The 252,500-nt window shown below is 44.0% G+C and overlaps 7 protein-coding genes across 16 annotated transcripts in view; 3 read left to right on the top strand and 4 right to left on the bottom strand.

Annotated features, from left to right (window-relative positions):
• The window catches only part of LOC112214891 (neurexin-2-like), a 1,125,107-nt gene extending 1,031,378 nt beyond the window's left edge, over positions 1-93,729 (top strand). The window contains 5 exon segments of the mRNA XM_042298402.1: positions 37,981-38,152; positions 75,522-75,850; positions 82,558-82,636; positions 92,480-92,615; positions 92,617-93,729. Coding sequence (XP_042154336.1) covers positions 37,981-38,152; positions 75,522-75,850; positions 82,558-82,636; positions 92,480-92,615; positions 92,617-93,352 — 1,452 coding nt within the window. The 3' untranslated portion in view covers positions 93,353-93,729.
• Positions 93,730-115,506: 21,777 nt separating this feature from the next.
• LOC112214779 (mitogen-activated protein kinase kinase kinase 11) lies at positions 115,507-157,635 on the bottom strand. Of its 2 annotated transcripts, XR_006078949.1 has the most exons (11): positions 155,710-157,635; positions 135,231-135,411; positions 128,789-128,937; positions 128,096-128,271; positions 127,623-127,869; positions 125,804-125,920; positions 124,369-124,531; positions 122,208-122,308; positions 120,932-121,570; positions 116,787-119,293; positions 115,507-116,718 (listed from the first exon to the last, which is right to left on the bottom strand). XR_006078949.1 is itself a non-coding variant. In XM_024373792.2 (10 exons), exons 1-10 carry the CDS (start codon positions 156,479-156,481, stop codon positions 118,665-118,667), a joined length of 3,174 nt encoding a protein of 1,057 aa, XP_024229560.1. In that variant the 5' UTR covers positions 156,482-157,635; the 3' UTR covers positions 116,772-118,664. The 2 variants fall into 2 exon arrangements, 1 of the variants encoding a protein (XP_024229560.1); XM_024373792.2 differs by lacking the exon at positions 115,507-116,718 and having other exon boundaries at positions 116,772-119,293.
• Positions 157,636-159,751: 2,116 nt separating this feature from the next.
• LOC112214778 (dr1-associated corepressor) lies at positions 159,752-165,687 on the bottom strand. The gene is made up of 7 exons (XM_024373790.2): positions 165,290-165,687; positions 162,789-162,861; positions 162,371-162,464; positions 162,110-162,232; positions 161,890-161,980; positions 161,614-161,702; positions 159,752-161,213 (listed from the first exon to the last, which is right to left on the bottom strand). The coding sequence occupies exons 1-7, from the start codon at positions 165,329-165,331 to the stop codon at positions 161,042-161,044; spliced, it is 684 nt and encodes a 227-aa protein (XP_024229558.1). The 5' UTR covers positions 165,332-165,687; the 3' UTR covers positions 159,752-161,041.
• Positions 165,688-165,724: 37 nt separating this feature from the next.
• lg15h11orf68 (linkage group 15 C11orf68 homolog) lies at positions 165,725-172,383 on the top strand. Of its 6 annotated transcripts, XM_024373785.2 has the most exons (4): positions 165,725-165,849; positions 166,853-166,970; positions 168,664-168,690; positions 171,084-172,383. In XM_024373785.2, the coding sequence occupies exon 4, from the start codon at positions 171,151-171,153 to the stop codon at positions 171,913-171,915; it is 765 nt and encodes a 254-aa protein (XP_024229553.1). In that variant the 5' UTR covers positions 165,725-165,849; positions 166,853-166,970; positions 168,664-168,690; positions 171,084-171,150; the 3' UTR covers positions 171,916-172,383. The 6 variants fall into 6 exon arrangements, with proteins under 6 accessions (XP_024229553.1, XP_024229552.1, XP_024229556.1 ...); XM_024373784.2 differs by lacking the exon at positions 168,664-168,690; XM_024373786.2 differs by lacking the exons at positions 165,725-165,849; positions 168,664-168,690 and adding an exon at positions 165,870-166,146.
• A 338-nt stretch (positions 172,384-172,721) lies between these two features.
• On the bottom strand, positions 172,722-196,150 carry LOC112214775 (putative transcription factor p65 homolog). 2 transcript variants are annotated; one of them, XM_024373782.2, is made up of 11 exons: positions 195,986-196,150; positions 190,046-190,081; positions 178,987-179,123; positions 178,425-178,570; positions 178,109-178,200; positions 177,502-177,636; positions 177,217-177,321; positions 176,490-176,705; positions 176,293-176,367; positions 176,116-176,190; positions 172,722-175,943 (listed from the first exon to the last, which is right to left on the bottom strand). In XM_024373782.2, exons 1-11 carry the CDS (start codon positions 195,990-195,992, stop codon positions 175,165-175,167), a joined length of 1,803 nt encoding a protein of 600 aa, XP_024229550.1. In that variant the 5' UTR covers positions 195,993-196,150; the 3' UTR covers positions 172,722-175,164. The 2 variants fall into 2 exon arrangements, with proteins under 2 accessions (XP_024229550.1, XP_024229551.1); XM_024373783.2 differs by lacking the exon at positions 190,046-190,081.
• Positions 196,151-201,384: 5,234 nt separating this feature from the next.
• LOC112214774 (serine/threonine-protein phosphatase PP1-beta catalytic subunit) lies at positions 201,385-243,941 on the top strand. Of its 2 annotated transcripts, none has more exons than XM_024373780.2 (8): positions 201,385-201,532; positions 233,343-233,474; positions 233,606-233,836; positions 234,136-234,240; positions 234,597-234,668; positions 235,925-236,076; positions 242,984-243,118; positions 243,707-243,941. In XM_024373780.2, exons 1-8 carry the CDS (start codon positions 201,481-201,483, stop codon positions 243,809-243,811), a joined length of 984 nt encoding a protein of 327 aa, XP_024229548.1. In that variant the 5' UTR covers positions 201,385-201,480; the 3' UTR covers positions 243,812-243,941. The 2 variants fall into 2 exon arrangements, with proteins under 2 accessions (XP_024229548.1, XP_024229549.1); XM_024373781.2 differs by lacking the exon at positions 201,385-201,532 and adding an exon at positions 232,806-232,824.
• A 1,537-nt stretch (positions 243,942-245,478) lies between these two features.
• The window catches only part of LOC112214773 (equilibrative nucleoside transporter 2), a 39,346-nt gene continuing 32,324 nt past the window's right edge, over positions 245,479-252,500 (bottom strand). For both annotated transcript variants that reach the window (XM_042298399.1, XM_042298400.1), the window contains 7 exons: positions 251,847-251,944; positions 251,570-251,639; positions 250,547-250,737; positions 250,211-250,313; positions 249,856-249,941; positions 249,409-249,608; positions 245,479-248,996 (listed from right to left, as the gene is read on the bottom strand). In XM_042298399.1, the coding sequence (XP_042154333.1) occupies positions 248,885-248,996; positions 249,409-249,608; positions 249,856-249,941; positions 250,211-250,313; positions 250,547-250,737; positions 251,570-251,639; positions 251,847-251,944 (860 nt within the window). In that variant the 3' untranslated portion in view covers positions 245,479-248,884. The remainder of the gene's footprint in view (positions 248,997-249,408; positions 249,609-249,855; positions 249,942-250,210; positions 250,314-250,546; positions 250,738-251,569; positions 251,640-251,846; positions 251,945-252,500) is intronic.

The following is a 252,500-nucleotide window of genomic DNA, read 5'->3' as shown; positions in this document are numbered from 1 at the left end:
ACTATATCACACTATAACACTATATCACACTATAACACACTATAACACACTATATCACACTATAACACTATAACACACTATAACACTATATCACTATAACACTATAACACACTCTATATCACACTATAACACACAACAAGAAAATAATATCACACTATAACACTATCACACTAGAATACACTATAACACACACTATACCACTATAACACACTAGAACACACTATAACACACACTATAACACTATAACACTAGAACACACTAGAACACACTATAACACATTATAACGCACTATAACACAAACACTAGAACACACTATAACACACATTATAACACTACATCACACTATAACACTAGAACACACTAGAACACACTATAACACATTATAACACACTATAACACTAACACTAGAACACACTATAACACACATTATAACACTATATCACACTATAACACTAGAACACACTAGAACACACTATAACACATTATAACGCACTATAACACTAGAACACACTATAACACACTATAACACACACTATATCACACTATAACACACACTATAACACACTATAACACACACTATATCACACTATAACACACACTATATCACACTATAACACACCATATCAACACAATAACACACTATAACACGCTATATATTTTTATTTTTTTTATTTCACCTTTATTTAACCAGGTAGGCTAGTTGAGAACAAGTTCTCATTTACAACTGCGACCTGGCCAAGATAAAGCATAGCAGTGTGAGCAGACAACACAGAGTTACACATGGAATAAACCATTAACAAGTCAATAACACAGTAGAAAACAAAGGGGGAGTCTATATACAATGTGTGCAAAAGGCATGAGGAGGTAGACGAATAGTTACAATTTTGCAGATTAACACTGGAGTGATAAATGATCAGATGGTCATGTACAGGTAGAGATATTGGTGTGCAAAAGAGCAGAAAAGTAAATAAATAAAAACAGTATGGGGATGAGGTAGGTGAAAATGGGTGGGCTATTTACCAATAGACTATGAACAGCTGCAGCGATCGGTTAGCTGCTCAGATAGCTGATGTTTGAAGTTGGTGAGGGAGATAAAAGTCTCCAACTTCAGCGATTTTTGCAATTCGTTCCAGTCACAGGCAGCAGAGTACTGGAACGAAAGGCGGCCAAATGAGGTGTTGGCTTTAGGGATGATCAGTGAGATACACCTGCTGGAGCGCGTGCTACGGATGGGTGTTGCCATCGTGACCAGTGAACTGAGATAAGGCGGAGCTTTACCTAGCATGGACTTGTAGATGACCTGGAGCCAGTGGGTCTGGCGACGAATATGTAGCGAGGGCCAGCCGACTAGAGCATACAAGTCACAGTGGTGGGTGGTATAAGGTGCTTTAGTGACAAAACGGATGGCACTGTGATATACTGCATCCAGTTTGCTGAGTAGAGTGTTGGAAGCCATTTTGTAGATGACATCGCCGAAGTCGAGGATTGGTAGGATAGTCAGTTTTACTAGGGTAAGCTTGGCGGCGTGAGTGAAGGAGGCTTTGTTGCGGAATAGAAAGCCGACTCTTGATTTGATTTTTGATTGGAGATGTTTGATATGAGTCTGGAAGGAGAGTTTGCAGTCTAGCCAGACACCTAGGTACTTATAGATGTCCACATATTCAAGGTCGGAACCATCCAGGGTGGTGATGCTAGTCGGGCATGCGGGTGCAGGCAGCGATCGGTTGAAAAGCATGCATTTGGTTTTACTAGCGTTTAAGAGCAGTTGGAGGCCACGGAAGGAGTGTTGTATGGCATTGAAGCTTGTTTGGAGGTTAGATAGCACAGTGTCCAATGACGGGCCGAAAGTATATAGAATGGTGTCGTCTGCGTAGAGGTGGATCAGGGAATCGCCCGCAGCAAGAGCAACATCATTGATATACACAGAGAAAAGAGTCGGCCCGAGAATTGAACCCTGTGGCACCCCCATAGAGACTGCCAGAGGACCGGACAGCATACCCTCCGATTTGACACACTGAACTCTGTCTGCAAAGTAATTGGTGAACCAGGCAAGGCAGTCATCCGAAAAACCGAGGCTACTGAGTCTGCCGATGAGAATATGGTGATTGACAGAGTCGAAAGCCTTGGCAAGGTCGATGAAGACGGCTGCACAGTACTGTCTTTTATCGATGGCGGTTATGATATCGTTTAGTACCTTGAGTGTGGCTGAGGTGCACCCGTGACCGGCTCGGAAGCCAGATTGCACAGCGGAGAAGGTACGGTGGGATTCGAGATGGTCAGTGACCTGTTTGTTGACTTGGCTTTCGAAGACCTTAGATAGGCAGGGCAGGATGGATATAGGTCTGTAACAGTTTGGGTCCAGGGTGTCTCCCCCTTTGAAGAGGGGGATGACTGCGGCAGCTTTCCAATCCTTGGGGATCTCAGACGATATGAGAGAGGTTGAACAGGCTGGTAATAGGGGTTGCGACAATGGCGGCGGATAGTTTCAGAAATAGGGGGTCCATAACATTCTATAACACACTATAACATACTATATCACACTATAACACACTATATCAACACAATAACACACTATATCACACTATAACACACTATAACTTACTATATCACACTATAACACACTATATCAACACAATAACACACTATAACACACTACAACACTATTACACACTATAACACACTATTTCACACTATAACACTATATCACCCACTATAACACAATTACACACTATATCACACTATAACACACTATATCACACTATAACACACTATATCACCCACTATAACACCATAACACACTTTAACACAATTACACGCTATAACACACACTAAAGCACACTATAACACTGTAACACACTATATCACACTATAACAAACTATGACACACTATAACACACTAACACACTATAACGCTATAACACACACTAAAGCACACTATACCACACTATAACGCTATAACACACACTACAACACACTAAAACACACTATAACACTTTAACACAATTACACACTATAACACACTATATCACACTATAATACACTATAACAAGCTATATCACACTATAACACACTATATCACCCACTATAACACCATAACACACTTTAACACAATTACACACTACAACACACTATAACACACTATATCACACTATAACGCTATAACACACACTAAAGCACACTATAACAAACTATGACACACTATAACACACTAACACACTATAACGCTATAACACACACTAAAGCACACTATAATACACTATAACGATATAACACACACTACAACACACTAAAACACACTATAACACTATAACACTAACACACACTATAACACACTATATCACACTATAACACCCTATAACACACTATTACACACTATAACACTATAACATTATAACACACACTACAACACACTATAACGCACTATAACAAACTATGACACACTATAACACACTAACACACTATAACACACACTAAAACACACTATAATACACTATAACGATATAACACACACTACAACACACTAAAACACTATAATGCACACTACAACGCACACTACAACGCACGCTACAACGCACACTACACCGCACACTACAACGCACTCTACAACGCACACTACAACGCACACTACAACGCACGCTACACCGCACGCTACAACACTATAATGCACACTACAATGCACACTACAACGCACACTACAACGCACACTACACCGCACACTACAACACTATAATGCACACTACAACGCACACTACAACGCACACTACAACGCACACTACAACGCACACTACAACGCACGCTACAACACACACTACAACGCACACTACAACGCACACTACAACGCACACTACACCGCACACTACAACACTATAATGCACACTACAACGCACACTACAACGCACACTACAACGCACGCTACACCGCACGCTACAACACTATAATGCACACTACAACGCACACTACAACGCACACTACAACGCACACTATAACACACACTATAACAACACACACTACAAAACACACATACAGACACACACTATAACACACACTAAAACACACCCACACCCACTCACATTCCATGTCCTCCCATGGACTGCTACGTTAAGGGATAGAGTTTTCCATGGACTGCTACATTAAGGGATAGAGTTTTCCATGGACTGCTACATTAAGGGATAGAGTTTTCCATGGACTGCTACATTAAGGGATAGAGTTTTCCATGGACTGCTACATTAAGGGATAGAGTTTTCCATGGACTGCTACATTAAGGGATAGAGTTTTCCATGGACTGCTACATTAAGGGATAGAGTTTTCCATGGACTGCTACATTAAGGGATAGAGTTTTCCATGGACTGCTACATTAAGGGATAGAGTTTTCCATGGACTGCTACATTAAGGGATAGAGTTTTCCATGGACTGCTACATTAAGGGATAGAGTTTTCCATGGACTGCTACATTAAGGGATAGGGTTTTCCATGGACTGCTACATTAAGGGATAGAGTTTTCCATGGACTGCTGGGGTAAGGGATAGGGTTTTCCATGGACTGCTGAGGTAAGGGATAGGGTTTTCCATGGACTGCTGAGGTAAGGGATAGGGTTTTCCATGGGCTGCTGAGGTAAGGGATAGGGTTTTCCATGGACTGCTGAGGTAAGGGATAGGGTTTTCCATGGACTGCTGCAGTAAGCTAGCCTGATCCAAGGGAGTATGTGAGTTGGAATAGAGTGGAGCCGACAGGTCCGATATAGCACCAATCATCACCCTGTCTCCACCAACCACCTCTACCTCCACCTCCGTCCAGCCAGGTGGCCCTAACACCTGTTACCCTCCTCCTGGTGCCTCACACACACACACACACACACACACACACACACACACACACACACACACACTGATGGATCTGGACAGACTTGGACTCACAGCAGGGAACATGGCCACACACATGGCTGGTTTGACTCTGGGTCACAGGTGCGTGTACATGCTACAGCACAGCCATAACACCATTTGAACTTCTAGGGAACTGTCCTCGGAGCCAGAATGATGAGGAAGATGGAAGAGGAGGGGAGGGAGGGAAAGAAAGAGAGATAGAAACCAGAAACAGAAAGCAAGAAGAATAGAAGCAAAGAGAAACATAGAGAATAGAGAAATACCACTGGGCTCCCGAGTGGCACAGCGGTCTAAAGCACTGCATCTCGGTGCTAGAGGCGTCACTATAGACCTTGGTTTGATTCCAGGCTGTATCACAACCGGCCGTGATTGGGAGTCCCACAATTGACCCAGCGTCGTTAGGGATTGGCCGGGGTAGGCCATCACTGTAAAATACGAATTGGTTCTTTAACTGACTTTCCTAGTTAAATAAAGGTTAAATAAAATACATGTAGACACTGACTGCACTACATCCTCCTCCGCACTTTTCCAAAATAATTCCCTTTTTGTTCTCAAATAAGTCAAATAAAATTGATCTCCACACCTTATTAGATTTTCAACATTGCAAAACCTATTTTATTTTTGTAAACTTAAGTTTAAAAAAAAAAAAAACGTTTTGGAAAATAAAGACAAATGGAATGGACAAAATGATTGGCACCCAAGAGCTAGTACTGGGTTGCAACGCCTTTGGCCAAGATGACTGCTAAGAAATGTTTCTTGTAGCCATCAATGAGCTTGCTGCACCTCTACTGGCAGTTTGGCCCAGTAGAAACTGCTCTAATTCTTCAATGTTTGAGAGGTACCCATAACCAACTTCTGTTTTCAGCTCTCGCCGTATGTAATGGCTGTGATTCACATCTTGCCTCTTCGCTGGCCACTCCAGAACATTCCAGCCTTCCTTCTTGAACCATTCCAGTCTGCTTTTGATGCGTGTTTGGGGTCGTTGTTCTTCTGGAAGACCCACATCCTTCAATAGAGAGTTTTTGGACACTCAGTTGAACATTGGACTCCAAAACACCTTGATAATCTGCTGATTTGATGATGTCTTGCACCAATTCAAGGCCACCAGTACCAGAGAGAGCTAAACAACCCACAGCATTATTGAACCTCCCAATGTTTGGTTGTTGGGAGGGTGTTATTTTCTTTTGAATGCTTCATCTGGTCTTTGGTAAACAGAGGAAGTAGTTGAAGGAGACACAAGAAAGCCTGATTGAACTTCTCAAAAATCCACCTCAATAAGCCTAAATCCTGGGGGAAACGTTCTGTGAACCAATGAAACACAATTAGAGCTCTTTGACAGTACAGATCAGTAGCGGTGTTTACTGACGACCAAATTAAGCAATCAAACTTACGTTTACAAAAATAAAATTAGTCCTGCAATGTAGAAAATCCAATAACATTTACATTTTTATCTAAGTTTCCACTTATTTTAGAAGAAATAGTGCATTATTTAGGAAAAGTGTCATATTAAAGTAGCAGTAAGGGAGACGTTTACTTGTCTTGCTAATTGCAGTAGCATTGGGTCCAGTGGCGGCTCTACGGGGATCTGCACTCCTCCTTAATCTCCCCTAATTACAGAGCAGGAATAATGCAAGGATGGAAACCTCGCCTATCCAGTAACGATGGTCTGTCTCTCCTCTTCTCCTCTCCCCTCCTCTTCCCTTACCCTAAACCGTGAATAATACATCCATCAGCTCCTGACCTCGTTCAGTTGCATTGTGGGTACCTACTTTTGTCTGTCAAAGAAACTCGAAATGTATCTGTCGTTTTTTGAGGGGAGAGTGAAATAAGAGCACCGTGCTATACTTTTCTTTTCTGTTTTTCGGCTCAAGATAAAATGTTGACATTGAGAGTAATGCCAAAATAGCATTGCCATTCAACACAAAACAACGCCTCGGAATGAATTGCATCGGATTTGATTGTCTTTGCCAATGAGCCAGTACACTAGTGATGTAAAGACATATCTTTTTTGGAGAGCATGCTAATACATACTAGTCATGCTAATACATACTAGTCATGCTAATACATACTAGTCATGCTAATACATACTAGTCATGCTAATATATACTAGTCATGCTAATATATACTAGTCATGCTAATACATACTAGTCATGCTAATACATACTAGTCATGCTAATACATACTAGTCATGCTAATACATACTAGTCATGCTAATACATACTAGTCATGCTAATACATACTAGTCATGCTAATACATACTAGTCATTGGATTTTTGGATTTTCTTGCTCGATTGTCTTTCTATTTTTTACTCTCAAAATGCCCACGACATGTACCCTTACTTGATGATTGTAGCTGTTGCTGTCCATTGTCACATTTTCACAGTATTGTTGTTAATAATGGGTTGTTGTAGATGTTTGGAGAATTGCTAATAATACACAGGGAAATTGTTTACAAACCCACAAGCAGACACGAGAGCAATGAAAAGCACACACACACACACACACACACACACTTTCTTTCTCTACACTCAGGTTGAGTGTAGAATGGACTACTCTATTACATTTAACATTCACCACCCTCTTTAGGTCCTCTCTCTCCCTCTCTCTCTCTCTCTCTCTCTCTCTCTCTCTCTCTCACACACACACACACACTCTCTCTTTCCCCTCTCTCTATCTCTCTCACTCACTCTCTCACTGTTTTTCTCTCACACACACACACACACTCTCTCTCACACTCTCTCTCACACTCTCTCTCGCTCTCTCTCCCTCTAGACTGCAGGCTCTCTGAGGAGGATACTATGTGATCCCATCTGCCTTACTGAGTTCCATATAGAAGCAGGCATTAGGTCCTAATTAACAGACAGCTTTAATGTTAAGGCCGGATATCTCTTCTCTCTCTCTCTTCCTCTTCCTCTCCTCCCAGAGAGCACAATAAACACCATGTACAGGTCACATATAGGAGAGGGAGAGAGAGAGGGATGGATGGACAGGAATATATAGATGAGAGGTGGTCAGGAAATGTGTAACTGCGAGGACGAGGGAGAGAAAGAGGGAGTGAAAAGGGAAAGGGGAGGAGATGGAAGTACTGAAGAGGACAGGGAGTGAGGAATGGATAGATAGGTAAGTGGAGGAGGGGACGATAGGAGATGGAAGTACTGAAGAGGACAGGGAGTGAGGAATGGATAGATGGGTAAGTGGAGGAGGGGACGATAGAGATGGAAGTACTGAAGAGGACAGGGAGTGAGGAATGGATAGATGGGTAAGTGGAGGAGGGGACGATAGGAGATGGAAGTACTGAAGAGGACAGGGAGTGAGGAATGGATAGATGGGTAAGTGGAGGAGGGGACGATAGGAGATGGAAGTACTGAAGAGGACAGGGAGTGAGGAATGGATAGATGGGTAAGTGGAGGAGGGGACGATAGGAGATGGAAGTACTGAAGAGGACAGGGAGTGAGGAATGGATAGATGGGTAAGTGGAGGAGGGGACGATAGGAGATGGAAGTACTGAAGAGGACAGGGAGTGAGGAATGGATAGATGGGTAAGTGGAGGAGGGGACGATAGGAGATGGAAGTACTGAAGAGGACAGGGAGTGAGGAATGGATGGATGGGTAAGTGGAGGAGGGGACGATAGGAGATGGAAGTACTGAAGAGGACAGGGAGTGAGGAATGGATAGATGGGTAAGTGGAGGAGGGGACGATAGGAGATGGAAGTACTGAAGAGGACAGGGAGTGAGGAATGGATAGATGGGTAAGTGGAGGAGGGGACGATAGGAGATGGAAGTACTGAAGAGGACAGGGAGTGAGGAATGGATAGATGGGTAAGTGGAGGAGGGGACGATAGGAGATGGAAGTACTGAAGAGGACAGGGAGTGAGGAATGGATAGATGGGTAAGTGGAGGAGGGGACGATAGGAGATGGAAGTACTGAAGAGGACAGGGAGTGAGGAATGGATAGATGGGTAAGTGGAGGAGGGGACGATAGGAGATGGAAGTACTGAAGAGGACAGGGAGTGAGGAATGGATAGATGGGTAAGTGGAGGAGGGGACGATAGGAGATGGAAGTACTGAAGAGGACAGGGAGTGAGGAATGGATAGATGGGTAAGTGGAGGAGGGGACGATAGGAGATGGAAGTACTGAAGAGGACAGGGAGTGAGGAATGGATAGATGGGTAAGTGGAGGAGGGGACGATAGGAGATGGAAGTACTGAAGAGGACAGGGAGTGAGGAATGGATAGATGGGTAAGTGGAGGAGGGGACTGGAGATGGAAGTACTGAAGAGGACAGGGAGTGAGGAATGGATAGATGGGTAAGTGGAGGAGGGGACGATAGGAGATGGAAGTACTGAAGAGGACAGGGAGTGAGGAATGGATAGATGGGTAAGTGGAGGAGGGGACGATAGGAGATGGAAGTACTGAAGAGGACAGGGAGTGAGGAATGGATAGATGGGTAAGTGGAGGAGGGACGATAGGAGATGGAAGTACTGAAGAGGACAGGGAGTGAGGAATGGATAGATGGGTAAGTGGAGGAGGGGACGATAGGAGATGGAAGTACTGAAGAGGACAGGGAGTGAGGAATGGATAGATGGGTAAGTGGAGGAGGGACGATAGGAGATGGAAGTACTGAAGAGGACAGGGAGTGAGGAATGGATAGATGGGTAAGTGGAGGAGGGGACGATAGGAGATGGAAGTACTGAAGAGGACAGGGAGTGAGGAATGGATAGATGGGTAAGTGGAGGAGGGGACGATAGGAGATGGAAGTACTGAAGAGGACAGGGAGTGAGGAATGGATAGATGGGTAAGTGGAGGAGGGGACGATAGGAGATGGAAGTACTGAAGAGGACAGGGAGTGAGGAATGGATAGATGGGTAAGTGGAGGAGGGGACGATAGGAGATGGAAGTACTGAAGAGGACAGGGAGTGAGGAATGGATAGATGGGTAAGTGGAGGAGGGGATAGGAGATGGAAGTACTGAAGAGGACAGGGAGTGAGGAATGGATAGATGGGTAAGTGGAGGAGGGGACGATAGGAGATGGAAGTACTGAAGAGGACAGGGAGTGAGGAATGGATAGATGGGTAAGTGGAGGAGGGGACGATAGGAGATGGGGCATGGGAGCAAGAAGGACATTTGACAGCAAAGGGATAAACCCTTGCCGTAATGCTACCTGAGGTTCCCACCTTGTCCCTGTTATCCCCATCATGTATTGCTCTTTCAGTCCATTTCCAGAATGTGTGGAGCTGGGTTCGGGTTAGACAACGCCTTTGAGAGGAGAAGGGTGAGAAAATACACTCTCAATGACTGTATCCTCACCTTGGCTGTCCAGACAGACACAAACATACATAAGTAGACCATGAAGCAAGACAGTCGTCAGCTCACTGCTCCAGAAGCCTGGCCCCTGTAAATAGGTCTAATAGAACCATTGTTATTAGAGGACAATGTTCCTGAATAAACATATTTGTGCCGTTAACTCTCTGGGATAGCGTCCCACCTGGCCACAAGGCAGGGAAAATGCAGAGCGCCAAATTCAAATAAATTACTATAAAATTCAAACTTTCATTAAATCACACATGCAAGATAGAAAATTAAAGCTACACTTGTAGTGAATCCAGGGAACATGTCAGATTACAAAAAGGCTTTTCGGCGAAAGCAAACTATGCTATTATCTGAGGATAGCACCTCTGTAAACAAAGAGAGAAAGCATATTTCAACCCTGCAGGCGCAACACAAAACGCAGAAATAAAAATATTAATTCATACCTTACCTTTGACGGGCTTCTTTTGTTGGCACTCCAATATGTCCTATAAACATCACAAATGGTCCTTTTGTTCGATTAATTCCGTCGATATATATCCAAAATGTCCATTTATTTGGCGCGTTTGATCCAGAAAAACACAGGTTCCAACTTGCGCAACATGACAACAAAATATCTCAAAAGTTACCTGTAAACTTTGCCAAAACATTTCAAACTACTTTTGTAATACGACGTTAGGTATTTTTTTCCGTAAATAATTGATCAAATTGAAGACGGGATGATCTGTGTTCAATACAGGAGGAAAACAAACTGGATTGGATTCCCAATGAAAACCCATTGAAAAGAGAGTGACCTCAACAACAAAAAATTTGAATGGTTTGTCCTCGGGGTTTCGCCTGCTAAATAAGTTCTGTTGTACTCACAGACATGATTCAAACAGTTTTAGAAACTTCAGTGTTTTCTATCCATATCTACTAATACACTGCATATCTTATCTTCTGGGGATGAGTAGCAGGCAGTTGAATTTGGCCATGCATTTCATCCGGACGTGAAAATACTGCCCCCTGTCACCAAGAAGTTAAGTGGACATGAATAATGCACAGTTCAAAAGCTGAACTTATGGCGAGTCAAACTGAATAGAACGGGCTGGCAAGATTAAGAGCTTTGGTTGACGTACCGATTGGTTTCATACAACCCCTCCCAACACTGCAACAGGCTTCCTCGTTGGTTTTGGGTCGAGTTCTGGCATAAAATCAAGCTCTCACAGAAGTCTTCCGTTGTTGGTGTGGTAGCGAAGCAACCTTTATTTGCATGCAATTAACATATACCAGATGCGAGAGGGAATTATACAACCGTGTGTGCAGGTGATTAGGGGTGTATTCATTCCAACGATTCTGTTGAAAAAAAGTTTCCTGAAAGGAAGCAAACAGAAAAAAAACGTAGATAAACATACATAAATTCTCATTTGTAACTGTTTGGACTAATGATTCCGCCATAGATCAGCTAGATGCAGGTAAACCCTGCCTTTCTGGAGAGTTTCTCCTAGCCACCGTGCTTCAACATGTGCATTGCCATTTGGAGTTTCAATCTGGGTTTCTGTACAAGAACTTTGTGACCTCTGCTGATATAAAAAAGGGCTTTGTAAATCCATTTGATTGAAGAGTGTGCAAGGTGGCTATTGAATGTGTCACTGTTTGTCACCTTGATTACTCACATTTTTCTCTAAACCTGTGCGTCTACATTGTAAACTTTCATTCGTAGGCTAGATTGTAGCCACCTCATGAGGGTGTGGGAAACCGTGGGGTGTTGGGTTGAGCGTGCAGAGATGGACACAGAGACAAGGAGGTTCAAGTCAGAAAACACAACATCACTAGGCAACAAAAAAAATTCTAGTATCATGTAGTAGCCTAAACCTATCGATGTTACATTGAACTGGGTGAATGGAATATGAATGACAGTCATCCAATATGCTCTAATAGAAATAAGTCCATGCTCATCAAAATAAATGATTGTTCTTCCTCATCTTAAACTGCACCGACCGCCACTGTATAAGAGGGTCTGGATTCAGGCTCAGTCAAGCACATTCCTCTATTTCATCCTCCATGTTCCCTCACTTCTAATTCCTTCTCGCCATCTCCCTCTGTCTCCCTGTTATCTAGCTATTTCCTCTCTCTCTCATACCCCCCCCCCGCTCCCCCTCCTTCCCTCCCTCCCGTTGAAGACTATCATTTAGATGGAGTGATGATTTGTGAGTCTTTGGAAGCGGCCTGATAAGATGTCTGGTTTCTTTTCAAAGGAGGGAGCAGGCCTAATCTGTAAAACAAACACACCAAACCACATTTTTCAGCGCTCTCTCATAAACAAACTCCCACACAAAGTAATGGGAAATGGCCAGTAACAGATGATGTGATTGGCGTTTGATATTTGTCTCCCGTTTGGGTGTTTGAGTGGGTACAGTAGTGGGGATTTTTGTTTGTAGTCTTTTATAGAGGGATGAGTAATGACTGAATGTACTGGAGAGGTGTTGTGGTGTTGTGGATTCTATATGAATGCTGTTGAGGGATTGCATTCCGCAGTCATACACACGCACGCACATGCACATACACAGTACTCCCACACACGCGCACCCGCGCACACACACACAAACAAATAAATTGATGCTGCTGTTGTGAGGACGAGGATGAGGACTCATGTTCATGTAGGCAGTGAGTGTGCTGTGTTCAGGGTGGTCTGTACTGGTAGATTTATGAGTCATTGCTGTTGGCTATTTACATGTGTGTTGGTTATTTACAGATGTGTTGGCTATTTACAGGTGTGTTGGTTATTTACAGGTGTGTTGGTTATTTACAGGTGTGTTGGCTAATTACTGGTGTGTTGGTTATTTACACGTGTGTTGGCTATTTACAGGTGTGTTGGTTATTTATAGGTGTGTTGGCTATTTACTGGTGTGTTGGTTGTTTACAGGTGTGTTGGCTATTTACTGGTGTGTTGGCTATTTACTGGTGCTGTTGGTAGTTTAAAGGTGCTGTTGGCTATTTACTGGTGTGTTGGTTATTTACAGGTGTGTTGGTTATTTACATGTGTGTTGGTTATTTACAGGTGTGTTGGTTATTTACAGTTGTGTTGGCTATTTACATGTGTATTGGTTATTTACATGTGTGTTGGCTATTTACGTGTGTGTTGGTTATTTACAGGTGTGTTGATTATCTACAGGTGTGTTGGTTATTTACAGGTGTGTTGGTTATGTACAAGTGTGTTGGTTATTTACAGGTGTGTTGGTTATTTACATGTGCTGTTGGTTATTTACAGGTGCTGTTGGCTATTTACAGGTGCTGTTGGTAGTTTAAAGGTGCTGTTGGTTATTTACATGTGCTGTTGGTTATTTACAGGTGTTGTTGGCTATTTACAGGTGCTGTTGGTAGTTTAAAGGTGCTGTTGGTTATTTACATGTGCTGTTGGCAATTTACAGGTGCTGTTTGTAGTTTAAAGGTGCTGTTGGTTATTTACAGGTGCTGTTGGTTATTTAAAGGTGTTGTTAGTTATTTACATGTGCTGTGGGTTATTTACTGGGGCTGTGGTTATTTCAAATCAAATCAAAGTGCTTCAGGTATTTTACAGGTACTGTTGGTTATTTACAGGTTATGTTGGTTATTTACAGGTGCTGTTGGTTATTTACAGGTGCTGTTGGTTATTTACAGGTTCGGTTGGTTATTTACAGGTGCTGTTGGCTATTTACAGGTGCTGTTGGTTATTTACATGTGCTGTTGATTATTTACAGGTGCTGTGATAATTTACAGGGGCTGTGGTTATTTACAGGGGCTGTGGTTATTTCAAATCAAATGAAGTCAAAGTGCTGTTGGTATTGTTGGTTATTTACATGTGATGTTGGTTATGTACAGGTGCTGTTGGTAGTAGTTTAAAGGTGCTGTTGGTTATTTAAATGTGTTGTTAGTTATTTACAGGTGCTGTGGGTTATTTACAGGGGCTGTGGTTATTTCATATCAAATCAAAGTGCTTCAGGTATTTTACAGGTGCTGTTGGTTATTTACAGGTTCTGTTGGTTATTTACATGCGCTGTTGGTTATTTACAGGTGCTGTGGTTATTTACATGCGCTGTTGGTTATTTACAGGTTCTGTTGGTTATTTACATGCGCTGTTGGTTATTTACAGGTTCTGTTGGTTATTTACAGGTGCTGTTTTGATCTATTTACGCTGCTGTAACAGGACGTTTTTGGCCTTGCTATCCACTGCACCGCTGTAGGCCGGTACTGTATGACATGAGGAATATGGGAGTGTGTGTGTTCGTGTGCGTGTGTGTGTGTACATTACAGTGCAAGCCAAAAAACACAGGAATTGGGTCCTTTATTGTTCTGCAGTGACAAGTCAGCCACTTGTTATTGTATTATGCCAGAGGGCATTCCTCTATTCCATAGTCTGTCTCAACAATAGTGTGTGTCTTTCTTAACAATGCGTTTGTGCTTCTCAATAGTGTGTCTCTCAACCATGAGTGTGTACTTCTCAATGGTGTGTGTGGTTCTCTCAAGAGTGTCTCTCTAAACTATGAGTGTGTACTTCTCAAGTGTGTGTGTGTGTGTGTGTGTGTGTACTTCTCAACGGTGTGTGTGTACTTCTCAACGGTGTGTGTGCGTACCTCTCACAACTCCTCCACGGCTCAAGGAGAAGTAATAGTTATCAGGGAGAAGTAATAGTTATCAGGGAGAAGTAATAGTTATCAGGGAGAAGTAATAGTTATCAAGCAGAAGTAATAGTTATCAGGGAGAAGGAGGTTCATTTGTCAGTCTGAATGACGCTTGTTAGCAGAGTAGAACTCTGTTGAATAACAATGAACAAGTGTCTCCATAATGGAGAGAGGTTGACGGCAAGGTTAGGATCTGGATATGAGCACAGTACAACGACAGCTCCACTTTGCATTCAGCATGGGAAAGTTACACCATCTGAAAAATATTGTGAGATATAGTAAGACATTTTCAGGTTTACATACATGATCACACAACCAACCACATCATCCCTGCACCCTCTGTGTGTGTGTGTGTGTGTGTGTGTGTGTGTGTGTGTGTGTGTGTGTGTGTGTGTGTGTGTGTGTGTGTGTGTGTGTGTGTGTGTGTGTGTGTGTGTGTGTGTGTGTGTGTGTGTTGTATGCTTGTGTGTATGCCTGGGGCGTGATGCTATTCTAGGCCACTGTGGGGTGAGCTGCAGGGCAACAGGGGAGACGCCAGGGCTCTAGTGGTACATTACCTCTCTCTCACCCCACCTCTGCCTCCATCTGTCCAACCATCCGTCCCTACATCCCTCCCTCCATCTCTAACTTGGATCTCATATACAGGTCAGCTGTGCCATGTGTGTGCCCGGTCATGCTGGCACCCTATTAATGACCTGACCACGCTGGGAATGCCACCTGGCACAGGGTTGAGCCCAGGCTGGGCATGCCACCTGGCACAGGGTTGAGCCCAGGCTGGGCATGCCACCTGGCACAGGGTTGAACCCACGCTGGGAATGCCACCTGGCACAGGGTTGAGCCCAGGCTGGGCATGCCACCTGGCACAGGGTTGAACCCACGCTGGGAATGCCACCTGGCACAGGGTTGAGCCCAGGCTGGGCATGCCACCTGGCACAGGGTTGAGCCCAGGCTGGGCATGCCACCTGGCACAGGGTTGAGCCCAGGCTGGGCATGCCACCTGGCACAGGGTTGAGCCCACGCTGGGAATGCCACCTGGCACAGGGTTGAACCCACGCTGGGAATGCCACCTGGCACAGGGTTGAGCCCAGGCTGGGCATGCCACCTGGCACAGGGTTGAGCCCAGGCTGGGCATGCCACCTGGCACAGGGTTGAGCCCAGGCTGGGCATGCCACCTGGCACAGGGTTGAACCCACGCTGGGAATGCCACCTGGCACAGGGTTGAACCCACGCTGGGAATGCCACCTGGCACAGGGTTGAACCCACGCTGGGAATGCCACCTGGCACAGGGTTGAACCCACGCTGGGAATGCCACCTGGCACAGGGTTGAACCCACGCTGGGAATGCCACCTGGCACAGGGTTGAACCCACGCTGGGCATGCCACCTGGCACAGGGTTGAACCCACGCTGGGAATGCCACCTGGCACAGGGTTGAACCCACGCTGGGAATGCCACCTGGCACAGGGTTGAACCCACGCTGGGCATGCCACCTGGCACAGGGTTGAGCCCAGGCTGGGCATGCCACCTGGCACAGGGTTGAACCCACGCTGGGAATGCCACCTGGCACAGGGTTGAGCCCAGGCTGGGCATGCCACCTGGCACAGGGTTGAACCCACGCTGGGCGTCAGCATGACATAACTATCGCAGGGAAACAGAAAGAGGAAAGACTATGAGTCATGGGCCTAGTCGAAATGGATTCTGCGTATGCTACCCTACCAGTAGACTTCCAGTCGTTGTGCTAATGCTAGTTAGCATTGGTTTGTGAAACTACTAAAAACTACTAAAAATGGTATCCACTGACTCCGGAATTCTCATCACCTAGCGCTAGCGTGTGAGAGGCTCGTGATGAGGCGTCGTGACGACCTGCGTGTGTGGTGCTCCGGGGTGGCACGGTGTGTCCAGGAAGTACCTGCGAGCGGCGAGGCGGCCATGTGTTTATAACCTGCTGGGAGTGTTTGGTCACACCTGGGCCCCAACTGTGTAGCATTCTCACATTGAACAGTAGAAGTGGGGGGGTGAGAGTTCAGCTGTATGAAATAGTACAGAGGAGGGGGAAACAATATGGACTTTCCAGCAAATGGGGGAGAGAAGAGGAGTAAAAACGGAGAGATGCAGCTAGATCAGGAGACAGTAGAAGTAGAACAAAGGGATGTAGATGTATCGTCCAGTAGAGAGAGTCCTCAACTCCTAATAGCTCTCTACACTATGAGAGGACTGGATCCTCAACTCCTAATAGCTCTCTACACTATGAGAGGACTGGATCCTCAACTCCTAATAGCTCTCTACACTATGATAGGACTGGATCCTCAACTCCTAATAGCTGTTTACACTATGATAGGACTGGATCCTCAACTCCTAATAGCTCTTTACACTATGATAGGACTGGATCCTCAACTCCTAATAGCTCTCTACACTATGAGAGGACTGGATCCTCAACTCCTAATAGCTCTCTACACTATGATAGGACTGGATCCTCAACTCCTAATAGCTGTTTACACTATGATAGGACTGGATCCTCAACTCCTAATAGCTGTTTACACTATGATAGGACTGGATCCTCAAGATCCAGGGGTGTTTCTCCTACTCCCTTATAAGGTTGATGGTAGATCCAGTAGTGTTACTCCTACTCCCTTATAAGGCTGATGGTAGATCCAGCAGTGTTTCTCCTATTCCCCTATAAGGCTGATGGTAGATCCAGGGGTGTTTCTCCTACTCCCCTATAAGGCTGATGGTAGATCCAGGGGTGTTTCTCCTACTCCCCTATAAGGCTGATGGTAGATCCAGTGGATAGTAATCAGCCCAGGTGCACTGTTGGTACAGCATGTTGGTCAGTGTGGCATGTCGTCACCCTGTCACTACACATCTCCCATGCCACACTGGCCACCAATTATCCCCCCTGACATGTCCTACTGTAGGCCTAGAGGTGGAGGGAAAACATCCCAGACTATGATTCAAGATGGCGTCGATGGAGATGGCAGTATCGCTTCTAGTCCTTAGGAAACTGTGCAGTATTTTTTTAAATGTATTATTTCTTACATTGTTAGCCCAGAAAACCTTAAGTGTTATCACATACAACCGGGGAGAACTATTGGATATCAGAGAGATGTTAACTTCCCAGCACAACCAGCCCTACGACCAGGAATACGACTTTCCCAAAGCGGATCCTTTGTATGCACCTCCCAGGGCATTTGAACTGATGCCAGAGGCCGACCCAAAACAACATCACTGGAGGAGAGGGTGTCAGAGCAGTCTTCTAGTGAGGATTTGGATGCTTGCACACCATCCACCGTTTCCAAGTATATTACTCGCTAATGTCCAGTCCCTAGTTAACAAAGTAAATAAAATCAGGGCAAGAGTTGCTTTCCAACGAGATATCCGGGATTGTAACAGACTCTGTTTCACGGAAACATGGCTAGCTGGGGACATGCTGTCGGAGTCCATACAGCCAACGGCATTTTCAGTGCATCGCACCGACAAGAATGAACATCTCTCTGGTAAGAAGTGCGGGGGTGTATATTTCATGATTATCGACTCATGGTGTAATTGTGACAACATACAGGAACTCAAGTCCTTTTGTTCACCTGACCTAGAATTCCTCACAGTCAAATGCAGATGGTATTATCTCCCAAGAGAACACTCCTCGGTTATCGTCACAGCGGTGTATATCCCCGCAAGCGGATACTAAGATGGACATCAAGGAACTTCACTTGATTTTATGCAAACTGGAAACCATATGTCTTGAGGCTGCATTTATTGTAGCTGGGGATTTTAACAAAGCTCATTTGAGAACAAGGCTGCCAAAATTCTATAAGCATATCGATTGCTGTACATGAGCGAGTAACACGCTCCACCATTGCTACTCTAACTTCCGGGATGCATACAAGGCCCTCCCCCGATCTCCTTTTGGCAAATCTGACCATGACTCGGTCTTGTTGCTCCCTCCTATAGGCAGAAACTAAAACAGGAAGCGCCCGTGATTAGGTCTATCCAACGCTGGTCTGACCAATTGAATTCCATGCTTCAAGATTGCTTCAATCACGTGGACTGGGATATGTTCCGGGTAGCCTCAGATAATACCATTGACTAATACGCTGACTCAGAGAGCGAGTTAATAAGGAAGTGTATAGGAGATGTTGTACCCACTGTGTCTATTAAAACCTTCCCTAACCAGAAACCATGAATTGACGGCAGCATTCGCACAAAACTGAAAGCATGTACCAACCCCTTTAATCATGGCAAGGTGACCGGAAATACGAATACAAACAGTGTAGTTATTTCCTCCGTAAGGCAATCAAACAAGCACTTCTTGACGGGCCGCCCGCAGGTGGTGAAGGTAGGAAACAACATCTCCACTCCGCTGATCTCAATGCTGGGGCCCCACAAGGGTGTGTTCTCAGCCTCCTCCTGTACTCCCTGTTCACCCATGACTGTGTGGTCATGCACCAACTCCAACTCAATCATCAACTTTGCAGACGACACAACAGTGGTAGGCTTGATTACCAACAATGACGAGACAGCCTACAGGTAGGAGGTGAGAGCCCTCGGAGTGTGGTGTCAGGAAAACAACCTTTCACTCAACGTCAACAAAACAAAGGAGATGGTCGTGGACTTCAGGAAACAGCAAAGGGCGCAATAGTGCCTCTTCAACCACAGGAGGCAAAAAAAAAGTGGCTTGTCAACAAAAACTCTCACTATCTTTCACAGGTGCACAATTGAGAGCATCCTGTTGGGCTGTATCACCGCCTGGTATGCCCACAACCGCAAGGCTCTCCAGAGGGTGGTACGGTCTGCACAACTCATCACCAGTGCAAATTACCTGCCCTCCATGACACCTATAGCATGTCACAGAAAGGCAAAAAAAGATCATCAAGGACAATAACCACCCGAGCCACTGCCTGTTCACCCCGCTTCCATCCAGAAGGTGAGTTCAGTACAGGTGCATCAAAGCTGGAACAGAGAGATAGAAGCTGTTTTTCAATCTCAAGGCCATCAGATTGTTAAACAGCCACCGCTAGCACAGAGAGGTGGCTGCCTACCTACAGACTTGATATCATTGGCCACTTTACATATCTCGCATTACTAATCTCATATGTATATATGTATACTATATCCTTCACTAGCTATTCTTTACTATCTATTGCATCTTAGCTGCTCTGTCACTGCTCATCCATATATTTTATACTTATATATTCTTATCCCATTCCTTTACTAGATTGTGTGTTTTGAGTTTTGTTGTGGAATTTGTTAGATATTAGGTTTTGTTGTGAAATTGTTATATATTACTTGTTAGATACTGCTGCACTGTCGGATATAGAAGCATAAGCATTTCGTTACACTCGCAATAACATATGCTAACCATGTGTATGTGACCAATAACATTTTCTTTTATTTTATTTTATTTGACATGATAATAGAGTGGTGTGGTTAGATTTATTTTTAGTCAGGCAGCAACAGGGCAGCCAATGCAACATAGGCCTATAGACTGGAATCTCGTTTTGTAAAAGTGTCATTTGGCATTAATGGACCGTTAATTTAGTTATTTAATGGATTAGAATACTTGTTATTTACATCAATGTCTTCATTGTAAGTGGAAATAAAAGATCAAGGTGAATTGCCATGGAAGGTGTTATCTGGTGAAGACCATTGACATGAGCTAGCTGCAGAATATAGAATACAGTGGTGTGTTCATTGTTCACTCCTCATTCAGTGTGGCTCTCAGCTCCCAGCAGGCTATACACAGATATACCAGCAGGCAGAATGTGTTGGGGCCTTCAGACAGTGTACTGAAATGACCCAGTAGAGGTATATAAAGGAGATTAGGTTACAGACCTTGGTGTGCTTTGTGTCAATCACTTAAAACAAAAAGCTTACTGGAGGAGTGGACATGTGTGTCTCCACTGACTCACAGGGAATGATTCCCCCCCCCACACACACACACACACATCCCTTAAACCACCAATCACCACAAACAACTTTGAAGCAGTGCAGAAAGAGAGAGATAAAGGAAGCAGAAAGGTAGATAGGCGGAAAATCGAGAGAGAGTAGAGATAGAGAGGGGGATTGTAGGCCGTTTATCCGTGTTTGCTCAGTTTAGTGACGGGCAAATATTAGCCTGTGTGCTTGGTGGCCGTTCTCCTCTGCTAGTTTTCAACCTTGTGCCAAGCCCAACAAAGTTGAGAGAGGCAACTTTCTGACGGAACAACAGATAGATAGATAGATAGATAGATAGATAGATAGATAGATAGATAGAGAGAGAGAGAGAGAGAGAGAGAGAGAGAGAGAGAGAGAGAGAGGTCAGGGCTTTGTGATGGCCTCTCCAATACCTTGACTTTGCTGTCCTTAAGCCATTTTGCCACAACTTTGGAAGAATGATTGGGGTCATTGTCCATTTGCGACCAAGCTTTAACTTCCTGTTGGTGTCTTGAGAGGATGCTTCAATATATACACATAATTTTCCTCCCTCATGATGACATCTATTTTGTGAAGTGCACCAATCCCTCCTGCAGCAATGCACCTCCGCAACATGATGCTGACACCAGTCACCAGATGCTGACACCAGTCACATGATGCTGACACCAGCTGACACCAGGAGTGTGGACAGTGAAAGTGGAGAGGATGGATGGAGAGGGGGCAGGGAAAGAGGAGAGATGGAGAGGGGCAGTGAAAGTGGAGAGGAGAGATGGAGTGTGGGCAGGGAAAGTGGAGAGGAGGGATGGAGTGTGGGCAGGGAAAGTGGAGAGGAGAGATGGAGTGTGGGCAGTGAAAGAGGAGAGGATGGATGGAGTGTGGGCAGGAAAAGTGGAGAGGATGGATGGAGAGGGGGCAGGGAAAGAGGAGTGATGGAGAGGGGCAGGGAAAGAGGAGAGATGGAGAGGGACAGTGAAAGTGGAGAGGAGGGATGGAGTGTGGGCAGGAAAAATGGAGAGATGGAAAGGGGGCGGGGAAAGAGGAGAGATGGAGAGGGGCAGTGAAAGTGGAGAGGAGGGATGGAATGTGGGCAGGGAAACTGGAGAGGAGGGATGGAGTGTGGGCAGGGAAAGTGGAGAGGAGGGATGGAGTGTGGGCAGGGAAAGTGGAGAGGAGAGATGGAGTGTGGGCAGTGAAAGAGGAGAGGATGGATGGAGTGTGGGCAGGAAAAGTGGAGAGGATGGATGGAGAGGGGCAGGGAAAGAGGAGTGATGGAGAGGGGCAGGGAAAGAGGAGAGATGGAGAGGGACAGTGAAAGTGGAGAGGAGGGATGGAGTGTGGGCAGGAAAAGTGGAGAGATGGAAAGGGGGATGGGGAAAGAGGAGAGATGGAGAGGGGCAGTGAAAGTGGAGAGGAGGGATGGAATGTGGGCAGGGAAACTGGAGAGGAGGGGTGGAGTGGAGAGAGGCACAGGGTAAGAGAGGGGCAGGGAAAGTGGAGAGGAGGGATGGAGTGTGGGCAGGGAAAGTGGAGAGGGGCAGGGATGGAGGGATGGGCAGGGAAAGTGGAAGTGGAGAAAGTAGGGATGGAGAGAGGACAGGGTAAGAGAGGAGAGATGGAGAGGGGCATGGAAACTGGAGAGGAGGGATGGAGTGTGGGCAGGGAAAGTGGAGAGGAGGGATGGAGTGTGGGCAGGGAAACTGGAGAGGAGGGATGGAGAGAGGACAGGGTAAGAGAGGAGAGATGGAGAGGGGCATGGAAAGTGGAGAGGAGGGATGGAGTGTGGGCAGGGAAAGTGGAGAGATGGAGAGGGGCAGTGAAAGTGGAGAGGATGGATGGAGAGGGGCATGGAAAGTGGAGAGGAGGGATGGAGGGGAGGCAGGGGAACAGGAGAGGAGAGATGGAGAGGGGGCAGGGAAAGAGGAGAGTGGAGATTGAGACAGAGGAGAAGAGGGATGGAGAGGGAACAGGGAAAGTGGAGAGGATGGATGGAGAGGGGCATGGAAAGTGGAGAGGGAGGGATGGAGGGGAGGCAGGGGAACAGGAGAGGAGAGATGGAGAGGGGGCAGGGAAAGAGGAGAGTGGAGATTGAGACAGAGGAGAAGAGGGATGGAGAGGGGACAGGGAAAGTGGAGAGGAGGGATGGAGAGGGGGCAGGGAAAGAGGAGAGGAGAGATGGAGAGGGGCAGTGAAAGTGGAGAGGAGGGATGGAGTGTGGGCAGGGAAAGTTGAGAGGAGGGATGGAGTGTGGGCAGGGAAAGAGGAGAGATGAAGAGGGGCAGGGAAAGTGGAGAGGAGGGATGGAGTGTGGGCAGGGAAAGTGGAGAGGAGGGATTGAGTGTGGGCAGGGAAAAAAGAGGAGGGATGGAGAGGGGGCAGGGAAAGAGGAGAGGAGAGATGGAGAGGGGCAGCGAAGTGGATAGGAGGGAGGGAGATGGGGCAGGGAAAGAGGAAAGGAGGGAGGAGAGATGGAGAGGGGGCAGGGAAAGAAGAGAGAAGAGATAGAGAGGGGCAGGGAAAGAGGAGAGGGGAGATTGAGAGGGGGCAGGGAAAAAAGAGAGGAGGGATGGAGAGGGGGCAGGGAAAATGGGCAGGAGGGACGAGGGATGGAGAGGTGGCAGGGAAAGAGGAGAGGAGGAATGGAGAGAGGACAGAGAAAGAGGAGGGATGGCCAGACAGACAACATTTTGCTTTTGATTTTGTCCTAAGGTCAGACTCATTCTGTTCATTTTTGCCTGACTGTGGTGCTCTTCTCAAGCTTTTTGGGGGGAGCGGAATCAGCTGAAATGACAAACACACGCAGAGAGAGAGATAGAGAGTGAGAAAAAGTGGGATAGAGAGAAAGACAAACCATTCTAGACTCTCTCCGTCACATGCTCTCTCTGGCTCAAAGACACTCACAGCGGAAATGGGTGCAAACACACTGAAAATTCATTTAATTGTGTAAAGTGGAGTAGATCAATTTACCACTACTCCTACTGTCTGTCTTGTTGTCTGCTTTTCTCTCTCCTCTCAAATTGAATTTCACCCATTAAACCTTTTTTTAAGTATTCCCCAGATGCATTTATTCAATTCCCAATTCCTATTTGCTCACGGCACACATAGTAAGAAAATCTGAAAATCCCTGTGGGCACACCCTGCACTCTCAACACACAGACAGGAGAGCACAGAGCACACAGTAGAGAACTCACAGTGCAGAGACAAGGTCGTTAGCAGATACCTATTCTCTCTCTGTTCACAGTATATCACCCCAACACATGAGGTGAGGATGAGTGGGATCTTGCCAAGTCCCATGCAAGACCACCATTCAATCCTATAATGAGTCCAGAGAGAGAGAGAGAGAGAGAGAGAGAGAGAGAGAGAGAGAGAGAGCACTGAACCATCAGAGAGAGACCATTCTCCTAAATCATCAGAGAGAAAAAAAAATTGGAAAGCAATACAGACAGAGAGAGGGAGAGGCCGAAAGAGTCAGAGAAAAAACAAAGGACCTGAACAATACAGTCCCTGGCTGCGCCCCATCTGGCCCCCTATTCTATATAGTACATTACTTTTGACCAGGGCCTATAGCTACACTATAAAGGGAATAGGGTACCATTTGGGACACACACCTGTATCCTATTGTGCCCTGTGCTGAGTATCTGAATGTGATGAATACCGTAGAGGAGCCCTGCTCTGGGCTGGTGAACAGGTAGAGAGACAGTAGAGGAGCCCTGCTCTGGGCTGGTGAACAGGTAGAGAGACAGTAGTGGAGCCCTGCTCTGGGCTGGTGAACAGGTAGAGAGACAGTAGAGGAGCCCTGCTCTGGGCTGGTGAACAGGTAGAGAGACAGTAGAGGAGCCCTGCTCTGGGCTGGTGAACAGGTAGAGAGACAGTAGAGGAGGCCTGCTCTGGGCTGGTGAACAGGTAGAGAGACAGTAGAGGAGGCCTGCTCTGGGCTGGTGAACAGGTAGAGAGACAGTAGGACGTGGGTGGGACACCATCGATACCTCTTTCTCTTCTGGCTACGGCCCAGGGAATACACCTCCACAGTTCTGTCTCTCTTCCCTACACTCTACCTCTCTTTTTACCTCTCCCTTTCCCTCTGGTTACTTCTTCTTCTATTCCTCCCCTCTTTCTCCCTTTCTGTTTCTTTCTACTTTAGATATTTTCTTTTCCGTCTTTAGGAGCCGACATAGTCAGACAGTGGACGAAGTAGAAACACTGAGAAGATTGAGAGATAGATTGAGTTCCAGAAAGACAGTTGTATTCTGTGAAGGGTTTTAATATAATCCTCTAACATGTTCTTCCTCTGACTCTGCTCGGATATTACGTTACCTCTTGATTTTGAGTCGTGGCAGCGGTATACTTTATTTATATTTAACTAGGCAAGTCAGCTAGGCTACCTGCCTCTTCGCTAGGCTACCTGCCGCCTTGCTAGGCTACCTGCCTCCTCGCTAGGCTACCTGCCACCTTGCTAGGCTACCTGCCTCCTCGCTAGGCTACCTGCCTCCTCGCTAGGCTACCTGCCTCCCCACGAGGCTACCTGCCACCCCGCTAGGCTACCTGCCGCCCCGCTAGGCTACCTGCATCCTCGCTAGGCTACCTGCCTCCCCACTTACCATACACACACACACACACTCACACATACATACACACACTTACAATACACACACACACACACTCACACATATATACACACACTTACAATACACACACACACACACTCACACATATATACACACACTTACAATACACACACACACACACACTCACACATACATACACACACTTACAATACACACACACACACACACACACACAAACACTCACACATACATACACACTTACAATACACACACTTACAATACACACACACACACATGTTGAACGCAAACACACACTCACACACACAATACACACACGCACACACATATATACACACACTTACAATACACACACACACACATATATACACACACTTACAATACACACACACACACACACACACACACACATATATATATATACACACACACTTACAATACACACACACACACACACATATATACACACACTTACAATACACACACACACTTACAATACACACACACACACATATATATACACACACTTACAATACACACACACACACACATATATACACACACTTACCATACACACACACACTCACACATACATACACACATTTACAATACACACACACTCACACATATATACACACACTTACAATACACACACACACACACACACACACACACACACACACACACACACACACACACACACACACACACACACACACACACACACACACACACATATACACACACTTACAATACACACACACACACACACACATATATACACACACTTACAATACACACACACACTTACAATACACACACACACACATATATACACACACTTACAATACACACACACACATATATACACACACTTACCATACACACACACACACACTCACACATACATACACACATTTACAATACACACACACTCACACATATATACACACACTTACAATACACACACACACACACACACACACACACACACACACACACACAATACACACACACACTACACATATATACACACACTTACACATACACACACACACTCACACATATATACACACACTCACACATATATACACACACTTACAATACACACACACACACACACACACTCACACATATATACACACACTTACAATACACACACACACACTCACACATATATACACACACTTACAATACACACACACACACACTCACACATACATACATACACACTTACAATAGACACACTTACAATACACACACACACATGTTGAATGCAAACACACACTCACACACACAATACACACACACATACACGTTGAACGCAGACACACACACACACACTCACACACACATACACACACTTACAATACACACACACATACACGTTGAACGCAAACACACACACACACTCACACACACATACACACACTTACAATATACACACACACACACACACACACATATATACACACACTTACAATACACACACACACACACACACACACAGACACACATTGAACGCAGACACACAGACACATACATATTGAACACACACACACAAACACACACACACATTGAAGGCAGACACACAGTCACACACACACACCCATACTTTATACACACATAAACACATAGCCACACACACACTGTTTTGATCCTTGTCGAGAGCTCCAAGTCTGTCTCGCATGATCACACACTCCCAGACAAAATACAAGCATCATGTCAGCCATTCAACACGTCCCACTTCAGCTGTGTGTGTTCAGGTGGAACCAAGCCACAGGATAAACTCTACATGCTCAACACACCCCTGGCACGACTCACACTCACATACCCATGGCACGACACACACTCACACACCCCTGGCACGACACACACTCACATACCACTGGCACGACACACACTCACACACCCCTGGCACGACACACACTCACACACCCCAGGCACAGCACACACTCACATACCACTGGCACGACACTCACATCACTTACCACTGGCACGACACACAATCACACACCCCTGGCACGACACACACTCACACCCCTGGCACGACACACACTCACATACCACTGGCACGACACACACTCACATACCACTGTCATGACACACACTCACACACTCCTAGCACAACACACACTCACATACCACTGGCACGACACACCCTCACATACCACTGGCACGACACACACTCACACACCCCTGGCACGACACACACTCACATACCACTGGCACGACACACACTCACACACCCCTGGCACGACACACACTCACACACCCCTGGCACGACACACACTCACACACCCCTGGCACGACACACACTCACATACCACTGGCACGACACACACTCACATACCACTGGCACGACACACACTCACATACCACTAGCACGACACACAATCACACACCCTGGCACGACACACACTCACACCACTGGCACGACACACACTCACATACCCCTGGCACGACACACACTCACATACCCCTGGCACGACACACACTCACATACCACTGGCACGACACACACTCACATACCACTGGCACGACACACTCTCACAAGGCCGCAGGGGTCCTTCCATGTTTGTTTTTTTTAGTTTATTTTTATTTTTACAGGGACAGTGCACATTAATCAACGTTTCAGTAAAAGTGCCGGTTTTAGCCAGCCGGCTAATTTTCAACCGCAGTCCCTGGGCAGGTTATTAAAAACAATTACAATATAGACATAGCAACATAGGACAAGCAAGACATAGCATACAGACAGAGCAACATAGAACAAGCAAGACATAGCATACAGACAGAGCAACATAGGACAAGCAAGACGTAGCATACAGACAGAGCAACATAGAACAAGCAAGACATAGCATACAGACAGAGCAACATAGAACAAGCAAGACATAGCATACAGACAGAGCAACATAGGACAAGCAAGACGTAGCATACAGACAGAGCAACATAGAACAAGCAAGACATAGCATACAGACAGAGCAACATAGGACAAGCAAGACATAGCATACAGACAGAGCAACATAGGACAAGCAAGACATAGCATACAGACAGAGCAACATAGGACAAGCAAGACATAGCATACAGACAGAGCAACATAGGACAAGCAAGACATAGCATACAGACAGAGCAACATAGGACAAGCAAGACGTAGCATACAGACAGAGCAACATAGGACAAGCAAGACATAGCATACAGACAGAGCAACATAGGACAAGCAAGACGTAGCATACAGACAGAGCAACATAGGACAAGCAAGACGTAGCATACAGACAGAGCAACATAGGACAAGGAGCAGCAAGACAAAATCCATAAAAGCAACAAAGTGTTTCCACACCTCACAAGCTACAGACAACAGACAACATGGAGAGCGGCAATACACAGCTAGGGACCATGTTCACAAATCTGATTGACCTTTAGCCATGTCTTCAAGCATTTTGTGAAAGTGTGATATGTGGTGCAGTTATGTGTGTCTGATGGCAGTGTATTCCAGACATGGGAAGCTCTCACAGAGAATGTAAATGTTTGTTTATCTGTGTACACTGGCTAGTATTTGTGTGCGCGCGTGCTTGCTTGTGTGTGTGTGTGTGTGTGTGTGTGTGTGTGTGTGTGTGTGTGTGTGTGTGTGTGTGTGTGTGTGTGTGTGTGTGTGTGTGTGTGTGTGTGTGTGTGTGTGTGTGCGTGCCTGCGTGCCTGCGTGCGTGCGTGCGTGCGTGCGTGTGTGTGTGTGTGTGTGCGTGCTTATCAGTTCAGGATGAAGTGTTGGGATGTGTTATCTCTCTGGGAAAGAGTATCCTACATAATGCTGTCGTTGATCAACGCTACAGGAAGAATGAGACAACTGAGCATGTCTAGTGTGACTAGTGTGAGTCAGTCACACCGACACACATACACACATTCTCTCTCACTTTCTCTCTCAGACAGACACACACACACACGGCCTGATATGGTTTCCCTCCCACTCCCAGGCTCTCTGACTGATTGATTTGTAATGAGATCCTATGTCATAGGATCTCATTTCACGGCGTTGTCTCAGTTTCACGGCATTGTCTCAGAGCAAGGACTTATTAGATACTGGACCACTGACTATAAGATACATGGGAAGAGAAAGGAAGGGGGGGAGGGAGTCAGAGAGATAGAGGAAGAGAGGGAGGGAGGGAGTCAGAGAGATAGAGGAAGAGAGGGAGTCAGAGAGATAGAGGAAGAGAGGGAGGGAGGGAGTCAGAGAGATAGAGGAAGAGAGGGAGGGAGTCAGAGAGATAGAGGAAGAGAGGGAGGGAGGGAGTCAGAGAGATAGAGGAAGAGAGGGAGGGAGTCAGAGAGATAGAGGAAGAGAGGGAGGGAGGGAGTCAGAGAGAGAGAGGAAGAGAGGGAGGGAGTCAGAGAGAGAGAGGAAGAGAGGGAGGGAGGGAGTCAGAGAGAGAGAGGAAGAGAGGGAGTCAGAGAGAGAGAGGAGAGAGGGAGTCAGAGAGAGAGAGGAATAGAGGGAGGGAGGGAGTCAGAGAGAGAGAGGAAGAGAGGGAGGGAGGGAGTCAGAGAGATAGAGGAAGAGAGAGGGAGGGAGTCAGAGAGAGAGAGGAAGAGAGGGAGGGAGGGAGTCAGAGAGAGAGAGGAAGAGAGGGAGGGAGTCAGAGAGAGAGAGGGAGGGAGGGAGGGAGTCAGAGAGAGAGAGGAAGAGAGGGAGGGAGGGGGAGTCAGAGAGAGATAGAGGAAGAGAGGGAGGGAGGGAGTCAGAGAGAGAGAGGAGGGAGGGAGTCAGAGAGAGAGAGGAAGAGAGGGAGGGAGTCTGAGAGAGAGAGGAAGAGAGGGAGGGAGGGAGTCAGAGAGAGAGAGGAAGAGGGGAGGGAGGGAGTCAGAGAGAGAGAGGAAGAGAGGGAGGGAGTCAGAGAGAGAGAAGAAGAGAGGGAGGGAGGGAGGGGGGAGGGAGGGAGTCAGAGAGAGAGGAAGAGGGGAGGGAGGGAGTCAGAGAGAGAGAGAAGAGAGGGGGAGGGAGGGAGTCAGAGAGAGAGAGGAAGAGACGGAGGGAGTCAGAGAGAGAGAGGAAGAGAGGGAGGGAGGGAGTCAGAGAGAGAGAGGAAGAGAGGGAGGGAGTCAGAGAGATAGAGGAAGAGAGGGAGGGAGGGAGTCAGAGAGATAGAGGAAGAGAGGGAGGGAGTCAGAGAGATAGAGGAAGAGAGGGAGGGAGGGAGTCAGAGAGATAGAGGAAGAGAGGGAGGGAGTCAGAGAGATAGAGGAAGAGAGGGAGGGAGGGAGTCAGAGAGATAGAGGAAGAGAGGGAGGGAGTCAGAGAGAGAGAGGAAGAGAGGGGGAGGGAGGGAGTCAGAGAGAGAGAGGAAGAGAGGGAGTCAGAGAGAGAGAGGAAGAGAGGGAGTCAGAGAGAGAGAGAGAATAGAGGGAGGGAGGGAGTCAGAGAGAGAGAGGAAGAGAGGGAGGGAGGGAGTCAGAGAGATAGAGGAAGAGAGGGAGGGAGTCAGAGAGAGAGAGGAAGAGAGGGAGGGAGGGAGTCAGAGAGAGAGAGGAAGAGAGGGAGGGAGTCAGAGAGAGAGAGGGAGGGAGGGAGGGAGTCAGAGAGAGAGAGGAAGAGAGGGAGGGAGGGAGTCAGAGAGAGATAGAGGAAGAGAGGGAGGGAGGGAGTCAGAGAGAGAGAGTGAGGGAGGGAGTCAGAGAGAGAGAGGAAGAGAGGGAGGGAGTCTGAGAGAGAGAGGAAGAGAGGGAGGGAGGGAGTCAGAGAGAGAGAGGAAGAGGGGGGGAGGGAGGGAGTCAGAGAGAGAGAGGAAGAGAGGGAGGGAGTCAGAGAGAGAGAAGAAGAGAGGGAGGGAGGGAGGGGGGAGGGAGGGAGGGAGTCAGAGAGAGAGGAAGAGGGGGGGAGGGAGGGAGTCAGAGAGAGAGAGGAAGAGAGGGGGGAGGGAGGGAGTCAGAGAGAGAGAGGAAGAGACGGAGGGAGTCAGAGAGAGAGAGGAAGAGAGGGAGGGAGGGAGTCAGAGAGAGAGAGGAAGAGAGGGAGGGAGTGAGAGAGAGAGAGGGAGAGAGGGAGGGAGGGAGTCAGAGAGAGAGAGGAAGAGAGGGAGGGAGAGAGAGAGAGAGGAAGAGAGGGAGTCAGAGAGAGAGAGGAAGAGAGGGAGGGAGGGTGTCAGAGAGAGAGAGGAAGAGAGGGAGGGAGTCAGAGAGAGAGAGGGAGGGAGGGAGTCAGAGAGAGAGAGAAGAAGAGAGGGAGGGAGGGAGTCAGAGAGAGAGAGGAAGAGAGGGAGGGAGTCTGAGAGAGAGGAAGAGAGGGAGGGAGGGAGTCAGAGAGAGAGAGGAAGAGGGGGAGGGAGGGAGTCAGAGAGAGAGAGGAAGAGAGGGAGGGAGGGAGTCAGAGAGAGAGAGGGTGGGAGGGAGGGAGTCAGAGAGAGAGAGAGAGAAGAGGGGGGGAGGGAGGGAGTCAGAGAGAGAGAGGAAGAGAGGGGGAGGGAGGGAGTCAGAGAGAGAGAGGAAGAGAGGGAGGGAGTCAGAGAGAGAGAGGGAGGGAGTCAGAGAGAGAGAGGAAGAGAGGGGGAGGGAGGGAGTCAGAGAGAGAGAGGAAGAGAGGGAGGGAGGGAGTCAGAGAGAGAGAGGAAGAGAGGGAGGGAGGGAGTCTGAGAGAGAGAGGAAGAGGGGAGGGAGGGAGTCAGAGAGGAAGAGAGGGAGGGAGTCAGAGAGAGAGAGGAAGAGAGGGAGGGAGTCAGAGAGAGAGAGGAAGAGAGGGGAGGGTGTCAGAGAGAGAGAGGGAGGGAGGGAGTCAGAGAGAGAGAGGAAGAGAGGGAGGGAGGGAGGGAGTCAGAGAGAGAGAGGAAGAGAGGGAGGGAGGGAGTCAGAGAGAGAGAGAGGAAGAGAGGGAGGGAGTCAGAGAGAGAGAGGAAGAGAGGGAGGGAGGGAGTCAGAGAGAGAGAGGAAGAGAGGGAGGGAGGGAGGGAGGGAGGGAGGGAGGGAGGGAGGGAGGGAGGGAGGGGGAGGGAGGGAGGGAGGGAGGGAGGGAGGGAGGGAGGGAGGGAGGGAGGGAGGAAGAGAGGGAGGGAGGAAGAGAGGGAGGGAGGAAGAGAGGGAGGGAGTCAGAGAGAGATAAAGTGCTATTAAGATGAAGAGATGGGGAAACTTTCTCAAAGTGACTGCCGCAGATAACGACAAACATACAAATGAGTCCTGGAGAGATGGGGACAAGAGAGAGATGGGGAGAGAGAGAGAGAGAGATGGGGGAGAGAGAGATGAGGGAGAGAGAGATGGGGAGAGAGAGAGATGGAGGAGCGAGAGAGAGATGAGGGAGAGAGAGAGATGAGTGAGAGAGAGATAGAGAGGGAGGGAGATGGGGCGAGAGAGAGAGAGAGAGAGAGAGAGAGAGAGAGAGAGAGAGGGGGGAGAGAGAGAGAGAGAGATGGGGGAGGGAAAGAGAGAGAAAGGGAGGGAGGGAGAGAGAGGGGGAGGGAGATGGGGCGAGAGAGAGACCCCTGACTAACTCAATCCCATTATGCCCATTCTAACATTCATTTCCTAGTTCTGATTAGCGTCATGCAGTCATTACCGTTATCATCCTGGCATCCCCCTATATGTAGCATGACGTAAGGATGACATGGTACACTATGTAAATCCATCCCTGTGGGTTAAGCAGTGATACAGGCCACTTTCACTTTAAGAAATGAAACATTTATTTTGAATGTATATTTTCATGCCAATATATCCACATACCTACCTTCAGTTTGTGTCTCTCTCCATTGACTCCACCGTAAAACCAAAATTATACAGAATTATTCCTAAATAATTGTCATCCTCTACCAATCCCCTGTCAACCCCGTCTACTGGCAGTCATGATTGGCTCCTTCGTTCGTCATTACACTTCCTCCTGGTCTTTTCTGGCATCACACTTAGAGGGATAATAAAGAGATGGAGTAGCGGAGGGGTATAGATAGGGGGATAAGAGAGGAGAGAAAGTGAGACTGTCAGTCCTACTAATGGAACCGTTGTTCTATCCGTGAAGAAATGCAGGGAACCAATTCATGAAAAACATATTTTTCTGTCTTTTACTTCTCTCCGTCTTAATTGACTTTTCTGATGTGTAACAAAAAAAATAGCCAACTTGACATCTTCAACAGACTCTTTGATCACAGTGCACCTCAAGCCCTTGGAGATCATTCAGGTTCCCCGTGTTCTTGTTTTCATGAGCTATTGCTATTTCATTCCTCCCCGTTTGTTATTCTATCGTTCATTTTCTACCTTTGCCACTCTCTTTCTTCATGTCTTTCTCTCACACTTTAGTTTTGTCTGATCGACGGCAAAGCCCCCTTAGGGACGGACTGATAACCCCAGCACACACCTATACACACACATAGACGCAGGGGCCTTGGTTCACATTCCCTGCACGGACATTTCCACATTTCCCCTCTGAAATGCTCTCTGTAGCCTAGGTTTTTACGTCCCATTTCTGACACCAATGTACAATATATTTTGATGGAAATATAGGCTAGGGCCTACAGTTATGACTAGTAAGATCAGGTGGTCAGGAACAACTCTTGGCCCTTCTTATAACAGTAACACCTGACTCTAAAACCCTACTGGACACAAAATTTGACCAAAAAGTAATGTTATGCAACCAAATTTGGAATGAGAGACTTGTGGATCCTCCTACAACTCTGCCTAAAGCTTTAAAAGGGAAACCACAGAGAGGTGTGTATTCCACCACAGAGAGGTGTGTATTCCACCACAGAGAGGTGTGTAATTCTACCACAGAGAGGTGTGTATTCCACCACACAGAGGTGTGTATTTCACCACAGAGAGGTGTGTATTCCACCACAGAGAGGTGTGTATTTCACCACAGAGAGGTGTGTAATTCTACCACAGAGAGGTGTGTATTCCACCACAGAGAGGTGTGTAATTCTACCACAGAGAGGTGAGTATTCCACCACAGAGAGGTGTGTATTCTACCACAGAGAGGTGAGTATTCCACCACAGAGAGGTGTGTATTCCTCCACAGAGAGATGTGTATTCCACCACAGAGAGGTGTGTATTCCACCACAGAGAGGTGTAATATTTCACCACAGAGAGGTGTGTATATCACCACAGAGAGGTTTTTATTCCACCACAGAGAGGTGTGTAATTCACCACAGAGAGGTGTGTATTCCACCACAGCGAGGTGTGTATTTCACCACAGAGAGGTGTGTATTTCACCACAGAGAGGTGTGTATTCCACCACAGAGAGGTGTGTATTTCACCACAGAGAGGTGTGTATTTCACCACAGATAGGTGTGTTTTCCACCACAGAGAGGTGTGTATTCCACCACAGAGAGGTGTGTATTCCACCACAGAGAGGTGTGTATTCCACCACAGAGTGGTGTGTAATTCTACCACAGAGAGGTGTGTATTCCACCACAGAGAGGTGTGTATTCCACCACAGAGAGGTGTGTACTGTTCCTGAGCCATCTTCCCCTTCCCCTCTCCCTTCATTTCACTGTTACTGTATGGGCATGACCTCTCCCAGTTATATGGCATTATGGTTCTTTTCCATCCAGAGATATTCCGCATTTTACATCATCATGATGATGTGGCCGGTGACAATTTTTTCTTGAAAGTCCAATATCTTGAAAACTTGACTGCTGACATGCAAAACATTTTGGGACTGTATCAACAGTGGACTAATGAAAACAAAAGATTGTTTTTGAGTGGAGTCTCCCTTTATAATGGAATGGCCATTAAAATGTCATTATGGCAACACAGATGTCACCTTTAAAAAGCAGCGATTCCCGCGAGCTGCTTTGTGTAATGGAGTTGATACATTCCCCAGTGCTGGCGAGAGAGAAGAAGAAGCCCTAATGTTGAGGAACATTAATGCTAATCTCTCTGTATTCTAATCTCTCACAAATTATGTTTCCTCCATGCTCTTCCCCTCTGCTAATACGCAAAAACAAGAGATTCATTTCCCAGAGAAAAGAATTGCTGCCCAGTGGAACATTGAATTAATTCTTGATGAAAAAGGTAATGCAATTAGCCTTAGCGCTTCATTGTGGGCGAGCAGTGGTGTGGCGGGAAAAGTCCTCAGCTACTGTTCACTGCACTCTGTTAGCATTTGGCTAACCTCCGCCATTTTGTTGCTTTTCTCTGGGAGTAAAACGGTGGTTTGATAAAGTGGCATCAATCATCAATTGCCACCATGTCTGTTTGTTCTCAGCTATTCAATAGTGGATGTAGACACAGGAAGCCAGGTAGGGTAATATGGATTCTCTGGACAGTCAATAACTTTAATTGATTGATGAAGTGCCAAGGAGCCATGTACCCTTTTGAATGCCTGAGATTGACATCCCTGCGGTACACTAAGGGATGTAGGTCACCACTCCATCAGTTTTCCCCCCATCAAAGTAGCTGTTTAATGTCAACAATTCAACTCAATGGATATGTATGTTGTATTTCATTAAGCCTCTGTTTTAGTGGGTGCAGTAGGTGACACTATTCAAAATGAACAAGCTTCAGTCACCCGACAGACAGCTTGATTCGTTACATGTGGCTCAGCCACTGTTGATCCCTTAAAGGCATTAATCGTGCTCCGAACACAACCAGTGACAACACCACAATTAGGGTCTTAATCGTCCATGTCAACCAATTGCACTTCCCGTTGAATAACGTTACTATTTCATCCCGCCGAAGTACGTGTTAGAATGCACAAATTTGACTGTGATTACACAACTCATTCATTTACATCCCAACCTCTTGCTCTTATTTACTCCATTAACTCGATACTTTAGTCCTTTTAACATTTTAGCAGCTATTTGTATATATTCCTAAAATATTGAATGAATAATTCAAACAGTGCTCCAAGCTAAAGCCATGGTTGAACCTCACAAAATGGTGGCATGTGAGGAAGGTTTTCCGCTAAATAAATCCACATAACTAATTCGATAAAGCAATCAATGGAGATGTTTGCGACGTGGGGGTCTGGAGCGGACAGATAGCGGCGTGCTGTGCGCCGCGACCCACTCCAGCAAACGAGCTTGACCTCTTGTGTCAAACCAGGAAGTGCTGTGGGAAAAGGCACGGACAGGGGGCCGATGGGAATGAACCGTCTGTCATACCACAGCAGTGAACAGGCACAGTCAAAACAAAAACTCTCCCTTGGTGTCCCTCTCTCCACTGTATTCTACAGTAGTTATGTCAACTCCCTCCACCATGGTTACTACAAGGAGAGGGGAGAGGAGAGGAGGGGAGGGGGGGTAAAGAGGGATGTGAGAGGAGAGAGAGAGAGGTGGGTAGACTGTAATAAAGTTGAAGCAGTAGGAGGCTGTCAACACTAATAGATGGGAGAGAGAGAGAGAGGTAGAGGAGGAGAGTAGAGGGAGAGAAGGAGAGTAGAGAGGAGGAGAGTAGAGGAGGAGAGTGGAGAGAGAGGAGGAGATGGAGAGGAGGAGAGAGAGAGAGAGAGAGAGAGAGGGGAGGTAGAGGAGGAGAGTAGTTGTAGAGGGAGAGGAGGAGAGTAGAGAGAGAGAGAGAGAGAGAGGAGAGAGAGATAGAGGAGGAGAGTAGTTGTAGAGGGAGAGGAGGAGAGTAGAGAGGAGGAGAGTAGAGACAGAGGATGAGATGGAGAGGAGGAGAGAGAGAGAGAGATAGAGAGAGAGGTAGAGGAGGAGAGTAGTTGTAGAGGGAGAGGAGGAGAGTAGAGAGGAGGAGAGTAGAGACAGAGGATGAGATGGAGAGGAGGAGAGAGAGAGAGAGAGAGGAGGAGAGTAGAGGTAAAGGGAGAGGAGGAGAGTAGAGGTAGAGTAGAGAGTAGAGGTAGAGTAGAGAGTAGAGAGGAGGAGAGTAGAGGTAGAGGAGGAGAGTAGAGGTGAGAGAGAGAGAGAGAGAGAGAGAGAGAGAGGGTGGTGAATGTTAAATGTAATAGAGTAGTCCATTCTACACTCAACCTGGCTGAAGCATGTCTGCCCACCATTATGCCCCAACAGTGATCAGAACACACACTGGGTCACTGGCCACTGCACGGTACCTGTCATGCTGTAGAAGGTTTATGTTGGACAGACTTTATGGAAATACATACTTGGATTGCCCTTTCGTTAATGTTTAGTAGACCTGGGTTGCTGAACCACACAAAAGTGATGGGGAATCTTTTCTGAGATCTGAAAATAATGTGGCGACAGCTTCCGGAGATAATGCTGACTGTAGGCTTTAGCTCAGGGTGATAACATGGTCCTAAGCTCCACCGGAAGACCTGGACCCGGGTTTGAAACCTGCTTGTTCACATACAGACACTGGACACACCTTTCACCTGTACACACTGAACACAGATGAAACGTGTTCTCTCCCTCTAACCCTCTCTCTCTCCCTCTCTCTCCCTCTCTCTCTCTCTCTCTCTCCTCTCTCTCTCTCTCTGTCTCTCTCTCTCTCTCTCTCCCCTCTAACCCTCTCTCTCCTCTCTCTCTCTGTCTCTCTGTCTCTCTCTCTCTCCTCTCTCTCTCTCTCTCTCTCTCTCTCTCTCTCTCTCTCTCTCTCTGTCTCTCTCTCTGTCTCTCTCTCTGTCTCTCTGTCTCTCTCTCTCTCCTCTCTCTCTCTCTCTGTCTCTCTGTCTCTCTCTCTCCCTCCCTCTCTCTCCTCTCTCTCTCTCTCTCTCTCTCTCTCTGTCTCTCTCTCCCTCTCTCTCTCTGTCTCTCTCTCTCTCTCTCTCTCTCTCTCTCTCCTAGGAACAGGGAAGGATCGGCGTCATCTTCAACGTGGGAACGGATGACATTGTCATCGAGGAGAGCGCGGTGATGGTGAGCGACGGCAAATACCACGTGGTGCGCTTCACACGCAGCGGTGGCAACGCTACCCTGCAGGTGGACAGCCAGCCCGTCATCGAACGCTTCCCCTCAGGTAGGACCGTAGGGAGGGAGGGAGGGAGGGATGGATTAAAGTATCAGATGAACTAAAGGAATACAGTGGGAGAGAAAGTGAGAGAGTAAAATAATATGGTTGTTTTGTTGCAGGGCTTCTATCTATCTTCTATGAGTCAGTATACCACCCAGTCATGTATTACATAGCAGTCCTACTGCTACTTAATCATGAATAGCCAATGACAAGTAAAATGGTTGGTCATATTAGATATATTGGTTATATTATTGTTGCCAAAACAAAAACTCTCACTTGGTGTCTCTCCACTGTATTCTACAGTAGTTATATCAACTCCCTCCACCATGGTTACTACAAGGAAGACATTTTCTGTTTCTGATCCCTGATCATACTGAGCTGGATCTATCCACACTGTTAGAACCATTATCCCGGAAGGCAAGGAATTATTCAGTATTGGTTGAATTGTCATATTAATAATGATGCTTTTCTTACACACCAATGGGTGTTTCACTAGCCTGGGGACCCGTCTCTCCAGCTAACCGACTGCCTGTAGTCCATGTCATGTGTCTTTGGCAAGGACAAGGAGTGGAATGTTAGCTAAAGAGACTGGTTCTCACAGTGTTTCAGAATCATTCAGAAAGGTCTGATTCAAATTGAGGGTTTTCTCCAGTAAAAGTTTGAGCTCGCTGGTTGATTCTCCTGTTGCGTGCCTGTTGTCTCATTCTATAGCGCCAATTACTACTGTCTCTAGGGAATTCATGGTTCGACGAGAAAAAGTTCACAAAAGTTTGTTTATGGTTAACTCTAAGAAAATACACCCACTCCACAGTATGAAATCCCAAACCCTGCCTCTGTGGAGTGATATCCAGGAGTAACACTGCCTCTCTCTCCTCTCTGAAAAGTCTAATTGAAGTTCAAGTTTAACATGGTTAAGGTTTAAGGTTAGGGTTAGGTAAAGGTTAAGGTTAGGCTAGCGATGTCTCAAGGATCCCGAATAGCACTAACCTTCTTCACTCTGGAACCCTCTGTCACCGTGGTGATCCAACCCACACACATTGGCTCCATTGTCTCCTGCAGAGAAAATCTAGATCCTCTCTCCATCCGTCAGCACTAGGACAGAGGTCCATGTATCACAACCAGGAAGAATAGAACGCCAAATAGAACATAGAAGAATAGAACACTGAATAGAACACCGAAGAATAGAACACAGAAGAATAGAACACAGAGGACTTGAACACAGAAAAAACGAACACAGAAGAATAGAACACCGAATAGAACACCGAATAGAACAGAAGAATAGAACACTGAATAGAACACTGAATAGAACACAGAAGAATCGAACACAGAAGAATAGAACACCGAATAGATCACAGAAGAATAGAACACTGAATAGAACACTGAAGAATAGAACACAGAAGAATAGAACACAGAAGAATAGAACACAGAAGAATAGAACACTGAAGAATAGAACACTGAGTAATAGAACACCGAATGGAACACTGAAGAATAGAACACTGAATAGAACACTGAAGAATAGAACACAGAATAGAACACTGAAGAATAGAACACTGAATAGAACACTGAAGAATAGAACACTGAATAGAACACTGAATAATAGAACACTGAATAGAACACAGGAGAATAGAACACTGAATAATAGAACACTGAATAATAGAACACTGAATAATAGAACACTGAATAATAGAACGCTGAAGAATAGAACACTGAATAATAGAACACTGAATAATAGAACACAGAAGAATAGAACACTGAATAATAGAACACTGAATAGAACACTGAATAATAGAACACTGAATAATAGAACACTGAATAGAACACAGGAGAATAGAACACTGAATAATAGAACACTGAATAATAGAACACTGAATAGAACACTGGAGAATAGAACACTGAATAATAGAACACAGAACACAGAAGAATAGAACACAGAAGAATAGAACACTGAAGAATAGAACACAGAAGAATAGAACACCAAATAGAACACAGAAGAATAGAACACCAAATAGAACACAGAAGAATAGAACACTGAAGAATAAAACACTGAATAGAACACTGAATAGAACACAGAAGAATAGAACACTGAATAATAGAACACAGGAGAATAGAATACAGAAGAATAGAACGCTGAATAATAGAACACATGAGAATAGAACACAGAAGAATAAAACGCTGAATAATAGAACACAGAAGAATAGAACACAGACGAATAGAACATTGAATAATAGAACACCGAATAATAGAACACTGAATATAACACAGAAGAATAAAATACAGAAGAATAAAACACAGAAGAATAAAACACAGAAGAATAGAACACAGAAGAATAGAACACCAAATAGAACATTGAATAAAACACAAAATAGAACACAGAAGAATAGAACACAGAATGGAACACCAAATAGAACACAGAAGAATAGAACACAGAAGAATAGAACACTGAATAGAACACTGAATAGAACACTGAAGAGAACACAGAAGAATAGAACACCGAATAGAACACAGAAGAATATAGAACACTGAATAATAGAACACAGAAGAATAGAACACTGAATAGAACACAGAATAATAAAACACAGAAGAATAGAACACAGAAGAATAGAACGCAGAAGAATAGAACACAGAAGAATAGAACACTGAATAGAACACAGAAGAATAGAACACTGAATAATAGAACACTGAATAACAGAACACAGAAGAAAAGAACACTGAATAATAGAACACTGAATAATAGAACACTGAATAATAGAACACTGAATAGAACACTGGAGAATAGCACACTGAATAATAGAACACAGACCACAGAAGAATAGAACACAGAAGAATAGAACACTGAAGAATAGAACACAGAAGACTAGAACACAGAAGAATAGAACACCAAATAGAACACTGAAGAATAGAACACTGAAGAATAGAACACTGAAGAATAGAACACTGAATAGAACACAGAACAATAGAACACTAAATAGAACACTGAATAGAACACAGAAGAATAGAACACTGAATAATAGAACACAGGAGAATAGAACACAGAAGAATAGAACGCTGAATAATAGAACACATGAGAATAGAACACAGAAGAATAGAACGCTGAATAATAGAACACAGAAGAATAGAACACAGACGCATAGAACATTGAATAATAGAACACCGAATAATAGAACACTGAATATAACACAGAAGAATAAAATACAGAAGAATAAAACACAGAAGAATAGAACACCAAATAGAACATTGAATAAAACACAAAATAGAACACAGAAGAATAGAACACAGAATGGAACACCAAATAGAACACAGAAGAATAGAACACAGAAGAATAGAACACTGAATAGAACACTGAAGAGAACACTGAAGAGAACACAGAAGAATAGAACACCGAATAGAACACAGAAGAATATAGAACACTGAATAATAGAACACAGAAGAATAGAACACTGAATAGAACACAGAATAATAAAACACAGAAGAATAGAACACAGAAGAATAGAACGCAGAAGAATAGAACACAGAAGAATAGAACACAGAAGAATAGAACACTGAATAGAACACAGAAGAATAGAACACTGAATAATAGAACACTGAATAATAGAACACAGAAAAATAGAACACAGAAGGAATAGAACACAGAAGAATAGAACACTGAATAGAACACTGAATAGAACACTGAATAGAACACAGAAGAATAGAACACTGAATAGAACACAGAATAATAAAACACAGAAGAATAGAACACAGAAGAATAGAACGCAGAAGAATAGAACACAGAAGAATAGAACACTGAATAGAACACAGAAGAATAGAACACAGAAGAATAGAACACAGAAGAATAGAACACTGAATAGAACACAGAAGAATTGAACACTGAATAATAGAACACTGAATAACAGAACACAGAAGAATAGAACACTGAATAATAGAACACTGAATAATAGAACACAGAAGAATAGAAGACTGAATAATAGAACACTGAATAGAACACTGAATAATAGAACACTGAATAATAGAACACTGAATAGAACACAGGAGAATAGAACACTGAATAATAGAACACTGAATAATAGAACACTGAATAGAACACTGGAGAATAGAACACTGAATAATAGAACACAGACCACAGAAGAATAGAACACAGAAGAATAGAACACTGAAGAATAGAACACAGAAGAATAGAACACAGAAGAATAGAACACCAAATAGAACACAGAAGAATAGAACACTGAAGAATAGAACACAGAAGAATAGAACGCTGAATAATAGAACACAGAAGAATAGAACACAGACGCATAGAACATTGAATAATAGAACACCGAATAATAGAACACTGAATAGAACACTGAATAGAACACTGAAGAGAACACAGAAGAATAGAACACCGAATAGAACACAGAAGAATATAGAACACTGAATAATAAAACACAGAAGAATAGAACACAGAAGAATAGAACGCAGAAGAATAGAACACAGAAGAATAGAACACTGAATAGAACACAGAAGAATAGAACACAGAAGAATAGAACACTGAATAGAACACAGAAGAATAGAACACTGAATAATAGAACACTGAATAATAGAACACAGAAAAATAGAACACAGAAGGAATAGAACACAGAAGAATAGAACACTGAATAGAACACTGAATAGAACACAGAAGAATAGAACACAGAAGAATAGAACACAGAAGAATAGAACACCGAATAGAACACAGAAGAATAGAACACTGAATAATAGAACACAGAAGAATAGAACACAGAAGAATAGAACACAGAAGAATAGAACGCAGAAGAATAGAACACTGAATAGAACACAGAAGAATAGAACACAGACGAATAGAACGCAGAAGAATAGAACACAGAAGAATAGAACGCAGAAGAATAGAACACTGAATAGAACACAGAAGAATAGAACACAGAAGAATAGAACACGTAAGAATAGAACGCAGAAGAATAGAACGCAGAAGAATAAAATGCAGAAGAATAGAACGCAGAAGAATAGAACGCAGAAGAATAGAATACAGAAGAATAGAACACAGAATAATAGAACCAGAAGAATAGAACACAGAAGAATAGAACACAGAAGAATAGAACGCAGAAGAATAGAACACAGAACAATAGAACACAGAACAATAGAACACAGAAGAATAGAACACTGAATAGAACACAGAAGAATAGAACACAGAAGAATAGAACACTGAATAATAGAACACAGGAGAATAGAACACAGAAGAATAGAACACAGAAGAATAGAACGCTGAAAAATAGAACACAGAAGAATAGAACACAGACGAATAGAACATTGAATAATAGAACGCTGAATAATAGAACACAGAAGAATAGAACACAGACGAATAGAACATTGAATAATAGAACACCGAATAATAGAACACTGAATATAACACAGAAGAATAAAATACAGAAGAATAAAACACAGAAGAATAAAACACAGAAGAATAGAACACAGAAGAATAGAACACCAAATAGAACATTGAATAAAACACAAAATAGAACACAGAAGATTAGAACACAGAATGGAACACCAAATAGAACACAGAAGAATAGAACACAGAAGAATAGAACACTGAATAGAACACTGAATAGAACACTGAAGAATAGAACACAGAAAAATAGAACACAGAAGGAATAGAACACAGAAGAATAGAACACTGAATAGAACACTGAATAGAACACTGGAAAATAGAACACTGAATAATAGAACACAGAACACAGAAGAATAGAACACAGAAGAATAGAACACTGAAGAATAGAACACAGAATAATAGAACACAGAAGAATAGAACACCAAATAGAACACAGAAGAATAGAACACTGAAGAATAGAACACTGAAGAATAGAACACTGAAGAATAGAACACTGAATAGAACACAGAACAATAGAACACTAAATAGAACACTGAATAGAACACAGAAGAATAGAACACTGAATAATAGAACACAGGAGAATAGAACACAGAAGAATAGAACACAGAAGAATAGAACGCTGAATAATAGAACACAGAAGAATAGAACACAGACGAATAGAACATTGAATAATAGAACACCGAATAATAGAACACTGAATATAACACAGAAGAATAAAATACAGAAGAATAAAACACAGAAGAATAGAACACAGAAGAATAGAACACCAAATAGAACATTGAATAAAACACAAAATAGAACACAGAAGAATACAACACAGAATGGAACACAAAATAGAACACACAAGAACACAGAAGAATAGAACACAGAAGAATAGAACACTGAATAGAACACTGAAGAAACACAGAAGAATAGAACACCGAATAGAACACAGAAGAATATAGAACACTGAATAATAGAACACAGAAGAATAGAACACTGAATAGAACACAGAATAATAAAACACAGAAGAATAGAACACAGAAGAATAGAACACAGAAGAAGAATAGAACACCAAATAGAACATTGAATAAAACACAAAATAGAACACAGAAGATTAGAACACAGAATGGAACACCAAATAGAACACATAAGAATAGAACACTGAATAGAACACAGAAGAATAGAACACAGAAGAATAGAACACTGAATAGAACACAGAAGAATAGAACACTGAATAATAGAACACTGAATAATAGAACACAGAAAAATAGAACACAGAAGGAATAGAACACACAAGAATAGAACACTGAATAGAACACTGAATAGAACACTGAATAGAACACAGAAGAATAGAACACAGAATAGAACATAGAACACCGAATAGAACACAGAAGAATAGAACACAGAAGAATAGAACACAGAAGAATAGAACACCGAATAGAACACAGAAGAATAGAACACTGAATAATAGAACACAGAAGAATAGAACACAGAAGAATAGAACACAGAAGAATAGAACGCAGAAGAATAGAACACTGAATAGAACACAGAAGAATAGAACACAGACGAATAGAACGCAGAAGAATAGAACACAGAAGAATAGAACGCTGGAGAATAGAACACTGAATAGAACACAGAAGAATAGAACACAGAAGAATAGAACACGTAAGAATAGAACGCAGAAGAATAGAACGCAGAAGAATAAAATGCATAAGAATAGAACGCAGAAGAATAGAACGCAGAAGAATAGAATACAGAAGAATAGAACACAGAATAATAGAACACAGAAGAATAGAACACAGAAGAATAGAACACAGAAGAATAGAACGCAGAACAATAGAACACAGAACAATAGAACACAGAACAATAGAACACAGAACAATAGAACACTGAATAGAACACAGAAGAATAGAACACTGAATAATAGAACACAGGAGAATAGAACACAGAAGAATAGAACACAGAAGAATAGAACGCTGAATAATAGAACGCAGAAGAATAGAACACAGACGAATAGAACATTGAATAATAGAACGCTGAATAATAGAACACAGAAGAATAGAACACAGACGAATAGAACATTGAATAATAGAACACCGAATAATAGAACACTGAATATAACACAGAAGAATAAAATACAGAAGAATAAAACACAGAAGAATAAAACACAGAAGAATAGAACACAGAGGAATAGAACACCAAATAGAACATTGAATAGAACACAAAATAGAACACAGAAGATTAGAACACAGAATGGAACACCAAATAGAACACAGAAGAATAGAACACAGAAGAATAGAACACAGAAGAATAGAACACAGAAGAATAGAACGCAGAAGAATAGAACACCAAATAGAACATTGAATAAAACACAGAAGAATAGAACACAGAAGAATAGAACACGTAAGAATAGAACGCAGAAGAATAGAACGCAGAAGAATAAAATGCAGAAGAATAGAACGCAGAAGAATAGAACGCAGAAGAATAGAATACAGAAGAATAGAACACAGAATAATAGAACCAGAAGAATAGAACACAGAAGAATAGAACACAGAAGAATAGAACGCAGAAGAATAGAACACAGAACAATAGAACACAGAACAATAGAACACAGAAGAATAGAACACTGAATAGAACACAGAAGAATAGAACACAGAAGAATAGAACACTGAATAATAGAACACAGGAGAATAGAACACAGAAGAATAGAACACAGAAGAATAGAACGCTGAAAAATAGAACACAGAAGAATAGAACACAGACGAATAGAACATTGAATAATAGAACGCTGAATAATAGAACACAGAAGAATAGAACACAGACGAATAGAACATTGAATAATAGAACACCGAATAATAGAACACTGAATATAACACAGAAGAATAAAATACAGAAGAATAAAACACAGAAGAATAAAACACAGAAGAATAGAACACAGAAGAATAGAACACCAAATAGAACATTGAATAAAACACAAAATAGAACACAGAAGATTAGAACACAGAATGGAACACCAAATAGAACACAGAAGAATAGAACACAGAAGAATAGAACACTGAATAGAACACTGAATAGAACACTGAAGAATAGAACACAGAAAAATAGAACACAGAAGGAATAGAACACAGAAGAATAGAACACTGAATAGAACACACTGAATAGAACACTGGAACACTGAATAGAACACTGAATAATAGAACACAGAACACAGAAGAATAGAACACAGAAGAATAGAACACTGAAGAATAGAACACAGAATAATAGAACACAGAAGAATAGAACACCAAATAGAACACAGAAGAATAGAACACTGAAGAATAGAACACTGAAGAATAGAACACTGAAGAATAGAACACTGAATAGAACACAGAACAATAGAACACTAAATAGAACACTGAATAGAACACAGAAGAATAGAACACTGAATAATAGAACACAGGAGAATAGAACACAGAAGAATAGAACACAGAAGAATAGAACGCTGAATAATAGAACACAGAAGAATAGAACACAGACGAATAGAACATTGAATAATAGAACACCGAATAATAGAACACTGAATATAACACAGAAGAATAAAATACAGAAGAATAAAACACAGAAGAATAGAACACAGAAGAATAGAACACCAAATAGAACATTGAATAAAACACAAAATAGAACACAGAAGAATACAACACAGAATGGAACACAAAATAGAACACAGAAGAATAGAACACAGAAGAATAGAACACTGAATAGAACACTGAAGAGAACACAGAAGAATAGAACACCGAATAGAACACAGAAGAATATAGAACACTGAATAATAGAACACAGAAGAATAGAACACTGAATAGAACACAGAATAATAAAACACAGAAGAATAGAACACAGAAGAATAGAACGCAGAAGAATAGAACACCAAATAGAACATTGAATAAAACACAAAATAGAACACAGAAGATTAGAACACAGAATGGAACACCAAATAGAACACATAAGAATAGAACACTGAATAGAACACAGAAGAATAGAACACAGAAGAATAGAACACTGAATAGAACACAGAAGAATAGAACACTGAATAATAGAACACTGAATAATAGAACACAGAAAAATAGAACACAGAAGGAATAGAACACACAAGAATAGAACACTGAATAGAACACTGAATAGAACACTGAATAGAACACAGAAGAATAGAACACAGAAGAATAGAACACCGAATAGAACACAGAAGAATAGAACACAGAAGAATAGAACACAGAAGAATAGAACACCGAATAGAACACAGAAGAATAGAACACTGAATAATAGAACACAGAAGAATAGAACACAGAAGAATAGAACACAGAAGAATAGAACGCAGAAGAATAGAACACTGAATAGAACACAGAAGAATAGAACACAGACGAATAGAACGCAGAAGAATAGAACACAGAAGAATAGAACGCAGAAGAATAGAACACTGAATAGAACACAGAAGAATAGAACACAGAAGAATAGAACACGTAAGAATAGAACGCAGAAGAATAGAACGCAGAAGAATAAAATGCATAAGAATAGAACGCAGAAGAATAGAACGCAGAAGAATAGAATACAGAAGAATAGAACACAGAATAATAGAACACAGAAGAATAGAACACAGAAGAATAGAACACAGAAGAATAGAACGCAGAACAATAGAACACAGAACAATAGAACACAGAACAATAGAACACAGAACAATAGAACACTGAATAGAACACAGAAGAATAGAACACTGAATAATAGAACACAGGAGAATAGAACACAGAAGAATAGAACACAGAAGAATAGAACAGAATAATAGAACACAGAAGAATAGAACACAGAAATAGAACATTGAATAATAGAACGCTGAATAATAGAACACAGAAGAATAGAACACAGACGAATAGAACATTGAATAATAGAACACCGAATAATAGAACACTGAATATAACACAGAAGAATAAAATACAGAAGAATAAAACACAGAAGAATAAAACACAGAAGAATAGAACACAGAGGAATAGAACACCAAATAGAACATTGAATAGAACACAAAATAGAACACAGAAGATTAGAACACAGAATGGAACACCAAATAGAACACAGAAGAATAGAACACAGAAGAATAGAACACAGAAGAATAGAACGCAGAAGAATAGAACACCAAATAGAACATTGAATAAAACACAAAATAGAACACAGAAGATTAGAACACAGAATGGAACACCAAATAGAACACATAAGAATAGAACACTGAATAGAACACAGAAGAATAGAACACTGAATAGAACACAGAAGAATAGAACACAGAAGAATAGAACACTCAATAGAACACAGAATAATAGAACACAGAAGAATAGAACACCGAATAGAACACAGAAGAATAGAACACTGAATAATAGAACACAGAAGAATAGAACACAGAAGAATAGAACACAGAAGAATAGAACGCAGAAGAATAGAACACTGAATAGAACACAGAAGAATAGAACACAGACGAATAGAACGCAGAAGAATAGAACACAGAAGAATAGAACGCAGAAGAATAGAACGCTGAATAATAGAACACAGAAGAATAGAACACAGACGAATAGAACATTGAATAATAGAACACCGAATAATAGAACACTGAATATAACAAAGAAGAATAGAATACAGAAGAATAAAACACAGAAGAACAGAACACAGAAGAATAGAACACAGAAGAATAGAACACAGAAGAATAGAACACAGAAGAATAAAACACAGAAGAATAGAACACAGAAGAATAGAACACAGAAGAATAGAACACTGAATAATAGAACACTGAATAATAGAACACTGAATAATAGAACACAGAAGAATAGAACACAGAAGAATAGAACACAGAAGAATAGAACACAGAAGAATAGAACACTGAATAGAACACTGAATAGAACACAGAAGAATAGAACACCGAATAGAACACAGAAGAATAGAACACAGAAGAATAGAACACTCAATAGAACACAGAAGAATAGAACACAGAAGAATAGAACACTGAATAGAACACAGAAGAATAGAACACTGAATAATAGAACACAGAAGAATAGAACACTGAATAGAACACAGAAGAATAGAACACAGAAGAATAGAACACTCAATAGAACACAGAAGAATAGAACACTGAATAGAACACTGAAGAATAGAACACTGAAGAATAGAACACAGAAGAATAGAACGCTGAATAATAGAACACAGAAGAATAGAACACAGACGAATAGAACATTGAATAATAGAACACCGAATAATAGAACACTGAATATAACACAGAAGAATAGAATACAGAAGAATAAAACACAGAAGAACAGAACACAGAAGAATAGAACACAGAAGAATAGAACACAGAAGAATAGAACACAGAAGAATAGAACACAGAAGAATAAAACACAGAAGAATAGAACACAGAAGAATAGAACACAGAAGAATAAAACACAGAAGAATAGAACACAGAACAATAGAACACAGAGGAATAGAACACAGAAGAATAGAACAGAGAAGAATAGAACACTGAAGAATAAAACACTGAAGAATAAAACACAGAAGAATAGAACACAGAAGAATAGAACACAGAAGAATAGAACACTGAATAGAACACAGAATAATAAAACACAGAATAGAACACAGAAGAATAGAACACAGTAGCAGGGCAGCCTGTTGACACCAGCATGTTATCTCTGACTTTCATTTCCTTGTAATTGAATTCGGAGGCCTCTTTTCTTCCTCTGTTGTTGTTGTTGTTGTTGTTGTTGTTGTTGTCGCCGTTGTTATTTTGTCAGTCAAGCGTTTCTCTTTTTCTCTCCCCTCCTGCTGATCGAGGTTTTAGAGTTTGTTTGTTTGTCGGTTTAGTTGTTGGGACTGATGCTTTTGTTGCGTTGTGTGTTTGGGGTGGGGTGGAGGAGGAGGAGGAGGAGGAGGAGATGAGGGGGTTTGAGGGGAACGGGGGGGCGCTAGGCAGATTATCTTTACTCATTTATGTTGGCTACATACACAGTATATTTAGAGTGGCTCTTTGAAGGTTCCCTGTCTGTCTGTCTGTCTGTCTGTCTGTCTGTCTGTCTGTCTGTCTGTCTGTCTGTCTGTCTGTCTGTCTGTCTGTCTGTCTGTCTCAAGTCTTCCTGAGGAAAAGCGGAGCTGCTGGGCATTAGGAGTGCAAAGCTCTGATGGGACGGAGGGATAGAAGAAAGGAGGTAGGAAGGGGGACTTCTAATTAACCCAGGGGGTGTGTGAAGTGAAATAGGGGAGAGGGGTACATTTTAAGAAGGAGGAAGAATGGCGTCGGAACAGAAGCCTGTGACACAAATTATTATTAATCCACTGAGTTTGTCTGAAGGAATCCCTCCGAAAAATGGAACAGAATTTACTTATGAATTTACACAAGTCATAAAATGGTAGACCTGTGTGGACATAGCACACTCAAGGCACTCTTACCAGAATGATAAAGATCAAAGGCCTTTATTACAATTAATGATCTATCGGGGAGAATATGTCATATCCACCGGTCGACCAAGAACCAGATCAACTGCCGATGCAGACTGAATGGCCACAGTCAAACAATTTCCAGATAGAGATTAAAAATGCGGTCCGGATTCTCCATTAATGTATATCTGGCTGATTTATTTCTGTCTACACTATAGGAAAATGGTCTCTCATGGCCATTTTGGATCAGTGCAGAGAGCCTCTCTGCACAGCCATAGCGTCTGTAAATGCATGTGCCTGCTTCCCGGCCAAAACGGTTCGGATGAGTAGGTGCATATATTATGATGACATTTTGTGATGCTTTTGTTGGTTTTGGACTTCGGCGAGGGTTTTTTCGGGTTGATCGGGGACACAACATTTTCTCTTGAGGCAAGCTGAGGCCGGTAGCTGAAGTCTACACCCCTTCGCTGGGGATTGATCAATAGTAGGAATTCTTCAGTCTTTTTCATTGAGAGAAAAAATATGGCTGGCTGGAGGAGATGAGGGGGACTCCTCCTCATCTCATAGACTGTGGGCAGGTGATTTGGAGGGCAACCGGTAACAGGGACAGACCGGGGAAAGCTAAGCTCTCCCAGAGGAGGGGGGGAGGGAAGGGGTAGAGGGGGGGTTCGCTGTCATAGCATTGCAGGGAGCTGAGGTACTAGCTGAATAAGTAAAAAAAACACACATATTACATTGCAAGACCACCGTGAAAGTGAAAGTAAAATAAAATATTAACCACTGAATAAGAGAGAACAGGTAGACTGGCTTTCTGAAAAGAATCAATTTTACATCTTGGGTTTTGAGAACTGCCCTCAGTTCAACTGCAGCAAATAGCAACCATTCAACAACCTCAGCATCAGATTCCCAAGGTAGGCTTTACAAGAACAGGAAGTGTGAGGAAGCTGTGGTGGGTCAAACATTCAACAACCTCAGCTTCAGATTCCCAAGGTAGGCTTTACAAGAACAGGAAGTGTGAGGAAGCTGTGGTGGGTCAAACATTCAACAACCAAATACGTTTGTTGATATTTTTTGGGGAAAGCTCTAGAGTTGATGCCGTTGCTCCGTACTGTGTGCGTGTGTGCGTGTGTGCGTGTGTGCGTGTGTGTGTGTGTGCATGTGTGCGAGCGTGTCACAGCATACCCCAGCCTAGACAGAGGACAGACACGAAGTGACACAGTACCACCCCTGTCCCCTCCAGGCCCTCAGAACAGCATTATTGAATTCTTCTCCCCAGATGCAGGCCCAATAAAACCATCATGGTCTCACACAGAGAGACCAGATCTGGGTGTTTAAGGTCAGACAGATGGGGTATCTCTCCATATGGGCCACTGTTGCCCTCAGATTGGTTTTACACCTATGTTTGTTTGTCTGTCAGATATAAGTGATGGAGACAATAGCAGGACAGTTACCTCTAAAATAAGTAGGAAGTAGTCTCGGGTTAGTGTTGATGGTAGAGCAGGACAGTTACCTCTATAAGAAGTAGGAAGTAGTCTCGGGTTAGTGTTGATGGTAGAGCAGGACAGTTACCTCTATAAGAAGTAGGAAGTAGTCTCGGGTTAGTGATGATGGTAGAGCAGGACAGTTATCTCTATAAGAAGTAGGAAGTAGTCTCGGGTTAGTGTTGATGGTAGAGCAGGACAGTTACCTCTATAAGAAGTAGGAAGTAGTCTCGGGTTAGTGTTGATGGTAGAGCAGGACAGTTACCTCTATAAGAAGTAGGAAGTAGTCTCGGGTTAGTGATGATGGTAGAGCAGGACAGTTATCTCTATAAGAAGTAGGAAGTAGTCTCGGGTTAGTGATGATGGTAGAGCAGGACAGTTACCTCCTATAAGAAGTAGGAAGTAGTCTCGGGTTAGTGATGATGGTAGAGCAGGACTGTTATCTCTGTAAGAAGTAGGAAGTAGTCTCGGTTTAGTGTTGATGGTAGAGCAGGACTGTTATCTCTATAAGAAGTAGGAAGTCGTCTCGGTTTAGTGTTGATGGTAGAGCAGGACAGTTACCTCTATAAGAAGTAGGAAGTAGTCTCGGGTTAGTGATGATGGTAGAGCAGGACAGTTACCTCTATAAGAAGTAGGAAGTAGTCTCAGGGTAGTGTGAGTGTGAGTTAGGTCTTTCCTCAGATAGACCCATTTATATCTCCACAACCAAGCTAACGTACAACAACAAGACCTTGATGACGTTTTTGCATTTTAGTCGACTGGCTGCAGAGTCTCAAGAGCTCAAGGGTTAGGACTCTTGTGTTCTGATGGTTTTACGTTCCCATATAACAGGTTTCCTCCTCTCCCCTGGTTATACGATGGTGTTTAGCACAGTGTGAGGCCAGTGAGCCTCTCTCCTCCTCCTCCGTCGTGGAAGTCCATGAAACGAGACACACTAAGTATTACCTTTACCAAGATGGCTATAATTTGATTTAAGTTGCAACTAAGAATATTGCTCTGGTCTAGTGTGTACAGTATGTTTCCATGTGCCTCTATCTACAGCACCAGCCGAGGATTAACAGGAGCAGAAGCACTAGGTTCCTTACATGACTAGTCACATTGTCATTCCACATTCAATTCCCTATAGCTGGGCTGTCTCCAGATGATTGCCATATCTGTCGCCTCGTAACTACATCATTATGACCAGTTGAGTACACACTGTCCGAACACACTTTCCTGATCCAGGGTGTTTGCAGAACACCACCAGTAAAGCTGTCTCATGGCTTTGGCTCCTGGCTGTGCCTGAGAAGAAAGGAGCTTAGAGAGAGAGATAAACATTTTGAGGTACACAGAGAGAGGGGGAGGAAGAGGGAAGTGGGGAAAGAGTTAGGTAGGGAAGGAAGGAAGTGGGGAAATTAGAATGAGAGCAAGGAGAGATGAAGGAGAGAGAGAGTGAGAGAGGGAGGGAGAGTAAAAAGGGAGAGGTGCACAGAGAGAGGGGGGCACAAGAGGAGAGAGGGGAGTGTTTCCGTAGCGATGTCCCCCTACCCTCATAATTAAGTGGTGATAATTGTGATAATTTACTGTATCACAATTCCAGTGGGTCAGAAGTTTACATACGCTAAGTTGACTGTGCCTTTAAACAGCTTGGAAAATTCCAGAAAATGATGTCATGGCTTTAGAAGCTTCTGATAGGCTAGGACATCATTTGAGTCAATTGGAGGTGTACCTGTGGATGTATTTCAAGGACTACCTTCAAACTCAGTGCCTCTTTGCTTGACATTATGGAAAAATCAAAAGAAATCAGACCTCAGAAAAAAATGTGTAGACCTCAACAAGTCTGGTTCATCCTTGGGAGCAATTTCCAAATACCTGAAGGTACCACGTTCATCTGTACAAACAATAGTACGCAAGTATAAACACCATGGGACCACGCAGCTGTCGTACCGCTCAGGAAGGAGATGTGTTTTGTCTCCTAGAGATGAACATACTTTGCTGTGAAAATTCCAAATTAATCCCAGAACAACAGCAAAGGACCTTGTGAAGGTGCTGGAGGAGACAGGTACAAAAGTATCTATATCCACAGTAAAACGAGTCCTATATCGACATAACCTGAAAGGCCGCTCCGCAAGGAAGAAGCCACTGCTCCAAATCCTCCATAAAGAAGCCAGACTACGATTTGCAACTGCACATGTGGACAAAGATTGTACTTTTTGGAGAAATGTCCTCTGGTCTGATGAAACAAAAATTGAACTGTGTGGCCATAATGACCATCATTATGTTTGGAGGAAAAAGGGGGAGGCTTGCAAGCCGAAGAACACCATCCCAACCATGAAGCACGGAGGTGGCAGCATCATGTTGTGGAGGTGCTTTGCTGCAGGAGGGACTGGTGCACTTCACAAAATAGATGACATCATGAGGGATGGAAATTATGTGGATTTATTGAGGCAACATCTCAAGACATCAGTCAAGAAGTTAAAGCTTGGTCGCAAATGGGTCTTCCAAATGGACAATGACCCCAAGCATACTTCCAAAGTCGTGGCAAAATGGCTTAAGGACAACAAAGTCAAGGTATTGGAGTGGCCATCACAAACCCTGACCTCAATCCCATAGAAACTTTGTGGGCAGAACTGAAAAAGCGTGTGCGAGCAAGGAGGCCTACAAACCTGACTCAGTTACACCAGCTCTGTCAGGAGGAATGGGCCAAAATGCACCCAAATTATTGTGGGAAGCTTGTGGAAGGCTACTTTGTCCCAAGCTAAACAATTTAACGGCCATGCTACCAAATACTAACTGAGTGTATGTAAACTTCTGACCCACTGGGAATGTGATGAAAGAAATAAAAGCTGAAATAAATTATTCTCTCTACTATAATTCTGACATTTCACATTCTTAAAATAAAGTGGTGGTCCTAACTGACCTAAGACAGGGAATTTTTACTAGGATTAAATGCCAGGAATTGTGAAAAACTGAGTTTAAATGAACTTCCTACTTCAACTGTAGATTGAGATGACACACATTCACTTACGGATGACACACACACATAAGCTAAGCATCAGACGCTCATAGTCGCCTTGTCGTGTGGTAGAAATTCAGCTGAAGTACATCTGAGAATGTAGTGCTGAGGTAAAGAGAAGAAAGAGTTGGAAACAGAGAAAAAGAGAGAGAAGAGTGAGAGAGAAAAAATGGAAAGAGATAGATGGAGATACAGAACAGTGGGAAACAGAAAGAGTGAAATAGAGAGAAAGGAAACATAAAAAGAGAAAGATACGGAGTGGGAAACGTAGAGAAATAAAAAAGAGGAGATACAATGACTATTTTCGGCCTCCCCTGTGCTCTTGCTGCCAGGCATTTAACAGAAGTGGCTGAGTGCTGACCCATACTGAACCCGCAGGCTGGAGCCAGAGCGAGAGAGAGAGAGAACCAGAGAGCCAGGGTGTCTGAGCGGCTCAGTTCTCCCAGCCACGGGTCTCTTTGTCCCAGCCTCACAGAGGTCGGCACAGGAGGAGCCTGCAGAGCAGCTCAACCCTTTTAAAGTCTACCTGCCTTTCTTTACCCTTTCTTAACTCTCTAACTGCTAGGGGATGAGAGAGAGGGAGAGAGAGAGGGAGAGAAAGAGGGGATGAGAGACAGGGAGAGAGAGACAATGAGAGAAAGAGGGGATGAGAGACAGGGAGAGAGAGAGGGAGAGAAAGAGAGCGAGAAAAATGAGCACAAATGAACAAGAGAGGGGGAGGGAGTGATGGCACAAAAGAATGACAGGAGAGGGAGAAAGAGGGGATGAGAGACAGGGAGAGAGAGGGGAGAGAGAGAGGGAGAGAGAGAGGGAGAGAGAGAGGGAGAGAAAATGAGCACAAATGAACAAGAGAGGGGGGGAGTGATGGCACAAAAGAATGACAGGAGAGGGAGAAAGAGAGTTGTGAGGAGGCCAGGTCTCTGAGCAACTCAGCACTTCTCTTCCCTCCACCAAAGGCTTTAAGGGCCCAGCCGTGCCTGTCTTAAGGGCCAGTGTACCAGGGGCCATGGACGTGGCAGTCTGGCAGGGCTTAGACAGACTGGCTCCAGCTTAGGGAACACTAGGTCAGGAACACACAGGCATAGGCTCTGCCCCCATAGTTTTCTACTTGGAGTAGAATGGTGTGGAACTTGAACCGTATAGCAGTTGTGCAATGTGACTACTCAAAGTGCGGTAGAAGTTCAATACTTGAACCCTTTGCAATGTGACTTTGATGCTCCACTGAGCTAAATGGAACGGGGATGGACCAATGATGCATTATGGGTAGGATTTATTATTAAGGAGTGCTATGATGTACTTGGAGGATGGCCATTTCCTATAGGACAGTCGCTTCAGATGAATGTGCTCCAAGGATATCAGATCAATATTTCTGGTAGGGTATAGAGTGGGTTATTCAGCACTTATAAGCACTTTTCATGGATAGCTTTTGTTTGATGTTAGAGTTGAGTGATAAAATGGCAGACCACATCCAACCTAGTCATTAGACTGAATTCCAGTCAAATCAGGTGTGTATAAAATGTTAATTGAAAGGGGAAAAAAGGATGTCATTGGGATGGGTACGGGAGGGGTACAGGATGGGTACGAGGGGGACGGGAAGGGGATGGGAGTGGTACGGGAGGGGTACAGGATTGGTACGGTAGGGGGACGGGAAGGGGACGGGAGGGGTATGGGAGGGGTACAGGATGGGTACGGGAGGGGGACGGGAAGGAGATGTGAGGGGTACGGGAGGGGTACAGGATGGGTACGGGAGGGGGACGGGAAGGGGATGTGAGGGGTATGGGAGGGGTACAGGAGGGGTACAGGAGGGGGACGGGAAGGGGGACGGGAAGGGGATGGGAGTTTTGATGTCTTTGCTATTATTCTACAATGTAGAAAATAGTAAAAATAAAGAAAAGCCCTTGAATGAGTAGGTGTGTCCAAACTTTTGACTGGTACTGTAGGTAGTCACACTCTTTTACTGCATCATAGCTGCAACTAAAACCCACTCAGGGCACCCCTTGAAAGTGCATTGTGTAATTTATCCTTACAGTGGAGGTGGGTCAAAACAGATCCACATGGACCCAAACAGTCTTTATATATATATATATATATATATATATATGTATGTATGTATGTATGTATGTATGTATGTATGTATGTATGTATGTATGTATGTATAAATGTCCTCGTTTTTGAAAGAAAAGCACATTTTTGGTCCATTAAAATAACATCAAATTGATCAGATATACAGTGTAGACATTTAACAGTCGCCACAAAACACCTGTCTCAATGTCAACAGTGAAGCGGCAACTCTGGGATGCTGGCCCTCTAGGCAGAGTTGCAAAGAAATAGTAATATCTCAGACTGGCCAATAAAAAGAACAGATTAAGTTGGGCAAAAGAACACAGACACTAGACAGAGGAACTCTGCCTAGAGGCCAGCATCCCGGAGTCGCCTCTTCACTGTTGACGTTGAGACTGTTGCTTTGCGGGTACTATTTAATGAAGCTGCCATTTGAGAACATGTGAGGCATCTGTTTCTCAAACTAGACACTCTAATGTACTTGTCCTCTTGCTCAGTTGTGCACCGGGGCCTCGCACTCCTCTTTTCATTCTGGTTAGGTCCAGTTTGCGTTGTTCTGTGAAGGGAGTAGTACACAGCGTTGTACGAGATCTTCAGTTTCTCTGCGATTTCTCGCATGGAATAGCCTTAATTTCTCAGAACAAGAATGGAGTTTCAGAAGAAAATTATTTGTTTCTGGCCATTTTGAGCCTGTAATCGAACCCACAAATGCTGATGCTCCAGATACTCAACTAGTCTAAAGAAGGCCAGTTGTACTGCTTCTTTAATCAGGACAACATTTTTCAGCTGTACTAACATAATTGATAAAGGGTTTTCTAATGATCAATTAGCCTTTTAAAATGATCAACTTGGATTAGCTAACACAACGTGCCATTGGAACACAGGAGTGATGGTTGCTGATAATGAGCCTCTGTTCACCTCGGTAGATATTCCATTCAAATCTGCCATTTCCAGATACAATAGTCATTTGCAACATTAACAATGTCTACACTGTATTTCTGATCAATTTATGTTATTTTAATGGAGAAATAAATGTGTTTTTTTTTCACGGATTGGGTTCTCCCCCTTGTCGTTTGTTGATCCTGCTGCAGTTATTTTCCACTCGTTGTTGTTGACGAGACTTGACTCAAGGGGCTGTTAATGCTATTGTGTTTGCCATTGAGGAGCTAAAACACACGCGCTTAGTCACACACACACACACACACACACACACACACACACACAATCTATTATTGATTCTAACACACACAAATGCACACGCACACACACACACACACACACACACACACACACACACACACACACACACACACACACACAGGAATTTTACAAGCATTTTGCTACACCCACAATAACATCTGTTAAACACGTGTATGTGACCATTAAAATTCAATTTCATTTGATTTGAGGCGCGCACACACACTCCACTGTCAATGCTTAACACGACCCCCTCCTGCATCTTCCCCATTTCTGATTAGTCAAACACCTGGGGGCTCCCTGGGGAGCTGGGGGGGAGAGAGGAGGATATTCTTAAACCCTAAATCCCCCCCTTCTATCTTCCCTCTGCAGCTATGGAGGAAGGGATGGCAAGAATAATTAACTAATAAACGTGATAATGGATGACATGGGCAGATATACCCCGGATGACTTTTAATCTCCTCATTGTAATCTAATTATGTACTTTGTGCTATTTTGGTGGGAACCCCTGCCTCTCAATCTCCCTCTACTGAGAGGAGACACAGTGCCTCGTAGGACATTTCCTTGAGGTAAATCCATGATCTAACCTGATAAATTTCCCCTACATAGATTAAGATCAAGGATTACTTCAAGGGAGGAAGAAAGGACAGATGCCGTATAAAAAAACTGTATTTTGAGAAAAGCCATGGAGTTTTACTAAAATGTCTGCAGTGGTCAGATACTACCACTAGAGGGAGGGCTTTATAACACAGAGATGCTGAACTAGGTTGTTCAATGTTTAGTAAAAGGGAGGGTTTTAGTTGCCAGACTGCCTAAGGCATGCCTCTTTTGATGCTGTGCCCAGTTTCTGGTAATGGAAGGGAGGGAGGGAGGGAGGGAGGGAGGGAGGGAGGGAGGGAGGGAGGGAGGGAGGGAGGGAGGGAGGGAGGGAGGGAGGGAGGGAGGGAGGGAGGGAGGGAGGGAGGGAGGGAGGGAGGGGGAGGGAGGGAGGGAGGGAGGGAGGGATGTCTAGGGAGAGAGGAGAACACACCCTCACGTATTGATTCATCTTAAGGACCACTGCCTCCCACTACAGTATTTATTTTCTTTCTCTCTCTCATCCTCTTTCTGTTTATCCTTCTCTCTGTCGCTGCATCTCTCCATCTCTGCCTCTGTGTGTATCTCCATCTAATCTGCTTAGCTGCAGAGTGCTGGCGTTGCTGTTAAATGGGTTGTGAGTGGAGAGAGGAGCTCTATAATTGCAGCACTGGCTTTGCACAGGCCAATCTCCTAGGGTTACCTGGAGAATCTCATGTGAGCTATACGACACACACACACACTCACACACACACCCCTCGTCTGGCCTGTATGTTGTGCTGCATGCAAATGACTGTGACTACACCTTCTGACTCTCACCTCTTTCTCCAATTCTATACTCACTATATGTCCGTCTGTCATCCCTCCCTTTAACATCTTTGTTTCTCTCCCCTCCTCCTTTCCCCCTCTTCTCATCCCCTCCGTCACCCTGTCAGGTCTATACCCCCTCCTCCACACTCTTTCCTGCCTTCTCTCTTTCTCTCTCTCTCACACACCCACAGACATACCTTTCCGTAGTTGACATGTTGTACTACACACACAGGCCTGTGTATAGAGACTCTTGGGGAGTGGACCTGGGTACTGCAAAACTGAGTGTGTATATAAAGCACTGTAGTCAATTCTTTATACCCACGCCTTACACCACTACCCCTTACACCCCTACCCCTTACACCCCTACCCCTTACACCCCTACCCCTTACGCCCATACCCCTTACACCCCTACCCCTTACACCCTTACACCCCTACCCCTTACACCCCTACCCCTTACGTTACGCCCCTACCCCTTACGCCCCTACCCCTTACACCCCTATCCCTTACACCCCTACCCCTTACGTTACGCCCCTACCCCTTACGCCCCTACCCCTTACACCCCTACCCCTTACACCCCTACCCCTTACGTTACGCCCTACCCCTTACACCCCTACCCCTTACACCCCTACCCCTTACACCCCTACCCCTTATGCCCCTACCCCTTACGTTACGCCCCTACCCCTTACACCCCTACCCCTTACGCCCCTACCCCTTACGCCCCTACCCCTTACGCCCCTACCCCTTACACCCCTGCCCCTTACACCCCTACCCCTTACACCCATACCCCTTACCCCCTACCCCTTACACCCCTACCCCTTACACCCCTAGCCCTTACGTTACGCCCCTACCCCTTACACCCCTACCCCTTACGCCCCTACCCCTTACACCCCTGCCCCTTACACCCCTACCCCTTACACCCATACCCCTTACCCCCTACCCCTTACACCCCTACCCCTTACACCCCTAGCCCTTACGTTACGCCCCTACCTTTTACCTGACCGCGGCTATAGCAGCTCCAGCACCATCCATGTTGCAGCACATGAATTACAGCACAGCGCTCGGGAGTGTTAATATGCCGTCTTTCAGGCTTTCTTGTCTTGCGTGTCTTCTCACCCCAGGCATCACTCTATAGCTGCAGAAGCTCTCAGGATCCTGACTCTAAACTGTCTGATCCAGAGGTGGAATTTGATTGAAACGATGAGGGAGATAATCATTTTTAGCTCTGGCTAAATGCTATCGTGCAGTTTAATGGAACAGAAATGAAGTGCTTTTGACATGCTGATGAGATGATGGCAATTATGCAGTACCGTTGATGAGCCCCTGATTATTACGCTGGGAAAAAAGCCCTTGATAAGTTATGGATGTAGGAAAAAACAGAGCTCAAATCCACAGAGGGCTTTCCATTTACCCAGAAGTGAACAACTTGGAATTAGTGTTGCATTATGAGATTGGAAGTTTCGGAGTTGAGCTCAGAGACTTGCCTCTAAGGATGGTTGTGTGGGATCTCGAACAAAAATGTCTTCCTGGTATTAACCATGAAATGTGTTTAAGTACTCTGTGCTCGGGTCTCTGAATATGAAATATGTTATGGTTGATGGTGAATACATGAAAATGTTTGAATAATGCAATGGTGATATTAATGCATATGATATTGCTAGAAATGAATGTTTTTATTTTGGGGTTTGACATATGTTATGGATTAGTAGTATTGATTTAATTGTATGTTATTGATTTTCACTGTCCACCAAGCTATTAACTTTGCCAGGTATCCATTTATACTAATAGACTATTTCTAAATTATTCATAAATATGTTTAACTTATCGGACTCATAACCAAAACAACAATTTAAACCTGAGGTAACTAGAAGGCTGTCTAACCAATCCAAAGCAGTCCGCAAAAAGCTACTACTTCCTGAAACTACATAAAGCTGATTTTAACATACATAACCTTGCTAAACCTTTTGCCATGTTGCCCTTTTTCTAACCTTTAACCTTTGAACCTTTGACCTTCCAGATGTTAACCTGCTGCCCTCTGTCTTTTCCAAATTCTCTAAAGGGAACTTTGATAATGAACGCCTGGCTATTGCTAGACAAAGAATCCCATACCGGCTTGGTCGGGTAGTTGACGAGTGGCTACTCGACAAAGGTAACAAAAAAAAAAAACTTAACACTCCACTAATGACCTAACCACTTAATCACCGATAACCACCGCTCTGGAGGAGGTGCAGTCCACGCAACAAAGGTGGATGTGATTGGCACTTTCCGGTTCCCCTGATTCACATATGTCCCATGCGATTGGCTTATGACCATAATCGTCAGTCTCCATTCACCATTCAGGTAATACATTAATAACACATTTAAACATGTAACTATTGCAACATTAGCATATCTACTACAGTTGTACTGTACACTTTAGCAGATTTCAGTTCTTGCCCCCTGAAAGCAACTAGTTAGATGTGCTCATTCTATCTAGTAATTGGCCACATCGAAGTTTGCAAATTGATCACAACCTCCCTTATTAATAATCGTATGATGCTACAGTACCTTACACATTCTTCCTAGCATTACAAGGTACTGAACTACAGAGTCGGTAGTAAGGGTTACACTAGACAGGGGAACCATGTCCAAGGCACCTTGACAAGGGGCTGCATCTCTTCAGAGTCCTAACTTACCAATAACCCCAACATAACCCCCCAGTAACCAACCAGACAAGATGGAAATAGACAGATCCTATTGGTTCCCTTCTGCTTCACTTCCTGTGTCTGTTGTTTGCTGTTGTGAAGTTGCATTAATTATGGTGATTATTATTCAAATTCATATTCACAAAAGTGACAAATGGAGGAAGAAACAACAACCACTTAATTATTTTTTGACACTCCGGAGAAAAGTAGCCACCTGAAAGTCATTAAAAGTTAAAGGGACTGTTTAATGTATTTTATGGACTTTGCTAATAAGCCTACAGTTTGTTGTGTCAGCCTCATTCTGTCCGGCAACAATGAGCACGATCGATCTGCAGTTTGGATCCGACTAAAAGTGACGACTCTTTAACCCTTTGAGTGCCAAACATCCCCGACCTCTTTGTCTTTGTCCTGTGTTGTGTGTTTGTGCCGCTGCAAGGTGGTGGATTCTAAAAACTCCCCCAACGGAGGTGTGGCCTTTATTAATCCTCCTCCCCTCCCCCTTTCGTTCCATCTCTCTGGCGACAGTTACCACAGTCACACCACAATATCAGCCATTTTAAATCAGTGCTAGCTAGTTTCGCTGTCATAGCACAATAATGGGCCGTCCACACCTAGCAGGATAACTAGCGACAACTATGGGGTGTAGATGGGCCTTATTAAGGCACATAAAACGATACTTCAGAAGTACTGAGAGTCGGGCTCTTAGCAACGTTTTAATGCTACTTGTTTTGTGACTGCTAGTTTCAGTCCGCATATTGGTTTAGTTGACTCAGATTCAAATGCGCTGAGATCAGCCGTCACAACACAGTCAAATATGACTCATTGAGGGAAATGAGTTGAAATCATAAATCTCTACGTTTCTCTGAAAGCTTCACCCACGTTTTATATTCCGTTTGTGTGGCTCTTAATTGTGCCAAGAATGAATCACATTTGACATCTTCTAATTAGCTGTGGGCAGGCTGTTCTTTGAAATAGTATTGTAAGTGATTACACGTATACGAGGAAAGATTCGACATAAACTCATTTGTATTTATGTGAGAGTCAAACAACATAACTCAGCTTTCCCATGTTCATGTGATAAAAACAGAAGCAGTAAACTGCTCATTTCATGTCATTTGGATTAATAGGTCAAATTCACATGTTGGATAGAATCAGAATATCACAACCAGAATCAGCTGAACAAAAACACATATTTAAAAATCATACATTAATGAGGATGATTTGACATTACTTACCAACCAGATTTAGGGAAAAATAACAATGTCACAATCAGTAGCAAAGAATCAACAATGCCAGAGAACACTAAGGAGACCAGTATAGAAACACTGGTACCAATAAAGAAGAAGATGATGGAGGGAGGGGAAGTTCAAACTCAAAGGGTTAAAGTTCAAGTTACTTTGCTATGGAAACAGACAGAGATGACTCATGAGACCTAAACTAAGCAGAATCTAAACACATAACAGCAAACCAAACTCAACCCACACTAATTACTGAGGGCTGACTCTCCCCACAGCACTCCCATCGCCACAACACTATGAACAGAAGGCCAGTATGTTATTGACAATCACACCAAAAACATTCCTAGATAGAGGATCTGTCTTACCTTCTGGGCCATAGCTAGCACACAGCCAAGAAGCCCTCAGTCATAACCCGGTTATAAACATCTCTAACATCAAATAAAAAATTACACATTTTATTGGTCGCATACACATTCTTTTGCAGATCTTTCTGCAGGTGAAGTGAAATGCTTACGTTTGAGCTCAATTGGAACTGTCTAAATTCCTCCCAAACCTAGAACTTAGACAGGATACTTAGACAGGATACTTAGACAGGATACTTAGACAGGATACATAGACAGGATATTAACAACTAAACTGCTAACTAAGTGCTTTGCTAAGCATAAACCATGACCAAGTAGTGTCAGAATACCCGACTCTCCCCTTACCCCTCCCCGCCCCCCGAAACGCAAAACTCAGAGGGTTAAAAACAAACCAATTAACTTGAACACCAAATTCTAAGCACTGCATCTGAATCAAATTTTTGTTGCAAGTTTTTGATGAACCCTGCTACTACACAAGTGCTTCTTTGAGCATAAAGTTACAAGACTATAAGGTCCCTTTAACATTTACTGTCCCACATTAAATATGTTTGTGCCATTTGTTAATGAACAAAAATGTGTTAAATTATATGTCAATCATATTTGCTGTGTGGGATGTACAATGCTGTGTGTTGAATTCTTGTGTGTGTGTGTGTGTGTGTGTGTGTGTGTGTGTGTGTGTGTGTGTGTGTGTGTGTGTGTGTGTGTGTGTGTGTGTGTGTGTGTGTGTGTGTGTGTGTGTGTGTGTGTGTGTGTGTGTGTGTGTGTATGAATGAAAGAGAGTGTATCGTGTGGAGATTGCTGCCTGGTCTGTACTGGTCCAGGCGGCATATAACGTATAGAGTTGGTCCTCCACACACCCCTGTTGTTAAACTGTGGTCCAACCCTTAAATGGTCACAGAGGGTATTCATTGCTTCAGATGTCTTGACCAGAGTGAAGCATACGTCAGCCCAGTGTGTCTGTGGTCAAGTGGTCTGTGTGGTCAAGTCTGAGGAACTGTATGACCACAGAGAATGAACATTTGCTCTCATTGATGTAAAAACTAGCTGGGGTAACTAGAGGAATGAAGAGTGGTTTATTTTGTGGCATAAAGATAGCATGAGATTGTATGCTACCTTAGAGCAATACACTTCCCCTAAAGTCAAGTGTGGAGTAGAATCAAGCAGAGGAAAAGGTAGGTAACACACACACTCACACGCTTATCAATGCTCCCAACAGACTTTACTGGCTGAAGCAGGAAGAGCTTAGTAGGTATTACAATATCTCCCCCAGCCCAGAGCTGGCTGTTGGATCACACATCTCAGTGTGCAGCTCTCGTTCTCTGTTCTCCTCCAGACTTTGAGGCAGATCAGAGAGAACATCTCTGGCCCTCCCAGGGCCTGCTGAATAAATCCAAAATGGCAGCACCTATAGGTATTCAATGGAGGGGGGAAAATAAGAGACTCAAAAGTTTTTAGCAGCTCAATCCAACCAAACTCGCTCGGATGTGCCCTCCTTTTCCCTTGTGCCTCGTCTCTCTCTCTCTCTCTCTCTCTCGCTCTCTCTCTCACCTCATATCCAGCACCCCAAATCTTCTGCTGTTTTCTATCCCTCTCACCTCTCTCTCTCTCTCCCTCACTTTTCTTTGTCTCATCCTCGCAAGTCTTGGCACCACAAACTCCCAATGACAGCACATCCTCTTTTCTAGAACAAGAATGAGTGACTGTTTCCTAATCTCTCTGGGGAGAGAGCGGAGAGGGAGAAGAAAATAGAGATGACAAATAACCAGTGAGAATCGATTTCCCTTGTTCTCTGCTTTTTGCCAATGAGGGTATATTTACTTCCTGGCTTTACTCCCATATATTCCAGTCAGAGAGAAGAGAAGAATTGTGGAGTACATCTTGGTTTAGGGAGGATGCCTGGGAGCATTATGGCATACATCTGGGTTTAGGGAGGATGCCTGGGAGCATTATGGCATACATCTTGGTTTAGGGAGGATGCCTGGGAGCATTATGGCATACATCTGGGTTTAGGGAGGATGCCTGGGAGCATTATGGCATACATCTGGGTTTAGGGAGGATGCCTGGGAGCATTATGGCATACATCTGGGTTTAGGGAGGATGCCTGGGAGCATTATGGCATACATCTGGGTTTAGGGAGGATGCCTGGGAGCATTATGGCATACATCTGGGTTTAGGGAGGATGCCTGGGAGCATTATGGCATACATCTGGGTTTAGGGAGGATGCCTGGGAGCATTATGGCATACATCTGGGTTTAGGGAGGATGCCTGGGAGCATTATGGCATACATCTGGGTTTAGGGAGGATGCCAAACCCTCCGTTTCAATTAAGGACCCGAAGGGAACGGCCAGAGACTTGTTTAGGTGGATGAGACTGGAAGGGAGGGAGTGAATTAGGAACACAACACACCACAAGGCCTTTGTGTCAACAGTGGTGCCTGGCTGTCATCTAGTGAGTGATTGAGGCTTAATGTTCAGTGATTAATGGTCTGGTTCAGGCTCCCCCTTTCTCCCTAATCGAGAATGATCGAGTCCTCCCACTCGATACCAGAGCCAAGGCCCAAATCAACCCCTCCTGGCTGGGCGCCCATCCAGACAGGGCATGCGTGAGCCTGGCTTTATTGCAGATATTTTTTCAACCCGGGCCTCTCACCAGTGGGGCCGGCTCTGTGGCCCCTGCAGGTCCCTCCAGGCCGCCCATGGCGAGTTTATTTGGCTCGCATGCCGCCTGCTCCTCTTTCACCTCTTTTCATTCACTCTTTCTCTTTTAAGTGGCTGCGAGACACCGTTTCCTCCTGGCCTAAATAATGGGGCACTTTGGCTGTGTTATTTCTCTGTCCCCTACCATGAAATGGCCTGGAACAGCATCGTTGCAGCTGGAGTGACTGGAGAAATAGGGTCTGTCCCGAGCTCATCGATATGCTCTTCAGCACCCCTGTCCTATCTAGTGTATTGTACCCAATCTGGAGTCCTCGTTTACCTACCCACCACAGTGTGTCTCTATCTATGTCCCCTGGCTCTCTTCCAATGTCGCTGTCACGTCTACTCCCGCTCCTCCTCGCTGGCGCCCATTGCCGCCAGTTTACCCATCGTTATGCGCACCTGCCACCTTCGTTACGCGCACCTGCGCCTCATGACACTCACCTGGACTCCATTTTCTTGATTACCTCCCCTATATCTGTCACTCCCCTTGGTTCTTTCCTCAGGTGTTACTGACTCTGTTTGGGTTTCATGTCTGTATGCTTTTCCTGTTTCGTGTTTTGTACCGTGTTCTATTTATTAAACGATTCACTCCCTGTACTTGCTTCCCGAACTCCCAGTGTACCCGTTACAGTCACGTGCATTCTGGCCCTCGCCGTCCTTTGTCAAACACAATTCATTCACAATGTGACCAAATCGTCTACTTTTCCATAATATTTTTTTTTTTAAAGGGAAAGACTTAATTAGCAAAGAGCGCCTTGTGCTAAAGAGATAACTACTCCCCACTTCATAATCAACTCTGTCTGCAGCGCACCCCATTCTCTCTTGGCTCGGAAGGCCAGAAAAGAGGAGGGGAAGAGGGAGAAAATCTCCGATGGAAAGAGCCAAATGAAAACTTCTCAGTGTAAACGTTCCAAGCTTCTGTCAATCAAAACCCCCAAACAGTGCTTGCGCAGTGGAGGAGCCTGGGTAATCCCTCCATCCTCTCTACTAGCCGAGTCGCCACCGCAAACACTTAAGATGGTAGCCTCTTCTTCTGTGCCCGCGTGTCCCTCCCTCTCTCCTGGATAATCAGAACGAGAGGTAATATAATGATGTCGGAGAGAAAGAGGCACCTTGTCTCCAATTCCAATCCCTCTGATCCTTCCCACTAGGGTTCCATTAGATCCAGAAGAGCCCACCTTCCTCCTGCCACTCCCCCCCACCTTAGCCACTTGGAAGGGGGCTAAGCTGTGTTCAAGCCACCCCCTCCGCTCCACATCAAGGTTGTAGTCTTGCTCTCATTACCTCAGCCTTCAGACAGGCAATCTGTGCATAAGGCAGCCGAGCGTGGCCCCGGACACAGCCCACTCCTCCACGGATTCGTGGGCTCAGCTACTAATTGACGGCTCATCTGAAAACCCTGTCCTTTTTTTCTCTCGTCGAGCAAACATAGGAGGTGGATGGATACACAGATGTAGATGCACTACGCCCCTGTGAGCGATTCTCTTCTGGTCACTGGAGAGTGGAGCAGTGATACAGTTGACGTGAACAGGTTTCCCATGGATCCATTAGCAGAGTCCTGTGGTTTCTCTCAGCCTAGCTGCTTCGATAGCAGTATGATTAGTTAACAAGAAACGGAGAGGGGAAAGCTTGCATTGTATGATCCACTGAAGTTGTATCAGTCCTACGTGCATTTAGCACATCAGTGGACACATTCTCTCCATCCCTCCCTCTGTTACAGTAACTTTCCTCCTTTCTCTCCCCTGGGTTCTCTCTCATCTTCTCTCTCAGTGTTCTTCTCTCCATCCCTCCCTCTGTTACAGTAACTCTCCTCCTTTCTCTCCCCTGGGTTCTCTCTCATCTTCTCGCTCAGTGTTCTTCTCTCCATCCCTCCCTCTGTTACAGTAACTCTCCTCCTTTCTCTCCCCTGGGTTCTCTCTCATCTTCTCTCTCAGTGTTCTTCTCTCCATCCCTCCCTCTGTTACAGTAACTCTCCTCCTTTCTCTCCCCTGGGTTCTCTCTCATCTTCTCTCTCAGTGTTCTTCTCTCCATCCCTCCCTCTGTTACAGTAACTCTCCTCCTTTCTCTCCCCTGGGTTCTCTCTCATCTTCTCTCTCAGTGTTCTTCTCTCTATCCCTCCCTCTGTTACAGTAACTCTCCTCCTTTCTCTCCCCTGGGTTCTCTCTCATCTTCTCTCTCAGTGTTCTTCTCTCCATCCCTCCCTCTGTTACAGTAATTCTCCTCCTTTCTCTCCCCTGGGTTCTCTCTCATCTTCTCTCTCAGTGTTCTTCTCTCCATCCCTCCCTCTGTTACAGTAACTCTCCTCCTTTCTCTCCCCTGGGTTCTCTCTCATCTTCTCTCTCAGTGTTCTTCTCTCCATCCCTCCCTCTGTTACAGTAACTCTCCTCCATTCTCTCCCCTGGGTTCTCTCTCATCTTTTCTCTCTCTCTCAACCTTTTTTCCCTTTCCATAATCCCTGGATAACACTCTTTTCGTACCCTTTCTCACTCCTCTCCTTTATCAGGCCTGTCATGTCTTCGTCCCTCCCTCCCCTGACTCTATGACATACCATCCTCAGCCTGTTATCTTCCTTTAGTCCTCGTTTGTCTCCCTCCCTTCTCCTGTCCTTTCTCATGTCCCAATTCCCCAATCTTTCTTCTATGTCTACAGGTTAACTCGTATGGTTAATTAACTCGTGTGGTTAACTCGTGTGGTTAACTCGTATGGTTAACTCGTGTGGTTAACTCGTATGGTTAACTCGTGTGGTTAACTCGTGTGGTTAACTCGTGTGGTTAACTCGTATGGTTAACTCGTATGGTTAACTTGTGTGGTTAACTCGTATGGTTAACTTGTGTGGTTAACTCGTATGGTTAACTCGTGTGGTTAACTCGTATGGTTAACTCGTATGGTTAACTCGTGTGGTTAACTCGTGTGGTTAACTCGTGTGGTTAACTCGTGTGGTTAACTCGTATGGTTAACTCGTGTGGTTAACTCATATGGTTAACTTGTGTGGTTAACTCGTATGGTTAACTCGTGTGGTTAACTCGTATGGTTAACTCGTGTGGTTAACTCGTGTGGTTAACTCGTGTGGTTAACTCGTATGGTTAACTCGTATGGTTAACTCGTGTGGTTAACTCGTGTGGTTAACTCGTATGGTTAACTCGTATGGTTAACTCGTGTGGTTAACTCGTGTGGTTAACTTGTGTGGTTAGCTCGTATGGTTAACTCGTATGGTTAACTCGTGTGGTTAACTCGTACAGGCTATAGTCTCTCTGGGTGTCTTATAGCACTGTCCGTCTCCATTCATTTTCGATGGAAATAAAAAGAGAAATCATAAAGATAGTAAGAATGACTGTAAAACCACAGATCTTTCTTTCACCATCAGTCTGGCTCTCTTTCTCCCTCGTAGATTCCATTTTTGGGGGTTTTGTTTATTTGATCGTAAAAAAAAACAGAAGCTAAAATGGCAGATCAACTAGGTTATTTAGTCATATTTAGTCACACCACAATATACACATAACATACACAAAGGAACACTATTTGGCACCAAGATCAACATTATATCTTATTAATTGATTATCTTAGTGTGCCTAGGCTTTCCTCCCCCCCATTCATTTCCCGTATGTTAACAATTGGGAGATTACGACACCTAGAACAATTCAACCCGTCTCGACATTTCCTCACACAAAAAAATAGCACACCCCTCCTTCACAGCTACACAATGTCATAGCATTGGGCTAGGGGATTGTTACCACATCCCCTCAGTGAGGAAATCGAAGCGGGAATACCTCTCTTACCTCCTAGCCGCCCTGCTAAGCTATCGGCCACTAAGCTCTCGTGTGATTCGCCGTTGTCGCAAGTGATTGCCTCCACGCCTCCTTCCCCTTTACCCAGATGCCCCATTTATGGAGCGAGGAGCATTCATTGCTTCCCTGATCCTCTCTTGTCTCAGAGCAACCAAGGGACTGGTACTATTTTTCTGGTTGCACCACTAATGAGTGATAAAGTGTGAGGCCTTAGAGAAGGTCGTGATGAGGCCGGAGTGTTACGACGCTTCACTCTCTCTACAGCATTTCTCATCCTCCCCTCTTATTCTCCTGTAAATCACTTCCTTTATATCACTCTTTCTCTCATGTTCTCTGTCTACATGGTTTCCCTGGTCCCTAGTGCTATTCTTACCCCCAGCGCTAGCTAACTAGTGTCATCCCGTCAATCAAATAGACTGGATGCCCCCCCTCATGGATTAGAACACAGAACATCCATGTGGATTCAGCAGAGGACAAACACAATACAGCCATGTCCTAATGATAGAGGAAGAGGAAGCTGGGGACAGAGAAGAGCTACGGCCATGTCCTAATGATAGAGGAAGAGGAAGCTGGGGACAGAGAAGAGCTACGGCCATGTCCTAATGATAGAGGAAGAGGAAGCTGGGGACAGAGAAGAGCTACAGCCATGTCCTAATGATAGAGGAAGAGGAAGCTGGGGACAGAGAAGAGCTACAGCCATGTCCTAATGATAGAGGAAGAGGAAGCTGGGGACAGAGAAGAGCTACGGCCATGTCCTAATGATAGAGGAAGAGGAAGCTGGGGACAGAGAAGAGCTACGGCCATGTCCTAATGATAGAGGAAGAGGAAGCTGGGGACAGAGAAGAGCTACAGCCATGTCCTAATGATAGAGGAAGAGGAAGCTGGGAACAGAGAAGAGCTACAGCCATGTCCTAATGATAGAGGAAGAGGAAGCTGGGGACAGAGAAGAGCTACAGCCATGTCCTAATGATAGAGGAAGAGGAAGCGGGGGACAGAGAAGAGCTACAGCCATGTCCTAATGATAGAGGAAGAGGAAGCTGGGGACAGAGAAGAGCTACAGCCATGTCCTAATGATAGAGGAAGAGGAAGCTGGGGACAGAGAAGAGCTACAGCCATGTCCTAATGATAGAGGAAGAGGAAGGGGGGACAGAGAAGAGCTACAGCCATGTCCTAATGATAGAGGAAGAGGAAGGGGGACAGAGAAGTGCTACAGCCATGTCCTAATGATAGAGGAAGAGGAAGCTGGGAACAGAGAAGAGCTACAGCCATGTCCTAATGATAGAGGAAGAGGAAGGGGGGGACAGAGAAGTGCTACAGCCATGTCCTAATGATAGAGGAAGAGGAAGCTGGGAACAGAGAAGAGCTACATGTCAAGTGTGTGAGAGAAAAGGAGATGCAGGGAGAGAGACAAGAGAGATTGTGAGATAGACAAATAAATATCAGGCAAGCACCTAAGTGACTTGAGTTCCTTCAGTGCAGAGGGACGTCCATCACTCTAGAATCAGCAGGGCTGAAGGACGTCCATCACTCTAGAATCAGCAGGGCTGAAGGACGTCCATCACTCTAGAATCAGCAGGGCTGAAGGACGTCCATCACTCTAGAATCAGCAGGGCTGAAGGACGTCCATCACTCTAGAGTCGGCAGGGCTGAAGGACATCCATCACTCTAGAGTCAGCAGGGCTGAAGGACGTCCATCACTCTAGAGTCGGCAGGGCTGAAGGACGTCCATCACTCTAGAGTCGGCAGGGCTGAAGGACGTCCATCACTCTAGAATCAGCAGGGCTGAAGGACGTCCATCACTCTAGAGTCAGCAGGGCTGAAGGACGTCCATCACTCTAGAATCAGCAGGGCTGAAGGACGTCCATCACTCTAGAATCAGCAGGGCTGAAGTTATTTAGGCAGTAGTGTGTATCGTCCTGAATGTCTGCTTTAATGAGGACCAGCTAGTGGCTGTCACCTCCCTTCCCAGCCTTTAGAGCCTGGGCCCCGGGCCCTAGGGCCATTATGTGCCCATCATCATAAGGGCCCAGAGAGAGAGGAGACCAGGGAGCTGACACCTGATCCAACAGTCAAATTGGTACAATGAACTCTCATTAATGCAGCCCAGTCCTGTCCACCGTTAGATCACACACACACTCACACACACACTCACACACACACTCACACACACACTCACACACCCACGCAGAGGAAAAAACCTTCTGTTCCAAATGGCTACCTATCACACGTACAGGTAAAGGTCACCTTGATGACACGTCTCAGACAGCTCACGCATGTTATTATGCGAGCGGTCATGCACACACGCACACACCTGGTTGTGTCATATTAAGCAGTCTGATTGCCAGTTGTGCCAAGACCTTCACCTCTCTCCTCTCTCCTCTCCCTTCCTCTAAACCCTCCCAGGCCAAATTGGCTCTGAAGTGACACGTCAGTTTCAATTTAACCCGGCAGGCCCCGAAACAATAACTTCATCAGCCCCTGTTAAAGTCTCCTTTCCATCGGACAGTCTCACAAATAAACACTGATTCCCTCCACTTTCTTCCTGAGGGCATCTATTCCTCTGACTGGTGTAGAGGAGAAAATAAAACATCTTCAAGGATCCCCCAAGGACCTCTCAGGTGTTGAATACTGTTTTAAAATATTGTTTTAGTTTACTTTTCTCAGCCTACGCATTTCCTTCTTTACTGGCCAAGACTCAGCGGGGTACTGTATTCCCTAGCTTCCTCATAGCTACTGGAGATTCCAGATTTCAGCTAGTTGATAGCTGAACTCATTTGAGACAGCAGTATTTCCTGACCACATGACCTGACCATGGTAAAACTTCTGTGTCTGTGTGTGTGTGTGTGTGTGTGTGTGTGTGTGTGTGTGTGTGTGTGTGTGTGTGTGTGTGTGTGTGTGTGTGTGTGTGTGTGTGTGTGTGTGTGTGTGTGTGTGTGTGTGTGTGTACCTACTACATGCATGTGTGTTCCTATTGTCCATCCTCAATACAATCTCCTTCTCCTCTCCCTTTCCTTCTCCCCTCCCCTCCTTATCCTCTCCCCTCCCCTCATTCTCCTTCTGCCCCTCATTTTCCCTTCCCTCTCCTTCTCTCTCTCACCCTCCTTCTCTCCCTCACCCTCCTTCTCCATTCCCCCTCCTTCTCCCCTTGCCCTCCTTCTCCCCTCCCCCTCCTTTCCCAACAGAACATGTTAAACTGCCTCTTTACAGAGATAATAGAGTGAGAGGGAGCTATATTCTGTCAACATACTGTATGGCAGGCATGGAGGACCTAGTCATCACATCTAATGATGGCATGACATGTGTAATGGACTGTCTCTCTGGAGGCTTTATTGCTGACACACACACACACACACAATAATGTTACCCCATTAGGATAATAAAAAGTAATGCTAATTGAAATGGAATGGAAGCTATTTTGAATTTCTGTCCTCTAAAGGCTTGAAGTCTGTCCTCTAGGAGTTTATAATGTAGAAATGTCAAAATAATCTTATCTTCCTAATGTCAATTATTACTATACATATTGTGCACGCATTAGACACGCATGCACACTCCTTCCCCTCTCTCTCTCTCTCAACAGGGATTGATTAATCCATTAAGACAGGCCTCTCTTGGTTTCTCCTCTTCTCTTTTCTCTCTCTGCCGTAATTACCTCATCAAGTTACATTTTAACCCACTTCCTACAAATAAATATCCGACAGTAATCCTCTCTCACCCCTCCCTCCACTCTCCCCACCCCCCGGGAAGCCCATGAATGAGGTCAAGTGTCATCACTTCTGATATGCAACCTGATTGGCCCAGTATGACACCCCATCCACTGAGAAAATGAGTGTGAGGGAAGCAGAGGGGAAATAAAAAAAGAACTGACATCAGCAAAGAAAAAGAGGAGAATAAATGAAAACAAGTCCACCTCCTCAGATCACCCCCCCCACCCCCTCCCCCTGGTAACACATTAGTATTGGATCATGCAAATGGGACGAACCCTCATCCGTCCAATCCAGATGCATAGTAATGACTGGAGGACGAGAAGAGAGAGCGCCGTTGAATTAAACATGAAAACCATTTCCATCAAAGGGGTTTATTTTGGCTAAACGGCTCGTCCGTCTCCGTTCTCTGGGATGGGATGTTTCTTTTTCTTTTTTCTCCGAGGCACTTCATCATTTGTGTGTCTCAGGTGAGGTGGGGTCAATGACACTGGCTAGCACCGCCTGCAATGTATTCCAACTCTGTGGGGAATGAGATGCATCTCCACCCAGCCCCCTGCCTCAGGGTCAGACCACTACCACAGCCTGCAATCTATTACTCTGCCAGTTTCCACATTCTTCAGGCTCTGCTATGAAACTGAGCGGCCTGCGTGTGCCAGAGTCGAGCCGTAATGGCCGCCACCTGCAGCAGAACGGCTCAGGCAAGGTTCCAATCTCCCTAACGTGTTACCAGGGGAAATCCCCCTCATGTGATGGATACTGTCCCCCGTTGTTTCATTACTCTGTGTCTGTATGTGTGAGTGTGGGGAATTGGTCAGCATACGGAGAGACAGAGACTGATGGTGTCTTCCTCGTCGCTTTCCTTTCCTCTTTCTGCTTTGTTCTTTCTCTTCTGTCTGTCTCTTTTTGTTTCTCTGCCCACCTCTCTACCCCTTTTTATCTACCACTTTTCTCTTCCCTCTCTCTCTCTCCCCCCTTTCTCTGCTCTCCCTCCACCAGGTCGACAGTTGACCATCTTCAACAGCCAGGCGTTCATCAAGATCGGTGGTGGTGGCGGCGACAAGGCCCGTCACTTCCAGGGCCAGATCTCGGGCCTCTACTACAACGGGCTGCAGGTGCTCAAGCTGGCGGCCGAGGGCGACCCCAACGTGCAGGCCCAGGGCAACCTGCGACTGGTGGGCGACGTGCCCTCGGTGCTCACCACAGACACCACCAGCACCACGCCGCTGGCCGACATGTCCACCACCATCATGGAGACAACCACCACGATGGCTACCACCACCACCCGCAAGCAGCGCTCACCCACCATGAGAGACAGTGTCACACAGGTTAGTGGATGGGGACTAGGGTGGGTTAGGATGGGGTAGGGTGGGTTGGGTTAGGGTAGGGTAGAGTAGGCTGGATGTAGACTATAGACTGGCCTGTGCTGAGTAGGAGGAAAGGGGATGAAGTTTCCCTGCCGGGGTCCAAGAAAGTAATCAAAAAGCAGTTTTGAGTTTTTCCTTTGAGATGATGGGGTTTGGGAAGGATAATCTGATCCTAGAGCTGTGCCCATAAGGACAACTTTCTAACTACAGTGGTAGATGGCTTAGTAGTGGTATGAGATAATAGGGGTCATGAATGTTTCATGAAGTTTATCCTTCTCTACAAAATCACACTTGAACTTCAAATGAACTCCATATAAATTTCACAGTCTAGTATACCCTAGCAATGCAGACTGAGTCTTGAGTCCTTCCAAAGCAATATCACTGATCGAAGCCTAAACACATTGTTAGGGGCAATATGAATCAAACCCATCCAGACCTATCAATCACAGCCATCCAGATCTATCAATCACACCCATCCAGACCTACCAATCACACCTATCCAGACCTACCAATCACACCTATCCAGACCTACCAATCATACCCATCCAGACCTACCAATCACACCCATCCAGACCTACCAATCACACCCATCCAGAGTTACCAATCACACCCATTCAGACCTACCAATAACACCCATCCAGACCTACCAATCATACCCATCCAGACCTACCAATCACACGTAGCCAGACACTTGTGGCATACCCTCTAAACATGTTTTTATTCTGTGTCTGTCTGTCTGTCTGTCTGTCTGTCTGTCTGTCTGTCTGTCTGTCTGTCTGTCTGTCTGTCTGTCTGTCTGTCTGTCTGTCTGTCTGTCTGTCTGTCTGAAGGCTATGATTTTGCAGGACTAATCTGGACTGGACCCCTCACTCCTCAGTGGCAGCTAGGGAAGAATACGGGACAGAACTAATGCACCACCTACAGTAGACATACAGTCACACCCAGTCCCCATGTAGTCGCCATGCCACCCAGTCCCCATGTAGTCGCCATGCCACCCAGTCCCCATGTAGTCGCCATGCCTCCCAGTCCCCATGTAGTCGCCATGCCACCCAGTCCCCATGTAGTCGCCATGCCACCCAGTCCCCATGTAGTCGCCATGCCTCCCAGTCCCCATGTAGTCACCATGCCACCCAGTCCCCGTGTAGTCGCCATGCCTCCCAGTCCTTGTGTAGTCGCCATGCCTCCCAGTCCCCATGTAGTCGCCATGCCACCCAGTCCCCATGTAGTCGCCATGCCTCCCAGTCCCCATGTAGTCGCCATGCCACCCAGTCCCCATGTAGTCACCATGCCTCCCAGTCCCCATGTAGTCGCCATGCCTCCCAGTCCCAATGAAGTCGCCATGCCTCCCAGTCCCCGTGTAATCGCCATGCCACCCATTCCCCATGTAGTCGCCATGCCACCCAGTCTCCATGTAGTCGCCATGCCTCCCAGTCCTATCCGTTTGTTTACTTTGTTCCATGTTTCAAGCGTTACAGAATACCCAATTATGTACGGGTGGATTAGGTAAGGCTCAGTTCTTACGCAAAGCTGGGGCTGTTCCTAACATTTCAACAAACTTGCGCGGTGTTGCGTTGCAAATATGAAAAAGCACCAATTAACATTGGGTTTGTCTCCAACAAGTTGTTCATTACCACCCTCCTTGTCCTCCAGGGTTGGGAGTAATGGTAATTTACCCAACCCTGTTGTCCTCAAGCTTACCTAAGCTCAATCACACAAAGCTCTCAGCATGCCAGTCTACCATGATTAAGCGTTCTCTGCCGAAGAACACTGCTCTCATACCAAATCCCTAACTCTCCCTCTTTCTTTCTCCCTTCTCTCTCTCTCTCTCTTTCTCTCTCCTGAGCTGATAACACAGTGCTAATTACTGTGTGGAACTAAAAGCTTCTCGGAGAGAAGAGAAACGAGAGAGAGAGAGATAGGCTGCTTGAGAGAGACTGAGCGTGCCAGGGGGATGAGAGGGTGTGTAGGGGTAGACTAGAGAGGGGTGGGTGTCTCATATCGCTGGTTAACACACTGCAAACACCAATCAAGTCCCATCTAATTCAATGTGAGCTATTGCACCATCATTGTCCATCCCTGATCGCACTGCATAGCCAGAGCCACAATCCTTTGACTTCAGCTTGACTAAATTCAATAAATGGGGGGAAATGCACTTAATTATCTTTATATGGTGTTATCAAAGCAGTCACTTAATTATCTTTATATGGTGTTATCAAAGCAGTCGCTTAATTATCTCTACATGGTGTTATCAAAGCAGTCACTTTATTATCTTTATATGCTGTTAGCAAAGCAGTCGCTTCATTATCTCTACATGGTGTTTTCAAAGCAGTCGCTTAATTATCTCTACATGGTGTTATCAAAGCAGTCGCTTAATTATCTCTACATGGTGTTATCAAAGCAGTCGCTTCATTATCTCTACATGGTGTTATCAAAGCAGTCGCTTAATTATCTCTACATGGTGTTATCAAAGCAGTCGCTTAATTATCTCTACATGGTGTTATCAAAGCAGTCGCTTAATTATCTCTACATGGTGTTATCAAAGCAGTCGCTTAATTATCTCTACATGGTGTTTTCAAAGCAGTCGCTTCATTATCTCTACATGGTGTTTTCAAAGCAGTCGCTTCATTATCTCTACATGGTGTTTTCAAAGCAGTCGCTTCATTATCTCTACATGGTGTTATCAAAGCAGTCGCTTCATTATCTCTACATAGTGTTATCAAAGCAGTCGCTTCATTATCTCTACATGGTGTTTTCAAAGCAGTCGCTTAATTATCTTTACATGGTGTTATCAAAGCAGTCGCTTAATTATCTCTACATGGTGTTATCAAAGCAGTCGCTTAATTATCTCTACATGGTGTTATCAAAGCAGTCGCTTCATTATCTCTACATGGTGTTATCAAAGGAGTCACTTCATTATCTCTACATGGTGTTATCAAAGCAGTCGCGGACTGTCCATGTACTCTATCTATCGGTTGTGAGGAGAGAGGAGATCACACATTGTAGACAGTATAAAGATCAATGCTGCTAGCTTCGCCATCCTTCCAAAGTAATGTATAATTCAATGGTTGGGGTTCTGCACAGTTATCAATGCAGATAGTCGGTCCTTCCAAAGTCAATGATGTACAGTATGACGCAACTGGCACTACTGTTAGGAATGGAGTTTAGGGACCTCTGTAGAGCCATATTACACACTCTGTGTGCCTCCCAAATGGTAGCTTATTCCCTATGGGCCTTGGTCAATAGTAGTGCACTATATAGGAGATAGGGTGTCATTTAGGACACACCCTATGTTATATCTGATGACCTCTTTGCTATGGTTATGCAGGAGACATGCTGGTGTGCGGTTTAGCTACTCTCAGAGCCTAGTAAACATGAGATCAATGATTCATGTCTGTATGCATCCTGGTACTCAGAGGCACAGTCAGCTCCTGCAGATATCTGGTGTTGTTTTCTATCGTTAATGAGCATAATGTTTATGGCTTGACGTTTATGCACGGCACAAAGTCATAACACACCCTCAGATCCTACCTTCAGTGTGTTTTGAGAGCTAATAAGTCCTTTTCCCACATTTCTCAAAAATGTTAATGGCTTTGCTATATTGCATTGTACCTACATAAGATAACCCTAAATAACATTTTATTATGAAAGCAACGCCCATTAAGAACAAGTTACTCAACCAAGTACCATAATTATAAATTCTATGATCTAAGCCTTAATGGAAAAGTCCACCCAAAAATGATCTTTTGGTATTTATTTCATTAGTCCATTGTCCCAAAACAAATTGGTGGAATTCAGCCGTGTGCATTAGTACGGATGCTTTGTTGGTCTAACCCAGCTTTCACCACTCTAACGGATGGCTCTGTCAATACCCTGCTTTTCCTGGTATATCTTCCTTTTGCTACACTAATAGCTGATGTGTCGTTTTCACGGCCCGGCGAGCTCGCCTTGCTCTCCCGCTGGTGGACAAGGAGAGAGAGATGAGACAAAGACAGAGATGAAGGGACGGAGGGGAGGTTGAGTGTAGCAGACGGAGGCAAACGAATAGATAGATGGAGATAGAGGAGACAGAGAGAGGGATGGTGGTATGGGGAAGAGAGGACAGGAAGAGACAGAACATGAGTATTTCAGTTTTGGAGGAGTGGAAAGACAACAATGACAAAGACAAAGGAAAAGCCAACATGTCACCCCCAAATCCCATATCAAACATTACAACTATGGCTAAAATGGCCCATCGCTTTACAGCTGAAGAAGTGCAGAGATCATACATTCAACAGCTAAGATGTCTGCCCGTCAGATCCTGTTGATCTTCTTAGTTCCATTTCCTGTGCCAGCGATCTGATGGGGCGCTCCTCTCAACCCTGTTCACATGACCCATGCATTTATCAGTTAGCTAGCATTGCGTCCCCAACACACAGACACACACACCCACACTGTCGTCTGTGCAGTTAATAGGCCAGCTTATGGAGACTGTCATGTGTTTTGCGCTAGACCAAACCTGGTAATTGCTCTATAAGTACTGTACAGCCTCAACTGGGGGCGCAAGCTAATGTCGCAGGGCTGCTTTAACGAGCCAGGAGCCCCCCTTCTGCTCGACGTGATGCTACATCAACACCATCGAAACGGGATAGGGGGACGGGACACAGGGGAACTGACCCAGATTTCTCCAAGGCAGAGAAGAAAAAACAACGTTCAGCTATTCTGATTGAGACGCTTTGATCATGACAAATAATTATTTGATGTTTTAAATAATACCGTCACTTTTGCTGGTTTTGATGTGCACTGATAACAGACTACATGGTACAGAATGGGGGGAGTCATCTCTTCTCCTGAAGTTTCCCCTTGGTAGAAATCTAGGATCATATTCCCCTCCCCCAATCTCAACCCTAACCATTATAGGTGGAAATGCTCAACTGACCCCAGATCAGCGTCTAGGAGCAACTTTACCCTACACTGAGTACCACCAGCCATTACACTACCATGGTACATGTATATTCCAGTACTACATGTAGAAATCCTGATTCAACTCATCAAAAGCTTGATGATTAGTTACTAGTTGAATTCATTTGTTTATTTTATTTAACCTTTATTTAACTAGGCAAGTCAGTTAAGAACACATTCTTATTGACAATGACGGCCTACGCTGGCCAAAACCTAACCCGGACGACACTGGGGCCAATTGTGCAACACCTTATGGGACTCCAAACCATGGCCGGTTGTGATACAGCCTGGAATCAAACCAGGGTCTGTAGTGACGCCTCTAGCACCAAGATGCAGTGCCTTAGACTGCTGCACCCTCGGGAGCCCTAATTAATGAGGTGTGCTGGTACTGGAATAGACTAAATAAATGGAACTGGCCCGTGAAGAGATTTGGTTAACACTGATCTGGATGAATGAAAAGTATTGCAGCAAGACGTCAACAGTGCAGCTTGCGCAGGTCGTCCAGGTGTCCAGATGAAGGAAGTGAATGTCTGCATTCCTAACTCCAGGGGGAGGCATTGAGACAACTCCTTGATAACATACATACAGCATCTAATAAGGGACAGGGGAAGTGGGACACCTAGTCAGTTGTCCAACTGAATACATTCAACTGAAATGTGTCTTCCGCATTTAACCCAAACCCTCTGAATCAGGAAGGTGCGGGGGGCTGCCTTGATCGACATCCACGTCTTCAGTGCCCGGAATAATGTGCTAGACTCGAAAACAGTGGCAAGTGTTACCGAGTGGACTATCCTAAATAAATAAATACCAATTCTATTGTAGTGCCGATATTTTCAGATATGAACAGGTTTTTTTCAAGCTGCATTCCTAAAATGTAACGTAACAAGGGTTCAAACACCACCCGATCCTTCATATCTGTATTCATCTACTGTTTCCCCCTCTCATTAACGACGTTCTATATCCAGACAGAGAAAATACTCATCAAATATACATTTGAAGACCAATACTTTGAAAGCACAATGTTAGAAATCCATTCTAGGCTACAACATCATTAGATATTTGTTATCAAAGGGAGCGCTGCCCATTTAGGAGATGGTAAATGAAATGGAAGAGTGTGTCTGGTGCAGATTTTACCATGGGCTCATTAAGTCCAGGTGGACACACACACACACACACAATTTGATGAATAAGTAAATCCATCCTGGCTATGGATACATAAAGGAGAACTCTGTGTACAGACACAGTGAACAAATCACTGTGCTCAAATCAATTGTGCTGCTCATGATAAAGAGCCCTCATCCCTCCCCCCTGTATTCCTTCAGGCTTGAGCTTGTCTTGAATATTAACTTGAGCCTGGGGGTTGAGGAGAATAGATAAGGTATTCTGCCAGGCAGTACAGGGGTGTGAGAGCACACGAGCGACAGAGTTCTGAATGGGCTTTTTATTATGGCCGCTATTAACCTAACTTCCACTGTGATAATGTAGTGTGCTGTGGCTCTGGGCTTAATGGACGTCAACAATGTATTATCACTGGGTTGTATTATATGGAGTGTGGTGAACTCAAAATGGAGATGTGTAAACTTTGGGCTCTAGTTACATCCTACAACCAGAGTTGATCCTAGTCAGGTCCCATTGACAGGAGAAAACTCCTGTTTTCCCCAGAAATAGAACCCCCTCTCACACCCTCTCCCTCCCCTCTCTATCTTTCTCTCCCTCCCTCTATGTTACAGAACACGGATGACATATTGGTAGCGTCTGCTGAGTGTCCCAGCGATGACGAGGACTTGGAGGAGTGTGAGCCTGGAAATGGTGAGTCCACTCTGGGGGTTCTGTGTCCACTACAGGGGGTCCATCAGCCCAGCAGAGACCCACAAGAACAGAAAGAGCTAGCTCCCCTAACCCACTTTTTTCTACTACTGTGACCCCATGACCTCTCATATGCAGCTCTGATTGGCCAGATGTGCACCCACCCTGGTTTCTCATTGGCTAAGATCTCAAAGTGGTGCAGTGACAGCTCCAAAGTCTCCCGAGCCATCTGCAAAGTAACCTAGCTTCCTAATTGGGTAGCTGCAGGTGTTAGACGAGCTGCACCAATCAGTCTCTCCGATCGAATTGGGGCCGGACAGGTTCAACATTGAACTCCTCTCGACTGTCCGCCTCACAGTGGCGGCTGAGTGGACTCGGAGCTGAGCAATGTCGACGTGAACAGAAAGGTCAAACAAACTTCTGTCACGGGATGGACGGGGGTGTGAAAAGGGCAGGATGTTGATAGATTTTACCGTGATTTCAGGACACTGGCTGGTTGCCTGTGCGCTGGCCGGTTGCCTGGGAACTGCCAAGAACTCTTACATGCATCATAATGCTAAGACTGCCAGAGCTAGGTTCCACTGGGCATGTTTGTGTTCTCCAGTGAAGACTCAAATCAAATGCTTTCCCTACAGCAACCTAGAAGGTCTAGAAATAACCTTTATGAAATATTTAGTTAATGTTCCGTTTTTTTTCAATCTTGTTTTCATTTGATGTGGAATAGAACTCAGCAAAGATTACATTACGTTTGACAATTTTTATTAAATCGATGTTAAGGTGTTGTTAAAAACCACATGAAAATCGTATTACACCTTAATTAAGTGGGTGGAGATTATGGGAATCACTGTGCTTACTAGGTAACACTGATCTACACTAAGCCAAAATATTCCACACTAGATCAATTCTCTGCGTGGTTTAACTGTAGGTGGTGGAAGCCGAAATAGAGGTGTTATCAGAATGAGAAACGATAGTTTTTCAGTAGCTGTCCAGAAGACAGAGCGGTACCACACAGCTCCTGATAGACACTAGGCTGTCTCTCACACTATTGTCGGGGAAAGTTTCTACTCAGTCTGGCCTTCCCTGAGAGACAGAACATCACACACACATTTATCCTCCACACACACACACACACACACACACATTATGTTCTGTAAACCTTTCCAGAGCGACTTACAGTGAAGCATCTTAAGATAGCTAGGTGAGACAACCACATATCACAGTCATGGTAGAGGGGGGTGGCAACAGCCTGAATCCCTCCTTGAAAACAAAACCCCTGTGAGAGACCTAGCATTATCTGATGTGAGCCAATGACTGGGGAGATCTACCTCTCATATGAGCCAATGACTGGGGAGATCTACCTCTCAAATGAGCCAATGACTGGGGAGATGTACCTCTCATATGAGCCAATGACTGGGGAGAATCTACCCCTCATATGAACCGGCTGCAGGGGCATTGTAACTCTCTGAAGGCTTTTCAGTGGAGTCCAAAGGGAAAGAAGCACACACACACACACATATATATATATCAAAACACACATACAAAGTTAAATAAGGGGAATAGGCGACAGAGAGGGAGAGAGTGAGACCGATCATGAAAGAATGAAGCGGCCACAGAAAGACAGTGAGAGAGAGCGAGAGAGAGGGGTGGAAAGCCACATCTTGGAGGAGTGATTGGCGTTGAGATGTGCGTCACGTCTCCTTGCTCTCCGACGAGAGAGGGAGCGACAGAGAAAGAGAGAAAGAGATGTTGGATCCCTCCCTGCGTAACGTCTGAGTTTTCTATCTGCCCTGCCTGCCTCTCCCACCGGGCTAATTAATATTTGGCCTCGTTAGACTAGCTGTAATTACATCATCCAACCGAGCCTGGATTTGGTTTCGTTCACTTTTAATGAGCCCCAGACAGAATAGGAAGAATACATAGCAGGGCTCCCTTTAACAAAGCCCTGCTATCTACACCACAGCATCAGCTTTGGAGGACTCACGCACATAGTCACACAAAGAGATACAGATAGTTCCAGTCTTCTCTCTTTATTTTACTAGGCAAATCAGTTAAGAACAAATTCTTATTTACAATGACAGCCTACGAACAGTGGGTTAACTGCCTTGTTCAGGGGCAGATTGGCAGATTCAATCTAGCAACCTTTCGGTTACTGGCCCAATGCTCTAACCACTAGGCTACCTGCCACCCTTTAGCCTGCTAACAATCTATCTACCCCTCTCTCCCTCTCGCTCTCTCCCTCTGTCTCTCTACTTCTCTCTCTACCTCTCTCTCTACCTCTCCCTACCTCTATCTCTCTCTACCTCTACCTCTTTCTACCACTCTCTTTCACTCTCCCTCTCCCTCTCGCTCTCTCCCTCTGTCTCTCTACTTCTCTCTCTACCTCTCTCTCTACCTCTATCTCTCTCTACCTCTACCTCTTTCTACCACTCTCTTTCACTCTCTCTCTACCTCTCTCTCTACCTCTCCCTACCTCTATCTCTCTCTACCTCTACCTCTTTCTACCACTCTCTTTCACTCTCTCTCTACCTCTCTCTACCTCTCCCTACCTCTCTCTACCTCTCCCTACCTCTATCTCTCTCTACCTCTACCTCTTTCTACCTCTCTCTACCTCTCCCTACCTCCCTCTCTCTCTACCTCTACCTCTTTCTACCACTCTCTTTCACTCTCCCTCTCCCTCTCTCTCTCTCACATATGTACACTACAGTAATGTCTCATGAGAGGGCAGGTGACAGTGCTGTCACAGAGCTCCACGTCAGTGAGATGGAAGGTTCACTTCCTTTTAAAGGTGCACTATGCAGAAATCGCGGCGCAATTTCCTGGTTGCAAAAATTCGAATAGTTCACCTAATTTCAGTTTATGTGACTGAGCAAGCAAGTATAGTGTAGATAATAATTGTATCATCTAAGCAGATGTGAAATATGTTTTCCATAACCAAACATATTGTATTTCCAGCTGTTTGAAGCTAGTGTACAAAACCAAAAGTAATATATGCAAAAATGAAACTTATAAAAGGGAAGCATAGAAATACGGCACATAGAACAGATATACCGCTTCTTAGACTTGCTTTCAATGAGAATGGCAGATCTATAACACACATTTCTACACATTGATCAGGTTCCCAAAATGTTATATACTGTAGCTTTAAAGAACAAATGGTGGGGCAGAAATAACTTTGGTCAAACTGATCCATTGAGAACAGTGGGTATCTGTATGGTGATGTTGATACATACTGAGTGTACACATAGACTGACCAGGTGAATCCAGTTGAAAGCTATGATCTCTTATTGATGTCTCCTGTTAAATCCACTTCAGTCAGTGTAGATGATGGGGAGGACACAGGTTAAAGAAGGAGTTTTAAGCCTCGAGACAATTGAGACATGGATTGTGTATGTTTGCCATTCATAGGGTGAAGGGGCAAGACAAAAGAGATCGTTGAAAAGTTACCTCATTAATTATAATCAAATATTTCATTTCTTCTTGCGCATGTATTATACAGTGTCTGAATTCAGATTTTCAGAGGAATGTACACACTAATGCTGGTTGATACTACATATATATTTCCATGTGTCAATAGACTATATTTGAGGCATTTTCTGTGCATCAATACATAGGATATTGTCTGTCTTATGAGGTACATCAATTCCAACATGCTCACTGAGGCAGAATATCAACTAGCTATCAAAATCAAAATGAATTAATGTTCCAAAAATCACATAAAAACTGTGAAAAGGTGTAAACAAATGTTGTTTGGCAGATTAATGTCACTTTTTCTTACTCCCTCAGTCCTTAATGAGCTTGTGGGATTAAATACCGTTGTGGAATTTAAGCTAAAATACAAAAATATTTCAGTAAAGAGGTGAGCAGACTGACAGTGATGGAGAGAGAGCGAGAGGGGACAAAGAACACAAGATGGAGAGAAATGAGGGAGATAGAAAAATCTGAGGTAAATAGGTTGATATTTCATACGTTGACTCATCCCAGGATCAAACAGAGGTAAATAGGTTGATATTTCATACGTTGACTCATCCCAGGATCAAACAGAGGTAAATAGATTGATATTTCATACGTTGACTCATCCCAGGATCAAACAGAGGTAAATAGGTTGATATTTCATACGTTGACTTATCCCGGGATCAAACAGAGTTAAATAGGTTGATATTTCATACGTTGACTCATCCCGGGATCAAACAGAGTTAAATAGGTTGATATTTCATACGTTGACTCATCCCAGGATCAAACAGAGGTAAATAGGTTGATATTTCATACGTTGACTCATCCCAGGATCAAACAGAGGTAAATAGATTGATATTTCATACGTTGACTCATCCCAGGATCAAACAGAGGTAAATAGGTTGATATTTCATACGTTGACTCATCCCGGGATCAAACAGAGTTAAATAGGTTGATATTTCATACGTTGACTCATCCCAGGATCAAACAGAGGTAAATAGGTTGATATTTCATACGTTGACTCATCCCAGGATCAAACAGAGGTAAATAGATTGATATTTCATACGTTGACTCATCCCGGGATCAAACAGAGTTAAATAGGTTGATATTTCATACGTTGACTCATCCCGGGATCAAACAAAGTTAAATAGGTTGATATTTCATACGTTGACTCATCCCGGGTTCACACAGAGTTTGTCGGGGCCTCGGGACTCTCTAATTTGCGTCACGCTGAGGTAGAAACACTAGGCTGCCGACCAAGCCAAAACCAGGGAGAATTCATGGAACCCATCCAGAAGTGCCTTGCAGACAGCATTGTGGAAAGGAGCAATCCGTAATCAATCAGACGGTGTGAACGTAGTTTCACCAATCAACGTCAGAATACATGACCCTCCCTCAGGACATAGGACGGCATGTGTGTTCAATTATTCACTCTCTATGTGAAAGGAAACAGTGTGCTTTTCGCTATTGAATGCAAACTAGGTCCAGACAAAGAACTTCTTAACTAAATCAAGGATGTAGTCTTCATGAAATGGATTATTACCCAGTATAGCAGACCATTGCAGAGATGGAGAATGCATTAGGTTAGACAGAGACTAGAAAATACCGATTTCTAATCTCGATTCCATCCACAACGTAGTAGAAGCAATTTCTATGCAACGTACAAACTCTGAACAGTCAGTCGTTCGACCGTTAAAATTTCAAGTGGCTCAGGACAAGCCAATGTGATAGACAGAATAACTAAGTCCCAGTGTTTGTTCAGAATAAGCCAATGTGATAGGCAGAATAACTAAGTCCCAGTGTTTATTCAGAATAAGCCAACGTGATAGGCAGAATAACTAAGTCCCAGTGTTCGTTCAGAATAAGCCAATGTGATAGGCAGAATAACTAAGTCCCAGTGTTTATTCAGAATAAGCCAACGTGATAGGCAGAATAACTAAGTCCCAGTGTTCGTTCAGAATAAGCCAATGTGATAGACAGAATAACTAAGTCCCAGTGTTTGTTCAGAATAAGCCAATGTGATAGACAGAATAACTAAGTCCCAGTGTTTGTTCAGAATAAGCCAATGTGATAGGCAAAATAACTAAGTCCCAGTGTTTGTTCAGAATAAGCCAATGTGATAGACAGAATAACTAAGTCCCAGTGTTTACATCAGTATCCATCTTTAACGATCTGCTTGCTTATTAGGGAAAATACACACCCCTTTTGAGTTTTGGTTTGGTTTCTAAAAAGGTGAGTATTCCTCTAGTGCTGCGGAGAGGGTGACCCACACAGGCAAGTGACCACAGCAGGCTAGCCTAACTAGTGGAAAAGCTCAGACTCTCTCAACAGGTCAAATCATTTCACAATGGAGTGAGTAAAGTGGATTTTCAATTTTCCAAACGAAGGGCAGTGTTATGGGTTCTCTATGGGTTCTCTATGGTTTCTTGGCAGTTCTCATTGTGACGATGACCGAAGCATTTGAAGCCTGTTTGAACAAGTCCATTCACACCAGCTGATTCATCATATGGCCAATGGCGTGGCTGTGTGGCCAACCTATGGGTGCGAACTGACCAATCAGAAGCTGCATATGCCGTTACAGGGCACAGTCATGGGAAGGGGAAGTATATCAGGTGTTGACAGGACTGTGTCCAGACAAAGAAACACTCAGTGAAGAGATGAGCGAGTCAGGTGCAGCTGTACATGTAGACGTCTGTGTTTGAGGGTTGAGAACCCATTATCTTCTCCATCCTGTGGTTAACAGTAACTTCTCCTATCATGGCACCAATGACAAAGCTTATGGCACTCCCGCTGAAGCTGCGAATTCTGTGGCCAGTAGAGAGTGGTGGTATCGGTTGCAGGGGTGGTCCTCTCAAAATGCTTTTGCAAACTCGTTTATGATAATTAGGCCAGAAGGCCTGCAACATATTTGAGAAGAATGAGAACAGTAATAAATGACTGTACTTTCGAAGGAAGTCTTGGATTCACATTAGAAGCAGGTGTACAAAGACTCTTGAACAATTCCTTTAACCAAGTGTCACTTTTCCCCAGCTATATTCATTCTGTAGACACAATGAGCAGCTCCAGCAGATGCACAGCTGCTTTAGGTTTTCTCACAACACTCTTTCAGTGTCAGACACCTATAACTGGGCCACGCAGTAGCGGAACGCAGTGAGGGACAGTCGGCCTACAGAGAGGCAGGGGGACAGCGAGGCATCGCGTTGGCACCATTTCCGTCAGACAGACAGATGGCGAGGTAAAGATACACGACCAAAAGTATGTGGACAAACATCTCATTCCAAAATCCTGGGTAGTAATATGGAGTTGGTCGCCCCTTTGCTACGACAACAGCCTCCACTCTTCTCGGAAGGCTCTCCACTAGATGCCGGAACATTGCTGCGGGGACTTGCTTCCATTCAGCCACAAGAGCATTAGTGAGGTCGGGCAATGATGTTGAGCAATTAGGCCTGGCTTGCAGTCGGCGTTCCAATTCATCCCAAAGGTGTTTGATGGGGTTGAGGTCAGCGCTCTGTGCAGGCCAGTCAAGTTCTTCCACACCGATCTCGACAAACCATTTCTGTATGGACCTCGCTTTGGGAATGGGGCTTTTGTCATGCTGAAACAGGAAAGGGCCTTCCCCAAACTGTTGCCACAAAGCTGGAAGCACAGAATGGTCTATAATGTCATTGTATACTGAAGCATTAAGAATTCCCTTCACTGGAACTAAGGGGTCTAGCCGTAACCATGAAAAACAGCCCCAGACCATTATTCCTCCTCCACCAAACTTTACATTTGGCAATATGCGTTTGGGCAGGTAGCGTTTCCCTGGCATTCGCCATACCCAGATTCGTCCATCGGACTGCCTAGTGGTGAAGCGTGATTCATTACACCAGAGAAAGCGTTTCCACTGCCCCAGAGGCCAATGGCGGTGAGCTTTGCACCACTCCAGCCAACGGTTGTCATTGCGCTTGTGTGTAGCTGCTCGGCCAAACCCATTTCATTTTGGAAGTCGGTAGTAAGTGTTGCAACCGAGGACAATTTTTACTCACTACGCGCTTCGGCACTCGGCTGTCCCGTTCTGTGAGCTTGTGTGGCCTACCACTTCGTGCCTGAGCTGTTTTTGCTCCTAGACGCTTCACAATATCAGCGCCTACAGTTGACCGGGTCAGCTCTAGAGGGCAGAAATTTGGCGAACTGACTTGTTGAAAACGTGGCATCCTATGACGGTGTCACGTAGAAAGTCACTGAGCTCTTCAGTAAGGGCATTCTATTGCCAATGTTTGTCTATGGAGATTGCATTGCTGTGTGCTCAATTTTATACACCTGTCAACAACGGGTGGGGCTGAAATAGCCGAATCCACTCATTTGAAAGGGTGTCCACATACTTTTGTATATGTAGTGAATCTGCACCTCCATCTTATCTAGACACTCAGAGAAGAAGCTAACTATCTCTGGAGTCCAGAAGAAGGGAAAGTAGGAAATGTTTGAAAGATAACTCAGAATCTGACAAGTTTACAGAATATGTATGACAAGTCATCTGATAATCTATAGTGCTATCTTATTTGGGCTAATGGTTCATTCATTTTCTCTGTGAATTTTTCTCTTTTTCTCAAATATGCCACCACTTTCTTCAAAGGTGTATCTTAACCTTCAGACACAGAGATACACACATAAAAGTAGGCACCTTTATGTTGCCAGGGTAACACAGCGGCCATTTTGGCTGTGCGGTAGGAGTTGTAGGAGTTGGGAATGGGCTAGATCCTATAAGGTTGAATACTGACTAACTTTTCTCTTTCTCAGCATTCATGTTTTTACTCCCTTTCAAGGCCTGTTTTAGTGCGCTGTGTATCGTTGTTGATAATCTTTTGACAGGTTTTGTGTAAAGGTTGCTCTATAACCCTTCTGAAAGTCCCTTGTCCTACTAATTGTGGGGTTGTCAGGAAAAATGTGGCTTGTGGGGGCTTGAGCGCTGGTGTGATATGTTGGCCTGGGGGTGACAAATACACCCCAAAATACCCTCGGTACACATTTCTAGGTTCCTCCCTCCACACTCGCTCACTTTATTCGATCCCTATTCTGTTTAGATACATTCATTTACCTCATCAACTCAAGAAAGGCCCAGCCCTACGACTATGCATGATTCATGTTATGGACATTTCTGTGGCTCACATTATCAATGTCCATGAAGAGAAATGTCATAACCTTTCAAATTGCCCTGTAACATTTTTGCTAATTGTCTCTGGGATTGTGACCCTAACACGATTACGGGATGCGGCAGAGGGTAGCAAATTGTTTTTCGAAGAAGGAATGTAACTTGTTATTTATGTTGTGCTATGTACTGCTAATACTTTCCTATTATGTTATTGGCACTTCTGTGTTTGACTCAATGACTTTTGTCCTGACTTAACTTCAAAGCAATGTACTGATGTGTAATACCCTAAAATGTTTTATTAACTGTGGGTGTGATTATATTACAAAGGACAAAAAAGCAGTTTGCAATTTGTTTACATTCAATTCCCCTCTAAGACTGAATATGAAGGCATAGAGATCCGGGTAAGACAGAAAGATCTGACAAATTGTTAACTGTGTCAAGTGAATAGGATTTCTTCATGTCCCATGTTTTAGCATATCTAGTGGGAGGATATGGGTGTTGGGACCACATCTGTAGACTGTGTTTCAGGGTAGAAACTAGGGGAATCAGTTTCCCCCAGCTGGTCTTCAGGGTTTGAATACAGATCACCATGCCCCCAGGCGGAATGGGATTTGAACCATTCTTCATGAAAACTGAAAAACACAATGAATTATTCAGATAATTATTTTATTTTTCACACAAAAAAATAAAATAAAATAAAAAAGAAATGGGGGGAAAGTTGTTTATCACTATCCGAGAACAATCTTACACAGCTTTCTTTTTGTAATTTTTTTTCCATGCAAAAATCATGCGGCCAATTTGTTGATGTAAGTGACCTGAACTCCGTGGTTTGCTATCTTATTTAACCCAAAGAAAAACTGAAAGCTAGCGTAGAAATAGAACAGCATAGACAGGCAGATAGAGAAGGATAACTTGTATCTAGTAGATGTTGATATGTTGTTTAGTCTTTTAAACATGTACATTAACATATATGTGTAGTCATGTCCAGTCTAGCGTCAGGGAGATATCAGGAATAGCAGAATATTTATTATTATCTTATACAATGTATTGTACATCTGTTTAGTCAACTTAACTCTTTAAATAGAAGACTAGAGACTAACTAAACTAGCTTTAGAACTAACCTCATGTTAGGTTTTAGTGATGTTCTAATAATGGTGTTGGTTTTTTCATTTGAACTGTTGTTGCTTTTCTATTTTGGTCCTGAGGAGGTGCCCTCAGTTTCTCACTAATGCCATCTTCCCTCCGTTGTCTCTTTCTTGTCCTAGGAGGTGAATTAGTGTTGCCCATTATAACTGTGGACTCCCTAGACCCCCCCTACGCCACCCGCTACCCCGTAATCCCCCCGCCCCCCACCTACCGCCCCTTCCTCGAAACCACCAAAGAATCCCTCCCCTTGCCCAACGGCCGCCCCCTGCCCACTGGATCAGGAGGACTGCGAGGAGGCGGGACCCATCGAGGTGTCCGCCTACGGCTCGGGCGAGATGACCGAGTCGGACGATGAGGACTATTACAAAAACTCCCCCTCGTCACCGATAGGACGGTCCTCCCCCTCCCCCAACGAGGGCAGCGTCCAGAACCCCGCGACCGCCACTTCTCCAACCGGCCCCCAACTCCCACCGCCCCCCTTGTCGTCCACCCCCACGGCCAACCCTGACCAGCTAGGCCCCAGGCTCAACAAGCCAGGCGGCAGCAGCAGCAACATTCCTGCCGGCAAGATGAACACCCGGGATCAGGTGCTGCTGCCACCCACCCACCCCTCCTCCGACCCTGACCGCCACCGCCATGCCCCAGGCGTAACCTACCCTCCCAATTTCCCCCATGTGCCCACCCCAGACCCCACATCCCCGGAGAGAGGAGGGCCTCCCGGCGCGGTAGAGGTGATCAGGGAGTCCACCAGCACCACGGGCATGGTGGTGGGCATCGTGGCGGCCGCCGCCCTCTGCATCCTCATCCTGCTCTACGCCATGTACAAGTACCGTAACAGGGACGAGGGCTCCTACCAGGTGGACCAGAGCCGTAACTACATCAGTAACTCGGCCACGCAGAGCAACGGCACCCTGGTGAAGGAGAAGCAGCCAGGCACAGCCAAGACAACCATCAAGAACAAGAAGAACAAAGACAAGGAGTACTATGTCTGAGACCGGCCTAGCCAGAGACAGAGGACGAAAGGAGACGCACAGAGAGAGGGAGGGACGGAGAGGAGGAGAGAGGGAAGAGTTGAAGGTATAGGTAGGAGAGAGGCACTAGATGAACTGACAACTGTAGAGTAATGAGTCAAATCTTTGTTGGCAGAGTTTTATTTTGTTTAGTATAGAGGTAACCTTACTGACAAAATGACCTCCTAGCTTTCCTTCTCAACCCATTTAGAGTCTAAAGCAGAGAGATAGAAGATGAGATTGGCAAAGAAACATATTTAATTAGATCTACACATACTCATTTTTAACCACAGTTATTACAAAAAACGTGTGGTATTTTTCTCCATTACAGTAATATTATTTTCTCACATGGCCGTATAACCTTTAAACACAGAGAGACAAAGTCTTGGCTACAACAAATGGCTGCCAAACCTCGCTCAATGCAACATCATTTTGTGCCAATCGCCAGACCCAGAGCTCATGCTACAATGGAGCCAGCTAATCCAGCAGCGTTTGAAAGGGTATTCTATTGTATATAGCCTACAATCAGAGTTAAGCATGGGGCTACAGAGAGACACAGAGAAGGAAGACCCACCATCAGTGTTAGAGCAGAGGCCTATTGTTTGCTATCAGATGCTATGTAGCGGGTCTAAACGGTCAACAAGCTAACGGATTAAATCGTAAATATCTAAATAGATGGGTTTGTATTGGAAGTTGAAACCCCACTGCTAGCCAAGTATGATAACACAAAATGACTGCCAATATACAGAAACTAGGTGTCAAGTCTGCCTTCTTCCCTCCTCCAAGTATTGAAACTTCACCTCGCTCCTCCCGTAAAGTCTCTCTCGTTCTCTCCCCCTCCCCTTCTCTTTCACTCGTGCGCTCTCTTTCTCTCAATGTCTGTGGTTCCCGAGGAGCTGATGCGACATTATTCTGCTGTGTTTCAAGCATGTAGTATTAATTTACAAAAAAGAGATGACTATTTCTGTGGAGAAAAAAAATGATGATGCTGATTGATAACGTTTAACTAGCGTGTGAGAACAACAAAAGCTCCAACCAACCAACGGATGCTACTTATTACGTTTTAGCTGCAAAACCAACTTCTGAGGCCAAAACCCTGGGTCGTCTTTCAGTTTTCCAACAGATAGGCTATCCGTCATGTGTTTTCTTCTGGGCTCCACACAGCATTTCCCCCTACTGAGCCCACTAATGCGGAGGAACCAGCTCACGTCGTTACTATCAAACACAGACCAGAAACCAACCTCCAGCAGACAAACTGACTTTGTTCTAAATAAATATATATATGTATAGAAGTTTCAGAGAAAAAAAAAAACTATGGACCTAACTGAGAGCATAAGAGGAGAAATTCACCCGAATGCGTGTGTATCAGTGGACTGGGTGACAAATAACAAATTTGATGGACTATTGATACTTTGACGTGAGACCGATTTCCCCCCCCCTCCCCCCACACACCCACCAATCATACATACTATGACCAACTTTCAACGACAGTGGGAAACGCAGGTTTCTTTCCCTCAAAAAATGAGAGACATTTGATGGAAATTGTGAATTAATTTGCTGGAGTCCCACTTTCGCCCCCTAGTGTTGGGGGGACAGCGTACGTTACCTTGGATCTGCGTTCTTGCCTCTCATTGGTCAAGACTGATAACAGCCAATGAGGGCAAGTCTAGTGAAAAACATTCAATGAAAAAAATAATTACAGAACAAGGCAAACAGCAGTTCCCTTGCAGATGGACAAGAACTCTAGTATTCCAATTTTCTCAACTATTAAAAAAGAAAACTGTACCATGAAAAGAAAAGAAAAATCTCCAAAAAAAGTTTGTGCAATGTCTAAATATTTGAATCTCTCATCCCATTACTAAGAAAATATGTGTTTTCCCTTCCTGTTTAGAGAAAAAAGTATGACAAAGATAATTGATTCTGGGAAATTGGAAATTGATATATAATTGGTAATTGAGCAAATGTGATTTGGGTTACAAACATAAAACCATGTTTTCTCCTTGTCAGTACGGAGAAAAGATACTTTCCTCTCCATCCCTCCTGCTGCCACCTCACTCCGTTCTTTTCCTAAATCAATCCCCCCCATCCTTCATCCCCCTTTACTCACAATGGCAGATTGTATGTAACCATTCATTAACTGAAGACCGAACAGGGTCTTATCTATTTTCTATTGTTTTATATCTATCTCTGTAACTGCTAGAGTCAAAACGGCTGCCAAGTCTGGAGACTGGCTCCATCCCATCCTTCTTCCTCATCCAGTTTGTCCGGTTTATGTTCCTCTCCGTCCTCCTCCTCCCAGTATCTACCTGTTCTTTCTAAATGTTATTGTAAAGTGTTCCAGTGAGATGACTCTAAATATGTGTACATTAACAGAGGGGAATACACTTGGTTATATACTTCTTAGATCTCTTGTTGCGTGGTCTGTTGGTCTCGATCAGTCACATATATTCCAGATGTTGTTTTTCACATCGAGGAGTGTTAACACAACACTTATTTCAACACTCCTACTACATAACACTAAGTACCTCCTAATTTAACACGTACTTAACGTACTTGACACAAAGTATATCCTACTTTAACACTTACTTAACACTAAGTATCTACTACTTTAACACCTACTTAACACTAAGTAGCTACTACTTTAACACGTACTTAACACTAAGTACCTCCTAATTTAACACGTACTTAACACAAAGTATATCCTACTTTAACACGTACTTAACACAAGGTATCTTCTACTTTAACACGTACTTAACACTAAGTCTCTACTACTTTAACACGTGCTTAACACTAAGTATATCCTACTTCCACTTACAAAAGGGGAAGTTGAAGCTGGCGCTTTATAGGGACTAATGAGGCTGGATATTTAAGGTATTATTCCAGTATAATGTTAGTCCAGTGCACCTGTCAGGAGTCGTTAATACACATGCACAGACATCACAACAGACATCACAACAGACATCACAACAGACATCACAACATAACAATCCTGTCTGCCTTCCAGGGTTGACTAGGTGACGAGTGGAAGAGGAGATAAGAGTTGCTTCCTTACCTACACACATAGGTCATACTGTATTTACCAATAATGTACACTCCCTGGACAGTTTATTAGGTACCCCATTCAGGAAAATGGATCGTTCCTACAGACAGTGAGTCACGAGGCCTTGGATTGCTATATAAAGCAGGCGGACAGGCATTCTGTTACTAAGCGAGTTTTGGGCTTGGTATGATCGTCTGTGCCAGGCACGCCGGATCCCGTATCGGGGCTTTTGATGCAGAACAGTGTCGTCATGTGGACAAAAATAGCTTGTTGATGAGAGTGGGTTTAAAAAAAATGTAACTAGGCAAGTCAGTTACCAGGGAACAGTAGGTTAACTACCTTGTTCAGGGGCAGAACAACAGATTTTTACATTGTCAGCACAGGGATTCGATCCAGCAACCTTTTGGTTACTGGCCCAACGCTCTAACCACTATGTTACCTGCTGCTCCAGGTTGAAGGAGGACGGCAAAACTGGTGGTGTACGGCCATCCAATCTCCAGCAATTGCGCGATGCCATCACATCAGCATGGATAAACATCACTGTGGAATGATTTTGACTTGTAGAATCCATGCCTCAAAGATATCAGGCTGTTCTGAAGGGACAGGGGGTCCGACACGGTACTAGATGGATGTACCTAATAAACTGAGTGTATACTTAAACAATAAAGCATGGGGGGGTATATGACTAATATACCACGGCTAAGGGCTGTTCTTTGGCACGACGCATCTTGGTTACAGCCCTTAGCCGTGGTATATTGGCCATATACCACAAACCCCCAATGTGCCTTATTGCTATTATAAAGTGGTTACCAACGTAGAGCAGTAAAAATACATGTTTTGTCATACCCATGCTATACGCTTTCAGCCAATCAGCATTCAGGGCTTCAACCACCCAGTGTATACTCCCGTACAATGAGCACGCACATAATGGAGAACATCTGGCCTCCAACCCCACACACTATGGAGAACATCTTACTTCCAACTCCACACACTATGGGGAACATCTGGCTTCCAACTCCACACACTATGGAGAACATCTGGCTTCCAACTCCACACACTATGGAGAACATCTGGCTTCCAACTCCACACACTATGGAGAACATCTGGCTTCCAACTCCAAACACTATGGAGAACATCTGGCTTCCAACTCCACACACTATGGAGAACATCTGGCTTCCAACCCCACAGAGGTGACTGTTACACTGGTAGTGATGGTATCTTCTACATCCCTTTGGCTCTCACAATCCTGGGGGTATTTCGTCTGACCAAGACCTGCGGCTGGAAGACAAGGATACAGGTTACAGAGTTATTTGGGTTGATGAAAGCCAGTGGAGACACTAATAGGAAAGTCTGATAATTGAAATGTATATTGTTATTTCTCCCTACACTAGTCCAGCAGTCAGCAGGCAGAAACACACAAATAACAGAATGCGCATGCACACACTTCACACACGCCTCACACACACACGCCTCTCACCACAAAAAAAAGACTTGGGTACCAAATAAATATTCTCTTTCTCCAAGCATGATACTAATGTTATATAAAAACATGAACAGAGAACCCAAACCCAACTCAGTCACAGAGTTCTCTGGAGCAAGCTAGGTAAAGGATGGCTTGATCATCGACTTCACATCCTAAAGAATTCCCTCCAATTAATGTTGGTGTTTCCCCTCTATTTCATCATCCCTTGTTCTTTCTCTCCCCTTTGTTCCATTCAAAAACAAACGCTCCCCCGCGGCCACACCTTACCAACATGACAGGTCTCTTCAAACGCTACGACTCCTAACTAGTCTGAAGACATGAGAGCGAGAGCTTCGCACCAACGCCAACCCCTTCTCTGAAAATACTCAACTCTGTTCTTCCTCAGCTTGCTTCCCTCTGCATTCATCAAAACGTCTATGGCGTCTCGTAACTACGCATTGTTGAGAAAAGCGTTGTGGTAAACAAGCCTTGGACGTTGCTTTAAGGAATACATCATCACTTCCCCCAACGAGCCATCAGCTCTGACATAATCTGAAGCAGCCGCTTCAGCATGCACAAATTAGTGTTACTGTGCGTTTGCGTTTGCGATGGGTCTTCAATCACAGTTTATTGTTTATTCACTTCGCTTTCTGAGCTCAAATGTCTTGTGTGATGTACGGTGTCTGATGTGTGTGTGTGTGTCTGATGTGTGTGTGTGTCTGATGTGTGTGTGTGTCTGATGTGTGTGTGTGTGTGTGTGTCTGATGTGTGTGTGTGTGTGTGATGTGTTCCCTCCAGGCACATCATTTTAAATGACAGAGGAGCATCCCTCAGGGCTAAAACTGGTGCCACTGCAGAGAGCAGGGCAGGTAATCCTTCCCAGCCTATTACCTCTAAAAGGGGTTTGGGGCAGGGACTCCTCAGGGCTTTTAATATGGCAGGTCACGATAGAACTACTGGTATTATGTTGTTAACATACAATCAAAGATGCAGTGACATTGTGTTTCATATTGCCTCATAGACAAATATCAAGAAAAGTGTTTGTGTGTGTGTTTGTGCAAGTGCATGTGTGTGTATGTACGTGCGTGTGTGTGTGTGTGTGTGTACGTGTGTGTATAAAAGTTTGTCCACCATAGTTCTCAGTGCCACTACCAACCCAGCTTCAGTGCTCTGAATTTCTGTGTGTTAACACCATCCCAAACAGTATCAAACCCCTCTCTCTATCCACTATGGTGAGAGAGCGGGCCTAGTCTCTCTCTCCTACTACTCCCCCACACTCAAGTCTCCTCCACGGGGTGCATCATGTGTTACTGATCCAGAACCTTTCTCTAAACCGCCGGGGGCCTTCTCTGATGACACACCAGCTGATCTAGGACCTGTGGAAACCGCGGGAAGCTTTCTCTGATAACACAACAGCAGCAGCAGCCTCTGACGATCCTCCTCCTCCTCTCACACTTTCTCATTGTCTCTCTCTCCCGCTCCACATCTCTCTCAACCTCTCTCTCTCAATGTCTCTCTCTCCCTCTCCACATCTCTCTCTCAATGTCTCTCTCTCTCCACACATCTGAGTGTGTAGAAATGCACAAGATGTGTCATGGCTGACAGACACATTGATAGCCACGGGTGAGGATGACACATAGATGCCCAATTTACAAGTCAAATATGTATCGTGCGCTATCTGTGTGGATGGGAACCAGGGAGAGAGAGATAATGGAAGAGAGAAAGGTAGTCAGACAGCAAAAGAAGGAGACAGAGTAGGAGAAAGAGACAAAGTAAGAGAAAGGGAGAGCGAGAGAGTAAGAAAGAAAGAGCGAGAGAGTAAGAGAGAGCGAGGCTGTCAGTGTAGTGCAGAACTCTGCAGCCCTGCAGACATACTGAAGCACAGGGACGTGGAATGATGGATGAACATATAGCTACCTGCCTCCAAACACTAGTCACTGGAATAGAGCCATTCTCACTGCGCTTATCTATCAATCTGACTGTCAGAGGATTACAGCAGCTCAGAGGCAGATGGAGAGATGGAGGACATGGGAATGGGATGAAGTGATCTGTACTGCAAAGGGGAGACATAGCTGAGATTGGAGGAGCAAGCCTAGGTGTGTGTGTGTGTGTGTGTGTGTGTGTGTGTGTGTGTGTGTGTGTGTGTGTGTGTGTGTGTGTGTGTGTGTGTGTGCGTGTTTTCCGAGCTGCACCATCCTTCCCCTACCCTTTTTTGCCCCGGTTGCCATGGTAACCAGGTCCGGCCATTGCGCGTGCTTGTTTAGGGTGTAAAGGCCATGTTGAGACCAGCAGCAGACGCCACAGATAGAATAGAGCCCTTGTCTATAAAGACTCAGAGGCTTCTTCACTCAGCCCATACAACCACTCCATGTTGAATTCTAATCACCACTGTACCAATAACAAACTACATCATTGTCATTGATTAATTAATCACGTTTGAGATTAATCCTACGCTCATTCACACAGAACAAATTAAGGACACAAAAGAATGAATAGGTGCTCATATACTGTTGTAATCAGGCCACTGTGGCTTTAAAGTAAGTATCCAGCTCACCTAGATATATTCCTTAAATGTAGTCACATTCTATTCTACTTAAATCTACTCATCATTCTATTCAACTCTATCAAACTAAGGAGGATATTGGAGCTGACTGTACTATTAACACAAAACCAAATCAAATCTAAATGTATTGGTCACATACACATGGTTAGCAGATGTTATTGCGAGTGTAGCGAAATTCTTGTGCTTCTAGTTGACAGTTCAGCATTATCTAACATGTAAAATAACAATTCCACAACAACTACCTAATACACACAAATCTATGTAAAGGAATGGAATAAGAATATATGAATATATGGATGAGCAGTGACAGAGCGGCATAGGCAAGATGCAATAGATGGTATAGAATACCGTATATACATACGAGATGAGTAATGCAAGATATGTAAACATTAAAGTGGCATTATTGAAGTGACTAGTGATCCATTTATTAAAGTGGCCAATGATTTTAAGTCTGTATGTAGGCAGCAGCCTCTGCGTTAGTGATGGCAAATACCACACACAGTGTATGAGAAGTCTTAGGGAAGGACTGGGATAGGGAGGGACTGGGACAGAGAGGGACTGGGATAGAGAGGGACTGGGATAGAGAGGGACTGGGATAGAGAGGGACTGGGATAGGGAGGGACTGGGATAGGGAGGGACTGGGATAGGGAGGGACTGGGATAGGGAGGGACTGGGACAGAGAGGGACTGGGATAGAGAGGGACTGGGATAGAGGGACTGGGACTGGGATAGAGGGAGGGACTGGGATAGAGAGGGACTGGGATAGGGAGGGACTGGGATAGGGAGGGACTGGGATAGGGAGAACTGGGATAGAGAGGGACTGGGATGGAGAGGGACTGGGATAGAGAGGGACTGGGATAGAGGGACTGGGACTGGGATAGGGGGACTGGGGACTGGGATAGGGAGGGACTGGGACTGGGATAGGGAGGGGGACTGGGATAGGGAGGGACTGGGATAGAGAGGGACTGGAACTGGGATAGAGAGGGACTGGGACTGGGATAGAGAGGGACTGGAATAGAGAGGGACTGGGATAGAGGGAGGGACTGGGATGGGAGAGAGGGACTGGGATAGGGAGAACTGGGATAGAGAGGACAGGGATAGGGAGGGACTGGGATAGAGAGGGACTGGGATAGAGAGGACAGGGATTGGGAGGACAGGGATAGAGAGGACAGGGATACAGAGGACAGGGATTGGGAGGACTGGGATAGAGAGGACAGGGATAGAGAGGACAGAGATTGAGAGGACAGGGATTAGACTGGCAGGGTTGACCGAACACTTTCAACAGGTAAGGATAATTAATAGACCAACTGTGGAAGAGCAAAAGGGGTTAGAAAGGAAAACAGAGGGTTGATGAGGAAATAAGAGAAAGAAACAGAGTGATATATAGAAAACAAGGAGAGAGGGTCAGCTATTATGAAGACAGTCCCCAGGTACATATCCAACTGGTTGTCTGTTAAAGGTGGTCGGTGGAAGGATGGACTTCCTATATTTCATTTGGATAAGAGATGGGGCCAATCTGTCATCATCGTTCACACAGCAGGGCTATGGACTTCCTAGATTTAAATTTCAATACTCTATTGTTGGAGGTGCATCTCAATGCTCTGTCAAAGTCTTACCCTGTACTACAGATCAAGACAGTACACTGACAAGTTCAATCCATATTGCAGCTTTATTCATTTCAGAGCATGAGCAGTATGACCTCATTCAATCATTTGCAGTTGTAACCATCTTTTTCCAACAGAACACCCGTGTGTTTATATGGTGTGCTGATCCACAGCGTGGCTTATTAGGAAAAACCACCCCACCTCTTAATATGCACATTGCATAATACAGTGTAGCTTCAAAACAAGCAACATTTATTATCTTGGGCGCTGTGACACACAGCCGAACAAAATGAATACAAAGTGCCCGGCGCTTCTCAAGCAAAGTGAAGAACAAATAACTGCCGTTGTGTCGGCCATTTTGTCACAATAATGAAGCATGTAATTGTTCTGCACACATTATGCAGAGGCCAATTGAAATATTTACCCTCACACACTCCTTCTCTGAAGTATTTTGTGTAAACACAACTATTTATTCAGCTTCTCTTATCAGCCGCCTCAAAATAGCAGCTTTTGTAGTTGTTTGTGTGCTGGCATGCACTTCACAGCCCCACAACACTGCCATGGTATTTGTAGAATTAGTTTGGCTATCAACTAAAAAGATGTTACACATTTTAGGGATGCCAGTAACATAGAACAACTACAGTACTGAGTCATTTAGAATCTTGTACTAAGGAGAAAGTTAAGATATCATGACAAATTGCAAAAGGAGGCTTGGCATACTTCTCAGTGGAGCTATAACTAGTGCAAAAACACGGTCTTGTGTTTAGAGAATAACTTAACTATAATTGAGTATTTGATCCAAAAATACATTCTGCCATAGATTTAATAGGACATTTAAACAGGATAATTTTCTTTGCGATGTAAAGTCATTTCACACATACAGTAGAATTCTACAAGGCAGGCTTTACAAAGCATTTTTCTTCTGTACTGTTGCTGTTCTCAATCTAACAATATGCAGTCTTGTCTTACCATAACTCACTAAGATAGAAGCATTGTTCAGTCTTCTTTAAACATCAGTTGACTATTCCATAGTGAAAGACATCTTTTGACCAATTTGAGGGAAAGGGTTGATCAGCAGAAAGATACAAGCTCAGCAACGAGTCATGATGACGACTGCCTAAACATTGTGTATGTTTTATCATTTCGCCTTGATAGATCCATCGAAATGTGCAAGTGATCTAAATAAAATAAAAAATGTAAATGATAAATTAATTCAGAGAATCTTTGAATATGCATCATGCAATTGGAGTTGCATGATGCACGTTGAAACACTGCCCTCTGCTGTCCATCTTCAGAAAACAGGCCATTTTGACCCTCATAGTATGCCCTCTTTTTGTGTTTCTGCACATGGGGACCTTTTATTTGACCTACGTGGTATTCAGTTTTTCTATGTCAAAGGATAGCCTGGAATGCACACTGAATATCACTCGATTTCACTATTGTTTTGCTTGAACGCAGCAATATTATGTATATACTCCAGGCCAGTGGAGGCTGCTGAGGGGAGAACGACTCATAATAATGTCCGGAACAGAGCAAATGGAATGGCAACAAACACCTGGAAACGTTGTGTTTGATACCATTCCACTGATTCCGCTCCAGTCATTACCACGAGCCCCTTCTCCCCAATTAATAAGGTGCCACCAATCTTCTGTTGTCCAGGCTATCCTTGATAAAGTTTTCACCCTGTAGTTCAATGAAAGGGACGTCCGGTCTCCATGTGCAGCAACACACCAAAGATTGTCAATTATATTAACAAGATAGTCAAGTGACCTCAAAGATGGAAGGCAGGCGGGAGGTGACGAGATCAGGTCGGATCATTCTAGACAGTGAGAGGGCAGATAAAAGTATGTGAACAACAGGCCATAGAGATAGATAGAATACTCATCTTTGTATCTGTGCCATTATAGCGTCTGTGACAACATGGGCAGCGCCATTGAGGCTATCTCCATTTTAAAGTAGTGAATTTTGTTCTTCACTGGCTGATTGCTCCTAACTCATAGGAATCCCAGCCCAGTTGACTACTTTAAAATGGTGGAAGCCCTCAATGGCCATGTCCATGCTAAAACAGGTTATAGCCACGATGACACCTTTATCTGTCCCTAGGACAACAGGCACATCTCCGATATAAAGTCGTCCACTTATATCAATGCATTCATAGCCTCTGTCAAGGCCCCAGCAACCAGATATTCCAGTTTTCCGGGGAAATGGAAAGAGAGCCTGCTTTTGGATGTTAACAAGGCGACACCAGAGATAGAGAAAAGAGGAGATAGGAATCCCATTGTGAATATAAACGGAAGAAAGTATAACGCCCCACCCAGCAAACTGTCGACCAATCGTGTTCACATTGTCATGCGATTGCTAAAATAATTGTCAGGCAAACCCTTCTCAAAGTCAGGGTATGAGTCGAGAAACTTGCCCATTTTCCTCGAATGTACGTAATGTCACGATTCCTAAGCTATACGATATTACTAAAAACAAGTTAATTATCTCACATCTCGGAAAATATTTGTAATGTACTTCTTGTTGACGTTATTCATGCCAATGTTGTTGTTTTTTTAGCTAGCACCCATTTGACTCCCATTCACACCTTGAAGGAGAGCCCTCTTTGTCCCAAAATTGCCGAGAATGTACGACATGGCCCATTGACGACATATGGGCAACGTACACAATGGGCACTCATACGATTCCAATGGAGTTTCCCATCTCCTAAAAATAATCTCTGGCGACATTCCATTTGAACTCCTCCTCATTTACTGGATTGGTTGAACAGTGCAGAAGAAACCTCCGGACAGCTTTTTTCTTCTCGTCAAGACCAGCATGTAGGGGAACTCGTTTCAGGCGTTTATTTTACACCTGCTATGTTAGGTTAGTACATTCATAACAACCTAGCCATTCCGAAACTTCTATTCGAATAAAATACGCCTCACGTAGCAAATTAGCCATTACATTTTTTGTTGACCAAATTTGACACGCTCTCAACTATCCGACTTCGTAGGCTTGTTTTCATGGGCAGAGTAAAACCTCACTTCCTCTCTGAGCACACCAAACAACCAGCCCTCCCACCACCAGAGATAGAAGAGTAAGCAAAACACCCCACTTGCTGTTTTTTTTTTTTTTTTTTGGGGGTCAAAAAGAAAGTTAATGAACTAAGTAGACCAGACCCAACTGCTATTGCATTGGTGTCTATGGGAAACACACCCACTTTTTTCAAACAGTAAAAGGCCTGTGTGAACTATCTTCATTTATCCACCAGCTTTGACCACCACATGGAATCTGAGCGAGGGCTAGGCTAGCCACATCCTTCCTTTGAGTAGCCTTTAGAGTATAGCTAGCTACGGTCTGTGGCCTGTGGGCATGGAGTGTGATTAAGTGGTGATGCTGTCTAAACTAAACGCACTTTCCTAATATAGAACTACCCCTTTTATGATGATGATATAATTGTGTGTTCATAATTTTCTGATCTTGTAGGAAGTTAATCTAACAAATTGTGGTAATTAAAAAAAACGGAAAGAAAACAACAATTTAGCTCTATTTGCCTCAACTTAAAGGCCCTCAGAAAAATGTAGTTGGTCTTGTTTACTTTTTCAGTGGGACTACAAACGGCATAGGTATTACATATTCACCCAATTATATTTTTGCATGGCATTGGAGTTCAGTTCAATGGTGTGGTTGTGTTAAAATCATCCCTGGATACAAAATGAAAGCCAGCAAACTACCAAATCAGAAGGAATAACAAAGTTTAGAAGCCTTTCTTTCCCTCAGAAAGCTTGCAAGCACCAGTCAAAGATAAAAATCATAATTTTTACCAAGTTCTCCCAACCTTAATCATCTTCTTAACATTACGCTTTGATGAACAGGGAAATGCACTCTTTATGGATTTGGATTTAAACAAACGTAATCTCGCATAGGGCTCAAGGTTCTCCGCTCCTTCAGATTTCCCTCAAAGAAAAGGAATCAGTTCAAAGGAGAATCACCAGAACAGAGGCAGATCGGAATGCTAAGAGAAAGTCTGTGTCTATTCTTTATTAATGATGAGGATGGCGTCCTCCCTTGAGGAGTGGAGTGCTTTGGACGAGTGGGGATTCTGATTTAATTACATTTTTACTGCTTCGATGCATTAGGCCTACCCACGCTAAAATCATTTGTCAAATATAGTATAAGAAAAATGTATTTTGTTACATGAAAGTAGGATTTGAGGGGAAATGTAAAACATTTATTTCTAGCATTGAATGATTGTGTACTAAAAGCAAAGTTAAAAGAAAACAGAACAAATACATAAATACTATAGAAATATGCACAGATACCTATAGACATTCACTTCACATGGTAACAGTGAGAGCCTCAAAGACCTCGGTCCAGAGGGTACTCCTTTTATGTATCTTCCAAATGGCACCCTATTTTTAATTTTTCCTTTATTTTACTAGGCAAGTCAGTCAAGAACAAATTCTTATTTTCAATGATGGCCTAGGAACAGTGGGTTAACTGCCTGTTCAGGGGCAGAACGACAGATTTGTACCTTGTCAGCTCGGGGATTCGAACTTGCAACCTTTCGGTTACTAGTCCAACGCTCTAACCACTAGGCTACCCTGCCGCCCCGTCCCTATATAGTGCACTACTTTTGATCGAGGCTTGTAAGGCGCTGGTTAAAAGTAGTGCACTATGTAGGGGATAGGGTGCCATTTGGGATGGAATAATTGCTTTCTCTGTGTGTTTTGGATGTGAATTGACATTCTATGAGGCGTAAGAGTTTTAAAGTGCAAAGTCTCAGAGTAGTACTTAGATGCAGAGCCTTCAGAAAGTATTCACACCCATTGATTTTTTCAACATTTGGTTGTGTTATAGCCTGAATTTAAAATGGATTAAATTGAGATGTATCCCTGGCCTACACACAATACTCCATAATGCCAAAGTGGAATTATGTTTTTAGACATTTTTACAAATGAATAAAAAAAACAAAAAGCTGAAATGTCTTGAGTCGATAAGTATTCAACCACTTTGTTATGGCAAGCCTAAATAAGTTCAGGAGTAAAAATGTGCTTAACAACTCATCATAATTAGTTACATGGACTCACTCTGTGTGCAAGAATAATGGCTAACATGTTAACATGAAAGACCAGGGAGGTTTCCCAATGCCTTGCAAAGAATGGCACCTATTGGTAGATGGGTGTTAATGAAATAAAAAGCAGACATTGAATATCCCTTTGAGCATAGTGAAGTTATTAATTACATTTCGGGCGGTGTATCAATATACCAAGTAAGTACAAAAGTACTGGCATCCTTCTGAACTCAGAAAAAAATATATTTAATCCATTTTGAATTGAGGCTGTAACTCATCAAAATGTGGAGTAAATCAAGGGGTATGAATACTTTCTGAAGGCAAGAGTCATTTAATGATAACGTCTCTAGAAACGTAAAGACACTGCATTTTGGAGTCAGATTTGCAGAGCTAATTTGCATGTTTAGACCTCACAACTAGCCTAAATTCTGAAACAGTTTTCCACCTTTTACATATAGCGCGAGTTGGGGGAGCACTTTCCTCTGTCACGTTAGTATGGTTGTTCCTGACGATTGCTAGCAATAGTGGATCCAACTAGACTAACATATTACAAGTTGTGCAATCATTGGGACATGTAGCCTATTTGAATCATTATGGAATGCAGACCATACGTCGCAGTTTAAACCTGGAGCACGGTCCACGACGACTGGACCGTTGTCATCAAAGTGCTACGATTAGTGAGGATTATTAGGGTACATTTATAGGACTACTGTTAAACCTCTATTGTACACTTCAGCTTCCAATATTTCACGGATTGAACAATTGAATATGGCAATTTTCAGGATTAATCAACCCACTATTTTTGATTCAATATATTTAATGCGTAAAGGCTCTTCAAACTGATTCTCCTAATCCTAAATAATATACAAGATCAAAGTATTGGTGCTGACAATGAGAAAGTATTTATGTGAGTATTTATTTGGCTTTCTTTAATTGATACTTAATATTCTGAACTGTTCTCTCCATATATTCTAGTGTGTCTGTCGAGAAAAGTAAAAAGGTTCACCAAATTTAAAGGGATGGCTTTGTATTGAATGTTTCATTTAATTTCAGCGTTTAAATTAAAATGTACTTAGTGCGCGTAAAGCAACCACGCCTGCAAAGCCCGTTACTGCACCTGCATAAAAGTACGTTTGAATACCAACTACTGAGAAGTGAGTAGGAAAGGTGTACATTTCCTAAATCTGAATCGAGCTCATACGGAGTTGGCTGCAGCATATTATTATATTACAGTCCGTCTAAATGTCTGGCTCAGATACTTAAAGGATTGCTGTAAAGCAAAAACATGTTGGGACTATGTCAACAATGGACTAATGAAACAAATACCCCAAAAACTATTTTTGGTGTGTAGTTTTCCTTTAGGGCAGTGTATATGCACTGCAGAACATGCCATTTAGTTACACTGCACTGAATATCTGAGCCAGCCATATACAGTCATCTCCAGAATTATTGGCACCCTTGATAAAAATGAGCAAAAACCTGACCTGTGACCTGCGTTAACATTTCACTGTATTGTGTCTTTCCATGGATTCCGGTTTCACTGGGGTTTAAACATCTGGTAAAACGCATGAAAAATCAGTGTCATTCGTCACCAAGGTGAACTGCAAGGAAGTCACAAATGAAGAGACAAATGGTTGTTGACTTCCCCAAAACCAGGCATTGGGTGCAATTAAGCATTTTAAAACGACTGGAAGTGGTAAACTTACATTGCAGAGGAGACAATTACATCTTGTCCCCACGCAGTGAGGAAGATGGTTCGGGAGGCTAAGAAAAGTCCAAGGGCCACAGTTGGAGAATTACAGGACTTGGTCACATGTTGGGGTCTCCAAATCTACAATTAGACGCCACCTCCATGCCAATAGTCTAGTTAGAAGGGTTGCCATAAACAGCCTTTATTGACAGCAACCAACACAAGTAAAGGCCTGGAGTTTGCTAAATGGCATTGGCAATTCAATTGGAACCGGGTGCTATGGTCAGACGGTGAAAATAGTCCTCTTTGGCCTCGAAATAAGCAGATAATAACCCTCATACCTACTGTAAAATATGGTGGTGGATCTTTGATGTTATAGGGCTGTTTTGCTTGCACCGGTCCTGAGGCCCTTGTTAAGGTCAACGGCATCATGAACTCTACCAAGTACCAGAACATATTAACCAAGAACCTGGTTGCCTCTGTCAGGAGGCTGAAACTTGGAAGTGGATCTTCCAGCAAGACAATAACTCCAAGCACAAAAAAAAGAAAATGTTGCAATGGCCATCTCAGTCTCCAGACTTGAATCCCAGTGAAAATCTGTGGTTTGAAGAGGGCAGTCCATAAGTGCAGACCAAAGGATATGAAGGATCTAGAAAGAGTCTGTATGGAGGAATGGTCTAAAATCCCTCCCAATGTGCTATCCAATCTCATAAAACATTATAGAGAAAGCCAAAGTGCTGTTATCCTCGCAGAAGTATGGAAAACAGCGATATCAAAAAACATTTTTGCTTAAACACTTTTGTTAGACAAAAGATTTTTCTCTGAGCAAAGTATTAGTATAACACAGTATAATTCTCCCATTTTTATGATTGTACAATACAGCTCAGTATTTGTATAATTTATTATATACAGTATTTTTTGCTGATCTTTATCAAGGGTGCCAATCATTTTGGAGGTGACTGTGTCTATCCAGAGTGTCTGGGGTTCTCTTTTGTTTCATGGGAACATGTATTTCTACCTGGTCTGTCTTTACAAAATGGCACTGGGTTAGTCACAACGTAAGCAAGGCGATGGGAGACAAAGCACTGACCATGAAGAACAAAACCCTCACTCTGGTGTGTGTGTGTGTAACATATGGGTCAGTGAACTGAGCACAGTGAACACACACACACACACTGCTCCTCACCCCGTGTATCTGAAAAGCATTGGGCTTCACAACCGCCACACCATATAAATGTGTACGGTCACACAGAAAACGTGGGAGAGATAAAGACAGCTGATCCTTTCACGTGTCTAACACACTGCACCGCGAAGGAAGCATATAGCCTACAAATAACCTATTTCCCATTTAAATTAATTGTGCAGCTTGATATTCTATAGATATTTGTTGTGGCATTAACTAAATATATTGTGTAGCTTTACTTTCAAGAGATCTTCTATAGCTATTCACAGTTAGACTATTTTTGAAAAGTTCCCCGCAAGCCAAAATGTTGAATAAAATTCTATTTCAATTTCCCTAGCCGGTTGTCTGTGTGGTTAGTCCATACGCAGCTGGTAACAAAACATCCACAGCAAAGTATTATTCAACAGACTTTCCAAACAGGGATCTGCTTTAGGTAACCTTCCTTACAGGTGACAGGTCACTTCTTCTCTGCTCACCACAAAATAAAAGTCCTGCATGTGCATCATATGTGGGCAGCAATCCATGCACACAAGGCTTTTAGGGGACTTTTATTTTTACATGAGGTGTAGAGAGGAAGTGTAGCTACACTTCCTAGGAAAATAAATGAATATATATATATATATATATATATATATATATATATATATATATATATAAAAATGAATAGACTTGGATTAATATATGGATTAATTATTGCTAGCTTTTCATTTGGAAAAACCCCAAAGGTAAATAATAAAACCACACATCTCAGGGTCGTGTTACATTTTATTTGGTCTCGTTTTCTTTTTGAGTGTTTCCTTTATGTTCTTCCACAGGTTAAACCCCATTAAAATAATCAAGAACAAAGAAAAAAAAGTACATACATTCTCACACATACACAAACACGCCTCTGATGCACAACAATAAAATAGTTTTAGATTAGGCCCAGCCCAGTGCGGATTTCACAAACAACTCAACAAATGACGACATCCTCTCAAAGCCCAACGACAAACTCATACGAGCAGAAACCAAGGGCTCTATTCAATTCCTATTGCCAAGCTGAAATTTAAAGGCAATGTTCCCACGTTGGCGGAGACAGCATTCTAGGTAAATGCTGCATATGACGGCTCACTCAGAAATTACCTTTAAATTTCTATTCGCAAAATCTGTAACGCTTCAGCGATACAGACTGAATAGAGCCCCAAATCTGGGAAAATGCTTTGAGGAAATGCAACATAATACTCATCACATAGCCTATGTTTTGAAGAAAGCAAATATATATTCTACAAAGACAGGGAGGAGGTCACAAAATGTCCACTGTTGTCAAGACATATTTCAGTCAAACTGAAGACCTCATCTCTACTAGGTTGATAGCAGTCTATCAGTATGGGTGCCTCGAATGGATCTCCGGTTGGGATCTTGTTCAATGTCAGAAGGATATCTCTCGAAAAATATTTATGCCTAGAGAGATTTTACAGAACCATTTGGTTCAATTTGGAAGCAGGAACGTCAGAGTTTCCCCCCACTGAAGCACCCATACTGTTCCATCTTAAATACTCCAGTGAAAACCTAATGTGAAATACAATTAAAAACTATGTCGTCCAAAAAGATGAAGCAATCAAGCATCCTAATGTAGACAGTCTCTGGCCCTCTTCAAAATGTTTTAAGTCCAGTGTTTCAAAAAGAAGAAGGGCCATTATAACAATAGGATATCCTATCACTTGTCACCCTATATAAAACTCCATAGCAAGCTGATGGGAGCTGGTCATGGTAAGGAATACTACAGTGTATTTGGAAAGTATTCAGACCCCTTCCCTTTTTTCACATTTTGTTACGTTACAGCCTTATTCTAAAATGGATTAAATACATTTTCCCCCCTCAATCTACACACAATACCCCATAATGACAGAGCGAAAACAGGTTTTCCAAATTGTTGGGGGGAAAAAAGTATATAAAACTATTTACATAACTATTCAGACCCTTTGCTGTGAGACTCGATATTCTCAGATGCATCCTGTTTCCAATGATCATCCTTGAGATGTTCCTACAACTTAGAGTCCACGTGTAGTAAGTTCAATTGATTGGACATGATTTGGAAAGGCACACGCCTGTCTATATAAAAGGTCCCACAGTTGACAGTGCATGTCAGAGCAAAAAAAAAACACGAGGTGAAAGGAATAGTCCGTAGAGCTCCGAGACAGGATTGTGTCGAGGCACAGATCTGGGGAAGGGTACAAAACATTCCTGCAGCATTGAAGATCCCGAAAAGAACACAGTGGTCTCCATCATTCTTAAATGGAAGAAGTTTGGAACCACCAAGGCTCTTCCTAGAGCTGGCCACCCGGCCAAACTGAGCAATCGGGGGAGAAGGGTCTTGGTCAGGGATGTGACCAAGAACACGATGGTCACTCTGACAGAGCTCCAGAGTTCCTCAGTCTCATAGCAAAGGGTCTGAATTCTTATGTAAATAAGGTATTTGTTATTTTATTTGTAATAAAGGAGCAAACATTTCTAAAAAACTGTTTTTGCTTTGTCAATATGGGATATTGTGTGTAGATTGAGGCCGGGGGGGGCAATTTAATCAATTTTAGAATAAGGTTGTAAAGTAACAAATTGTCGGAATACTTTCCAAATGCACTGTGTACAGTACTGTGATTATCTGAGTCCGAACATATCCCAGGGAATTGCACCATCCAAACCATCTTTTATAGGTTACTTATTGTTTGATGATTTTGATTAAATTAGTCCATTTAAGCAGGACTTTAGTGAGATGACCTATACCAACAAATACCCCCCACATATCTTGCATCTGAACTGTTTACTCAAATAAACTGAAAGGACAAGAGAGAGAAATCAAATACTTCATTTATCGGAATCAGTCTAATTCAGGTTGACAGGGTAACCATCTCTGACAGCTCCATCAGAGATATTCTAAGTTGGTTTATTCAATTTACGTGTTCCATATGCTTTTGTGTAAGGACTTGCCTAGTTAAATAAAAAAAATAAAGCAGCTACCCAGAATTCAGTTCAGTTCATAAAATGTGGGAGAACGACGCATGGGCCAATCTGTGGTTATTTAGTTCCAAGGTCTAGATGAGTCTCCTCCGTAGCCAAACTGCTCTTATTATTTTCCTGTTTGACTATTGACCGAGTGTAAGAAAGAAAGCCGTTACCTGTATGAGCAATTAACAAAGATGTGTCAAAAGCACATGCGCGTGTAATGTTTAGTCTACAGCCAATCGCTCCCTCTAAAGTGTACTATATTTTGAATCATCCCTGTGTGTGTGTGTATATATATATATATATATATATATATATATATATATATATATATATATATGTGTGTATGTGTGTGTATATATATATATAAAAAAACCTTTATTTATCTAGGCAAGCCAGTTAAGAACAAATTCTTATTTACAATGACAGCCTACCCTGGCCAAACCCGGATGACGTTGGGCCAATGTGTGCCCTGCCTTATGGGCCGGATGTGATGCAGCCTGGATTCGATCCAGGGACTGTAGTGACGCCTCTTGCACTGAGATGCAGTGCCTTAGACCGCTGAGCCACTCGGGAACCCAAGTGTTGTTGTCTAGTGTGGTTGTCTTGGAAACAAATCTGCCTCATTTATTTGACTTAGGCATCTTAACTGTTATCATTTGAACGAGAGGACAACCGATTGTGACCTTGAAGAGCATTCAGATGAAAACGGATGAGAAATAGGCTTAAGAGCTGGCTTCAGAACTAGACGACACCTGGTATTGGCTTAGCCTCGCACATTGTTGGCTCCCTAGAGACTATTTTCCCCCACAGTTGGTAAAGGTAATCTTTAATCATTTTGTTTGACAACATCATGCAGAACAAAAGTACATGACAGGTGTTCACAAAGAGACATAATCCCCCTCTGGTAATAATAGCTGGGTACGAGAGGGTGGAAATGGAGTCCATAAATCGGGTTTATTTGAATGAACGTCTAATTCATTCAGTCCAGGTAAGTAGCGAGGATGCTGGGTAAATGAGCCGCGTCCGGCCCTAAATCTCCACTAACGATGAAGGAGAGGGCGAGCATGCCTTGGCTGAGGCAGGAAGCAATTACCGTAATAGACCCGTTGCGATTTGTTAAGTGAAAATAAAAGAGCTTCAATAATTTGGTTATGTTACTAACTGATACACCTCAAGGCTTGACACAAATGGACAAAGTATGCATGAATGAAGCCAGTATTTGTCCTAGAGACCTAACATGGTCTATTGGCTTTACTTTCCTCTCCTCCTCTGCAAAGTTCTGTTTCATTCAGGCCTGTCAGCACGGATGGGGGGGGGGGGCGCCGATTCGCCATGACGGATGAGGCAATGCCTGAAAGGGCCGGCGCGTCACAAACAACTCGTCAGGAGATTCTTATTGGAGCGCCGCCTGTCATCCACATCAATCAAGGGACCAGCGGCGCGACCCGACAGCGGTCTAGGAGCGCTCAAGGAATCTAGTTTCCTGTCCAAAAACCTGTCATCACCATGACCAGGTTAGAAGACCATGGAGATAATCAAAAGAGAGAAACAAGGGCGGAGGGTTTTTTCTTTCAATTGGGTTAAGGCCAGGGAGATAAGGTAGACTTTTGATTCTATCCAGACATCATGAGTGAATTTGAATCGTGTACAACCGAAAGGTCATCCCAAAGTTTATCATCTAATGACCTTTGCACCATATGAAACAGCAGGGACTGTGAAGAGACAAACACAGGCACACACACATGGATTTTGTATTGTAGATAAATGGCAGTGGAGAAGGTGCCTGAGGGCACACACTTAATGTGTTGTGAATGTATTGTATTGTTTTAACTGTCTTCATTTGGCTGGACCCTGGGAAGAGCCCATCTAAGGCAGCAGCTAATGGGGATCCATAATAAATACAAATACAGCTAGTTATTTCAAGAAAATTGTAAATGTTCAATCTCATTGCCAGTGTAGTATGACACCCAACATGAAGGGGAGATTCCACTGTATCTGATTGTCTGATGGCTTGCCAAGATCAAAACAGACTCCTCAAACTGATCACTCTGACTCTTGACCTAAAACAATCAAACATAGTCAAACTGATCATCTACACAAGATCATCACATAGGTGGATAGTGACTGTGCCCTTAGTAAAGCAAACATACAACTTCACAAAAATGTAGAGAGGCATAAGTTGAGTAAACTCTCTTTGGGGTTATCTGTGCACTACACTACAGCTTCTAAAGGGTTGGACACATCCAACTGGCAGCGTGTGGTCTAAAGGATATCACAGATAAGACCTTGACGAACTGAGACGGACATGAGGGCTTGGACCGAGACAGACGGACACATGACGGGACAGACGGACACGAGGGCTTGGACCGAGACAGACGGACACATAACGAGACAGACGGACACAAGGGCTTGGACCGAGACAGACTGACACATAACGAGACAGACGGACACGAGGGCTTGGAGGCAGACTGACACATGACGAGACAGACGGACACGAGGGCTTGGACCGAGACAGACGGACACATGACGAGACAGAGACAGAGGGCTTGACACGAGGACAGACGGACACGAGGGCTTGGACCGAGACAGACTGACACATGACGAGACAGACGGACACGAGGGCTTGGACCGAGACAGACGGACACATGACGAGACAGACAGACAGACAGGCAGCAATACCGATGCTCTTGCGACAATTTCGACCATCAGTCTCAGTTTCATCCCTATGGGAATTACAGGGGTTGTCTGTTGACTTGTATGTTGAGGCTAAAGTGCAGGGGTCTTGTATGGACTAGTATAGTAGGCAATAACATACCTGCCACAGCTTTAGATGACTCTGTGATGGGAGAGGGAAAAGCCAGGGGCGCAGAGCGGAGGAGCTGCTCTATATTCAATGGCACCCTATTCCATATATGTACACTAGTTTTTTGGCAGGCATTCACACACACCGTGGGGTGTTGGGTTGGAACACAAGTCAGTACAATAAGGGTGTATTTGAGCATTCAGTGTCACAGGGCACTGCATGGATGGTTTACAAATCTACAAACTAAACCTAGAAAGGACCCTTTTGAAATACCAATTTGTAATACTATGAATGGGAATAAAATTACTTTTTGCAATTGACTTTTAGAATCCTAAACATCCTTGGCCATTTCCTTGTCCTTTGGTGATGACTAGACCACTCCTACTCAGAGTTGCACTGGACTGCCCTTATCGACTCAGACATTGACGCCGCTAGCTGTTTATTTCCAATAATCACAATTGAAATTCCATAGGACATGTATCTTCGCCTGGAATGAATGCTCACTTTCTGTTCTATATCGGATATGAAATGATGACAGACCGATTTGGGGTTGACATATACTGTAGTCTCAGGCCACACCTGCCTCTCAAACAAATCTCAATAAGAACGATGACAAAGATCAAAGATGATATGTCTCTAAGTAGTTATGTGCACATCACATAGGGGGAGAGGTAGAGAGGGGAGGCACCTTATAGGTTGAGATGCAGTCCAGTCAGTAGTCAATGGTGTGAAGCGAAAACAGACCCAATCTCTTTGGATCAAGAGCGGAGCAGTTTGCCTGACCTGAGAAGAAGGGGGATATAAGTGGTGGGTAAGGCTAGGAGTCTCTGCTGACCATCTGACCTGACCAGGAACGAAGAACTCTGTGCCCCTGGTCCCGCGACCTGACCAGGAACAAAGTACTCTGTGCCCCTGGTCCCGCGACCTGACCAGGAACGAAGAACTCTGGGCCCTTTGTCACGCGACCTGACCAGGAACGAAGTACTCTGGGCCCTTTGTCACTCTGACCAGGCCTGGGCCCTTTGTCACGCGACCTGACCAGGAACGAAGTACTCTGGGCCCTTTGTCACGCGACCTGACCAGGACCGAAGTACTCTGGGCCCTTTGTCACACGACCTGACCAGGAACGAAGTACTCTGTGCCCCTGGTCCCGCGACCTGACCAGGAACGAAGTACTCTGGGCCCTTTGTCACGCGACCTGACCAGGAACGAAGTACTCTGATCCCCTGGTCATGTCCATTGGCCAGGAAAAACTCCAAACCCTTATAATGAGGCATTGCTCTAAAGGGGGCAGGCTTCTGTATCATCTGGAATCGCATTAAAGGGGACTCCTGCCGTGGATGCGATATCGAACAGCACTGCTTAAATCCCTTTTAAGAAACCGACTCATTTAGTCTAAACTTTATGTTGGGGGAAATGTATCAATTAGGCAAATATCTCCATGTTAATAAATTAACCCTGTCCTTATCACAATCCTAATTAATATTATCACTCAGTTTGTCAGCACAGTCATTAAGACTAATTACAAAGCTTGCCACTTGGGTAAACTCTCTTCCCCTAGAACGAAACAGCCATTGGCTTCTAATGGCACGTTTTCTTGTGAGAGGATATCAATTTGTTTGCAGGCTATTATACTGTAGCTTCCCTTCTAACATGCCAATTAGTCACTAATAAATGAGTGTAATAGTCAGTGATCCTCCTTAAGTTGCTCCTTCCAGGATTTCATCCAATCAAGATTTAACAGTATTCCCTTGTTGGACTGGACAGACCAATCCTGGTAGATAATACTGGACAAATGGGAGAGGGGCTATTGTTATGCGCCCTACCACTCTGCCATACTGTAAGGGCAAACATGTATAACGCTGTGGGCTGAAGCAGTCACATTCTTTGCCACATGAACGGAATGTGCTTTGAGGCGCCTCTAGTCTCACCAGGCTTTGTCGCCTGCTGACCTGCCAAAATAAAATCAGTCGCATTTTGGGAATGTGGTCAGAATGTTATTGGAATGTTATCTTTTTCCTGTTTTGAATGCCTGGGTCCTGGGTTTGTTTGGCTTTAATATCCAGGGGATCTCTAAGGAATTATCGATTGGATGATATGGCACCTCTGTAGCCATACTTGGAGTACTCTCTCACATAGACCCATCACATGTTATTTATTGCAGAGAGAGACAAACATGCTTGAGAATTTGTTTGTTTGTTTGTCGAGGGTAAGACCAGAATCATCGTCATATCTTGCACCTAGCTTCACTTAGCTCCTAGTCCTTTGCACATTTAAGCCAAATCATAGAAAATAGGCTCTGAAGTAGGTTCACCACTCAAGACCAGAAACCTTTTAAAATGCTTTATAAAGCAAATTGCACTCTAAATGTCCAAGGCCCTGAATGCTTTCAGAGCCACAGATAAAGCAAGCTGCTGTTTCCAGCTTCGTATTATCCACACACTTCAAAAAGTAGTGAGCGACACGAGTGGAAGCGATAGAGGGACGTCTGATTGAGTCTGGAGAAGCCCACCGATCGGACTCTCCAAAATAGATGTGAGAGAGAAATCCTCTGGAATGAAATGGGCATCAGACGTTGGTTTGTTGTGCACAGAAATCCACTCCCACAATCCATTGTCACGGAGCTAGATGGCAGGCAGGCTTAGCTTCCTTGTTGGTTTCTAAGGCAACACAAAACCACTCCACTGTTTGGGCACCCCATTTCCCACAATTCCCCTAAAGGGGGGCATGCATGAGTGTCATGTGCATTTTTGTTTTGAATAGGACTCCAAATCCTCCTCATTCCTAACACAGGATATACACAACCTGTACCTGTCCATTTAGGGGGCTGGGGGCCGCATTCCTTTAAAAAAAAAAACACTTCTATAAACTCTGTGCTATGAGAAAGGCAAGGTCAGGGTTGGAGGTTAAGTTTAGAAGCGATCGTCTCTGGGTTGCGTGGGGGACTTGAAGGGCTTGAGTCCCAGAGTCCTCCCGGGTCGCGTCTTCTCTTTGGTGACCTCCAGGGGCTTGACCCCGACCCCACACAACGCCGCCCAGCCCAGGTCGATAAGCGGCGAGTCGGCCGGGTTCAGAGGCGCCACCCGGAACGTGGGCAGGGTTGGGGACCCGTTGGTGGAGCAGGGCGCCGAGCGGGAGGTGGGGAACGGTGGCGAGAAGGGGTCAAAGGGCGAGGGCGTGTCGGGCGTAATGCCTGACAATGGGTCGGCTCTCAGGGAGAATGGGTCGCAGTCCGGGGAGGGGAAGGGGTCACAGTTCGTGAAGGGGTTGGTGGGCGAGGGCTGGTACCCCAATGGGTGGCTATCTGACCGTCGAGGGCTGCGGGCACCACCGAACACTCCGCCACCGCCCCCAGCAGAGACGAAGCTCCAGGGGTCGATGCGGGGTCGGATGGGGGAGGGGCGCGGGCGGGGGATGATGTTGACCTCCAGGCGACGTGTTTTGGGGCTCCAGAGGCGAGGGTCAGGGAAAAGGGAGAAGGGGACCGCCAAGGGATTGTCTTCTGACTCCAGACTGTCCTGGCACATGGGTAGGTCCAGGCCTGAGAGAGAGAGAGAGCAGATTAGATGAGTGGAACACAGAGATGATAATAAATATGTTACGTAACAATTAATTAAAACAGGTCTCGGAAGACTGAAGCATCAAAATCTACCACACGCCCCAAACAGGTTGCTAAGATACAGGAAGGTAAATAATAACCATTTCACTGACAGCTTAGTTAATATAAACCACATATCACATAAATCACATAAATGGCAATTGACTAAGTGTGCAGACATTTTCTTCTTAGTCTTGTATTACAGACTGACAAAAACCTCACTTTCAATGATGGAAATTAGACCCTACTGGGGCATTGAATAAGCACTGAAGCGAGATCAACTTCCATGTAGACGATAGGGTTGAAAAGGTGTGTGTCAGATGACCCGAGACAGCTCTCTAGAGGCAGTAATAATAGTAATAACTGGGGGGTATAGTCAGTGTATAGGAACTAGGGTATTTGGGGGGTATACCATTTAGGAACTAGGGTGCCATTTGGGGGTATACTCAGTGTATAGGAACTAGGGTGCCATTTGGGGGGGGTATACTCAGTGTATAGGAACTAGGGTGCCATTTGGGGGGGGTATACTCAGTGTATAGGAACTAGGGTGCCATTTGGGGGGTATACTCAGTGAAGGAACTAGGGTGCCATTTGGGGGGGGTATACTCAGTGTATAGGAACTAGGGTGCCATTTGGGGGGGGTATACTCAGTGTATAGGAACTAGGGTGCCATTTGGGGGTATACTCAGTGTATAGGAACTAGGGTGCCATTTGGGGGGTATACTCAGTGTATAGGAACTAGGGTGCCATTTGGGGGGGGTATACTCAGTGTATAGGAACTAGGGTGCCATTTGGGGGGTATACTCAGTGTATAGGAACTAGGGTGCCATTTTTACTCAGTGTATAGGAACTAGGGTGCCATTTTTGGGGGGGGGGTATACTCAGTGTATAGGAACTAGGGTGCCATTTGGGACGCATCCTAGAGAAACATAGAAATACAATTACAGACATACTGAGTGTACCCATGAAAGTATAGTCAAATTGCTGAGCAGTGTTCTGAGATTTTTTTTCTTCTTCCTTCTAGTAATTCCATTTCTGTCCAAACAAGTTGCTGGCAAAAACATTATAAGAACTTGTTATTTTCATGTCATTACATCTAATAAAACGTAACATATTACGGTGTACGGTAATTGCGTTGTTATTTGTTTTATTAGCTTTTGACTCTAAGTGCTCCTTGTGATGAGTTGCTTGACTAGAAAATGCAAGTTATTAGCAGCATTACAAGCAGAGGCAGGCTTGATGAAGGGCTCGAGGCTGTTCCGCGATGGCATCCTTAGAGAGAACACTGTTGTCTGACAGACAAGACTTGATATGAACATATAAAATGGCACCGGAGGGCAACTCTTTAAAACAGCCCTTAACTGACTGTGAGAATCTATTACCTTTACTCTTTAGCTTCTGCTACACCATCATTATAACTGTCAGAGCTGCTATTAAGTAAGCCACACGCAACACATATGGGGGAGATGTGTGTTTTTGCTTCGTAATGATGAAATAATAAAAATCCCCTGTCTGGAGTCTGAAGGGGGAAGTGGGGTGTGTGTGTGTGTTGCGTGCATGTATCTGTGCATATACACTCACCTAGTTGAGAGGCAGAGAGCAGGCCTTGGCTGGACCTCCTCCTCCTGTCTGACCCCTGGCCCCAGGCGTCACAGCCTGCCTCCCCATTGGTGTGGTGGTGGGACGGGGCCCAGTCTGCTGGGCTAGCCTGCCTCTGGACCTGGTAATGGGGGCTCCGGGGGCTCTGAGGGGTCTGGGCGTGCCTGTGGCAGGCCCTCTCCCGGCGGTGAGGCGGAGGTGGAGTGAGGGGCAGGGGATTCACCCCGGGGGCGTGCAGGGCGCAGGGGAAGTCAAAGAGGGGCCGGGGGAGGTGCTCCAAGTTGGAGAAGGAGATAAGGTCATCCACCACCGGGGGGTCTGAGGAGGAGGGGATTTTGAGGGCCGTGATGGGGACCTCCTGCAGAAGGTGGTGGTGGTCCAGGGGCGGGGGATTAGTCCGGGGGGGAACCCTGGGAGGGATGTGAGGCACGTCCAGGTGTCGTCCCAGGGCCACAGAGGCCAGAAGGGAGCCGCCGCCCAGGAGGGCCCGGTGGGTGCTCCTCAGCAAGCCTCCCAGGGAGCGGTGCTCAGGCCTGGGGGAGCCGGCCGGGGAGACCCCCTCCTCGATGCCAGAGTCACCCTGAGGTAGAGTAGGCCTTGGGGGCTCTTTCACCGAGGAGCCTGGGGAGGAGAGAGAGAGAGAGAGAGGGGGATAGAGAGAGAGGGGGATAGAGAGGGGGGGGATAGAGAGGGGAGAGAGAGGGGATAGAGAGAGAGAGGGATAGAGAGAGAGAGGATAGAGAGAGAGAGAGATAGAGAGAGAGAGAGAGAGAGAGAGAGAGAGAGGATAGAGAGAGAGAGAGAGATAGAGATAGAGAGAGAGAGAGAGAGGATAGAGAGAGAGAGAGAGAGAGAGAGAGGATAGAGAGAGAGAGAGGGGATAGAGAGAGAGAGAGAGGGGATAGAGAGAGAGAGAGGATAGAGAGAGAGAGAGAGAGAGAGAGAGAGAGAGAGAGAGAGAGAGAGAGAGATAGAGAGAGAGAGAGAGGATAGAGATAGAGAGAGAGAGAGGATAGAGAGAGAGAGAGAGGATAGAGAGAGAGAGAGAGGATAGAGAGAGAGAGAGAGGATAGAGAGAGAGAGAGATAGAGAGAGAGAGAGAGAGAGAGAGAGAGAGAGAGAGAGAGATAGGTTGGTCAGCTCATGCATACAGAATACTACTTTAGCACAATTTATAAATCAGCTATGACCCAATTAGTTAGGATAGAGGTGGATTTTGTGTGAATATGGTAAACTCTGGTAGTGGTGAAGAGCATACCGTTTTGGACAGGGGTGGAGGGTCTGTACTCCTCAAAGTCATCCTTGGATTCTCCGTTCTCATTGCTGTCCATGTCCAGAAGCTTGGCTCTCATTGAAAGACTGGAACATGCATAATTGCTTTAAAACACAATATTTCTGATTCAGCCAATACAGTGCTCCACATCGGATTCATATCTGGCCCTGTGTGTATGGAGGGGTGGATTTTATTTGATTTATTTAACCTTTATTTAACTAGGCAAGTCACTTAAGTACAAATTCTTATTTACAATGACTGCCTACCAAAAGGCCTCCTGCGGGGACAGGGATAAAACAATTTTATTAAATTATAACGAGACAACACAAGAGAGACCTAAGACAACAACATAGCAAGGCAACAACACATAACACAGCATGGTATCGACACAACATGACAACAACATGGTAGCAGCACAAAACATGGTACAAACATTATTGGGCACAGACAACAGCACAAAGAGCAAGAAGATCGAGACAGCCATAAATCACGCAACGCAGCCACAACTGTCAGTAAGGTGTCCATGATGGAGTCTTTGAATGAAGAAATTGAGATCAAACTGTCCAATTTGAGTGTTTGTTGCCGCTCGTTCCAGTCACTAGCTGCAGCGAACTAAAAAGAGGAGCAACCCAGGGATGTGTGTGCTTTGGGAACCTTTAAGAGAATGTGACTGGCAGAACGGTAGTTGTATGTGGAGGATGAAGGCTGCAGTAGATATCTCAGATAGGGGGAGGGGGGAGTGAGGTCTAAGAGTTTTATAAATAAGCATCAACCAGTGGGTCTTGCGACGGGTATACAGAGATGATCCGTTTAGAGAGGAGTATAGAGTTCAGTGATGTGATATGTCCTATAAGGAGCATTGGTGGCAAATCTGATAGCCGAATGGTAAAGACAATCTAGCCGCTTGAGAGCACCCTTACCTGCCGATCTATAAATTATGTCTCCGTAATCTAGCATGGGTAATCTGAAATCAGGGTTAGTTTTGCAGCTGGGGTGAAAGAGGAGAGGTTACTATAGAGGAAACCAAGTCTAGATTTAACTTAAGCCTGCAGCTTTGATATGTGCTGAGAGAAGGACAGTGCAACATCTAGCCATACTCCCAAGTACTTGTATGAGGTGACTACCTCAAGCTCTAAACCCTCAGAGGTAGTAATCACACCTGTGAGGAGAGGGGCATTCTTCTTACCAAACCACATTACCTTTGTTTTGGAGGTGTTTAGAACAAGGTTACAGGTAGAGAAAGCTTGTTGGACCATAGGAAAGCTTGTCGGAGAGCATTTAACACAAAATCCGGGAAGGGACCAGCTGAGTATAAGACTATCATCTGAATATAAATGGATGAGAGTTTCCTACTGCCTGAGCTATGTTGATGTAAATTTAGAAGAGCATGGGGCCTAGGATTGAGCTTTGTGGTATTCCATTGGTGATAGGCAGTGGCTGAAGATTTTCTGACTTTATACACTACACTCTGAGGTAGTTAGCAAACCAGGCCAAAGACCCCAGAGACACCAATACTCCTTAGCCGGCCCACAAGAATAGAATGTCTACCGTATAAAAAGCTTTGGCCAAGTCAATAAAAATAGCAGCACAACATTGCTTAGAGTCACAGTCAATGGTGACATCATTGAGGACCTTTTTAAGGTTGAGTTGACACAACCATAATCTGAATGGAAACCAGATTGCATACCAGAGAGAATACTATAGACATCAAGAAAGCCAGTCAGTTGATTATTAACAAGTTTTTCCAACATTTTTGATAAACAGGAAATAGAAATAGGCCTTGAACAGTTAGGATCAGCTTGATCTCCCCCTTTAAATAAAGTATGAACCGTGGCTGCCTTCCAAGCAATGGGAACCTCCCCAGAAAGGAGAGACAGGTTAAAAAGGTTGGAGATAGGCTTGGAGATGATAGGGACAGCAACCTTAAAGAAGAAAGGGTCTAAACCATCTGACCCAGATGTTTTTTGGGGGGTCAAGTTTCAGGTGATCCTTTAGCACCTCGGACTCAGTGACTTCCTGGGAGATGAGGAAATATTGGACGGGCAAGGAGGCATGGCAGAGTCAAATAGGAATCCTGACTTAATGAAGTGGTGATTACAGAGCTCAGCCATGTGCTTGTTGTCAGTGTAAGGGAGGGGGTTACTACCTGCTCTCCTGTGGGCTGAGGCGCAGGACTTTGGGGCTCTTAGGGCTCTGGGGCCTCCAGTGGGGCCCCAGCCGGTCCCCGTTGGCCTGCTTGTTGTGTGGAGGGGCCTCTAGGGGCCACATGGAGCTCAGACCAAATGCCCTGGTGTTCTCACTAGGGCTGACTGGAAAGAGAGAGAGAGAGAGAGAGAGAGAGAGAGAGAGAGAAGTTTGGGAATAGAGGGGAGAGGCATGGAGTGACAGAAAATGGGGGAATCAAAGTGGGCAATAATAGAAGTGAGATTCCACCTGGTGCTGCACACTTAGACTTTCTCATCCCCTCAGGGCTAGCGATGCTAACTCAGCTACGCTAATGTTAAACAAACACTGACTGCATGACTCAGCAGCTCAGTCACACAACAGGCATCCCGTCCTAAAGGGGGTTCTGACTCCGAGATGCAAACTGCTGTCACGTTAGTCATTCACGATGTCGCTGCAATCTCTATGGGCTGATACAGTGCAAAGATGCTAAGATGCTAAAGCGCTAACATACTGCTAACAAAATTCGAACCATATGGCCCCTGGGTTCAGTAAGTCATTGTCTGCCGTGACACAGCTAGCACAGATGTTTGCTAAATAAGGAAATACATTTTAATGACAACCGCACACTGAGCCCTAAAAAGTACCATTAAGCCTACAAATGATTACAGACGCATGAATCCAACCCACATTTTAAAACGCATAAATGAATCAAACAGATGTTTTCGAAAACCACTAATCCAATAAAATATTTAATATAAATTAAATTGCAATCTTTATTGTGCTGTTAAACTCAACCATTGTGGATAGACCTATTTTATGGGCATTTTAGGAAAACCCCTTCCAGTCTGTTGGGACACAGAAAATTCCTGTAGGTGTGGTGTAGGACATTATCTATGGGGAGAATTCTCCCACTAAGGGGAAACTATAATGGAATTAGTCTTTAGCACTGAACTCCAGAACAGTGCTGTTAATCAAATGCCCCTCCACTCCTACTTAGCACTGTAACACACAGACCAATGAATTTAGCTGGTTTCTTATTCAGTAAAAAGAGACATTGTGTAACAGCACACGCATGTAAAAATACAGAGATGATTTCTGTCATTGTAGCACATGGAGCAAAGACTCCCCTAGCTGGTAGAAACAGGACATTGCAGATATAGAGAACTAAAGGCTAAAGCAAATACACTGTTGATCCATTGTTAAAAGGAAGGAAGAGAGGATATTTGGATTGGAACAGCTATTGTTGCGAAAGGATGTGTAAGAGGGAGAGAGGAAGTCTGTAGGGAAAGAGGCAGAGAATGTAAGGGCATGGTGAGGTGAGCATGTAGAGGTGAAAAAAAGGATGGTGTGTGTTTGGTGGAGGGGTGTGTGTCTGTATGAACTGAGAGTGTGTGGTGGATGAAGACCACACTCACGTTGGATTGCTCGGAAGCGTGGGCCGAAAGAGGGAGAGGTGCCGGTGCCCAGATCAGGAGAGTTGCGTCTCTTCTCCAGCCCCGGAGACGCCTGGACAGTGATCTTATGGATAAAGTCTGGAAGAGACATACAGCAGATGTGAGAGCAGACTACACAGACAGAAAATAAATCATAAATTAAAAGAGGTTGGGTCCTGTTCAGTAGGGAGGAAACGTTTTGAAACAGAGTAAAATGGGGAGGTACTACCTTAGCTTCATCCAATAATAACACATTGATTTTACAGGTAAAAAGTGCTTTGCTACAGTGTGGCCCACTGAATTCGACCCAGGTTCAAACAAAGACAAAGAAACTTGCTTGTCTTCAACAAGATTGTTTACCTTAGAAATAAATGTATATTTTATGTGGTGGCATGGGTGTCTGAATTTCCTTTTCATGCCATGAGAATATGGTCATGTGAGAATATGGTCATTTGTGAGGCCAAAGTAAACGAAAACATGAGAGGCCTGAAGGATATCTGTCCTTGGCTAGCTTGTCGTAGTAAGATACATTGGTTGTGGAAGTACTGGGAGAGAAGAAGAGAGGCAAGGAAAGGGAGAGCTGGGAGAAAAATGAAGAAACAGCTGGGAGAGAGAGACAGGGAGTGAGAGAAAGCTGGGAACGAGATATAGCTGGAAGGGAGAAAGAAGTTAGAGTTGGAGGAGAGAGAGATAGATAGAGCTAGAGAGCGAGCGGCCAGCCAGGAGTGACAGGAAGCCCAGAGGCGTGGTTGGGTTAGCTCCATGTCCCTTTCATCAACCCACCACCAAATCACTACCCTGCTGCTGGGAATGGCCTGACCACAGCCTCCACACACACACGCACACACGCGCACACACACACACGTACACACACAAAGTAAGTCTGTGTGCATTTGGAAAGAGAGAGAGCATCTGTATGAGAAACTGAGTGCCTCTGTCAGGCATGATGAGTGTACAGCATTGTTTGTTTCTATGGTGAGTTTCTTATCAGTAGACAATAGGAGTGGTCTACAAGAGAAAGTGAGTCTACAGCAGATAACGGGTATATGATTCTTCTGCACACTCAGTTGACACAGTAGTGAAGGAGTGTGAGGTGAGCTGAGGTGAATGACATGTACTATAGACTAACTGACTCTTTTTCTGTCTATGTGCCTGCCCGACTCACAGACCGACCAACCATTCAACCATCTGACCAATATACATTCGCCTATGCATTTATTTTTATTTATCTATTTTATTATACATGCATTTTAAATTGGCTCTATATTCCAGAATTTTTTTATTGAAAATTACATGTTTGAGGTGACAGTACAGAATGTGACCTTTTATTTGAGGGTATTTTCATACATATCTGTCTAGTCCCCCCATTTCAAGGTGTCATAAGTATTTGGATAACTTCACTTACAGTATGGGAGGGATTAGATCTATAAAGTGCTTTAATTTCTAAACGGTAAAACAGATATTTATGAAAAAACTAAAATCAAAAAGGTGACATTCTGTACTGTCACCTCAAACATTTCATCTTCAATGCAAAATGCTGAAGTACATACTGTAAGAAAAAAAAAAGCTATCTAGAACTTAAAGGGGTTCTTCGGCTGTCCCAATTGGAAAACCCTTTGAAGAACCCTTTCTGGCTCCAGGTAGAACCCTTTTGGGTAAAGGGGTTCTAACTGAAACCAAAAATGGTTCTACCTGAAACCAAAAAAGGTTATCCTATGGGGACAGCCGAAGAACCTTTTTGGAACGTGTGTAGAGAGACATTTCAAGACATCCCAAGCAAGTTTCATCGCCGTCCCCTCACCTTGGGGCATGCTGATCTTCTCTCCGTTCTTACTGCCCTTCAACTTGTGCTTCTTGAAGGTTCCCTTCCTCTTCTTGACGTTGGGCTTCTCCTGGTTGTTCATGTGCAGGATGAGGAGACTGAGCTCCCTCTCAAACACATCCTGTTCCCACTGGGCCAGCTGCTGCTCCCTCTGCCTCAGGAACTCCTCGTGAGACTTCTGCTCCACCGCCGCGCGCTTCAGCTCCTCCTCGCGACAACGCAGCTCCTGGAGTTATTACTGGTTATTATTGTTTTACTACACACACACACACGCGCAAACACACACTTACACCATTACAAAATGTTCTGTGCACATGCATAAACATGCACTCATTGTCCTACATACATATCCATCACAAACGCACCCCCCGGACACACAAAATAATCATCATTCAATCCTACTCTCCCAGCCTCTCTTTAATAGAAAAGACAGCTGGCTCTGTCTCCCTCACCTTCTCCTTGGCTCGGAGCTCATCAAACATGTCCTGGATCTCCAGTTTCCAGTCTTCCTGTAGGGAATGAAAGGAGTCCTGAGGCATCTCCTCCACCACCTGCCTCTCAAGAGCAGTTAGCTGAACCAAGATGGAGGCAAAGTTGGGCCTAAGGTGTGGGTCCTGATCCCAGCACTCTGTCAAGGCAGAAACACTTAGTTAAGATACATTATAAAAACATGCAAATGATAGATGCTCCACTACCAAAGTATAATCATGGGACTTGTATCTATAAGTGCCTGATTGCATTCAGGTCATGACACAATTCAAGCACAAACAACTCTCCCAACTATTTCGTAGCATTTTAGCAGAATTTTGGCCAGACATTGTCAAGGCTGATACCATTACAATAATTGGGAGTGACTTTTGTGCTTTTATCAAACGCCACCAACACAACTGGCACAGCAAATCAACAACAACCGCAAACCAACAACATCCTTCAGAAGATATATGAACGGCAGCCAAAATACATTACACAACATAACCAGCTGATCAGCGTGTTCTTCCTGGATGTGACCAAATTTAACATTATACAGAACATTTCATATTTCTCCTCCAGGTTTGAGGAAATGGAGAAATAGAGAAAGAGAGCATTATGGTAACACCAAATTCATCACACACAAGTATGCGCACGAGCACACACAGGACTCTTACCTGCCATGAGCTGGGCAAAGGGTTCTGGGCAGGTGGAGGGGATGGGGAGGGTGAGTTTGTTAACAGCCACCCCGTACGCCACTGCCAGACCATCTATTCCTCTGTAGGGAACCTCCCCTGTCAGCAACTCCCACAATAGAACACCATAGCTGGGTAGGAGAGAGGGAGAGCAAGGAGCATTCAATGAAAAGTTAGGGCAGTTTATCAAGCCAGTCCCTGGTCCTTCTAGTATTAGCAAAGATGATGGATAAATGAAGATAGTTCCTTCAGGCTGTTAGCCATTGAAAAAACGGGAGTGGGTCTCCCATAGACACCAATGCAATAGCAGCTGGATTCTACAGGATTCTACAAACCTCTCATCCGGGACCACCAGACAGTTCAAAATTTTGTTGTAGCCCTGAACTAACTCAACTGATTCACCTATTCAAGGGCTTGATTATTAGTTCACATTTTCAATCAGGTGTGCTAGCTGTGGAATAGTTCAAATACATGGAACGGCCGGGAATCCCCGAGGAGAGGTTTGAGAACCGCTGACTTAGTTCATTGACTTTCATTGAATCAGAAAAAAATAAAAAATAAAAAATCATGAAGCCATTGATTGACAAGCTGAATCAGATGTGCCAGTGTTGGAACAAATATGTGGAATGGATGGGGCACCTCAAGGAGGGGTTTGTTTTATGTATGTATAGCATCACACACTGTACAGAGCATGCAAATGACATCAACAGCTGAAGTGGAGGGAAGGTAACTAAGCAATATATTATTATTTATGTATTTATTTATTTGTAATAAATATGGCGCTCATGGAAGTGCACTATGAATCTATAAAGCATAAAGACAAATAGGGTAGAAAGACACACTTTTTTACAATAACAACAAAAATATGATAGAGCTGTTTCTATATATACAGTGGGGCAAAAAAGTATTTAGTCAGCCACCAATTGTGCAAGTTCTCCCACTTAAAAAGATGAGAGGCCTGTAATTTTCATCATAGGTACACTTCAACTATGACAGATAAAATGAGGAAAAAAAATCCAGAAAATCACATTGTAGGATTTTTTATGAATTTATTTAAAAATTATGGTGGAAAATAAGTATTTGGTCAATAACAAAAGTTTATCTCAATATTTTCAGTGGCAAAGTGCTTGGATCTCCCACACTGTCAATTACATCCATTCAATCAACACACAAACTCCTCTAAAAGGCCTGTAGGCAGCCTGCAAGTGGGGGCGTGTAGCCTTCAGCGTTTTAATATAGTCCTTAACAACACCATCCAACAGAGACTGTGCCACTCCACGCCTGTTTTTACCTCATCATCTGAGATCTACAGCTTTATGATGAAGTAGTAACAGGAAGCATCCCAAATGGCACCCTATTCCCTAAATAGTGCACTACTTTGGACCAGAGCCCTGTGTGGAATAGGGAGCCAATTGGGATGCAGCCAGGGAGATGGATGATAAAGAATAGGGGGGGGGGGTCAAGATTACCCCTTAATTTTCATAGCAGATTCCACAACCCTCTCATTAAGATATGCAAAGTATCTGTTATGAAGGTAAAATGGAAGAAGCTTGTTTGGGAATAGTGACATGTCCAAGGAGAGTGTGAGAGAGATATTTGTTTGTGTTGATGTGCTATTTTGAATGTACATCCTGTGCTTGGCCACACACACACACACACACACACACACACACACACACACACACACACACAGACACACCCTTCACAGATAAAAGGGCTGCGGTCAGGTCTGCAGCGTGGCCTTCCACCCTCCTCTCTCACTCTCTCCGTACTTGTGGCCAATAGGACAGTGTGCACGACACGTCTCACACAAAGCAGGCTATGAAGTGCTGCTGCTACTGCTATCACGTGGCTGTGTCCCTCCTGCAACATATCCCTCTATTCTATCACTGCTGCTATCACGTGGCTGTGTCCCTACTGCAACATATCCTTCTATTCTATCACTGCTGCTATCACGTGGCTGTGTCCCTCCTGCAACATATCCCTCTATTCTATCACTGCTGCTATCACATGGCTGTGTCCCTCCTGCAACATATCCTTCTATTCTATCACTGCTTCCATCACGTGGCTGTGTCCCTCCTGCAACATATCCTTCTATTCTATCACTGCTTCCATCACGTGGCTGTGTCCCTCCTGCAACATATCCTCTATTCTATCACTGCTTCCATCACGTGGCTGTGTCCCTCCTGCAACATATCCTTCTATTCTATCACTGCTTCCATCACATGGCTGTGTCCCTCCTGCAACATATCCTTCTATTCTATCACTGCTTCCATCACGTGGCTGTGTCCCTCCTGCAACATATCCTTCTATTCTATCACTGCTTCCATCACGTGGCTGTGTCCCTACTGCAACATATCCTTCTATTCTATCACTGCTTCCATCACGTGGCTGTGTCCCTCCTGCAACATATCCCTCTATTCTATCACTGCTTCCATCACGTGGCTGTGTCCCTCCTGCAACATATCCTTCTATTCTATCACTGCTTCCATCACATGGCTGTGTCCCTCCTGCAACATATCCCTCTATTCTATCACTGCTTCCATCACGTGGCTGTGTCCCTCCTGCAACATATCCTTCTATTCTATCACTGCTTCCATCACATGGCTGTGTCCCTACTGCAACATATCCCTCTATTCTATCACTGCTTCCATCACATGGCTGTGTCCCTACTGCAACATATCCTTCTATTCTATCACTGCTTCCATCACATGGCTGTGTCCCTACTGCAACATATCCTTCTATTCTATCACTGCTTCCATCACATGGCTGTGTCCCTACTGCAACATATCCTTCTATTCTATCACTGCTTCCATCACATGGCTGTCCCTACTGCAACATATCCCTCTATTCTATCACTGCTTCCATCACATGGCTGTGTCCCTACTGCAACATATCCCTCTATCACTGCTGCTATCACATGGCTGTGTCCCTCCTGCAACATATCCCTCTATTCTATCACTGCTTCCATCACATGGCTGTGTCCCTACTGCAACATATCCCTCTATTCTATCACTGCTTCCATCACATGGCTGTGTCCCTACTGCAACATATCCTTCTATCACTGCTTCCATCACATGGCTGTGTCCCTACTGCAACATATCCTTCTATCACTGCTTCCATCACATGGCTGTGTCCCTACTGCAACATATCCTTCTATTCTATCACTGCTTCCATCACATGGCTGTGTCCCTACTGCAACATATCCTTCTATTCTATCACTGCTTCCATCACATGGCTGTGTCCCTACTGCAACATATCCTTCTATTCTATCACTGCTTCCATCACATGGCTGTGTCCCTACTGCAACATATCCCTCTATTCTATCACTGCTTCCATCACATGGCTGTGTCCCTACTGCAACATATCCTTCTATTCTATCACTGCTTCCATCACATGGCTGTGTCCCTACTGCAACATATCCTTCTATTCTATCCACTGCTGCTATCACATGGCTGTGTCCCTACTGCAACATTTCCCTCTATTCTATCACTGCTTCCATCACATGGCTGTGTCCCTACTGCAACATATCCTTCTATTCTATCACTGCTGCTATCACATGGCTGTGTCCCTACTGCAACATATCCTTCCATTCTATCACTGCTTCCATCACATGGCTGTGTCCCTACTGCAACATATCCTTCTATTCTATCACTGCTGCTATCACGTGGCTGTGTCCCTACTGCAACATATCCTTCTATTCTATCACTGCTTCCATCACATGGCTGTGTCCCTACTGCAACATATCCTTCTATTCTATCACTGCTTCCATCACATGGCTGTGTCCCAACTGCAACATATCCTTCTATTCTATCACTGCTGCTATCACATGGCTGTGTCCCTACTGCAACATATCCTTCTATTCTATCACTGCTGCTATCACATGGCTGTGTCCCTACTGCAACATATCCTTCTATTCTATCACTGCTTCCATCACATGGCTGTGTCCCTCCTGCAACATATCCTTCTATTCTATCACTGCTGCTATCACGTGGCTGTGTCCCTACTGCAACATATCCTTCTATTCTATCACTGCTGCTATCACATGGCTGTGTCCCTACTGCAACATATCCTTCTATTCTATCACTGCTGCTATCACATGGCTGTGTCCCTACTGCAACATATCCTTCTATTCTATCACTGCTATCACGTGGCTGTGTCCCTATCAACATATCCTTCTATTCTATCACTGCTGCTATCACGTGGCTGTGTCCCTACTGCAACATATCCTTCTATTCTATCACTGCTGCTATCACATGGCTGTGTCCCTACTGCAACATATCCTTCTATTCTATCACTGCTTCCATCACATGGCTGTGTCCCTACTGCAACATATCCTTCTATTCTATCACTGCTGCTATCACATGGCTGTGTCCCTCCTGCAACATATCCTCTATTCTATCACTGCTTCCATCACATGGCTGTGTCCCTACTGCAACATATCCCTCTATTCTATCACTGCTTCCATCACATGGCTGTGTCCCTACTGCAACATATCCTTCTATTCTATCACATGGCTGTGTCCCTACTGCAACATATCCTTCTATCACTGGCATGGCTGTCCCTACTGCAACATATCCTTCTATTCTATCACTGCTTCCATCACATGGCTGTGTCCCTACTGCAACATATCCTTCTATTCTATCACTGCTTCCATCACATGGCTGTGTCCCTACTGCAACATATCCTTCTATTCTATCACTGCTGCTATCACATGGCTGTGTCCCTACTGCAACATATCCTTCTATTCTATCACTGCTTCCATCACATGGCTGTGTCCCTACTGCAACATATCCTTCTATTCTATCCACTGCTGCTATCACATGGCTGTGTCCCTACTGCAACATTTCCCTCTATTCTATCACTGCTTCCATCACATGGCTGTGTCCCTACTGCAACATATCCTTCTATTCTATCACTGCTGCTATCACATGGCTGTGTCCCTACTGCAACATATCCTTCCATTCTATCACTGCTTCCATCACATGGCTGTGTCCCTACTGCAACATATCCTTCTATTCTATCACTGCTGCTATCACGTGGCTGTGTCCCTCCTGCAACATATCCTTCTATTCTATCACTGCTGCTATCACGTGGCTGTGTCCCTACTGCAACATATCCTTCTATTCTATCACTGCTGCTATCACATGGCTGTGTCCCAACTGCAACATATCCCTCTATTCTATCACTGCTGCTATCACATGGCTGTGTCCCTCCTGCAACATATCCTTCTATTCTATCACTGCTGCTATCACGTGGCTGTGTCCCTACTGCAACATATCCTTCTATTCTATCACTGCTGCTATCACGTGGCTGTGTCCCTACTGCAACATATCCTTCTATTCTATCACTGCTGCTATCACGTGGCTGTGTCCCTACTGCAACATATCCTTCTATTCTATCACTGCTTCCATCACATGGCTGTGTCCCTACTGCAACATATCCTTCTATTCTATCACTGCTTCCATCACATGGCTGTGTCCCTACTGCAACATATCCTTCTATTCTATCACTGCTGCTATCACGTGGCTGTGTCCCTACTGCAACATATCCTTCTATTCTATCACTGCTTCCATCACATGGCTGTGTCCCTACTGCAACATATCCTTCTATTCTATCACTGCTTCCATCACATGGCTGTGTCCCAACTGCAACATATCCTTCTATTCTATCACTGCTGCTATCACGTGGCTGTGTCCCTACTGCAACATATCCTTCTATTCTATCACTGCTTCCATCACATGGCTGTGTCCCTACTGCAACATATCCTTCTATTCTATCACTGCTTCCATCACATGGCTGTGTCCCTACTGCAACATATCCTTCTATTCTATCACTGCTTCCATCACATGGCTGTGTCCCTACTGCAACATATCCTTCTATTCTATCACTGCTTCCATCACATGGCTGTGTCCCTACTGCAACATATCCTTCTATTCTATCACTGCTTCCATCACATGGCTGTGTCCCTACTGCAACATATCCTTCTATTCTATCACTGCTGCTATCACATGGCTGTGTCCCTACTGCAACATATCCTTCTATTCTATCACTGCTTCCATCACATGGCTGTGTCCCTACTGCAACATATCCTTCTATTCTATCACTGCTGCTATCACATGGCTGTGTCCCTACTGCAACATATCCTTCTATCACTGCTGCTATCACGTGGCTGCACCCTCCTGCAACATATCCCTCTATTCCATCACGGTCAGAGAAGGTGGAGGATAAGTTCCTACACACACAACAGTAATGGCCCTTAAATATACTCGTCATTTATCTGTATTGTAATGTAACCCTTATTGTAGCAGGGAAGATCTCATCTCTCGTCATCATACACACCGTTTTGTAACGGTAGAGGTATGTAGCTATTTACTGCTGAATATTGCTTCTGCGCTGCTGTACCACACACACACAATCTTACCTCCAGACGTCACTGCCCTTGGAAAAGGTTGAGGACTTGATGACCTCCGGTGCCATCCAGGCGTAGGTGCCCGCTGTGCTCATCTTGGTGGTCTTGTGCCACTCCCGTGCCAGGCCGAAGTCTGTGATCTTCAGAGTTATCCCTTCCATACAATCATTCTCCATAGGCTGGGCCAGGAGGACTGGGAGAGAGGAAGTAAAGAAAGAGACGTTTTTATCCTCCTTTACATTTTAGACATGTAACAGATGATCTTTGCCAGAGTGACTCAAGAGGAAAAGTCAGTTGTCCAACTGAATGTATTCAACTGAAATGGGTCTTCTTCATTTAACCCAACCCCTCTGAATCAGAGAGGTGTGGGGGGGGCTGCCTTAACATCCACGTCATCGGTGCCTGGGGAACAGTGGGTTAACTGCCTTGCTCAGGAGCAGAACGACAGATTTTGACCTTGTCAGCTCGGGGACTCGATCCAGCCTTCCGGTTACTGGCCCAACGGTCTAACCACGATCCAGCCTTCCGCCCCTTACAGTTAGAGAATTCAAGTTAAGGTAGGAACAACAACCACATATCAGTCATAGTGAAGTAAAAACATTCCTCAATAAAGCAGCTATCAGGAAAGTGACAGTAAGAAAAGAGAAGTGAAACCTGAATCATATTTACACAATCCCCGACAAAAAATGTAAAATAAATACATCTTTGTCAACCGAAAGTCGTCTGTTCTTTCGACAAATTGATTGGTAAAAAAGTGTTTTTTTCAATATATAGACACACTATGTGTTTGAATAAAATCAACTATATGGTTTAAGCTTACGGTTCGATGAAATAAGACAAATGCCTCAAGAGGGTGCCAGAGATCTAGATAACCAGAAGAAAAAAACCTCACCAAACTATTCTCCTCCCGCTCCTGCTGGCTTTCCAGATTCTGTCATTCCTCTCCTGAAGTTGCCAGTAACAGGCTACACGAGGAGAAGCCAACCTTTCTCATAATGAATGCCAATCTACCGATCTGCATGCCAGTTACGGTTTTCATATGCACATTTTCACGAAACAGTTTAATTTTATTTCTATTATCTCATATCTCAAAATCAGTCATTTGGATAATCAACATTCTATCCAAATCTAAATGAAAATGATACAAACCTAAAAAGTTACTTCTATTGCCAAATATGACAAATAGCCTACATAAATCCAACAAATAAAAACATTGCCTGCAGGTAGAAAATATGCTGATAAAAATAAATATCCTATCAATCATATTGGCTACATAGTTTGTCTGCAACAAACTTCAAACATTGTATCAACTTTTAACTTGGGTCTGGCCGAAGCTTGCCTAGTGAACTTGCAACATTGTATAAAATATTCTGGGCCATCAGAGTTTCCAGTGCCAGTGAGCTCATGACAGACACAGCTGTAGGCTATTTGCACAATGGATAAGAAGAGGTGCTCGACTTGGGCAGGAGCTTACCGGAGCTGAGTACCTGCACCTCACATTTTCAACTGCTTGAGCTCCTGTACCTCTTATAGAATATTAGCTCAAAAGTATTGTGGAGCTCCTGCACCTAAATATAAAGCACCCAGAATGAGTTTTAGTTTATGACGTTTCCACTGGATCAGAGCATGACATTATTCCCTTTTACGTGGAGTGGTTATGGAAAGGGAGAGCGCTGGAAAGATTGTTCAAATACATTGAGGAACTATTGTTATTCTCAATGGATGTAAAAACAGACTGTGTTTGCTTGATGTTTGAGTTGAAGAAAACCTTACTTTGAAAAGCTCCACAGGTCATTAGTGTTGGTGTGATAAGCCAATCAGAAATACTATCAGATCCCCAAGTAGCCTATAGGCCTACTTCTATGCATGAGCATCCTTAATCAACATTGACAGGAGTGCTCCAAACAAATGACAATGACTAAATTGACAAAACTCGTAAATGGAATGAAATAAACCAAAACTTGTTTCTCACAAGTGTAGCATAGGTTGTTCACTCTGCAAACAACGTGTCCATTCCGACAAGATGAACAGGAAGACTGGAATAATAATATTGAATGCATTAAAATAAATTACTGTAACCAAAGTAGCAAACATTGTAGATTAGAATGTAAATGTACTACAAGTGATATACTGTACATTCGGAATGTATTCAGACCCCTTGACTTTTTCCACATTTTGTTATGTTAAAGCCTTATTCTAAAATGTATTAAATTAACAAAAATCCTCAAATCTACACACAATACCCATAATGACAAAGCAAAAAGAGTTTAGAAATGTTTGCAAATGTATTAAAAAATAAAAAGCAGAAATCCCTTATTTACATAAGAATTCAGACCCTCTGCTATGAGTCTCGAAATTTAGCTCAGGTGCATCCTGCTTCCATTGATCATCCTTGAGATGTTTCTACAACTTGGAGTCCTGGGGTATATTCAATTGACTGGATATGATTTGGGAAGGAACACATCTGTCTATATATTGACAGTGTATGTCAGCACAAAAAACAATCAATGAGGTCGAAGGAATTGTCCTTGGAGCTCAGCCAGGATTATGTCGAGGCACAGATCTGGGGAAGGGTATCAGCGGCAGGGACTGTGAGTAGTCAGGATCGAGGGAATGATGAATGGAGCAAAGTACAGAGAGATCCTTGGTGAAGTCCTGAACGCTCTGGAGCAGGTTCTCAAACTGGGGAGAAGGTTCACCGTCCAAAAGGACAATGACCCTAAGCACACAGCCAAGACAACACAGGAGTTGCTTCAGGACAAATCTTTAAATGTCCTTGAGTGGCCCAGCCAGAGCCCGGACTTGAGCCTGATCGGAGAGACCTAAAAATAGCTGTGCAGCACCACTCCCCACCCATCCTGACATAGCTTGAGAGGATCTGCAGAGAAGAATGGGAGAAAACTCCCCAAATACAGGTGTGCCAAGCTTGTAGCGTCATACGAAAGAAGGCTCGAGGCTGTAATCGCTGCCAAAGGTTCTTCAACAAAGTACTGAGTAAAGGGTCTGAATTCTCATGCAAATGATTTTTATTTATTTATAAAAACCTGTTTTTGCTTTGTCATTATGGGACATTGTGTGTAGATTGAGGGAAAACTTTTTAAAATCCATTTTAGAATAATGCTGTAATGTAACATAATGTGGAAAAAGTCAAGGGGTTTGAATACTTTCCGAATGCACGGTATGTAATGGGGAATTGATATACACTAACAATCCAACGCAAACAATTCACACAATGAAGTTATGTAACAATAAATGTGCACAAATTGGCGGGAGAGCGCGCATTCTGGAGAGGGATGTGCATTGTGCATCTGGGCGCATGGTCAATCCAAAGTCTGCATTGGCCATGCAGCATTTATGATGATACGTCAGAGCATTCATACTTCTTGCCCTTCCCAGAGAAGTGCAGCGCTGTTGTCAAGGAAGTGAGTTTGTGTTTATACAGGATGTCAATGTGGAGCTATACAGAGCCCTCTGCATTGTCACAACATTTGGGAGGCGCATGGCGATGCGGTACAGAGCTCGATTTGGCCTCTGGAGGCGACGACCACATTTTTGGATCAAGCATAAATGGGCTTTTAGTCGAGGCCTCCATCATGGATGAGTTCGCAGAGATGGGCGCAAATACTGTACATATATTTGTTACTGCTCAACTAAAACAATCTCGGTCGACCAAACAACCAGTCAACTATTTGGGGTCAGCCCTAATTTACACTGGTACTGGCTTCAAAGGAAAGTGGGAATGAAGAAATGAAGAAAGATTTCCTCAACACTCTTATTAAACTATTAAATACATTAAGTAATTATAATCCAATTAAATGCATCATTGCAAAAGGGGATTCAGCACTTTTCCTGCATAATTGAGAAACTTCCATGCAAGACAAGTCTTAAGCCACACACTCTTCCCCTTTACTCTTAGATCAGGGAGGTCACACTTATAATACAAAGAACAAACCAACATTGTAGTTTTAGATGGCTAAGATATGGCCTCTATTTTATTGTATTTTATTATTTTACCCCCTTTTTTTCACCCCAATTTCAATCTTGTCTCAATTGATGCAACTCCCCAGCAGGCTCGGGAGAGGCGAAAGTCGAGTCATGAGTCCTCCGAAACATGACCCGCCAAACCGAGTTCCTTAACACCTGCCCACTTAACCCGGAAGCCAGCTGCACCAATGTATCGGAGGAAACACCGTTCAACTGATGACTGAAGTCAGCCTGCAGGCGCCCAGCTCGCTAGAGCGCAATGAGCCAAGAAAAGCCCCCCCGACCAAACCCTCCCCTAACGTAGCTGGGCCAATTGTGCGCCACCCTATGGTTACGACCAGTTGTGACATGGCCTGGGATCGAACCCAGGTCTGTAATGATGACTTCAAGCATTGCGATGCAGTACCTTAGACCACTGTGCCACTCGGGGGGCCCCATGGGCTCTATTTTAACAACCCAACATTGTAGTTTTACACTGATAATATATTATGTGTCATGACTGGCCTGTTCGGGTCAGGTTACCATGGATCACAGGGGGGTTATGACCCCTCTCAATGTTCATCTCAATCTGGAGGGTTGGAATGTATGGTGGGCCTATGGATAATCTACCTCAGAACGGTAACATGTAATAAATGGACTTTGGGACAATATATTTCATCAGCCGAAATGGTGGTAACAACGATAGATGGAATATGAAAATGAATGTTGTTTCTGCTATGTTATTAAAAGTTAAATGAGGACGTTATAACGAAAACAGTGTAACTTGAAGAGTTTTCATAATATGTACATGATGTTTACATACTGAGGGTTGTGCAGAAAATGTCCAGATCAAAGATAATGCCTCGTAACTAGATACATCCCAGAGAAAGTATAATAGTCATAAAGACGGAAACGCCCCTTTCTACCCTGGGGTATAAAACATGAGTTAATTTACACATCAGACTAAAACGGACCACAGCTGCAGCGTGATCTAAGATAAGTCGCAACCCCACAAACGCAACGCGAGGAAGAGGGCAAAGGAACCTCTAAACAATCAAGGCTACGGTTGATTACTGTATCTAAAAAAGGGGAATTCAAGAAGAACCAGCCAGTTATTCTCTTCAAATCATCGGTTGTCTACACGTCTCCTCCTAGCCAAGCTGGGAGCGTCGACACGGCTGATTAGCCTCCTCAGAAGTCCACTCTCACAAAACGAGTGCGAGGGAACAGACCACTAAGAGAAAGGACACTGACATCGTGTGGACAATCAGAGACTTACACCCGGTAACGAAGAAGGTGCCGCCACCCGAGAAGGTTGTCGGCTAAACCTCCTAAGAGGAACTCGGTCCACGAAGAGATACCCAATGGAGACCTTCAACACGTAATTACATCATTATAACGCTGACTCATTAGAGCGGCAGTTTGGGGCACGGTGTTAGAGCTAAACTAAGCATAGTTTACCAATGTATCCAAGTGTGCTTTTCTCTCGTGCGCTCTCCCTCTCTTTCTAAATCCCCATCTTGTGTAACACGTGTCATATTATGTTGAGTTGGCACACTGATATAGGGGCAAGGCCTACTGTAAATAACATTATGGCTGAGCAAGGACATGCCGAACATTGTCAATAAGCAAGATTAAATTAATTATTGATAAGGCCTAAAAAAAAGAACAAATAATTCTAATCAAATTCTAAACAAAACAAACAAACAACTTGTTTTAAATAGACTATGTCACACTTACAGGCACCATAATTTCTCCCGGGGGAATATAATATTAAAACAACGCAGACTATGATGGGTTTTATGCACATTCAATATGTCTCTCTGGTGTGGATATGCTCTCTCTGGTGTGGATATGCTCTCTCTGGTGTGGATATGCTCTCTCTGGTGTGAGATGAAGAGGTTGAAGCTCTGGAAATAAGCCAAACATGCGGTAGGATTTGACCAACCCCATGCCCTCCTCCTTCACTGCCCAAATAGGCATCTTCAGGGTGAATGACAGGCATCCAAAGTCCAGACAGAGAGAGTCTGCATTATGGAAGAATTTAAAGTGTTACAGGGAAGTAAGCCTTGTGCTATTTTCAGACACTTTCAGTTTATTTCAGAGTATAAGTGCATGTTTTCTTTCTGTGTCTCTCTTGCTTTCTCTCTGTTTCACCCACAAACACACTCTGGATCCCTCCCTCTGTAGACATCTGCCTGGCAGCCCAGCGGGCGTGCCATGTTTGACGTCACAAAGGAATGCATCACAAGAGTCTGGGGTGAGGGGGGGGGGTATCGTGAAAAGGCTCAGCTCTCACAATGAACAGTAACCTCTGCACCCTCACACAGTGCTCGCTCTGGTGCGCGTACCCACACACTTCAACTACTAGAAAGATGGAGAGAACAGCGGAACACACAGGCGTATGCACATGGGAACAACACACGCAGTGTCACACACAGCGTCAAATAAACATGCATATTGTAAACACAGAGATGCCTTAGGAGGACTATCTAAAAACTGAACATAGACACAGTTGAGAGCTGATTGCATTAAATTGTGTGATGAGAACCAGACAAATGCCCTCCGTCCCGCTTGACCTCTCTATTTTGTCTTTCCAAGAATCATACCGTTTTTCTCATTTATGTGCGTCAGACTTCCTCTCATTCAGAGGATTTACAGTAAAACCATTGTCTAAGAATCATAGGTTATCAGGTAACTACAGAAAAACAAACCAAATGGGGTAGATATGAGACCTTAGACAGGAGAATTTTCTTTGTCAATGTTGTTAGCTGCATGATGAGTCCTCGTCTTGGAAAAGCCTTGTAAGCGAAACGTAAACAACAATAAAACGAGTCTCCATTCCATCCATCAAATGTCGCTATTTTATGGTATTTTTTTTATTTAACCTTTATTTAACTAGGCAAGTCAGGTGGTACCTGCCTCTCTGCCCAGCTCCAAACAATCAACCCCCTGACACAGGCAGGGCAACCAAACAGACGCCCGAAAGACGGCTGCTCCATCCCCATGGCAACAGGACTCTGTTTGGTATAGTTTGTTGTTCAGAAAACAGAGTAGGTAGTCACATACTGAAATGACTCTCTCAGGAGCAGAGAAATGTATTTACTGGCCCTGTATACAATAGATCCCTATATGGGAAACAAGATATTTTGCTCTGTTGCATTGCATTGTGGGAAGAAAGGTTTCCTAATGCCTTATCTTATCTAAGGGAACTCAAGCTATTTAACGTGTTACAGGGTAGTAAGTAGTGACTTCATGCTTGTTTATTCCATGTTTAACTCTGTTGTGTGTGTTGCACTGCTTTGCTTTATCTTGGCCAGTTCGCAGTTGTAAATGAGAACTTGTTCTCAACTAGCCTACAACGTTAAATAAAGGTGAAATTAACTAAAAATAAAAAACATTACATCTCATGAGTGTGGGTGAGTGAGCGAGTTAGCACTGATATGCACGCCAGGCATCACAACCAAGGAAGGGCTGTGGGCCTATTCCACGTTCTCAGCAGCGTATCAGAGAACACACATTTGCGTTCTCCAGAGGCATGCCATTCCAATAAATGTAGCTTGTACTTACACAGATATGGGTTTGTTCTTTTTGCAACGTTACGGAATAAGGCCTCACCTGCGTTGACAACTAAATTCATTAGTAGCATGACACTGATCAGTAACTCATAAAGTGGTCATCTGTCTCTACTGTTAATCTCTCTCCATATCTTCCTCTCTCTCTGCCCTCCCCTCCTGTGGGTTTGGGCCGGATCTGCTCTCTGTCCGTAGGCGAGGGAGAATTCCGGCAGGGGTGGGGGGCTTTCCCCGGGAAGAACGAGAGCTTTGTCCCCTGAGGGACGGAGCCATAGGCTGACAGACAGTCTGGCAACCTCAAACTCTGAGGGAAAGGGAGGGAGACAGACAGAAAAGAGAGACACAGAAACAGAGACCGAGGCAGAAGAGAGACAGAGACAGAAGATACATGTCCAAATCACAGTGATGCTAACATCAACAATAACATCAACGCTGTCTGAGAGAGTTGATGATCTCTGCATCATGTAATGCACCAAGGGCCTGAGATAACTCACCTATTAACCAACGCTAGCTAACACAAACTACTGGAGCCAAAATGGCTGCCAGTTGTTGAAGTTTAACCTCCATTCGCTGAGTATCCTCTATATATTGACGAGATATTGGACTGCCTGCTCTAACAATATGAAAAAATGTCCGCAAAGGCGGAAGGCAGGAGTCGGAAACATTCTGGAAATGAGAGGGCAGACACGTATGTGAACAACAAGCACAACTCCTATATAAAATATTCCCCACTTGGTCTGCTCAAGGCTATATGCTCGCACAGACTAATTTGGGGGCGGAGTCAACCCTATCACTTCACCTCTTCCTCTCTGGTATTCTGGGAAATCCAGAATGTGGGGGTCGCCAAGGGGTCAATCAGGGGTCGAGGTCAGGAGGTTGTGTCAGACGTAGCTGGTGGTAAGTGGGCAGTCACTTCCTTTTTAACTACCCCTTTTTAAAACATGGTACAATGCATTGGTCCCATGTCGTGCGTTGACCTACCTAGCTAATCAAGGTTTGGCTGACTAAACACTCTCCAATGTTTGCACAGTCGGGTAGAACAGCACTGCAACAGATAAATCAGTTTCAACTGACTGAGAGCCAAACAGAAATGTAGAAGTATGATAAGTATCCCTCAACTCTAATACAACAACTGCATATACACATGCTCAGGTACAGAGATGGAAACATAATACAGGAAAATGTGTCAAATGTTTCTAGCCAAATATCAGACTGATCCTTTTAGCATTTCACAAGACAGTGGTGAGAATTCTCTATCTACATGACAACTGCCTTCGGATCACTGTAGAAAAGATTCCAAACCAAGCTAGTGAGAGAAACCAAATGTTAGCCTAAACCTGGATAAAAATTCAACAATTTCCTGGGTTTTGGAATCCTCTCACATCCTGTTTGGTGTGACCTTACAGTGCCTCGTTGTCCCCTCTCGTCCCCTGGAGTTCTGTTGTTCGGGCCGTCATCCTAAAGCTCCCTGTTCTATACAGCATATTATTATTCTGGAACATTAGTCAAGTGTGTGTATAGGGGGATTGTGTGTGTGTAGGGAGGTTGTGTGTGTGTGTGTGTGTGTGTGTCTGTGTATATGCGTGTGTATCAATGCATGTGTGAATCCAAGCCAGAGTTACCCAATGGGGCCTGCAGTGCGTGAAAGGGAATCCCGTGCCAACTCCTACCTGCTCCACCATCCCCTTCACCATCCTGCCCCCCCCAACCCAATCAGAGCCTGGGATCTCCGGATGCAGCCTGCCGGCATTTCCAAAATAAAGAGAGGGGGGGCCTGGGCCTAGTGAACTCTTATCACAGCCAGTCAGACACTGTGCCAAGGGAAACACACCGGAGCCTTGCCCTGGTTGAACTCCTCCACAGAGCCTGGTACCGCCACCCCATCACAGGTGATGCCTGTCTTGCAGCAACACGCTGGCATTGAGGATATGCCAATGTCAGCGAAAGGATAAGTACAGGTTTGTTCCAATCAAGACTGAGGGAGTTTTTCCTTGCCACCCTCTGTGTCGGCTATGCTATAGTTGGGGGGTTTTGAACTTTGTTGTCTCAACATGGACAGTAAGCGAAACTATGCACTTTGTGACAAAGGTATTTGTAGAAAAAAACCTTGATTGGTTGGAGAATTAATATAGAAGATTGGAATTAACTAATAGCAAGGTAATTTATTCAATTGATTTGTGGTTACATTTAGCATTTCAACCTGTTTCCATCTACAAGACCAGGATTTCTTCCTAGTTGTATTTCAAGCCACAAATAGAGAATAGCTTGTTTGCAATTTTAAAATGCAGAGTAGTTATTGATTTGAATTTACGAGGACCGTCTCTTCCGACTCATCCCATGACCTACTTAACAAACCACTTTATTTCAAATGACTAAATCGGCCATAACTGTGATGCCCTCTCTCTAACCATCACAGTGCTTTCAGAAAGTATTCATACCCCTAGACTTAGTCCACATTTTTTGTTCTACAGGCTGAATTCAAAATGGATTTAAAAAATGTAACTATTACAACGTGAAAATAAATGTTCAAACATTTCTAAAAAATATGTTAACTATGAAATACAGAAATAACTCCTGTACATAAGTATTTACACCCCTGAGTCAATACGTGTTAGAGTCACCTTTGGCAGCGATTACAGCTGTGAGTCTTTCTGGTGGTCTCTAAGAGAAAGTATTTCCACACCTGGATCGTACAATATTTGCACATTATTCTTTAAGCTCTGTCAAGTTGGTTGTTGATCATTGCTAGACAGCAATTTTCAAGTCTTGCCATAGTTATTCAAGCCAAATTCAGTCAGAACTGCAACTAAGCCACTCAGGAACCTTCAATGTTGTCCTGGTATGCAATTCCAGTGTATATTTGGCCTTGTGTTATAGGTTATTGTCCTCCTGAAAAGGTGAATTCGTCTCCCAGTGTCTGTTGGACAGCAGACTGAACCAAATTTTCCTCTAGTATTTTGCCTGTGCTTAGCTCTATTCTGTTTATTTGTATCTCCCCAAAAAAACTCCCTAGTCCTTGCCAATGACAAGCATACCCATAACATGATGCATCCACCACCATGCTTGAAAATATGAAAAGTGGCACTCAGTGATGTGTTGTGTTCACCCCAAACAGAACACTTTGTATTCAGGACATAAATGTAATTTCTTTGCCATTTTTTTTTTGCAGTTTTACTTTAGTGCCTTATTGCAAACAGAATGCGTGTTTTTGAATATTTTTATTCTGTACAAGCTTCCTTCTTTTTACTCTGTCATTTAGTTTAGTATTGTGGAGTAACTACAATGTTGTTGATCCATCCTCAGTTTTCTCCTATCACAGCCATTAAACTCTGTAATTGTTTTAAAATCACCATGGAACTCATTGTGAAATCCCTGAGCGGTTTCCTACCTCACCAGCAACTGAGTTAGGAAGGACACCTGTATCTTTATAGTGACTAGGTGAATTGATACACCATTCAAAGTGTAACTAATAACTTCACCATGCTCAAAGGGATATTCAATGTCTGCTTTTTTTTTTTACCCATCTTTGCGAGGTATTGGAAAACCTCCCTGGTCTTTGTGGTTGAATCTGTGTCTGAAATTCACTCTTCGACTGATGGACCTTACAGATAATTATATGCGTGGGGTACAGAGATTCTGTAGTCATTCAAAAATCATGTTAAACACTATTATTGCCCACAGAGTGAGTCTATGCAACTTATTAAGCAGAGTTTTACTCCTGAACTTAGGCTTGCCATAACTTCAAGGGTTAAATACTTATTGACACAAGGCATTTCAGCTTTTCATTTTTAATTACTTTTTAAACATTTCTAAAAACATAATTCCACTTTGACAATAGGGAAAATTGTGTGTAGGCCAGTGACACAAAATCTAAATTTAAAATGTTCAAATGTGGAAAAAGTAAAAGGGTTGTGAATACTTTCAGAAGGCACTGTACTTCTATTTACATAAAATTCCTCTCGGATTCTCTTTCTAATGTCCATACCAGGGCTCGTCTTCTTACAGCGTCTCAGAGTAAGATCGTAATGAATAAGATGACATGGACAAACAGGACCTGATCCAAGATCAGCACTCTTTAGCTTAGTATTGCTTGACTCTGTAGTCTCCACCTACATACCGGTGACTCGCAAAGCAAGTCTATTGATGCAGCAACCCCTGTTACAGATAATAGAAGTCACTATGCATTTTAGGAGTTTATCAAGTTCAATATGTCTATTTCCTGGACTGAATACCTTACATGCCACCACTGTGGGCTAAATGTCCAAATTGCCCTCATAATTCCCCTCAGTGAGCTTGGGAATGTTGCTGTGTGTGAGTAGCGAGAGACTGCAAGTGTCTGTGAGGGCAGAATAACACAGGGGATGTTTTGCATTGGGGCCCGGAGTGAAAACATGCTGGTGGTGCACAGCTGTGTCAGATGCTTGTCCACTCAGGGGAAAAAAGTGTTGATCCAAGATTTATTTAAACATTTTCTAGCATGAGAGCTCCTTTAAATAGGCACATTCTTCTCCTTTGCGACTGTTCTCGGGTCCTTAGTGCAGTAAGTTCTGTCAATATACCTGGTAGAATGATGGTTGATAAATAACTAAGGGAGCCCTATACATTGTTTATTTTGAAAACGGTTTTAAATTTTCTCAAATTGTTGTTTTCTCAGTTATATTTTTTCTGGTTTAAAAAAAAAAAATTGTTCTTCACTCTCAAAATTACAATTGTTTATAGAGAAACAATGAAATAAATTGGATGTTCTAAGTCCATGTCAATGCTTAAACCACATCTGAATACCATTATTTTTTTTGGTCTGGAAGAAAATTAACAAATGTGATTTTTTTTTTTTGGGGGGGGGATCTAGCGAGTGAGGAATGTGGTCTAATGTGCCAGTCTAGCGATGGTTCTGTACTGCTGCTGATCATTTCATGGCAAAGTTTGCAAATAACAAATAATAGATTTACTTCTGCCAGGTAAGTCTACTTTGCAGATAACATTTAAGGTTTTGGGGAAAGTATTTCTGTCAACCCACAAGACGGTTATCACATCAACTGGCTACACACAGAGTGATTGACAAACGCACGCACCACACAGACAGACGCAATATTCCTGGAAATTAATTGGAAGCTATCAACCGGTTTTTAAACTGTTGTTCCTCTTGAAAAGACAATTAAGCTTAGTTTGACTCCACCAATGCTTAGTGTGGCATTTTCCATGTGATTTCCAACTATAGTTGGCCAAGCTCCAGAGTGCGTGCGCACACACTCTCTTTGTTTCATGTGTGTTTCTTCCTGCTGTTAGTCTGGCCTTGTATTGATCTCGTTCTACAAACGTAGAGCGACTTCGGGTCATTGAAAAGTGGCATATAAGTCCCATGTACTATTATAAGTGGAGGTCGACCGATTAATCGGAATGGCCGATTAATTAGGGCCGATTTCAAGATAACAAATCGGAAATCGGTGTTTTTGGGCGCCGATTAAAAAAAGAAGTTGTTTTTGTAGAAAATAAAAAATACAACTTTATTTAACTAGGCAAGTCAGTTAAGAACACATTCTTATTTTCAATGACGGCCTAGGAACGTTCTGCCTCGTTCAGGGACAGAACGACAGATTTTTACCTTGTCAGCTCGGGGGATCCAGGCTTGCAACCTTACAGTTAACTAGTCCAACGCTCTAACCACCTGATTACATTGCACTCCACGAGGAGCCTGCCTGTTATGCGAATGCAGTAAACCAAGGTAAGTTGCTAGCTAGCATTAAACTTATCTTATAAAAAACAATCAATGACTGTCGTTGCTCCAATGAGTACTTAACCATAAACATCAATGCCTTTCTTAAAATCAATACACAAGTATATATTTTTAAACCTGCATATTTAGCTAGAAGATATCCAGGTTATCAGGCAATATTAACCAGGTGAAATTGTCTCACCTCTTGCATTCATTGCATGCAGAGTCAGGGTATATGCAACAGTTTGGGACGCCTGGCTCTTTGCGAACTAACTAATTTGCCAGAATTTTACGTAATTATGACATAAAATTGAAGGTTGTGCAATGTAACAGGAATATTTAGACTCATGGATGCCACCCATTAGATAAAATACGGAACGGAATAAACATTTTGTTTTCGAGGTGATAGTTTCCGGATTTGACCTAAGGCTCGTATTTGTGTGTGTTTATTATAGTTAAGTCTATGATTTGATATTTGATAGAGCAGTCTGACTGAGGGGTGGTAGGCAGCAGCAGGCTCGTAATAGTCAAAGGTATATGGTTTAGAGAGAAATAGTCGACGCGTTATAATTCCTGTAATAACTTGCGGCTGAACTTGAAAGGGGTTCCTTCGTTATTTTACCGTTCATGTCTTCCATAGAAAAGGTCTTGATCTACTTCATATAAAGGTCTGTGTTTCGTGCTTAAACCGCCTCAGCGTTTTTGATACCTGTGTAAATCTCACTAGGATAAGGTAACGTTTGTCAACATATTTTCATAAATCCACTCTTCAAAAAAAATTCTTTGCTTATATTTAGCCAATATTGATCAGAGTTACCTTGTCCTATGGATATCTACACAGTTGTAAAATTGGCAAGGTGGTGTAAGCCTACACGAAACACAGACCTTATTTTAAGTGAATCTAAAAATATCCTATGGAATAAATGAATGAAGGAACCGCTTTTCAGATGTTGCTAGAAGGTGGCATGGAATTGACTCGCACTTTGGTAGTCAATTCTTACCATGCCCATTACTAAAATAGGATTTCCTGCATATAGAAATTACAGTTTTTGTTTAACATTCATCATTCATGTTATGAGACTAAATTGATTTTATTTATGTATTATATTAAGTTAAAATAAAAGTGTTCATTGTTCATTCAGTATTGTTGCAATTGTAATTATTACAAAAATGTGTGTGTGTGTGTATATACAGTGGGGAAAACAAGTATTTGATAACCTGCAAAATCGGCAGTGTTTCCTACTTACAAAGCATGTAGAGGTTTGTAATTTTTTATCATAGGTACACTTCAACTGTGAGAGACGGAATCTAAAACAAAAATCCAGAAAATCACATTGTATAATTTTTAAGTAATTCATTTGCATTTTATTCGGTATCTGCTTTTTTTGTCCTCCAATAATCGGTATCGGCGTTGAAAGATCATAATCAGTCGACCTCTAATTATAAGTGTGTATTCATAGTGTATGTGTGACAATGTGTTTACGACCGATTGTGTGCATCTGAAGGCCAATGTGTCAATGACTGACTGATGTGGAGGTGTGTGTGTGTGTATCGGATTAATACAGGGGCTTACCGGGCCCCTCCTGGGCCCAGGCCCGTGAGGGGCCCAAGAGGCAGCAAAAAATTATTATATATCTCTACATTTTTTATTGTATTTAAGACACTTAATTATATACAGTACCAGTCAAAATTGTGGACACACCTACTCATTCAAGGGTTTTTCTTTATTTTTACCATTTTCTACATTGTAGAAAAATAGTGAAGACATCGAAATTATGAAATTACACAGATGGAATCATGTTGTAACTAAAAAAAAAGGCTTATTTTATATATTTATATTTGAGATTCTTCAAAGTAGCCACCCTTCGCCTGGATGCCAGCTTTGCACACTCTTGGCATTCTCTCAACCAACTTCAACCAATCACCTGGAATGCATTTCAATTAACAGGTGTGCCTTGTTCAAATTTAATTTGTGGAAATTCTTTCCTTCTTAATGCATTTGAGCGAATCAGTTGTCTTGTGACAAGGTAGGGATTGAAAGTTTCTTCAAGTGCAGTCGCAGAAACCATCATGAAACTGGCTCTCATGAGGAACGCTTACAGGAAAGGAATACCCAGAGTTACCTCGGCAGCAGAGGATAAGTTCATTTGAATTACAAGCCTCAGAAATTGCAGCCCAAATAAATGCTTCAGAGTTCAAGTAACAGACATATCTCAACATCAACTGTTCAGAGTAAACTGCGTGAATCAGGCCTTCATGGTCAAATTGCTGCAAAGAACCCACAACAAAGGACATCAATAAGAAGAGACTTGCTTGGGCCAAGAAACATGAGCAATGGACATTAGACCGGTGGAAATCTGTCCTTTAATCTGATCCAAATTTGAGATTTTTGGTTCCAACTGCCGTGTCTTTGTGAGACGCATAGTAGGTGAACGGATGATCTCCGCATGCATGGTTCCCACCGTGAAGCATGGAGGAGGAAGTATGATGGTGTGGGGTGCTTTGCTGGTGACAATCGTAGATAATTTATTTAGAATTCACGGCACACTTAACCAGCATGGCTACCACAGCATTCTGCAGCGATACGCCATCCCATCTGGTTTGCGCTTAGTCCCACTATCATTTGTTTTTCAACAGGACAATGACCCAACACACCTCCAGGCTGTATAAGGGCGATTTGACCATGAAGGAGAGTGATGGAGTGCTGCATCAGATGACCTGGCCTCCACAATCAGCCAACAAGTGCTCAGCATATGTGGGAACTCCTTCAAGACTGTTTGAAAAGCATTCCAGGTGAAGCTGGTTGAGAGAATTCCAAGAGTGTGCAAAGCTGTCATCAAGGCAAAGGGTGGCTACTTTGAAGAATCTCAAATATAAAACAGATTTTGATTTGTTGAACACTTTTTTGGTTACTACATGATTCCATATGTGTAATTTCATAGTTTATGTCTTCACTATTATTCTGCAATGTAGAAAATTGTAAAAATAAAGAAAAACCATGGAATGTGTTGGTGTGTCCAAAATTGACGGGTACTATATATATATATATTTTTTTATACAATATTAAGGAATTATATACTGTAACAACTGTGAATCAAGTTATCACAAGCACATACAAGTATCTGCCAAAATAAGGAAACACCAACATAAAAGGTCTTAAAAGGGTGTTGTGCCACAACGAGCTGCCAGAACAGCTTCAATGCACCTTGGTATAGATTCTACAAGTGGCCCTAAACCATGCCAGGAAAATGCACCCCACACCATAACATATAATTTTGTATCCCTTATTTACTAAAGTGTCCCTTGTTTACGCCTTTATTTTGGCAGTTACCGGTATCCCTACAGTCCAGAAGGCTGCAGTTTTGGCAGCATGTGAGCCAAATATAGGCTACAGTTTGTTGCATTGTGGCCATAGACATGCAATCCATACATGGGTTTTGTAACCTCTGACCCTGGCAATCTCACTGCTAAACTCATGGGCACACTAGCATTGGATGCCATTCCTGACTTGAATGGGAACTGCCATCTATAGATTATATTTCTATAGTTGCTGCAGCTGCCGGTTTGCCTTTTGCAAATTTTATTTGCGGCTAACAGCAGAACTGTTTTTCAAAGTAGCTCATCTTGAGATGGGCTATTGCAATGACGAGCGCGTCGGCCATCAGTGAGTAACCTATGGCTTCATCTTCAACATTAGGCGAGTCAGTGTGCCACTGGAAATTGTATTTAGTAGCCAGATTGAGCTCCGTTTCTCAGTGTCAGAGTAGCCAATCATTTAGGTCATTTGTGTGGTATTAAAAAAAAGATTCAGCTAATGTCTTTTACCATGTAAACGAGGGGTAGATTTGCATGAAATGCGTTTCTAAAATCCCCGGGGCTCATGATTTCTTAATCCAGCCCTGTGTATACGTGTACACGCTCACTCTGGTGTGTGTGTCTCTCTGCATCTACTTTCCAGTGATGGCCTCTGGCCTGCATTCAAGGCCATCTTCTGTGTGCACTTTCTTCAATGGTCCTGTTCAATCAGTACGCTCCACTGATGTGTAACTACAGCACAAAGCTACAAGCTCTTCTCCTTTCAAATCTCTACAGCTATAAATAGTGTCTTGTCACCCTAAACACAGCTCTATTGTTGCAACAGTGCACTAAAAAAAACTATTTTAATTCACTTTAAATGTCTTTAAATGACACCCACCATCTCAGATTGTTCTGAAATAATTTATGTCGTTATAAACATATCAAATGAGCATTCCGGCAAAATTATTTTGTTGAAATAGATTTTGATCTTTGAGAAATTAAACTAAATTGATTGATTGTGCCCAAATTGGTCATTTTAATTTGTAGTATTCATATTATATTCAATTATATTACCTAACATCAGATTTGAACCAAACGTTTTTCTAACAATGAATAAGACATGAGGAATCCAAAGAAATTGTCAAAAGCAGCCCACAGACACCCAACGCCCATCCCAACAAAATATAGTATCAGGTTTCTGTTTGACAAGTAGTATAGAGCTGCGGCTCAGAGTATTGATTATTTTTTCTAACAATGAATAAGACATGAGGAATCCAAAGAAATTGTCAAAAGCAGCCCACAGACACCCCACGCCCACCCCGACAAAATATAGTATCAGGTTTATATGTCTGACAAGTAGTATTGAGATGCGGCTCAGAGTATTGATTCTTCATCCTATGTAATGTATTCTCAGTGAATTTGGTGATGATTCTTTCCCCCTGTTCAGAGAAATTAGTCATTGAAGTTGTTAGGTTTATGTCCCATCCTACATCCAGGTATTACCAGGTTCTGTTCCTGCTAATAGGGGTCTTCGCCGGCTATCACTATTGAACACTAGAAATAAAAAATTGGACACCTTTGCACCAGAACCTTCTGCATTCTTCTGAATATCTGCCCTTAAGACCACATCTCTACACTACCCATTTCACAGTTCACCTAATAGCAGGAACTTCGTTGTGGATCAATGGTTTGTGATTATTTTTAGAAGCTCGAACACCTCAATGTTCCTTCAATGGCCGCCAACTTGTGCGCCTCTCTACCTTTCCTTGAACCCTTAAAGCATTTCGCTAAACCCGTAACAACATCTGATAAATATGTGTATGGGATGTGACCAATATAATTTGATTTGATTAAAGGGGTGGTTCTCCTGTACACTTTGAAATGATCGGTGAAACACTGAAGAAACCAAGCCCTTGTTCTCTCGCTCTCTCTATAGGAACAGATTGTGTCTTTTGAAACCCATCGGGAGCGAACACAGACCTCCCTTTCCCCAAACAACTGTATATTGCTCACTGCCACAACAGAGAGACAAGTATAGGCAGGTCTGGGACAAAGCTTCAGAGAAGAAAGAAACTAACAAAAAACAAGAGGCAGGAGGTAGTGCAGAGATAACATCTTTACATCACAAAGGAGGGACTGTGTTGGTTGTGTTGCTCCATATAGCCTACAAACCCTACATTAAAACATATATATATATATATTTGCGCAACAGGGAGATTTTCCAGTCCAGTGGATTCGTTGATGTCTGTTCAGTCAGAACAGTGGAGAATGAGAGTGGAGGGGAGTGTGTGGGAACAAGTTAAGATTGACTTGATTTGTCAATTGTACACAATGTCCAACTAAAATGTGACTTCTGCTTTATCCCAACCCCTCCAATAGGCAAACATACAGGTTGGAGAGGTTGAGGCAGGGGGCTGCCATACTGGGCGCTCGTGGAGTAGTTGCTGTGGGGGGTTAAGTGCCTTGCTAAAGGGCACAACGTCAGGCAAGGCAATGGCATCCAGGATTTTATACCAGTTACCCTCCGGTTGCCAGCTCACTCCCAAACAGATTATTTTCCCGTCAGACCCGGGATTCTCCCAGCTGCTGGCTTGCCTCTTAATGAGGAAGATTTAGGTGATGGACTGAAACAGTGATACTTTGTCCTACTTAGTGTTTGGTGTGACCGAAAACCTTGAAATTGGGTGTAGAACTAAGACGAGACCTACCATGGTCCATATTCTCCGAAGTGGTGTCGGTCTCGTCTAACAAAAACACTACCTTGATCTTTTTCTGTTTGCCTAACGTAACACGGCTGCACAGAGAGATTATCCAAGATGGAAGTGGGTCTGTGGTGATCTGAACGAATGGAAAAGGAGGGGATGTGGAACAAAAACAAACTCTGAACCATTACAGATATTGCCAAGCCACTGACAGGGATTATCGGACTTGGCAAAACCATTATTATCATAATTTTGACTCTGTGTGAATTCAGGTGGCCTTGTGTTTTGACTATCAAGTCTCTCAGCCTGACAGTTCCGAGAAGCGTTTGGTTTGAGAGGGTTGAATTCTCTCTGCATCACCTTCATTGCATCGATTTGATGTGGTTTAATGACAAGGTCCATGGAAGGGCCTAGATGGCCAAAGCTAGAGCCCAAAACACCTACATAAATCTACATCACGGCCATTCTCGCAATGAACGTCATCAAAGTTCAAAGTGTGACTTCTGACGGTCTTTAAAATTCACCCACTAGAATTCTTGACCTTTGCTTGTGAAGCGGCTGGTCTCATTATCGAGAAATGCTCGCTAGACGTTTGACAATCTCCTCAGACTGAGAGCTCTCTTCTTTCTGTTGTATGTATACAGGCTACAGTGCTCACATGACATGAAGCAATAACGTAGCGCAACAGAGAGGGAGATGCTCTGTCCAAATAATCATCTCGTTTCCCACGCTCCCTGTGAGATCAAGCCAAGAGCAAACACAACAAAACCTGTGACAAAATTGAAATCCCTTTTGGACTGCAGCCAAAGTGAATTAATAGTGTCCCATTTTGCCATTTGAAGGGACAATAATAATCAAATGTGTATGTTTGTGCTTGTAATTTGTGAGCTATTAGAGCCGGTATTGTGGTGGAGAGGGGAGAAAAGTGAGCTTCGCCAAAGAAAGTGTGTGGTGAGGTGTAGCCTCTGGCAATGCAACAATATAACCTATAGTACAATGTCCTGAGGCCTGTAGGTCAAGCTCCCCAGCAAATAGAAAGACTAACCATTTCACTCAGAGACAATTGAACAGGTGAAACTGAATTTGACAGTTTGTCATGGAACTAAGGAAATGTGGTAATTCACAGAAGTTGACACCCGTTTGGCCTTTTAGCTCTCTATAGTGTTGTCTATAACAATGTTCTAACCTCTGTGCATCGTCAAAACCAGCCTACTGTGGATGTGACCAGTTTGGTGACTTACTGTTGTTAGACTTGAGGTCACGATGGATGACAGGAACGATGGCCTCTGTGTGCAGGTAGAGCATCCCTCTAGCAATCTGTACCGCCCAGTTGACCAAGACGTGTGGCGGGATGCGGCGCCCAGCCAGCGCTCGGCTCAGCGGGCCACCGGATGCGTACTCCATGATGAGGCACAAGTTGGGTTCCTGTAAGCAAACCCCTTTGAGGGCGATGATGTTGGGATGAGTGAGCATGGCAAACAGCCGGGCCTCCTGACGCACGTTCTGGGCCGTCACGCTGATGTCCTCGTCTGGGTCCTGGCGGGCCGCCTTCACGGCCACCTCCAGCCCACCTCTCCACGTACCGCGATACACCTTGCCGAAGCCGCCGACCCCAATGACCTCCTCGAGGCTCAGTTCCCTGAAATCCACGGCCTCGGGTTCGAACTCCCCCACCCCCACTACGGCTGGCCCAAGCTCCCCAACCACGCCGACTCCATTGCCCTGCAGTTTCCCATATGAAGGAGGCTTGAAGGAGACATAGTTTGAGGGGAAGATGCCCACTTTGTTGTTGACCTTGCCCGCCCACCAGCCCTCGTCACCGGATATCTCAGAGTCCAGTGACAGGACTTCCACCAGGTCCCCTTTGTGGAGGGTGAGCTCGTCTTTACCGGACGCCTCATAGTCGAATAAAGCCGTCCACACGGGATTGGTGAAGGTCCCTTTTTGTGATTGTTCCAGACCTTTCCAGTTCGACAGTGGGCCGCGGGTAAAAATGTTCTTCAGCGGCTCCATGGAGCCACAACGAGCAGATGTTCAGACACTGGGTTTGATTCTGTATGTTTTTGAAAAGAAAGTACAATAATGTACTTTATTGTGCCTCTCTCCTGTTTGTCTGTGTCTAGTTGGCTCATCAGGGACCAATGAAATTTGTTCAAAGGCCTGGCCAACAGGAACACAACCGTGTTCAAAGACAACAGGATAGAAAATGTATCTCATGCAACATGACATGGACTGCATATGTTTCCATTAGAGCCGGCAACAATCAAACAGAGGCCATGGATGTGAACAGTCCTACCAAGTGTGCCAATGTGTAAAAAGGCAGAATTGTCTCCATAAAACAAATTTCTACTCAACTGTTGTGGTGTGGTTTCTCAATGCATGGTTTGAGCACATAGCTCACTTAATTACTCTATTACTATAGCACAAATTGTCACATATTGACCAATGATTAGGTGCTGCTTCTTGAGATATGAAATAAAGGTGAACTTATTCAACTATAGCAAAACCACGACCGTGTAGAACACAGGATGGATCACATCATACCAAAATGAGCATCAGGTGGTTGTAGAATATCCAGATCATTGGACAATAATAACCCAACGGAAGAGTTCAACTCCGTTTAGCTGTCCATTTTGAGTTCTGCATTTTTAGCCATGAAGTGCGGTGGCCACCATAAGCAGGAAGCGCTGAGAAGAGGAGAAGAATAGCAGGAAAGGCGCATTTAGTCCTGAGAACCCCGTGCTTTACGACAAGTTGCAGAGCTTACCAACTCGCCCTAAACCATGAGCACGAATAACGGTGTCTGGCCAAAACTTCTATGCGTTCTGTCAACAAATCCCGCACCTGTTTGCGCAACTGTATCCATATTACCCGGTGGTGACATACAATGTCTCAATTGTACACGTATGTATTTTCAATAAGAACTTGATATCCACCTAGTTCGCAACAGGAAGAGTTGTACAAACCTACTTAGGAGTCTACGTTTTCTAAAAGAGAAACACACACCAAAAACAAATCCTGTATTGTGCGTAACGATACTTTAGTGCCAAGCCCTGGCAAGCTCGTCGTTATTATCAATGTCATAATTAATGCATTAATATTTGTTATCATGTCCCCTCTTCCTTAAGCAGTCTTCCCTCGTCCCGTTCTCGAACCACTCTACCTCTGTGCTTACAATCAAAGAAGAGGGTGGGGTTTAGAAACTTTTTCCCAACAGGAAAAGAATCAGGGGTGTATTCATTACTTCTTGCAACGGAAACAGTTGACCGTTTAAGAACCAAACGGAAGCAAACGGAACAAATCTGGGAGGGACCTACCTGAATTTGTCCAATAGAAGCTCTCGTTTTCGTTGCAAAACTTTTCCCGTTTGGAGTAAACGGTTTTGTTGCAACAGACGAAACGTTTTGCAACAAAATCGGCGAATATACCCCTGCGCCCAGATTAGAGAAACAAAGCAACAACTCGCTCTGGTCGAGAGAGGATGGAGTGGGCAGTAATATGCGGACTAATTCCTAATACCCGTGTTCTGCATTTGAGGTTTACTTGAATATCTGAGTGCCAAATAAATACGCATGTCGCACAAGGGAGCCTTATTGTCATTGGGCCGCTAATTGTTATGGGCCAAGTGTCACAACTGGATGAGGTTATACACTGAGTGTACAAAACATAAGGGACACCTGCTCTTTCCGTGACAGAGACTGACCAGGTGAATCCAGGTAAAATAAGGATTTTTAAGCCTTGAGACAATTGAGACATGACTTGTGTATGTGTGCCAGTCAGAGGGTGAATGGGCAATACAAAATATGTAAGTGTATGTTGGTAGGTGCCAGGAGCACCGGTTTGAGTGTGTCAAGAACTGCAACGCTGCTGGGTTTTTCACGCTCAACAGTTTCCCGTGTGTATCATGAACGGTCCACCACCCAAAGGACATCCAGCCAACTAGACACAACTGTGGGAAGCTTTGGAGTCAACATGGGCCAGCATCCCTGTGGAACACTTTCAACACCTTGTATAGTCCCTGACCCAACGAATCGAGGCTGTTCTTTACCTTGGGGCAAATTAGTGGTCCGGTCCAATGTGCAAATGTTGGCATATAAACATCGTCATTGAGTTCATGAGGCCTATAATGGGTTACATAGTCTCAAATAATATTGTGGTTGATCATACAGTCATATGAAACAGGGATAATTGTCCTTGTCATTACTGTAGTGTAGATGGGGGAGGGGGCACCTTTGCTGTGTGCTGCTATGTGGAAACAGTGTTGGTCTTTAATAGCTTCCCTGCCCCGTGGTAGGTGCTTGTTGCTCCGCTGCTTCCTAAAGTCAACTCCCCCACCAAACACCACCCATGCATCTCCCACCACATGTATCCCCCATCCCATTTATTGAGGCGACAGGTAGCCTAGCGGTTAGAGATTTGGGCCAGTAACCGAAAAGTTGCTGGATCGAATCCCAGAGCTGACAAGGCACAAATATGTAATTCTGCCCCTGAACAAGGCAGTTAACCCACTGTTCCCCAGTAGGCCATCATTGTAAATAATAATAATCTAGTTAAATTTGTAAAAAATTATCCCCCACCCCATGCTACCCAGCACCGACTCATTGCTTGTGCAGGAAGGATGCAGTTGTTTTTGTGACCTGGTGGCTAAGACAGGCCTAATGCTACATTTACAATATGAAAGCAAACTGAAAAGATAAGGAGGGAAGAGGGGAAGGGGAGTAAACAGTGCACAGAGTGACAATAGAAAGAGTATTTCCTCTCTGTGTCTAATCAAATAAACCTCTCCCACAGATCAGACCTGTGCTGGCCTGCACTTCAATCACCTTGCCTACTCTGTTGATGACATGGCCTTGACAGGCAAAAACACACATCAGCTATGGTGACAAACGGCCATTGTTTAAAAGTTTATACACGTCATAGGAGTACTGACAACTAATGCATGGTCGGCTTGGCCATTTCTTTTATCCATGCCTGAGTCTGGCACACCCCTCAGGAAGTCTTTGGAGACATGAAGGCTGTTTAGAGAAATATAGATTTTCCATATAGGAATGTGAAGTCAAGAGAATGTGGGTAGCAGGGTGGGGTTGAACACAAAGGACATTTTACACTACGGTGAAGCTGTGTGCAACGTTTTGCTTATGTGCCAATGGAATTCAGTTCATTGCCAGTTTCAATGGCCTCAATAGCAAATAGCTTATGGCATCATGGCTTGTAATGTCACAGAATTGTTTGGTAAAACATCTCATGCAGTTATGTAAAACAAAATTAAAACAATTGAAAAAGTTCGTGTTTTATTGAAATCTGAACTTTATTTGACCCATACAAAATAAAAAGAATGTTAAAGTTTACATACAGCTTCAAGTTTAACTGCCTACCTTTAAACAGTTCATATCAAGACAGACACTAAAACAATCTAAAAAGAGAGAAAGAACAACACGTAATACAAAGGCTAATTTTATTCCAAGTGGGGGGAGGAGGGTACGATATCTTCTTGAAAACAAATTATAGGTGAGAAGGGGTAGGGGTTTAACAACTTTAAAAACAAAGTTATGCTTCAGGAGCGTCACAGTATCTTTCAGATAAGAATAGCCAGCACAGACAATTTTGTCTTCAAGAGATTTTTTGGGGGGGTACAAAACAACATATTTCATGTCATACCTCCAAAGTAGTGACTTGTCACCCAAATTTCAAATGAACAAACAAGAACATCCAATTGGAGTTGTAAACATTAGCATAATTACATTTGAATATGGTTGAAGTAAGCAAAATGGTCAAGGTCTTCATGAGGATAAATTGTCATAAAAAGTTTAATTAAAAAGGGAAAAAAATGCATTGACAAGAATTCATAACCTTTCGTAAAATACATCTCCTTACCCATTTGTTGAGGGCCTATGTAGCCTAACAATCAAACTAGTTGGGAGAGGATGACCTGCCACTCTGCCAAATTCATGATAATCCTCACAGACAATAAACCTCATCTCCTTTTCCTATAGGTAAGTGCTGATCACTTTTAAAATATGACTTACTGCTGCTCTGAAATCATCAAGTAGGTGTCTGTGTGTGCAGTATTCTATGAGGCTGTTAGGCTGCGCAGGGGTTCGGTTGAGATCCACAAACTAACTTGAGCAGACATTGAAAGCGGAAATGGAGTGATATGTTCTTTGAACACCAATGTCGCAAACAGAAAACACAGAGAGAGAATAACCAAAGTGCAAACTACAATGGGACTGAATAATCAAACCTGTCCTTGGGCTAGGCCAGAGCCTTTGACGCATCAACTGTTTTTTTTGTGTGTGGTGTCCAAATAGAAAGACCACCTGTCTTAAAAAAACAACCTGGTTCAAATTCTCTCCACAATAAAATAAGAAAAAATTATAATTAAAACATAATATACAACCGATTACTCTCATCGTCAGTGGTGGCAGCTGTCATGTCTACGAGCCTTACTGACAGTTGTAGACTTTTCCTGAACAATGAGCTGCATGTGAACGTTTCCCCAGACCCAACTCTTTGTCAATGCAGCCAAACAAGAGAACTTATGAGAAAATGAAAGGTAAAAAAGAGCGGGGGGAGCTAAGAGTCATAGTCTTCATCGTCGTCGTCATCGTCTTTGTGCGGCATGGATGGGGGAGGCGGGGGTGCGGTGCCCATCAGCGAGGGGTGGGGGGCAAAGGAGCCTAGGGACATGGCCAGGCCCCCCTGTGCGGTGCCCATGTGGAGGTACTGAGGTGGTATGGTGTCTGGGCTGTGTCACACAACAGAGAGAAGAGTCATGTTCTGGACGTGGAAAACATTGTTGAAACGTTTTGTAATTGACAAGTAATCATTGAACTTGTCCAAGTATCAACAGATTTTTACTCTACTGGACACCACCCAGAAAAGCGAATATCTGCTTCACTTCAGTGTGTGCGTGCGTGTGTATTTCAAGTTTTTATTGCCACGTGCACCAGTCCAGTGAAATGCCTTTCTTGCTCTTTCCCAACAACACAGTAATCAATATCAGTAGCACAAAGAGTAGAACAAAAACACAAGTGAAATAGAAATAATAACAACAGGAGAAAGTAAGTAAGCTATATACAGGGTCAGTCCCAAAACCATATTTACAATTTACAGGGATACTGGAGTGGCAGGCAGTGCGTGTTTACCTGTGGAATCGGGATTGCGGCTGCAGGTTTGTGCTTGACTGAGAACCGTCCTCCTCATCCCCATCTGTCTCGCTATCCTCAGAGTCATCCTGTTCCCATGTCAACAAAAAGCTAAATAAGCCACACTCTTTCCTCTCAAAACTTTTCCCCATCACACCTGATATAACTTAAATTGGTCACCTAGCCAAACTAACTAACATTTCCCCCAATACAAGGTTACTGTTACCGAAGGTAAGGTTGTGTTTAGTGACTGCCAAATGAAAGGTCAACACCGACCTCTTGCTCCGACTCTGTGTCTGATAGCTTCTTGTCTTTTCCCTTGGAGCGGGCTCCTCCGTTCTTGCGGCCTGACCCCGGCTTTCGACCTCTGCAGGACACCAAGTAAGAACACAAAGTTAAGATTTCATAATTCACATTTTCCATTGACCAAAACTTTAGGGTGCAATCAGTCGTATCCTATCCAAGTCAAAAGTGGGTATCATTCAGTGTCCGTTACCTGCGTGCACCTTTTTCCCCCCCCTCTGCGTGGTTCTCCTCTCCCTCACCCTGCATGTCTGGCACTGCTGCTACCAGGTCCTTCAGGAAGTCAAACTGCTGCTCCAGCTCAATGCACTGTTTTCTACACACAGACACACATTGTTTAAAACATTACTTTCCCAGAGATACAAAAGCACTGATAGGCAAGAATGCTGACCATTACGATCTGTAGTCCTACTAACTTTTGTGACCAACACTGATAACTGAATAAATGACTTACAAGTGTGACGTTGTCATTGTTTTTGCATTCCGGGACTGGGTGACTTGACAGGCTTTCGTCAGGAGAGACTCCAGGAACAGCTCCAGAGCTCGTGCTGGTGGTTGAATTAAGAAAAGGGAAAAGTAGCCACTAGCCGACAGGACCAGGCAGCCATGTTTTCTTGTCTTCAATTACTGAATTACAGTTAGATATTTCACAACTACTCAAGAGTGAACACTAGACTGTTACTAGGCCAACAAACCCTCAAAACAGTGGGTCAAATTAATTTCATTCAACTGCACAACACAATCACAAACAATTACCCTATAAGCTAAATCTCCATATTGTCATTGGCAAATAAACACATTTTTGAAATGCAGTTACTTGAAACATGCAATGAAATACAGCCAGGTGAAGCTCTCGGGCCTGATAAGGATACATATGATGACAGGAACTGCGGCAGCCACTTTGCCTATCTCTTCATCAGTCTGCATGATCTTCTTAATCCTGGCCTGTAAGAGGAATGGGAAAACGTCAGTGAAAGAGCGCTTTAAAGATTATACCGCTATTAAGCATTTGCATGACTGTACTAATTGATCAATCAATCAACCACACATGAACAGCACATTGACAGTGGTTAGATGACAAGGAAACTAGGCTACAGACAGCAATGGCTGAATGTGCAACGCATAGGCCTAAACTTACCCTAGTAAAACTGACTATCCTACCGATCCTCGACGATGTCATCTACAAAATAGCTTCCAATACTCTACTCAGCAAACTGGATGCAGTTTATCACAGTGCCATCCGTTTTGTTACTAAAGCACCTTATACCACCCACCACTGTGACCTGTATGCTCTAGTCGGCTGGCCCTCGCTACATATTCGTCGCCAGACCCACTGGCTCCAGGTCATCTACAAGTCCATGCTAGGTAAAGCTCCGCCTTATCTCAGTTCACTGGTCACGATGGCAACACCCACCCGTAGCACGCGCTCCAGCAGGTGTATCTCACTGATCATCCCTAAAGCCAACACATCATTTGGCCGCCTTTCGTTCCAGTTCTCTGCTGCCTGTGACTGGAACGAATTGCAAAAAAAAAAAAAGTTGGAGAAGTTGGAGACTTTTATCTCCCTCACCAACTTCAAACATCTGCTATCTGAACAGCTAACCGATCGCTGCAGCTGTACATAGTCTATCGGTAAATAGCCCACCCAATTTACCTACCTCATCCCCATACTGTTTATATTTATTTACTTTTCTGCTATTTTGCACACCAGTATCTCTACCTGCACATGACCATCTGATCATTTATCACTCCAGTGTTAATCTGCAAAATTGTAATTATTTGCCTACCTCCTCATGCCTTTTGCACACAATGTATATAGACTCTCTTTTTTTTCTACTGTGTTATTGACTTGTTACTTGTTTACTCCATGTGTAACTCTGTGTTGTCTGTTCACACTGCTATGCTTTATCTTGGCCAGGTCGCAGTTGTAAATAGGAACTTGTTCTCAACTTGCCTACCTGGTTAAATAAAGGTGAAAAAAATAAAATAATAATAATAAAACCCAGGGTTTCCCAAACTTTGTGCACGTTTTGTTTTTTTGCCCTGGCACTACACAGCCAATTCAAATAATCATCAAGCTTTGATCATTTGAATCAGCTGTGTAGAGTTGGGGCAAAACCCAAAACATGCATCCCTTGGGGTCCCAAGGACAGAGTTTGTGAAATGCTGTCCCATCTGTTTGCAACACCTGAGGATTTAGGTAATGAGCAGAAGTCATGCAGAGCGTAACATGGTGACAATCTTGATAGGTAGCTAATAATACCACACTAGAACTGGGAGCTAGTTGTTTGTTATGGTGACGATTATATCATCTACAGGCCTATTTCGTTTGAAGCTGTACCTGTTATTCTCCTACCAAGTTCACCTAGCTAGAGACCACCATGCACCTACTTGGTTTCAGCCCAGTCTGTTTTGGCTCATCTCAAGACAGGGAGTTCATCTACAAAGCCATCTAGCTACCCCACTCCCTCTACTGCACCTGCTGTCTCGACCTCTGAATGCTGAGCTATGAAAATGCCAACTGACATTTACTCATGAGGTGCTGACCGGGGATTATTATTTGATCCTGTTTGTCATCTATGAACATCTTGAAGAACAATCTGCTATTAGTGGCCATTTACTTTTTACTTTTATCATCTCTACCTTCTGGGGTGGCCAGAAGAGGACTGGCCACCCCCCAGAGCCTGGTTTCTCTTTAGGTTCCAGCCTTTCTAGGGAGTTTTTCCTAGCCACCGTGATTCTAAAACTGCATTGCTTGCCCTCTGGGGTTTTAGGCTGGGTTTCTGTATAAGCACTTTGTGTCAACTGCTGATGTAAAATGGGCTTTATTAATAAATGTTCATTGATTGACTAAGTGAGTAGCGGCAGCAGGTATCATGATATTCATAGGGGGACTGGTTTGCTGACCACTTAGCCATTATACTAGCTAGCAACATCGTCTTATTTTCCATACAAGATGTGTCACTTATCTTGATGCAAATCCCAACCTAACATGGTAATACTGATGTTGGTCAATAATTAATCCAGGTCTCTCAGCACAGATGGCAAGCTTGCAAATAACAATGACCACGCTAGACAGCAATGCATTTTTAATGGCCACCCTCACCTAAATAGTGGCTGGCTAACTCGTTACCACATTAGCTAGATAACATACCGAACGATACAGCTCTAGCTAGCTAGCTACTAAGTAACTAGTTAGTTTTGTCTTCTTGTATTGCAAACTAGCTAGCAACCAAGCCCAAATCCCATTCATGGGTGCACTGTTTTAGCAAACATTAGCAAGCTACTTAGCAAACGCGTTGGCAGTCCCAGCTCATATTTAGCTAGATCATTACCGTTAGCTAACTGATTAGCAAACAAAGTATCAACTTACCGGAGGGAATCTGGCGTTATATTTCTTCTTTTTGCTGGGCATTATTGAGTAACCGTGCTAGTTAACTTAAAACAATCTTCAATGGTGTGTTATTATATGTCCCTCCAACACGCACCTAAGTGGGTACCTATCGTTGGCTCCTAGCTAGCCTAGCACGTAGCAACGTCGTCTTCTCGAGATGTTCCGCAGGGTCTCCCGGTCCGTAGGTCTCTCGCCTAAGCCTGCACACTGCACACTGTCTGGTCTGGTCTGGTCAAATAGGCAGCACGCGTGTTTGACATAATAAACAAACACAGATTGATTTTTATCAAATGACTGCCGTGTTGAGGTAAAATGCAACATTGCAAGCTATACGTGACAAAAAGCTAAAAGTGCATGATACAATTGTAATGTGGCACTATATTGGATCACTTCGTCCGTGCGGCAGGATACACCCCGAGTAAGAATTTCCGATTAGTCTGGTGTACCGGGTAGTGCTGCGGCTGACACCCTTAAATAACTGTCGGCGCACTACTTCCATCTCTTCATTTTCTCGTCTCATTCCAGCGAGGATTCGTTTGGTAAGAGAGCTCTATGTTAGTGTATAAGCGCATAAGTAATACCCGCAGCTATTCAATAGCTTGGAGCAGCTAGCTAGCCTCTCCATCATGCTGCGCTGCTGTCCCCCCACTCGGTTTAGTTTGTGCTATCTCGTTTGGTTTTCGTCCTTGTTTTTATTACTAACCTGGGCGATACTTTATTTGGTATATCCAGTATTGTGGTGCAGAAGGTTTGTCTTAGTTGTCTGTCCACCAGAACCCCCCTGGTCATAGCCCTCGGGTTCGGGGACCGCGCCTACCCCACAAGATCCGGAGACGGTATGTTTAATTTCGGCGGGCTTGCAGTTCTCCCTGAGAATGAACTAGGTGTCACAAGGCGCAGTTATCTTGTCTAGACTCATGTGTGTGTTATGTAGCACTATATTGGACCACTCCAGTGTGGTATTATTTCGGGCGGCAGGATACAGTCCGAGTAAGATGTTTCAGTCCAAACACATAAAAGACACCAACTGGCTGCATTCCAAACACAACACACACCTTCCCCCGTCAGCCCTCAAATTAAGTAGACACTTATGATAACATGAGGCATGATGAGTTGACACTTGCAGGGCAAGGTGCGCTGACGGAATTAATTTTAAATGGTCGACCTTGGCCTAAAGTTAGTCCCACGGATGTGTTCGTTCATCATGGAACCACCAGTAGCTGTGTGTGCTTTTATATGCGCTCAGTCAATTTTGATTGTATTTCATGTCATGGCTAGATGACAAACCATCCACAGACATCGAATACTAGCCATGCGACGATATCGGGTAAATCGGAAATTACAATGTGTGTTGTCAGGGAATGTTGTATGTGCTAGCTAGCATTTCCAAAAGCTAAACAAACGTCATTACGTGTTTGTGCATTAGTAGCACAATCTTGAACTTTAGATTCGTTTTTACTTACAAATGTATGGTGACTTGATGTTGGTTATAAGTTTTTTTGGGTGACTTAATCTTCAAATTGAATTATGGAACGTTTTTAGGCCCTGAAGTGAACAGAATCTTACACTCTATCACAAACGAGGGCTGAGGGGCCAACTTCCCTTGCTTGGCTAATTGTTTGGACCGGTGGAAAAGATTACAGCGAGGATTCCCACAAGGGTAAGTGGAGGGTTTGTCTTTTACGCAATTAAAATGCAGCCAGAATTTCAGATTAGTACCAGGTAGTACTGCGGCTGACCCTCTTCCTTTTATTCGCTCATTCCAGAGAATTTGCATGGTAAGATCTCTGTTTGTGTGGAAGTATACCTGCAGCTATTCAATATCTTGGACCAGCTAGCTAACTATCCTCTCCATCAGGGTGCTCTGCTGTCCCCCCCACACGGAATGGCTTGTGCCATCTAGTTTGGGTTTTGTCCTTGTTTTTTAAAAACTTGAGACTGTACTGACCTGTGCGATACACTGTTTTGTCTACCAGTATTGCAGCGCTGAGGGTTTGTCTTAGTTGTCAATGACTTGTCTGTCCCCGGAACCCTCCCGGTAATAGCCTTCGGCTTTGGGGACCGTGTTTACCCAACAAGATCGGGAGACTGGCGGGCGGACTAGCAGTTTTCCCCTGCGTGAACTAGGTGATGCGAGGTGCACAGGGCGCAGCCATGTTGCCTAGACTCTCGTGTGTTCCACGGTGAACGAGCTATGTGAAGTAGCTAGCTTAACGAGAGGTGATCTAAGCACAGGACTAAGCACAGTTATAAACACACTTTCCCGAAGTCCTGCCAACCAGCACCCCCACGTATAAAGCAAGAAATAAGCTATAAACGTGTGAGGTAGAATGCCATGCCCCTTCATGGTCAGGCAGTTCACACTGTTGGCTTAAGTTTTCCACACCGAAAAGCTACAGCCATTCAGCTCGCCTTCAGATAATGAGACTTAAGTATGATACTGTAGGTCCCATTCTATACTATCTTACCGTGTTTACTATAAGACACAGTAATAATACTTTTGGCTTCATTTTCCATTATCGGGCTAAATTTGTTAGCCCGGCCATAGTGAGATTATACTTTTTATTTTTTACCTAATTGCTGGGTTGTGATCGTTTTTGTTTCTGTTTTACAGTAATCTATTACACTTAAGGGTTTCAGTGTGTAGCTGTTTTTACTATAGTTCTGTTGCACTAATTTACAGTACACTGTAAATGCCTCTTAATTGAAACAACTATCTGAGTTTTTCTACAGTGTGTAGCAGGGTTTACTATAGTTTTTCTGTTGAACTACTTACAGTAGGTTACAGAGTTAACTATGCTAGTTTCCAGTGACTATCCTAGTTTCCCTTGGAAACTCACTTTTTAGCTATTACACTGCCTTGTTGCAGTGTGTAGCTAGGGTTATTAGTTTTGTTGTACTTACAGTTAACACTAACTCTTAGTTTCCACTGGATACGAACATCTCAGAACTATTACACTGAGTGTTTCAGTATATACTGTGCCTTTAGAAAGTATTCAGACCCCATGACTTTTTCCACATTTTGTTATGTTATGGCCTTGTAAAATGCTTAGGAAATTGTTTTATTTAATGCTTAGGAAATTGTTTTATTTAATACAATCTACACACAATACCCCATAATGACAAAGTGAAACGGGTTTTTAGAAATGTTTGCAAATGTATTTTTTATTTTTTTAAACGATACCTTGTTTACATAAGTATTCAGACCCTTTGCTATGAGACTTGAAATTTAGCTCAGGCGCATCCTGTTTCCATTGATCATCCTTGAGATGTTTCTACAACTTGATTGAAGTCCAATCAATTCAAAGAACGATATTTGCATACTTTAAGGGGTCTTTTTTTCTCATTTACAGCTGTGTGCAAAAGCAAGAGTACATCTGGTGAGAATATGGCCTGCACAACAGCCAGACTGAATTAATTCAATTGATTGGACATGATTTGGAAAGGCACACACCTGTCTATGAAGATCCCACAGTTGACAGTGCATGTCAAAGCAAAAACCAAGCCATGAGGTCGAAGGAATTGTCCGTAGAGCTCTGAGACAGGATTGTGTCAGCACAGATCTGGAGAAGGGTACCAACATTTCTGCAGCATTGAAGGTCCCTAAGAACACGGGCCTCCATCATTCTTAAATGGAAGAAGTTTGGAACCACCAAGACACTTCCTAGAGCTGGCCTGCCCGGCCAACCTGAGCAATCGGGGGAGAATGGCCTTGGTCAGAGAGGTGACCAAGAATACGATGGTCACTCTGTTAGAGCTCGAGAGTTCCTCTGTGGAGATGGGAGAAACTTCCAGAAGTACAACTATCGCTGCAGCACTCCACCAATCAGGCCTTTATGGTAGAGTGGCCAGATGGAAGCCACTCTACAGTAAAAGGCACAGCCTGCTTGGAGTTCACCAAAAGGCACCTTAAGCTTCCGAGACCATGAGAAATAAGATTCTCTGGTCTGATGAAACCAAGATTGAACTCTTCGGCATGAATGCCAAGTATCACATCTGGAGGAAACTTGGCACCATCCCTACGGTGAAGCATGGTGGTGGCAGAATCATTTTGTGGGGATGTTTTTTTCAGAGGCAGGGACTGGGAGACTAGTCAGGATCGAGGGAAGGATTAACAAAGTACAGAGATCCTTGTTGAAAACCTGCTCCAGAACGCTCAGGACATCAGACTGGGGTGAAGGTTCACCTTCCAACAGGACAACAACCCTAAGCACACAGCCAAGACAAAGCAGGAGTGGCTTCGGGTCTCAATGTCCTTGAGTGGCCCAGCCAAAGCCTGGACTTGAACCCGATCAAACATCTCTGGAGAGATCTGATCGGACGACTGTGTTTTTAAATTTTTACCTTTTATTTAACTAGGCAAGTCAGTTAAGAACAAATTCTTATTTTCAATGACGGCCTAGGAACAGTGGGTTAACTGCCTGTTCAGGGGCAGAACGACAGATTTGTACCTTGTCAGCTCGGGGGTATGAACTTGCAACCTTCCGGATACTAGTCCAACGCTCTAACCACTAGGCTACCCAGCTGCCCCACGCTCTCCGTAGCCAACGTGAGTAAGACCTTTAAACAGGTCAACATACACAAGGCTGTGGGGCCAGACGGATTACCAGGACGTGTGCTCCGGGCATGTGCTGACCAACTGGCAGGGGTCTTCACTGATGAGTTGCGGTTTTGTCTTACATGGGGTGGTGGACAGATTTGCGTTTATTGTCGAAGGAATGAGCGTTACACCAAGGCCTGTACTCTGGAGAGGGATTGATTTGGAAGTGGGGGGGGGTCTGTCATGGTCTGGGGCGGTGTGTCACAGCATCATCAGACTGACCTTGTTGTCATTGCAGGCAATCTCAACGCTGTGCGTTACAGGGAAGATATCCTCCTCTCTCATGCGGTACCCTTCCTGCAGGCTCATCCTGACATGATCCTCCAGCATGACAATGCCACCTGCCATACTGCTCGTTCTGTACGTGATTTCCTGCAAGACCGGAATGTCAGTGTTCTGCCATGGCCAGTGAGGAGCCCGGATCTCAATCCCATTGAGCATGTCTGGGACCTGTTGGATTGAAGGGTGAGGTCTATGGCCATTTCCCCCCTTGTAGGTGCATTGGTGGAAGAGTGGGGTAACATCTCACAGCAAGAACTGGCAAATCTGGTGCAGTCCATGAGGAGATGCACTGCAGTACTTCATGCAGCTGGTGGCCACCAGATACTGACTGACTTTTGATTTTGTCCCCCCCTTTTGTTCACGGACACATCATTCCATTTCTGTTAGTCACATGTCTGTGGAATTTGTTCAGTTTGTCGTAGTTGTTGAAACTTGTGATGTTCATACAAATATTTACACATAAATGCAGTTGACAGTGAGGACTTTTTTTGTTTTTGCTTGGGTACCGTTCGAGGCTGCATGCTATTTTGTATACAGCGTGTTTCAAAGTTTTGCTAGCGACATTGAAATCATGGAGACTTGAGCAGGCTTAAACATTGCTAGCTGGTCAGCTACCTTAGTACAGAAACATTTCATTACTATACTGTAAGTTGCTCTGTTCATGCAAGTAAAATGTAAATACAGAGTTCTAAACATTTATCCATGCTAACGAGCTAGCTAACTGTTTAACAAAGCTAGGCCTAAACAGCTTCTATCTTTGGTTGTACGAGATCATTGTGGGCTTTCCATGCTCTGTTGTATGCTTGTTCGGGATGAGTGCAAAGGCAGTGTTCTCATGAACAAGGTTTTATAACTTTTCATACTCAAACTAACATCCATGCTTATCTACAGGAGAATTGTGCACCCATTTGACCATTGCTGAGAACCCATCCCAGGAACCCCTTATTGAGATTCCACCATGGAGGATGTTCAGGTGGAGGAAGATGTCCCAAAGGAGGGGGCAGAGGTGGAGAACCCAGAGCCATTATCTGCAGAGAGCTATGCAGCAGAGTCCATGGCTGCAGACATGGACCCCTGGATCATATTTGACTCTCGCAAAACGCCTGCAGCTGAGTTTGACGGCTGGCTGGAGACCAACAGGCCATCCCAGGTGGGGCGCTTTGGGGACGAGGAGGGTGGTAAGGGACCTGTGGGGTGGATTGCTGTGTTGGGCCCGGACCACTGCCCTGCCACAGGGGACATCACTGGACTCCAGGCGAGCTGGGAGAGGCTGCTGACCAGCGGGAGAACCATCACCTTCCAGACGGTGAAGGAACTGGCACTGAATCACGGGGTGCTCACCGGCAAGTGGCTGATGCACCTGGACTCAGGCTTCAAGGTGGACCATGCCTGGGAGTGTGTGGCCAGAGCAGCCCTGGAAGGGAAGATCTTCCAGACCAAGGTGAGCCCGCGCGACCCCAAGTCTGACCGTAAGCACGTCATCTGTTCCTATAACAAGGACTTCACAGACGAGAATGAGGTGATGAGGCTGGATGCAGTCATCCGGGCCACGGGGGTCAAGTGCTCGCTGTCCTTCAAGCCGGATGTTTACACTTACCTGGGTATTTATCGCAACAACCGCTGGAATCTCTGCCCCACAATCTACGAGAGCAAGTACGACCTGGAGTGTGTGCCCCGACGTTCCCACATCGTCAACAAAGTCACCAATCTGGAGGTCACCTAGGAAAGGAGTGTGGGAGGATAGTTTGCTATTGCTAAACAAGCACTTAGCCTGACTCATGGCATGTGTCCAACACTATGTTGTACAGTACTGTACTTCTGACTTGGGTTCAGTTAATTCCCCGAAGTATGGGGTTTAATATTTCTGAGTCCTTCCTATACATCTCGAAGCAGACTTGTCCATTGTGCTGAAATTAATTTCAGATAATTTCTTGCCATAGTTCATTACAGTGTGCTTCAAGATTCAGATTATATTGTTTACATACAAGCAAAAATGTTTTACTACTTCAACAAAAATGTTGAAAATCAAGTCTTTAATCTACTTATTTGGGAGTGCGGCTGCCATCCACAACTCTGAAACTAGAGCTTGTCAATGGTCATGCAGTGACTGAATACATGCATGTTTTGTTGTGATTCTGTACGTTTACAAAGATGTCAAGGTATCTGTAATAAAAATGTCTTACCACTTTCATTGTTTGGCTTCTATGTTTTGTACTCAATGTTATCAATTACAACAATTGCCAAATAAATGTATTTTAAACATTCTGTTGTATTGTCAGTTATCCTCTACAGGATCGGTGGGTTCCCCATGGAATGGTTGAGCTAACGTATGCTAATGAGATTGTAAGTAATGAGAATTTCCCAGGACATAGACATATCTAATATTGGCAGAAAGCTTAGATTAACAAGAATTTAACCGCACTGTCCAATATACAGTAGCTGTTACAGTGAAATAATACCATGCTATTGTTTGAGGAGAGTGCAGTTATGAACTTAATGTTAATAATAAACAAAGTAGGCACACTTGAGCAGTCTTGATAAAACATTTAACAGAAATGCAATGGTTCATTGGATCAGTCTTCAACTTTGCACATACACTGCTGCAATCTTGTGGCAAATCTAAATTGTGCCTGGGCTGGAATAATACATGACCTTTCTCTTGCATTTCAAACCATAATACAATTTTTTTTTAAACAATGTTTTTTTGTACCAACTTTTAGCAGATATGTGTTATTCTCCTAGTTCACATTTCCACATACTTCAGTGTTTCCTTTCAAATGGTATCAAGGATATGCATATCCTTGCTTCAGGTCCTGAGCTACGGGCAGTTAGATTTGGGTATGTAATTTCAGGTAAAATTTTAAAGGGGCAGCTCCTTAAGAGGATTATTTATACTGTATTGAGGGACATTGTGGGAAGTGTAGTAGGCAACACGTACAATCACTTAGCAAACCCAAATGTTTCAATGAATCTAATTTTCTGTCTGCATATATACTTCTACAAAATTATTATTTATACAAGTGTCTGTTTTCAGTGAGGCAGCATTGGCTTAAGTACAGAGTTATGGTTTAATTAAACATGTTTTATTTGATGTAAAATGAACTGCAGCCAAAGTTCATATACCATACCGCAAAATGTAATCGTATCACACTGGCCTAAAAGCAAACTACACTGAATGAGCATAATTGACAGGCAGAAATGATATTTGAGATACCGACTCCACTAACAAATCTTTTTTACTAAGCATATCAGTGAATCTGCTACATTTCTGACATCTATAAACAATATCCTTCCTTTTCCAAAGATATATTGAAAATTACAGTGACAAGTTAATGTTAACATGGTAAAACTGTACATAACATTTTAGATATGTCACCAAGGTGAGTACTATATCGTGCATATCACCTAAGGCAGGGGTGTCACTCATTCCATTGAGGGCTGCTGGCTTTTCCTTTAAATGAAGACCTCGACAATCGGGTGAGGTTAGTTCCTTACTAATTAGTGACCTTAATTCATCAATGAAGTACATGGGAGGAGTGAAAACCTGCAGCCACTTGGCCCTCCGTGGATTGAGTTTGACGACCAACCATTAAGGATTTTCATTGGTTGTTAGATTGCGTAACTAAACTAGGAACTTATTTTGTGCTTGCAAAAATTATTCCCTTTTTTTGAGAAATATTTTCCCTTTCACATACAAATGTTAAAGTTCTAAATGACAAGCTGTGAAAGCCAAGGTTAATATTATGACCCGATTTCTGGTAAAAATCAGAATCTTCTGACATTCTTCGAGTCCAACAAAACATATAGCACACAAACAAGCACAATATAATAGATGATGACAGAGCAATCATTTTAATTCTTATTTGGAGAACAACCACGACTACAAGGTGTCGAAAGCGTTCCACAGGGATCCTGGCACGTCTCCAACTTGACAGCACAAGTTGGCTGGATTTTATTTGGGTGGTGGACCATTCTTGATACAAACGGGAAACTTGTGAAAAACCTAGCCGCGTTGCAGTTCTTGACACAAACTGGTGCGTCTGGCACCTACTACCATACCCCGTTCAAAGGCACTGAAATCTTGTCTTGCTCATTCACCTTCTGATTGACACACAATCCATGTCTCAAGGCTTATAAATCCTTCTTTAACCTGTCCCCTCCCTTTCATACACTGATTGAAGTAGATTTAATAAGGGATCATAGCATTCACCTGGTCAACTCTGGACCTCGAAGCCAGTTCCACTGCATTTCTTTCATTGTTCCCCTCTAACCAGGGAGAGATTTAGACCTGCAATTATTATCAGGTAGAACAGGACATTAAGCAGGCTCTGGACCTCGTAGGGTAAGAGTTGAATATCCCTGGGCTATGTAATGGAAAGAGCAGGTGTCCTTAATGTTGTGTGTACTCTGTATGTTACATCTTCAGGCGTTGTAAGAAAGATGCAGTGTTAAAAACATCGTCAGCCTAAGATCCATTGCTATCGGGAAACCGGGACCTGGACTATCCAGTCCATACATTGACAATGATTCACGAATACACATTTCAAACCGTGAAGTTCTTAGGGACCAGGAGTGAATACCACTGCCTTTGGAGACTAGATACAAGCCTGGGTTTATACACAACCCAGTGGAGGTGTATCTTTAGGGGTTGACAAAAAGTGACAAATCCTTGGGTCTCGTGATTGCCCACAAACTGGCAGTTACCAGGGGTTCCTTGTAGCCCTCTCCCATATTCACTCTGTTCATCGAGTACAGGTAGGTTTCCGCAGCTGTCCCAATTAACATGTCCACAATCCACATAGAGAAGAGCGCAAACAGCGCTGATTCTGATTCTCGATCAGCCAGCCAAATGTATTTTCTTTGTAGTCCATTAGAATACAAGGGAAGTTTGGTTGGAAGGGAGCTGGGTCTCCAAAAGGCAAAGGGACAGAAACGTATTGCAGTAAAAATATCTGTAAAATCAGAGAGGTCTCTAAGTCTGATGTCCGGACACGAAACCGGCCTGGTTGCCACTGTTCAGGATGGAAATGAGACGGTCTTCGTCTATGGAGCTGAAGACGTCCAGGTCGTCGAGGACGGCCGGCTGGCTGGAGTTGCCAGGAGAACTGTCGATCATGCCCTCACTCTGGAGCAGGTTCACGATGCTGTTGGGGTAGTTCATCCAGGTGCTGCCGCCACAGCTGTTGTTGACCACAGGGTTGGTGGCAGGTAAGTGGCAGGGTGCCTGAGAGACCGACACCCTACTGTTCCCTGGCCCCTCTCCAGCCAGACCACTCTGGACCAGCATAGCCTGGAAGTCGTCGATGTTTATGTTATCTAGTGTCCCTGACTGGTGGACCTCAGAGAAGCTGGGGAACTCGGGTAGCTCCTCATCCACCATGGGGCCATCCACCCTGAACTGGGAATCCTGGACCCCAAAGGTAGAGGTGGGCTCTGGGGTAGCGGCTGCGCTCACTGGCTCCTGGGGACTAGCGAAGGTGGAGAAGGTGAAGCCGTGGAGGTCCGACAGGTTGACGGTGGGGAAGGCCTGTGAGGTGGCTGCAGATGCCTGGGGGTTGGTGAATTGGGCCACGGGGGTGGCTTTGTGTTGGGAGTCCAAGGTCAGGCTGTTGAGGAACTTCCAGGTCTCTGCTGGAGTGGAGGAGGAGGGCTCTGCTTTGGGCTGGGTTCGGAACAGCTGGCCAGGCTGGGGGCTATCATAGTAGGGCTGGTGCTTCACAGAGGCGGCACGAGGGGGCGCCACTGGGTTCACTGCAAGACACAAACAGTCAATACCACTGTCCCCTACCCAATGCTGTTGAATTTACAAATTAACTTAGGGTCCCTAAACAGTTATCTATGTTAACTTCTGGCCACTGATGTTACATACAGAACACCCTTAACTGTATGAAGAAGAAACAGCTAAATAAGTAGGATGATTTACCTGGCTGGCTAGCTGCTGGCTTGGCGGCGACTGTTCTTCTGGCAGTGTTGAAAGGCCTCTCTGCTGGCATGGCCCCTGGAATTCAAACATAAACCATCACACATTAACTCCCCCAAAACCATCAGATGACACAGCTGTCTAGTTCAGTGAGAGACATGGATCATTATAGACACCTACCTGATATGGACCCCAGCTTCAGATTCTGGAACATTCCCTCTGTCCGTTTTCGCTTCTCTATCAGTCTATATTCATCTGTACAGTGAAAAAATTAAATAATTAACTTGTGTGAGGTTTTGCATGACAACCTTACAGCACACAGGAGTGTCGCCAAAAGAAACCAAAAGGGTCGTCATAGTAACGAAAAGGGAAGAGACCTGGGTCGGAGGGCAGGAATTGGAAGTCCATTGGCTCGCTGACCTCGCGGTCCGAGGGCCTGCGAAGCTGCATCTTCACTTTGATTGGCTCGGTCAAGTTGGTGTCGTAGAAGGGCGGGGTACGGAACACGATGGCCACCTGCCTGTGGACGTCCGCCTGGGAGAAGGTGCCCTTCCCCTCCCACGAGTCCTGGAAGAACCGTACCTCGATGTCCTCTGTGGAGGGAACAAAGAGAGTGGAAGCAGGGATGGGAAGCAGGAGGTGAGTTTCTGGCTGGGAGAATTCATTCAGCGCCAGTCCAGCTGACCTGGTAATATTTTGTAACAACATAATTGGTAGCCCACAGTTTCATGTAATACAGAGAGGAGATAATAGTCCCTTCATTCTACGTTTGAACAATTAAGTGGGCTTATACGCAATACTATCAAATGAGTCTCAATTAGCTAAGTGGTTACCAGTAGGCTTATTCACAATGATTTCAAATGGGTGTCAGTTAAGTAAATAGTTACCAATGGATTTATACACCCATGATTTTAAATGAGTGTCAATTAAGTAAGTGGTTACCAGTGGGCTTATACACCATGATTTCAAATGGATGTCTGGCAAAGAGGAACTTCAAAAGAGTCCACACACTAACAGGAGAACAAAGCCGTTGAATGAAGGCAAAAAATAACAGGCTCAACACAATAGCACCAACAACAATTGGAGTGTTTGTGTCAGACAAACCTTTTTGCACTTTGTCACAGAGTAAGAAGATCTCGTCCCCTCCTCTGCAGCTCCCAGAGTTTCTGTTCACTCGACAGATCTTCAATTCTGCTGTGTTGGGTGCTCCTGTGAGAGAGAGAGATGGGAGTGACGGAGCGTTAAAGGGCCACAGCACCTGTCTAGTTCGTTTATAAATGAGTGAAACTGACAGAGTAAACAGTGGAACAGGAACAGCCTGGACAGAACAGTGACAGATGAGGGAGCTAGTGTGTACTCAGTGAGTGTGTGTGTGTGTGGCAGACTCACTATTGTCGTAGATGGGCTGAGACACCACGGGCTCCAGAGGGTGAAGTTCACCGGTAGGTAGAGTGATCGAGGCCTGGAAACAAAGCCTCACTGCATTCAGGTCAAACTCCTCCTCCCACACCTTCGCCTCGGGAACTACCGCCAAAACACAACACAGTCAGTCACAAAGCCAAAGGGTGTGGCATCTGGGATTGGCTATCTGGCATTGACAAGTGATAAAACAAAAATCGATAGTTACATATCTCAATATTTTTCTCATGCTACAGCAAACATATAGTGAGCAATATGTTTGTAACATCAAATTGCAATAAAATCGCAGTATCAAACGCAATATATATAGAATCGTGAGAATCACAAAACATATCGTATCGGCACACAAGTATCGTGATAGTATGAGGTCATGAGGTCTCTGGCAATTCCCAGCGCTAGCATTGACTGTATCGTGTCATGGTCACAGAGGACAAATACATTACTATTCACACAATATTATTGGATTAAACCAAGGTTAACAAAACATGAAAATGAGATTGGATGAGTTAATATGTGCATAACAGTCAATGTTATGACAATGAACTGACTGTGTGTGTGTGTGTCTGTCTGTACTCACTGTTGAAGGGGTTGTTTTGGGTCTGCAGTCTACAGGAAACTGCTTCGTTCACATCCTTTTTCTTCACACACTGAATGCCCAGGTTCTGAAAACTGAGATCAGACAGTGAGAGGAGTCAGAGTGAACGTGTGTGAAACTGAGATAGAGATCGACCACAAGAGGGTGCTTCATTCAACCACGCTCTGGTTCTAGTCTTTAAAAAATCATGACTATGTGAAACAACTTTTCCTGACCTAAATGGTCATATAAATGATTAACTGGTAATCTTTTGGTCATCCAAGTATATGTCTTCTATCACACTCACACACAGTCTAACCTGTGTACTCGTCTCTCCTGCAAGTCTGCCTCGTAGTAGCCATGTTTGCAGTCTTTCCCCACCAGCTCGTGTGGGTGGGGCTTGTGAGGCGGGTTCTTGGTCACCAAGGAGACACGGACACGCAGGGGACCATTGTAGTTGTGCACCTGCATGGGAGCAAACCAGGTTAGCAGGATGTGTGCCATCACCCACCACAAAATCTCCACCACTTCCTTTCCTATGTCATAACCTTAACTTGACCTATTAATTAACCTAACCTGCTGTGTAAGGTATCCTAAACCTGCTTTAAAAAAAGTCAATTTTAACAAAAGCTAAAGACTAAACCCCTGTTGTGTAGTAGTAAAACAGACAGCTATGGTTATAACTAGACAAAATTGCTAATTTGCATAACACGTATAATCATTTGTCCATCAACTACAGTATATTAGAATATATGGTGAACGTAGCCATGGTTTTGAAGGTCTCTGAACGTCTCAATAAGCTACAGTGCAAATAAAGCATGGCCCCTTAATACATAGTTAGCTCAGTGTGCCAATTATGTGTAATTTAAGGGTGGCCTAACCTTGATTGCGGGGTGTGTCTTGGTGGTATCGTTGCTCTTCTCTCCCGGGATGCTGCCCGCCGAGCGCCCCTCACACTTGTACCTGAACCTCATGCCTCTCGGCTTGGGCTGCTCAATGATCTCTATGAAAGAATTCCCTGCAGAGAGAGAGAGAGAGAAATACACTGACCTTCATTCCAATGGGATCTCATTACTATCTCAATGTAACTGATTGGCACACATTCGCAATCAATGTCTCAATTGTCTGAAGGCTTCAAATCCTTATTTAACATATCTCCTCCCCTTCGTGTACACTGATTGAAGTTGATTTCAGTGTATTCATGGATGCCAAGGGAAGTCGGGCTTTTGTCTCTGTGTTTCATCATTTTCCTTCAATTCGCAAGGGGCTGAATGGGTCTCGCCGGAGAAAGCATCCGAGCGGGCAAAACAGCACCCCTCTGTCTCTGTATGTGTAGGCCATCTATCTGATGCTGTCTGGTCAAAAAGAGTATGACATTGTTGCCGCCCGTAGCATTGAATATAAGGGAAGCATTTGGCCTCCCTTGATGAATAAAAAAGTATTAAATAATAGCCACTCAGCGTTGAACTAAACTGAGTGAGCTCAACTGTGAATCTATTGTCTGCTCCTGTTGGATTATTAAACCATTGTTAATTCGATGTTGTCTGCATCTGGGTGTTACCTTCTTACCTGATAGATAGGGATTTGGACATGTGGTTTTACTTAATTCTCCGTATTGGCCAATGATTATAATGGAAATTCTGATCCAGCCATAAATTCATACATTGTGCCCCTGGCCTGAGACGATGGAAGTTCAATATGTAGCTAGATGTAGAAGGTTAATGTTAACTAGCTAACGTTGCCCATTAAAGGAAGTTAGGCTAGCGAGCAAACATTTTAGCAAGGTAGCCTACGACAACAAAAAATGTAAGAGTGAAGTGTACTGCATCACAGTGTCATAGACCTTTTCGTCAACATGAAAAGAGTGGAGGATGGCATTGGCATTTCTCAACAAGTAGGGTGAGTCAACATGTTTTTTCTACTTGCACGAACACACACACACACACACACACAGAAATCAGAACCATGGACAGCCACATCATATTTAGCTTACTTTGATTGGACTAAATAGTTTTTGGAATCTTACCACTGTACTGGACTAAGCATAACTGATTTTATGATGATGAAATTGTGCTGGAATCGTGGAGGCAACTCCTGTTTCTTTGCAACTTGTGGTAACTCTCTGTGGTTCTAAATCAGTAGTTGTATAGTAGTCCGAAAATGTTGGAAACGTGAACTTGCTTGACCATGCTGTAGGTCATGTTACTGTTGCTCTCCGGTTATGTGATGAAACAAAAACATTTCTGGCTTGGCTTCCCCAGTGATTTTACCCAGTGGTTTAATCTACTGGTGGATTTAACAGGTGACATCAATAAGGGAATCATACAATTCCAGAGTTGATTTATTTTTTACTATTTTCTACATTGTAAAATAATAGTGAAGACATCAAAACTATGAAATAACATGTAGAATCATGTAGTAACCAAATAAGTGGTAAACAAAAATATATTTGATATTCTTCAAAGTAGTCACCCTTTGCCTTGACAGATTTGCACACTCTTGGCATTCTCTCAACCAGCTTCATGAGGTAGTCACCTGGAATGCATTTCAATTAACAGGTGTGCCTTGTTAAAAGTTAATTTGTGGAATTTCTTTCCTTCTTAATGCGTTTGAGACAATCAGTTGTGTTGTGACAAGGCAGGGGTGGTATACAGAAGATAGCCCTATTTGGTAAAAGACCAAGTATATATTATGGCAAGAACAGCTCAAATAAGCAAAGAGAAACAACAGTTCATCATTAGTTTAAGACATGAAGGTCAGTCAATACGGAACATTTCAAGAACCTTGAAAGTTTCTTCAAGTGCCGTCGCAAAAACCATCAAGCGCTATGATGAAACTGGTTCTCATGACCACGACAGGAAAGGAAGACCCAGAGTTACCTCTGCTGCAGAGGATAAGTTCATTAGAGTTACCAGCCTCAGAAATTGCAGCCCAATAAATAATGCTCATCATCAACTGTTCAGAGGAGACTGCGTGAATCAAGCCTTCATGATGGAATTGCTTCAAAGAAACCACTACTAAATGGCACCCCCTTACAATTTCTGGTTGCGACAACCAATCATTTTGCCATCTGCAACCAAGAAGTAACCAAGAATTCCACTCCCCAACCAATCCCAAGACGCCAGTGCAACCAAGAAGTAACCAAGAATTGACCAATGAGGATAGAGCTATGGCAGGACCTTTAAACGCTAGAAGAGGACCATGGAAAAATATATTTCCTCTCAGGTCATTTTGTTTGAGTTATCTTAAGTAATGTTAGCAACAACTTTTCATCATCATCATCAATTGGAATATCTAGCTGGTAAAAATATCTAGCTAGTTAAACCGTTAGCACGGTTAACAAGATTTACAGTGTAGTTACATTAATGCTATCTAACTAGTTAGTAAACTGGTGTTTTGACACTGGCACAGTTTATCGAAGTAACGCAGCTAGCTTAATGTCCGATGACTCTGACCATCAAAATAGTCTTAACCCCACTAACGTTATTTCCATACTTATCTGGAGCTATTATTTTCTTATTACCATAGCTAGCTATCTAAACAGTGCGATTTTTATAGCTAGTAGTCGTCTTTTTTCACTCAACTCAGCATCGGCAAACCACTCCTTTTCTCTTTTAATTAATTTTGCAAATTGGACTAGACAGCTATAAAACACTGTCTTGATATCAAATAGGCTAGTGTCATCATGTTAATTATGAATTAAAAGGCTCAAGTGATATCCTATGCACTTTCATCTGTTTGTGGTAGAATTGTACTTTAGCAAGTAGCTAGAGATGACAACATAGGTTGCTAGAGTGAAGGTCATCAGTTGGAACAAATTGTTCCTTACACTGTTCCACGCAAACACACTCGTCAAATCAAACTGTATTTGTCACATGCACTGAATACAACAGGTATTCAGACCTGACAGTGAAATGCTTACTTACGAGCCCTTAACCAACAATGCAGTTCAAGAAAATACCTTAAAAAAAAAGTTTAAAAATAAGAAAAACAAATATTTCAAGAGCAGCAGTAAATAACAATAGTGGGGCTATATACAGGGGGTACCGGTACAGAGTCAATGTGCAGGGGCACCGGTGTCGAGGTAATTGAGATAATTATGTACATGCAGGTAGGGTTGTTAAAGTGGCTATGCATAGATAATAAGAGAGAGTAGTAGCAGCGTGGGGGGTGAAAATAGTCTGGGTAGCCATTTGATTAGCTGTTCAGGAGTCTTATGGCTTGGGGGTAGAAGCTGTTAAGAAGCCTCTTGGACCTAGACTTGGCACTCCGGTACCGCTTGCCGTGTGGTAGCAGAAAGAACATTCTATGACTAGGGTGGCTGGAGTCTTTGATGATTTTTAGGGCCTTCCTCTGACACCGCATGGTATAGAGGTCCTGGATGGCAGGAAGCTTGGCCCCGGTGATGTACTGGGTCATACGCACTACCCTCTGTAGTGCCTTGCGGTTGGAGGCTGAGCAGTTGCCATACCAGGCAGTGATGCAACCCATCAGGATGCTCTCGATTGTGCAGCTGTAAAATCTTTTGAGGATCTGAGGACCTATGCCAAATCTTTTCAGTCTCCTGAGGGGGAATAGGTTTTGTCGTGCCCTCTTCATGACTGTCTTGGTGTGATTGGACCATGTTAGTTTGTTGTTGATGTGGACGCCAAGGAACTTGAAGCTCTCAACCTGCTCCACTACAGCCTCATCGATGAGAAAGGGGGTGTGCTCGGTCCTCTTTTTCCTGTAGTCCACAATCAACTCCTTTGTCTTGATCACGTTGAGGGAGAGGTGGTTGTCCTTGCACCACATGGTCAGGTCTCTGACCTCCTCCCTATAGGCTGTCTCATCGTTCTCGGTGATCAGGTCTACCACTGTTGTGTCATCAGCAAACGTAATGATGGTGTCGGAGTTGAGCCTGGCTATGCAGTCATGAGTGAACAGGGAGTACAGGAGGGGATTGAGCACGCACCCCTGAGGTGCCCCCGTGTTGAGGATCTGCGTGGCAGATGTGTGGTTACCTACCCTTACCACCTGGGGACGGCCCGTCAGGAAGTCTAGGATCCAGTTGCAGAGAGCTGTTTAGTCCCAGGGTCCTCAGCTTAGTGATGAGTTTTGAGGGCACTATGGTGTTGAACGCTGAGCTGTAGTCAATGAATAGCATTCTCACATAGGTGTTCCTTTTATCCAGGTGGGAAAGGGCAGTATGGAGTGCAATAGAGATTGCATCATCTGTGGATCTGTTGGTGCGGTATGCAAATTGAGTGGGACTAAGGTTTCTGGGATAATGGTGTTGATGCGAACCATGACCAGCCTTTCAAAGCATTACATTGCTACAGATGTGAGTGCTGCGGGTTGGTAGTCATTTAGGCAGGTTACCTTAGTGTTCTTGGGCACAGGTACTATGGTGGTCTGCTTGAAACATGTTGGTATTACAGACTCAGACAGGGAGAGGTTGAAAATGTAAGTGAAGACACTTGCCAGTTGGTCAGCGCATGCTCGGAGTACATGCCCTGGTAATCCGTCTGGCCCAGCGGCCTTGTGAATGTTGACCTGTTTAAAGGTCTTACTCACATCGGCTGCGGAGAGCATGATCACACAGTCATCCGGACCAGTTGACGCTCTCATGCATGTCTCAGTGTTACTTGCCCCGAAGCAAACATAGAAGTTATTTAGCTCGTCTGGTAGGCTCGTGTCACTGGGCAGCTCGCAGCTGTGCTTCCCTTTGTAGTCTGTAATAGTTTGCAAGCCCTGCCACATCCAATGAGTCACGGAGCCGGTGTAGTACGATTCAATCTTAGTCCTGTATTGACGCTTTGCCTGTTTGATGGTTCGTCGGAGGGCATAGCAGGATTTCTTATAAGGTTCCGGGTTATAGTCCCGCTCCTCGAAAGTGGCAGCCCTACCCTTTAGCTCAGTGCGAATGTTGCCTGTAATCCGTGAGTTCTGGTTGGGGTATGTACGTACAGTCACTGTGGGGACGACGTCCACTTATTGATAAAGCCAGTGACTGATGTGGTGTACTCCTCAATGCCATCGGTAGAATCCCGGAACATGTTCCAGTCTGTGCTAGCAAAAAAGTCCTGTAGTTTAGCATCTGCTTCATCTGACCACTTTTTTATAGACCAAGTCAGTGCTGCTTCCTGCTTTAATGTTTGCTTGTAAGCAGGAATCAGGAGGATAGAGTTATGGTCAGATTTGCCAAATGGAGGGCAAGGGAGAGCATTGGACGCGTCTATGTGTGGAGTAGAGGTGGTCTAGAACTTTTTTACCTCTGGTTGCACATTTAACATGTTGATAGAAATTCGGTAAAACTGATTTAAGTTTCTCTGCATTAAAGTTACCGGCAACTGGGAACGTCACCCCTGGATGAGCGTTTTCCTGCCTGCTTGTGGCGGAATACAGCTAATTTAGTGCGGTTTTAGTTCCAACCTCGCTCTGTGGCGGTATATAGACAGCTACAGAAAAAACAGATGAAAACTCTGGGTAAATAGTGAGGTCTGCAGCTTATCATAAGATACTCCAACTCAGGCGAGCAAAACTTTGAGACTTCCTTAGATATCGTCCACCAACTGTTGTTTACATAAATGCATAGGCCCTCGCCCCGTGTCTTACCAGAGGCTGCTGTTCTGTCTTGCCGATAAAGTGTATAACCCGCCAGCTCTATGTTCTTAATGTTGTCGTTGATCCACGACTCGGTGAAGCATAAAATATTGCCGTTTTTAAGTCCCGTTGGTAGGATATACGTGCTTTCAGTTCATCACATTTATTTTCTAGCGATTGAACTTTAGCTAGCAGAACGGAGGGCAAGGTCAGATTAGCCACTCGTCGCCTGGTCCTCACAAGGCACCCTGATCTTTTGCCTCGAAATATACGTTTCCTTCTCCAGCGAGTCACGGGGATCGGGCCTGGTCGGGTGTCAACAGTATATCCCTCGCGTCAAACTCATTGAAGAAAAACTCTTCATCCAGTTTGAGGTGAACAATCCCAGTTCTGATGTTTAGAAGTTCTTTTTTTGGTCATAGGAGACGGTAGCAGCAACGTTATGTACAAAACAAGTTACAAACAACGCGAAAAAACAAACAAAATAGCATGATTGGTTGAGGGCCGATAAAATGGCAGCCCTACCCACCGGCGCCATCATCTTGACTGGTAATGGCAACATAATGCAATTAATAATCTAATGCAGCATTTCTATTTAATACAAACAGCAACACATTTCTCTTTGTGAAATGTTATTATAGAATTATTCAATACTCAATCCTGTGTATTCTCAAATAATTATGTTTTTTTTTTTCTTTAGTGGAACTGATAGGTTTGGAGTACCTCTTTGATCAAACTGGTTTGATGCTGCAGGATTACAAGGCTGCCATTGAGGAACTGGAAACAGGTGATCCTGATTTCCAAGGGGAGGATGATGAGGGCTTTGTGGAGCTTGTGGAATTTCAGGACCTGACAGTTCCAGTGGTGGAGACAGCCCTGCCTCTTGTTGGCATCTGTCGCCCTACTCCCACCCCCTCTACCAGAATCCAGTCCACAGCTGCATCAGTCAGTCCACAGCTGCATCAGTCAGTCTCCTGTCCTCCACTCCTGTTCGGGTTAACATTACTCCTTAGTCCAGGACCATAAATGTTATTTTTAAAGTGTGAATTGACTCTGGCAGTCAAAACAGCCAAATACACCTTCTGAACGTGAATCGATTCTCAATTCCGGTATGGGTTTAAAAACATAAAACACAGCAAAATAATGTTTTGTGACAACATGTTGCGGTGCCCTTCTTCTGTTTACACATTGTTGTTAGGAGACACAGATAGCTTTTTAGCACAGGAAGGCGACTCTGAAAACACGCGCTGTAACATGGAGATATGGCCGTGTGGTAAGGTAACATTAACCCTATAAAGGTGTGTATCATTTTAACCTTTTGTTTAGAGAGTCTGGGCTCTAAACAAAACTCCCCCGTACAGAAGACGCCTTCATCCAATGACTCTTATGTGTAATGTAAAGAAGCGAGAGTCATGATCTCAGGAGAAGCAAAGAGTTGGAATACAAACTAAATATACAGTGAGTTCCAAAAGTATAGGGATAGTGAAATATATGGTTGTTTTGGCTCTGTACTCCAGCACTTTGGGTTTGAAATGATACAAAGTGCAGACTGTCAGCTTTAATTTGAGGGTATTTTCATCCATTTACAGCACTTTTTATTACAGCACTTTATGTACATAGTCCTCCCTATTTAAGAGGAACAAAAAGTATTGGGACAAATGAACTTATATGTATTAAAGTAGTCAAAAGTGTAGTATTTGGTCCCATATTCCTAGCACACAATGATTACATCAAGCTTGTGACTCTACAAACTGTTGCATTTGCTCTTTGTTTTGGTTGTGTTTCCGATGATTTTGTGCCCAATAGAAATTACTGGTTTTTAATGTATTGTGTCGTTTTGGAGTCACTTATTGTAAATAAGAATACAATATGTTTCTAAACATTTCTACATTAATGTGGATGATACCAGGATTACGGAGAGTCCTGATGAATTCTGAATAATGATGAGTGAGAAAGTTACAGACGCACAAATATCATGATGTATGACATAAGGGGTATGTTGAGAGGTAGCTTGCAAGTAAGCATTTCATTGCACTGTTTACACCCTGCTGTATTCTGTATATACGATTCATAAAATTGTGTTTGATTTGATTTATTTTTGACAGTAAGGATGCTTGCCATTTCAGGAGACATAGTTCTGAAAGAGAGTACACCGAGGCTACTGTATATCTCTGGATAAATTTGGCCAGGAGGACTGTACTGCTACGAGTTGGCAACCCAGCAACAAGGCACACTTTTTGGGTCAACACGAGATGCAGTTCAGCCTTTAGAGGAAGCAGACCTTCAAGTGGGTTGTTGAAAATGCTCTGTGGTATGCTGGGTATTTGGTGGCATCGATGAAGATTGGACGCAAAAAAACATGCTGCCAATCACATTACTTTGAAGGTGTATCTCGAGGTCCCGCCCCACCATGCAGTCCACACATCTACCGGCATCAGTCCTCCACTCCTGTATGTACTACTCCACCACCAGCAGGGACTCTGTCCATGGGCTTGACACCTGTGCCCGTCTGGGCCTCTGTTCATGATCTCCACACATGTGCCTGTCTGGGCCTCTGTTCATGATCTCCACACCTGTGCCCGTCTGGGCCTCTGTTCATGATCTCCACACCTGTGCCCGTCTGGGCCTCTGTTCATGATCTCCACACCTGTGCCCGGCTGGGCCTCTGTCCATGATCTCCACACCTGTGCCCGGCTGGGCCTCTGTCCATGATCTCCACACCTGTGCCCGGCTGGACCTCTGTCCATGATCTCCACACCTGTGCCCGGCTGGACCTCTGTCCATGCCCTTGACCGGCTGGTCCTCTGTCCATGATCTCCACACCTGTGCCCGGCTGGACCTCTGTCCATGATCTCCACACCTGTGCCCGGCTGGACCTCTGTCCATGCCCTTGACCCCCTTGGCCGACACCGGTGCCCAGCTGGACCTTTGTTCATGATCTCCACACCTGTGCCCGGCTGGGTCTCTGTCTTTGAATTCCACACCTATGCCGGCTGGGTCTCTGTCTTTGAATTCCACACCTATGCCGGCTGGGTCTCTGTCTTTGAATTCCACACCTATGCCGGCTGGGTCTCTGTCTTTGAATTCCACACCTATGCCGGCTGGGTCTCTGTCTTTGAATTCCACACCTGTGCCCGGCTGGGTCTCTGTTTTGAATTCCACACCTGTGCCCGGCTGGGTCTCTGTCTTTGAATTCCACACCTATGCCGGCTGGGTCTCTGTCTTTGAATTCCACACCTATGCCGGCTGGGTCTCTGTCTTTGAATTCCACACCTGTGCCCGGCTGGGTCTCTGTCTTTGAATTCCACACCTGTGCCCGGCTGGGTCTCTGTCTTTGAATTCCACACCTGTGCCCGGCTGGGTCTCTGTCTTGAATTCCACACCTATGCCGGCTGGGTCTCTGTCTTTGAATTCCACACCTGTGCCCGGCTGGGTCTCTGTCTTTGAATTCCACACCTATGCCGGCTGGGTCTCTGTCTTTGAATTCCACACCTGTGCCCGGCTGGGTCTCTGTCTTTGAATTCCACACCTGTGCCCGGCCGGGTCTCTGTCTTTGAATTCCACACCTATGCTCGGCTGTCCTTCAGTCAGCCCCGTCCTCTGCTCCTTACGGGCTGAGCATTCTGATGGAGCCAGCGATCAGTCGCTCTCCATTTTCAGTTCATTATATATAATTGTAATTATTTGTGTTCAACTGTTTGTCCCTCTGTGGTGTTTATTTAACTGTTTAAACAGCATCATTTGTCATTGATGTTTTTCACAACAGTATTATCTCCTTCCTTTGAATTCACTCTGAGCACAAAACCCCTTAGCTGAATTCTGTAATTACATTTTGATCAAGTGTCAGTCTTTGAATGCTCCATTGTATATACTATTTAATGTTCCTGCTTGTGTGCCTTGTGCACTGATTTCAAACAATTAGAATATATTTGTCATTCTCACGTCTTCCTCCAATTCTGTGTCTTGAATTACTTTCTTGATTTACAATCAAAACAATTTAGCCAACATTACGTGTTCAATGTGAACTTGATATTAAATGTAAAGATTAAGCCATTTCTCTTTTTTGAGATAAACAAGATTTAACTCCTGTGGTGTTTAGGCTTAACACATTTAGGCTCCCCTTCTTTAAGTTTGAATCCTGTAGAGGGTGAGCGGTTTGACAAAAAGAGACAGGTTTTCATAAGGAAACCTTATGGGTGATGATGACAGCTTTACGGGCTGAGAGGAACAATGATTGTCGGATGAAGCTCGATGCTTTTCTCCTCTCAGATTGTCACGGGAAGGAAAATAAAGCATTACGAAACAATTCAGAGCTAAATACAGCAGCCGTGTCGGGGTTCGATACAGAGTCGACATCGGCTAGTATGTTCATTCTTGGTAGAAAATGCACCCCGAATTCGCTACACTTGTTAATTCCTGGTGGCACATCATCGACTGATGAGCTATATCCTTGGAGCACCAATAAGAAGAAGAGACTTGCTTGGGCCAAGAAACACGAGCAATGGATGTTTGACCAGTGGAAATCTGTCCTTTGGTCTGATGAGTCCAAATTTGAGATTTTTGGTTCCAACCACCATGTCTTTGTGAGATGCAGAGTAGGTGAACGGATGATCTCTGCATGTGTGGTTCCCACCGTGAATCATAGAGGAGGTGTGATGGTGTGGGGGTGCTTTGCTGGTGACACTATCGGTGATTTATTTAGAATTCAATGCACACTTAATCAGCATGGTTACAGCTGAGCGCAAACCATTTGTTTTTCAACAGGACAATGACCCAATACCACTCCAGGCTGTGTAAGGGCTATTTTACCAAGAATGAGAGTGATGGAGTGCTGCATCAGATAACCTGGCCTCCACAATCACCCAACCTCAACCCAATTGAGATGGTTTGGGTTGAGTTGGACTGCAAAGTGAAGGAAAAGCAGCCAACAAGTGCTCAGCATATGTGGGAACTCCTTCTAGACTGTTGGAAAAGCATTCCAGGAGAAGCTGGTTGAGAGAATACCAAGAGTGTGCACAGCTGTCATCAAGGCAAAGGGTGGCTACTTTGAAGAATCTCAAATATAAAATATATATTGATTCATTTAACACTTATTTGTTTACTACATGATTCCATGTGTGTATAAAGAAAAACCCTTGAATGAGTAGGTATGTCCACACTTTTGACTGGTACTGTAGCTTTCACCTGGATTCACCTGGTCAGTCTATGTCATGGAAAGAGCAGTGTATGTATATCAGTATGTGTTTCAAAATAAAGCTGATGCTTCACGTGAATACAGTCATGGTAAGGGAGAAGCCATAAAGTGAACAGAGACAAACAGAAAACAGGTCAACAGCGTGATATAACTCTCCTTACCTTGGTTCAAAGGGGGCTGTCCCCATCCATACATTCCTATGGAGATGGAAGAAATTGACAAAAAAAAACATTTACGAGAACAAATAAGTCAGTAAGATACAACTATCAACCAAAATCCACAATTCCCCTCAACTATTCTCAGATGAGAAAAGGCAGACAAGAACTGCTAACGTTGAAGATCACAACAGCTTCGTGGTACAAATTCAGCTCCTTCTCCATAAGCAGAAGGGTGTTAACTAAAAGTAGAAGTTAAAGGGGGAAGTTCACCCTCAACTCCTACCCTATGAGGTCTGGAGCTTGATGGTTTTCTGTTCTACCTGATAATGCTCCCACCTGGTGTGGCAGGTCTAAGTCAGTCCCTGATTAGAGGGGAACCTGATGTCCCAGGTCTAAGTCAGTCCCTGATTAGAGGGGAACCTGATGTCCCAGGTCTAAGTCAGTCCCTGATTAGAGGGGAACCTGATGTCCCAGGTCTAAGTCAGTCCCTGATTAGAGGGGAACCTGATGTCCCAGGTCTAAGTCAGTCCCTGATTAGAGGGGAACCTGATGTCCCAGGTCTAAGTCAGTCCCTGATTAGAGGGGAACAATGAAAACATGCAGTGGAACTGGCTTCCAGGTCCAGAGTTGAGTTTGAGGGCCCTGGACCCTTCAAAAACCAAAACGTGCACCCTTTGGGGTCCTGAGGACAGAGTTTGGGAACCCTGATTTAGATGTAGCTTATAAGAGAATTCTACCCCCTATTTTCGCATTGAAATCCAGGAAGTAGATTAATGTGTTCCGCGAGTCGGGTCGTCACTAGTTACCACAGCCACAAAGTCATAAAACCTGCTAATCTCTACAATTTCTCTTCTTAAAATGTGATTTTAATTATAACCTTAACGTTAAAAGTAGCATTTTTATATAAAAATACAGAAATCTAAATACTCAAGCAATGGACCTACAAACTGTCTGGGGCGATGACAATGGCTAGGCAAGTGTTATAAACGGCCTAGGAGTGTTTTGGGGTGAACTCCCCCTTAAATATAACTTTTATTTATTTTTTATTTAACCTATATTTAACTAGGCAAGTCAGTTAAGAACAAATTCTTATTTACAACGACGGCCTACCGGGGGACAGTGGGTTAACTGCCTTGTTCAGGGGAAAAACGACAGATTTTTACCTTGTCAGCTCGGGATTCAATCCAGCAAAATGCTCTAACCACTAGGCTACCTGCTGGTTACCAGTCCAACGCTCTAACCACTAGGCTACCTGCTGGTTACTAGTCCAACGCTCTAACCACTAGGCTACCTGCTGGTTACTAGTCCAACGCTCTAACCACTAGGCTACCTGCTGGTTACTAGTCCAACGCTCTAACCACTAGGCTACCTGCTGGTTACTAGTCCAACGCTCTAACCACTAGGCTACCTGCTGGTTACTAGTCCAACGCTCTAACCACTAGGCTACCTGCTGGTTACTAGTCCAACGCTCTAACCACTAGGCTACCTGCTGGTTACTAGTCCAACGCTCTAAAAACTAGGCTACCTGCTGGTTACTAGTCCAACGCTCTAACCACTAGGCTACCTGCTGGTTACTAGTCCAACGCTCTAACCACTAGGCTACCTGCTGGTTACTAGTCCAATACTGTAACCACTAGTCTACCTGCTGGTTACTAGTCCAATACTGTAACCACTAGGTTACCTGCTGGTTACTAGTCCAACGCTCTAACCACTAGGCTACCTGCTGGTTACTAGTCCAACGCTCTAACCACTAGGCTACCTGCTGGTTACTAGTCCAATACTGTAACCACTAGTCTACCTGCTGGTTACTAGTCCAACGCTCTAACCACTAGGATACCTGCTGGTTACTAGTCCAACGCTCTAACCACTAGGCTACCTGCTGGTTACTAGTCCAACGCTCTAACCACTAGGCTACCTGCTGGTTACTAGTCCAACGCTCTAACCACTAGGCTACCTGCTGGTTACTAGTCCAACGCTCTAACCACTAGGCTACCTGCTGGTTACCAGCCCAACGCTCTAACCACTAGGCTACCTGCTGGTTACTAGTCCAACGCTCTAACCACTAGGCTACCTGCTGGTTACTAGTCCAACGCTCTAACCACTAGGCTACCTGCTGGTTACTAGTCCAACGCTCTAACCACTAGGCTACCTGCTGGTTACTAGTCCAACGCTCTAACCACTAGGCTACCTGCTGGTTACTAGTCCAACGCTCTAACCACTAGGATACCTGCTGGTTACTAGTCCAACGCTCTAACCACTAGGCTACCTGCTGGTTACTAGTCCAACGCTCTAACCACTAGGCTACCTGCTGGTTACTAGTCCAACGCTCTAACCACTAGGATACCTGCTGGTTACTAGTCCAACGCTCTAACCACTAGGATACCTGCTGGTTACTAGTCCAACGCTCTAACCACTAGGCTACCTGCTGGTTACTAGTCCAACGCTCTAACCACTAGGCTACCTGCTGGTTACTAGTCCAACGCTCTAACCACTAGGCTACCTGCTGGTTACTAGTCCAACGCTCTAACCACTAGGATACCTGCTGGTTACTAGTCCAACGCTCTAACCACTAGGCTACCTGCTGGTTACTAGTCCAACGCTCTAACCACTAGGCTACCTGCTGGTTACTAGTCCAACGCTCTAACCACTAGGCTACCTGCTGGTTACTAGTCCAATGCTCTAACCACTAGACTACCTGCTGGTTACTAGTCCAACGCTCTAACCACTAGGCTACCTGCTGGTTACTAGTCCAATGCTCTAACCACTAGGCTACCTGCTGGTTACTAGTCCAACGCTCTAACCACTAGGCTACCTGCTGGTTACTAGTCCAACGCTCTAACCACTAGACTACCTGCTGGTTACTAGTCCAACGCTCTAACCACTAGGCTACCTGCTGGTTACTAGTCCAACGCTCTAACCACTAGGCTACCTGCTGGTTACTAGTCCAACGCTCTAACCACTAGGCTACCTGCTGGTTACTAGTCCAACGCTCTAACCACTAGGCTACCTGCTGGTTACTAGTCCAACGCTCTAACCACTAGGCTACCTGCTGGTTACTAGTCCAACGCTCTAACCACTAGGCTACCTGCTGGTTACTAGTCCAACGCTCTAACCACTAGGCTACCTGCTGGTTACTAGTCCAACGCTCTAACCACTAGGCTACCTGCTGGTTACTAGTCCAACGCTCTAACCACTAGGCTACCTGCTGGTTACTAGTCCAATGCTCTAACCACTAGGCTACCTGCTGGTTACTAGTCCAACGCTCTAACCACTAGGCTACCTGCTGGTTACCAGCCCAACGCTCTAACCACTAGGCTTCCTGCTGGTTACTAGTCCAACGCTCTAACCACTTGGCTACCTGCTGGTTACTAGTCCAACGCTCTAACCACTAGGCTACCTGCTGGTTACTAGTCCAACGCTCTAACCACTAGGCTACCTGCTGGTTACTAGTCCAACGCTCTAAACACTAGGCTACCTGCTGGTTACTGGCCCAACAATCTAACCACTAGGCTACCTGCTGGTTACTAGTCCAACGCTCTAACCACTAGGCTACCTGCTGGTTACTAGTCCCAACGCTCTAACCACTAGGCTACCTGCTGGTTACTAGTGCAACGCTCTAACCACTAGACTACCTGCTGGTTATTAGTCCAACGCTCTAACCACTAGGCTACCTGCTGGTTATTAGTCCAACGCTCTAACCACTAGGCTACCTGCTGGTTACTAGTCCAACGCTCTAACCACTAGGCTACCTGCTGGTTACTAGTCCAACGCTCTAACCACTAGGCTACCTGCTGGTTACTAGTCCAACGCTCTAACCACTAGGCTACCTGCTGGTTACTAGTCCAACGCTCTAACCACTAGGCTACCTGCTGGTTACTAGTCCAACGCTCTAACCACTAGGCTACCTGCTGGTTACTAGTCCAACGCTGGTTACTCTAACCACTAGGCTACCTGCTGGTTACTAGTCCAACGCTCTAACCACTAGGCTACCTGCTGGTTACTAGTCCAACGCTCTAACCACTAGGCTACCTGCTGGTTACTAGTCCAACGCTCTAACCACTAGGCTACCTGCTGGTTACTAGTCCAACGCTCTAACCACTAGGCTACCTGCTGGTTACTAGTCCAACGCTCTAACCACTAGGCTACCTGCTGCCCCAAATAGCTGGAATGCAAAGCTAAATGCATTGAAAACAAAGGAGGTTCCTCTAAAACACAATAGCAGGCAAGGTATAACGGCTCATAATGTCTGAGTGAACTGCAGATGAATAAAGTAAAGTAAACACAGAGAAAGATAAAGATTGTCAGATTACCGTTATTTTTACCACCTGACAACACTTCTATTGTGTCTGAAATAGTTCAATAGTGCAGTCGGTTTATAGAACACATCTAAAATACAGACGTTTTCTAGTTCATGGAAAAAGGACTGGAAACTGTGTTTCTCCCTTGATAGTCTATGGTCGATTCTGCATCAACTGGGTAGACAAGATTGATTACACATGGTGTCTATAAGGTAGTAGTTTTGGAATTGTTAGCTAGATTACTTGTTGGTTATTACTGCATTGTCGGAACTAGAAGCACAAGCATTTCGCTACACTCGCATTAACATCTATTAACCATGTGTATGTGACAAATAAAATTTGATTTGATTTGATTTGGATTGAGTTGAGTGTTATTACATGACATTAACATTTTTAGAAAGCTTTCAAAAACTCCCTTGTGTTGTAGCTTTGATGATTGTATAGTTAACTTTGACAATGATGTTCAACTCCTGATAAAACAGTATATTACTCGATTTTGAGACTCATTTTTAAACCCATGTAAATAATGCAGCAGGAACGAATACATGTTTAACTTAGGCTATATTGACAAGAAGTTGATTAATTAGTGAAAGTGGGTGCTCATCAAATCAAATGTGTTTATAAAGCCCTTTTTTACATCAGCAGATGTCACAACGCGCTTATACAGAAACCCAGCCTAAAGCCCCAAACAGCAAGCAATGCAGAAGCCCACTGTTACCAAACTAAGGCCATCTTCAAAGCGAAAGTAACGCCCTGGCGATGCAGTTCACAAACCCAGTGCCTTTATTATTTCAATGTGCCATCACCGACTGTCCCACACGTGACATATTACAATAACGTTTGCTTTTTGTGAGGGGCAAATGTGTGAGACGCGCCTTGCGCATGTGTGTTGTCCATTCCTCCGTGTTGTTGTTGCACTGATTTGGCTACAAAGTATCCCGCTTGTTGACGTTCGACCTTCAAGCCCATTGGGTACACAATGTAACTTTGAGTCACATTGTTGTTGCGTTGCTTTATTAACCTGTTATTAACCTATCAGCGCAAAACCCTCGCTATGACGACGTATAACGATTTCCTAAATGTCATACATTGTAAACATTTAGGCATTAAACATACAGCTACATCTATCAAATAGACATATGCAATGTTGTGTAAACACTATGACGTCATTTCGGGGACATTGTCCCCTTCATAATTAGGCTAAGCGTCAACAAAGTTGTATAATTGGTCAAAAAAGTGAAATATCTCCCTGCGGCTAAAGTCAAATATATCGGAGAGCCGCGTAGCCTAGGCCTCCTGTCGCACTACCCTAGTGTTGGGATAAAAAAGGCATCCATAATATGCATAGGCTACTGATAGCCTATACAGCTTCAATGTCACGAAGGATCACGTTCTACTAGATATGATGTAAAATAATACATCTATAATAGATGTGGGCCTATCTCAAACCATGTCCAACTTCCTAGTAGGCTACAGTGCTGGCAAGTCGCGGACAGTGATCTCCATTATGTTGTATTGACTCCTCCTGCGGTAGTACAAAACCAATGGTATCGGGGCTTCCCCCTTGTGCGCAAACAAGTTGCTAAGCTTCACACGAGACTCGAACATGCATTTACTTTGAGGATCAGTTTGTAAACAAACTTACCATTCATTTCCGAATTCTACTTTGCCACGTTGGTTATTGGAATAGCCTTTCCCCTAGGGTGTTTGTCCCTTGAAAACAGGTAAATTTGTAAACTTGTCGTGACAGATCGCTCTTTAGCCACCTCCGCCTTGAAGTCTCCAATGCAACTTGCCACCACCCTCTAAAATGGGGCGGAAATACCCAAATGACGTAAAGGAACAGAAAATGTATATTGGTTTCGTACAGTCATAACACATTTAAAGTTAAAAACAGTCACAAGGACCGACTGTGAGATTGAGTGCAATTTAACTGCGTCTTTGTAGCCACTATGTTGCGCAAATTTGACAATAAAGTATGCATATCAACAATATTTCTATTCTGTTAATATGTTCAAACTGAGTCAATGGAGAATAAATATTTCAATATAGTAAAATACAATGGTTTGGTATCCTGTCTTGTAAATTCCAGTTGTTCCCAAACTGTGCGGTGCATCCAGAGAGGATGCGCAAATATAACACATATATACAGTACCAGTCAAAAGTTTGGACACACCTACTCATTCCAGGGATTTTCATTATTTTCACTATTTTCACTATTTTCTACATTGTAGAAAAATGTTGAAGACATCAAAACTATGAAGTAACACATGGAATCATGTAGTAACCAAAAAAGTGTTAAACAAATCAAAATATATTTTATATTTGAGATTCTTCAAAGTAGTCACCCTTTGCCTTGATGATGGCTTTGCACATGCTTGGCGTTCTCTCAACCAGCTTCATGAGGTATTCACCTGGAATGCATTTCAATTAACAGGTGTGCCTTGTTAAAAGTTATTTTGTGGAATTTCTTTCCTTCTTAATGAGTTTGAGCTAATCAGTTGTGTTGTGACAAGGTAGAGGTGGTATACTGAAGATAGCCCTATTTAGTAAATGACCAAGTCTATATTATGGCAAGAACAGCTCAAATAAGCAAAGAGAAACAACAGTCCATCATTACTTTAAGACATAAAGGTCAGTCTTTGAAAGTTTATTCAAGTGAAATCGCAAACACCATCAAGCACTATGATGAAACTGGCTTTCATGAGGACCGCCACAGGAAAGGAAGACCCAGAGTTACATCTGCTGCAGACACATCTCAACATCAATTGTTCAGAGGAGACTGCGTGAATCAGGCCTTCATGGTTGAATTGCTGCAAGGAAACCATTACTAAAGGACACCAATAAGAATAAGAGACTGGCTTGGGCAATGAAACACAAGCAATGGACATTAGACCGGTGGAAATCTGTCCTTTGGTCTGATGAGTCCAAATTTGAGATTTTTGGTTCCAATTGCAGTGTCTTTGTGAGACGCAGAGTAGGTGAACGGATGATCTCTGCATGTGTGGTTCTCACCGTGAAACATGGAGGCGGAGGTGTGATGGTGTGAGGGTGCTTTGCTGGTGACACTGTCTGTGATTTATTTAGAATTCAAGATACACTTAACCAGTATTGCTACCACAGCATTCTGCAGCGATACGCCTTCCCATCTGGTTTGCGCTTAGTGGGACTATCATTTATTTTTCAACAGGACAATAACCCAACACACCTCCAGGCTGTGTAAGGGCTACTTGACCAAGTTTCCATGTGTGTTATTTCATAGTTTTGATGTCTTCACTATTATTCTACAATGTAAAAAAAGTAAACATAAATAAAAACCCTTGAATGTGTAGGTGTGTTCAAACTTTTGACTGGTACTGTATATATTTTTTAAGGAACTCAGTTCGCCTTTCAACTCTCAAAGGTGTAATAATAGAATGCACAAGGTGCAATGTTTAAATTGGGTGTGTATCACCAGTTTTCCTCTTGCCATGTCAGTCATTGCATACCTTAGAGAGCTATTTATAACTTGTCAGAAATGTCCAGATCAACTAGCCTATGTCAGCTAGGTTGTTTAGCCCATAGATTTTGTAGACATGGCAAAATGTATAGAATTGCAAGAACATTTTCTTTAAAACTGCAATATTTTTCTGCGCCCCATAGCAAAATGTGTATAATTGCAGGAAATAAGCTTTAAACCTGCAAAAATGTCTCTCCGCCAACAAGAAGGGTGTGAACAGTTTGTGTCATGAACAGTGCTTGTGCCCATAGAAATAGACAATGCTGGAAGGGGGGCCTGAGTGAAACATTTTGGGAATCCCTGTTAAAAGGTACACAACTCGCCCACAGGGGCACGGATGTCCATTCGACGTCTATTCCCTGTTGGTTCAACATCATGTCATTGAAATGATGTTGAAACGACGTTGATTCAACCAGTGTATGCTCAGTTTAAGGCCAGTGGTCTACCTGCATGTGGTTTCATTATTTTGTACCTTAAACAATTTGCCCATAAAAAGGCCAATTACCTATAAACTATATTTAGTTTGTTGTACATGTAGGCTACACAGTGGGGAGAACAAGTATTTGATAACCTGCTAAATCAGCAGTGTTTCCTACTTACAAAGCATGTAGAGGTCTGTAATTTTATCATAGGTACACTTCAACTGTGAGAGACGGAATCTAAAACAAAAATCCAGAAAATCACATTGTATGATTTTTAAGTAATTAATTTGCATTTTATTGCATGACATAAGTATTTGATACATCAGAAAAGCAGAACTTAATATTTGGTACAGAAAGCTTTGTTTGCAATTACAGAGATCATATGTTTCCTGTAGTTCTTGACCAGGTTTGCACACACTACAGCAGGGATTTTGGCCCACTCCTCCATACAGACCTACAGATCCTTCAGGTTTTGAGGCTGTCGCTGGACTTTCAGCTCCCTCCAAAGATTTTCTATTGGGTTCAGGTCTGGAGACTGGCTAGGCCACTCCAGGACCTTGAGATGCTTCTTACGGAGCCACTCCTTAGTTGCCCTGGCTGTGTGTTTCGGGTCGTTGTCATGCTGGAAGACCCAGCCACGACTAATCGTCAATGCTCTTACTGAGGGAAGGAGGTTGCTGGCCAAGATCTTGCGATACATGGCCCCATCCATCCTCCCCTCAATACGGTGCAGTCGTCCTGTCCCCTTTGCAGAAAAGCATCCCCAAAGAATGATGTTTCCACCTCCATGCTTCATGGTTGGGATGGTGTTCTTGGGGTTGTACTCATCCTTCTTCTTCCTCCAAACATGGCGAGTGGAGTTTAGACCAAAAAGCTCTATTTTTGTCTCATCAGACCACATGACCTTCTCCCATTCCTCCTCTGGATCATCCAGATGGTCATTGGCAAACTTCAGACGGGCCTGGACATGCGCTGGCTTGAGCAGGGGGACCTTGCGTGCGCTGCAGGATGTTAATCCATGACGGCGTAGTGTGTTACTAATGGTTTTCTTTGAGACTGTGGTCCCAGCTCTCTTCAGGTCATTGACCAGGTCCTGCCGTGTAGTTCTGGGCTGATCCCTCACCTTCTTCATGATCATTGATGCCCCACGAGGTGAGATCTTGCATGGAGCCCCAGAACAAGGGTGATTGACCGTCATCTTGAACTTCTTCCATTTTCTAATAATTGCGCCAACAGCTGTTGCCTTCTCACCAAGCTGCTTGCCTATTGTCCTGTAGCTCATCCCAGCCTTGTGCAGGTCTACAATTTGATTGACTGATGTCCTTACACAGCTCTCTGGTCTTGGCCATTGTGGAGAGATTGGAAACTGTTTGATTGAGTGTGTGGACAGGTGTGTTTTATAAAGGTAACGAGTTCAAACAGGTGCAGTTAATACAGGTAATGAGTGGAGAACAGGAGGGCTTCTTAAAGAAAAACTAACAGGTCTGTGAGAGACTGAATTCTAACTGGTTGGTAGGTGATCAAATACTTATGTCATGCAATAAAATGCTAATTAATTACTTAAAAATCATACAATGTGATTCTCTGGATTTTTGTTTTAGAAATAACAAAAATACTTGTTCTTCCCACTGTATATACTGAACACTGTGTATATATATATATATATATCACTGTATATACTGAACAAAACTATCAATGCAACATGTAAAGTGTTTTTTTTCTAAAATGTTGTGCTCAAATTGGTTTACATCCCTGTAAGTGAGCATTTCTCCTTTGCCAAGACAATCCATCCACCTGTCAGGTGTGGCAAATCAAGAAGCTGAATAAACAGCATGATCATTACACAGGTGCTGGGAACAATAAAAGGCCACTCTTAAATGTGCAGTTTTGGCACACAACACAATACCACAGATGTGTCCATTTTGAGAGAGCGTGCAATTGGCATGCTGACTGCAGGAATGTTCACCAGAGCTGTTGCCAGAGAATTGAATGTTCATTTTTCTACCATAAGCCATCTCCAACGTTTAAAAAAAAAATGGCAGTACGTCCAACCGGCCTCACAACCTCAGACCAGATGTAACCACGCCAGCTCAGGTCCTCCACATCCGGTTTCTTTACCTGCGGGATCATCTGAGACCAGCACCCAGACAGCTGATGAAACTGAGGGATATTCCTGTCTGTAATAAAGCCCCTTTGTGGGGGAAAAGTAATTTTTGATTGACTGTCGCTGGCCCCCCAGTGGCTGTGCCCCTGCCCAGTCTTGTGAAATCCATAGATTAGGGCCTGATGAATGTATTTCAATAGACTATGTCCTTATATGTACTGTACTGAAATTGTTGCATGTTGCTTTTATATTTTTGTTCAGTATATATAACACAGATTGGTAACCTATACTGTCTTGGATAGAGGTAAAGAAAAAAGTCACCAGTGCCACAGTGTACACATTTATACTGGTGCACTATTCCGGCTTTTGGATCATGCAGTGCGCCATGTGGCCAGAGGGAGGCACCAAAAGTCAAATTTGGAATCGACAGTTGACCCAACGCCCTCTCGAGTCTCCGAAATCTCTCGTGGACAGACTACATAAACATAATGGCACCGTTAATCGAGCATCTGACCAATTACGCGAGACTTTCAGTTCTCAACTCCAAGAGAATCAAGAATCCCATTGCGGTTGTAATAAAAACAAGCCAGTTTACAAGATTGCCAGTAATTTCAATCAATTAAATTCACCCATTGTGAAGTGATTTACAAATAGACTACTGAGATGTTTTATACGTGAGAAAAAAATTCCTAAAACATTATAAGCATTACACAATGAATTAAGAAATTGCAAATTGCAATTCCCCTTACTGAAATATGGCCATGGCTAATCATCATTATGCATAGGCCTTTATTTTATTTCATGCAATAGGTTATATTGCTATTTCTGCATACTTGTTATTGATCTATAACACACAGACACTAGCATACACCTATTATGATTAGTCCTACATGTTCTTAGCTGTGTTATTACCATTGAACCTGTGGCATTATAGGCCTACAGTATAGGTCTACAGTTTTCCCAGTACAAAACACCTTCGGGCAGAGAGACCCGGGAACGTGCATTCCGCTGGCTGTGAGTCCGCGGCGGTGTTTATGCGGTGCCTGCCAGGGACTGTGGCAGCAGTAAGCAGTGGATAGAGAGAGTGCTGTTTGAGAGCACCACCCACTACAGAAATGGCGGAGGGGGAATTGGACGTCGACTCGCTGATCGCCCGATTATTAGAGGGTGAGTGTATCATATCGTTTATATTTTTAAAATCACATTTCAAATCAGGGGGCTGGCCATTGCGTTGCGGTTTAAAACACTGTCCTTGCAGTGGAGGCCCTGGTTCGAGGGAAGGGGAGACCGGGGTGTAAAATCGCTAGCCAAACAGTTGCTAAAACGAGTGTTTCTATTGGACAAATTCAGGAAGGTCCTTCCCCGTTTCGTTCCGTTTGATTTAGTTTAAGAAACGTTTTGCAACAGAATAGGCGTAATGAATACACCCCCGGAGTTTAAGCTTATAGGTTTAGCCGTAGTGAAAGGATACTTCAAAATTTTGGAAATGAAAACCTTTATCTACTTCCCCAGAGTTAGATGAACTCGTGGATACCATTGTTATGTCTCTGCATGAAGTTTGAAAAAACATTGCTGTTAGCACAATTTTCTCTGTTTGCGTTTTAAAGGAAGTTACTAACTAGAGTTATCGCAATGACTTGAAGTCTAAGGTAACTCATATAAAATGTATTTGTCACGTGCTTTATAAACAACAGGTGTAGACTAACAGTGAAATGCAGTGCCAGCTCTAGCCTTTTGGGGACCCTAAGAAAGTTTTGGTTGGAGGGCCCCCCACCTCACTGCAAAACAGGTCAGGGCCACTGGGAATGTGCCCCTCATGCCCGGTCGGTATTCGGTCACGATTATTTCAAGTTCAGATAGCTCGCTAGACTAACTACCAATCAAAAAATGGTTAGCTGACATTGCTAATTGATTGTCTGTCAGCAAAAAAGGGGGGTTGTGTTGCTAATAACCTGGTGAAATGCTTACTTACAGGCCTTCCCAACTATGCAGAGATTATTATTATTTTTAAATAGTAGAAAAATATAGAACAATTATAACACTAGGAATAAATATAAAAATAATAACACAAGGAATAAATACAAAATGAATAACGATATACATGGGGTACCAGTACCAAGTCGATGTGCAGGGGTATGAGGTTGTTGAGGTACATACAGTATGTACATATAATGTAGGTAGGGATAAAGTGACTATGCAACGGGATAGATAATAAACAGTAACAGCAGCGTATGTGATGAGTCAGAAGAGATTAGTGCAAAAAGGGTCAATGTAGATATTCCTGGTAGATATTGGTTAACTATTTAACTACCTACAATGAATAAAAATATAAGGAATGTCCACCAGAGCTGTTGCCAGATCATTTAATGTTAATTTCTCTACCATAAGCTGCCTTCAAAGTCGTTTTAGAGAGTTAGGCAGTACGTCCAACTGGCCTCACAACTGCAGACCACGTGTATGGCGTTGTGTGGGCGAGTGGTTTGTGAACAGAGTGCCCCATGGTGGTGGTGGAGTTATGGTATGAGCAGGCATAAGCTACCGACAAAGAACGCAATTGCATTTTATCGATGACAATTTGAATGCACAAAAATATAGTGAAGAGATCCTGAAGCCCATTTCTTTTTTTTAAAGGTATCCGTGACCAACATGTGCATGTCTGTATTCCCAGTCATTTGAAATCCATAGATTAGGGCCTAATTAGTTTTACTTAAATTGACTGATTTCCTCCAAATGATCTCAGTAAAATCAATGAAATTGTTGCATCTATATTTTTGTTCAGTATATTTAGCAGTCTTAATACTGAAGCTGTTCAGGGTCCTGTTGGTTCCAGACTTCGTGCATTGGTACCGCTTGCTGTGCATGCTAGCAAATACCATAGTCTTCCAGTAATTGTGCTAACGCTAGCTAGCATTGGCTCGGGAAACTAACTTCCTTCATACTGGATGCAGAGACATAAACATTGTATCCATGAGTTCATCTAACTCTGGGGAAGTAGAGAAAGGGCTTCAATGCCAAAATCCCGAAGTCTACCAATCCCCCATTTCTGCTATATTGACACTCGGTGCTGCTAAAATAACGTCATTTGAAACTGTTACAATCTGACAAAATATGAGTTTTGTTGCTTAAATGTTTACAAAGTGGCAAAACTCTTAGTGTTGGTTTGGAATTATACTGTTATTGGTAGGCTGAATTAAAGGATGTAGGCCTAGGCTATTTTAGGAAAAACTGAGTATTGGGTCAATTTCCTCTCTAGGCTACTCACAGATAATTAGAGGTGGAACCACAATCAATCGATCTAGATATCGATTTGTTTTGATGTGCAGAAATGTGAACAAGTCTAACCTACATAATTAGGTAAGTTAGTATTTTTCTTAAGTAGACTGTCTACTATATGTAAAGCATAACATAAAAGCATACACTTGATTGAATATTTATGATAATATAATGAGATACTCCTACAGTTTATTGTAACTAGATGGATGTAGAGTGAAGACAATTGTTGGACTTTCCAACTTGATTAACCAATTCATCTGTTGCAAAGAACCCTCCAACAAATGCTTGCCTTTATCACCATATAGGCAAATGCTAATACTGCACTGCACTTACTGAGTCAGTTGCCTATTGGCATTATGTCACTTAGGCTGCGTTTACAGAGGCAGCCTAATTCTGATCTTTTCCCACTAATTGGTGTTATGACAAATCCGATAAGCTCTTTTGGCAAGAATTGGGCAAACTTTCAGAATTGGGATGCTTGTGTAATGGCAGCCTTAGAGGAAGTACACCACCGTTCATAAGTTTGGGGTCACTTAGAAATGTCCCTTTTTAAAGTAACATCAAATTGATCAGAAATACAGTGTAGACATTTTTAATGTTGTAAATTACTATTGTAGCTGGAAAAGGCTGATTTTTAATGGAATATCTACATAGGCGTACAGAGGCTCATTATCGGCAACCATCACTCCTGTGTTCCAATGACATGTTGTGTTAGCTAATCCAAGTTTATAATTTTAAAAGACTAATTGATCATTAGAAAACCCTTTTGCAGTTATGTTAGCACAGCTGAAAACTGTTGTTCTGATTAAAGAAGCAATAAAACTGGCCTTCTTTAAACTAGTTGAGTATGAAAGCTATTCCATGCAAGAAATTGCCATGAAACTGAAGATCTCGTACAACGAGGTGTACTACTCCCTTCACAGAACAGTGCAAACTGGCGCTAACCAGAATAGAAAGAGGAGTGGGAGGCCCCGGTGCACAACTGAGCAAGAGGACGAGTACATTAGAGTGTCTAGTTTGAGAAACAGACGCTTCACAAGTCCTCAACTGTCAGCTTCATTAAATATTACCCGCAAAAAACACCAGTTTCAACGTCAACAGTGAAGAGTCAACTCCGGGATGCTGGCCTTCTAGGTAGCGTTGCAAAGAAAAAGCCATATTTCTGTCTAGTTTCTGTGTTTTTTTTTGTCCATCTCAATCTTTTCTTTTAATTGGCCTGTCTGAGATATGGCTTTTTCTTTGCAACTCTGTCTATCTCCTGGGAAATTTTCTTCACACTTACAACCTCATGCTAATCGGTGGACGGGACACCAATCCCAAATTAGTTTTAATAAGCTTCTTGATATGCCACACCTGTCAGGTGGATGGATTATCTTGGCAAAGTATACATGCTCACTAAAAAGGAATTTAAACAAATTTGTGCACAACATTTTAGAGAAATAAGCTATTTGTGCGTGTGGTAAATTTCTGGCATGTTTTATTTCAGCACTTTACAGCGTTTTATATTTCTATTTAGTGTAGTAATCATAAGGAATTCAAGGAGTGCTCTGCTCCTCCTCTAGTATGGCATTTATGTTGTACCAGCCACAGAGACATGTACAGGCGGCTCTGTTCACAAGTAGGCACTTTCACACTGTAAGGTACATTGTAAGTGCACTGAGTTTAGGTCTCAGCCATTTGCAAAGTGCCTGTTTGTTCTGAAGTAGGCTACATTTAGAATTTTGCCAGTTTTCTCCTAAAGTTTAAGACGGTGTACTTGGCAAAAAAAATCTGTTATTCTGAGATATTGTATTATTAATGCAACATAGAACTACGAGTGTAAAGGGTTATGTGCTCCTGATCCTGTAGGTGACCTATTGTTGTGCCCACACAGCCAGTTATGAGTAGAGTTAGCTGGGCATGATGTCTCACGGAAGCACACAGATTTTCCAGGTGGGTGAGGCTACAGTATGTGCTCTTAGGCACGAAAGTCAAACTCAAAGACATTGTTCTTCCTGTGTGTTCTGTAATGGACCGATGTAGTGATGGACAAACGTTGAATATACACACACCAGCAGACACGCATACGATGAAACCGGCAGACCCCATGTTATGGATGTGCCAATATAATCATCTTTGGCTTAGTTTGGAGTTGAGACAGTGTCCCACAGTGAGAGTGTGAAACAGTAGTGGAGAAGATGGATATTTGCCGAGCCAATTGTGCCTGAGACTGACCCAGAGGTAATCTGAGACCTCCACAGCACTGAGGAAACTCGGAGGGGGAAATTGGCCGGATCTGGTCCTAAACGTGTGTGTGTGTGTGTGTGTGTGTTAGCAGGAAGAATGTTATGGGGCTGCTGCTGGCCCACTTTCTCTGTTGAACAGTCAAGCCTTAGTTAGGGGTGGAGTCAGAAAGTCAGGCCAATGATAGAACCCCCTTCATCTCACACACAAACACGCACACACCAGCTGTAGTTGGTCTATTCATTGTTATACGCTAGCTGCTCTCACGTCTCAATCATATGTCAAAATATAATCAATCTATTTGTCACATGCTTCCGTAAACAACAGGTGTACACTGTCAGTGAAATACTTACTTACAGGTCCTTTTCCAACAATGTAGAGTTAAAGATGAACAAAAAATTGAAATAGTAGCACAAGGAATAAATACACACTGAAAAAACGAGTAAAAATGGCTATTTACAGGGAGTACCAGTACCGAGCCGATGTGCTGACTACGAGGTAATTGAGGAATATATGTACATTGTAATGTGTGCGCTGGGAATCGGGAGTGAATACATTTAATGAATGAACAAAACATAATGCAAAACAAGGAACACGAACAACGCACAGACATGAAACAGAAACGCCTGGGGAAGGAACCAAAGGGAGTGACATATATAGGGCAGGTAATCAAGGAGGTGATGGAATCCAGGTGAGTGTCATTATGCGCTGATGCGCGTAATGCTGGTGACAGGTGTGCGACATAACAAGCAGCCTGGTGACCTAGAGGCCAGAGAGGGAGCACACATGACAGTACCCCCTCCCCGACGCGCGGCCCCAGCCAAAGGATGCTGACCAAAATGACGATCCCGGGGATCAGGAGCGGATCGGTCACATCTGCTGAAGCGCGGGAACCTGTCGATCCGGCTAAGGAGCGGGAGCATGGCGACCAAGAGTGCCAGAGAGAGAGCATACGTGACAGTACCCCCTCCCCGGCATGTGGCTCCAGCCGCAGGACGCCAACCAAAGGGACAATCCCGGGGATCAGGAGCGGACCGGTTGCCTCCGCTGAGGCGCAGAAACCTGACGAACTGGCTGAAGCGTGAGAGCCCGATGATCCGGCCGAAAACTCCACGGTTGCTTCGGCTGAGGCACAGGAACCTGTACACCCAGCTGAGGCATGGGAGCCCATCGAGCCAGCCGAGGCATGGAAGTCCAACAAACCGGCTGAGGCCTCCCAGGTAGCTCAGACACCCGGACCCGACATCACCTCCAACACAAAAATAAATAAATGACTCCCTGATGCTTCCCTTAGGTGAGGTGTTATTCTGTAACGTGTGCGCTGGGAGTCAGGAAGCACATTCAGGGAGTGAATACGTTTAATGAATGAACGAAACATAATAGAAAACACGAACAATGCACAGACAATAACGCCTGGGGATGGAGGTGTGCGCGATAACGAGCAGCCTGGTGACCTAGAGGTCAGAGAGGGAGCCCACGTGACATACAAATAGGTAGGGCTGACTAGACAATCATCAAATCAAATCAAATGTATTTATATAGCCCTTCGTACATCAGCTGATATCTCAAAGTGCTGTACAGAAACCCAGCCTAAAACCCCAAACAGCAAGCAATGCAGGTGTAGAAGCACGGTGGCTAGGAAAAACTCCCTAGAAAGGCCAAAACCTAGGAAGAAACCTAGAGAGGAACCAGGCTATGTGGGGTGGCCAGTCCTCTTCTGGCTGTGCCTGGTGGAGATTATAACAGAACATGGCCAAGATGTACAAATGTTCATAAATGACCAGCATGGTCGTATAATAATAATAATAATAATAATAATAATAATAATAATAATAATAAGGCAGAACAGTTGAAACTGGAGCAGCAGCACGGTCAGGTGGCCTGGGGACAGCAAGGAGTCATCATGTCAGGTAGTCCTGGGGCATGGTCCTAGGGCTATGGTCCAAGGACAACGTTGACCCTTACAACCTAACTAGACATTTGGGTTTATTATTAACATATATATTTTTTTTTTGATGAAATTGAGAGCACTATGGTTAAAAAACCCAAGTCCATACCAGTTCGGCTGTAGATACAGTGCCTTCAGAATACTCCTTGACTTATTCCAAATGTTGTTGTTACTACCTGAATTCAAATAGATTAAAACATTTTTATCACCCATCTACACTCAATACCCCATAATGACAAAGTGAAAACATGTTTTTAGACATTTATTGAAAATGAAATAGAGATGTCGAATTTGCATACAGTACCAGTCAAAAGTTTGGACACACCTACTTATTCAAGTTTTTTATTTAAAAAAGAACAGTTTTCTACATTGAAATAATACATGGACTCGTGTAGTTACCAAAGAAGTGTTAAACAAATTATTTTAGATTCTATATTTTAGATTCCCACATATGCTGAGCATTTGTTGGCTGCTTTTCCTTCACTCTGCGTACCAACTCATTCCTAACCATCTCAATTAAGTTGAGGTCGGGTGATTGTGGAGGTCAGGTCATCTGATGCAGCACCATCACTCTCCTTCTTGGTCAAATAGCCCGTACACAGGTTGGAGGTGTGTTGGGTCATTGTCCTGTTGAAAAACAGGTGATAGTCCCACTAAGCGCAAACCAGATGGGATGGCGTATCACTGCAGAATGCTGTGGTAGCCTTGCTGGTTAAGTGTGCCTTGAATTCTAAATAAATCACTGACCGTGTCTCCAGCAAAGCACCATTACACCACCTCCTCCTGCTTCACGGTGGGAACCACACATACGGAGATCATCCGTTCACCTACTCTGCGTCTCACAAAGACACGGCAGTTGGAACCAAAAATCTCAAATTTGAGACTCATCAGACCAAAGGACAGATTTCTACCAGTCTAATCACCATTGCTTATGTTTCTTGGCCCAAGCAAGTCTCTTCTTATTGGTGTCCTTTAGTAGTGGTTTCTTTGCAGCAATTCGACCATGAAAGCCTGAATCATGCAGTCTCCTCTGAACAGTTTATCTTGAGATGTCTGTTACTTGAACTCTGCGAAGCATTTATTTTGGGCTGCAAGATAAGGTGCAGTTAACTCTAATTAAACGTATCCTCTGCAGCGGAGATAACTCTGGGTCTTCCTTCCCAGTGGCGGTACTTATGAAAGCCAGTTTCATCATAGCGCTTGATGGTTTTTGCGACTGTACTTGGAAAAAAGTTATTGAAATTCTCTGGATTTACTGACCTTCATGTCTTAAGGTAATGATGGACTGTCGTTTCTCTTTGCTTATTTGAGCTGTTCTTGACATACAGTTGAAGTTGGAAGTTTACATACACTTAGGTTGGAATCATTTAAACTAGTTGTTCAACCACTACACACATTTCTTGTTAACAAACTATAGTTTTTGGCAAGTTGGTTAGGACAGCTAGTTTGCGCATGACACAAGTACATTTTCCAACAATTGTTTACAGACAGATTATTTCACGTATAATTCACACTGACAATATTCCAGTGGGTCAGAAGTTTACATACACTAAGTTGACTACCTTTAAGCCTTTAAACAGCTAGGAAATTCCAGAAAACTATGTCATGGCTTCTGATAGGCAAATTGACATCATTTGAGTCAATTGGAGGTCTATCTGTGGATGTATTTCAAGGCCTAGCTTCAAACTCAGTGCCTATTTTCTTGACATCATGGACAAATCAAAAGAAATCAGCCAAGACCTCAGAAAAACAATTGTAGCCCTCTACAATTCTGGTTCATCATTGGGTGCAATTTCCAAATGCCTGAAGGTACAATGATCATCTGTACAAACAATAGTACGCAAGTATAAACACCACGGGACCACGCAGGTGTCATACCGCCCAGGAAGGTGACGCGTTCTGTCTCCTAGAGATGAACATACTTTGGTGCGAAAAGTGCACATCAATCCCAGAACAACAGCAAAAGACCATGTGAAGATGCTGGAGGAAACAGGTACAAAAGTATCTATATCCACAGTAAAATGAGTCCTATATCGACATAACCTGAAAGGCCGCTCAGCAAAACTGCCATAGAAAAGCCAGATTACGGTTTGCAACTGCACATGAGGACAAAGATCATACTTTTTGGAGAAATGTCCTCTGGTCTGATGAAACAAAAATAGCACTGTTTGGCCATAATGACCATTGTTATGCTTGGAGGAAAAAGGGGGAGGCTTGCAAGCCGACATACACCATCCCAACCTTGAAGCACGGGGGTAGCAGCATCATGTTATGGGGGTGTTTTGCTGCAGGAGGGACTGGTGCACTTCACAAAATAGATGGCATCATGAGAATGGAAAATGATGTGGATATATTGAAGCAACATCTCAAGACTTTAGTCAGGAAGTTAAAGCTTGGTCTTAAATGGGTCTTCCAAGTGGACAATGACCCCAAGCATACGTCCAAAGTTGTGGCAAAATGGCTTAAGGACAACAAAGTCAAGGTATTGGAGTGGCCATCACAAAGCTCTGACCTCAAACCTATAGCAAATTTGTGGGCAGAACTGAAAAAGCGTGTGCGAACAAGGAGGCCTAGAAACCTGACTCCGTTACACCAGCTCTGTCAGGAGGAATGGGCCAAAATTCACCCAAATTATTGTAGGAAGATTGTGGAAGGCTACCCAAAACATTTGACCCAAGTTAAACTATTTAAAGGCAATGCTACCAAATACTAATTGAGTGTATGTAAACTTCTGACCTACTTGGAATGTGATGAAATAAATAAAAGCTGAAATAAACAATTCTCTCCACTATTATGCTGACATTTCACATTCTTAAAATAAAGTGGTGATCCTAACTGATCTAAGACAGGAAATGTTTACTAGGATTAAATGTCAGGAATTGTGAAAAACTGAGTTTAAATGTATTTGGCTCAGGTGTATGTAAACTTCCGACTTCAACTGTAATATGGACTTGGTCTTTTACCAAATAGGGCTATCTTTTGTATACCAACCCTACCTTGTCACAACACAACTGATTGGCTCAAACGCATTAAGAAGGAAAGAAATTCCACAAATTAACTTTTAACAATACACACCTGTTAATTGAAATGCATTCCAGGTGACTACCTCATGAAGCTGGTTGAGAGAATTCCAAGAGTGTGCAAAGCTGTCATCAAGGCAACGGGTGGCTACTTTGAAGAATCTCAAATATAAAATATATTTGGATTTGTTTAGCACTTTTTTTGTTACTACATGATTCCATATGTGTTATTTCATAGTTTTGATGTCTTCACTATTATTCTACACTGTAGAAAATAAAGAAAAACCCTTGAATGAGTAGGTGTGTCCAAACTTTTGACTGGTGCTGTACGTATTCACACTCCTGAGTCAATACTTTGTAAAATAACCTTTGGCAGAGATTACAGCTGTAAGTCTCTGTGTAAGTCTGAAGTGTTTTTCCACACCTGGATAGTGCAACATAACATATTATTATTTTCAAAATTCCTCAAGCTTTTTCAAATAGGTTATTAATCATTGCTGAACAACCTTTTTCAGGTCTTGCCATAGATTTTCAAGTAGATTTAAGTCAAAACTATAACTCAGCCACTCAGGAACATTCACTGTCTTCTTGGTAAGCAACTCCAGTGTAAAATTGGCTTTGTGTTTTAGGTTATTGTCCTGCTGAAAGGTGAGTATTCATGTCCTAGTGTCTGGTGGAAAGCACACTGAACCAGGTTTTTCTCTAGGAATTAGCCTGTTCTTAGCTCCATTCCATGTATTTTGTATCCCGAAAAACTCCCCAGTCCTTATCGATTACAGGCATACCCATAACATGATGCAGTTACCCCTATGCTTGAAAATGTGGAGAGTGGTACTCAGTAATTTGTTGCATTGGATTTGCCACAAACACAATCCTTTGTTTTCATGACACATTTTGTGTAGTATTACTTTAGTGCCTTGTTGCAAACAGGATGCATGTTTTGGAATACAGGCTTCCTTCTTTTCACTCTGTCATTTAGGTTAGTATTGTAGAGTAACTACAATGTTGTTGATCCTTCCTCAGTTTTCTCCTTTCACAGCTATTAAACTCTGTAACTGTTTTAAAGTCACCATTGGCCTCATGGTGAAATCCCTGAGTGGTTTCTTTCCTCTCTGGCAACTGAGTTAGGAAGAACACCTGTAAATGTGTAGTGACTGGGTGAATTGAAACATCATCCAACGTGTAATTAATAACTTCACCATGCTCAAAGGGATATTCAATGTCTGCTTTTTTACATGTTTACCCATCCACCAATCGTGCCTTTCTTTGCGAGGCATTGGAAAACCTCCCTGGGCTTTGTGGTTGAATCGGTGTTTGAAATGTACCGCTCAACTGAGGGACCTTACAGAACTGAATTTGTGGGGTACAGAGATGAGTTAGTCATTAAAAATCCTGTTAAACACTATTATTGCAACTTCTTATGTGACTTAAGCACATTTTTACTCCTGAATGTATTTAGGATTGCCATAACAAAGGGCTTGAATACCTATTGACTCAACATTGTGTGTAGACCAGTGACTCGTCTCTCCTTTTCCTTTAGTCCACGATCAGCTCCTTTGTCTTGCTGATGTTGAGGGAGAGGTTGTTGTCCTGGCACCACACTGCCAGGTCTCTGAACTCCTCCCTATAGGCTGCCACATCGTTGTTGGTCATCAGTCCTACCACCGTTGTGTCGTCAGCAAACTTGATGATGGTGTTGGAGTCATGCATGACCACGCAGTGTTAGGTGAACAGGGAGTACAGGAGCGGACTAAGCACACACTCCGGAGTGGCCCCCGTGTTGCCTACACTCACCGCCTGGGGTTTCCCGTCAGCCTTTCAAAGTATTTCATAGCTATAGATGTGAGTGCTACAGGGTGATAGTCATTTAGGCAGGTTACCTTGCCTTTCTTGGGCACGGGGACTATGGTGATCTGCTTGAAAGAAGTTGGTATTACAGTGAAGACACTTGCCAGCTGGTTAGCGCATGCTCTGAGTACACGTCCTGGTATTCCGTCTGCAAATGTTAACCTGTAACCTTTTTAATGCTGTGGGCTAAATCGGGGTCACACAGAGTGTTTCTTAGTAGTGTGAAACAAATCTGCATTGAAACAAAAGTATACACCTCACACACATGGTTATGGGCTTGAAAAAATAAGAAACTTATACCATGTCAGATATAGTATTCAGTTTTCAGTTTGCATCCCAATATTACACGTTATATACTGAAATATAACAAAAGCGTTTGACTAGAAACACCAGATTTTCGGAGTGTTTTCGAACTAATGTTTATTGACTTCTTTGGGACTGGGGGGCAGAATTGAGTAGCTTGGATAAAAAGGCAACCAGAGTAAACTGCCTACTACTCAGGCCCAAAAGCTAGAATATGCATGTAATTAGTAGATTTGGATAGAAAACACTCTGAAGTTTCTAAAACTGTGTGAATGATGTCTGTGAGTATAACAGAACTCATATGGCAGGCAGAAACCTGAGAAAATATCCAACCAGGAAGTGGGAAATATGAGGTTTGTAGTTTTTCAAGTCATTGCCTATCGAATATACAGTGTCTATGGGGTCATATTGCACTTCATAAGGCTTCCACTAGATGTCAACAGTCTTTAGAACCTTGTTTGAGGTTTCTACTGTGAAGGAGGAGAGAATGAGGGCTGTTCCAACCAGAGGTCTGGCAGAGTGCCATGAGTTGATCACGCGCGCCCCCGTGAGAGTTAGCTGCGTTCCATTGCATTTCTAAAGACAAAGGAATTCTCCAGTTGGAACATTATTGAAGATTTATGATAAAAACATCCTAAAGATTGATTCTATACATCGTTTGACATGTTTCTACAAACTGCAATAGAACTTTTTTGCCATTTCGTCTGAACAATGGATTGTGCATTATGCATTTGGATTACTGGGCTAAACATGCGAACAAAAAGGAGGTATTTGGACATAAATGATGGAGTTTATCGAACAAAACAAACATTTATTGTGGAACTGGGATTCCTGGGAGTACATTCTGATCAAGATCATCAAAGGTAAGTGACTATTTATAACGCTATTTCTGACTTTTCTGACACCTCTCCTCCTTTGGAAAATGGCTGGATGTTTTTCTGTGACTAGCGCTGACCTAACATAATCGCAAGGTATGCTTTCGCCGTAAAGCATTTTTGAAATCTGACTGAGGAGAAGTTTATCTATATTTCCATGCATGACACTTGCATCTTTTATCAATGTTTATTATGAGTATTTCTGTAATTTGATGTGGCTCTCTGCACTTTCACCAGATGTTTGTTTGAGACAATGCATATTGATCATAACACACCAATTTCAAATGAGGTTTTGGGACATAAAGATGAACTTTATCGAACACATTTATTGTATAACATGAAGTCCTGTGAGTGCCATCTGATGAAGATCATCAAAGGTTAGTGATTAATTTAATCGCTATTTCTAATTTTTGTGAGCCCCCTCCTTGGCTGGAATATGGCTATATGGTTTTCTGTGACTAGGTGCTGACCTAACATAATCGTTTGGTGTGCTTTCGCTGTAAAGCCTATTTGAAATCGGACACGGTGGCTGGATTTACAAGAAGTTTATCTTTAAAATGGTGTAAAATACTTGTATGTTTGAGGAATTTTAATTATGGGATTTCTGTTGTTTTGAATTGGCGCCATGCAATTTCACTGGCTGTTGGCGAGGTGGGACGCTAACGTCCCACATATCCCAGAGAAGTTAATTATGAAATTATGAAAAATATTAACAGTCCACCCATGAGGCCACTAGATCATTTAACTGCAGGAAAGGGCTACAGGTATTACTCCTATCAGCTACAGACAGGCAGATCACACAGCTCTGTGCTCTCATGCATGGTTCAGTGTTGCTTGCCTCGAAGCGAGTATAGAAAGCATTTAGCTTGCCTGGTAGGCTCACGTCGCTGGGTAGCATGCAGCTGGGTTTCCATTTGTAATCCGTGATAGTTTGCAAGCCCTGCCACATCCGTCCAGCGTCAGAGGCGGCCTAGTAGGATTCTAATCTTAGTCCTGTATTGATGCTTTGCCTGATGTCTAGTCGGAGGTCGTAGCAGGATTTCTTATGAGCATCCGGATTAGTGTCCTGCTCCTTGCAAGCGGTAGCCCTTGCCGTTAGTTCAGTGTGGATGTTGCCTATAATCTTTTTTTAAATTTCACCTTTTATTTAACTAGGTAAGCTAGTTGAGAACAAGTTCTCATTTACAACTGCGACCGTAACAAGATAAAGCAAACAACAACACAGAGTTGCACATGGAATAAACAAGCGTGAAGTCAATAACACAATAGAATTTTAAAAAGTCTACATACAGTGTGTGCAAATGGCGTGAGGAGGTAAAGCAATAAATAGGCCATAGTAGCAAGTAATTACTATTTAGCAAATTAACACGAGTGATAGATGAGCAGAAGATGATGGTGTGTAAGTAGTGATACTGGTGTGCAAAAGAGCAGCAAAGTAAATAAAAACAATATGGGGATGAGGTAGGTAGATTGGGTAGGCTATTTACAGATGGAATATGTACAGCTGCAGTGATCGGCTAAAGGCTAGCAAAACTGGCCGTCTAGCTCTTTGGGGACAGAGAATAAAAGGAGCAGATGGGCGTGGTAGAATAGATTCAGGGAATAATGTGCAGACAGGGGTATGGTGGGGTGCGGGTACAGTGGAGGTAAGCCCAGGCACTGAGTGATGATAAGAGAGGTTGCATCTCTGGACACGCTGGTTATACTGGGTGAGGTCACCGCATGTGTGGGAGGTGGGACAAAGGCGGTATCTGAGGCATGTACATTGGGACTAGGGGCTCCACAGTAAACTAAAACAATAAATCCTAAACAACAGTATACAAGGCATATTGACATTTGAGTGAGGCATAAAGCGAGGCATAAAGCAATTACAGGTGTTGATTGGGATAACTAGCTTAGACAACGACGGGCAAGACAACAACAGCTAATCAGCTAAGACAACAACAGGTAAAATGTTGATGAATGGGCAGAGAGGGTCGGTTAACTAAACACAGGGCCTGAGTTTGGGGCCAGGGCCAACAGATAAACAAAGGTAAACAAAGTGGAGTACCGTGATAAATGAACAGTCCAGCAGGCATCAGCTATGTAGCCAAGTGATCATAGGGTCCAGTGAACAGCAATTGATGGAACAGGGAAGCCACGGGGTAGTCATTGCTACGCTAGCACACGGGAGACACAGCGTTTTAAAGTTAGCAGGCCGGGGTAGGTAGAAGCGTCTGCTCCGACGTCCGGCAAAGGCCGGTTGAAGGCACAGCTGATGGAATTACGTCTGCGGACCAGTCGTGGTGGTACGGCGGGGCGCCGTGTTGACGAAGGGACCCGGGCCAGATGGCGAAAGAGGTGTTGTGGTAATTTAGTTTGCGAGCCGGGAGATGCGCCTGGCTCAGGGCTAGCTTCGGGGCTGGGTCACTCAGTGGCAGCTAGCTAGCTGTGATGATTAATGGTCCAGAGTTTACGGTAGGTATCCGGCGTTGTGGAGAAAAACAGTCCGAGGCTGGCAGGTATTATCCAGGCTAAAAAACAGCTGGTGCCTGAGCAGAGGGTAAAGGCCGCTAGCAGTGGCTAACAATGACTAAATAGCTAGTAGCTAATTAGCTGGCTAGCTTCTGATGAAAGTTTTGGCTATAAAGTTTTTTTATTAAATAGCGGATCCATGTCACATTGAGTGAGGCGGGTTACCGGACAGTATATTTCATTTCAACATGGAGAAAGAGATTGAAAAATAAATTGGAATATATACGAAAAATACAAAAAGTAAAGGAGAGGACGACAAACCACGTCTGCACTGCTATGCTATCTTGGAATAAATGGCTTCTGGTTGGGGTATGTACTTAAGGTCAATGTGGAGGGCGACATTGTCAATGCACTTATTAATGAAGCCGGTATAACCAGTATATACAAATGTATAGAATTTATTACACGAGACAAAATTCACAAATTCTACAGCAAGTGTAAAACTAACAATGACTCAATAATCCATGCCTTCTAGGAATGCTATAAAGTCCAAAAGTTATGGGCGGAGTTAGAAAGTTTGCTGTCAGAAGTATTACAATGTAAATGTACTTTTAATCCACCTGTCTGCATATTTCAAGACATGGTTTATGAGGGTGCAGTGAGATGAGATACCCGATGGGTTGGATGATACTTTTCTCGTCAATCATCTTGAAAATACATCAAACTTTAAATCAACCAATCCTCCATCGAATGGAAAGGTCAAATTATTTTATTATCTAAATGTTATAAGTGCGTTGGTGACATAGACAAACAAAATGGTGCAGGTTGAGGCCATGCAGGCGATGGAGATAGGTGGGTCTGGACAGGGGTGACGTTGTGGATGTTTGTGTGTTTGTCTGTATGTTGTCATTTGTATGTGAATGTTTTGTATTGTTCAAAAAATATATAATAAAATACAATCTTACAAAAAACATTTATGGAGCCGGTGACTGATGTTGTAAACTCTTCAATGTTAACGGATAAATCCCCGAACATATTCCAGTCTGTGGTAGCGAACCAGTCCTGTAGTTTAGCATCCACTTCATCTTACCACTTCTGTATTGAACGCATCACTGGTACTTCCTGTTTGAGTTTGCTTGTTAGCAGGAAGCAGAAGGATGGAGTTATGGTCTGATTTGCCAAAGGGAGGGTGAGGGAGGGCCTCAAGTCGCACAGGTGACATGCTGGTAAAAAATTATGTAAAACGGATTTCAGTTTCCCCGCATTAAAATCACCGTCCACAAGAAAACAAATATTAACACTCCTCCCTGGGTCATAGGCTATGAATTCTACACCTGTACAACAGGGTCATTTTCAGCCCGCACCAAACGGGGGAAAAAACATTTTGAAACTGAAGAAGTACTACTTGAACTTCACCAATAGGAAAATCTGTTTTAATTTTCTGGGTTCTCAATGTTTTCCCTTTTTTGCCTAATGAACACGTCCCAGAGTTGGAGGTTCCTGGTTACCCCCTCATGGTGGTCTCACCTCCTTAACGGTGAGCCTTTGTGCCACTCATCTCCCCCCAACCCCCACCCCTTACTGATCCCTCATTAAATGTCAACAGATGCAGCTGTCTCCCTCTGAGTAATTACCCACATGCCCCTATGGTGGCGTGCACACACACACACACACACACACACACACACACACACACACACACACACACACACACACACACACACACATGCATGGAAGCTGCATACTGTATACTTGTGGTTATTGTCTCTCATGGTTCACTATAACTCACTATTGATCTATTTCTCCTTTGTCTTTCATTCACATGCATGCGCACCTCACACACACACACACGCACAGGCACACGCGCGCACACACACACACACACAGGGCCAGCTCCACGAATAAGCAACTGGAAAATAAATAAATGAACAGAATCAAAACCAAGAACGAAAGTGATCTATACTGTTCTGGAACAGAACAATTATTTTAAAAGCATGGGAACAGGTTAATAGCGTTCTTTTACATTCCGTGCATTTTTTTTCAGAAACGCTCTCTACAAAATTCTTGCAACCAATAGAATGGTATATATATATATATATATATATATATATATATGCAGATTTTGCTGCGAAGAGACAGAGTCATTAGATCATTTATTTTGGTACTGTCCATATATAGCTTGTTTTTGGTCACAGGTCCAAGAATGGCTGAAGAATTGCAACATTTACCTGTTGCTAACATTGCAGATAGCAATACAAGGTGATTTGAAAACTCATAGTCAATCAATCAATAATATAATACTTTTAGCAAAAAATGTTTACCTTTAATTTACAATCTGTAGAAACTATGAGAATCGAAAGGTTCAGAACCTTTGTGAACCATCACCGCACAGTTGAAAAATATATGAAATTCAATATGGATGGTTTTAAGAGATAGATGGGAGGGGTTGAATGTAGCTGAAGGGTGGGACCAATGACAAGAAGATAACAAATAGAAATCCAATATGTATGGTGTTAAGAAATAGATGGGAAAGGTTGAGGGTAAATGAAGTACAGGACTAAAAACAAACAAAATATAACTATTGTAAAATAGGTTGTGTCTGTAAAATGTATATAGTATCTATAGGCTGGAAGTAGAAGACCAATTGGTGTTGTTCATTAGTTTACTCCAATTAGTGGAGGGGTGGTAGGGTTAGTGGAAAAAAATAAAGGAAAATATATTTTTAAAAGATTTTGGACACACCTACTCACTCCAGGGTTTTTGTTAATTTGTACTTTTTTCTACAGTGTAGAATAATAGGGAAGACATCACACCTATGAAGTAACACATATGGAATCATGTAGTAACCAAAAAAGTGTTAAACAAATCAAAATATATTTATATTTGAGATTCTTCAAAGTAGCCACCCTTTGCCTTGATGACAGCTTTGCACACTTGGCGTTCTCTCAACCAGCTTCACGAGGTAGTCACCTGAAATGCATTTCAATTACCCGGTGTGCCTTGTTAATTTGTGAAATTTCTTTCCTTAATGCATTTGAGCCAATCAGTTGTGTTGTGACAAGTTGGTTTGGTATACATAAGATAGCACTATTTGGTAAAAGACCATGTCCATATTATGTCAAGAATGGCTCAAATAAGCAAAGAGAAATGACAGTCCATCATTACTTTAAGACATGAAGGTCAGTCAATCCGGAACATTTCAAGAACTTTGAAAGTTTCTTCACGTGCAGTCGAAAAACCATCAAGCGCTATGATGAAACTGGCTCTCATGAGAACTGCCACAGGAAAGGATGACCCAGAGTTACCTCTGCTGCAGAGGATAAGTTCATTAGAGTTACCAGCCTCAAATTGCAGCCCAAATAAATTCTTCACAAAGTTCAAGTAACAGACACATCTCAACATCAACTGTTCAGGGGAGACTGTGTGAATCAGGCCTTCATGGTCGAATTGCTGCAAATAAACCACTACTTAAAGGACACCAATAATAAGAAGAGACTTGCTTGGGCCAAGAAACACGAGCAATGGACATTAGACCGGTGGAAAGTCCAAATTTGAGATTTTTGGTTCCAACAGCCATGTCTTTGTGAGACGCAGAGTAGGTGAACGGATGATCTCCGCATGTGTTGTTCCCACCGTGAAGCATGGAGGTGGTGGTGTGGGGGTGCTTTGCTGGTGACACTGTCAGTGATTTATTTAGGATTCAAGGCACACTTAACCAGCATGGCTACCACAGATTTCTGCAGCGATAAGCTGTTTGTTTTTCAACAGGACAATGATCCATCACACCTCCAAGCTGTGTAAGGGCTATTTGACCAAGAAGAAGAGTGATGGAGTGCTGTCTCAGATGACCTGGCCTCCACAATCACCCAACCTCAACCCAATTGAGATGGTTTGGGATGAGTTGGACCACAGAGTGAAGGAAAAGCAGCCAACAAGTGCTCAGCATTTGTGGGAACTCTTTCAATCATTCCAGGTGAAGCTGGTTGAGAGAATGCCAAGAGTGTGGAAAGCTGTCAAGGCAAAGGGTGGCTACTTTGAAGAATATAAAATATATTTGTTTAACACTTTTTTTGTTTACTACATATGTTATTTCATAGTTTTGATGTCTTCACTATTATTCTACAATGTAGAAAATAATTAAATATAAAGAAAAACCCTTGAATGAGTAGGTTTGTCCAAACTTTTGACTGGTACTGTATGTCATAACAATAAAATGCCCACTCTTCCAGCCTCTCTCGCGCTCTCCCAACTCATAAGATTTCAGTCGCATCTCGCGACCGACACTCGTCTGTCCAATGGATGTAAATGGCTTGCCCGCAATATAGCAAGCTTCTCAATCCGCACTGATTGGTAAAGTAATTTAATGTTCAGCCAACTATAAAAATAAATGATTTCAAAGTTTTTAAACGGAACAGAAAGGAACAATATAAGCGTAACGTTTTACGAACTGGTTCAGAACATTAATTTTGCTGGTTAGAACAGTGGAACGGAACAAAAAAAAAATGTTTCTGTTCAGAACGAAACATTGGAAAATGATTTCAGTTCCAACCCCTGCTGCTAATACCTATTCACGAATTGGGGGTGGGACGTTGTGGTGATTTCCACATGGAGTGGAGAAATGACAACAAGCAGGGCACTGGCGGCTGTTTACCTTTTTTAGCTAGCTAATGTTATCTGTTGTCGCTACACCGCATTCAATAGATTAGCCAGCTGGCTAGGCTATGGCTTATTCTCCTAGCTGGATTTGTCATAAATATTTAGGGAAAATGTTGCCACAGGTGGATAGGGGGAACCAGTATCTTTTGACTTTGCTATCTATTGTTATCTCAAGTTTTGGCATGTCCCATAAATTGCTTCTGTGAATCCGCCATAGAAATATAAATAATCAGATGAAACTGGTAATATGGATAGCTTAACTATTCAACGGTTTGGACTAGAAACGCATCTTTCTAGATTGTAATGGATAGGGTAGGCTGCTGGCAGGCTATTTGGCTGCGCAACAGCAATGCCAAGTCATGCCATGGTTAGGGGAATTGAAATGATGGGCCACAATGACTTTGCTCATGATGAATGCCGCAAATGATATCTAACAACACCCCGATCGCATCGGACATGAAACGAAACACCAATACAAATGTAACAACAGAACAAAATAGATAAATACGTTTGTGGAATTTTCTTTCTCGGGCGCCTTTTATATTATAGGATAGACACATGATTTCTAGCTGGACCAATCAAAGCAGTGGCGCATGGTCAAAACCATTCATCTTGGGGGGAGCAGGCACCTGAGACCAGCGTTTTCCACCACCATTGACAAAACACCAAATTATGGAATTTCTCGCTGAAGGATGGTGTGTTGTCACATCACTCCAACATAGATTCTACAAGTGTCTGGAACTATGTCAAGGTTCATTGAAGCTGTTCTGGCTCGTGTTGGCCCAACTCCCTATTAAGACACTATGTTGGTGTTTCCTTACCTGTAACGCCATGCTTTATAAGATAAGCTTATTTGCTATGTGTCTGTCCGTCTGTGCGTCTTCCTGTGTGATGAATTGTTTATATCAGTCCCATGCCTGTAGTCTGTCATGGCCACTCACACAAGAACAGAGGTTGTTTGACATTTGTTCCATCTCTTTTACTGTCTGTCCGTCCCTAAGCCACTGGCCTCTGACAGTATAGTACCCTCTTCTTCATACTGTACATATACAATACATTATCTTGCCACTGTGTTCTGTGTATTTTGTGGGGGCTGGCTTCGTATAGGAATTGTGAGCATGTGGGAAAGTCATTGGAATTCCAGCAATTCGTACATGCTAGCTAGGAAAGCATATTTGAGGGCAAAATGCAGGCTAATTGAACAGTTTCCTATACCATCGGATTGAGTTACTTTTAGTCCTCCATGCATTTTCCTCGTGTCTTGTGCTTGTTTCAGTTCCCTCCAGTAGTTGCTTCTCCTTAGTATTGCTTTTACATAAGATTCACGGTATGCTGCTTGTAACAAATTAATGTGAAATGTTTCTTATTCTCTTCCCTTCTCGGCATTCACCTTTTTATATAGCCATTGCTTTTGCCTGGTAGGAGCAAGAGACATTTAACTTTGACCCTGTTGTGCAACCGTTGTCATGGTAACCCGACAGCAGCTCGTTCTAAAATATGTTGCCCTTTTGTAATTGGGTGTGGTGAGTAGAATGATTGAGCCTGACACCTTGGAAATCAAGTTTAAAACAATGAGTTTATATCTGGTTGCTCTTTTTAGTACAGCTACTGTTGGCTTGTGACTCATTCAAAAGACTTCTCTATAGATTTCGCCAGCGTGTAGTCCTAAAACCCAGAAAAAAGTTACCTCTGGTTCCTTCTGCCATCCTATGGGGAAAATGAATGAGGAAAGAAGAGGGTTTTGGGATAAACACTGACAGGTCAGAGGTTAACACAGGCTCAGGAGATCTAATACGTTTTGTTCTATGAGATAATAGCCGTCCGGTAACATTACCTTTATGAATTATGAAGCCTTTATTTTGTATTATTACATAAATTCTTCTAAATTATACAGAAAGTGATGTTAGCTGATGAAGATTATTTCATGACACAAATGTAGAAGATCTTCTAAGCCTGTGTTTTTGGCATTTATCCAAAAACCATACAAAAACAACATTTAATTTTCCTCATAGGCTTCGTCCAACGAAACATGGCGGAGTTGGTGCCTGCAAAAAGACGCCATTACTATTTCTCTCTATTCTTATACAATTACTAAATAAATAGCCAACATATTAAAACAATTAATAAACAAGTATTACAAGTATCCATTTTCATACATGCATTTACTCATCTCACAATGTCAGAGACGTGTGTGTATAGGTGACAAGAAGTCAGGCGCAGGAGAGTTAAACGGAGTGTAAAATGGAGTCTTTTAATGAATGTCCACGTAACATGCTCCATAACACTAATAAGAACAGAATATAAACAAACATGGGTACGAGGACCCGTCGCGCACCTATACAACAAACACAACACTGACAATAAACCATCTCTGACAAAGACCTGAGGGGAAACAGAGGGTTAAATACACAGCAGGTAATGAATGGGATTGAAAACAGGTGTGTGGGAAGACAAGACAAAACCAATGGAAAATGAAAAATGGATCAATGATTGCTAGAAGACCGGTGACTTCGACCGCCGAGCACCACCCGAACAATGAGAGGCAACGACTTCGGCAAAAGTCGTGACACACAAATACATTTAATCATCTCATTATTCAGCTAGTGTTCAATACACAGCAAGAAACAATGTTTAGGCTTTTGTTTATATCCTGTTTCCATTTGGACTGAGCCTCCGTTACCATGACAACTGAGCTGCCATTAGTTATTGTTAGCTTCTATGCTAGCGGACATCTAACTAATTTAACTATGAAAACGTAACGAACACAATACAACAATAGCATAACTTCGCTCCTCTTAACTTACTGTTTCTTATGTGCTTTACAACTCGCTCACCTTGGAAAAAAAGTTTAAACCAATGAGTTTATATCTGGTTGCTCTTAGTACTGCCTCCTTTGACTTGTCACTCATTCAACTGACATGCTAGCATGAGAACTACAGGAGTGAGAGCTCGCGAAAAAAACGCTGGAGCGAGCAGCCCTCTCTGTTGGCCCAAACCCAGCACAACCACACTTCTATAAATATACTGTATGATTAGCTCGAAATTACAAAGTTTAACATATCTCACATTCTCCTCCTCTTGAAAAATGGGGTCCCGATATTACAACTATACAGGTATATTATACTGTACCTTCAACTACTTGTTGGCATTGCACAGGGAACCTAAAAATGACCAATTCAACTATACCACTTACCCTCAGTGGCCAGTTTATTAGGTACACACATCTAGGACCTGGTCAGACACCCCTTTGCCTCTAGAACAGCCTGAATTCTTCGGGGTATGGAAATGTTGCACAATTGGTATCAAAGGCACATCCCCCACACCATTACTCTACCATCCTGTACCGTTGACAACAGGCCTTGGACTCATGCTGCTTACGCCAAATCCTCACTGCCATCAGCATGATGGAACTGGGATTTGTCGGCAGTGCTTGACTTAGTCCGGAACGTGGTACCGGCACCTCTAATTTTGGCGGAGTTGTGTACCGTCTCCTCTATAAAACAAAGTAGCCTATCGCCTTCCCAGATTCACACACCGAGGCAAAAAAAGGTTGATCAAAGCAGAATGACGGCGAGATCTGCATTGAACGAGTGGAATCACTTCTCCTGTGCAGTGTTCCATCTGGTTTGATCTCTATTGTTGTTCTCCATTCTCTGAGCAAAGCTCTCGCTTCACTGTGTGAATACATTTGCACTTGGTTTCTCATCTTGTACTCAAACACTTTCCCAATCACTGGGTCTTTGTGTTGAGCCCCCTGTGTTGAGCCCCCCGTGTCTCATCTCTGGAGATTGGCTGTACTGTGCTGAGTAGTGTCTCGTTCTTGGATGGCGTTGAATGTGATCGAGCTGAACAGTGGAGTAGGCTCTTCTTGCTGCTTTGTGGCACTGGCACTGTCCTGACTTACTCCCTCTGTACACTGTGTCATGAACGCCTCCGTATCCAATGGCATCCTTGATTGGCTATCTGCGTTTCCATTTACCTTACCAGGTCTGTACTTTATGGGGAAGTTGAAATCAGCCAATTCAGCAACCCACATCTGATCTTTTGCATTCAACTTAGTGGTGGTCAGCACCCCTGCTTTAATTTCTTAACATTCACAACCGTAAGTTAGCAGCTTGCCTACTTGTAAATCATTTGTAAATAATGACCTTGTAATTCCTGTTATGGTGAATATTGCCTGTGCAATGTTGTTAGCTAATGTTCTGTTAATTATATGAGCTGGCTGGACAAAGAAAACCATTATTAATTAATTAAGCAGGTCCTAATAAACATACGACCAATACAATTTATTTTCAAAAGAATAGAATAGCATATTTTGATTTGAATTTGGTCAGAAATGATGTATTTCTAAAATAGACCTACTTTCCCCACACAACTTGAGTGTCACAAACATGTGGAACCACTGTCATATAACAGAAAAGTTGTATTTTTAAAACAGAGCCCAGGTCCTCATTTTTGTGATCCTTTTGGAATTACCTGGATTTCTGCATAAATTGGTCATAAAATTTGATCTGATCTTTATCTAAGTCACAACAATAGACAAACACAGTCTAATAACATACACATTGAACACACTGTGTAAACATTCACAGGTCAGGGTGGGAAAAGTATGTGAACCCTTGGATTTAATAACTGGTTGACCCTCCTTTGGCAGCAATAAACTCAACCAAATGTTTTCTGTAGTTGCAGATCAGACCTGCACAACGGTCAGGAGGAATTTTGGACCATTCATCTTTACAAAACTGTTTCAGTTCAGCAATATTCTTAGGATGTCTGGTGTGAACTGCTTTCGAGGTCATGCCACAGCATTTTAGATCAGGTTGAGGTCAGGACTCTGACTGAGCCACTCCAGAAGGTGTATTTTCTTCTGTTGAAGCCATTCTGTTGTTGATTTACTAATGTGTTTTGGGTCATTGTCATGTTGCATCACCCAACTTCTGTTGAGCTTCAATTTGTGGACAGAGCCTTACATTCTCCTGCAAAATGTCTTGATAAACTTAGGAATTAATTTTACCATTGATGATAGCAAGCTGTCCAGGCCCTGAGGCAGCAAAGCAGCCCCAAACTGTGATACTTTACATTTGGGATGAGGTTTTGATGTTGGTGTGCTGTGCCTTTTTTTCTCCACACATAGTGTTGTGTGTTCCTTCCAAACAACTCAACTTTAGTTTAATCTGTCCACTGAATATTTTGCCAGAAGCGCTGTGGAACATTCAGGTGCTCTTTTGCAAACTTCAGATGTGCAGCACTGTTTTTTTGGACAGCAGAGCATTCTTCCGTGGTGTCCTCCCATGAACACCATTCATGTTTAGCGTTTTACGTATCGTAGACTCATCAACAGAGATGTTAACTTCCAGAAATCTCTGGAACATGCTAACTGACACCAGAATTCTTCTTAACCTCATTGAACATTCTGCACTGTGCTCTTGCAGTCATCTTTGCAGGGCGGCCACTCCTAGGGAGAGTAGCAACAGTGCTGAACTTTCTCCATTTATAGACAATTTGTCTTACTGTGGACTGATGAACATCAGGCTTTTAGAGATACTTTTGTAACCCTTTCCAGCTTTATGCCAGTCAATAATTCTTAATCTTAGGTTTTCTGAGATCTCTTTTGTTCGAGGCAGTCCAGTGTCCTTTTGCCCATCTTAATCTTTTCTTTTTATTGGCCAGTCTGATATGGCTTTTTCTTTGCAACTCTGCCTAGAAGGCCAGAATCCCAGAGCTGCCTCTTCACTGTTGACGTTGAGACTGTTGTTTTGCGGGTACTATTTAATGAAGCTGCCAGTTGAGGACTTGTGGAGGCGTCTGTTTCACAAACTAGACACTCTAATGTACTTGTCCTCTTGCTCAGTTGTGCACCGGGGCCTCCCACTCCTCTTTCTATTCTGGTTAGGGCCAGTTTGCGCTGTTCTGTGAAGGGAGTAGTGGCAATTTTTCGCATGGAATAGCCTTCATTTCTCAGGACAAGAATAGACTGATGAGTTTCTGGAGAAAGTTCTATGTTTCTGGCTAGTTTGAGCCTGTAATCGAACCCACAAATGCTGATACTCCAGATACTCAACTAGTCTAAAGAAGGCCAGTTTTATTGCTTATTTAATCAGAACAACAGTTTTCAGCTGTGCTAACATAATTTCAAAATGGTTTTCTAATGATCAATAAGCCTTTTAAAATGAAAAATCTGCCATTTCCAGCTACAATAGTCATTTACAGCATTAACAATGTCTACACTGTATTTCTGATCAATTTGATGTTATTATAAAAATGGACAAAAAATGTACGGTAATTTACGGTAGTGTATGCAATGACAGTGAGTGTGGTGCGCCACTGACTGTTATGGAAACAACAATGGTTGTGCGTGTGTGTGTGTGTGTGTGTGTGTGAGTGGCGCGGGGAGGGCAGCACGGAGCGTCTCTCTCTGGCACCAACCATGGCACTGCACTGTGCTCATGGAGGCTTTTCAGCTTGAGAGCTTTTCAGATAAACTGCTCTTTCTCTATTTTCTCTCCATCCATCACACTCTCTATTTTTCTCCCTTTCACTTTCTCTCCTTTTTATCTATTTTCTCTCCCCCTCTTTCTGTCTCCCTCTCTCGCTACACAATGACTGCCATTCACAGGCATTCACCTGACACTTCATGAAGAACAAAAAAGTGCTCTGAAGAAAAACGTGTCTGAAATGCCATGGAAGGCAGTTGGGATTTCTGCTTGACATTCACTCGGACCCAGAGTCAGGTTGCTTCATGTCCACTGTGGGTTCACTGGTTTCCACCCCCTGTTTGTGGGACATGGGGATGGAGGAGGGAGTGGAGGGGGGAAACCTGGCCCGGTGCCTGGTAGGAAGAAAGCGAGATGCATGAAGATGGAGACTGGCGAAATATCACTGAGGTCATTACCATAGTTGGGCCATTACACCTTTGGTGGTCTGACAAAGCACACCCCTCACTTGCTTAAAATTCACGAGTTGTGTTAACTCATATGGAGCCTTGATCTGAGTGAGTTTGAAAGATTTATATCTGAATTGGACGTAGTATGGAGAAAAAGCTAATAATTTCCATCTCTTTTCCTCTTTTAACTTCTGTTAAAACAGTCCCAGTCAGTGTGTGTGGTATGTCTGTCAGTGTTACAGTCTGAGCTGCCCTTGCTGGCCTCATAATGAATGGGCTAATGTTGTGAATGGTTGGCTGCAGCAGCTAACAGGGCATGTATTGTTGGAGCTCTGTCATTGTGGCTGCCAGGGGGAGACTTGTGTTGTTGTTGTCAGATGTTGTTAAGTGAACCTGACTAGCTAGTTGGTGCTAGCTGGTGGCTAGCTGGTGTTAGTGCACTTAGCATCATTTGGCCGTGGCTGGAGACTTTTTGAAGTGCTCTCCCTCAGTCCTCTTTTGTCCTGAGGGACTCCTTCCTCTCCTCTGAAACAGCGCCCATATATGGTCATGCCTGGGAGAAGCACGGTCTGACTGTTATTCAGTTTCTCTCCCCTTCAACTCCAGCATTAACTGAACCCTGCTCTTTTAAATGAATGGAAAAGTTCTCGACCCACCTGACCTCTTTCCTTAATAACACTCAGCTAAAGAAACTAAAAAAAGATAACTTCTAAATAGACTACAAGTTCCCCTATAACCACCACAAGACTTCCTTTGTGTTGTCTAGAAAACGACAACATATCAGACTGCTGAATGCAATGGCTGTAAATACGACGTTTCCCACACAATGAGCCAGTCTTTTAGCTTCCAAATGTTCTTTAATTGCATAAAACCATCCCATTTTCAGATACATCTCTTAAGTTATATTTTATCCAAATTTAGACAGCCTTTTACTTTGCTAAATATCAAAACGAAAAACAAGCTCTACCTCCAATGAATTCAGCCCTGTCTCTGACTAACAGCGCTCTCATATAAACCCAGCTCACGTTTGTCTCTCTCTATGCTGAGCTTCTTTGATATGTACCCTGTTTTAGTTTCCCTCTCCACACTGTCCTGTTTAGGCTCATCGTCTTCCAGGGAATGCTTTGTGACACAACTCTCTTTGGATGGGTTTGTTACATCAGGATGTAGTGTAGGAACTTGATTCCTCTCCTTTTTGGCCCGAACAGGACAGGCTTAACCCTCAGGAGGTTTGCTGTTGTGCGTGTGTGTCTGCGTGTGTCTGCGTGTGTCTGCGTGTGTCTGCGTGTGTCTGCGTGTGTCTGCGTGTGTCTGCGTGTGTGTCTGAGTGTGTGTCTGAGTGTGCGTCTGTGTGCATGTGTGTGGGCTGGCCTTGTGGAATGTTGTGTGTGTGTTAGGGGAGGGCCAGGGCCAGGCTGTCCTGTGATGTCACAGACTACCGCTTCAGAAGAGCTGTCAGATAAATAGATGAGAGGGGGAAAGAAGGGGAGGAGGAGAGGATAGAAGGAGAGAGGGTTTGGATAGGAGAGTGATCTGACCTGGCAGAGGGAAAAGTACAGAGCAGAACATTTTGTACTGGTGTTGGAAGGGTCAGCTTGTGTAGTACCCCTATTCTCCACTTACCCTTTTTAGCAGTGTGTGCACACAAACAGTCAGGACAGGGCCGAATTAGGAGTGATGAATTGGAAGGTGGAGCGAGGGATTCTTTTTTTCCCACAGAACCAAAGAAAAACCACACTTTAAGCTCGTACCAACCTCACATATGAAGCAATACAAACTCACAGGAAACGATAATGTCTTTTGACAAGTAACTTTTAACAAAATGTCACTTTATTCTACAGTGCGCATTTTCACTCAACCAAAAAAGTGGTGACGCCTGTTCATAAACATCCTGGGCTTAGGGTGTGGAAGTCTGCTCTCTACATCAGTCAGTCGCCATGACATGACACATTAGTATTCAAACCATGAGGTAGCTGGAGAGGAGGAGCCTCTGTGTCTGCCAATCAGCTCCGCCTTAAGCTAGCAACCAACACCCATCAACACCTTGCCAAAAACCAATGACCTGCCTGGTGTGTTGCCATGGTGACAGCCTGTTGTTCCACCCCTCACCGTTGACCGTTGCAGTGCAGTGAAAAGAGGGCAGGATTAGTGGGTTGATGCAACCACTGGGAGGATTCATGGGAGGTATCTGAAGTCAAGGTCACAAGACTGGTTGGCAGGCTATGTGTGCGCGCATGTCTATCGTGTAGACTTTTCCATAACGGGCTGTAAGGTGATCCCCTCCAGTGTTGCGGTGTGGTAGTGTCTGGCTGTGGTGTCTGGTGTGATGCTCTCCTCTCCTATATTGGGCCTTTCAGTCGCTTCTCTGTCAGCTGATACAACACAGACCTGCAGACACGTCAGCACCGCTCTGAGAGGGAGAGGTGGAGCGTGTCTGTGGCAGATCTGAGAGCAACACACACAGACGTACGTACACACACACCCATCTGACCCCAGCCTCCTCAGGTTTCATCCTCACTGGTGTGTGTGTGTGTGTGCTGGAAGTCAGAAGGGGTGTGTGTCTATATTTTTCCGATTGAGACCCACTCTAAATCAAACAGATCAGACTGCTGAATGCTATGGCTACTAAGAATAACACCCCTTGGCTTCTTGTTAACGTGACTCTCTTTGGGATACGAGATATATTATCTGATGGGCTTAGATCACTTTTTCATGTGTGTTTTTGGAGGAGAACAGTGAATGTCTATACAGCTGGTTTAAGGTCTCGGTGCAGAAATAGCCAGGTCGTACAAAGTTCCAGTCGACAGTGCAAGTGGTGCTAGGCAGTGTCTCGGTAACTTGTAGGAATCTCTCTGCCCATACCTATGCCTCATCCGTAGTCTGCCATTAAATAGCTAGCAATGCAAAATGGAGTACATGTTTAGAAAGGGGTTTGGCAATAAATCCATTGTGCATGTCTTCTTTTCAAATGCATGCTATGAAAACCATTTATCTTAGTTATAACTGAAGATATCTAGTTTTCTCAAATGTATGATGAATTGCGCCCATTGTTCAATGTACCTTTTTCATTTAAAATGCTTTCGGGACACCTTTGTCTACATGTAGCTGACTAAATGAATGTGACCCAGTTATTTCCTGTTAAATAACAACCACAGCCAGTGCTTTTGTTCCTAGTGTTAGTAGGCCTAACTGTAGCGATCATCATGTGAGAAGGGACGCTTACACAGTCCCAGGCCTCACTTATTCTGAATGGCTGGCGTTGTGGAGGCACTCTGCATGCTGCCTGTCTATTGGGACCACTGTGTTGACACAACCCAGGCCCTCATATCAAATCCAATTTTATTTGTCACAAGCTTCATAAACAATGAGTGTAACCTAGGGCTGTTGCGGTGACCGTGTTACCGCCATACCGGCGGTCACAAGTCATGAAGGCAGTCAAATTCCACATGACCGTTTAGGCACGGTAATTAGGCTTCTCCAAGCTCTGATGCTGCTGCTGGTCATTATTAGCCTAGCAAACTTGCTAACTGCCTGGTACACAGCACTCTATTGTCCCTCTAATCACTCTGACGTCAATGCAAATGTAATCAAAAATCTAATCACACACTTCATGAGTCCATGAGCTCATGTTGCGCAACATTTCTATTGGCTGTGCAATTGTGGGAGAGAACAGAGTGATGGCCGCTAATAAAAAGAGGAGGATCCCATCAGCGTTCTATATGCTAGGCCCCTATATTTATTTCTCAACTTTCCTAATATTAAGCACATTGCTTCTCTTTACAACAGGAGTATAGTCTGCCTGGCTGGCATGAAAATGAACCATGTGCATAGATGACATGTATTTTTTCTCGCTGCCCCTGTTTCCCCTGTTTTGAGACAGGTGCATGATAAATGGTCCATTCTAAATCACAACTAATTTCACACATATATTAGGTAGTATATGTAATGACAAAACTAAATCAAGAATAGTCTGATGTGTGACAATATTAGCCTATCACTTGTGAATCATATATTATCACTAGTGAATGATGCCCAGTGTAAGAAACAATAGCTTTCTTTTGCAGCTTTTTCTAATCATAGTCACACACCTGATATAGCCTAGCCCATAGACCTATATGTTTAGTAAGGTTTGTATCATAACTAAAGTGGCCAAATAACGTCTTGAAATTAAGCACATTCATCTGCTTTAAAGTTACATTGATAACTCTAAATGAAACATATAGGAGGACCAGTTTCTTTGTTTACCGCTCAACACAGAATAGCTGCAGGTGTTCACTCTCTCAAATAGTTTGGAGAAAATATTGATATTTTATTCAGCTTCGTTCAATTGTATTCTTCATACTATAATATAAAATAATGCCACTGAATTATAAGCAAATCTCGTCTGCTAAGTGAACTAGTGTAGCCCGCAGCCATATGGCATAGCCAGATCAGGACCTAACATAAGGACAACTCAGTGTATGCTATTCTGTTCTTCTGAAATAGACTACATTTTCTTCATATCATGTTTCTTTAGACCTGTCTAAATTAAATAATGGATTTATTGTGAAGGTGTAGGCTATATAACACGGATTTATTAGACATTTAAAAATGTCTAATAAATCTTTGTGTGGATGCCAGGAGATACTAAATGTGTTTATATTAATTAACGGTCAATTACCATGTGACCGACAGTTATTTGCCTGACAATCACTGGCTGACAACATTTTGTGACTGCCACAGCCCTAGTGTAGACTAACTGTGAAATGCTTACTTTCGGGTCCTTTTCTAACAATGCAGAGTTTAAGGTAGTGCCATGAGGAATAAATACACTGAATAACAATAACGAGTAAAAATAACATGGTTATATATAGGCAGTACCAGTATTTACCATATTTACCCTGTTTGGCTGTTTCATGAAAACCTCACCCTCGGGACATTGGGCCGGACTGACTCACCATGTGTTCCTGTTGTGGTTATAAACACAGATTTGAAAAGTAAGTAAAAGGAAGTAGTGTTGCGTGCTCGATGGTAGTAGGGGGTACCTGCTTAGTATAGTGTTGTGCCTGCGCTCGTACCCTGAACTGGACTAGTTCACTGTCCCCCCCACCCCACCCCCTCCTCCTCTTCACTTCCCTCCAGTCGTCACTTCAGCCTTGGTAGTGCTGCACTCTGACTTCTGAGTAGCAATAAAGGAACACCCTCACATACAAAATGTAGGTCTGTTGCACCTGGCAGAAAAGTGAATTGTCACCACAGATGATATGGGGACATGACACTTTCAAAGCAAAGTTTGTCAGATGTTTTGAGACCTTTTAGTGTAGTCTGTCAAGACAGAACCACAACCAATATCGTGGAATGTGGTTTCATCTTGACATTACTCTACTTTTGAGGTTTGGAAACATCTGACAAAGTTCCATTGACGAGGACAATGTGCGTTTAAGTTCTAGCACTCTTTGCCATCAAATCTAACTGTGTCTCTGTGTCTCTGTGTGTCTGTGTCTCTGTGTGTCAGTGCGGGGATGTCGCCCAGGGAAGATTGTGCAGATGTCAGAGGCTGAGGTGAGAGGCCTCTGCATCAAGTCCAGAGAGATCTTCCTCAGCCAGCCCATCCTGTTGGAATTGGAGGCTCCCCTCAAAATCTGTGGTAGGTGGTGATGATGAGGATGGTGATGGTGGCTGATGATGAGTTGTCCAGTTCAAGACCTATTATTCATTCATTGGCCTCTGTGGACGGATAGGCTATGGTAGTTAAGTAACCCCCCCGCCCCTCCTCAGGTGACATCCACGGCCAGTACACAGACCTGCTGCGGCTCTTTGAGTACGGGGGCTTCCCGCCCGAGGCCAACTACCTGTTCCTGGGGGACTACGTGGACCGAGGCAAGCAGTCCCTGGAGACCATCTGTCTACTGCTGGCCTACAAGATCAAATACCCCGAGAACTTCTTCCTCCTCAGGGGCAACCACGAGTGTGCTTCCATCAACCGCATCTATGGCTTCTATGATGAGTGTGAGTAGTATGCATGCCTACACACACACTCTGTGCGCACACACACACACACACACACACACACACACATCAATACATTGCCTCATGCACTTGTTAGTGTATCATACAAGTAATTGAGCTAAATACCCACCCGGCACACACCCTAATTCATGTTTATTTGCCATTCAACACATACAGCCTCTGTGACAAGAGTAAAGTTGCAGATGAATACACCTGCACACACTGTCTGACATGAGTCTAGAAGATCCCAGATGATTGTATGAAGTATATTTAAACGTCATCTCTTAATGTTTCTCTAGGTAAGCGCAGATTCAACATAAAGCTGTGGAAGACATTTACTGACTGCTTCAACTGCCTTCCCATCGCTGCCATCGTAGATGAGAAGATCTTCTGTTGCCATGGAGGTACTGCTGGAAGAGCTGTCACTCAAACTCCCTGTCTGAATGATATGGTTGTTATAACAGCATGGAGAGTTTTGTCTTGCTCAGAAAGTGAATATGTAGCGTTGGAATAATGATTACATACTACATAGGTATTAAATAGTTACAGTATATATAATAACGCAAGCAGGCATTAGACATGAGTCATGACTATGATTAAGTGAAATAAAGACTTAAAGGCGCTGTGCACAGCAGTGCCTATCCTATAACGTGCTGGTCCTGGCAGGGAAACTAACCTTGAAATGTGTGTGTGGTTTTTATGCGTTTTGGATGACTGAGTGCTGTTGTCTCTGTCTCTGCGCTCCTCTGTCTCCTACCAGGCCTCTCTCCAGACCTGCAGTCTATGGAGCAGATCCGTCGTATCATGAGACCCACAGACGTCCCCGACACCGGTAGGTCCACATACACACAGATGGATGCACATGTACATACACATATACTGAAGAAAAATATGAAACGCAACAGTTTTAGAAGCTTTAACTGAGTTACAGTTCATATCACGAAATCAGTCAATTGAAATAAATTCATTAGGCTCTAATCTATGGATTTCACATGACTGGAAATACAGATATGCATCTGTTAGTCACAGACACCTTAAAAGAAGTGGGCCTCACAATGGGCCTCAGGATCTCATCACGGTATCTCTGTGCATTCAAATGGTACATATTGTACACACACAAACACATAGAGATATGTTTTACTGTCCTTTCTCGGATCTAAAATAGATTTATATTCAGAATCCTATTTCTCCTAACCCTAAACAAACCCTTATCCTAATCCTAACCTAACTCCTAACCCCTAAACAACCCTTATCCTAACTCCTAACCTAACCCCTAACTCCTAAACAACCGCTTATCCTAACCCTAACCCCTAACCCCTAACTCCTAGCCCCTAAACAACCGCTAATCCTAACTCCTAGCCCCTAAACAACCGCTTATCCTAACCCTAACCCCTTATCCTAACCCTAACCCCTAACTCCTAGCCCCTAAACAACCGCTAATCCTAACCCTAACTCCTAACCTAAACCTATCCCCTAAACAACCACTAATCCTAACCTTAACTCCTAACCTAAACCTAACCCCTAAACAACTCCTAACCTAAACCCAACTCCTAAACCTAACCCCTAACCCTAATTGTAACACTAAACCTAAGCCTAAAATAGCCTTTGTCCTTGTGTGGGCCTGCAAAATGTCCCCACAAGGATAGTAATACGCACATACACACTCCTCTCCAAGCTGTCTACAAAAACACGTGCTATATCCCTTAGCAGACAGTAGGGGTCATCCCAGATTGTACTGATTTTGGGCAGTGTAGCTAATTCTTTGTTAAAGAATTTCTGATTCTCCAAACCAAATGAATATTGACATTACCATTTAGATGAGTTGTTTAATCATCACTTTAATGACTGTACGTGATCAACCCATTGTTATGTCAATACAGTAGACCTATGTATAGTTACATCTAAATAAGGTTCTGAGAATCATTGAATAAGTCACAGAAAACCCAAGGGATCTAGTATCTGCTCATCAGACCTTTCTAGCAAACATCTCCTTATATGGGAGTGATGTGAACTACTGGACCGTGAGGCCATTTTACACATCTCAGATCCGTGTGTGTGTGTGTGTGTATGTGTGTGTGTGTGTTCCAGGGTTGCTGTGCGACTTGCTGTGGTCGGACCCAGACAAAGATGTTCAGGGTTGGGGGGAGAACGACCGCGGGGTCTCGTTCACGTTTGGGGCTGATGTGGTCAGCAAGTTCCTCAACCGTCACGATCTGGACCTCATCTGCAGAGCCCACCAGGTACTGTAACAATCAACTGACCTGTCATTGTAGTCGAAACAAGACATCAGAGTAGTCCAGTACATCCACCCAAACACTGCTACACACACAATTGACAGCTCCAGTTCCCATAAACCTAAAGTATAAAATCTTAAAACACTTCTCCATTGCTGTTGAGATACTTAACAACTTTTCTTTTTACTTCTCTGATTACGTTGGTAACCACTTTATAATAGCAATAAGGTACCTCAGGTGTTTGTGGTATATGGCCAATATACCACGGCTAAGAGCTGTGTCCAGGCACTCTGCATTGCGTCGTGCATAAGAACAGCACCGTAGCCGTGGTATATTGGCCATTTAAACATCGGGTGGGACTAATCCTGAATGCTGATTGGTTAAAACCGCATTCCAGCCAGTGTCTATTCCACAAGTTACCACCGGCTAAATCTATGATGTTAAAATGTCTATTTACTCTGTTCCATCTTACTGCGCAATCCACTGTCTCATCAACCCAGCCAGGCACTTTATAAACGTGATCTCCACTATAAAAAGCATCTAGATATTATCTCACATTTCTTTTAGACTAACAACACCTCCTCAGGCCTTAATGGCTAAGGGCTGTGTCCAGGCACTCCGCGTTGCATTGTGCCAAAGAACAGCCCTTAGCCATATACCAAACCCCCTCGGGCCTTATTGCTTAATTATAGCAACACTGATATAGTTACACTTCATGACTTCGATGGTCCACTCCACTGATGTGCTGACTGTGTCCCCCTCCCACTCCACTGATGTGCTGACTGTGTCCCCCCCCACTCCACTGATGTGCTGACTGTGTCCCCCCACTCCACTGATGTGCTGACTGTGTCCCCCCACTCCACTGATGTGCTGACTGTGTCCCCCCAGTCCACTGATGTGCTGACTGTGTCCCCCCACTCCGCTGATGTGCTGACTGTGTCCCCCCCACTCCACTGATGTGCTGACTGTGTGTGTGTGTGTCCCCACTCCATTGATGTGCTGACTGTGTGTGTCCCACCACTCCACTGATGTGCTGACTGTGTGTGTCCCACCACTCCACTGATGTGCTGACTGTGTGTGTCCCCCCACTCCACTGATGTGCTGACTGTGTGTGTCCCCCACTCCACTGATGTGCTGACTGTGTGTGTCCCCCACTCCACTGATGTGCTGACTGTGTGTGTCCCCCACTCCACTGATGTGCTGACTGTGTGTGTCCCCCACTCCACTGATGTGCTGACTGTGTGTGTCCCCCACTCCACTGATGTGCTGACTGTGTGTGTCCCCCACTCCACTGATGTGCTGACTGTGTCCCCCCACTCCACTGATGTGCTGACTGTGTGTGTCCCCCACTCCACTGATGTGCTGACTGTGTGTGTCCCCCACTCCACTGATTTGCTGACTGTGTGTGTCCCCACTCCACTGATGTGCTGACTGTGTGTGTCCCCCACTCCACTGATGTGCTGACTGTGTGTGTCCCGCACTCCACTGATGTGCTGACTGTGTCCCCCACTCCACTGATGTGCTGACTGTGTGTCCCCCCACTCCACTGATGTGCTGACTGTGTGTGTCCCCCACTCCACTGATGTGCTGACTGTGTCCCCCCCACTCCACTGATGTGCTGACTGTGTGTGTCCCCCACTCCACTGATGTGCTGACTGTGTGTCCCCCCCCCACTCCACTGATGTGCTGACTGTGACCCCCCCCCACTCCACTGATGTGCTGACTGTGTCCCCCCCCACTCCACTGATGTGCTGACTGTGTGTGTCCCCCCACTCCACTGATGTGCTGACTGTGTGTGTGTGTCCCCCCCACTCCACTGATGTGCTGACTGTGTGTGTCCCCACTCCACTGATGTGCTGACTGTGTGTGTGCCCCCCCCACTCCACTGATGTGCTGACTGTGTGTCCCCCACTCCACTGATGTGCTGACTGTGTCCCCCCACTCCACTGATGTGCTGACTGTGTGTGTCCCACCACTCCACTGATGTGCTGACTGTGTGTGTCTCCCCACTCCACTGATGTGCTGACTGTGTGTGTCCCCCCACTCCACTGATGTGCTGACTGTGTGTATCCCCCACTCCACTGATGTGCTGACTGTGTGTGTGTGTCCACTCCACTGATGTGCTGACTGTGTGTGTGTCCCCCACTCCACTGATGTGCTGACTGTGTGTGTGTGTCCACTCCACTGATGTGCTGACTGTGTGTGTCCCCCACTCCACTGATGTGCTGACTGTGTGTCCCCCACTCCACTGATGTGCTGACTGTGTCCCCCCCCCACTCCACTGATGTGCTGACTGTGTGTGTCCCCCACTCCACTGATGTGCTGACTGTGTCCCCCCCCCACTCCACTGATGTGCTGACTGTGTCCCCACTCCACTGATGTGCTGACTGTGTCCCCCCACTCCACTGATGTGCTGACTGTGTGTGTCCCCCACTCCACTGATGTGCTGACTGTGACCCCCCCCCACTCCACTGATGTGCTGACTGTGTGTGTCCCCCACTCCACTGATGTGCTGACTGTGTGTGTCCCCACTCCACTGATGTGCTGACTGTGTGTCCCCCCACTCCACTGATGTGCTGACTGTGTCCCCCCCCACTCCACTGATGTGCTGACTGTGTCCCCCCACTCCACTAATGTGCTGACTGTGTGTGTCCCCCACTCCACTGATGTGCTGACTGTGTGTGTGTCCCCACTCCACTGATGTGCTGACTGTGTGTGTCCCCCACTCCACTGATGTGCTTACTGTGTGTGTGTCCCCACTCCACTGATGTGCTGACTGTGTCCCCCCACTCCACTGATGTGCTGACTGTGTGTGTCCCCCACTCCACTGATGTGCTGACTGTGTGTGTCCCCCACTCGACTGATGTGCTGACTGTGTGTGTCCCCCACTCCACTGATGTGCTGACTGTGTGTGTCCCCCACTCCACTGATGTGCTGACTGTGTGTGTCCCCCCCACTCCACTGATGTGCTGACTGTGTGTGTCCCCCCACTCCACTGATGTGCTGACTGTGTGTGTCCCCCCACTCCACTGATGTGCTGACTGTGTGTGTCCCCCCACTCCACTGATGTGCTGACTGTGTGTGTCCCCCACTCCACTGATGTGCTGACTGTGTGTGTCCCCCACTCCACTGATGTGCTGACTGTGTGTGTCCCCCCACTCCACTGATGTGCTGACTGTGTGTGTCCCCCCCACTCCACTGATGTGCTGACTGTGTGTGTCCCCCACTCCACTGATGTGCTGACTGTGTGTGTCCCCCACTCCACTGATGTGCTGACTGTGTGTGTCCCCCACTCCACTGATGTGCTGACTGTGTGTGTCCCCCACTCCACTGATGTGCTGACTGTGTGTGTGTCCCACTCCACTGATGTGCTGACTGTGTCCCCCCACTCCACTGATGTGCTGACTGTGACCCCCCCCACTCCACTGATGTGCTGACTGTGTCCCCCCCCACTCCACTGATGTGCTGACTGTGTACTGTGTGTCCCCCACTCCACTGATGTGCTGACTGTGTCCCCCCCCACTCCATTGATGTGCTGACTGTGTGTGTGTCCCCACTCCACTGATGTGCTGACTGTGTGTGTGTCCCCACTCCACTGATGTGCTGACTGTGTGTGTCCCCCACTCCACTGATGTGCTGACTGTGTGTGTCCCCCACTCCACTGATGTGCTTACTGTGTGTGTGTCCCCACTCCACTGATGTGCTGACTGTGTCCCCCCACTCCACTGATGTGCTGACTGTGTGTGTGTCCCCACTCCACTGATGTGCTGACTGTGTCCCCCCACTCCACTGATGTGCTGACTGTGTGTGTGTGTCCCACTCCACTGATGTGCTGACTGTGTGTGTGTCCCCACTCCACTGATGTGCTGACTGTGTGTGTCCCCCACTCCACTGATGTGCTGACTGTGTGTGTCCCCCACTCCACTGATGTGCTGACTGTGTGTGTGTGTGTCCCCACTCCACTGATGTGCTGACTGTGTGTCCCCCCACTCCACTGATGTGCTGACTGTGTGTGTGTGTGTCCCCACTCCACTGATGTGCTGACTGTGTGTGTCCCCCACTCCACTGATGTGCTGACTGTGTGTGTCCCCCACTCCACTGATGTGCTGACTGTGTGTGTCCCCCACTCCACTGATGTGCTGACTGTGTGTGTGTGTCCCCACTCCACTGATGTGCTGACTGTGTGTCCCCCCACTCCACTGATGTGCTGACTGTGTGTGTGTCCCACTCCACTGATGTGCTGACTGTGTGTGTCCCCCACTCCACTGATGTGCTGACTGTGTGTCCCCCCACTCCACTGATGTGCTGTGTGACCCCCCCCACTCCACTGATGTGCTGACTGTGTCCCCCCCCACTCCACTGATGTGCTGACTGTGTCCCCCCACTCCACTGATGTGCTGACTGTGTGTGTCCCCACTCCACTGATGTGCTGACTGTGTGTGTCCCCCCCACTCCACTGATGTGCTGACTGTGTGTGTCCCCCACTCCACTGATGTGCTGACTGTGTCCCCCCACTCCACTGATGTGCTGACTGTGTGTGTCCCCCACTCCACTGATGTGCTGACTGTGTGTGTCTCCCCACTCCACTGATGTGCTGACTGTGTGTGTCCCCCCACTCCACTGATGTGCTGACTGTGTGTATCCCCCCACTCCACTGATGTGCTGACTGTGTGTGTGTGTCCACTCCACTGATGTGCTGACTGTGTGTGTGTGTCCACTCCACTGATGTGCTGACTGTGTGTGTGTGTCCACTCCACTGATGTGCTGACTGTGTGTGTCCCCCACTCCACTGATGTGCTGACTGTGTGTGTCCCCCACTCCACTGATGTGCTGACTGTGTGTGTCCCCCACTCCACTGATGTGCTGACTGTGTCCCCCCCCACTCCACTGATGTGCTGACTGTGTGTGTCCCCCACTCCACTGATGTGCTGACTGTGTCCCCCCCACTCCACTGATGTGCTGACTGTGTCCCCCCCCACTCCACTGATGTGCTGACTGTGTCCCCCCACTCCACTGATGTGCTGACTGTGTGTGTCCCCCACTCCACTGATGTGCTGACTGTGACCCCCCCCACTGATGTGCTGACTGTGTGTGTCCCCCACTCCACTGATGTGCTGACTGTGTGTGTCCCCACTGATGTGCTGACTGTGTGTCCCCCACTCCACTGATGTGCTGACTGTGTCCCCCCACTCCACTGATGTGCTGACTGTGTCCCCCCCACTCCACTGTGTGCTGACTGTGTGTGTCCCCCACTCCACTGATGTGCTGACTTGTGTGTCCCACCACTCGACTGATGTGCTGACTGTGTGTGTCCCCCACTCCACTGATGTGCTTACTGTGTGTGTGTCCCCACTCCACTGATGTGCTGACTGTGTGTCCCCCCACTCCACTGATGTGCTGACTGTGTGTGTGTCCCCCACTCCACTGATGTGCTGACTGTGTGTGTCCCCCCACTCCACTGATGTGCTGACTGTGTGTGTCCCCCCACTCCACTGATGTGCTGACTGTGTGTGTCCCCCCACTCCACTGATGTGCTGACTGTGTGTGTCCCCCACTCCACTGATGTGCTGACTGTGTGTGTCCCCCACTCCACTGATGTGCTGACTGTGTGTGTCCCCCACTCCACTGATGTGCTGACTGTGTGTGTCCCCCACTCCACTGATGTGCTGACTGTGTGTGTCCCCCACTCCACTGATGTGCTGACTGTGTGTGTCCCCCACTCCACTGATGTGCTGACTGTGTGTGTGTCCCACTCCACTGATGTGCTGACTGTGTCCCCCCACTCCACTGATGTGCTGACTGTGACCCCCCACTCCACTGATGTGCTGACTGTGTCCCCCCCCACTCCACTGATGTGCTGACTGTGTACTGTGTGTCCCCCACTCCACTGATGTGCTGACTGTGTCCCCCCCACTCCATTGATGTGCTGACTGTGTGTGTGTCCCCACTCCACTGATGTGCTGACTGTGTGTGTCCCCCACTCCACTGATGTGCTGACTGTGTGTGTCCCCCACTCCACTGATGTGCTTACTGTGTGTGTGTCCCCACTCCACTGATGTGCTGACTGTGTCCCCCCACTCCACTGATGTGCTTACTGTGTGTGTGTCCCCACTCCACTGATGTGCTGACTGTGTCCCCCCACTCCACTGATGTGCTGACTGTGTGTGTGTGTCCCACTCCACTGATGTGCTGACTGTGTGTGTGTCCCCACTCCACTGATGTGCTGACTGTGTGTGTCCCCCACTCCACTGATGTGCTGACTGTGTGTGTCCCCCACTCCACTGATGTGCTGACTGTGTGTGTGTGTCCCCACTCCACTGATATGCTGACTGTGTGTCTCCCCCCCACTCCACTGATGTGCTGACTGTGTGTGTGTGTGTCCCCACTCCACTGATGTGCTGACTGTGTGTCCCCCCACTCCACTGATGTGCTGACTGTGTGTGTCCCCCACTCCACTGATGTGCTGACTGTGTGTCTCCCCCACTCCACTGATGTGCTGACTGTGTGTGTGTGTCCCCACTCCACTGATGTGCTGACTGTGTGTCTCCCCCCACTCCACTGATGTGCTGACTGTGTGTGTGTCCCACTCCACTGATGTGCTGACTGTGTGTGTGTGTGTGTCCCCACTCCACTGATGTGCTGACTGTGTGTCTCCCCCCCACTCCACTGATGTGCTGACTGTGTGTCTCCCCCCCACTCCACTGATGTGCTGACTGTGTGTCCCCTGTGTGTCCCCCCACTCCACTGATGTGCTGACTGTGTGTCTCCCCCCCACTCCACTGATGTGCTGACTGTGTGTCTCCCCCCTCCACTGATGTGCTGACTGTGTCCCCCCCCCCACTCCACTGATGTGCTGACTGTGTGTGTGTGTGTGTCCCACTCCACTGATGTGCTGACTGTGTGTCTTCCCCAGGTGGTGGAGGATGGCTATGAGTTCTTTGCCAAGCGGCAGCTGGTGACTCTGTTCTCAGCTCCTAACTACTGTGGAGAGTTTGACAACGCCGGCGGTATGATGAGTGTTGACGAGACCCTGATGTGCTCCTTTCAGGTAACGTTACTAAAGTAACGTCAGTATCATATTCGTAGTGTCATTGCAACCACTGACAACAACAGACAATAAGTAGTTTGGTTGTCATTAGGGTAGACTGACTGAGGATATTCTCAGGATAAGTCCCTAAAGTGTATCATTCTACACACAGACGTTTGTAGTCCTACACTGTTTATTCAATGGGGCGGCAGGGTAGCCTACTGGTTAGAGCGTTGGACTAGTAACCAGAAGGTTGCAAGTTCAAATCCCCGAGCTGACAAGGTACAAATCTGTCGTTCTGCCCCTGAACAGGCAGTTAACCCACTGTTCCTAGGCAGTCATTGAAAATAAGAATTTGTTCTTAACTGACTTGCCTAGTTAAATAAAGGTTAAAAAAAATGTTTTAAATGATGTACTTGTCAATGCTATGTTGTGATCAGTACTATCACTCTGCAACAGCTGGGGCCAAACAACAACCCTTAGCTTTGATAGAATCCAACACTGTGCAGTCGCTTGTCTACTGGTTTTATTGATTAAAGAATCATTTGACAGGTGAAATATGCCTTGGATTTAGATGTATAGTCTTAATGGTCCACCGTCACTCTGTAGATCCTGAAGCCGTCTGAGAAGAAGGCCAAGTACCAGTACGGAGGGATGAACTCCGGCCGACCCGTCACCCCGCCCCGCACCGTGGTCCCACCAAAGAAACGGTGAACAAGGAAGAGAGAGAGCAGAAGGGAGGTAGATGGAGGGATGTCGTGGATGAGTGACGGTCCCTCATCAGTTTTTCACAATGGAGAAACACTTAGCAGAAATAAATAAATAAACATAGATAAAACACAAAGCAAAGTTTTTGATTTCATGACCCCCTGCCCCCCACCTCCGTTGTCTTTTGTTGTCATTTCCCCCTCTGAACTGTTCTGTGTCACACACTGCTCCCCATGTGTAACCAACCACACCCATTTTTAAAAAAGTAGCGTTTAAAGGAAACAATGACAACACAAGGTGGTCATTCTGTTTGCATATCGGAGTGTTTTTCTTCAGACTTTTTTTCTTGCTTTTTGGCTTTATGACAGAATGACAACTACTAGCCCCAGTTGACCATTTCACCCCACCCCACCTGTCAAGTAAGAACAGGTGTTAATGACAACTACTAGCCCCAGTTGACCATTTCACCCCACCCCACCTGTCAAGTAAGAACAGGTGTTAATGACAATTACTGGGTTTTCAATAAATAAAATGGGGGGGGGGCATTTTTGGGTTGGTCAAGTGTCTTTTTCATTGAAATATGTGCTTTCAATGCAGTGAAAAATAAAACACTTCAAAGTATTGTAAAAAGAAGACAATCACACAGAAATATAAAAGTAAATTGAATGTCACCATATCAAAGCTATTTCCAACAGCAGCAACTAAAATTCCTCAACTCAAAAACTATACAAATGGTTCCCTTCGCTGTAGTAGCACATAATACATTGTTGTTGTCCAATCATACCGTACGATCCTGACAAATCAAATCCCTGCTCGCAGCCATAATCCAACTGATTGGAGTTCCATAAAACAAATGATATATAAATGAAGGATGTCTTATCTTAAACGAGATCTATATGCAACATTATGAATGTTTAAAGAAATGCTCTGGTACTTTGGCGACTAGTAAGTATTTTTTGTGTTGATAACAATTTAATGTTAAATCATTCAAACATGGTCATGACCTGACTCCTTGGTCCTGATTCTCGAACCTTTTCCAGAAATGTGCACTTGCACACCCCTGTTATGGATTTAACAGCGTCGGACTGGTGTAAAATTAGGTTGGAGGGAGTTTACCGTTTCCACAGTCGTTAACATCCATGCAAGAAAGTTGTAAGTGCACACTTCGGGGGAAGGGTGGAAATCGGGATGCAACCTTAGTAATGCTCCAGAGCCCAGTTCCCCAAAAGCATCTGAAGACTAAGTTCATTATTAGAACCATAGGATCCTATCCCATGTCTCTTTTGGGAAACCGGTCCCAGACCAGTGGTGTATTGGAAGGTAGACGCTGGTATACTCCGTATACCCACGTATTTTTCAGTGGGCATTGAGTATACTCACTTCTTAAACCCCTGATGCGTACCAAAGTAGTGTGGGGAAGGTATTCGCCGAATCAATTAACAAGGCTGATGAAACCGATCAGTATGTTAATCTTAAAATGTTGAAATATTATTTCTTCACGTTTTAGGCACAGCAATGTTCCAAAACACCTTTCTAAAACACCACAAAATCTATATTTCTTAGATTTTTCCCAGACCTCAAAAGTAGTCTCGTGATGTGGTTTAAGCATCGCTATGGACTTAGAGCATCCAATTTGGTTGTTTGTCTTTTTTTAAAGTTTCAGATTTCTTTAAAAAAAATCTGAAAATTGTGAATTTCTTAATTGACAGCCTCTTGTATCTGTTTCAATAGTAGGCCTACTATTAGCCTACTTGCACAGTACAACTTGGGTTGACCTGACTGCGAAAGACCAGGATGGGATTGATCATTTTAGGTCAGAGAATATAGCTAGTTTTTCATCCAGTTGGCGACAGATTTTCATGCGAATATTTTTTTAATATGCATAAAGAAAATATACACATTTTCCCACCAGTGGCGTTTCCACCAAATAGATTTGTTGAGGATAAAAGTCAGTGCGTGATGACGTGATGCACACATGTACGCGATTTAGTGTTAAAAATCTAATGTTCACGTCGCATTTTCAACTCTATCGATAGTTTAGTCACAAAAACTGTTAAATAGCAAATGTGCCTACTCTGATGTTGACACGTGGCCAACAGCTGGCAGATACAGTGAGGGTAGACTAGTGATAAGGTTATGGCTAAATCAGTCATGCATCGATCACCATGTCACCAGAATCAGATCCTCAATATTTATTTAAAAGGAGCATCAAGATTACCATGCCCTCTCACCACCCTGTAAAGTTCATAATTGATTTAATATGTAGCCTAATATACTGCATGGTTTCCAGAGTCGTAGCTGGAGGACCACACAACATGTCATCGCGTGACTCATGTTTATTATATCAATATTTACGCATAAGTGTTTCCACCACAATTTCTCGCATAATTAATTTTACTGACACAAAAATATCCCATGGGCGAATTAACAAATTATATGTCGGTATTTATAAAATTGTACTTAAACTACCCGTTTTCATCACAGCTGTCGTGATTTTTATATGGAATGAAATCTGGATGGAAACGTGGTTTGTATCACTATTTCTCATAGCATTTTTCTCACAGGGCTCCTTTCCTTCCCTGGGCGGGCCGTTTGAATTTTTGGGGGGCAAAATGATTATACCCACTTCTCCAGTCACCACTAAACCACTGGTTCAGGTAGACGGGTATTGTTCAAAAACGCTTCCTTCTTTCCTACCTCGATCACTGTTCTAACATGACAGAATAGATGTAAGCTGTGTATTGGAGTCCTTGCTAACACATATGCAATTGTGATAGGCCAGTGATTTCCTAAAGTAAGGAAGGGTACATCTGTAGAGTATTTGAACAGGGCCATTACCCACATCAGCCCTTCATCCAGCCATTCTGAAACCAAACAGATGTTTGTCTCAACAACACCAGGTACAGGTACCTTGTTTGTCTTCTACATACATGACAGTTAATTCTCACTCCATTCAGAAAACACTCTTAAACGTTGAGCAATCAAATCAAAAACAAAGATTTCATGAGAGGGACACATAAAAAGGATTTTAAAACAACAGATACTTATATTAGAGGAAGAAAGAAAGAAAGGAAAGTCTAGAAACCAAAATAGAGCAAACACAAAGTTCATAGAGTTGGTAAGGTTGTAATCAATGTGTTCATATCTGGAATGGAAACAGAATGGGCAAAAAATAAATAGTTTATAGACAAATCTATAACTTGACTTAATGCACAGCTTTAGAAATGGTTGTCGATTCATGTTTAATGGCACTCTGTTAAATGTATAATATGACTCCATTAAATCATCGTGGCCATGATACATTCAAGGAATGAAAATTGGCAGATAATTATGGAATTGTGATTTAGTGTTATGGTAATGTATTTAAAAATATTTTTCTGTAATGCGTTTTACTCCCACTGTCTGTGTAATATGAAGTCAAATATTGGAAGATACAGACACCTTAACCTTAGCTGGCTCATCAGCCAGTGACCGCTAGAAGCTATTCTTGTTCTTCATCCGTGTTCAAAATACTATACTTTAGTCTAGTAAATGACCAACAGCAAAACAAAAACAAGTGCTGTTACTTAAATCCAATGAATTTACATAATCGAAACAGAATAGCTGACACTTTTTCATGGTGAGAAAAAGTTAAACAATTTGTTATTACCAAAAGCCAAACGCTAGAGACCAACACCCTGTTTACAACAAAGCAGAGTGTATCCCTTTTTGTTTTGAAAAATCTGTCACAGCACACCTTTGTACATTATACCTAAAGCCAAAGCTCTGTTCAAACAACGTGACTAGACAGCAACAGGTTAATAGGTAGGTTAGCAGCACAGAATGGTGTTAGGGCAGCGTTTCCCAAAATCAAACCTCGGGACCCCAACGTGTGCACCTTTTTGTTTTTTGCCTTAACACTACACATCTGATTCATATTATCAAAAGCCTGATAATTAGTTGAATCAGCTGTGTAGTGCTGGGACATAAAAACAAAACGTGCACCCCTTGGGGTCCCAAGGACCGAATTTGGGAAACACTGTTATGGTCAGACTGAACGCTACCCTCAGGAGAACAGTGGGAAGGAGGAGGAGTGGAATGTGGTCTGGTTCCCATCACCTCCTTGCCCTCTGTTCCTATCATTACACTGCATCATATCCTGTTTCTAAAACCTGTCCTACTGGGCCATTATCCTGACATGAACAGGAAGCGAATGGAGTATTTTCTATGAACTACATTTCACTCTATTGAACACACCCCAAGTGGTCCTCTCCACTCCAATGGGCTAGAATGACATGAGTGTGCTGATGTACACAGACCACTGATGTGCAAATAACATAATGAAGAAACCTATCTGTAACCAAATGCAAACTAAGGGAAATAATTTCATTGGTCTTCCGTGCAAAAATAATGTACTATTTCATATTGTCATGATATCCAAAATAAATCAAAAGTTTTCAATCAAATCAAAGGCTTTGTTGAAAAATATAAGTACTTACTCATCAGAGCTAGTAATCCTGATTTAATCTGATGTCATTATGAAAATAAGACTTCCGTGAGAAAATGATCTACTTTGTGGAACAATCCATTAGTTCTCCATAAACTCCTCTAGCTCCTGTTCTTGACTAAGGTTAGTGCCTTAAGAAAACCACAGGAAAACAAACATTATACAAAAACCTCCTTAAAATGGTCCAACTCAAAAATAACGACCCAAGTTTAAAACTGTTTGGCACCGACTGTGTCTATTCATTGTTGTCCGATGAGAGGCAACCAGAGTCTTTTACTACTAACCACTGTAAACCAGTTGTAAAGTAGCTAGTCATGTAGCGTCATACCCTTCATATCTCAGTTATTTCAATACGTGTTGTGCATGTCAGGCAACTGGGGAGATGATATTCAATCCCTGGTATAATGTCTATTGTGGTCAGTACTAATATCATTTTGATGCAGGCTTTTCTTTAGGCAGCTCTATTCCCAGCCTGGGTCCCTCTAGGTATGACGATGGAAGTGGATGATGTCATGGCGTGTCCCGTCACTTTACGGATGGGGATGGGGGTGGCTGTTGACTGATGGTGGTGGTCCTCTGATGTGTGTGTGTGTCTAGACCAGTAGTCGCAGCAGGAAGGACAGGGCGGCCCCGATGGAGAGGCCCAGGGCCAGGAAGAAAGTCATCAGGGCCCCGGCCGTCTCTGCATCTTTAGGAGCCACCAACCTCGGAGGAGACGGAGAGAGAGACAGGCGTGTATTCATAAGCATACTGTAGCAAAATTATTTGTCATGGAAAAATAAAACACAAGCATTTCTTATTGGACAAATTTGGGTTTCTGCTCGTGTGGTTCCTATTGAATACACCGCAGATATAGGGTAGGTTTTGTTGTGGTGTTACAGTGGCAACAAGGAAGTTGGCATGGTCGGGTGAGAGAAAAAGTATGTCATGTGACTGAAAGAGAATTCCAGAGTGTGTGTGGGAGAGAAGTGGTACCAAGAACTTGTTAAGCCAAAGGTGACTAAAGAAGAGTGACAAACCATGACAAGTAGATTGGATTAGTCAATACGTGAATAACTGGCAAAATGTTATGACGGGACTATCACGTATGGTGCGCGCGTGTGTTACTTCTACTCACTGTGGGGCGTAGGACATGGAGAGGCAGACGCAGTATCCGTTGGAGAGGGAGAAGAGCATCATGATGAAGGCGAAGGCAGCGTCGTGGGAGAAGAGGACGGGGAGGTAGGAGCGGCTCTGGACGTTACAGAACATCAGCAGGGGAACAAACACCACCCTGGAGACCACCAGCCCCGGAAACAGACAACTCTCCTTGGGCGGCTGCGGTCCACATACACAGAGAAATGTTACTGATATACAAGGTGGATAGACACAATAAAATCATTTTAGAATAATAACTAAATGTAATACTAAGAACTAAAACTTTCATGCTGGGAAAGAAAGTGAAGGATTATAAAACACTGAGAAACCTCGAAAGTTGTTACATAAATCAAATCCATTGTGATCCTATCAAATGTGTAATAAAATGACATTAATCCACAGAGATGAAATGGGATCAGACACCTACCCACTGGACCAGGGTGGTGACAGTTCTGCCGATCCAGTCACACACGTTGAAAATGAGGAAGCAACACACAGAGATGAAATAAGGTTCTGATGGGAGGAAGAGGGAGAGAGGTGCTTCATCAGAGTTTTACATCTCATGCATATTAAACATACAGTATACATATCTACACTCTTAGAAAAAAAGGTGCTATCTAGAACCTAAAAGGGTTATTCGGATGTTCCCATGGGATAACTTTTTAAAGAACCCTTTTTGGTTACAGGTAGAAAATGGTTCTACCTGGAACGAGAAAGGGTTCTCTTACGGGGACAGCCGAAGAACCCTTTTGAAACTGATTTTTCTAAAAGTGTATACATACCCCATTTCCCAGGGTATATGGTCTTGACGTCCACAGTGACGGCGGGGAACACAGCGAGAGTGACGGTGAAGACAAAAACAACACAGAAAGCCATCACCCATATCTGGAGAGAGAGACAGGGACAAGGTAAGAAATATAGTGGACACACTCCCATGCTTAAACTCCTCTGGTGCTTTTAATGCATGTTGGGGAGTGAACAAGTGCACACTTCAGAAAAGGGTAGGGAATTGGACCTCAACTATACATCAGAGCCATATATTTAGAAAATAAAAAAATACATAAATAAATATATGACCAGTAGAGAGCCTGCTGAGTAACAACAGAGGTCAGCATTACCTTTTTAAACACCTCCATGATGGTGGACTTCCTGTCCCTGACCTCAGCCTGCTCCAGGGTTAAGAAGGCCTGCTTGGGACTGACCCCAGCCCCCTTTAGCTCCACCTCCTCGCCACTGGCACCTCCATTGGCCAATGAGCCATTGGCGTGGCCATACAGCTTGCCGTTCTCCGCCGTGCCACTCTCTGTCACTGGAAGAAAGAGAAAGATTTCAGGGAAAATAGATTGACTTGACCTAACACTGGCCAATCAACAGGCAGAGGTAAATGTGTGTGGGAGTGATGGCAGATGTCATTATAAAGGGAGGGAGGGACAGACACTAGTTTCTGGAGCCCACCAGACTACTACATTATCTGTTAAGAATAGGGCCAGGAGTTTTTCCTCATCCCATGACCTCATTAGGAAAAACTGGACCAAGCTATAGCTGAATTACTGTAGTCCCCGATCCCTCCAGGACCGATATTGAACAGCCCTGGCTTTCCTAGACCTTTGTTAATTTCCATGGAAACATCTATTGACGTTAACAGGAGAGCGATGGGGTGGTTTAATAGTGTCTGATCTGTAAATGTCCCACAGGGCAGCTCTTTGTCTGGGAGAGGTTGCTGCACTAATTGGATAAATGTGAATAAACTGGGCTAATGGGATAACGATCTGTTGAATCAGTTCCATTCAGACCATGGCCTGTATGCATCTTGCGTCTTAGAGTAGGAGTTCTGATTCGCCTTTGCCTTTTAGATCACAATTAACACGATTACATGGACGGGGGAGACCTGATCCTAGATCAGCACTCCTACTCTGAGATGTTTGGATATGTACAACCAATGTTCCCAAGCCCGAGACTGCCGCACAACTCAGTGCCAAAAACAACTAAAGTGAACTTTGTATACAACCCCTGAGTGTAAAGGAGAGTACTAGCAGTGACAATCTGCACTGCTGTGAATGGTCATTGGTGAGATATGAGCACAAAATAACCCACATCTTTCACTATGAATGGGTGTCTCTCACAGCTTTCAGCAGCCTCACCTTTCAGCAGCTCATCTGCAGGCTCCACCTCATAACTCCTGCTCTTGTCCAAGTAAAACTGGGCAAACTCCTGGATGAAACCGGAGCAGAGGCCAAATGAGACAGACTGAACATTCCATGACCTTGAACACAGATTCCTCAGGTAAAACAAAGTCATGCCGTACTGCAGTATGGTCAGCTACAGGCCCGGGGGATACAGGGTCTGTTCTGAGGCCCAACCTGTGGTATCTACCAGGGCTTCTATTACATTCTAGTGCTGTAAAGCTGAGCAACTCACCAGGCGAGGCAGTAGGAGGTAGCTAAGCAAAGTGATCAGGGTTCCTACACACGGCGTGATGAAGTAACCCAACGCAGCCGTCTCAGGGTCCGTATCACCTGTCACACAACCACAAAATAGAAAGGAGAGGTCAGAGAACTACTTACAAGTGGAGTTGCAGAGGCCACATCATACTCATTTGTCTATAGTTTTTTTAATTTGATTTGACAACTCAAAATACATGAAATGTTACACCAGGCAAAAGATACATATAGGATCATTTGAAGATAGACAGATATATACACAAAAAAGTCTAGAGACTATATCCACTGTGATCCTCTGTTGGTTAGAAAGATGGGCACTCTGTTTCATACATTCAATCATAGATAATGTTCAAATATACATATATATATAAAGCAAATATACACACCTACACTTTATATACAGTCGTGGCCAAAAGGTTTGAGAATGACACAAATATTAATTTTCACAAAGTCTGCTACCTCAGATTGTAAGATGGCAATTTGCATATACTTCAGAATTTTATGAAGAGTAGTCAGATGAATTGCAATTAATTGCAAAGTCCCTCTTTGCCATGCAAATGACCTGAATCCCCAAAAACATTTCCACTGCATTTCAGCCCTGCCACAAAAGGACCAGCTGACATCATGTCAG

Source organism: Oncorhynchus tshawytscha, linkage group LG15 (genome assembly GCF_018296145.1).
Source record: "Oncorhynchus tshawytscha isolate Ot180627B linkage group LG15, Otsh_v2.0, whole genome shotgun sequence".
NCBI classification, from domain to species: Eukaryota; Metazoa; Chordata; class Actinopteri; order Salmoniformes; family Salmonidae; genus Oncorhynchus; species Oncorhynchus tshawytscha.
The sequence above is the reverse complement of the archived record's forward strand: the minus strand, read 5'-3'. Positions and strand labels throughout refer to the sequence as shown.

What these genes read in the sequence shown, in the direction of transcription:
- LOC112214779 (XM_024373792.2), bottom strand. Translation starts at nt 156,481, where the DNA reads ATGGAGCCGCTGAAGAACATTTTTACCCGCGGCCCACTGTCGAACTGG. An exon ending in AGCTCCGAGCCAAGGAGAAG is followed by an intron (nt 127,870 to 128,095) that starts GTGAGGGAGACA and finishes TAATAACTCCAG; the next exon opens with GAGCTGCGTTGTCGCGAGGA. An exon ending in GAAGATCAGCATGCCCCAAG is followed by an intron (nt 125,921 to 127,622) that starts GTGAGGGGACGG and finishes TGTCTCTTCCAG; the next exon opens with ACTTTATCCATAAGATCACT.
- LOC112214778 (XM_024373790.2), bottom strand. Translation starts at nt 165,331, where the DNA reads ATGCCCAGCAAAAAGAAGAAATATAACGCCAGATTCCCTCCG. An exon ending in ATAACGCCAGATTCCCTCCG is followed by an intron (nt 162,862 to 165,289) that starts GTAAGTTGATAC and finishes TTCCTCTTACAG; the next exon opens with GCCAGGATTAAGAAGATCAT. An exon ending in ACAATGACAACGTCACACTT is followed by an intron (nt 162,233 to 162,370) that starts GTAAGTCATTTA and finishes GTCTGTGTGTAG; the next exon opens with AAAACAGTGCATTGAGCTGG.
- lg15h11orf68 (XM_024373784.2), top strand. Translation starts at nt 171,151, where the DNA reads ATGGAGGATGTTCAGGTGGAGGAAGATGTCCCAAAGGAGGGGGCAGAG.
- LOC112214775 (XM_024373782.2), bottom strand. An exon ending in ATTCCTGCCCTCCGACCCAG is followed by an intron (nt 176,368 to 176,489) that starts GTCTCTTCCCTT and finishes TTCACTGTACAG; the next exon opens with ATGAATATAGACTGATAGAG. An exon ending in GCCAGCAGCTAGCCAGCCAG is followed by an intron (nt 175,944 to 176,115) that starts GTAAATCATCCT and finishes TGTGTCTTGCAG; the next exon opens with TGAACCCAGTGGCGCCCCCT.
- LOC112214774 (XM_024373780.2), top strand. Translation starts at nt 201,481, where the DNA reads ATGGCGGAGGGGGAATTGGACGTCGACTCGCTGATCGCCCGATTATTA. An exon ending in GATCTTCTGTTGCCATGGAG is followed by an intron (nt 234,241 to 234,596) that starts GTACTGCTGGAA and finishes GTCTCCTACCAG; the next exon opens with GCCTCTCTCCAGACCTGCAG. An exon ending in CACAGACGTCCCCGACACCG is followed by an intron (nt 234,669 to 235,924) that starts GTAGGTCCACAT and finishes TGTGTGTTCCAG; the next exon opens with GGTTGCTGTGCGACTTGCTG.